This window comes from Pieris napi, chromosome 10, assembly GCF_905475465.1.
Source record: "Pieris napi chromosome 10, ilPieNapi1.2, whole genome shotgun sequence".
Lineage (NCBI taxonomy): Eukaryota > Metazoa > Arthropoda > Insecta > Lepidoptera > Pieridae > Pieris > Pieris napi.
In genome coordinates, this window is record NC_062243.1 from 11,083,070 (window position 1) to 11,371,427 (window position 288,358).

The 288,358-nt window shown below is 33.2% G+C and overlaps 12 protein-coding genes across 26 annotated transcripts in view; 4 read left to right on the top strand and 8 right to left on the bottom strand.

Moving 5' to 3' along the window:
• Positions 1 to 2,830: 2,830 nt before the first annotated feature.
• On the bottom strand, positions 2,831 to 14,050 carry LOC125053154 (intraflagellar transport protein 81 homolog). Its single transcript, XM_047654383.1, has 11 exons — positions 13,808 to 14,050; positions 12,962 to 13,167; positions 11,577 to 11,764; positions 8,958 to 9,079; positions 8,118 to 8,249; positions 7,380 to 7,511; positions 6,497 to 6,697; positions 4,506 to 4,625; positions 4,268 to 4,435; positions 3,486 to 3,872; positions 2,831 to 3,135 (listed from the first exon to the last, which is right to left on the bottom strand). The coding sequence occupies exons 1-11, from the start codon at positions 13,952 to 13,954 to the stop codon at positions 2,968 to 2,970; spliced, it is 1,971 nt and encodes a 656-aa protein (XP_047510339.1). The 5' UTR covers positions 13,955 to 14,050; the 3' UTR covers positions 2,831 to 2,967.
• An 854-nt stretch (positions 14,051 to 14,904) lies between these two features.
• On the bottom strand, positions 14,905 to 61,134 carry LOC125053028 (trafficking kinesin-binding protein milt). Of its 6 annotated transcripts, none has more exons than XM_047654200.1 (14): positions 61,046 to 61,134; positions 52,935 to 53,036; positions 47,533 to 47,637; positions 36,661 to 36,737; positions 35,448 to 35,612; positions 33,564 to 33,759; positions 27,729 to 27,859; positions 24,898 to 24,987; positions 23,238 to 23,443; positions 22,248 to 22,421; positions 21,158 to 21,297; positions 20,439 to 20,591; positions 17,712 to 17,862; positions 14,905 to 17,499 (listed from the first exon to the last, which is right to left on the bottom strand). In XM_047654200.1, exons 4-14 carry the CDS (start codon positions 36,709 to 36,711, stop codon positions 16,776 to 16,778), a joined length of 2,181 nt encoding a protein of 726 aa, XP_047510156.1. In that variant the 5' UTR covers positions 36,712 to 36,737; positions 47,533 to 47,637; positions 52,935 to 53,036; positions 61,046 to 61,134; the 3' UTR covers positions 14,905 to 16,775. The 6 variants fall into 6 exon arrangements, with proteins under 6 accessions (XP_047510156.1, XP_047510151.1, XP_047510153.1 ...); XM_047654195.1 differs by lacking the exon at positions 61,046 to 61,134 and adding an exon at positions 58,816 to 59,003; XM_047654197.1 differs by lacking the exons at positions 47,533 to 47,637; positions 52,935 to 53,036; positions 61,046 to 61,134 and adding exons at positions 41,248 to 41,495; positions 42,113 to 42,227.
• Positions 61,135 to 63,956: 2,822 nt separating this feature from the next.
• On the top strand, positions 63,957 to 74,210 carry LOC125053029 (DNA primase small subunit). The gene is made up of 8 exons (XM_047654202.1): positions 63,957 to 64,212; positions 64,294 to 64,550; positions 64,769 to 64,938; positions 65,277 to 65,475; positions 71,014 to 71,224; positions 71,437 to 71,580; positions 72,680 to 72,875; positions 74,162 to 74,210. Exons 1-8 carry the CDS (start codon positions 64,210 to 64,212, stop codon positions 74,179 to 74,181), a joined length of 1,200 nt encoding a protein of 399 aa, XP_047510158.1. The 5' UTR covers positions 63,957 to 64,209; the 3' UTR covers positions 74,182 to 74,210.
• Positions 74,207 to 81,813, bottom strand: LOC125053031 (peflin). 2 transcript variants are annotated; one of them, XM_047654204.1, is made up of 5 exons: positions 81,738 to 81,813; positions 81,305 to 81,338; positions 75,972 to 76,176; positions 75,642 to 75,785; positions 74,207 to 74,624 (listed from the first exon to the last, which is right to left on the bottom strand). In XM_047654204.1, exons 2-5 carry the CDS (start codon positions 81,311 to 81,313, stop codon positions 74,401 to 74,403), a joined length of 582 nt encoding a protein of 193 aa, XP_047510160.1. In that variant the 5' UTR covers positions 81,314 to 81,338; positions 81,738 to 81,813; the 3' UTR covers positions 74,207 to 74,400. The 2 variants fall into 2 exon arrangements, with proteins under 2 accessions (XP_047510160.1, XP_047510161.1); XM_047654205.1 differs by lacking the exons at positions 81,305 to 81,338; positions 81,738 to 81,813 and adding an exon at positions 80,217 to 80,239.
• On the bottom strand, positions 76,295 to 80,692 carry LOC125053027 (leucine-rich repeats and immunoglobulin-like domains protein 3). Its single transcript, XM_047654194.1, has one exon. It carries the CDS (start codon positions 80,431 to 80,433, stop codon positions 77,755 to 77,757), a length of 2,679 nt encoding a protein of 892 aa, XP_047510150.1. The 5' UTR covers positions 80,434 to 80,692; the 3' UTR covers positions 76,295 to 77,754.
• Positions 81,814 to 83,513: 1,700 nt separating the features above from the next.
• On the top strand, positions 83,514 to 85,511 carry LOC125053030 (NECAP-like protein CG9132). Its single transcript, XM_047654203.1, has 5 exons — positions 83,514 to 83,809; positions 83,880 to 84,085; positions 84,376 to 84,557; positions 84,843 to 85,009; positions 85,195 to 85,511. Exons 1-5 carry the CDS (start codon positions 83,724 to 83,726, stop codon positions 85,250 to 85,252), a joined length of 699 nt encoding a protein of 232 aa, XP_047510159.1. The 5' UTR covers positions 83,514 to 83,723; the 3' UTR covers positions 85,253 to 85,511.
• Positions 85,512 to 102,221: 16,710 nt separating this feature from the next.
• Positions 102,222 to 178,903, bottom strand: LOC125053188 (potassium voltage-gated channel subfamily H member 8-like). 6 transcript variants are annotated; one of them, XM_047654429.1, is made up of 16 exons: positions 178,760 to 178,903; positions 150,867 to 150,975; positions 131,692 to 131,922; positions 123,895 to 124,032; positions 121,096 to 121,229; positions 120,768 to 121,002; positions 120,085 to 120,245; positions 117,713 to 117,929; positions 114,754 to 114,933; positions 110,995 to 111,194; positions 107,544 to 107,793; positions 106,440 to 106,555; positions 106,087 to 106,373; positions 105,392 to 105,584; positions 104,515 to 104,661; positions 102,222 to 104,013 (listed from the first exon to the last, which is right to left on the bottom strand). In XM_047654429.1, the coding sequence occupies exons 2-16, from the start codon at positions 150,940 to 150,942 to the stop codon at positions 103,564 to 103,566; spliced, it is 3,015 nt and encodes a 1,004-aa protein (XP_047510385.1). In that variant the 5' UTR covers positions 150,943 to 150,975; positions 178,760 to 178,903; the 3' UTR covers positions 102,222 to 103,563. The 6 variants fall into 6 exon arrangements, with proteins under 6 accessions (XP_047510385.1, XP_047510384.1, XP_047510383.1 ...); XM_047654428.1 differs by having other exon boundaries at positions 121,087 to 121,229; XM_047654427.1 differs by having other exon boundaries at positions 121,096 to 121,280.
• Positions 178,904 to 182,674: 3,771 nt separating this feature from the next.
• LOC125052955 (protein kintoun) lies at positions 182,675 to 188,239 on the bottom strand. The gene is made up of 3 exons (XM_047654063.1): positions 186,109 to 188,239; positions 185,908 to 186,025; positions 182,675 to 185,006 (listed from the first exon to the last, which is right to left on the bottom strand). The coding sequence occupies exons 1-3, from the start codon at positions 188,097 to 188,099 to the stop codon at positions 184,662 to 184,664; spliced, it is 2,454 nt and encodes an 817-aa protein (XP_047510019.1). The 5' UTR covers positions 188,100 to 188,239; the 3' UTR covers positions 182,675 to 184,661.
• Positions 188,240 to 189,038: 799 nt separating this feature from the next.
• Positions 189,039 to 191,978, top strand: LOC125052956 (rRNA methyltransferase 3, mitochondrial). Its single transcript, XM_047654065.1, has 5 exons — positions 189,039 to 189,519; positions 189,619 to 189,866; positions 190,339 to 190,494; positions 190,805 to 191,093; positions 191,771 to 191,978. Exons 1-5 carry the CDS (start codon positions 189,074 to 189,076, stop codon positions 191,937 to 191,939), a joined length of 1,308 nt encoding a protein of 435 aa, XP_047510021.1. The 5' UTR covers positions 189,039 to 189,073; the 3' UTR covers positions 191,940 to 191,978.
• Positions 191,979 to 195,829: 3,851 nt separating this feature from the next.
• On the top strand, positions 195,830 to 281,884 carry LOC125053309 (transmembrane protein 132E). 2 transcript variants are annotated; one of them, XM_047654629.1, is made up of 21 exons: positions 195,830 to 196,189; positions 247,074 to 247,905; positions 249,304 to 249,450; positions 254,766 to 255,030; positions 259,113 to 259,256; positions 259,713 to 259,887; positions 262,545 to 262,693; positions 270,515 to 270,716; positions 272,015 to 272,187; positions 272,587 to 272,755; positions 274,373 to 274,645; positions 275,123 to 275,254; positions 275,485 to 275,525; positions 276,311 to 276,497; positions 276,766 to 277,033; positions 277,839 to 277,935; positions 278,487 to 278,608; positions 279,020 to 279,294; positions 279,523 to 279,612; positions 280,150 to 280,307; positions 280,483 to 281,884. In XM_047654629.1, exons 1-21 carry the CDS (start codon positions 196,111 to 196,113, stop codon positions 280,495 to 280,497), a joined length of 3,993 nt encoding a protein of 1,330 aa, XP_047510585.1. In that variant the 5' UTR covers positions 195,830 to 196,110; the 3' UTR covers positions 280,498 to 281,884. The 2 variants fall into 2 exon arrangements, with proteins under 2 accessions (XP_047510585.1, XP_047510586.1); XM_047654630.1 differs by having other exon boundaries at positions 280,165 to 280,307.
• A 1,528-nt stretch (positions 281,885 to 283,412) lies between these two features.
• On the bottom strand, positions 283,413 to 286,503 carry LOC125052923 (39S ribosomal protein L16, mitochondrial). The gene is made up of 5 exons (XM_047654005.1): positions 286,378 to 286,503; positions 286,232 to 286,309; positions 285,981 to 286,138; positions 284,140 to 284,382; positions 283,413 to 283,664 (listed from the first exon to the last, which is right to left on the bottom strand). The coding sequence occupies exons 1-5, from the start codon at positions 286,406 to 286,408 to the stop codon at positions 283,449 to 283,451; spliced, it is 726 nt and encodes a 241-aa protein (XP_047509961.1). The 5' UTR covers positions 286,409 to 286,503; the 3' UTR covers positions 283,413 to 283,448.
• A 1,770-nt stretch (positions 286,504 to 288,273) lies between these two features.
• LOC125052924 (glycolipid transfer protein) overlaps positions 288,274 to 288,358 on the bottom strand; it is a 1,593-nt gene continuing 1,508 nt past the window's right edge. For 2 of the 3 annotated variants that reach the window (XM_047654007.1, XM_047654006.1), the window contains exon 6: positions 288,274 to 288,358. This exon is cut by the window's right edge and continues 161 nt beyond it. In XM_047654007.1, the coding sequence (XP_047509963.1) occupies positions 288,352 to 288,358 (7 nt within the window). In that variant the 3' untranslated portion in view covers positions 288,274 to 288,351. The other variant, XM_047654008.1, reaches the window with a different exon arrangement.

The window sequence follows — 288,358 nt, forward strand, 5'->3', positions numbered from 1 at the left end:
ATTTTGGATTATCGTCGTCAAGTTTCATAAGTTCCTAGTGGGCGTTTTAAATACAATATTTTTTCTATGAGACGTATTTTTTTTTATTCAAAAGAAAACAGAAATTCGTGCGACGGTGGAAAACAAATCGATCACAATTGCTCCGTCCACCGACAAGTCGACATGTATTACAATAATAATAATAATAGCCTTTATTCAGATACATTTATATTTAAGCAAATTTCCATTTTAATCCTCCTCTAGTGTATCTGTGTGCCCTTTTTTGGCAAAGGCCTCCTCCAAATTCCGCAATTCCTCTCTGCACTGTGCTACTCTCTGCCATTACAATAATACTTATAAACAAATAAACTAATTAATGGCCAAAAATTTAAAAATCAAACATGATAATCGGTTAGTACCAAACTGTTTAGTACCAACTGCGATCGTAGACTGTGTCTTTAAGTGATCAAGTTTGTACAAGTAGGTATAAAATAAAAGAAGGAACAAATATTTAAACAAGTTACCATAGACAACACCATACAACAAACTATAAGTTGTTAAAATGATACGTTGAACTTATGACATATGACTCCCATATGACAAAATCTTTACGTTATTGACACATGGGGAGTCATATTTCAATCGCCGTTACTATTTGTACCCTCAGAGAAAATTACCCTCTTGAAAAGGACAAACATGACACTGTATGGAAATAATTAATGAATCCATAGATTAACAGACTTTTTAATTGTCCGCTGAGTGAACTGACAAAAGGTTTGCTTTATGTCAGTGCCTTTAGAAATAGTCGTATTGTAAATATTTTAATATTTTGTATAAAGTTGTCTTTTGTAAAAATTAGTCTATTGTATAAAGTCGTGTTTTTTTATGTGATATAAATGTAAATAGTTGCCGCATTGAAGAAATCTGTAATGGTAGCTATTTAGTTAAAAATAAATAAATTTAATCTAATTGGTCTAAAAGACGACTCATTGGTCTAGTGGTTAGTACCCCTGACTGCGAATCCATGGGTCCCGGGTTCGACCCCCGGCTGAGACGAACATCGATGTGATGAGCATTTGGTGTTGTGCTTAGGTCTTAGGTGTTTAAATATGTATTTATATATCTATCTATCTATAATATGTATGTATATACGTTGCCTACCGTACTGTACCCATAACACAAGCTTCACCAGCTTAGCATGGGTATAGGTGAATTGGTGTGAATTGTCTTTAAAAAAAAATCAAAGGTAAAAAATTGAGTTTTTCGCGATTTTCAGCAAAACGGTAAGTTTTATTATAAAAGTACTTAAAGTTTTAGTAAGTTTTATTAAAAATGTAGATCATAAAATTATCTATAAAAATGTATCAATACTTTCTTCCTGCAAGACACCGCTTTTGAGATATACCGATTCAAAAAGTTATAAAACTTATTATTATATGTTGTTGAGATTTTATGCACCTTCGAATGTCTAAATTGACCGGACTATAAATTACATATATCATGTAAAAAGTGACGAACTTTTCTTTTCACTTAAATCAATAGAAATGTCTATCTTTTATCTTTCAAAATCGTCAATAGCGTTTTCAGTTGTTTTTGTCGAACAAAATATTTGTGTCTACAGAAAATCGCTTGCATTAAATAAATCTGCACATTTACATGTGACTAAGCGTATACTCAGTGTCATATGAAGAGCATGAATACATAATACACACAGTTGCTCCAATTTCACGCAGAATTATACGTATACGTCGACAATAACCAGAAACGAGGCATGAAAGTCATCTGCAATGCAAATTTATTAACTTGCAGCCGCCACGTACCAAACGTGAAACGGGTGCCTCAACACTCAATTAAAGCGAAACTATAATAATATTATTTATTTAATATATATGATATAACCCAAAAGAGAAGATAAAGATAAGTGGACAAAGAAAGTGACGGAATGGCTTCCTCGCTATGACAAAAGAAAACGAGGAAGACAAATAAAAAGATGGGAAGATGATGTGCGAAGAGTAGCTGGCCCTATGTGGCTACGTAAAGCTAGAATCAGAGAAGAGTGAAAGCCCTTAGAGGAGGCCTATGTCTAAGGACAAGCTGTAGAACAGAAACCAACCAACCGGCTTGCCGATTAATTATTAGTATTTATATTTTTATTTTTAGTGTTAATTTTTTGTATTTCACATTTGTATGTACTAATAGGTATAAGTAATTACAGCAATAAAGGCTTTTATTATTATTATTATTATTATATAACCCAATAATTCACTGGCTTTCCAGGTATGACAGAATAATATTTTTTTTATATAAAAGAGTGGAAAAAAAGTGTTACGTTTTTTATCAATTTCTCTAAAGCCAGTTATTTTTAATTCTGAACTGTCTGTTGGTGACCGCATTGAACAAAAAGATTGCAGTGCCAACGTTGTCTTCAGCGGCGGCTTAATATTCTTGATGAATATCTTTGTAGAATTATGCAAGTTTAAAACTTCTTTAAAATTTCTAATAAATAACACTTAATAATTATCATACATAATTAAATCTTTAGAATGAAACCTCTGAAGATAAAAAATCTACTTAGTCGAAACATATACGTTGATTACTATATAAAAGTTATAAGGAATATTGGTGTAAAAATGTCAAATGGACTAGATTTTTTTAGTTTCACTTCAAAGATAAAATGTTCTATTATGAAATTGTATAGTATCGAATAATTAGTATTTTAGTTAAAACTCTTAACTAACGTAAAATTTATTTTTAATTTTACAACCTTTTTCGCGCGTAAAACAATACTAGCCAGTATAAAAAAAACAATCTTGAGAAATAAACTTTAATCAAACGGCACAAAGACAAGACAAAAGCAAAGCAATATTCCAATTTCTACATTCAGTTTGCAATGTGCAGATTTAAGAAAATGACGGTCTTCTTGGTGACAATTCTAAACTATAACTAATTATTAAGTCAAACATTAAAATCTTCATCTTTAAAGCGATATTATGAGAGAGTTAGCATTTGTGAGTGTTGGGTAATATGCATTCTGCCTTGACGTGGCGCTGGTTCACTTCGAGTTTTTAATTTACAGCGGAGAAGATCCAATGTGTTTTGCCACAAACGGGTCTGTTCTTCAACTGCACCTTGACGCGAGCTTATTGCTCGTTGCTCCTGAATATAATTTACGATTTTTAGTGAACTATGTAAGATAAATCAAAGTTGTTCAAAGAACCACGTTGGTAGTTGTTATGTTACAGTGAAGAAAAAACAATTGAAAATCAGCTGAACATAAACTAAATTAAAGAAATTTTAAAAATTATTGCTATGTCTCTTAGCTCGTATTCTTTCAACAAGTACATTCCAATTGTTGAGAAATATTAATGACTAATAAATAAGTGTTAATTAATTTGTAATTAATAATAATTATATCTACTTTAATACTACTAGTAAATACAGGGCTCGAATTACGTTGTAGCTTTAGCTTCTAAAGCTCGATAATTATTATATCCAAAAAATCTCACATCTTCCAAATTTCGGACAATATCCTCCAAGTCAGTAATTTTCCTCTTCATAGATTCCATCTTGGACGGCTGGCGCGGTGATTGCATTGAGTTTTTCATTTCAAACATCACAACTTCCTGCAAACTTTCCGCCTTCATAATCTTTTGCCGCAAATTTTTCCATTCGTCCTCTTTACTCTGTAACTCGTCCGTCAGTGCCTTCACTTGATTCTTCAGGGGTTCCATTTGCGACGATATATTTATCGATGTCGCCTCATACACCCTCTTCTTCTGTTCGTATTGTTGTTGTACGGTTTGGAAATCGTGTTTTATTGGTTTAATTTTGTCGGCTAAAGGTTGCAGCTCTTGACGTACTTCAGAAAGTTTTTGGGCTGTCTGCGCTACGAGCTAGAAGAAAAATTATAAGGTTTGTTCAAAATACGTGATTATTCACGCAATGTAAATGTAGGTATTTTACATTGCGTGTACATAAATGTACTATGAATACGTAATAAGTGTATTTAAAGTGCAAAAATTCTCTCAGGGGTCAAGTTCTCATTTTATACAATTCTCAAAGTTCTGGAAAACAATTTCAATAATATTTCGCGTAGTAATGAGATTAAGAGAGAGCAGAGTTGGCCTAGTGGCTTCAGCGTGCAACTCTTAGTCTAATTAACTAAACATAACTGATGTATTTTTATTTTTTGTAAGGCAAATATACTAATTTTAATATATAACAAATAACTTTACTAATTTCTTCATGCTAGTTAATGTTGAAATATTATTACTACTATTTATATCACCTGAGACAAATCATGAAATGACTTTTTCGTTAATTCAGATTTCGCATCTTTCTCTATGTCTTCCTCGTCGTCTATTTTCATTTTTTTATAATTCAGCAGAGCCATTTCAACAGTTGGATCCGTCGTGCAAATTATTTGCAAAGTCCTAGTCAAAATACCCGCTTCAACCTTAAAAAAGGACTCAAGTAAACAACTTAATAAAATAAAGTCCGTCGAGAAAAGTCTTATATCTTAATACCTTAAATGTTGACAGATTGGCTCTTTGTCGTTTATACACAGTACTTTTGGTTCGTAGTGAATTTACATATTTTTTCAATTCTTCTCCCCTCAGCACCATATCTCCAAGGAGCTGTTTTACCTATAGAAAAGAAAAGTTCTTTATCTGAGCGTTTTTAATTAAAATTCGTTGTCTGATTGTGGATTAAACGAAAGCAATTCATAGAGCCACTTAAACAACATCCGAATGGCGTTCTTAAAACGTTATCCCCCGGGCTTTCGCAAAATGAGCGATTACACGAAATGAGAAAAATATCTGATCGATTTCTCGGCATACGCATCGTTTGTCATCAATAATTGATTGATGTTTGCCCAATCCTTAATGAAAGAATATCATAAGAAAACAATGTGTTAATAAATATAATACAAAATCTTGTCACTTTATCTAATGCAGTTAGTAAATCTTTATATGGATTCGAATGACTAACTATAACAGTTAAAAATAAAATTAAAACATCGAAATTTACATCGATAAAATCGTATTGAAACACAAATATAAAATATTGGAACGGAGAAAAATCTCACCCCATCCGAGCCAAATGGGACACAGGCCCACTTAAAATTGGAGGGTTGGCACTGACGACACTTATCGAAGGTTATAACAGATCCCCGTTGCCTTTATTACTCTACAGATTCGCATTCATAAAATGTTATACATATATAAATCGCATTTTATTATGAAAAAAGTATTGAACACCTTCTTCTAAATGATATAGCAATAAGCAAGCAATTTTATTACTTATGTAAATATTGTTTTATATAATTTTCTGTGATAAACTTAACTACGGTAATTGGACAGTTTGATTAATATTTATACATGAAGATCTAGTGGGACCTGTGTCAGTTACACTAAATTTACGGAGTTTTCCAAACCAAACCAAGAAGAATGTAAGATTTAAATATTGGGTTACTAATAATTTATTTATTTAAGATTACATGCATTTGTAGTTGTAGTAGTAACAACTTAGTTTCTATGTAAGGATTGGTTAGTAAACACAACAAAAACTCCTATAGTGGAAAGCATACCAACGTTTTAAATTAAGCGTATTCTGTGTGATCAACACATTTATCATACCATTAGTCTACTACGTACTATGCCCAAGATATATAAAGTATACCAGCCTTTTCCGAAAGACGTTATTAAAACTGCAAGTTCGGGACTCGGCAAACATACCTGACGCATTTCAGAACCTCGGCAAGCCCAATAGCAACCTGAACGTCTTGTTATACTGAACATGGAGCGTTTCAACGCCTTCTGGATAAAACAGGCCCATAGGCTCCACGTACTTTGACTTTTGGTTAGAGACGTGCAAATTTCCGGGCCAGCATCATCCCTTACCACTAACACCCTTCATCAAACTAAGAGCTAAAGTATCACGATAAGTTCAAGCTATCTAATCGTTTAATAAAATGCCTGGATTTATTTTTCAAATCGCTAATCTACAGAAATATCTACATTTTATAGCGTGTCAAAATCGAAATCATTTATTCATATAGGTAACACAATGTACATTAAATACATATTAAATGCTTTCAATTTTACATTTACTGCCACTTCTCAAGTCAAAGGCGTAGAACGGAAGAGAAGAAGTCAATACACTCTCCGCCACTCCTTTTAATCGCTTTTGTTTTACACAATGTTTGTAAGGAGCTGCAACCGTTACACCAAGTTCCACAAGACATCTAAAGTAATTAATAATAATAGTCGAATTAATAAAAATATAGATTAGCTATGACGCAAACAATCATACGAGCGTAGGAAATATTAAATTACTTTTTTTTTATATCTCTCGTTATATTTTTTACTTTATTTTTTCTTTGATTATTCTTATTTTGTGTGTTTATGTGTGTGTGTGTTTTTGATAGTAATAAATGTTATGTCTACGTCTACATCTATGTGTAAATAAATTCTAGTTCCTTGTTGGTTTTCGTGGCAGCCGGGTAATAACTTACTTGTGACTGTACGTCTGCAAGTGTAGCTTCATGTTCCTTCAATGTAGCGGTCAATTCGTGTACATGAGACGCGCTTGCCTCCTTGTTCCGTTTTATCACTGACGCTTGCTGTCGAAATGGTGCTAGCTTGTCTTCCTGCGACCCCGATGTAGCAAGCTTTTGCTGCACTAACTGTTCTATTTCGGCGTTTACATTAGCAATCTGTAGATAATTATAAATACAACGAACTATTACGCTTCTATTAGATAATGTTGTTACTATCGATTTCCGCGTACTTCCTGAAGTTACAGGAAATAATATCTTCAGTTTATTCAATATATATTTCATAAAGCTGACTATGTATGATGAAAAATTATTACCCAGTCTTCCCTTTTCGCTTTTTCTTAACTAATTTAAAAAGAAACATGTTTAATTAGACTGATTAAGTTTTAGAGAATAAAAATAGACTGCTACAATCTTTTTAGGTGTGTTCTGTTCCATGATAATTTGTTTTATTTTCTAATAGGCCCGTCATCACAATTATTAAGTCTTCCCTTATCTCATTTTCTAATCTAATCAAAAAGATACAGGTTTAATTAGACTGATTAAGTTTTTGAGAATAAAAATAAACCAGTGGCGCTACAACTTTTTTAGGTATGTTCTGTTCCATGATAATTTGTTTTATTTTCTAATAGGCCCGTCATCAGACTTCTATGCCTGAGTTGATATCGAACATACGACCTCAGGTATGGGAGTCGCACGCTGTAGCCACTAGGCCAACGAGGAAAAGGTCAAAATAAGAGGAATAATAACTATCATTTACCCTACATACATTAGAATCTAGTAGACATAAACTTCCAAATAAAACAGAACATTAAGATTTTGGTAAATTCGTAAATCTTACCTTTTCTTGAATTCCGTTCAAATCGTTACGAGTCGGATGTTGTTCCATGGCAACTGTTTGCATAATGTTCAGCTCTTTTTGTAAATTGTTACATTCTTGAGGTAATTTTTCTTTAACCAAGTAATTATTTAGCTAAAATATAAGAGGAATTGACATATTGTTAATAACTAAAACTAATAATAATTAAAACTACTACTATAATTACGATATTTGTATGTAATAACTTCTTGATATATTAAGTAATAAACAACGAAACACGATAAGTCTAAAGTAGGAGTGAAACGGGCGTCTCTATCTGATAAGCGAATTTTTCCAGACATCTCGAGAATCCCTCAGAATAGCACAGAGAAGTACAAAAAAGTAAAGTAAAATAATCCTAAACAAAAATATATTATAATCTCACCACAAAATAACAGGGATAAAGGGATTTTCTGTAACAGTTATTTAAAAAAATCCTTAAGGACGAAACAAATCTTATAAACATTTAAAACTGTAGAATTAAATGAACAGCTTAATTTAATCACCCGCTTAATAATCACAATTATTAGTTTTTGCATACTTGTTACTATGATTATAAACATTTATTTATATGTAATAAATCATACGCACATTTACTATTAAACCGTTTCTACTTATCTCTGTAGTTTCATCACACAAACACACACAAAAGACGGCAGAGACTTTATTAGTTCGACAATTTAAAACTTAACTTATCAACAACTACAACTTCTAAATTACCTGTATTTCTTCTTGAAGATGTTTAATCACATCCGTAGCTGTTTTAGGAATCGCGCTTTGCCCATGCATAACGTTCAAATATCGTGTGAGTTGATCACTCGCAGTTTTAAGTTGTGTTTGTTGGGTTTCATACTGTCCATACATTTAAGAGTTAATGTAAAATCAAACTAAAACTATTTTAACGTCCCATTAAAATCAATAAACCAATGGGGTGACGATTTAAAGCGACATAATCGAAGCTGAAGTAACCACAAACGGAACGAGCCGTCGTCCCGTCTTTTTACAAACTTATTCACTTAATTCTAAATCTATAGAAAATTTAGAAGTGCCAGTTAAAGTAAATTACATCTAGCAAATTGTATCCGGTTAAAGTAATTGCTGCCCCACGGGAGTTACTTTTTAGTATCCATAGATCCCAGTAGGCAGATAAATGTGGTTTCTTCAAACAAACATTCTTGTTTCTTCGCTAATTCAAAGCCTTCCTAACAACAGTAAGTTATTAAAACCGAAATACTGAATATTTAAAAATTTAAATTATTTCCCCAATGAATATGCCGTTCCTTATTTCTGAGTAATGCTCTAAGACAGGAAATATCACACCGATTCACGTATATATCCTTCTAAATTCCTCATTAAATTTCATGGTTTACACACTATAGGCATATAACTCAGTCCCCAGAAACAATAATTGCAAGATCTTATCAAGTTACGAATCCTTTGAGGCTATTTGAAATAAAGTTCTAGTATGAAAATCGCAATTTAAATAAAGTTATTAAAACAACTTCATAGCTTTGTACTTGAAACTTTTACGGCGTGAGAGCTTTTAAAAGGCGTGCGTACTTGTGCCTTCAATTCCTTGGCTCGTTCTTGTTGCACTCGTAAAAGTTTACTCTCATGTAGGAGGTCGTCTTTATTTTTCACATCAGCAAGGTGAACTTGAACATTCTCCAGTTTCTTTATCACTGAAAGAATGACGCGTATTTATTGTAGAGTATAGATATTGTCATATCATTCACACATTACTAATCTAATATATAAAATTCTCGTGTCGCGGTGTTTGTGGTTAAATTCCTCCGAAACGGCTCGACCGATTCTCATGAAATTTTGGGTGCATATTGGGTATGTCTGAGTAACGGAAAACATCTGTTTTTCATCCCCCTAAATGTTAAGGGTGTCCATCCCTAAATATTTATTTCTGTTTTTATTTTTTTATGATACAGCATTAAAAAATACATACAACCCCTAACTTTCACCCCTCTACGATCTACCCCCCTTTTATTATAAATGATATACATGGCAAAACGACGTTTGCCCGGTCAGATAGTTTTTTTATAAAAATCTTTTGATATTTTTTTAATTTGTATTTTAAGAGCTATTTATTAATACCATAACATGGAGAATAAAACTAATGTGGTATAGCACAAACTATTAAATAGAATTCATTTGAGTTATCTCATATGCTATTTAAAGTGCCATGAATGGTAAATGGGTCATCGTGAAAGTCAGTAACTAACTTAAATATATAACATATAATACTGTGTATGCTTGTTAAATAAAAAGTCATAGTATGTTTGAGACTGACTCTTAAAAATCTCTTCTGGCATGGGCGTCTAAATGAGAGACACAAATTTTCATTTACAATAAATTCAAATGTTAAAAAATACTTGATTAACTCTCTATGCAGCCACTACATTAAAGTAATAGGGATTTATAGTCAATACCTGAGAGAACAATCGAATCATGAGGTAAAGGTAAATTATATTTGCCGTAACCTTCAGACAAGCAAATAGAGTCCTCAGATTGAGACCTGACTAATGAGAGACTCCAGAGAAATCAAATCACGTATTCCGTAAACACAGGAGTTGAATCAGATTTATTTGGCTTGACATTATGATGCAATAACGTGGAAATGTAAAGAGATTTGAGGCGGTAAAAGAGCGCAGAGACTAAAGCTGACAGATAAATCTATGATTTCTTGTCAGAATTTCTTGGAGATGATAACATCGTCACATCTTGTATTACGAGTACTAATATAGATGACGTGACAACAATTGTCTAGGAGCTTGAACTTTATTCTTTTAAGTTCTTATTATGTATCGCCTAGAAAGATATTAGAGCCACTCATGGCCATGTGTAATATCTTTTCAGAATCCCTATTAAATGCGCCAAAACTTGTAATACAGGGTTACTTTTAGGTAGAGTATTTTTTTCACAGTGGGGTCCGAAGTAAACACAAAGTTATGATTTGAGAAATTTTTATACCGTTAAATTTTATATTGTCTTCAATACACTCAATAAAGAACTATAAATAGCATCTCTAACGCAAGGACTCATCATTAACAATCTAATGGATATTATGAAAAAGATACAGGATGTAGATTTTTTCGTATTTTAATAAGAATTAGTATAAAAACGCAAAATAAATTATATCTCTGCAGAAGTTGAGTTTAAGGATCTCCCGTGGAACAATTTTTTGGAGCTGATGACCTCATCTATCCCCTAGTTGCGTTTGATCCAGGATTTTTTGGCCACCCTGTATAATGACTAAGTAATAAAAAGCTTTTAGATATTTATTTACACATTTTTCTTTATAAGCAAAAGGTGACGTCTTCATTTCCACGCGACTTTCACGTCGTTGTAATAAGGGCAAAGGTTAATTGCGCTAATAGATAAAAAGCTTTTGTGGTACACCAGAATTCAAACATCATCGCGATTCAAAAATTACCAGGCGTACACTGCTTTATCAATTTAAGACATCTAACAAAGTACAGAAGACCAACCATACCCACAAAAAATATCACTCTAGTACAAGGTGGTTCTCGTGGTGGTTCGTGATCCATATACTATATATATATAACTATATTTAAGTTATAATTTTAATTAATTTTTTTGATAACTGTTAAAAATTTTCATCGCAGTTATTAAGAACATCTAGTCACTCAACAAAAATCCCACGTCATCTCAATCTTTTAATCCGCCCAAAAATATTTATTTACCTATTATTCTTATTTTTAATTTAATTTTATTTACTATATTATTTTACACAAGTCTTCATTACTTACACTGCTAACTTTTATTAATATTATTATTTCTACAAAAGAGGCGCAAACTAGCTGCTGTGGTTTCTGGCAGAAAGACCAGCCCTGTGGAACAGTCAGCTCCTCAGCATAATACTGAGCCAGGGCCAACAACCACAGCACACAATGTTAAAGGCATACAATTAAAACGTACCTACCGTGTTCTTTAATAGACAACAAAAACTTTTTTATATTTTAAGATTAATGTTATTTTGTGTGTTCCTGTGTGTGTATTTGTAGTAATATGTTAATGTCTTGTGTTATATGTTTGTATTTCAAGATATTAAATTATTATAATGTCTCAATAAAAAGCATTTAATGACAGTAATACTAATTGATTATTAATACAAGATATATTATTATATTGCGATGAATAAATTACCTATATCTCGCTCTACTGCCATTTCTTTAATATCGTTAATAATTTCTGTAGCTTTCTCCTTTTGTAGGAGCCGAGTCCTTTTGTGCACGTCCTTAAATTCGTCAATAAGATTATTATACACATCTAAAAGATCCTGAATGGTGTTGTTCCGAGCGACATCCGGGGGTATTTCCGGTATTTTTAAATACCTGTAAATAAGTATACGAAACGTCGAATTATGTAAATAAAGAAATTGTGTCTCCAAATTATTATTTATTAAGACTTAGCTAAATTATTCAGTATCACACAAAGTTTGGGATTTCTGTGTAAATTGTAGAATATGTTCTATCATTATTCTTCTAAAACAATTCAGTAGTCTATGGTTTAACTGCTTTTATGATTGGGTGTGGTAAGTTTATTTTCGTTAACAATTTTCTAGTGGTTTCTTCCTAAAACATATCATTTAAGTTTCATAAGCGAACAATTCCATTTTTTATTTTACAAATTATGATACATAGTTCGCATAAGAGTTTTAAAAAGGCACCTTAGCCTAAGGGCGTGGCAAAAAAAAAGGTTGGTAAACACTGCTCTACATAATAGACAACTAGATAACTAGAAATCTGGCTCAAATATACTGAGTCTCCCCCATCACGGAGACCCAAGACCTCACAACAATATAACAAAATTAACCTTCTCAGAAATTTCACATGAAAAGTAATTCAAAGCTAATTGAGACAATGCGGCAATTCTCCCGCATTAATAAAATATTAACAAAGGAAAAACTCCAAGGAATAACAGTAACAAAGTTTCCACACGTTTCATGTGTTATTACAACTCTGTAATTGGTATAAATGACGGGCGAAAATAAGCCAAGAATAATTACGTAAGAGAATACGCTGATGCCAACGCGCCTCATGAGTTTTCATGTATGAGCGTCGATCTTTGTTATGGAAATAAGAGAACAACAAGCAGCCATTTATAATTATATTCTGAAACTGCGACATGTTTTTTAAGATTATAATTAATGCGTAAGATAGAAACAACACCACAGCTTGCATGAATTATTCAATTCAATTCTCTGTAGAATAATATTTATAATAGTTTAGGAATAGAGGCAGACAATTTAGAAGGTGATAACTAGATTTAGGAAACAGCAGGTGGTACAATGCAGACAGAAATAGCGGGATTTGGAGGAGCCCTTTGTTAGAAAAAAGCACACAGATGCTTAAAAATTAGTGAGATTATAGAAATATAAATGTATTTAAATAAAAGGATTTTATTATTATTATTTAGTAATATTAATTATCATTCAAGCGGTGGTGGGTCATGAGACGTTTGTCAGGTACATGGCACAGGCTTTTGTAATTGAAATACATAGCAATATGTTTTTATAAAAGGTTTGTTACCTTGCGAGATACGCCGTGTTTTTAACTTGCTCTTGATTTGACAGTAGCCAATAAAGAACATGATGTACAGTCCTGGCGTCACCGGCAAGAAGTTGAGTTCTAAAGGTGGCAGGATCTACTCCCGATGGAGGTCGTAATTTTACGTTTCCTAACATTTCGAGCAAACGTATAGACACATTTTCAGTTTCATCTTCGCATATATCCAACTAAAGTATAAAAGAACATCAGACTTAAAAAAAATTATAATACAGGGGCAAGAGGCTTATGTAATGTAAAGTAAGACCGCCACCCATGGGCACTCTTAATGCCAGGGGGCTCGCTAGTGCATGCCGGCCTTTTAAGAATTGGTACGCTCTTTTCTTAAACGACCCTTAGTCTTTTTTCTTACAACAGATGGCAAACGGGCAGCAGGCTCATCTGATGTTAAGTGATAACCAGCCTATGGACACTCAATGCCGGAGGGCTCGAGAGTGCGTTACCGGCCTTTTAGGAACACGTACGCTCTTTCTAGAAGTACCGTAAGTGTATCTTATATTATGTGTACACTATACATATATCCCATTAAATACAGTTTAGGTATACGGGAACATATTATAACTGTAAAACTAATAAGAAAACTCAAACATTGTTATCTCTTTTAATCACAGCGTAAATTCAATTTGACAGAAAGAGACCAATTACTCGGTTTAGTGTGACTGATTATGATCACTGTTTTGTATTAGTGATTATTATTGATTGCTAAATTTCTTTTACGTAATTCGAAAAATGATTCGATTATAATAAACAATAACACGCTAACAATAGTTATTACTGTACAAGTCAAGATTATTATTTTAATTAAAATACCTTTTCACCAGCTTTGAAAAATACCAGTAAATCTACCAGGAGCTGTAGCAATTGCTTCTCATCAAGAGCGTCGAATTTTATTAAATCGTAATTCCGTCCCAGGGTTTGATTAATTTCTTTAACAATAAACTTCATTTGATCCGTCATTTTTAGTTCTTAATTAACGACGACACAATAAATTAACAACTCTTTAGGATCTCACATTCATTTATAAAAGAACTTGTATTTGTATTCGTTGCCTTGGCAACCAACTTTGCCCACATAATATGGTAGAAAACACTACACACTATAGTCTGTGCGGAAAGGGCACCCTGTGTGGCAGTTATGGGAACAAATATTTGACATATTTATGTCTTATAGGACTTGTGTTTGTTTAGTTGCAACACTAAAACTATACTTTTTATTTAAAAAGAAGGATGCGTGTTCTTATGTATACGCGCGTAAGAAGTTATACTTCTTTGGCATTATTAAAAATAGTTTTTGATTGCATGGAAATAATTAATTACAATGAAATAATCAAAGACTGGAAATGGAGTCATTATAGTCAATAAAGTTCAGTTTACATTTGAAAAACTAAATAAATAAATATTTATTATTATTCTCTTACATTAAGTGTAACATAAATTCTATTATTATTCGAATGTTGTTTTTAAATTATGTCCAATGCCGTAGCATCTTCCGTGGGCAACTTCATTCTGTTAATTTTGTGTCACGCGCATCGTAAATTTTCACTCTTCAATTTTTCATAACGCGCCTAAATAAGTATAACTTCAAAAATTTTTTGAACATGCACCATTATTAGTACATAGTTACCCCCAACACAGGGACTAGTGTGGGTATAAGAGAAGTATAGGTGAATTTTGATTATTTATGTATTATAATTAGCTACCCGTAATTTTATTTATTCAAGATTTTTTTTTTATATTGAGATGATCAGTGTTGTCAACGTAACAAAAAAGTTAATTTAGCACTGCGGTCGCTCTCCACGGTTAGTTTTTCAGCCTACAAAAAATTGATTACCCCGAAATCGCTAGTCAATTTATATATTAAAAAAAACAATTTATGAAAACGCTATCTAACAAAAAGTAAAACAAAACTTATGTTGGAATAATTTATATTTCTATTATAATACAATCATAGATATTATTGTAATCGTCAAATCTCAACAAGTTACACTTACTGTACACTTTGTGCCTTACACTTTAGATCGAAATACAACTGCCAATGAACAATTCGTCTCACAGCCTTACACAAATTCCACTAAATGCTCTGAATAAAGATGAAAAAACGAAATACTAACCTATTAAGTCTTCTACGAGGATAAAAAAATTATTCTAAACGTCTGATTAACGACGCATTATCACTGGCTACTCCTACTTAGCACCAATGAGGAGAAGATTACTTTTCAATCTCACGACACTAATAAGGACTGAGCATGAACCGACAACTGTCATTTGTCTCATTCCCGACTCATTATGTAAGAAAGAGACAAATATATTCATGGTGGCAAATAGCTCAATCCTTACTCTATGAAAACGGGAAATTATGAATATTGGCGTCTCTATCATTAGCTTAGATATTGAGCAAGACGGCAAAAAAAGTAAAATTTAGATTTAAAGATGTCAGTGATAATGATATAAGTACTTCAAGTCCTCATTATTAAATAAATAATAAAGCTAATTAAATACTAGAGACGATTGTGTTAACATGTCATTTCGTGATGCGTTTCGATTAATTCACTTCTACTTAATCTATGGCATGCACCATACTTACAATTAGACCCTGAGTTGACAAACAAACACGCCAAACAAAACTATTTTTGGAAACAATGTCAAAAAAATCGCGGCAATTGAGCTGCCACTGAATTCAATAATGAAATATTTTATTTTTATATAACGGAGAGATTTATGAATTAAAAAACTTTATTTCGTAAAATGTCAACTGTCAAAAGTTTTTTGACAAACGACATTATCGGTTCATAGATAATAACATAATTTGTACTCTGCTACACAAATTATTTACATTGCCAGTAATACTTTAGTGTATAGCTATTTGAAACCTAAAAAATACTAAAAATAAAACAACCTTCAAAATTAAATTAACTGATTTCCTATACTGTCAACACATATCCAATGACTGTTGAATAAGTACAGATTAGATTATAATTAAAAATATAAATATTTATGATTAATAATATGATATTATTAACAAAAATTATTATATTTAAGCATTAAAAGGAAATGTGTGGACAGTTTTGCTTTTTAATCAATTTGCCAATAATTTATCACAAATTTTCCCTCAAATCACGTTTGATGTAAATTATCGATAGGAATGTTGCAAGAGAAAATTTGGAAATTGACTGAAAAAATGACTGAAAGATGTCATAAATGCAAAAAACCAAAAGTCAAAAATACAATAAAATCACATAGTAAATCAAAAAGATAAAAAAAAACAATTACAATCGACATTCATAGATCTAATAATTAGGTACCTGATATAAAACGACTAAGCTAAACCTACACCTAAATCACAAGAGTAACAAAATAATAAGCGGAGTTGGGACTCATACAATCAACAATAATCATTAAATAGGTTAGTTGACGTTTAATCAAGCAAATATAGATTCGAAATTCGAAAATATATGACCACAGACTATATCCAATTCCGTGTTGTTTTTTTTTTTATGATTAAATTTTCAGCCTGTTTTAAAAGAGTCAGCTAGCCTATTTGGATTTTAGCCTAATCTCCGCTAAAGGCTGATAATTGTGTGCGGCACTACGGCTCTATTCGATCATCACTTATGAAGCGGCCGAGCGTTACATTTTCTGATACCAGATGGCAGCACCATAAAAGTAACTGTAATCTGTATCTTACTGCGCAGTTATCTTTTTATTATAAATGTAACGTAAATACTTTTTGTGAAACTGCCATCTTGAATATTATAAAGCTCCGTAATAACGTGACACTCTCATAGTAGGCCACCCTTCCTACCGAAGAGGAAGGTGCTCAGCGTGCCTAAAGGGGAAGAACTAAGTGGAGTGCTGTTTGTTGTACTGGGGCCGACTCCGACCGTGCCTAGGTCCCCTCGCGGTCTAGGCGCCCGTTGGCCTCTCGCCCGTCTGCCTATTGTCCCCGTGTCTAGAGCTCCCTGCCCCGGTTGTGCCGGAACACCAAAAGGGGCGTCCACACGCTCGACAGGCGGAGCGGCGGGTGATCTAAGCGTGCGCTTCAAACACGTGAGCTGCTCCATCGGACTCCTATGAACCAGGCCTGTGTAAAGCGAGCCCGCCGTTTGAAGAGCGAGGGGGGCGGGAGAACCATCCGAGGAGGGAGACGTAAGATATCTGCGGCGGAGGATGGAAGTCCCGCTCGCGATCAACGCGTGTAACGATGGGGGGACATCGTTGGGCCGCGGAGTTGGAGGCGGCGAGTCGTCTGGCGATCCCAGGAGGGGGCTGTTCGCGGGCGTCGCGGTTGGTGAGAAGTGGGGCCGCGAGGGGGGAGCGGAGGGGGTGCAGAAGGAGTCCCGCCGCGATAGCACGGGCGAGACGGCCGCGGATGTTCGACGCGATGTAAGCCGCGAACTCCAGGCACTCCCCAAAACGCTACTCGCGAGACTACTCATTCCACTGCTGCATACACTACTCACACTGCTGCCCGCGAGACTGCCGTCGTTCGGGTGTAATACGGTGCTGGAATAAATATCATTATTATGGATAAAGTTGGAAAATAAACCATTTATTAATTTAACATTTAGAAACAAATGGCCTAAAGACTGGCTACTAAGAAAATTTGTAATTAAAAAAAATCTGGAAATTCGTTTTTAAATCTTGTGGAATAATGGAATATGTACACCCTTAACCTACAATTACAATGTTCAAGAATAATATTTAAACAATCTTACCTATTCGTAAACGTGTAAATGTGACTGGAGTGAGGGAGCCGCAACATATCGTCATCTTCCTCTACATCTGAGAGTCGGTACATCCGCAAACCGAGAGCTTGAGCTGATCTCGATCCTCGTACGCCTACACCTTCCTGATCTTCTAGTAAGCCTAAAATAATTTTAATGTTAGAATATAAATATCATATACTAAATTTTATTAATTTATAAACAAAATAATTAATCACGTGATCGTAAATATTAATTTAACAATTCAGATATGCCATAAATTTTGCCGCTACAAAAGTACGAAATATTTCTTGCATAATAATTTAATTCGATTGCATTTGTGGCCTAATAGTGAATCAATGGTTCGCCTTCCGAAATATTGTTTCGAGTACGAGGGCTGCACTAAAAGTATCGGGAATGGAATAATACCACTCTTCCTGTCATATTTAAATCTTTTTAATTGAAAACTCCTGGGTTTTAAAAATCGAATACCATTTATAAAAAGATTCTCGATCTTGTTACAAAGTTTTGTCAAACTTGTTTAGTCGTTGAGAAAATGGAATTGACTCGAGAAAATTCAAGAGCGATGATTTATTATGGTAGGGGAGCCCAAGAGGGGATTTCGGGATTTACTAAAGCGCGGCAGATTAATATATAGGGGGATATCTTGTACCCGGTTAAGTACCTCCACAAAATATGAGGCCCATATATAAGGCCGCGCGTGAAGGAGACAGGATCAGATTAGTAAAAAAAAATTGACCATGAGAAATTCCCGAGCGCGTCAGATTAAGGTAGGGTGAGTTAATTACATCCTAAAAAGTGTATATTCCACTAATCTGACAATTTGAGAGTGACGGAAAAAAAGGGGAGGGCAACAAAGTTGTAAAAAAAAAACGTTATCTCGACATTCTCGAGCGTAGCTAATTTTTTTTTTATTTTGAAGGAAATAATTCCAGAATAATGAAAAATATATAATCTGACGATTTCCGCAAGCCGAAATAACAAAAATTCGTCGATAAAGTTAAATGCGTGCAGCTGCGTGATGCCTACATTTCCTTAAACCGATCGGAATCTACTAAACGGCGTTCTAAATATTTCCCTCAAAATTACATTTCCTGTGAATTTGAACCGATTCGGACCGATAGAATTTGAGAAATTTTGAAAAATCTTAAAAAAATAAGAAATATTTTTTTTTAAAGTGGTTTCTTTATCGATCAACTTCAAAAACTAATCCGCCTTTGAGCTTGAAAAAACCACGTCGATCGCCACCAAGCTGGTCAAAAGCGGTTGATTAGTTCGAGAGATATCGTGAACGAAAGAAACCCGAAAAAGTGTTTTTTCGGGATTACTCCGAAATTTGTGGTTCGATCAATTAAAATTGCAAAATTACTTATGATGATGATAAAACTGCGTCAAAGCCGCCAACCGCGTGAAAATTGCTTGATCCATTCAAAAGTTATTGCGGTTTGAAAATTCCAAAAATAGTGTTCTATGAAACTTCTATCAGACTTTCGAGCTGGGAGAGCTCAAATGCATAGAAATGTTATTTCTTTGAACTCAGCGAGCTCAAAATATCAATTTTAAGCGCCCAGGAATGGAATTAGCGGGAAGTTGCAGGGATGGCCCTTTAGGTGAACCGTTTTTCTAAATTTTTTTTGTCAGATCAGGCGAATCCCTTTAGATAATCGTCAGATTATGAGACAGTACGTTTAGAACATAAAGATGAACCACATATATCTTAATCTGACGCGCTTGAGTATTTCAAAATTGCGATTTTTTTTTACAAATTATGAACATGGCCGTGGGTTTGCGTCCCATCGAAATCGTCAGATTAGTGAATGAGAGCTTTTTTTTGGTGCACTTAACACTCCCTTAGAAAATCTGACGCGCTCGATAATTTTTATTTTTTTTTCATTTTCAACCCTTAAATACAACCACCCGCATCATGCAAACGATCAGATTAACATACGTACATTATTAAAAATACGTAGGGCATTGATGCTATCAATATCTGACGCGCTCGAGGATGTCCATGCAACAGTTTTTTTTACATATTTAACAATCTATAGCCGCTTCCCCCACCGATGAAACGGTATATATCATATAACATTTTTTTCTTCTTATTATCTAAGCTTTGCATCCCAATAGGTCTCTACGACGCTCGAGTAAATCCCCATTTAGCATCGTGGGCTCCCCTACCATTATGACTTTCGAAGTGGTTTATCACAAAAACAGTGTGTTGACCGGATGATTTCTGCATTTTTATTTAATGTAATAGGAGGCAAACGGGCAGGCGGCTCACCTTATTTTAAGTGATACCGCCCATGGACACTCACAATACCAGAAGGCTCGCAAGTGCGTTGCCGGCCTTTCAAGAATTGGTACGCTCTTTTCTTGAAGGACCCTAAGTCGAATTGGTGATGAAGCCCCATCCAAAACCACAATTTATCGCTGGTTTGCTGAATTTCAACGTGGACGTGTCAAGCTCAGTGATGAGCCCCGTCAAGGTCGTAAAAAACTGCAGTCACCCAAGAAAACGTTGATGCTGTGCGTAAGCTGATTGAGGAAGATCGACATGTGACATACCGCGAAATTCAGGCAGCTTTAGACATAGGCATGAGTCAAATACAAATAATCTTGCATAAACAATTAGGTGTAAAAAAGTTGTTTTTATTAGAATTTTACACAAATTACGAACAGCCCCTTAGATTTCCGGTACATAAAACGTAAATATCCTACCGGACATGTTAGGCTTAGCCAGCTGTGCCCAGGTGTGTAGAGTGAGGGAGCCCTCCATCGGTTTGACGATCTGCAGTTTGTGAGGAGTTCGGAACCTCGCCCCTCCTCCCACTCCCGCCCCCCACACTGCGCTCTCTTCGCTCCACTCGCGATCTGTAAATTTTATTATCTTAACAATAACTCTGATAAAAACACTAAAATACTGAGACATACACATAGGACACCATAACTAACGTAATCCTCAAACTATCCTAATAAGGTAACCACCAGCCACTCCTGTAAATCCAAGTCACCAAAAAGCAGTTATTTTTGGATGAAAAAGCGGGCAACATTATATAATTATTCCCGATATACAGTTTTGAATGTAATCTACTGATAACACATCAAGCATAGGACCAAAATCGGCCATGCACGTCATATATGTCTTTACAGCAAGGTAAGGTACTTAAAGGACGTCAGAAATTAATAATACATACAAACGTACATTGTTTTATATCGTGTCATTAATAGTACAAGCTCAAGCTCAAACTCAAAATATCTTTATTCATATAGTTAAACAAGTACACTTATGAACGTCAAAAAAAAGTTAAAGTAATTGTAAATTTACATTTACTACCAGTTCGCAAGTCAAGGGCGTAGAGCGGGCAAGAAGAACTGGCAAGAAACAATCTTATTTAAAATGAAATAATTAGGAAACAATTATATTATGTCAATATTACCTGTACGTTTATTCCTAAGTACGTGTGAGGCAGCCAGTGAAGCACGCCGCGAATCGATCTCTTGTGGCGTTAGCCGTCTTAAGGCCGCAGCCAATTCTGCAGCCCCTGGCGCTCCGGGAACTCCAACGCCCGAGCCACCGCTAACACATAATATTCAATTAATCAAGTACCGTATGTTTCACGACGATTATCGTACACGCACGTGCCCATTCACGTACGTTCGTAAACTTTATATATGTTTTGTTCTGGTTATGAGTAATTAAGTACAATGGACTTTCCACGAACCGCCATTAGCAAAAAAAACATAGATTACTTGCTTAGGTAAATATTAATTATCGTAATTATTTTATATTAGCAATTAAAGATTTGTTGTTTTTCATTTTGGTAAACATTATAAATGGTATAGAATTAAGATATTTTATATTTAACAGTGTGGTGGAAACACAAACTGGACACAGTTCATCAGAATTAAACAGTTAAAAGGACGATCAAATTTTCCCCAACAAAGCCGTAATGCAATAATGGCTGGACTGAGTTTTGATAAGTTTAGGATTGGAGAATAGTTCAGATTATTACCAATTTGATGTTTTTTGGTTTGGTTTTTTAAGTTTGAAAATTTGTATTTAAGATTTGTGTACATGACAACGTATATCGGGTCCGCTAGTTGTAAATTAATGAAAAAAGGTGTAGAAAATTTCAGCTTTGGTATACAAATGTGTGGGGCTACAACCTTTTTAGGGCCATGATCATTTGTCAATCTAATAGGCAAGTAGGTGATCATAACAGACTGACACACGCCTTCGACTTTTTTGGTCAAGTCGGTTCCCTCACAATGTTTTCCTTCACCGTTCGAGCGAATGTTAAATGCGTACATAGACAGAAAATCTATTGGTGCCCGACCAGGGATCGAACCTACGACCTCAGTTGTGAGAGCCGCATGCTGAAGCCACTAGGCCAACACTGCTCTATCTTATATTAATTAAAGAATTATCGGTGTTGGTATTGTGTAGTTCTATCGTATTAGTAGTAACTGTTAATAACTTTGTGGAAATAAATTTAAAAAAAAATTGTATACATGAATATGACTTACGGGTATAAATCTTCGGATTCAACATCAGATATATCTTCAAAGAAGCTATCAGTTGATATAGTTTTGGCCTTTGGTTTCGGTTTGGGCACACCCTCGCTTTCAGATCCGGATAAGGAAGCACCAGACCAGCGTGACGCGCATTGGACTGTCTCGAACACTTTTTGCATGCTTGAACTGTAAAATTCATTTTATTGTATATATTTTAAACGCGAATTTATTGCATTGCTTACATAGCTGGACTGAATATTTGTGCTTGTACATTAAAACAAACAAAATAATATTTAAAATATAAAGTTTTTTGAAGTTATACTTCTTTAGGCGCGTTATGAAAAATTGATGAGAGTGAAATTTTACGATGCGCGCGCACCGTAACACAAAATTAACAGAATGAAGTTGCCCACGGAAGATGCTACGGCATTGGACATAATTTAAAAACAACATTCGAATAATAATAGAATTTATGTTACACTTAATGTAAAAGAATAATAATAAATATTTATTTATTTAATTTTTCAAATGTAAACTGAACTTTATTGACTATTATAATGGCTCCTTTTCCATTTAAATATTTCTTTGATTATTTAATTTTAATTGATTATTTGCATGCAATTAAAAAATATTTTTAATAATACCAAAGAAGTATAACTTCTTACGCACGTACATAAGTACACGCACCCTTTTTTTTAAGTCAATGACTCTTAATTTACATCTAGTGCCTTTTACTAGCTTACTTAAGTTATTATTAATTATTAAATATGATTAAAAAGACCTTTCAATTGAGTAAAAACCTTATTCGGATAAATGTTTTTACATTTTTAGCTTTAAAGCTCAACCCTGGTATCTAGGAATAAGATTCAAAGTCACGACACAATCTAAGTAAGATTCCGGAATGCCAAAACCCAGTACGTTATTGACATACGGAGGTCATACTTAGGGCTGAGTCTCAACTCATTATCTTACCATACATGGCTTTATCTTTTATAATCTTACTTTGCAAGCGGATCCCCAATCCCCGAGTCCAAGCTGAACTCCGAGTAGACCGAGGAATGCATCTCTCGATGCAGACTCGCTGGGAGTAGACCCGCAGCCGCTGCTACACTCGGCATGAGACCACGGACCGGTTCGCCTCGTTTGCGAACTTGCCGTAATGCCTCTTGCGCTTCCGCCAAATGTGCTGCCACTTCCGAATATCGTTCCTGTAAATATAGACCCATTGTTTTCTTACGCCTTTATATAAAAACTACTTGTTATTGTAACCAACTATAGAAACATATTAGGTAGGGATTTTTAGAATCATGGGCACTACAGAACATTCAGAACTATAATTACTAAATGCAGTCAAAATCTATTATAACGATATCGAAGGGACTACTCATATTTAGTCGTAACAGCCGATGACATTGTTATTACGTACCTAATACAATAGAATTCAGCCGGGATTTTGGTCAATATAACCGGTATGTTGTTCTAAACGATGTCGATGTAAACGGTTTTGACTTTATATAGAACGACAGGACGAACATCTGATTTAGAAACCTTTCGAAATTTCAGCCTTAAGAAACAATATCACAATATACAAGACTGGAGTGCGATGCGTATTTTAAGTATTCTTATACAAAATTTGTTAAAGTAAAATTAAGTTACTACCTCTTTCGTATATAGTACGAACTTAGTGACGGTTTTTATTTATTTTTTGACGTTGTTACTCTTACGAAAACTCATAAAGAAACCTCTTGTACGAAATACGGTTTGTGTTGTTAGAAATGATTCTTTTTCCTTCTGACTTCCAACCTACAACCCTCCTACGTCTCAGTGAAAACAGCCCACTTCAAGTGACCAAACTTCAGAGTCAAACCACATAGCAATGATGCAAACCAGTTTTATGTATTAATTTGTCTGACCATATTATACAATACGTATTCTTTTAATATACTTAACTTTTACTATTTATATACTTTTACTAATAATCAGATCAAAAAATATTTAAATATACTTTGGCAAATGAATGTATGAGTTTCATATTAAAATTAAATTAAATATTTTCCTATGTTTAGTTTTAATCGATTTAATAAAAATTTAATTGATAAGTTAAATAATACTTTATATCTCTACTATTTAGATTGGATTACTGAGAAGGTTAATCTCATCAACATGGGATTAGGTTACACAATAACATATTTTATTTAAAATTATAAATTGAATTATTCGATCAAAGAGAAGCACGCAAAGAGATATATTACAAATCATTATATGTGTAAACTTTAAAATAAAAATATATCGGATATTCTAATTCAAAATTTCTATGTAACTCATGATTTAATACTAGCTTCTAATAAATATATTTCTAAATGGATAGTTTAACGCGTGTCTACGTCGATTATCTAACACTATTGCAACTTTGACTAAATTTCAAATAATATTTTAATTTTATCAGTGCTCCTTTGTTTATTATATTAATATTTATACTGTACATTAATACTTAAAATTCTTGTTTCATTATTTTTTACTTTAGACAGACAATAATTAAAATCTAGCCGTTTAGAAGTTTAATTACGCACACACAGAAGATGTAGGTATAAATATAAAAATAATATTTAATTCAACATTAAGGTAATATCTTTAAATAATACCTTTACATCATAGGGCTCACCTTGACATCGGCCAACTCAGCCGCGAGTGCATTTTGATTTTCTCTTGTTATTTCCAATACTCGCAGCGTGTGATCATGTTCGGCTGTTAACTGGAAACAAATTAACACTACTTTATTCCATTCTATAAAAACACATACGACACAAGAATTACCAGTAAATAATAAAAATCGTATTTAGATTTAAATAACAGCCCGAGCTGAGCTGTAAAGGCCCTTAAGGCCAACAGCGAAATGGCTTCAGCTCCTTACAAACGTTGTGTAAAAAAATGGCGATTAAAAAGAGTGGCGGAGAGTTTATTGCCAGTTCTTCTATACCGTTCTACGCCCTTGATTTGAGAACTGGCAGTAAATGTAAAATTAGAAGCATTAATATGTATTTCTTTACTGACGAGTCATAAGTGTACATTATGTTGATTAAATGATTTTTTCCTTTTACTTTACAATTTTTTCTTAAATGTAAATTAAGGCTGCGAAGTCTGCACGGCTACAGGCAGAGAATCAAATGGCAATGACAGTGAATGAGGAATTGAAAAAGTTATAGGATATCATAAGTTTCATTGATATTAGTCGTCTACTTCCTAAACCAGTACGATCGAGTGCTTTCATTAGCTCTATATATATAATATAACAATACCACTTTACATCGCATATCACACAAAACAAGGGAAAAAACAAAAGAAAAAGGATGTTTTGTCTTTGTTACTACTTGTGCCGATGAGTCTACTGAGACAAATTTAATGACGTGGAATAAGGTATGTACATTGTACATCTTATATTTCATAATAAACATATTTTATTTTTGTTAATGGGCGGTTTAACTGCTTAAATCAGTTTATTCATCAACCTCTGGGAATAAGGTTAGGTAACAATTCCACGTATAATCGTAAACAAGTATAGCAACGGAAGTAATGAGACCCAAAAAACTCCTCCCACGCCAACACATTGTGCCAACACCAACTTCAACTGACATTTAATCTAGTCATTTGGGTTACTAAATCCTAAAATTACAATAGAAATATATTATCTACATCTATTATACACAATCTATCATACCTGTACAGTTACAGAATATAAGTATGTATAGAAAAATTAGATTAATTACATTATGGAATCAAAAATACGATACTTTTTTTTAATGAGAATTCAACTATATTATATAATAGTACATAAATATAAGGCAGAAAACATACTTATTTTGGAAATTTTCACTTCTTAAATTAAACACTAAAAATTCATATAGCGACTCGATCCCGACATTTTTTTAAATATTTTTTTTTACAAGAAGAAAAGGGGCAGATGGCTCGAAGGGGAAGTAAAACCGCCGCGAATGGACACTCACACTGCCAGGAAATCGTTTTCGGCTTTTTATGGTTGATACGCTTTTCTTTATAAGTTGAATTGGTTGGATATAGTTCAGTGGGGAGGTTCCACATAGTGGTGGTACGCGGCAACAAGTATCAGTTGTGGAACGACGGACTTCAGGTGGAATTTCGTATTTTGCCTGAGAAGATGCAGAGAGACACGCAACGCAAGTGATCAAATAAGAAAGGAACGAAGATGTTGCTCTGATGTTGTTTTGGGATCGCATGGTACAAAAACTCAACATTAAACTCGAGATCAAAATTAACAAACCACGTAAGGATCGAATATGTTCATTAGTTGGAGACCCATGCTTTAACTATTTCAGATTTTAAACGTAATTTAAATACTAATTTATTGGGTAAAGCTTTTAACGCACAAACAAACCCATTTAAGTTTCATATTTCGTTATTAAATTATGTTGACTAATGGTTACCGGAAATTCAGTTATTTAATGAAATCTATTAACATCGCAACTTCCGACAAATTTACATTATAGTTTCATATTACACATATATATGTGTTATGGCTATATAAAAAAAAATATTTTTCTAACCAGAAAATTTGTCACAATCTATAAGTTGTATCGGTACGTTTAAAATAAAACACGGGTGTTAGGTTCAATTAAAAGAAAAATAATTTCATTTAGAAATATTACAAAAAAATCTTGTTAAGGAAAGGTTTTGTCTGTAGGAAAAATCATTGAAAAATGTAATTACAATAGAAAGGAATATTTATGCGCTTTCTAGATCTAGGACAAATATAACGACAGAAATTAATTGTCTCGAACACTCCATTAACCACCTACTACGATATGATCATGGACTTTGATTACAAAAGGTATTATAAAACATTATTACCTATTAATAAGTACTCAAAATATAGCACTACTTTTGACTAGGAAATTTTTTAGATGCATAGAATGTTTTAATCAAAAAAACTTTAATTAACTGGAGTTTCTTGTGTAAAATATGGGCGGACTTTACAGTCAGAAAAGTAATCAGTCATATGCAACATTGTCTATCTGTTAAACCTGATTGGGGCCTGAAGCAAACAAAATTCTGTATTGCTGATAATAAATAAATCATAAAAGGGTAAGTGTTGCCTGGAAGAGATCGCCTGTTAGCCTGCCCGTTGCATCCCTTATAATTTTTATGTATATACGTTATTTGTTATTCTATAAGTGTAAAGAAATAAATAATATATATTAAAAAATCATTCATGACAGTAATACAGTTGTGTAAATAATGTTGCTTTGCAAATACCTTCTGCGTTCTCAAAACAATTGTTTTACCAGAAACCGATACTTGAAACGACTGATTTCCGCCATGTTCAGGGGTGTTAGTCAAGATGCCTTAACAGTAGTATATGTAGAGTAGTGTATGTAGAATATCGAAAACTAAATTTGTATGAAATTTTGTCGACACGAACTGTAATTTTCGAACTTATTTACAATTAGTTCCGTATCTTACCTGTTGTAAATTTCGATCAGATACAGCAAGCCTTGCATTGGTCGAGTCTAGCTGTTGCTGAAGTTCGCAGGATCTTTGTCTTTCTTCAGATAACTCGGACCCAAGTTCATTCGTCTCCGAATTAGCACTCGCTGAAAAAATTGTAATTATCATAAATCTTAAATGTTGACATTAGTGTGGGATACATAAACTTAGTTCTCCCACAAAACCTAACAAAATTTACAAAGTTGTTTATGTAAAAGCCTAATAAAACAATATGTAATACAATTGTCGATTAAAAGTATTTGTTTATACAATGATAGCATGAATAAATTATTACTTTAAAACTTATATACAATCTTCATACGTGAAAATCTTGCGTATATTGGCTCTGAATATCTGAAAATTTAAAGAATTATCTTTTCAAACTCTAATTATACGTATACAAAATATTTATAGGTACTTAAAAAAGGCAGTGCAGCCAGCGACCTTACAAGTAATAAATTTAATTCAAAAGGCCTCGCGAATGTATGGAAATTTGTGCAAAAAGCGCGAAATTACCAAGTTGAATTTAAATTATATAATTTCTTTAATTATAAAATAACCTAACATTAAATGTAAATTATTGAGCCCCTTCTTTAAGCAAAATGTTACCCAATCCAGTTTGACATGTAAAACAACCCAGCCACACCTATTTAAAAAACCTGAGCCATCGAAAGGTCGGGTCTGACCTGACCTGACTTATCCAGAAACAATTGCATCTGCCATCAAACCTATTCCTATTCTCTATGAGAAAAGAATTACTCGTCAAATTGACTCTTTCGGTTATAAGCGAGTTAAAATTGTGTAATAGCTAACAAACTAACATTAAAAAACCCGTTTACTCGTTTGTTATAAACAGTTAAATCTCACATTGTTTTATTACATTTCATCTTAAAATAGATTTAACTTTCTAAGACTATTTCACAACGTGCCATATCACGTTTTCATAAGAGCACTACTAGATCGAGGGCTCAGTATAACATAATTTTATTATTCTTGATGAACATATGTCTATAATCTATGACTGCATAAAATAAGGCGTAGTTTATGTATCTTACTTATTAGGCCCAACATTAATAGATAAGGTTGCGATTACGCATATTGTTTTATAAGCTGTGTCATAAATTCCAAACAAGGGGACCAATTTAAATTATTTAAACGTATACATTACTGTGTGAACTAAAATTAAACAATAGTAAATAAAATAACGGACATAACAATAAATGGAAAGAAACCAAGAGAAGGGTTATCATGTTTAGAGATAATAACGTGGACATACAGTACATATTAACAATCACAATTAAGATAAAATCTTATATTCATTATTTTAATTATAATTATTATATGCCAGTATGAAGCGACTTTGAGACGGTAATAACATCTTATGTCCCTCTACGAAATCAATTACATTAGGTAAAACTCTACATAAATAAAAATTAATCGCAAAATATGTTGCTAAGCGCAAAACTCGCAAACGGCTGGACCAATTCCAGTTTTTTATTTATTTATTCCTTGAACTGAAGAGAGGTTCTGAGGTTCTGAGAGATGATTTAGAAAAATTTCACGGAAATACTTATAAACGAGATTTTATTACAGAAAAGCGAACAATTTTTATGGGGAAGCATAGCAAAATGTTCTATATGTTGATACTAAACAGATAGGCTAAGAAAAAATAATAATATAGGGGCGAAACGGAGTTCGCGAGGGCTATCTGCCCTTGCTTACATTATAAAAATATTATATTTACCATTTATGAAAGGATCGATGGATCAATATTATTTTCATTTTGTAAAGAACATTATTTTTACTTCACGCTTACATCACCATTTAAATAATACAGCGAGCAAACATTTATTTAAATACACAAATACATAGTGACGTCAAGCTGCTATTAGACATATCTTTATAATTTATGCCCTGAAGCAAATTTAGGTCAATTTAGTTTCATATTGAATTATAGTAGGCATTCCTTAGTGGACTAAAGGTGTTACTTTAGAAATAATTTATGATTTCTTAATCTAAATAATACGTATGAGAGATCATGCTCTTGGTAGGACGCACTGTTTGATAGCCTGGTCGGTGTCTCTTAGTACGAGACTTACGAGGGTTTTAGTGGGTTGGGCTGTTATTAGCGAGTGCCAGAGCGAGTGTTCCGTTTTCTCAGAGCTGGGGGCGCCCGTTGGACTGTAGTGGAAGTAGTAGCCGAGTCCCACATAAACTAATCTACCACGGAGTATGTATGTATTTATTTAATGATGGAAATGGATTTCATAATATATACAAAAACGTTATAACATTTACTTAACTTTGAAAGGAAATAAACTATAAAAAATATTAGATACATTTGACTAAGTAATATGTGTGGTGTGTTTGTGCAAAAGGGTGTGTACGTGAGGGTGTGCATGTGGGATGTGCTCATGATGCAATATATGTATGTATGTATTAAATTATTAACTATGTATCTCTCGTTGAAAATTCACATAAATACCGCGTTATGTGGTTCAACCAGCCTGCCCTTTCCTCTGAGCTCTCCAGAAACATCTGAACTCCACTCCACTACCGTAATCATATTATACATTTAACATTGTACTAAATCTTTAGCGCATCATGATACTTTTTACCACAAAAATAAATTATATATACTTTGTTGAATGCGTCACAATTAAAAAAAACTATCTTATGAAGAAATTTATTTGAGTATGTCCATAAAGATTATCGCGTAGATAATCGTATAATTTTTATACGTTTTATAAAGTAATTAAGTTTATTTTTGCAAATTTAAAGTTTTTGTTGAAGCTGTGTTGGCGAGTTGAGTATTATATGTATTTAGCAAATTAGTCCAATTATAAGTCGATGCTATTTTGTGTCATCTTTCCATCCGATATTGTCATGTATACCAAGATAAAAAAATATCACTATATATATATATATATATAATAATAGTTCTTATAAAAAAACATATGCACTATAGACATTTAAGATATATTATCAAGTAGTATATTAATAATTTGGAAGACAAATCCTAGTAATAACCCAACCTATATTCTACTTCGAGCTTAAAATCTTAATAACCCATATACATCGAGACAAAAATATATCGGACGGACACAACCTAAATAAAAGCATTCAACCTTTAATAGCACATTACACTTATTTTCATTCGTGCAAGAATACTTTATTCTATACTCCTGATTTATCTTCTTTCTGGACGTTTAATTCTTCTTGTAGTATCGAGTCCCGTTAGAACAAGTATGGTCTGACAGGGTGCGAATCTTAAAGACAACACGCTGCTAGGCCACCTTGCGCCACCGGGACCATCTTTCTTAATGTTCTCCGTAAATTGTAGAATTATTTCTCTTCTCTTCACTGGACGTGTTTATTACGGATTGACGATTTATATTTTCCAACGCGTTATTGTTGTTTGGTCCGTTAATAAATACCTATGCTGCGTCTTCAATAAGGATTTGAACACTTCCTTTGAAAGGGTTTTTGGGGTTGGAAAAACATGATGAACAGTGCAGTTGATGAGAAATATGTAAAATGATTTTAACCATGCGTAGAAGCTGGTCTTCCTATTGAAATATTAAAAAGAGTTATTTAATTTTTAAGAATAAGGTTAATAGAATACTTATAGAAACTAAACAAAAATTCAAAACAAACGAGCCTAATATATATTCGAATGAAAATCCGTTGTTAATTGGAATATTAATTAAACTTGAATACTTATAATACAATTAAGTAAATTAACATTTAGGTTTTTTTTTTAATATACGACCATAAGTCAGCTAGTTAATAAACCAATATGCTTAAATAAATGTTGATTTTACAGGTATAATAAGACATACTGAAAGATAAAACACAAAAAAATATTAATCGGAGGCATTAAGCTACAGATTTAAGTACCAAACTTCCAAACCGCGGTCATACTGTGTGGTTCGAGAATAGTTCTAACCGGTTAGAAATGTTTTTTTTTTAATTTCCCAACAAAATAAAATCTGTAGTTCAATCCTAACCTGTAACTTAATACCTAAGAACCTAAGACAAAAATCCAAAGATCCGGCGAAATATTGCAACTTCGCAATTATATATGGCTCTCACGCTGACCAAGGATTATTAAAAGCGAAACGTCTAAATGTAATAAATGCGCTTATATCCGTAGATATATATTTCTTGTGTGCGTGTGTATGTGACTGAACTCCTCCTAAACGACTGGACCAATTTTGATGAAATTTTTTGTGTGTCTTCAAGGGGATCTGGGAATGGTTTAGATTTACAAATCAGCCCGCCAGATGTTAAGGGTAGTCCACCCCTAAATTTTTATTTTTTAGACAAAATTTTTAATTTCTATTTTTTTATGATACAGCATTAAAAAATACATACAACCCCTAACTTTCACCCCTCTACGATCAACCCCTATTTTTTTATTATAAATGATATACATGGCGAAACGACGTTTGCCGGATCAGCTAGTATCCGTAGATAAAAGAAAAAATGATTAATGCGTTAACAATTAAAGTCAATACGTGACAGATAGTAATCAATAAGTGTTCTGGAATTCGCTGATAAAATATCATTTAATCGTAAATGACACAATAGTATAAGAACATGGGAACATTTGCGAAAGCTGTGTTAACATACCAATAATTATGTGCATTGTTATTTCTTCCGTGCAAATGATGCAAGTCTCATCCATAAACTACGTAATATCATAGTAACGGAAGAGAATTGTTTCGCATATTGATTTGATTTAACGATCAACTTCTTGTTAATATATCTCTATACCATTTTTCATACCCGTCACATGATTTAATATGAATTTTTAGGATTTAAAAAAAAAGATTTAACTGAATGCAAAAAGTTACCTCATCATAAGTTCAAAATACTTTAGATAACAAATAAAAATATACAATATAAAGATTTTTTTTTAATCTACATATACGATTATTATAATTTAAGTAACAATTAAGTCTAAATTGCCGATTCACTATAGATAAAGGATATAAAAAAAATAATCTTATATTACATTATTTAACACTTATTTTAGAAACATTGAACCCAATATTTATGCAATAGGAGGCAAACGGGCAGGAAGCTCAACTGATATTACTTTAAACCGCCGCCCATACACAGTCACATTACCAGAAGGCTCGCAAGTGCGTTGCCGGCCTTTCAAGAATTGGTAAGCGTTACGTAAAAATTGGGTTTATAATCATATATGATAAATTATATCTAAAATTATGTCACACAATTTCTTGGTAATAATTTACCAAGGTGTGGTTTTGGCGCAAGCCCAACCCATGGTAATGTGTATTCAGTGTTTTGATTACCGAGAAAGTATAAAACATTTTGTACACGATATTAACAAAGTCACTTTAATTATTAAATATTAAATGTTGTATATTATATCGTCATACATGTCACTCCCGTTACCCATAAACGCTACTCAAAAAGCTTATCAAAAAGTCGTCGAGAGGGGTTTGAACTAAAGTCAAATAACCTCGGACCCTTGTTTAAATCTATTAACATAATATATAATGTGCTATGTTAACCTACGATTACTTGATTTTTTTACAAGCAAATTTAATAAATTCGTGAGACACACATATAGAATGTAGATAATATGTATATTTAAGTTACAGAATGTGGCCAATTGAAAGAAACATTGTGTAAGTGCCCAGCGTACGATTTTACCGGTAAAAGCATTTGAGACTGGTTCAGGTGAGTTTAAATAAGAATAAAGAATATGTAATAATAAAGATTAACCAAGCCAATTTTAGGGCGTTCATCAATGAAGAGTGTCAATCCATGTCTTACCTAGCTGTGCTGCGATGTCCCGAAGCAGCTGCCGCTCGGCCAGCTCTGCTGAGTCCGCACCGGCTGCGAGCCGCGATGCCTCGTCTCGTAGGGCTCTGTTCTCTCGCTCCAGGGCGCCGGTACGTCGCCGAAGGAGGGCAGCCGTCGCCGCCTCCTTCTCTTCCGTTGGGGAATCCTCTGTATCATTTGTTAGTATCTAGGAGTAACAAGATACATCTTCATTAACCGTTTTGGTGTGTGTTTGCGAACCAACATTATTCTTATTCACAAAATTTATATACTTTTAGTTTTTATGAGCGAAACAAACACTACCTCTAACGTCCAACGTTAAAGGATGCCTTAGACGAAAAAACCGGCATGGCTCAGGCACAGAAGGATTTTTACCGAATTCTTCAAAAAGAGCACGATGTACGATAAATAAGATCCGATCCGATCCCATATAGAGATATGATAATTGCGTTTTTAAATTAGAGCTAAAACTACCTCTGAATTGTTTGTCGGTTTTTCATAAATTCACATCAGGTAATAACTATTACGACTCAATTACCAATTAAAACCAAGTAGGTTTTCACTTTACTTTTAAAGCAATTAATTGAAAATAATAAACAAGCAAACCACGTTTGATTACAGCAATCATGTCACTCTAACCTAGTTTTTCGTGAAGGACGGACGAGGTTTACTTGTATATGGAAATAACTGCGCAGTTTCATAACAAGACACTTAATCTAATCAATGTGTTTTATAAAAAGAAATGGTATCTTTGTGTTGTACTCGTACTCGTTGTTGAGTACAAACATAAATAAATAAAAATAGCCTTTATTCGAGTACACTATAACAACACTAAGTTCATATCATTTATGTTGTACACTAGTACTCGACCTCCGACGGAGTGATGTCCTCCAAATTCTTCCAACAAACATAACCAATTTAAATAACTTTTTAATTTTATTTTGCCTTTAGTGAGATTGTTCGCAAAGCAATTGGATATATATTTCTTTTTGTGTATGTAAATAAGATGTGAATAAATAAAGGCTTATTATTTTTTATTATAGAAAGATACACTGTATCTTTCTATACTACTACAATGCTTTATTTGAAAAGTGAGTGCTTTAAGAATACATGCTCAACATTTATATCAAGAGGTAATTCACAGAATTGTAAATAATCAATTTCGAAGAATAGATTTTATTATAGCACTATGAAGATAAGCTTTGATGCAGTAAAAAATAATTAATTATTTATATAAATGAGAGTGAGTTCCTCTTTATTCAACTTAGGGATGCATCCGATACCGATATATCGGCGATACTTTGGGATTGCCGATATATCGGAATATTTTAGTTGCTTTTCAAATTTCACGCTTTAAAAAAGTAATTTAAACGTGCATCTTGTTTGATCTAGTTCGTTTCAAACGAGGCACAGACTATCTAAGCCCGGGGTCTCTCTCATCCGCTTTATCTCCGCGTATTCCATTTCGGTAGACACATCTTTTTAATGTTAATTTTAATATTAACAGTTATTTATTTCATTTTAATATAATAATTACTCGTAATTCTTAATTTTAATAACTAAACCTTTAATCTTATTCAAAGTGTATGACTGTTTATATTTATTAATAAAAATTAAAAACTTTAACGAAATTGATATATTTTACCTTAATTTAATTTTAATTCAATAAGCGTTGGTATCGGTATCGACGATATATCTATAAGAGTATCGGCACAGGTGTCGGTATTTTTATCTAAAATACCATTATATATGTAGTCCCTAATTTAGGCACTAATTTATTATATATTAACTTACTAAGCCCATTTGCCTTTTGAAATATAATTATTTAAATTGAATATTAAGGGGAATTAGATAACAGATAACCTCAAAGCCTACCTGAAGTAAATCACTTTTGACGTTGAGCTCGTGCTTAAGCTGTGTGATGAGGTCTCGAGCGCCACGTAACTCGCCCTCTAAGGCAGTGACACGAGATTCCAACCGCCCGTTGGCCGTCAGCAATTCCTTGCCGATACGAGCAGTTAGCTCCAAATCCTTTTCTTTCTAGAAACACAATACATTTTTAATATATACGGTTTTTTTAAGATATACTTCTTTCGGCGCGTTAGGGAAAAATGCGCGCGCACACCGTCACAAAAAACCGACACGCTGAAGATGACATTTGTTTTTTCTTGTTACGCTAAAGAAGTATAACTTATTACGCGTGTACATAACGTTTTTTATTTATTGTCACCGTGTCAGGTTTCAGACAACTAAAATTATTATATGAATTAACTGTACACATAATAATTAAGAAATTATTATTAATCAGAGTTAAGACTAAACACTGTCTTCCGTATTTTATAAACGTTAGTAGAAGGTTTTACACCTGCAAGCTAACCTCGAATATATCCTTATGTTTTTGCATTGCGAAAGATATTTTTAATACCTGTAATAAATGCTACAGGGAATAGATTTTTTATCTCTATAGAAGACGTGTAACATAATATTTTTTAAATACTCTATTCGTGGCAAAACAATTAATGCGACTTGAATGAATTTTTATCATCACAACTTCTGAATCAAGCAAATATTTGACATCACAGATAATAGAAAATATCCATAACAAAATAGATTTTGGCATAAAAAATAACAAACAAACACGATTAGAACAAACATCAAAGTACACACCCTCACATTTTCAAAGCGTTCAACGAAATCACTAATAATTGACGGCTTTTTAAAATTACGTTTAAAATTAAAAAAATCCATCAAATTTATTACTAATAGAGCGAGTCGCCTGCACTCCTGCGCCGACGAAACTATTTTGATTACTTTCGTAAAGGGTTCAATTGCACTTTAGAACTGTTTTATCTTAATTACGCTATTCTATTTACTCAGCTATTAAGTAAAGTCAGTTCCAAATGGTTCTCTTTCTACCACAAAAGCTTTTTGATTTCAAATATCGAACTTACAAATTTTCCATCGACTTGTATTACAATTATATATTCTGCTATTCGTCTTCATCTCTTTCCTAGACTATAAAATTAAGACATCAGGCAATACAAAAAAACGTGTCCAAAAATTTACGTTAATTAGAAAAAGTACTCACTTCTTCTAAGAGCCTTGTTACCGCTTCGATGTCATTGTAGGTTTTTGTCATTTGGCTCACCCTGTTGCTGCATAGAACTGTAAACACACGACTACTTATTAATCACTCCAAAACCTTTATCAAATTGTAGAAACAAAAGATAAGATACTAACAATATAAACAATAGCGACACAAATTAATAGTGTGATAGATAGCGAATAATGTCAACAGAATAGCATGCTTATATTTATAGATATATCCGCTAAATTCAACCAGTAATTTTCAGTAATGGTAGCATCGGAGCAAGGAATTTTTAAATTACGCATTGAGATGCGATTAGGGCGTATGTTACTGGAATTGTACGTTTGGATAATTGATAAACTATGATTTGTACGCGTAAGTGAAAACTAAACTATGTCAGTCCTAACCAGCTCAGTTGGTCACGCGTGGTTCAATAAATCTAAATTGAATTTAAATCCGTCAGGTGTTTATCTAAACGGCGCATATCACTTTGATAATGTATTACTAATATAATACGATTATTTTGTTAAGAATTTACATAGAAATAATTTTGCATACAATCGAAGTCTCGCATTGAGAGCATACCGATCCTTCAACGGAATGAAGATATCGTAATACACTATTCTTTCACAACACAATGAATTTAAACACACATTATTGTACGACTGATACATTTCACGAAACATACAATCTTATAACCGCTTCAACTTCAGATAAACTGACCAGCAAAAACTTCGTCGATGTCTACCGATTGCAAATTCATGGATTCGTTTATGTATGAACCATGGTCATATAACAGATAATACGAGGAATTAAACAAAGCTGACTCCAGCACGAGCGTGAACCGTCACACAAAGTTATTGACTGCGTACAACCTGCGTATTCTATTGTGTAACATGGGAAAACTGGAAACAAAACATGTTAAGCTATTCGTGAATGAGAGTTTCATGTAGTTTTTGTATAGATTTCTATTTATTTACAAACACTCTATGGTACAAGTCATAGACATCCCATTTTTATGAAGAACTGGACAGACGTTTTGGCAACAATCCTACCTGATGTAAAGTGAGATATCTGTCGTCGTCTGTCCAGGAAAATGTCTTAAATAAATAAAATAAATCAGTGGCACTACCTCTTTAGGTCTTGGCCTCAGCTTTATGAATCTGTTTCATGATCATTTTTAAATCTAATAGGCAAGTAGGTGATCAGCCTCCAGTGCCTGACACAAGCCGTCGACTTTTTGGGTCTAAGACGGTTCCCTCACGATGTTTTCCTTCACCGTTCGAACGAATGTTAAATGCGCACATAGGTATAAACTCCATTGGTGCACAGCCAAGAATCGAACCTACGACCTCAGGGATGAGAGTCGCACGCTGAAGCCACTTAGCCAACAATGCTCACAGAAAATGCCTTAACCGCCGCTTAAATGAGCCCATATTATACTGTCTAGGAAAGGTTTTTATAAGAAACGATGAACCAAATCGTGCAGTGCACCTGGGGATTGTACAAAAAAATCTCACTGTCAAATTTCCATAGTACTCTTATTGAAAATAAAACATACCACACATTCTTAAACTAATTTATAAGTGTTAATAAGATCGAAAGTCTCTATGCGGTAGATAAGAGTGTTTTAGCGGCTGCTCACTCTCTCTCTGAGTAGCATTATCTACTCCCAAATAACCATTGAACTACAGGGAATGCGCAAATAGCATTTCCTACACGGCCATAAGAAATGTGTAAAATAAGGTTGTACGGGTACAATAATATATCTCTAATATCTAAAAATAAGTCGTGACATACAATTTGTTATTTCAATTTAAAACATGTCTCCCGATACCATTCGACAAATTTTAGCTATGTGTTGAGCAGTACTATATAATGTTTAATCTATTTTATGTAACGATTAAATTGCAATAATGTAGAATCTATCGCGTGTCTTAATTTCGGAACCATCCAACAAATTCTAAATTTAACTTTATTTTATGTAAAGGCAAACGGGCAGGGCAATTATCTGATGTTACATGGTACCGCCTATAGACACTTACATTTCCAGAAGGCTCGCAAGTGTGTTGCCGGCCTTTTACGAATTGGTAGGCGCTTTTCTAGAAGGACCCTAAGTCAAATTGGTTCGGAAATACTTCAGTGGCTGGTTCCACATGTTAGTGGTGAGCGGCAAAAATTGTAACTTCTACATTTTACATTTAATGCAAAACTGTATATACAATATACAAATATTAAAACTAGTATTTACAAAGCAATTATATAGTGTTAGTAATACGTCGATGTAACCATCGAGGCCGCTTTCCAGAGCATAAAAACTAGTGGGAACTCACGACATAAATAATGAGCTCTTTGAATGATTATCAGATTTTTTTTCCACTATTACCTAACATTAGAATTACGGCGGATATCGACTGTTGTCTCTCACGAACTAAACTTTCTGTTTATGCTTTTTATAAGCTTATTCGTGTAATCGCTTGAAGCCTGGCAACGCAGACGCATCCATAATCAAAAACACTTGATATTTTCCTTTAAAAGAGAGCAAATGCTAATGAATATTATAATATCACAAGGGAATCATTGAAGCTTACAATAAAGTTAACTTGGTAAGGTATCACTAGCAATTCGATACCTACGCTAAACGGTTGAAAATCCTTCTAACATAAACATTTAATTTCGGTAAAGTCGAATTACGGCTCCACCTTAGAACAGCTCCAAATTCTTTTTTACGACTTGTATGTAGTACCCCAAGTAATATTAAGGAGGCGCATGGCTTTGGACCCAACAAAGAAAAATTAAAAAAAAATATGAAAAAAAGTTTGCATCTGTTTTGAGGTAGAGCCGTGATTCGTCAAATTTACCATAATCTCTCTTTGTATACATTTTAACAACTCTAAAGTGACAATGTCTCTTGAGATAAGAACAGTCACGATTTTAAGAATGTACACAAACTTATTGATAAAAGAACACAGTGCAAACTCTGTAAGCGTAATATGACATGAAGTCTGAAGCATGAAATATGTTAATAATGATTAGCCATAGAAAGGAACACGGAGTGAAGTGCGGGTTGTTATCAAAGCATTGAAGAGTCAAAGTATGCTAGATGACCAAGAGCGCGATGGGTTTCCAGACAGCTAATGCGGTCTAATGATTTCCATGATCGTACCTCGATCGAGGAGCAATGTCCGTATGACGCGAAAGTACAGGCGTCCAAACCTATCTCGGGCAAGATGGTATATGAAGTCCGGATATTCGCCGAGACACTCGCGAAGTTCCGCGTCTGGAAGATGGCTCAGCTCGTGGAAGAGCTCGAGATCGAAGCCGGGCGGCGGCGAGGCACGCGAGTCGCTCGCGCACCCCGCGCCCGAACCCGCACCGCCCTCCGCCGTGATCTGCCCGCCCGCCGGACATCAGCCCGCCCGCCCACACTACCACTCTCCTCACTTTACAGTTTTCCACAGCCAATTAAAAATCTGTCCGCCGGCAACCAAACTCTCCGTTCAACTGATTTAACATCACTTCACACACTAATATTTAAGTTGACGCCATAAAAAAGTAAATATTGAGAGACCTGTAGAATAAAAATGTATAAGACACGACCACTGACCGAGTCTAAATCAAATAAACTCGTAACAAGCTAAACACGAATTGACCGATGACGTTTATTGGGATATAGATATTATTTTTTACGATGCATAGGTATGGATGACCGAAGGAATATAATGAAATTTATCGTAGTAGCCACACAGTGAACAATAAAATAACAATGGAACTATTAAACAGTTACCTAACGCTTCAATACGTAATAAATATCTTTAAACCGGTGCACATTGATATTAATTCTTGAATAACCATGTAATTACTGTATTTTAAACGAAATTGTAGTCTATTTGCTGGCTTAATGATACAATAACAGCTGTCGTGTTAAATTGCTTAGGCAATTATTAACAATAAGCTGTGTTTAAATGATTTTTAAGTGGGTTTTTAAACTTGGAACAAGATGTTTTAGATGAGGGACGTTTTATTTTGACGTTTATGTCACTGTAATTTTTTATCCATTGGGTACAAAGTACCAAAGGCCACCGACGCACGTGAGTCAACGCGTTACGTCAACTGGCCTTGTCTCTCATGTCCTAGGTTCTCTAACAGATATCAATAAGCTAAGCACAATATACTTGATACTATGGTATAAATATTATATTTTTAATCACTATACTGCATTACGATTTATTTGAAGTTTCATGGACACGAAAATGCCAATATAAAGGCTAAATTACCGCCTCGCCTTTGACTAACCAAATAAATAATTAAGTAATAACGACAACGTCAATTAAAAAGTACAAAAACGCACAAGGCCACTAAGTATCATGACAGCATGACATTTTATCAGCGGTGATAAGTAATTCGAAATTTAAATATAAACTGGATGGTTAATAGTTAATGGTTGACATTGACAATTTGAAGCATGTAAAAAATTGTTAAAACCATTATGAAAGACTTCTAAGTTCTAACTACGGACCAGCGTTAATAATGAAATGTATATCGTGATTCAATAACCCGATTAATTCCTCAAGGCATACCACTCACTTTTCTACATCCATCTAATGCACTCGAGTCACTTTGCACTAATGTCTTACAATAATTTCTTTAACGGTTGCTGTATTTGAGGTCAATGTTAATAAACTTTCACGATCAAATGTATGAAAACAACGTAAAAATGTGAGACACTTGCGAACAACGAACGTCCACTTCCGTCCACACCACATTTATGACTACGAAATAGTTTGCATTTGGTTAAGTTAATGCTAAGTTATGTGCAAATTTGAACTGTAACACTAAGAAATAAGATTCATTATTCAATCTGTTATAATTATAAATAGCTGTAATCGTGCTTAGGCATAGTAAATAGTAGAAACGAATGGATTATGTAAATTTTATAATTATAGGATCTATTTATTTTTCAGTCAAATCTCTTTAGTATTCCAATTTCTCTCATTGTCTGACCATAGAGGCCGCATTATGAGCAATAATTCATAATATAATCTGCATTAACCACTCTTCGAGATTGCTTAATATACATTACATTCATAATTGTCTATGAAGGTTCATTATGATATTCGAAGCTTTCCCTACTACTATATATATGTATGTATGTGTAATACATATACGTACTAGTGTATATATTCCGATCTCAATCTGTTAAGAGAGAATGGTATAAGCCTTTTACTATACAGTTTCCAACTAGAACATTTGCGTATAAATATTATAACAAACAACTACGTAGTAAAGATATATTTTGTTTAAATAACTTCAATAGCATTGCTTTCATTTCTCGAAGTGTAGCATATATACATTGGCATAAATCAAAAAGCTTAAAAAAAATTGAAACTTTATGAACCGAAACACAAAACATTCACATCTACCTACATATAATCGTAATTTTAATTCTCACGGTCAATATAAAGAAATCGTGTGTGGACTACAGCTGTTGTGCGAAGCCAGAGTCGCGGTCGCTCCCAATCCAGACAAATCAATAGCGCGTCTAAATCCGTACTATACAATTTCTGTATACCAATTAGCAAAAGGTGTGGCTGAACACTAAAATATTACACTTTTCATAAAAACACAAGGGGATAAGGACGGCTACGGTGTGTAGGCAATGGTGCACTTTGACGCAGCTTTGTATGGGTGCATGAATATCGATTTGCGGAAGGGAGCACGCGTGGCGCGTGGCTACCGGCGCGACCGGCACTGGAGTTCGCGGTGCGCCACGCATGCGCGATGACCGCGCACGAGACACTAACGCACGTCCACAGCCACCTTATTCCTTATCTACAGAATCATAATTCCGTACTTGGAAATTATTACTAGGTTTAAACAATATAAAACAGTATGGATTTGATATAAGCTAATATTTTTTTACGTGGCCATATAATACAGATACATAGAGATAACAGGTCACGCCTGTCGCCTATTATTTTTGTCTGGGGTCCAAGGTTAAACGAAACAATGCCAAGATTTAACTTAAAGAAAGTTCTATTCGCGTTCAGTTTATATAAAAGCTTCCATACATTTTGATATATAAGACATGTCTGTCATATAGTCATTGATAAATAATGTAGATATAGACCAAACTTCCTTTCTTATCTATGCTATCTCACTACCGCAATTGCAGATCATATCAAAGACAATGCACAAAGGAGTTCCATATTTAAAAATTCCAATGAAATAGTTTTTCATAACCAACCTACTTTGTTTTAGTAAACTACTGCAGAGTACTGCGGTATTCTTTGGAAGCTTGAAAATTTATTTTATTATGGTGTAACAACGCTACTTGAAACCTAAGGTCAAGATTGCACAATGGGCAATAGGAGGACCTTTACAATAGTTTCATCAAGAGCGAATACATTATTTTCCATAAAATTTGTTTGTTTTATCCATCCGAATTAGGTTCCCACATCATTGAAGAGGTCAGAAAAAACTCTTGCTAATCACGAAATACAAGCTAGTCTCTAAATAATTTCACTGTATCAGACAACTTGTATATTTGTATTATTTATCTACTGATTAAACTTTCACTTCTTATCATATCGTGCTATTATAAATGCAAGGTCACGGTAGACAATGCACAATAGTATGTTGAAATAAAACAATATCATTATTTCCGATACAATTAAAACATTTTACATTCTATAAATGTTTATAGTTGAGGTAAGATCAAATGAATTTTCCTCTCTTTACACAATCACGAGAAACCACTCTCGAATGTCAAACTTATTACTGTTTTTTAATTATTTAAAACGGCCGCAACGCACTTGCGAGCCCTCTGGCAACGTGTCTATGGGCGGCATGGTTTATAAAAAAAGCATTTTGACAATCGGATGTCATAGCTCGCGTTTTATCGACCCTGAATCTTACCCATGAAGGTTGTACAACCACAGCATGGAAAAAAGGTTAGGTATAAATAATTGAAAACGGAATCTTTTTTTTTGTATTTATAATCAACTAGCGGTCTGTTACGCATGGCTGATTTTTTTTATATTTTACGTATGTGGAACGAATCCACAACTCAAGAACAGTGTACGATTACAATTATGAAAGATATAAAACAAACATCTTCTTCTTAAAGTGCCTCTCCACTACTGGAGGTTGGCGGTCAGCTCGTCAAACTCCTTCTTATTTTTCGCCAAGCGCATCAGCTGTTCTACGCTGGCCACTCCCGTCCATTCTCTAATATTGCGGAGCCACGACTTCCTCCTTCTGCCAGCGCGTCTTTTCCCCTCGACCTTGCCCATCATGATTACTTGAAGAAGTCGGTACCGTTCGTGTCGAAACACATGTCCCAAGTAACTTATCTTCTTCTTTTTAATGCTCAACGTGAGTTCTCGGGATCGTTTGACGCGCCGTAGAACTTCTTCGTTCGTGACTCTATGGACCCAGCTTATCCTCAGCAGTTGAGAAAGATAACGCCTTTATATATTATTCCGCACTTGTAGCTTTACAATTAATTTATAAGTACTTGATATCGACCGCCATGAACGTATTTATATACAATTCCGAGTCAATCAACCCATGTAAGGTAACAAAAGGCCTATTAAAAACTGATCCATCTCGAGGGCTTTGAAATAGAATTTTTCTATGTCTATAAAAGCGGGGAAATTATTTTCATACATTTTCTCTCGCGTAAAAGGATCTATTTTTATCTCCAAACACGTTTTTGGTTCAGTGCCAAGTCAGGTTAATATAGATTGACTTAGTGGTTTCTGTTTGACCTCACCATACATTTTAAAAAAAACATCATAAGCACGACCTTTCGCTACCGTGATTCAAGGTTCAAACTACGAAAATTATGAGTACTAAATAATCATTATTTCACGTACGCTCAAAAGTTTAGCACAAGTTATGGCTAGGCTTACCCTGGGGTTGTGCGTTCGAGCCCATGATGTGTACAAACGGATTATTCTAATACTAACTCATACGATCAAGAAAAATACCCTACAGTATTTAGACATACCGACTTAATCAAGTCCCCACGGCATCTTCCAGTAACTATGTTAGTAGTATGCATTAAAAATCAATACATTCGACGTACGACGACTTCTAGTCTGACTCCCGACTAGAAGTCTCGTTTCTGAATCCTAATACCTATAAACTGAACACCAACAGCGTGTGTTAGGTACTCAGGTACAGAATATCCTTTAAAGTAATAAGAAAAATCTGGATCCAAATCTTTTTCACCTTTTACCTCACAAAGAACCCGACGGAGTACGTTTAGAATACAACGTATATATTTACTAATAAAGAAGTATTAAGGAAAAATTTAATTAAAACACGTTATACATAATACGTACTATTGAAATAGAAAAGTTTGTTTTGAAAATATATCCGCGTGGTTTGCTCTAATAAATCTGAATTCCTGTAATGTGATAGTATAATTAATTATTACACCAAACATTATATAATGCTAGTTCATTGATCTATCGAGGCCAGTCGTAAATCAAAATTGTTAAACCGTTTTTTCTCTATGAAAAACGAAAGTTTGACCGTGCTTACCATTGTGACTTTAGAATCAAGGTAACAATAATCATATAAACTGGTTAATTACACTTTCGTCTCTTTCTATCAAATTGGGTTTACGCCGTGATGAAAAGAGAAATATGAGAACTTTAGTTTTCTTTGCAGAACAGGAACACCTACTCACTTATCATGATACCGACCATTAACAATCACACATCCAGAAGAGTCCCTCTGCTTTGAGAAAAGAGAAGTACTTTTAAGAATCGGTACTCTCTTTTCTTCAACCGTCGAATCGGACATATTAATTTACTAAGACATTTAAAACTTCGATAAGAACTAGCTTTATTATAAACCTGGTCTTACTTTTATTATTAATAAAGCACTCTTGAAACATTGTAATCAATAAATCCTTATATTTATTTAACGTCTAACTAAGCCTTTGCTATTCAGAACCAGGCAATAACCACATTGACTTCCTAGGGTATTATCTAAATAGATTCTAACGGCGATAGGAATCGATATAATATTGAGCTGGGGCAATAAATATCTTGTATTGACCGGAGTATTTCTGCGACTTCGCCGGTACGCCTTCATCTGCGTTTTAAACTATTATAATAAATATGTATTTGATATAAATAAAACGTGTATACTTGCTACTATTTAAACCTTCAAGCCCATCTTAAAACAGTATTTGTTTGACTCCGTTTATGTATCTGCTCGTAAAAGTATCTTTATAAAATGTCGCTTAAAAATCTTCTACAAAACGAAATATGGGAAACGACATATTTCACTCACCAAGACATATAAATTCTATTTCACATTGTGCTTTATAGTCAAAATGAATTATGTCTTCGACAAGACAGACCACCATTAGGTGTTTATTTCTGTCCACCATGACAGAAACGGTCACATGAAACGGATGTTACACAAGCGTTTTATAAAGTCTACCTTTTTTATTTATAAGTATGTGATGAATTAACGGGCGAATATCAACCCTAAAGACAAGTATTCGGGCCTCGATTTTGCATAAAAATATTTAAGCATAGACGTTAGTCCACAATCCCACTTGATGTTAAGTGAGTTGTGACCTATCGCCATGCCATGAGATGGCTGTTTAATCACCGCCTAAATTATAATAATAGCCTATAATTTAGATACTTTTACATTTAAACACGTTTCTATCTCAACGTTTTTTAGGTATCTGTGTGCCATTATTTGTCAAAGGCCTCCTCCAAATCCTGACATTCCTCTCTGCACTGTGCCACTCTCTTCCAGGTACCACCTATTGTTTCTTTAATGTGGTATGTCCACCTTCTGAGTAGTCTCCTTCTTTTTCGTTTGCTGTACTTTGGGCAGTAGCTAAACTACTAGTTTTTGCTCCACTTTTCTGTTCTCTTGCCATGTGCCCCGCCCATTTCCACTTTAGTTTATTTATTTTTATTGTAACATCTGTTACCTTAGTTGTTTTCGTAAAGATGTATTCTTTATTTTGTCTATTTTTTCATCCCTATCATATATCTTTCCATCGATCTTTGACACACCTGTAGCTTTGTATTCTGCGCTTTTGTGGGCGCCCAAGTTTGAGATCAGGTAGTATACATGGATTTAAGACTTTTCTTGAAATGACTATACTTATACATCTAATCACCGCTTAAATTAACCCATATTATACTGTCTAGGAAAGATGGAAGCGGCAAGGAGTTCCACTCCTTTGCATGACAAGAAACGGCGAACCAAATCGTGCATTGCGGCACCTGAGGATATCTACAACGAAGAGGCGAAACTCTAGCGTGCTTCTATATCGCTTCTTCTTGCTATAGTAATCATCAAGTATATATATTATGTCCGCCACAGTCGACATTTTTATATGTTCGCAGAATGATTTCGCAGTAGCGATATCCTGTACCCTATGTATTATATATTTTATTTTGAATTTCGACATTATCGTATTGGCTTAACACTTTAAGGATAATGTATGTATTCAAACTATCATTGTTATCATTGTGTATTAATCATTGAAATCGTAAATTTTAATATTTCATAAACCAAGAGTGACCAACTGAGTTACAGAAATTATAGATAAAGTAATAACACAGTTACAATAGTATTATAAATGATTATTTTAATCAATCGAGATAGCAGCAACAAAATTCTATCTAGTGATGCTATACTATACCAGCTATACATTACCAGAATATAATAATATTCTGTTCTCTCTGACAATATAGCAAAATATATTCAAGCTCCAGAGTGAACCAGAAACTAAAAAGCTTTTAAAACTATAAGAACCTTGCATATTTAACTTATAACAGTGCCATTAGACACTAAAAATTGAGATAAATATAAGATACATACGAAAGTAGTTGAGCGTTTCCCTGATCTGGTCAGGCGTGAGGGCGAGATCTTCTGGGCTGACAGGCAACGCCGGCGAAGGTATAAACCAGTCTTGATTTTCGTATCCTGAAAAGGTATGATATTAATACCAACATAGAAAGCCGGACCTTATTGTACGTAAGTGCGGCAAATACTTTCATAACATATAAAACGGAATTGATTGACAAGCTGTGTTAATTTTAACCCTTAAACCAACACCAATATTGTAGGTGTTAGGAATGCAAGAGCGACCTCGAGAACCTTTTTCATACAGACGTATTGGTAACTATCCGAGGTGATCCTAGTCTCTGAAAATAACTAAAAGTCTTCTATATGTACCTACGGCTTGCTTATCTGCTACTTTGAACGGTCCAGTGAATAGGCTATCTCGCTCTTACAACTTGATTACTAACATCGATGAAAATATTTATGTGTTTTAAAACAATCTGCTAAGTTACCGTAACTTTGTTTATCATAATCTTGATGAGGTTTAAGTTTTCATTTAGTTTTGATTATTATAGTTATTTTATTTTTTAACTCTTATGTTTTAGTTATTATTAGTTTGTTGTATGTTTAATTTTTTCTTTGATAGATTGCTTATGTTCTAATGTATTTGATGTGTAGGTTTATGTGTGTTAAATTTGTGATGTCATATTTTCTTGTATTTTTAGGCATAGACATTGTTTTAGAACGTATAAATAAATAATTAGATTTTGGTATGAGTCGAGTCCCAAATAACTTTACTTACGGGGGCAGAGTAAGCTCAAATGCATTTCTACCTCATAATCAATAAAAAAATATCAAAATAAAGCAATGTATACAAACTAAGATAAATCAATCCAGCACATTTGCTCCGTCCTAATTATGTATTTCTTCATATAAAACTCATAATTACAGCTTAGAAATTTCACTGGAAACCCATGTTAACGCAAACTTGTAACAGTTGATACAAACACTAATCTATACACACTTAATGATAGGTATTAGAAATCTATTTAAATGACGACACTTGAGATTGATTATAACTAAGATAAAACACATAAGCCATTACTTTCCATATGAAAGTTAAAAAAACAACAGTTAAGAGAAAGTACTAAAATAAAACCTTTATACGTTGTAAACACTTATAAACAAATATGACAAGACAACTACGTCAGGGGAGCGCTGAATAACACCTAGCATTCCGACCACTTCTATCCAGCCCATTCCTGTTTTGATATAACATTACGTAATCACTAAGAAATCTTGCTCGGGCTTAGTTATCAAAGTGTCTCTCTCATGGAAACACCTGTGTGGGTTCAGGTGGCTTTACGAAATGCACTCACTCATAAATGACGTAAAAATACACCCATACGAAATGTAGATCAATAGTATCACGCGCTACTGTAATTTAAAAATAGAAATAGAATATAATGACAGCCTTTTTGGCTTTTTAATGATGCTCCCGTCAATATTGTTTAGGGTACCTACCATAATGTTGCCAATAAAAATATTTGACGAACTAGTAATTAGGAAATAAACTACTTATGTGACTTTGTTTAATAATTGCATTTTTTTGTTGAAAAATAGCGCTATTATACGCAAATAAAAAATACGACCTTGTAGTCAAATTATTCACACAAAGATCGATAATGATCTACATAAAAACGAAAGGAATTCCGTCCCAACAATAAATGTCACCATGAGATATGTATTGTTCAATTACCGCATATCTCCTGCAATTCTTTGGTAACGGGTTGACAGATGGCCCGCATGAGACCGGTCGAGTAGCAACGGCCGATGACTCCCGCGATGAGACACCATTATTTATAGCGTCATAGCGCAGGCGCCGGAAACCGCGACACTCAGTGGCACGGAACACTATTCACAAACTTTAATACTATGCAATTCTGCATTCCGATCGATAATATTTTTTTAATACGTGTTCAAAATAATATAAACTTAATTACATATATAGAACGATGTCCTTTGAAATATATATGGGATTAGAATATAAAAAGAATGTAAAGCACAAAACAAAACGATTTTACCATAGCTATAAATAACCCTTGTCATAGATAGATTCATGGCTTTATCTAATGCGTTACTAATTTAAAAAACATGCATATATTTTATAAATTTACATGTATTTAAACTCTTTTTTTCCTAGCTTTTAAAAAGGTATACGCTATTAATTTGTCGTTTATTTCTAATAAATTTATGGTCTAAAGTAATACGTTGCTTATAAAGAAAAACATTTTAAAATTGCGACAGTTAAAGCCGTTTAATCCAATGTGACTTCATTTATGAAAAAAGGTTCGGCAACGGGCGTTACAAAAGAAGCTGTGGCTTTTGATAATTTTATTTTAAAAGAGACGTCCATCCCTTTTCTATGCACAAAATTTTAAAGTGATATATTTTTGATAAAACCCGCAGAGGAGGTTCTTTTAAGCTCGTGTAAATAAAGAAAATACTATACGTTGATAGGTATCATTTTGCCTTGACACCGAAAATGAAAGATTGATAAATCAGGAGTAAAAACATAATCAAAATACAAATGATTTTCGTCACAAAATAACAAAAATGACTTAATGAACTTTTCTCTGTAACCACTCAGATACTTTTTGCTTGTTACGTGATTACGAGCATTTGCTTCAAGGTCGTCTACAAGTTTTTGCATAATGATTCAGGAAAATCATTCTCTCGTAATGTCATCCTCAATTTGTTTTATATTTCGCTTGCAATGAAATAAAACATCTTTATGACTATCAGTCATTTATGTATATTAATGTTAGGTATTTCGACTATGTATTTGCGTGTTGTTCCCACTACAATCGAATTGGGTGCTCCTATTTCACCATGCCTACTGCTGATATAGGACAAATATTTGTTTTTTTTATGTTTGTTTATTATTATTTAAGTATTAATTACTTAAGATGTCATGTGGAACATGGTGTAATGGTTGCAGCTCCTTAGAAAAAATTTATAAAACAAAGTTGGCGATTAAAAAAAGGTAACGGAGAGTTTACTGTCAGTACTTCTCGTCCGTTCTACGCCCTTGATTTGAGAACTGGCAGTAAATGTAAAATAGTGCTAAATGAATTTTAAATGTGAAATCAAGAATTATTAAATAATGCCTTTAAGCTTCCGAGTGAAACTATAAAATAATCAGTAGCACCTTTTTAAGTCTGGGCCACAGATTTCTGGATCTGTTTCCTGATCTTTTGTCAATCTAATAGGCAAGTAGGTGATCAGTCTCCTGTGCCTGACACACGCCGTCGACTTTGTGTCTAAGGACAGTCAGTAGGTTTCCTCACGATGTTTTCCTTCACCGTTCGAGCGAATGTTAAATGCGCACATAGAAACAAAGTCCATTGGTGCACAGCCGGGGATCGAACCTACGATCTTAGGTATAAGAGTCGCACGCTAAAGCCGCTAGGCCAACGCTACTCACTTTTTTTTCTTTTTATAGAACAGGGGGCAAACGGGCAGGAGGCTCACCTGATGTTAAGTGATATCGCCGCCCATGGACACTCTCAATGCCAGAGGGCTCGCGAGTGCGTTGCCGGCCTTTTAAGAGTTGGTACGCTCCGCGACCCTAAGTCGAATTATTTAATAGCATAATTAACACTTAAAGAACGGTTGGGAGATATGGTAGGTGATTACAAGATCTTTGCACCTCAACTCGAAACCTTGAACCTTTGGACCCGAGTCACAACAATGTTCAGACAATTCTCTTTTATTTCTCGTTTAGAAAACTATTTATTTTACACAATATTAAATTAAGGCCTGTAACCTGCAAGCCAATTAAGTATAACGGCCCTTACGTTAAGGGTATTGCCACAAGTATTATATTTTTTAATGTACAATCAGCAGTTTTAGTACATAGTTTCATTTATAATATGTTATTATCATATACTGTTACATCTTTTGGTAGTAAATATATACAATCAATTATTACAAACACATTGAAAACATTATCTATTTTTAACAAGCTATTGAATGCAGCAAGTCATAAAAATTAATTGGGTAACTTATGGCTAGCCATTCAACTGGAATTGTGAATTATTATTATCCTTTAGAGTTTTTTCTTCGTCATTCATACTGGAATGTTAAAAGTCAGCTGACATTACAAGTTTTTTGACTGTCGTGTAAAAACACGATTAATGATATTAAAATTGAAAGACGTAAATACTTAGTAGGTAAGGGCGCGATATAACCCTATAGTCGTGTGTTTGAATCCCGGATGTGCACTCACAGATATTCTTCCAGCATGTTCAAGATACAAAAATCTACAGCGTATAAAGCTGATCAATGGAAGTGATACAATACTCTAAGGCCATCTAACTTACTGCCAGGAAACTTAACTAACACTTTTTATAGATTTCTTCCTCAAAACACAAATACCTCACGCTGGGCCTCATGTGATTCAAATACAAATTTTGCATTATCAAGCAATATAATGCAAGTAGTTATTATTTTGTCTTTATAATCTTCTATAAATAACAAAGTATTCAACTAATTGGTTACCTGGTTAACTATAAAACTACTGGTTAACTATAACACTATTAACATTGCATAAATAAAAATTTACAACCCCAGAAAGTATTGCTAGGAATTCTCACAGAATTTTCATGTCCAACTCATTTGCCGTATGTTTTAGCTGTTTCATCCTATGACAGATATAGTAACGGCCGTTTCAGTGTCATCAATGTACCCGCTTTTTTTATGTAACAAGGGGCAAACGGGCTTCAGGCTTACCTGATGTTAAGTGATACCACTCATAGACACTCAAATAGCCGAAGGGTTCGCAAATGCGTTACCGGCCTTTTAAGAATTGGTACTTATTATAATAACTAAATCACCCTAACTAAAATCCTCTTTCGTCACTTTTTATATTTTAAATAAGATGACTGACTTCAAACTGCGCAATTAGATTTATTTATTTTTACGATCGAATGGTTTAGAGCTAATCACTTATAATATTAAATAAATTCACGTATCCAATCAGAAACTAGAAATTATTATATTTACTTATCTCGCCCTGGGCCAAATTGTAATTACCAATCAAAATCACTGTTACTACACTGTTACAGTAATCTTCTGTCTCTGTCTGTCAAATTGTATTTACGTTATGTTTAAACGAGAGCGATCAATACTTAATAAGGAAGTTAGTACATTGTACTAAATTATAAAAAATGCTTTGCGAGCCACAAAATTTTGTATTTTAGTTTACCTTTAGTAATTCACGAAATAGGTTACTGTGTGTTTTGCATCATTCGTTACACATTATCTACCATCAGAGATAATATAATGGAGGAATCTGCACGGCTGTTAAACAAACGTTACATGGATGAAGTCCAGTTCCTGGTAACTGTTGACAAGCTCATATATACGGTACATACCTCCAAACTGGGTAAGGCTATCTGCTCTCAAGCGGTACTTTGGTATGTGTTCTTGAAGAAGGCTAACGATCTCAACTTCTGGCACCTCCCCGCTGGACAGGTCTGGGAACAAAAAATATATTCCATTATTTTTGTTTGTTGTTTGTTTGCAAACGTTTGTTTCGCTATATATATTTTTTCTGGGAAACATTATTTTAGTTCAATAAAAATAACTACCTATTATAAAAAGGGGTTGATCGTAGAGGCGTGATGCGTTTATTTTTGTATGATGATCATAAAAAAATAAAAACAATTTTTTTTTCTAAAATTGAAAAAAAAATCCTTAAGTGAGTAGCCCATTCTCAGACTTACTGAATATGCATAAAAATTTCATAAGAAACGGTGGAGCCGTTTCGGAGGAGTATGGGAACGAACATTGTGACACGGGAATTTTATATATATTACAAGATATCTCCGTGGTTCAATTGTTAATGAACTTGCGACGATTTTTGCTAAACTTTATTCTGTCCCATTCCCCATAACTTTATCCTTTATTTCTGTAGGTGTGATATTATCTATTAAAAAATCGATTCAGTACCTAAAATTTAGTACGTATCTACTTGTGGCCTTGCAAATGACTATACACGATTATTTTTATCAGTGAAACGTATCAAAGGTGAAGGACGAATGTAACTATGGTACTTTCTAGAAAAAGGGAAATTCGATAGATAATTTAGAAAGCTACGGGTTTGAATGTCGTGACTAGAGAAGTGAACTTGAGCGCAATGCAGTACCAACGTATATGGCACTTCGTTTGTAGTAGTTAGAGCAGACAAAATCGATACCTCGCGGCGTGGCTCGATGTACCCTTAATATGAATGAACCTATACTATGAATCACTGTCTCGTGTTAATTTGCGTAAACAATATTATAATTTGAATTTAGAATGTTTTTTTAATTAATTGTATCGCCTTCAATACGGTTTTTAGCCAAGGATTCATATGCAACCATTTTGTCACCCTATATAGAAACAATAGTGTTTTTGAGTGGCATTTGTAAATAAATAGTTGACCATGCAAACGTTGTTTTGCTATACAAAGATAGAATTAATATCGTTTTTAAAAAATGATGTGGTGGTAGATAGTTGAAAATTTCAAATCTTTTTTAATGTCAAATCAAGAAACTTTTTTTCTCAAATAATTTCGTATTTAAACTCCTCACATACAATTCAAAACAGCGAAACAAAAAGGGGTCTAGAAAAATATTAATAATATTTCTTAATTCGCTTACACAAGCGAGACGTGTTCGAACAGCTTGACTTTTTAAATATTTAAAAATATTAATAATTATTATTCGTATTGAAATTCAATTGAAAAATTGGGCCATTTGTAATGGCCTCTTTAAGAAGCTTACGAAAAATAAGAAGTTGCCGACTTCAGAACACAAACTAGGTCATTGCCTAGATCAGTGTTTCCTAACGTGGGTCCCACGCCCCACATGGGGAAATTTGATTGTTAAGGGGGCACTCGAAATTGGCCAGATATAACACAACGTGGAGACTTGAGACTTGTAACCAAATTGGAACCAACCATGTGCATCAAGCGCAAGGATCTCACTAAATTAAAATGATAAAATAATATAGAAAAATCTTTATTTAAATCATTTGTAATTTGAATTTTAGTTTTTCACTGTTTTGAAAATTTACTTACTGTGTTTCGTTCACAATTTCCTAATGAGTTCTTCCTATAACTTATCATTTAAGTTTCTTAAATTAACAATTAAATTTTTTAATAATAAAAATTGTGTATGTTGCATAACAAAATTAGAAAAGCTCAGGGGCAAAGCAAGGGACGAAAAAGGCGGGGACCACTGGTCTAGATATTATTAGCTAGTCTGTTTTTCACATAGATATATCTTGAATTGCACTTTACAAACACAAACCGTGTGAGTATAGATTGTTATCTAAACAAGTCAGTATGAAATCGTGTTCGCAATTTGTTAATTTGGTGTGAATTAATAAATAAAAAAGGATGCACCTTTACCATTAAATATCCATACATAGCAGCCTCTACTATGATTTTGAAGTCTTTGAAAAACATCCTTGTATATAAAGCTTGAAATGCTTTTCTAGTATGCATTCTTTTTTTTAATAGAACAGGGAGGAAACGGGCAGGAGGCTCACCCGATGTTAATCGAAGGACCCTAAATCGAATTGATCCGGAAATACTTCAGCGGGTAGCTGGTTCCACGTAGTGGTGGTGCGCGGACTGCCTTGAAAAACGCTCAGTTGTGGAACACGGACGTCGAGGTTATACGGGTGGAATTTCGTATTCTGCCTCGACGTCCGGTGGTGTAACTTAGCTGCAGGTATTAATCCGGTAGAAGATGCAGAGTGATCCCACATCTCTACACAAAGCCAAGGGATCAAGCCGCTTGGAATGGGATTGGTCGTCGACTATTGGAACCGCTCTTCGTTGAATACGTTCATGTGGAATGAGCATGCCTTGTCATACCTTGGCAAAGTAACGGTATTTAAGAAGGCTAAATAGATGATCGAAATCGAATGTCATCCCTCGTTTAATATACATTTAACAGTAGATATGGCTATTATAATAAATATTTAATTAGTTTCAACCCAGTCAAGTGTTCTCTTAAAGGTATGTAACTTGGCAAGGTATTGCGTAAGAGAAAGTTCGTGCATTTACTTACTACTAGCAAATATCTAAAGAACGAGCCACTAGGGGTAAAATTCAAAGTGGATAGTGCATACAATGACCCCAAAATCCAACACGTTTTTTGACATACCAGAATCATACGTTAAGTCTTAAGTCTGAACCCCATCCTTACAGCTGCTGGTAACCTCCAGCTGGTAACCTCAGACCTCTTAAAGACTTTAGACAATAGATACTTTATATACTTTTTCGCTATAAATGCGATTCTAAATAGGTTAAAAAATTATCTTTTTTTGATGTAATATTTAATAGCAATATCGTAAACATAAAAAGAAGAGCTTATGTTCTGCTATATTAAAGCAACATCAGAAGGACCCGTAAACTACAAGAATGTGTGTGCCTTTTATTCTTGAGGGTCGCACTCACGATACACCAGCTGTACTCCACAGGTTTTAATCAACCTTTAAAATAGTAATCCTAAACAAAATACCATAAACAAGAAAGTTATATATTAGAAATAGCAAAGCTAAGCAAATACATTATGAAAATGCACTAGTGAGAACCAATTAGCGATAATTGTCTAAGGCCGATGCACCTGCATTATGAGCCTGTCTGCATTTTTCTGTATAGACTTAGTAATACATGACATCATAATATGTAAATACAGTCGACTCTCGATAACTTGAAACTCAAGGGACATTTTAAATTACCAAGAGTTCAAAATGACATGCGTTTAAATAACCACGAGGGGGTTAATAAGTGTTTAATCAAAATTCGTGATTTACTATTTCTATATTATTATTTATATTTATATTCATTCTTATTATTATGTATTAACAATTAAATACAAAAATATTCACAAATTATTGTATCGAAAAGAAGTCCGTAATCATTTTTGAATGAGCGCCTTCAGTCTAACATTATCATGATGTCATCAACATTAACATGCATTTTTTAACGTTTGAAAGAAGACTGGAATGCAAACTTACCAATATTTCATTTATGTATACAATTGACATACAGTTATACAGACCTGCTGGGCATGATAAACGCTTCAAATTATAGAGAGTAGGGAATCTTGGACTTCAAATTATCGTATGTTGGCAAGCAAGATATTATTCCTTCAACTTCAAATTACATTGATTTCATTCAATTTATCTATAATTTTTAAAGGGACCGGAAAAAATCAAGTTATCGAGAGATTCAAATTAACGAGTATTATTTTTTGTAAGATAATAATGTAGGACCAACGGTTTAGATCGTCTTAAGACAGTATTGTTTAAGAAATGTCGCAGATTCTCAGTCGCAGTGTGGTGGCAAATGTATTTTATTTATTTCGTAATTCTACTGATAACATGAATTATATATAACAAAAAATACTACAGATGTAATACGTAATGCATACAAAAAGATTCAAACGTTTGCAAAAAAAACAATAAAAAAATATTAAATACATTTAACTATGGCTGTGTTGTGTGATAGTGTGTAAGTAAGGCTCTGTATGTGGGGTCTGCTCATGATGCACATTAGTTGTATGAATATTCTTAATACTCCTACTAGAATTGTATATTTATAAATCTCTGATCATTTAGGATTTACTCGGCGGTTAAATTCTCTGATGTGAAATATGCGAGCAAAAACCATAGACGCGAGAATAATAAGAACAACGTATTAACGACACGATAACCGCGGGAGAAAGTGCTTCTATGCATATTTGTTAATTATTGAGACAGCCTTTGCAGTTACAACCGACAGTAACACGAGTTGATGAATAAAATATACCGTTCATTTACTACTATCATTCTTAAGTCTTATTTGTACACATTATTTTTTACTAAATTTATTATAATAATAATTGATTAGAAGTATTGGCTCAAACCCTGCGGCCATGCGTTCGAACATCGACTGTACCAATGGACTTTCCTTGAGGTTTACGATTCGACTTAAAAACTTCATTTGTTTATGTGCGTACTACATACTAGAATTTTTGTGGAACAAATTGTTTGAAAGCCGTAATTAATCCGACGAGTTCGACTAACGCACACGCGCTTGGGCCGCCGGTACCAGCGCTATGACCATCATTTTTCTTTTTTTCATTTCGTAATAAGACCCCTGAAGAACCGCCATACTGGTACAAATGACCCACTATTTTGTGTCACTATCTCCCGGCCTATAAGTGTGTCGTTCGGTCAGGGAAAACTGTAAGGAAACCGGAATGTCTCAAAAACGGATTTATGTCAGGCACAAGGCTACCTACAAACTATAAACATTATGAATACACCCATTAAAGGTGGTAGAAGCGCCACTGTGTATTTAAACATTACAATATATTAATGATATTGCCAAAACGGAAATCCGAAGCGAAAGATTCCAATCTTACAAACAAATGATTACCATTAGTGTTGTATACAAAATGCACCACGCATTGTTTGATTATTGATATTTATTAAAACTGTATTACATTACAAATAAAAACAAGTAATATAAATTATTAGGGATGCAACGGGCTATCGCTAACAAGCAAGCTCTTCCAGGCAAACCTAGTAAGGAAAAAATAAAAGTAACGTGCAAGAAGTGCATAACCAAATTAACAAATATAAAATTACAAGTAACTAATTAAAATAACATGATAAACTAAAAATTTAAAGCTAATCTTACGCTTTATGAATTTCAATTGAAAATGCAATACAAAAGAATACGAAAATTCATAAATTACCAAAGTCACGATTAAGCAGGATGAGATATGATTAAGAAGTGTTTATTTATTTATTATTATTAATACGTCGTTGTAAAATACAATTGTCATAATTAAATGAAAAGGAGGGCAACAGGCGCCCTTATCGCTTTCAAGCAATATTTTTAGGCAACCAAGTTTTTATGTAGAAGACATTTAAATGAGGTTAAAGAGTTAGCCAATCGTATGGGGGAGCGTATTTATTTTGAGTCGATGAGAATATTATTTTCCAACAAATAAGATAACCAGGATTTTCAATACTTTTTTATCGGACAACGTTGCACTATTGTTAAGAAACGTATGATTAATATGCTTCGATAAAATTGTATTATTAAAGAAAATATGTATCGCACTTTTCGCATAATTAGCTTCCTTTTTTGTTCCAAACTACCTACAGATGTTTGCATTCTCCGTCCCAGATAATCTTGGTTTCTTTACATTACCCGCCTATCAGCTATTAAAACAACATTTAAAATATTCTCGTGTTCTTACTTACCATTACACCAATCGAAAAGTAACTCCCGACGTTTTTCATATATAACGTTGCGATTCCGCGAACGCGACCGCGCAGAATCTTCACTCATAATTTCAACACTAAACACTTTTCCCCCCTAACATTGAACACTTCAAACTTGTAACCGAATTTGTGTACGTACACTGAGACGCTGCAGGTTCTCCTATCCCTCAATCATGTGTGTAATCTGATAATGAGGCGAACGTCAGCAACGCCGATAATACACAAAATTCACGATATCAATATGCTAAACTACTTCGCCGTTACTAAGTCTTTTGGTAAGAAAAATTTACTCTAATCTAAAATAATATTCTTTGTAAACAATAAGTTCTTATATTTCGTTTGAAATAATAGTTAATATACGATTACAAATATTTACACGAAATTTCATGTAATGCACTTTGGAATAAAAATATTTTAATGAAAATATACACAATATCGAATATCCTACATTAAAGAAAAACAATTTAGAACTAGTACGAGGCCGCAGTCCACACGTTAGTACGGTCGTCGACTTTGCGAACTCATTCACAACGCTAATAAAAATAAGGATGTCGTCAATATTTGGCATCGCCTACATTGTTAGGTAATGTACAAAAGCGACTTTAAAACATTATTCAACAAATCTATGTAATATCCTATTTGCATCTAGATTAAAGTCATATCTCTACACCTGTTCTACTTCCGATTTAGAAGTATTAAGGCATTCGTGATTGAATACTTCCTGTAATGTACAAAACAGAATACTTAGATAAGATTTAGTAAGTGAACATTTAATTACATGGATAATAATCTATATTTTACATTTAGTATTTATATAAGCCATTCGCCACCATTACTTTGATCGCATAGCATGTCTAGAAATTTAATAAAAAGCTAATTTTAAAATCTATCAAAGCGTTTTCTTAGTGATATTTGATCTCTCCACCTAATTTAACTAAACTATTTTTGGGATTAATTTTAAACTAGCTTAGATTGAATTGAACATTGTTTTTATACACAGATAACAAAACACAGCTGTACTTTACAGCGGCTACAAGATGCAAACAAAATAATCATATGTTACATAACATTGTATTTGTGCATCATGTGAGTTGCATGTACTAGATTTCATAGAACAAATAGAATCTGTCTTGCATTCTTAGTATATTATATCAAAAAACACACACATAATATAAGTGTAAGACCCGAAAGACCGCCGTTAGCGGAATCGCGTCGCTGATACTGCCTGCCTACTGGGGATGCGTGCGCGCAGCCCGCCCGCCCAAAATATCTTTGGCATAATGCCAACGCCAATCCACTAACTCCTTACCCCATTCATAAACCCAACCCTCTTTGTACTTCGCATTAGAATAAATAATTCAACCTTTAAAATACTCGATTCTTCGATCACCAAATACCGAACCTAACGTTTTATGGTAATTTTTGATAAGAATTGGCAGAATGTAAGGTTTTTTGTTAAACTGTGCCCCGTTTTGAATAAATGTTTATAATCCAGACTGGTTTTCCCGTCCTAAGACCTAGTGAAATCTTTTTGTACGTGTGATAGCTGCATTTTAACGGTATTGTTTAGCATGTTATGGAGTTGATGCTCATGCCTAATTGAACGTGAACGTGTGACTCATGGTACGCGCGTTTGCGTCAGGTCGCCAATTGCGTGTGACAACCAGGATAATCAAATATAATTGAAAACAACTGCTATAATACGAAAGGGTCCTTTAAAAGGTAAAGAATATATGCATTATCATATATACTTTGGATCAGTTACTTCAATACGCTAATTCAACATTTCGCGGGTTTCAGAAATAGGGTCATTCACCTTAGATAACCACGATGGGGCCAAGTGAAATCATAAAGCACATTTTACAATTCTATAATAAACATGAATCATACCTGCTGTATGCCTCGTTGCGTGAAAATCGGTGAATTCATTCAAGGCAAACCGGACTCACGAATCGAGTAGCTTTGTTATATTGGTCTAATTTATTCAATAATAAAACAGACAAGTACAGCTTGCACTATATCCTGAATAGTAACTTTCACTCATCTCAGTAACTACTTGCTTTGAATTTACTTCACACAAAGTAATGAATGCAGTTCATGTAAATTTCAATAAATTTTACTTGAAGGATACGTAACCAAATTATATTAATGATTTGATACTGGAGTACTAAATAAAAGACTTGGATCTATAGATATAAAAAAAACTCACCAGTTATTGTAGCGACGTGTCGTGTTGAGCGCGGAGCTAGCGAGGGCGCGCGAGACGCATCCTGGAGGGCCGCCAGCTTGACGAAGTGCCCTGATACACAGATCAATATAATTAGGTCAAATGTTTAACGGGTGTAAACTCCCTAACCTTGACATAAGCTAAAGATATATCTAGATGGCATAACTTATGGAAACTAATTACAACATACAACAGAATGTAATTTGAATGATTTCGCTTCTTTTATGGAGTACAGGGTCAATAAAAAAATCATACTTCATAAATTTATGTAATTAAAAGTTTTGAAATAAGGAATACAACATGTCTATTTTAATCAGTATGCTGTAGTGAACTTAATAACTGTAGTTTCAAGGCATTTCTTTGTATTTCCAATCAATAAACTTAATCTTACTGAGTTGCGGTTACAGCAAAAGATTTGTGCCCTTGTTAATAATGCTTAAATCCCTTTCAACAAAGCAATAGTATGCATTGTGTAAGATATTACATAACATAAGAAATGCCAGAGTAATGTAGTAGTACTTTTATAATTCTATGCCAATATTAACTAAATACCAAATTAAAAGCAATAAATATTAATTGCACAGTGGAGTACAATAAAGTGAAATGGATTTTTATGAGATATCTATATTTCAATTTAATGCCGATGAGTATTAAATATTGATAACATGTTTTATTGATTAGTTACATAATTACAAATTGTGTTAATCAATTTTAATCAATAAAACATATTTTTTAAATAAATAATTCATTATAATAAATGATTCCAAAGATTTGATTTCAAGTTCTTCATAGTTAAGTTTAAGAACACATGTTTGCTCAGAATTCTAAATTTAAAAAAATGTATACTTACAATGTTACTTTTTGGAGGGCCAATGGATGTGCCATAAAATAATATTCTGTAACAGATATTATTTTTAAATTACATGAATGGATACCTTTTCACTATAAAGAGCAACAACATTAATATTAATACCAAGTATGACCTTTAGAAATCAATTTTCAAAATCGTGGATATAGTGGATCGTATATATGTAGTACAGATTTCAATGAAAAATGGTATACATATATTGTAGTATGTACAAATGGGCTACTGCTTAATTACAAATAAGGAAAACAAAAACTTACGTTCATTTTTATATCAACAATCTTCATTGAGGCTCTCAGTATAAAAATTCGAACCAAAGCATAGTAAAGATTAGGATTGATCAATTTTTTGTGCAAAATACACGTTAATAAAGTGTAAGCATCAATAATAGTTAATTATTATTATAATAATGAAATCCAGTAGGGAAACTCACTTCACAAAATTAAGCACAAATTAAGTATCACAGAATTTTCAATGATTTATCTCCGAAATCGTTTTTAGCAGAAGAAAGACAGTAGACACTAGACCTTTGTTGCCAATTGGTGAAGACACATATGACAGTTAACATAACTGTTGGATGTCAAACTCAAAATTGCAATGATTGTCTATGCGTGATAATTAGTCTTCGTATTTTTATTTATTTATTTTCTTTTATAAGAAAATTAAATACATAGGCTTAATTAAAATCCTTCGAAGTTAAATAGATGCAATTATATAAAATTATTCCTGTGAAATTTAAATGTAAATGCATGCATTTAAAATGATTATTTTTCTTTATCCTATTATTCCTTAAAATAAATAGGTACATTAAATCGCCCCGTAAAACTCTCAATAAACGAACAATAATTTAAATGACTTGAAAGATTATCAATCAATTAAAACACTGTAATACTAATTGCTTAAAGTAAATACATAATATCTTCAAGTAAGATTATGAAGTAAATGTAATGGGTAGAATTCTAAATTATTCTTAATACCCTAAACATTTTTTTAAAACCTAAAATAAAGATTGTAGCTATAACAAAAAATAGTAATATGTGGACACCAATGCTGATAATTAAAAAAATCGTGAAACCTGGAAAAAACAATTTATTCAAATAAAAATTCATGTTACAATGTATATGATATAATTTGACAATAGATGATAAACATATACACTCACCCTCTATTAATAAAATAAGAGCCACAAAAATGAATGATATTGAAAATATTAGCATTGAAGAAAATACAGTGACTGTTACAACACCAGTTATAATGGATAAACACATTGTTGTAAACAATGGTTTTTTTAACAAATATACTATGAATTTATGCAATTCCTCTTTAAATCTATTGCTGAGATTAATGAAGCAAAAATATGATTGCCAAATTTCTGAAAACACGAACAAAACAAATTAATTATTCAGTATAATGCAATTTAAGCGTAAATATGTGTATATAATAATATAATATTGTTTAAAAATGTTCAAGTTCTTTAATTCACCTAAACTTGTATGCTTGCAAAAAATAATAACAAAATCCAATTTCTAAAATAATAGTACAGCAGCATTAACATACCAAAAGAGACTTTAACTGCCACTAAGAAAGCATTGTTACAATTTATCTCCATATTTCTAATTTAATTGTATTCCAAAAAATTTTATCAGATTTCTTAAGTATATCAGATTACTTCTTGATACACAAAATGTTGTCTTTTTATTATTGACAGTTTATTTATTAAAATTTAAAACTACCCTCATAATTTGGTTGTCCTTGTTATTTGATTTGCGTTATATTTTTAAACTTGACTTTGATTTGGATTATTTTTTACGATAGCGAAGATTACCTTGACCGTATTCTTAGATAAATTAAAAAAAATATTATTAATTTATATAATATGATTCCTGATATTTGTCCATGTATTTTTAATACAAGTATTTATAATCTATACATAAACTTTTCGGCTATATTGTGGTTTGACAATTCACAAATAAATAGTGATAACTGATAAATACAATTGACATGAATGCAACACTGACATTGAAAAAAATCCCGCGTAAATCTTAAATTAAACACTTTACACTAAGTAAAAGTTTAAAGTAAACCTTAAGTTATAATTTAAAAGGCTTCAGTGTTACAAAATATTTTTAATTGAAATATATTTACATTTACTTTATATAAAATTACGAATTATTAAATTACTCGGCAGTAAACAAGTAATATAAAAACACAAACGTTTTCAAGTATTTTAAAGATATTTAGATAAACTTAATATATCCTTTAAATAACAGTTAAAACGATAATGGTAAGTACATAGCTTTTCTATGATGTATTTCAAAGGGTTAATGTTTAAAACCAATATACTGTATTCATTGATTTTTTTCAGGCCAAACAATACGATGAAAGCCTTTTATCTGATATGCTTCCTATATACTACTCAAGACTCTTCCCTCAGAGTTTGTTTTGTAGATGGTTGACATGCGGAAATTATCCTCAACCTCTTGGTAACCGAGAATTATCGTTCACGCTAGCTGACGACGTATACCTTCGTTACTTATCTATAAATAATCAAAAAGAATTACATACATTATTTCAAAAGAAATGTCCTTATAAACTGGACATTGGACCAGTCTATAACACTAAGTAAGTAACCTTTATTGCATAAAAAAGTAATATTTGAAAAATTTAATAAGCAACTTCTTAGTCTTTTATTCATATAAGACTTCAAAATAATTTACAATGGGATTTTTTTCAAATATTTTTCTTGTTTTGTAATAATTGGAAAGCTTGGAAAACAATATTATTGCAGAACAACTTTCTTTTCAAGACAATTGTTTAACATGTTCATATTATATTTTTAGACCATCTATTGGACGGCATGATGCTGTGGTGTTAGCTAGAGAACTAGTTTTTGATATTGATCTTACTGATTATGATGAAATTAGAACATGTTGCCAGGAGGCTAAGGTTTGTGACAAGTGTTGGAAATTTATGGTTCTAGCTTGTGAAGTAATTAACACTGCATTAAAAGGTAATAAAAATATAGTTTATTTGAATCACTGCAGTAATTAAAATAACAATTTAAGATTTCATTATTCTTATATCTTTATTTAATGTTTGGGTAGTATCTCAAGTTCAAATTATTTTTTAAAAGACTAAATAATCTATCATTTGTTGATGAAACTTTGAACAGAGTTTATGCAATATGTGTTTGATCTTTGTTACATTCGTAAGAAAAGCTGTGTTGATCCTAAACTATCATTCACTAATATCTTCACATTAAATTTGAAAGAAATATTGTAGCTATTTTATTTTGTATTAAAACTTATAATGAAAGCAGGTTTCTGATTCTGCAATTGTGTTTTGCAGAAGATTTTGGATTTCAAAATATACTGTGGGTATTCTCTGGAAGACGTGGTATCCATTGTTGGGTATCTGATCATGAGGCAAGGGTCCTTGATAGTCCCGGAAGAACTGCACTTGCCGATTACATGTGCCTTATATCAGGGGGAGAAAACCAGTATAAGAAAGTGCATTTAGGAAATGATAATCTTCATTCTAGTATAAGGTATTCTTATATTCATTGCAGTTAACATTTGAGTTTAGGATTTTAATAGGTACTGAATTTATTTTATGTATAAATTTCCTGAGAAGTCCCTATTCAGGAGCTCTAATAATTCATGCATTATTAAATTTGACATTTAAGTATTTTTCGATTCTTATAGGAAAGTATCTATTTTAATTGACGTAACGGTCAGGTTGATTTATGAGAGTGAAAAAGACACATTTTCGATTCAATGCTGTTAAAATAATGGTTTGAGTATGGAATTGGTAAGAGATCAGTATACTGTTCTCATGGGTGCATGTGGGTAGTCGCAACGTTTACATCGAGTCCTCATAAAATAATAAATTTAAAATAGTGAATCGCAAAAATATACCATAACAAGTAACAATTAAACAATATTAGTAAACTATCTGTCTCTGGAAAAGATAGCTGCTTTGTGGATAGCGGAAGAAATACAAAAAATCTACTTTTCAAAAGTGTGTTGGTGACTAGAAAATGTGAACAATAAAATATAGTGAATTTGGAATTCAGATTGGCAAATTTCCGACGTGGTTGTTTTGTATATCTGTGACCGAGTTGCTTAAAGAAATTATCGCATAAAGTCGAGGTAAATACGTGCTAATTACTATAAGGAGCATTAATTGCAGTGACATTTGTACTGTCACACTATTGAAGGAGCATTTTTTGCTGTGCAATTTCGGAATTCTTTATATTTCCTATATTAAATAAAATCATATAAAGCAATAATCTTTACATTTAATTGGAAGAAAGCGTACCATAAGAAAATAAGGTAAACATTAATGGTTAGTACATCCACTCGTCACAAGAGGGCAGTTTCACCAGGAATATAAAATATCGAACTAAGCATTCAAGTAAATTAAGTACTTTGAAACTTACCCAAAATGGAATCCCAATTAAAAATTCTCTTAGAAAAAATGGAGGAAATGAAACAATCTTTCAAAGAACAAAATGAAGAACTGGCTGAAAAATTCACGAAAAGCCTTTTAAACACTATAGACGAGAAACTTAGTCCTCTTATAGCCGAGAACCAGAAACTAAAAGAAGAAGTGAAAATCTTTCAAACGCGCGTGCAAAACTTGGAAAGAGAAGCAAGGAAGAACAATGTAATACTACATGGCATTGTAGAAACGGAAAATAACGCAGCTGAACTCTGGAAAAACGCAATAGATGTATTAAACGAAACAGCACGAAGAAGCGAAGGGGTGCGCCAGTGGAATCATTGGGAGATTAGCAATCTAAGAAGACTTGGCAAGAAAATTGGAAACAAAATAAGACCAATCCTGGTTACTCTTTCTTTAACATGGCGTAAATACGAACTCTTAAAAAATAATAAAAACTTCCCTCCAAACATATATGCAACGGAAGACTATCCTAAAGATGTCATCTTAAAAAGAAAGAGTCTAAAGCAAAAGAAGGAACAGGAAGAGAAAAATGGAAAAATCGCCTTTATAAGGTATGATAAGCTGATAGTAAAGGAGAAAGGATCGACATATTCTAAAAGGAAACGCTCACAATCCAAATCACCATCTGAAAATAAACAGGAACACAATAATGACATAACGGCTCCCAAGAAAGTAAACAAAACATATAATATATTTCGCTCCAGAGCAAATTCAACGTCAGGACTTGGAGAACATACCAACTAAAAACGACAATAAAACACAGCATACCGAAAAACCAAGAAAATACACAAATAACAATTACCACGCTAAGAAAATACTCCCCAACCCGGCTGGTCCCCGTGGGGAATTAGACCAAAACCCTCCAACATTGAACCAACAACATAATAAAGAAAACATTACACAAACTCTACCCAAGCAAAACGTCAACACGAAGATCCCAACATCCAGATACACAAGAATATACATTGCTACCCTAAACGTATTAACACTAAGATCAGATGAAAGCTTATCGGAATTGTCAATAGCATTACAAAACATTAACTGGGATATTCTCGGCATGAGTGAAGTGAGAAGAATGGGAGAAAACATTGTCGCACACCCAGACTTTATACTATATCATATAGGGGAAACCCCAGGAAAACATGGTGTAGGTTTTTTAGTTAAAAAATACCTAACAAAGCACATAGATGGATTTCATGGTGTATCAGAGCGCATAGCATTATTGAATTTAAAACTACCCGATTACAAGGACCCATGGACCATTATCCAGATCTATTCACCTACAGAACAAGCAGATATGGAAACAATTGGCCAGTTTTACCAAGATTTGAATAAAGTTTTGCAGACATATGCCCACAAAAATATCATCGTGATGGGTGACTTCAATGGTCAAATTGGCGAACGCCAACGGGACGAGGATGCAATTCTAGGGCCCTATACATACAGCTCAAAATCTAGAAGCAGGAATGGAAAAATGCTCATAGACTTTGCAATGGAAAATAACTTGACCATATTAAACACCGTCTTCAAGAAAAAGAAAAACAGAATGTGGACCTGGTTGTCACCCGATGGAAAATCAAAAAACCAAATTGACTTTATACTGACCAACAAAAATAAATTCTTTCCAAGCATAAATGTCATCAATAACCTAAATTTTAACACCAACCACCGCATGGTCAGAGCTGAGTTAAACTCATCCCAACCCAAGAACCCCAGACCAAAAATAAGTCGAGAAAATATAAAAATTAACAAACATCTGATAGGAGAAATAGCCAACTCACTAAACTCGAAACTTAAAGACTACAAATATGAAACAAAAGACGCCGACACACAGGAGAAATACAATTGGTTGGAAAATAAAATTGTAACTACTACTAAAGAACATAGCAAAAGGAAAGAGAACCTATACAACAGGATGACAGAAAAAACCGTCAACCTCCTTAACCAAAGAGCAGTGCTAATAAGTGCGAAAAATACTGGTAAAAATAGAAAAGAAATTGCAAGAATTAGTAAAGAAATAAAAGAAAACATTAGGAAAGACAGGAGACAACATCGTATGGAAACAATAGAGAGACATATTAGACAGACAGGAGGAATAAAGAAGGCGTACAAAGAATTAACTAACAAGAAAGAATGGATTGTTAAGATGGAAGATAGAAGAGGAGCGAAGAAAATTGGTAGACAAGAAATACTCAAAATCGCTACTGACTACTACACCGAACTATACAAAAATAACACAAATAAAAGAGAAATAGACTTACCAGAGTACGAAACGGTACCTTACATCATGCAGGAAGAAACTGAAAAAGCTATTGACACACAGAAAAATTATAAAACTCCAGGGCCAGATGGCATAACCAATGAAATACTAAAGCAAACGAAGGTAGCAGTGGCACCAATACTTACAGAAATTTTCAACTACGTGATAAACACAGAAATCATCCCAAAACAGTGGACTGAATCCATCATAATCCTTATATTCAAGAAAGGGAATCACTGCGATATTGGAAACTATAGACCCATCAGTCTAATGTCTAACATTTACAAGATTTTTGCAAAGATTATTTTGGAAAGAATAGGAAGGAAATTAGATGAGCAACAACCCATTGAACAGGCAGGATTCCGTAAAGATTTCTCGGTGCTAGACCACATCCACACTGTAAGACAAATTATAGAAAAATACAATGAGTACCAGCTTGTATACTACATAGCTTTTATTGATTACAGTAAGGCTTTCGATTCTTTGATACACTCAAAAATCTGGGAAGCCTTAAAGGAACTGGGTATAGAGCACAAATATATAAGAATTATAAAAAACATTTATAAACACAGTTCGGCTTGTATCCGCCTAGAAAAAGAAGGAAATAAATTTCAAATACAAAAAGGCGTGAGACAGGGTGACCCCCTTTCACCAACACTCTTTCTGGCCGTAATAGAAATGATCTTCAGGAATCTGGAATGGAGGGACATGGGTATAACTATTAATGGCCGCGCGCTAACGCACCTACGATTCGCTGATGATATCGTATTATTTGCAAAAACACCAGCTGATCTAAACAAGATGATAAATGATCTAGCATCGGAAAGTGCAAAGGCCGGATTGAAGCTAAACCCGGAAAAAACAAAAATCATGACCAATGGCAACAAATACCCTGTAATAGTGGAGCAGAACCAAATCTCCTACGTGGAAGAATATTTATACCTCGGTCAACTGATGTCTCCACACGATAACGGAAACAAAGAAGTCGAAAGAAGAGTTGCAAACAGCTGGAAAAAATATTGGAGCCTAAAAGAAGTGATGAAAGACAAGACCCTACACAATTCAACGAAAAGCAAATTATTTAACACATGCATCCTGCCAGTGCTGGCTTACGGGAGCGAAACATGGGCTTTAACAAAAAACGTAACAAATAAACTCACCGTATGTCAACATGCCATGGAAAGGAGCATGACTGGGATCAAAAGAAAAGACAAAGTAAGGAGTAGCAACATCAGAGGAAAGACTAAGGTACAGGACATAACTTTGAAAATAAGAAGACAAAAGTGGAAATGGGCAGGCCACATGATCAGGGGAAAGGACAAATGGAGTAAAATAATCACACAATGGTACCCAAGAGATGGAAAGAGAAAGAGAGGTAGACCACAAAAAAGGTGGGACGACGACATTATACAAGTCGCGGGAACAACATGGGGTAGAGTGGCCATAGAAAGGCCAGAATGGAGAAGGTTGGAGGAGGCCTTTGCCATCTGGCAAACGGACAAGCAAAAGTGGAAGAAAAGTACAATATACGAAAAATAAAGAACAATACTGGCATGTCCGAATAGAGGCTATAATAATAATAATAATAAATACTGTTCTCATGGCAACTAGAAACGATAAGTGATCAGCCATCATACACAACAATATTATTTTACTGGGATACAGTCAGCCATTTATAAATTCAAAAGCAATAAACTAACAATATGTATCTGGTCTAGGTAAAAGGTTGACTCAACTTAGTTGCATATAAATTCTTTTATAAATCAGGATTATTTGATGTAGATTGATAAGTTGATGAGCCTTATATATCATATATAAAAATAAGTCATATAATGTGACGTCTAAAAAAATATTTATTTTTGAAGTAATACTTCTTTAGGCGCGTTATGAAAAATTTATGAGAGTGAAATTTTACGATGCGCGCGCACCGTGACACAAAATTAACAGAATGAAGTTAGTGGCGCATGTTGGCACGCACGCCGCCTCTGTTCACTGTGTATTTATATTTATCCACATGCTTTGAGTTTCTACACTTAAAACACGTGTTTTCATTATACAAGTGCGTCTGAATTATAATCAATACTAATTAATATTAGAAAATAATAATAAATATAATATTAATAAACATTTATTTATTTAATTTTTAAAATGTAAACTGAACTTTATTGACTATAATGACTCCTTTTGCAGTCTTCGATTATTTACTGGTAATTAATTATTTGCATGCAATCAAAAACTATTTTTAATAATGCCAAAGAAGTTATTCTTACGCGCGTACATAAGTACACGCACCACTTTTTTTTAAAGTCAAGCAATAGCTATGAAGGTTGACAGGTCATATTTTCTTTTCAATTTCAGGAGAGCCATTGGTATAATTGACAAATATTTTAACTCTATATTAGAAGAGCAAGAGTTCCTTTCTACCACAGACAGACTAAATAGCTTTTTAAAAATAATACCAGATGAGGCATTACGGACACAAACACAGGAGACCTTAGAAAATATGCCATCATCATCATTAGAAAGATGGGAGACATTTGTTACTATTTATAACCAATACTGTAAACAAGTATGTAAAACTTTAGTTACTTTGGCTCGAGTTCTAGAAAAGACCCTTAATAATAATAAAAAAAAACATCTCAGCTCAGTACTAATGTCGTTTAAATGCTTGTAATTAAACATTGTATTTGAGAATTATTCAAAACTAAATAACATTACTTATTCAGTAGTATTCCATGTTATTATTCTCAACTCTAAAGATAATTAGAAATATTTTTTCAGAATTCAAATGCCATGAGGAAAATTAAATACTTGGTAGAAGAATTGAAGATTCAATACTGCTACCCGAGACTTGATGCGCATGTCACAAAAGGATTTAATCATTTACTTAAGTCACCCTTTAGTATTCATCCTAAAACAGGAAAGGTAAGGTTGTATTTTATTATCCTGTAGCCTTAACCAGCAAGTACTATATTAGGTAAATTATCCATTAATAAATAAATAATACTACATTTTTATATAGAAAACATGTAGTCAGTGGGCATATTTGGAACTAAACTCACACACAAACATCGTATCGTAATTGTGTAGTATAAATTAAATGTATGCAAAATCTATACGTTCAATTTGTCAAAAACTGAAATCGTATTGACATTAATATATCAAATATGTATACGATTATGTTTTACTCATACATATTAAGTGAAATTATCGAACCGACGGCCTTACTTGAAACTTGGTAACAAATTTTCTTAGTAATACAATACAACAACTAAATTAATCAAATCAAAATACGTTTATTCAATTTAGATGCTTCTTAGAGCATGCTAATGAATGTCAACAACGTTTACAAAATTCACGAAAGAGCAGGACTACACCATCCGTTCGCAAAACTACCAGGAGGCCTTGTTCTGAGAAGAACGGGCAAGAAACTCAGCAAGTTTTGCCCTCCCTTTACATTACAATTATTCAAAGGAAAATGTCATAAACCACAACGTCATTAAAGTTACATAAGTAAAAAAAATAAAAATCTGTTCTGTGATTTACCACATTCACCATTACACACATATTCATAACACTTCAAAGATAACAAATCAAATTATAAGAATATAATTAGAACTATTGCCAAGCGTTTTTATCTTCCAGGTAGTCATTGACTGTGTAGTAACCTTTACACATTAAGGTTTTTTTGATATGTGTTTTGAATCTGTTTAAAGGCAGTTCCAATATTTCACTAGGAATCATGTTATAGCAGCGTATAAATAAAGCGTATATAATAAAGTTTAAGTTTAAAAAACACTGTGTTACGGTAGGAAGGCCTGTAGGTGTACGTTACTTTTAAGTTCCAAATACCCCCGCGGAGCGCTGCTCAAGTTTTCCATACAAACATTTATTGTCACTATGGATTCGATATTCCGAAAAATTTCATGTTCTCTATGCTAAGGAGAACCTATAACAAAGTAGTCACATTTATGTCTGATTTAGTTGTTTAGCTCTTAATAATACTGATTATTAATAATTCCAGGTATCAATTGTGTTTAAGCCTGAAAATGCTAAAAATATGAAACTAAATGACATTCCAACCATCCATACATTACTCGATGACAGTTCAAAAGAAAATGCACAACATCAAGCCAATATGAGAACGGCTGTTAAGAATTTCCAAGAAGTTGTCTTTATGTTAGAAAAAACAGAAGCGATGAGAAGAAAAACCGAAGCAAGTAAGTTAACATATTCTTTTATAATTGTAATATTATTTGGCAACTAAGGGAGCGTTCAAGTATTACGTAACGAATTTTGGGAGGGGGGACTTCTTTTGTAAAACGTTACGATGCGGGACGGGGATTGAATTACGTGTTATTGTTAATATAATTTTCGACTTTCCACTTTTACTTTACGCCACATAATGGAGACTTTTAGGTATAAAGAATCACTAGGTGGTCACGATACGTTTTACTATACTTGGGTACAGAAAAACGTTACGGCGCGTTAGATGGGGGGGGGGGTCAATAATCTCCCAAAAATTGTGTTACGTAATTCTTGAACGCTCCCTAAGTTAATAAGCTAAAAACATAGTTTATAAGTAAGTAATCTATATAAAACATGGGTTTAATAAGCTTTATGGAGTAAATTAAGTTAAATAACTTATTATTACTTGTAAGTAATCATTAATTTAAAAAAATATATAAGTATTATAGCGACGCCATCTTTCGGCGGGTTCTTGAAGTTAAATATATTAATTTGAATTTTAAACCCAAAACTTAAAATAATTAAAAACAATTTGTATAGGTTCTATGACACTTATAAATAATCCAAGTTGATTTTTAAAATCTGATAAGATTTTAGAATAACCTATTTTTTGTATTTTTGTGTCCAAAAAATATAACTAAAATAAATAAATAAATAAATCCTTTATTTGCAATGATAGTGGTACAAAATAAAATAAAAACAACAACAAGAAAAGTCCGCACAATCAGCCATACAATAACAGGCATGCAAATGTCATAATAAGAAGTCATTTATGAGTAATTGTTAAACTTATATTCTAAATACTCGGTTACGCTGTAAAAGCACCTTGACTTTAAAAATCTAAATCTAAATCTATGTATATTAAATCTTTTAATAACCCAGCGGAGTATGTATCACATATTTATCTGCGTCTGTTTCTTAGATGATTTTTCTCTCCAACCGTGCATAGCCGGGGTTCGATTGACGACACACTTGCTTAACCATTTGGCTAACATTGTTGAGAAAAATATTATTACAGTTGTTTAGAAACAAGTTAGTGTATGAATAAGAGGATATAAGCCTTAAGATTCTTATTAACGATTTTTTTTATATAAGGCATAGTGTATACCTCTGGGTCCTATGTTCAAAACGGCGAAAAATATTTTATTTTTCTGAAAAAATGAATCAATGAAATACAGAAACTTATGCTGTTAAAAAATTGGTTAGAATTTAAATAACAGATATAAATACATATTCTTACAGTATGTTTTTGTTACAGGTATCTCGATTGACTTCTAACAAGGAATGAAATAAAAATATCAACTATTTATGATCTTTTATTTATTCATAGTCGTATAACATAATGCATTACCCGTCAAAATATAAAAACTTAATTATAAATGTGGTCAATGTGAAAGTTCTTTTTTTTGTAACAATAAAATTGGTGGTATAAGCATATAAAAAAATATTTTTAAGACTTCAATGAGATTACTTAAGCTTGTTTTTTTTTTAATTTATTTATACAGAGCAACTAAGAGCTATATTTAAGAACTCTTCAAATCCAAGAGTCACAGTGCCATTTTGCTGTGTGTCTCTTGCTCTGAAAGCTTCAGTAAAGCGTTGTAATTGCACACACAATACAATGAAATTATCAACTGATATTTTTCCCTCTCTCGGGTCATTTCTTTTTGTCAGAAATGATATAAATTCTGGGGAGAATCGAAATCCCATTTGTCCTAGTGCTGAAAAAAAAAACAAGGAATTATTCAAAAGGATTTATGCTGTCCATCATTAAGGTGAAAGTCATATAAGGGACGAACTGGTTACACAAGCTAGTGATTCTATTCTATATTCTGACGGCAAAAAATAATTTTTAGAGCTTTAAATGTGTACTTTAACCTATACGGAAATGAAATTATATGAATAAAAACGTGTTTTAATGAATAATTATTTTAATTATGTACTATCGTGATCGACAGACGTTGTCCTGTACACACGTCTAACACATCAAAAAACATCTAATAATGTAAATCATTCTCGACTCCATTTGAACACACAAAAAATTGCATCAAATCTGTTCAGCCGTTTAGGAGTTTAATTACGAACACATGCACAGAGGATTTATATATATCAGCTGTTTATTTGCTGTATAGATAAATAACTTAGAGATCGACTGCAGCTCCATCTGCCGGGTTGATTTGTCTAAACCATCCACGCAATACAAAAAAATTCATTCAAATCAGCCCAGCCGTTTAAAAGGTCAAACTGACATACACACGGACAGTAGAATTATATATATATATTAATTATTAAATAGTCAAGTTATCAATAATCTACTACCTTACAACTTTAAAAAACTTAAGATATTTTTTTATTCTTATTGGTATAGTTTTACTAATCAATCAATCAAGATAATGTTTTAATGAAACTACTTCCCAGGACTCAACTATATTATATAATTTGTGAGTTTAAACAATAATGTATAAATAAATGAGTACCATATCTACAAATACGCATGAAAAGTGTTCACACTTTGTCACACGTGAAATTGTGCATATACTGGAATATCCTCTATTTCAGTAAAAATACATAATAAAATAAATCGATATTGTATAATTATACACCTATCATACACTATCCATGACGGAAAATCCGTACAAAAATGTACCTATATAACCAGATTATTATAAATTCAAAATTAATTATTACTGAAAGTAATAACGAGTTTTGTTAGGGTATTCTTAATAATAAATACGAACCTTGAGACAATTCCGGTTGATCAATATGTCCCGATTGATCAGTATCGTACGTTTTGAAGACTGCTAACCACTGATTAATATAGGTGTAGAGTTTGTCAAACTCTTCTAAATTGATATGCCCAGATCGATCTTTATCAAACATGCCTAGAAAAATAATTGTTGTAATTTATTCGTTCCATCCATTTCCGACCGAGATTTATCATACGTATATACTACGGGTCTAATAGCTCTGTAATATTCAGACAAAAGTAGGTATGCATATTTTCTAAGCTATATTTTAATTTCTAAATTTAGTAACTAAAGTGAACTGGATGCTTAATTAGTGCTCACCTATCATTAAATTACATGCTGTATCAGAGAAATTCTGCCCTTGGCCATTCACTAAAGCAGCCTTTAATTCAATAGCTGTAATGAAACCGGATTGGTCTTTATCAACAGCCCGAAACCATTGTTGTACTTGAGGAGACACGGTGCCACCGGGTCCCATTGAGGGGTATGGGCCATGACCCATCTCCAATTGCTGTCCACCACCGGGCTATAAATCAACCATAAAATTACACATAATATCTATATAGATATTGACTATAATTATTATTGTTCATGTACAAAGTACTAATATTTTTTTCTTATTGGAGTTGGAAAGAAAAACATTATTACTTATAATAAGTTTATTATTCTATAAAGTGGGTAGGTAAGTATAAATAGCTACTTAATTATTCTTATATTAAATGTTATTTACATATTTTCCAGTAACCATACCATGAAGACTGGTGAAGTATTTTATTAAAATAGTAATAAATTCTATTGTATCATATTGTCTGGAGTAACAAAAAATATTCTCACTAAACTCAACAAAAATAAAGAAAGAGGCAGGTAGGCACTTTAAAGCACTGATTATTATTATTTTGTTGAAATTTTATGAATTCTATACTCTTGCAGACTGACAGCAACACTTTTGAATAGCTTCCTAAATAGGTTAAAATGTTTCTTATTTGATAAATAAGAATACAGCATGTGTGTTGTGTAAACAAATATGAATAGTATAGACACCTATACTTTATAAAGAGAAATAAATAAAATAAAGTACACTATACAATCAATAATAACACAAATAGTTTGGGTATTTTGCCAGAAAAAAATATGCTTATAAATACTATTGTGATATTAAAACAATCCACTGTTATGGTAAAAATAGCTGCCTTTATATAAAATCTACATGCTAATTATAATTCTTAAAACAGTCTTCTGTTATTTTGTTTTATATCACTAGTTATAGTATTGAATTACAATTTGTAATACTTACATGTAAATATATACTGTACTACAATTTCAGATTTTCAATATTCAATTGTTACTAAAATTACTGAATTTTAAAAATGTAATAAGTCGACACTCACAAGGTAGTTTAAATATTTTTTTGGAAAGTAGTGTTGGAAATAATATAAGTTTTATGCTGATTATTACCAATTTTTCTTAATGAAATATACGTTTTTGTCTTACAATTATTATATCTAGAGTTTAATGACACAATTAGATTACTAATGAAGTCTATTAAGTATTGTTATAGATTAATATTTTTAAGTCTTTTAATGCAGTTAGGATATTAAATGTTAGCAGCAATACCAATTCTATCTAATTTTAGGAATCTCATAGCAGTAACACAATTAGTATATTATCATTACAAAGCTACTACAAAATCACATGACTACCCAACAAATGACAAACTAATATTTTACTACTTTTACTTACATACTATGTTAAACCATTACTCACATAAACCTTAGAAAAAATAAGAAAATAACAAAGCTCATACAAACACAAATGACATTCAGTCTTTACATCAAACCAATACTGGCAAGTTTTTTACATTTTGTACTAATATTATAAACCACTAATGGACAAAGCTTTTCACTAACATTAAATACTGAGGCACTGAATAAGTTTCACCATTGTAAATATTATATTAGCATAACATTAGTCCCTAATAAATAACAATATAGGATTCAGATAAAATAACAACTTGGTTTAAATTAAATAAAATGGACATCCAGTTAGTGAAAATGCAATGCTTTCAACAATATTCATTATGAATTTAATACAGACACTTTTAGGCTTAAACATTACTATTGTGACTAGAAAAACTATAAGTAGCTGGTGTAACACATGTATTCACACAAACTTGTATAGACGGTTTGAAAGAAGATGGCAGAAGCTTATGGGCTTCAGGCACTGGGGAATAGCTGTGACATACAGCAGTCTCAAAATGAACTGGCTCACTTCTGTCTGTGGGCACTCCATCAAAACTTGTTTGTTTTGCAGAGTCACCTGTTCCACTATCCTTGCACGATGAGTGTTCAGATGTGTTATCAGGAAACATATGAGGGGAATCACTATCACTATGCACTACTTGTGTCATTTTCACACTTTCGGTGGGGTAACTGCGCATGGCCCGAGCCATACGTCTACGAGTATGGTAAATAATTACCACCCAAATTATAGATGTACCAACTGCACAGCACACTACAGTAATTATAATTATACCTGTCATATTTTCCTCTTTCACCATTATTGCTACTGGTGGTAATACTTTTAACTCTATAATTTCCTTTTTAGTGCCTAAATTATTTGTTATCTCACATTCATAGTGACCTGCATCACCTGATTGTGCTCCAATAATAATAAGTAGTTGATTATTGCCTGCCAGAAAATGTCTTTCGGAAGGTAGAATTGGAGATCCGTCTTTAAGCCATTTTAAAACTGGCGGTGGCGAGCCTTGTACCATACACTCCAGAACCACTGGTTCCCCACTTGTAACTTCTTTGTTTCCCATAACTCTTATGAATGAAGGTTCTTGCAAAACACTGAGTGTTGCATTAGCTATGATTGTACCAGCAGGGTTTTTCGCAGCACAGCTATAAATTCCCATGTCTGTTGGTTTTGCATTAACAATAAAGAATAGATGGTCTGTTGGCATTACATTCATTCTCCTTTCTCTTGCTGCAGGGAAATCATTTCCCCCATCTTTTTTCCAAGAGATCTCAGGAGGTGGGTCACCAGTAGCAGCACAGTTAAGTGTTACAGTCTCCCCAGTTCTAACAGTTACATTAGTGGGTGTTTTAAGAAATCTAGGGAATGTAACAATATTCATCTTAGCCTTTGTAGAATATGTTGTACCAAATTTGTTGCTCACTACACATTGATATTTTCCAGAATCAGTGTGTGACACATCAGGTATTACAAGAACAGATGTTGCTTGTTGCCCTTTGTTTGTTAATGTTACATTTTCATATACCACAGGATTACTTATATTGTCATTATTTTTTCTCCATAAGAATGTCATGTTACTAAAAGGATTTGATGTTGCTGAACACAGTAAATTTGCTGAACGGTTTTTAATGGCCAGATGAGATTTAGGATGATTAACTATTTTAGGTTTAGGTGAATCACCACAGTTTTCTTCTTTAAGTCTAGATAATAATGTTCCTCTCACTTCAGCTGGATAAGCACATGTAGCTGTGACAAATTTATGTTCTAGCTTATCCTTTATCCATTTTACCATCCATAATATTTTACAATCACATAGCAATGATGTTGTGTTTAGATGGAGCTTCCTTATATTAGTCAAAGAATCAAATGCATGTTGTTGTATAGAGGTAATATTATTGCCTCTTAAATCCAATTCATTTAAATTTGTTAAGCCTTCAAATGCTCTTGAGCTTATTGATTTAATATGATTTGCTGATAAACTAAAAGTTTCTAAATTTTGTAGCTTTGAAAATGCTCCAGACATATCCTCAACAGTCCATGATATTTTGTTATTATTTAAAAACAAAGATTTTAATTGTATTATATGACTAAATGCTTCTTGTGAAATAACTGATATATTGTTACTACTTAAATTCAATGTGTGAAGATTAATTAAATGCTGGAAACTTCTTCCTTCAATCTGAATCAAATAGTTATGGGATAAATCCAAAAACTGTAGATTACTACACAATTCCCAAGAACCAATATCAATGTGCAATATTAAATTATTTGCCAAGGATAGGGTTGTTAAAGATTCTAGTCCATACATCCAACCTTTTGATACACTCTTTATCTTATTGTGATCTAGTTGCAGCAAGTTCACAGACTTAAATCCCAAAAAAGCACCATCCATGATGTTTTCTACACTATTGAATCTTATTTTCAAAGTTGTTAAGTTTGATAATCCTTGAAATAGTAGACCATTTATAACATGCAATTTGTTATGATTTAGTTCAAGTGTTTTTAAATTGGATTGGTACATAAATAAATGATGAGGTAAAGAAGAAATTGCATTTTTATTCAATTTTAAAGTGTTGAGATTTGTCAAATTGTTCAAAGCTCCATCTTTGATAAGTCTAATGCGATTGCTATTTAAACTTAAGACTTTAATTGAACAATTTGTAGGAAATCGGCCGATATCGATTTCTGTAATACTATTTTTGTTTAGGCTAACTTCTTGCACTTGATTTTGTTCAAGGAAACTTGGAATATTTTGAATAGCATTTTTATCAAGTTTTAAAATTCTTAGGGAGATTAACTTATCGAAACCTTGCGTTACGCCTTCGTTCAATTTGTTATGGCTTAGGTCGAGTTGTTCCACCCACTTAGGAATTCTTGGCACCGTAACCAACTTTTTATCGGAACAGTCAACATACTGTACCAAGCAATCGCACTTTTGCGGGCATTCATAGTTTTCAGAAAATGCAGAGCATCGTAGTAATATTAATATTGACGTCACAACCCGCAATAAATGGGAGTCTCCCATTTTTACGCAGCGAAGCTCGATTCATTGAATGCAAACAATGTTTTGTTGCTGTTATTACATAATTTTGACGAAAACGTATTCACAAATTAAGTTTTCTTGATTGTTCACTCACAGACACCAAATTATTGCATTACATTTTGTCACCAATGCTTTAACAGACGCATAATAACAACACAACAAAATATTTACACCTAATAACTCGGCCGCCATTTTCTATAAGCAGGCGGCAGGGAATAGAGTGTAGACTACTGAATAGATTAAAGACACTAGACAGTAGTGACGACGAATACGGAATAAATATTCTGTATTGCCGTCTTCAAATTGCAGATAGAAGGCATAAAATATAAATTATTTGTATTCGTTTTTTGAATATATTTTTTTATTATTTAATAATTATTTATATGCTTAATATAGTTATTGTTCACATCACAAAAAACAGGAAATATTTCATCCGCAATTAATACATCTAATTTGTAAAATAATAAGAATGTGTTAGCCTAAGCCTTGCTAGATGCTCAACCCTAAGTTATAATATGCTCATTGCTCTCCCCTGCTGTGCAGCAATGAATTTGTCTTAAAAATTGATCAACACGACAAATGTCTTTCAATGACTTTCTGTAACTGTTGCTTACTGTTTCATTAAGTACCACTAGTTATATCCAAAATGATTTGTCACATTGATCGTATTTATTCAGATTTGAGACTCAGTGCCTTGAGTCACACCTCTGAATCTAATTATCAGACAAAAACAACAATATAATTAAATTTGATGTCATAGGTTTGAATCTGTTAGTACTTTGGCATAAGGCAAGAGTTTATTCCGTGTGGATGTGTGCTTAAAGCACATTAATAAAATAGCAAAATAACTTACATAAGCCATGGCAGCTGTTGTGGATCTTGTGTGCCTAAAATAAAATTTAATTTTACTTACTTTATATGTGGACCAGGTGAGAAAATAACAGTTTTCAGTTTACCAAAAACATTTTTAGTTTAACTAAAGTCTAGGCTGGACACCAAAGAAAATTCATACAGGGGCTAAAACTCCTCTTAGGTCATAACGCTAGATATGCGTAAGCTATGACTTTAGCTCAAATGTTATGTTGATATGAAACATATATTAAATTGATAAGTTTTTTATAGTAATAATAGGTTTACAAGGCTTATAATAATTTCATCTAAATGGTTTAAGTTAACAGTCTGAGAAAATATTAAAATCTTGCTTATCATACATATTATATGGTACATCCCCAAAAACCGTAATAAATACAAATTCAAATTTTGAATTGCGTTTTAAGTTTGATTACCTTTAATATTTTCTATGCAAGCAAAGTCTCAAATGTTTGTGTCTAAACTGTCGAGTCTGTTGATGTAATTGAATTTTCAATTTACCTGCAATAAGAACAGTATTTGTTTGATATATAATAAAATAATACTTAAAAACACTACATGTAGCAACACGGAAGTTATTAGAATTCACAACAGTTTTAGTACAAAAGAGATGTATGTTAAAACTAAAAAAAAACCTTACTTTAATAAATATTTAAAGTATAACATGTACATCATACATGTCATATTAAGTATATCAAAAAATAAACATACTTTCATAATTCATATGACATATATTTTGAGTTCAAAACACTTTTACAAAATTGAAATTAGGCAATTAAATTTTTTTATTAACTTGAAAGTTGGCATTTGATAACTACAAATGACATTTACAGCAGTCAGCGACAGCCGATTTATGGCTAGTTTCTATAATCTATGGATACATAATTCTCTCTTCTCTTAATAATTTATGTTTAAATCGCTACAAATAGCATTCGTCGCGTCGGATTTGCGTCTATAAGTAAATTAGTTAGACTTAATTTATCTATTAACCTTTGCCCAAGATAAAATGTAGCCGTAGTTTTTTTGTCTATTGCGTGCATTGATTAAAATCGTGTCCTTTTTTTCGATTTTCAGGGGGGACCCTAGACGTCGGAAGAATCCATCTTATAAGGGAAGCCATTTAAAAGTGAAAGAAACGAAAAACTAAAGTTCATAAACTGGCGTTAAAACAGCAAATAAGGGGATTTATGTTATTTTTATTTTCTAACGCCATTCTAAGACGTAAAAAAGAGATAAAATTATGTTTGTCATGTTTACGTAGATACTACTTTTTCAGGCTCTTTCGACATTTTTATCGATAAAAATAAAATGTCGAGCGTTAATAATTATTTATATAGGTATTATTTTTTAATATAAGAATTATTTATCACGTTTATACTTAATGTTTTAAATTTTCATAGTTGTAGTTTTAAATTAAAGATATAGAGTCGGTATGTGTAAAAATATTAAAGCCTTTTATTCGTATAATAGAGTATTTACAATATTTAGGGTATGTTCCGATATACACTGCGAGTACTGTATAGTGCTCCCACTGTTCAAAAATTTGTTCCGCTATGGACTGCAGTATACAGCCGCAGCGTCCTAGGAAATATATGACGTCACAAATCCCCGCTATACTTCTACTGCGAGCACTGGCGTTTTCGAGGTAAGGTACTCGCAGTGCTTTGATCACGTGATCAATCAAAACCACTTGAATGCCTAACGGCTGATATAACTTACAGTTTAATAACAAACATTTACAATTCTAACTTACTTTCTTTGTAGTATGAATTTAATTGACAGTTAATATTAATATAGATTTTTTAATGCGATAATACTCCAATAATAGTTTGTCTTGTTGAATTGAAAAACTTTGATGCACTCATTTGAAAACTGTGTCGAAAAACGAAGCTGACTAGTATACTGGACTGCGTTCCGTTTTAAATTGTAACCAGTATAGCTGGCTATAGAGAAACGGTTTCACAGTATACTAAATTGACGGTACTCTGTACAGTGGTCGCAGTGTATATCGGAACATACCCTAAGTCTTATACTAATGATAATATCTAGCACAACCTCCTCATCCACTTGCCAAGCTCTATATTTTCTTTAGTCTTTGGTTACAATAGTCAGCACTCAGCTGTGAAGATAACGTTACTGTAGCATCCATATATAATCTGTAATGCAAATTTTTCATTAAAAAATTTTTGTTACCGATTTGTCATTTGTATTTTGATGATTTGTGTATGAATAAGAGTTAAATTGAATGAATTCGAATGAATCATTAGAAAATATCAATTTATTTAATCTAAAAAAAATCTTTTTTAAAATCATATCTTTAGTCTTTTTGTCAAAACGTTCACTTGAAAATCAGTTTTGTCTTTAGAGTTTTAAAGAAAGTTAACTAAAATCACACTAATATAATGGACACGTACGAAAGTGTGTTGCTTGTTAAAAATGAAGTTTTTGTGTTTAAAATACCTCCAAAAACAACGAACCGAGGATACAGGTAAGGTATACTGTTTTTTTTATCATTTAACATCAACTCTATATATAATTGTGACAAATCTATATTACAGGGCAGCTGATTGGAATTTACAAGAACCACAATGGACGGGGCGTATGCGTTTAGTTGCGAAAGGAGACGAGTTAGTAATGAAGCTAGAAGATAAAGCATCTGGCGAATTATTTGCGAAATGTCCAATTGATAAATATCCTGGTGTCGCACTTGAGGCTGTCACGGACAGTTCACGATATTTTGTTGTCAGGATACAGGATGATAATGGTATGTTCCTTGTTAATTAACATGAAAAATAGCCTTTATTAATTATTTAATAAGCTTATCATTTTATTTTTACCTTTGAGTTAGTTGGTGTAGGTAGTTCAACAAAAAGATTTTGAATTTAATAACTCATATAAACATAACTTATAATTACTTACACACATCATTGTAAATAAATTTAATGTTCAGTTTCATAGCAACCCTTTTATGAAACCTGTAACATCTTAATTTTGGATGAAAAATTTGGTTCTCTTTACCAATACAGTTATGATAATTTAATAAAATCTTTATAGGAAGAAGTGCCTACATCGGTCTAGGTTTTGGTGATCGGTCAGATTCTTTTGACTTAAATGTGTCACTGCAAGATCACTTTAAATATATTAAAAAAGGTCAAGAGACTGATGAAGGATCTCAACAACAACTAGACTTGAGTTTCAAAGAAGGTGAAACTATCAAGATAAATATGAAGATAACGGTAATAGTATTTTAATTTATCTTTAAATGTAAACTTACATTGATTAAATTTATGTATCTATTATTCTAAGTTTGTTGCTGTTTCTATTGTGATGACACAATAAAACTATAGACCATTTCATTATTCTTATTTTTCTTGAGAAATGGGTAATTTAACTTCTGTCACTACTAGAATGTACATTTAGTTTTTTATTTACCTAGGAAGCATCATCGTGGACACCTGTTGAATAAATAACTAGAATATCAAGGTTAAAAATAATTTAATGATGAGGAAATCTGATTTCAGAAAAAGGATGGTAGTGAGGCTAGTAGGCCACGGCGCACAGGAGGTGGGTCTGTAGGTCTACTACCGCCTCCTCCAGGTGGCTCCAAACTCCCACCACCGCCCTCTCCCCAACATGTACCAACGCCAGCTACTGCTGGTACTGAATGGGGAGACTTTAACTCTGCTGGGTAAGTCATTGGAATATTACTCATCTGGTGTATATTTAATTACCATATACATTTAAATTTTATTATTTTCTTTTCTCATAATGTAGTTTTTACCTGACTTAAAAAAACAAACATGTAAATTTTTGTATCATAAACCTATAGCTTGATTGCGGTACTTTATAAGACTCATTCCATATTTGTTACAGAGCCACAAGCCAAAAGCCAACAACACCCGCTAATCAACAGAACTGGGTACAATTTTGAAAATGTCTATTTCTGAATTTATACGTTGATTTCTGTAAAGTATAGAGTTGCAATGCACAATACTTACGTAAATTACTTAATATATTTTAAGACAGTTAGCCAGTTAGTTTGCAAAATCAAGTTATTCTCTCAAGCAATAACGTAATTTAGTCTGAAACATAACCATTATTCATAGAAAAATATGTTTTGTCACATTCATTAGGAATTAAATGTTGAAAGAAAACACCTATATCCAATATGGTTTAAGCATTTTAGTTTTTTTTGACTATGTATTTAAAAAAAGTTTAATTGTTGGATAGTGCTAAAACATAAGCACAATTAATATTCATAAACTAAACTTTTGATAGATAGATGATAGATGAAGAATGTTTAAAAGAAAATCTTATTTGTAAAAACAAAGGTTTATCTAGCTTAGCTTTAGCTTTAATGATAAATCCTTTTGTAACTGTCAAAAGATGTGTTTGTGTTGAGACACTATCTATACACAAACCTGTATTAATTAAAAAGATACTTGATATTCTTTAGCCCGCTACTTTGCTGCAAATTTTAGAAACAAATAGAAATAAATAATAAACAAATGGTTTTTTTCTCAGGAATGTTACATTATTTTATATTAAGCCTATTATTATTTTTATATGATTACTCTAAACTCATCAATGCATACGAGATATGGAATCTAGAAAAGAGAACTCATTATTTGTGTAGGTTGGAGATTTTTATATATTGTCTGCACCATGACAGCTACCTGAATAATATTTTAAGTTTAATTAACTTTGAATACCGAATTTACTTAAAATATATTCTGACCTGAAATGTTTATAAAAATGTGTTTAAAATGTAATAGAAATGTCATAGGACTTGCCAAATTTGACAGTTATGTTTGTAAGATATAAACATTGTATGTAGAGTTAAATTTAAAATGAGATACTTATATAAACACGTTACGTTCACACTTCAAATAAAAGACTTTAAAATTTTATAACTAAGTAAAAAAATTCAGTTAAAATATCATATATTGTGCTTTCAACCAAATTAAAACAAGTCCGAAGGTTATTCGACCGGTATATTTTTTAAATTACAATAAACTTTATTATTATTGTTACATGAGACACATCGCACATTAGCTATGGTAAAAACAAAATTGCGCCATTTTCCTCGTTCTTGAAAGATGACAGTTGACTGATTGATGTTCTTTCAGGTGTTCACGTGATATTATTTTATTTTAAAGAAGCCGTGAGTTGGGTTGGGAGGTAATAAGTTTGCGTGTCACACGTGCGAAGTGTGAAAGTAATATATTTTATTTGTAGCTGTTAGGTATGTTAGGTTTAATTTTGTGTACATATGTACCTATAAACATTAATCTGTATATTATGTATTACTTGTAATTTAACCACAACGTATTCCCGGCTAATGTGTGACCAAATTTTTTTGTTCAAGTTAAATTACTAAAAGTTATACCTGAGATAAAAAGACGGGTACAATATAATCCTGTTTAGTATATTTAAATTATAATGTAAGTAGTTTCCGTAGAATTTTCAGTAGTTATTAATAGAATGTTGCTAATCATGAGATATCAGGTAGGACAAATAAACTATGTATAAACAATCTTTATTTTCATACATAAAGAATTTCATGTTCTACAAAATATTTGATGGTGTACAAAATAAATGATCAGTTATACATGCATTTTTATTTCTATCATCCCCTTGATTTTTTATTTATGCTTACGAAACGTTACTATTCAAGTTTTTCAAACATGTTCTTATATATACAGTTACTCTTTATTTCGTTATAACGAAAAACTATCTATAAGGTAAAAAAAAGATATAATTTGGTTGGATTAACACAAACCCATAAAATAATTCAGTCTTTATTACGCAACAGCCACTCTCTATTACGAAGATATATTTTAATATTTAGACATCAACAACATACTTAAAGTTAAGTGTAATTGTTTTTAAATACAGATTACAAAACTAACCTATTTAGGTGGTCCCTCTTTCGTCTCGCCTTTGTTATTGTTAATTGCATTACCAAGTGTGCCGAAGAAAAAGGCTCGGTCCCTTGAAATTCGTTATAGAGAGTTTACAGTGTTGCAGTTACCTCAAATAAGTTTAAGGAATTAAATATTATGACACTATTTGAATATATTCTTAAAGCCTTGTATGTACAAAAAATGTAACGATTTTAAAATCAAATGGTGACTCACCAGTATAACACTCGAAACAGAACAAATCTAAGCGTACGACCAACCAGGCTCTAGAAGATAAACCACTCCTTAAGTGGAAATTGTATTCGTTTTTACAAATACCCAAGCGAAATTAGATAATTATCACTGAATAAATTAAAAACTCGTAAAACGTTATAATAAATAAATTGTTTCTTTTTATTTAATTAACTGTTTCCTGCGCCTGAAATTGGTTGGGGTTGATATATACCCCTCCCCCACAATGATCTTTAAAACATTAAAATATTTTTAGTTATGTTTGTAGTGTGTACATAGTTAATAATTTTGTTTAGTTCGTTGCTTAATAGTATTCCAACAATAATAACTGGTTTTCTTAAAATACAATTAATTACGTTTTTACTGTATTTCGCACAGTACGTTGTCGATGTAAAGAATATTGAAGCGAACTACGATGGGCGACATAGGAATTCCATTAGCAGGATCAAACGCGTGGAGAGCGGAAAGTGCTTCGTGAATTTTAATAGTTATTTTATTCATATTTCTTACCTAAATAAGTACGGACACCAATTATATCTTTAGAAGAATGATCATTATTATAATTTTTGTTCATTATTTAAATTAAATTTTTGTGAACGTGAAAATAATCTCGACGCGATGTATCGAAGTCCTAACATCGAGCACAAAATGTTTTTTTATGAAATAAAGTACATCGTAAAATATGTCTGTCTCTCTTTTTCTTAAAAACGATGGAGAGGCTGGGGGACCTGGAGATACGCAGCCGGGTATCGCTATCCAAATTCCTACACCCTAATCAACATGCCTACAGTTCGGGCAAATCAACGGACTCATCACTCCACAGCGTCGTGTCTCGCATTGGCAACTCCCTGAAGTTAAAGCAGTCAACCCTTGGTGCATTCATTGACATCGAAGGTGCTTTTGACAAAACAAACTTCACGAGTATAACCAGAGCACTAAGGTCATGTGGAGTACCATCAACCCTTATAGAATGGGTAAACAACATGCTAAAACAACGAGCTATACAGTTCACGGTAAACTCCACAACACGAGGCATTGTCAGCAGAGGATGTCCGCAGGGAGGTGTTCTATCGCCGCTACTGTGGAACCTTGTGGTTAATGAACTAATCACAAAACTCAACGCTGACAATCTCTTCACTGTGGGATATGCTGATGACATAGCAATCTTGATATCTGGGAACTTTGAAAGCACCTTATGCGACCTCATGAGACGAGCTTTCAAAGTGATTGAGAGATGGTGCAATGAGCACGAGTTATCTGTCAACCCATCAAAAACAGAACTAATACTTTTTACCAACCGAAGAGTTCTTGGACCGTACAAACTTCCGAAACTCTTCAACACTGAACTCATTCTCAAGAATGAAATCAAGTACCTAGGTGTGATTTTGGACAGTAAACTGCTCTGGAACAAACATCTAGAACACAAACTAAACAAAGCAACGATCGCCTTTTATCAATGCAAAAAGATGCTAGGCGTGAAATGGGGCCTATCGCCTAAGATAACATTATGGATATACACTGCCATAATTAGGCCAATGCTTGCCTATGGAGCCCTTGTTTGGTGGCCCAGAACAGAACTTCAAACGGCAATTACCAAACTCGGACGCTTCCAGAGGCTTGCTTTGTCCGCTGCTAGCGGTTGCATGAAAACAACACCAACCGCAGCAATGGAGATGGCCCTGCAGATCTTACCCCTGGACCTACACATACAGCAGGAGGCAGCCCTGGCTGCTATCAGGCTTATGGTACTGGATCTTGGGGAAAAAATCACTACAGTACACACACAGCGATTCTCAACAGGGCAACAGAGTATCAACCTCTTATTGCTGCGCCCTGTGATAGAATCACTAACCAATTAATATTTAACAGGAAATATCATATACAACTGAGAGAAGAGGAACATGACCGGTCGACCGTGAATGAGCTACGTATATATACAGATGGATCCAAAACAGGGTCTGGCTCAGGCGCTGGCATATTCTCTCTTGATCTCAACATCAACATACACCTACCCTTGGGCACACAGAGCACGATCTTTCAATGTGAATGTGTCGCCTTAACCGAAGCAGCCAGAGCCGTGCAGCGGCTAGGGATTAATGACTTTTGCATTAAATTCGTATCCGACAGTGCATCCGTGCTGATGGCGCTCGGAAACAAAAAAACCAACAGCAAACTAATACTGGAGTGTCATGAAGCACTGGAGGCTATAACCCGAACCAATAGGGTTACCTTACAGTGGATAAAGGGACACAGTGGATCTCTCGGCAATGATGCTGCGGACGAGCTTGCGAGAAGAGGCTCCGGAATGATGCCTGCTGGCCCGTATCCGCTCCTTCCTCTGCCCTTCTCGCTGGTGCGAACCTGGATCCGCCAGAGATCCGCTGAACTCCAGCAACAACGATGGTCGCATGGTGCGGCCTGCAGACAGTCCAAAGTGGCTCTGCCAGCAGTAAACCCGCAACTGACAAAGCGACTACTTAACTTAAATAGAACCAACCTTAAAATAATGATAGGGACAATAACGGGTCATTGCCTCCTAAATAAACATCTTTTTATCCTAGGCGCGACAGACAGCCCCCTGTGCAGAGGCTGTTTCAGCGCAGAAGAAACAGTCACCCACGTAGTCCTGGAATGCGAGGCTGTGGCTAATCAACGTGAAAAAATCCTCGGAACGGTGAGGTCGCTCCGGGAAGCCTGTGAAGTGCCCAGGAGACTTCTGTGCTTCTGGAAGGAGCTAGGCTGGCTAAATTAGCCAGGACTCGTACGCACAACGGACCAACCACGAGTCTAATTGCGGAAAAAGGAGTCCTTCTACCCTAACCCCTAACCCTATGTCTAATGTCTATAGAAGTTAACGATAAAAATCATGCAAAAAATTCACTTTTTGTGCTTAAAAATGTTTCCAATTGTTAAGGACTTCGTGAAGCTACTACGTGCTCTTAGACAGCCGAATCGGTTTTACTGCGTTTTGCTAATTGACAAACAATACGTATTAAACGTAGACGCTTATTATTTGCAAAGGCTCTAGATGTTAATGTGTGGGTAATTGATTTATTTACACAAGTAAGACAGCTCACTATATAAGGAAATGCAGCTGTAAATTCAACTCCAATATGTAAAATTGCGGTAAAAGTGTATATAATTCAACTTCGGAATGAAAAGAAAATGGTTAAATAAATAGATTTTTAAAAGCAATTTTATTCAGGAATTTTGCACTGTGTAAATTGAATGTGACTCAGTGTAAAGTCGATGTGTGCACTTTGCACGTAGAAGTCATTTCCTCTCCGGTAATAAATGGTATTTTCAGGTCAGGTTCTCATTCATTCAGTCCTTACAATGTAGCTACCAAGACAAGAATAGACCGTTCATATTATCACAAAAATATTCCTATATGTGTTATATCCTAATAATTGCTCTTCGTCCTTTATTGTACGATATTAAGATATAAGAATTTCACTAATTATAATTAACTGTTCTATTCCTAGAAGGTGTGTGCCATATAAATCTTCACCTGTAATTGACATCGCTTAAAATCTTGTGAAACTTCACAAGATTTTTGCAATTCCTGGAAGAGTCGTGCAACTATAAATATAAATAAATAAACTATATGCTTGTTCAGGATTACCTTATGTAATGTATGGGGACAGTTTTTAAACGCATAATTTCATACAGAAGATTTTTACCCACACGTGACGCCGATGTAATGTATGCCAATACAAGTGGGCTGAAAAGTAGGTAGGTTAACATGGAAAAAATCTTTTTTTCTGATTATTCGATATGGCCTTCGAGAGTGATACAACGATTTTAGCGGTCATACAATTTTTCGATACCATTAGTCGATTTGTCTTTAGCCTCAAAAGCTTCAGTTTCGGGGATTACCTCTTCATCAGCGCACAATTTCTGTCCAGCGAGCATGCTCTTGAAGAGATAGGAAATGGATACGGTGGATACGGAAGCAATTCAAAGCCGTGAAATTTTGCCATCGTTTTATTTGATATGTGACACGGTTTTTTGTCTTGATGAAACGGCACTTTCTTATTAGCTAGTTATATTACCTTAGTAACAGTTTTAGTACTTTTAATTAGCGCTAAGCTGAATAGACTACAGTGGTAGAACTTAAGTCAAGACCCGAGGCACATTAAACAATATTAAATGAGATTTATCGTAAGCAAGATTTTAATCATAGCTCTCCGAGGACGGCCCCGTCATGGCATTAACATAATTCAATTCTGACTAAACAATGATGAAGATAACTGAGTTACTGTGACAAAACAGAAGGATATGCTCAAGATGCAGATTTATAGTAGAGAGGAATTGTTTATAGGTTAAAAGAGTATTTGATGTTTGTTAATAATCTTGAATCTACATATTGATTTAAGATTCCTCTAATTACAACGCTTCCTGTCATCCATGTTGGCCAGTGATGTTTTTCCTCGAATTTTTGAAATTATAAGTGATATAATCATTCGGAAAGCCATCGAAATGATTGATACATGACATTGATTTTGTCGATTGTCTCCAAAACCCTGCTTCTTGATATTCCATTAAACCACTCTGGGTCGAGATATAAGTACGACCATGTGTCAGAAATATATTGGATTTATACAGGGTAGCCAAAAAGTCGTGGATCAAACGCAACTAGGGGATGGATGAGGTCATCAGCTGCAAAAAATTGTTCTACGGGAGGTCCCTAAGCTTAACCCCTGCAGAGTTATAATTTATTTTGCGTTTTTATAAGAAAATTGACTTTTTTTACTAATTCTTATTAAAATTCTAAAAAAAAATTGCAGCTGAAAACCTCATCTATCCCCTAGTTGCGTTTGATCTACGACTTTTTGGCCACCTGTATATCAAGAGTCTAGTCTAGAGTCTAAATAACCATTACATTAGCTAAATGACATCCCACAAAGATGTGACAAAGAAATACCGAATGTTGTGCTAAAACAACACACGGTTGTGATGCACAAAGCTTTGTATTTAATTTGCATCGCTGTAATTCCTCTGTCGCTGGCCACTGGAGCACGATTCATGACGAGTTTAATTTCGTCTCTGTTTATGTCATATTTTATAGATCTTTTCATTACGTTTTTAAATTAAATATCCCGAAAGATATGTATTGCGTCGTTTTGTGTAGGAATAAATTTATTCTCGAAAACTACTTTTTGCTGTTTATTGAAGCAATATTTTTCAAGTGAAACGCAGTAGAGTTTGTGAAATATTATAAAATCTAAACAGGCCGATGGGATGGCAATGTATTAATTTGTTTATCTTTTCAACTGTTTCACGTCCATTATCGGTAAAGTAGGGTCGTTCCATTAGTATTCAATATCTCGATTGGATTGATTTCCAAATACAGAGTAACTTTGAGTTTGGAGTGAATAATTCAGCGATAACGTTTATCTTAGAACCATCTATGTTATGTCAGAATTTACAACATTGGTACTTAAAGTATAATTGAACATCTATATTAATTGCTTTGCTTGTCTGTATTTGACTTTGAAATACGGTCTAAGATCCCACAGCTCTATTCTGCAGCTATGTATTTTTTGATGAAGTCAATTTTAAATAAATGTTGAGGGAGTGAGCAATGGATAGCCGCAGTCACCTGTAATTAATTTTTGTATAAATGAATCTTCATAAATTGCAACATTTTTTTAGTAAAAAAAATTGGTTCGCTTTTTTCATTCAGCCCCAAAGTTAGGGTTGCCTGTTTATTTTATTTTTCTTTTTGTCCTTTTTTAATGCTCTCGTAAAGAAATGGTTTGCTTAAACCTATACGAACATAAAAAAACTTAAAAGAAATATTAAAAAAAAATCAGGACCATTTATTGTTTGGTAAGTTTTATTTACGCATTATTTGACATTCTTAGGTAGTAGAAAATAACATTTTCTTTAAATAGGTCGCGTGTTAGATTGAAAACAAAATGTATCTGTGCAATTCAAAACAGTCTAAATACGCTGCTTGTTAGCGGTTTCTCTCCGTTACAGCATAAACGAATATTCACAGGAGACAAATGAGCACTTTAGTTAAGACAGTGTAATTACAATGATTTAATATTTATAATTAAGGATATGTATTGCTATGACTCGTTTGCGTTGACAATAATTAAGCTGTATCTAGAAAAATAAGTTTTTGTGTTACAAATGTGTATATTACCTACTGCTTCAATATTATCAATACTTCTTGGTTGTAGCTCGTTAAAACAAAACAAAATAAGCGATAAAGAGAAGCGGAGAGTTTCTTGTTAGTTCAGGTCGTCCGCTCTACGCCCATAATTTGAGAGAAATGTAAATCTTGAATAATTAAATTATTTATTGACGTACATAAGTGAACATTAATTTGGACAGCTCAATCGTGATTTTTGTAGTTCTTGTATTGTTTTGTATTGCATCGCAATTCATGAATCCGTGAGATTAGCTTTTAACATTTTAGTTTTTTTTAATTACTTTAGATTAAGGTTGGTGATTCTAATTTTTTTTATAATGTTTGGTTATGCTTGCACTTTACCCATCATATTTCTTTTTTTAGTTTTTGTCCTTACTAGGGTTGCCTGGAAGCGATCGCTTTTTAGCGATAAGGCCGCCCGTAGCATCCTTTATAATTTTTACGTGTTATTTGTTTTTCTATAAATGTAACGAAATGTAAATAAATAAACATTACTTTACCTATATGAATATTTTCTTTAAACTAAAACCCACGTATTCATGGAAACGAATCAGTCATACTGTTTTAGCCAATGTAAATACTCTTATTGTGTATTCACAGTGAAAAGTGCTTTGTATGGGAATGACATTAGCTCACGTTTTGTCACGTGACCACATTCATCTAAATTGGGCGGTACCGAGTCGCGCCTGTCATAAATACTTACATTTCAATATAAACGTGATTTATTGTATCATTTATATAATAGACATTTAGAATGCTTTTCAGTAATTGGTTAACACAATATAATATTTAGTATATTATCGTTGATTATGGTTTATGGAATTTGTGCCATATTAATCTATCTATTATCTATGCGCGTTCTTCTATATTACGCTGGATGAAAAAAAATAACTGTGCACCTTTGTTTTTCAGTGTTTTAAAAGTATTATTAGATTTTTTAAATAAAGGGCTACTTTATATGTGACATAAATAACTCCTGGATTACTTTTCACACGGCTGGCTGGTTCCTTTATCATTGTCAATTATCCTTTCCATAAGTGCGTTATTTACATATATCCAAGGTAACTTGAATCGGGGTGTAGATTTAGTTGGCATTGTTAGTGTCGCATTATGTACGATTCATCGTCTAATTATTTAAATGTTCTACAGGTTAGAATTTTTTTCTATGAGGGAAAATAATTATAGGAAAGTACCAAATATTGCTCTGGTGTAAAAATTTAAAATTGTGGAAAAGTTTTACATTATTGTGATAATCAAATCAAAAAAAATACATATTAAATGCTCCTAATTTTACATTTACTGCCAGTTTTCAAATCAAGGACGTAGAACGGAAGAGCAGAACTGGCAATAAACTCTCTGCCACTCTTTTTATTTATATATATGTATTTGGTATATTTTTGATAAAGGAATGAATTTTGAATTCGTAGACATTTTTGAAGCCACTATGTGGAAGGAATAAATTATGCTTTACGAATGACAGTAGTTTTACTGGATAGCAACTTCTTTATTATGTTATTTTTTTACAAAAATAGATGTTCTACCCAAGCATCGAACTGGCTAACCAAAAATTCAATAATTAACATTATAAATTAGTATGCCGGATAGCAGTATTTCGCCATCTCATTATTTCATTGAGTATAAACATAATTTCAACCCTTAATTAACTTAATTACTTACACTTCAGCACAGCGCCAGAAACGTTGCGTTATATATAAATAACAATACTAAACAAATATTTCTCTTACGAATTTTGTTACGTATAAAAAAAAAATATTGGTTGTTTGTAAAGTAGGTTTACGATCGAGATGTTTACGTGATAACGTCTTATTGGTGATATAAGTTTTTGGGAAGTAAGGAATTAATGAAGATAACAATTTTTTCAAATTTTAAATTACATCTATCGTTCTATTCACACTTTTGATGATTAATTTCGGGTGTAAAATGACAAGTTTACTTATTCGACTATGATATACATTTTTCTTCATACATTCACGGAATGACTGGCAGCGCTCGAGATGAGACGGGAGATCGGTCCGTCTCTCTCTCGTTATACCTGCGATCGCGCTCGTGAGGTTTTGGTGTGACACAAGTTTCTGAACATGTCACCCGACTAAAACGATTTTAAAGACGTTATCACGTCAAAATGGCTTTTTAAATGTTAAAGGGATACTTCTAAATATTGTTAGCATAAAGTATAAATCGGGTTGTTTAAAATGCGCTCCAGTAATTTAGTAACGTGGCGAACGGTTCGACGTTGCATCAAGGGAAAATTGCATTTCACGCCTCGTAGCGGCTGCTGCGTAGCTGTCGCGCCCCTTGGGAGGGCAAACGAGTAAATAGTCGTTTGTAGCTGTCGATAATAATAATATTTATTTCGATTACACAAAAATCCATAGAACTGGTTAACAACTGAAGTACAACTTTTAAACTATTTAATCACTTAAGTATATCGCCCCATTCAGTAGCGCCTCCAACGAATAATAATAACACAAAAACTTACTAGAAATTAGTCAACTATGATAACGTTAGTTCGTAGAGACTATTTGAACATAAGGAAGTTTGGGTTTCTATTTTCAGTCCCAAATATGCAAAATGAAGTAAACAATTCGTTTTGACTTGCTGTTTGCTTCACATATAATGATAAACTTTATGTATATTAAACTATTGTTTGAGTTATTACCGAAATCAGTGCCAGGTTATTTAGAACCTTTACTTGGGGATACAGGTCCAAAACAGAGGCCGTTTCGAGACTCAGGATTTTTAATGTCTATACATTCTAGGAGAACCAGCTGCAACCTGCCCATGTAGAGCCTGACTATGTAGAGCCCTAGGCAGCCAACAGGAAAAATAAATGAACAATCCTTACAAATGAAATAAACTGTTCATTTGTAAAGATTGGAAATAAACGGGCAATTATTATTATTATTTGCTTCTGATGTATAGTAAAGCATGGTGCACATATTACAGCTGATAAACAATAAACTACAAGGAGGGACCTTATCAGAATGCCAAATCATAAAATGACTGCTTCACGACTGATTTGAGCGCGACCGCCGCTGCGAAAACCGCTGTGTGAGTTCGAAAAGTAAGTTACAGAATCGCAAGGCAGTAACTGTACAAACGTACATTACGTTTACTTTAAAAATAATTTAAATTTAAAGTGTATAACTAAAAACTAATTTGACAGTTTTTCGGGGTATCTCTGGGAGTGGGAGCATCAGTAGATCCTTAGTTTAATTTATTTCATTTCCTAATTTAGGATTTACAGATTAAACGCCACCACAAAGCTACGAAAAGGGTGAATTAATAGATTAAATGGACTTGATTATACTAAATAGTTTTGTGGTGTTTCGGGTTTGTGGTTTGTAGCTAATTAATCACATAAATTAGTTGAAGAGGCTGTGATTTTGAAAATATTGTACGGGTTGGTGCTTGCACACTTACACTTAGATATTAAACTTTTTATCAAAAATACAATTATATACGTTATATGGAAACCAGACAACAATTCCTTGTAATTAATATCACAACAATACACATAGTGTGCATAGTTAAAAAAATACTATGTAGCCATAAGCTACATGAAACTACCATAGATTAAGATACATCTATTACATAATATAACACACACGTTAGCTTGCATCAATCGCTAGGTTCGGAATGTATACGTATATTTTTAATCAGCTTATAACACATTTAATTAATTCTAAATGTCTTGTTGATATTTATTAAACATACACAACGGAGTTTTTATAGCAGCCGCTCTCTAGAATATAATGACTCTTCCGCATAGAAAGAGTCGTTATTTAGGCAAGTGATCCACCTACATTTTCTTCGTGTATTGCTATTGCATTTATTCTAATAGAACCTTACATCTTAGCCTCAGAAATCTGCCTAATCAGAGTCCAAACTTAAATAGGTCTTTCACTGCCCTATAAATAGTAGTTAAGTATTAATTAAATTTCGTAAATTGTACCGCTCTTTAGATATTATAATTACCTATTATTAGAAATTTCATAATTTTGATTATGCTGTGTTCAAATTTTTAACAAGCAAAGTTAAAAATCTGATTTCATATAAAACCTGTATACAATGAATTAAACGTAGTGTGATTTAATTAATAACACAAAAAAGAAATCATTTGTGTAGTACCTATGCTTACGTAAGACTAAATATACAATCGTTAAATTTATATTTATTTAAAAACATAAATTAAAATGCTTATGTAATAAATACAAAAAAAAGAACAATAAAAACAATAACCTTAAAATATAATAACTAAAAAAGCGCTATAAGGCTTATTAAGGGAATATCAAAAAGGTTAGTCGACATCACAGGAGACCGAAGAGCTGGCAGCTACCTCGGAAAAGAATTAATCTAGCTATTCAAAAGGGGGAACGCTGCCAGTATCTTCGAAACCTTGCCTAAAGGGACTCCTTTTAATAATATATTTTAGTTATTACATTTTTAATTGTGTTAACGGTGTAAATATCAAAATAAAATAATAATAATTATTTACATAGTTTTGGACAATTTTTCATGAAAGTTAATATTACTGAAAGACATGTTGCAAAGTAGAAAAACTAAGTATCGCAGCAAGTAAGACTACATAAGCTAGATTTATTCTCGTACATTGAAGTTAATATGAGACTTTCACGTGAATATTGAGGAATTTATTATGAGTTTGCTGTAAACAAAGGGTTTTATGAGAATAAAATTGTCATTCACGTAATACGGGCAATATTCAGAGTTGCGGTTTAGAGCTAATTATGAAGTACATCAAAGACGTATAGGAGTTTGATAGAAGGGAGTTATACGTCATGCTAAAATGTCGACTTTGAATTCACCCTTAGCAGGCTCTTATAACCATGGGTTAATCTGCATCAGTTTTTGATTCCTTTAAAAGTGCGTTGACATAGTGTTGTAGTGGTTTTTTATGTAACAGGGGGCAAACGGCCAGTAGGTTCATCTGATGTTAAGTGATACAGTCGGGCTTAACACATCAAGTTCAAGTCTTACCTCATCATTCAAAACACAATATCTACGGTATATGTTACAAACTCTTTTATCTAAAATGTATGACAGTATAGGTAAACATAATTTTTCTGTAAATACCAGCTAAATAGCGGATTAGGTACGAGATAGACAGTTCACAATGCTTTCTTTAGAATTGATAATTGTATTGCATGTACATTATGAGGATTTAAATGCCACAATCAAATCACTATTTATTATTAACTGAAGTTAAGTATAACTTAGCTAAAAAGAATATACTAGGAAATAAAATAAAGCATGACAATGTAGAAAATATGTCAACATTACTATAGCCGTATATTGTGTACAGCTTAAAACAAAGCAATAAAACTGCCATTGAAAGCTCAAAGCAAGAAAGAAACAATCTTGCAAGTCATGTAAAACACATTTAGCGTTGAAAAGCTATTGAATTTTTTTAATTATTAAAAAGTTATTATGGCTGGCTTATAATTTTTCAAACAAACTTTTACAAGTATCGAGCAACTTAAATTGTCTTTGATATGATAACAACGTAACTACGTTTAAACAGGGTATGCTTTGTTCATATTTCGGCAAAAAACGTAAGTCTTAGAGAAACTATGTATATCAGAAAAAGTGCACTAGCCCCCACACTAGGATTTCCTGTCGTGGGCAGCTAGTCCCTTCCATTTGACACATTCATGATTTTAAGAACTTGCAATTTGATAACGAAACTACTGTTGTACAAGAATAATACTATCGGTTTCAGCATAGGATAGGTTTAGAAGTTGTGATAGTGAACATTTTGTGTTTAAAAATCTATATCTATACCTAATAATGAAAAGCTGTAAAAAACATTACTTAAACTAAATAAAACAACGTTTATAAACATCAAATTGTCTTTATTGAACTTTTTATTACTAATACTTTGTACTACGAGAGAAAAACAAATTGTATATACAAAAAATATAAGTTAAAAGATATGCAGTTACCGCTTATACATATATATTTAAAACATATTTATAAAGGGTATTTCAACAAGAAGTTTGTTTTTCAATTGTGGCAACACCGAGAACGTGATAGTTTTGACATTTAGTTTTTGGCGGTATTCGTAGCAGGTGCTTTGGCAATTATTACAATGAATTCAATTTCGCTCGAAAATCGCATTAAAATAATTCAAATCCACTATAAAAATGGTGGTTCTGTTAAAGTTACATTTCGTAAAATTCGTGATATTTTCGGCCAGCATAATCGTCCTTCTGAGACCGCTGTTAAGAATTTGGTCGCGAAATTTGAGTCGACAGGCTCGGTACAAAATGTGCCAACACCAACACGTGTTCGACCGGGTCGTTCAACAGAAAACATCGCCGCCGTGAGCCACAGTGTTGAAGAAGATCAAAATTTGTCAATTTCACGACGTTCTCAACAATTGGGGTTATCCAAAAGCACAACATGGCGAATTTTGCGAAAGGATTTGGCTTTGAAGCCTTACAAAATTCAACTGGTGCAGGAATTAAAGCTGATCGACCATTCAAATCGCCGCTGATTCGCTCAGTTCATTCAGGAACAACCTGCTGGTTTTTCTGAAAAAATCATTTTTTCAGACGAAGCCCATTTTCATTTGTCAGGGTACGTCAACAAGCAAAATTGTCGCATTTGGGCTTCTGAAAATCCTAAAGCAATTATTGAGAAGGCTTTGCATACTCAACGTGTTACTTTGTGGTGCACTATGTGGTCTGGAGGCGTGATTGGGCCGTTTTTTTTCGAAGATGAGGCTGGAAATGCGGTAACAGTCAATGGATCACGGTATCGCGAGATGTTAACCACTAAATTTTGGCCTATTATTGATGACATGGATATCACTGAAATGTGGTTTCAACAGGACGGTGCCACATGTCACACAGCCAATGAAACGATCAATTTATTGCAAACCAAATTTTCCGAGCGCATAATTTCGCGAAATTCAGCTGTTAAGTGGCCAGCCAGATCGTGTGATTTAACACCACTGGATTATTTTTTGTGGGGCTATGTTAAAGACAGAGTCTATACGGAGCCAATCGAATCGATTGCAGCCTTAAAACTCAAAATCCGTGATGTCATTAACGAAATAGACCCTCCATTTTGCCAAAAAGTGATTAAAAATTTTGATGAAAGAATCAACATCTGTCAGCGTGGTCGTGGTGGACATTTGCCAGATATCATTTTTCATTCATAATTGCCAAACTTTTCTCTTTGTAATACAATAAAAATTTTATACATTTTTTTCTAAATTCTTTGTTTTATTTTGTTTTAGAAAACAAAGTTCTTGTTGAAAAACCCTTTAAAAGTAAATCAGGTCAATTAAACTCTTTTAAATATCCACCTTTGTGCTGTAAGGAGTATCCGATTATTTGATCGGGATTGAGATCAAGTCTGACTTCCGAAACATACGATAGTCTACCGCTGTCTCGACTTGAAATCTTAAACCAAGACGACTGATTTAATTTTATAAATACGTAGTATTTTTAAGAAGTTACTGGAGTAATAAACAAGAATTTAGGCACTATATATCTTTAATAATTTCTCAACATATCACATTCATTGACTCTATAATGGGGCGTTCCCACGGAGGGTTAATCACGACAGTCAACTACGCTAGTCAACTGTCGTTCGTGACACTCACGAAAGTGTGAATTGATGAAACGTTCACATGGTTGGGGGATTTCGTGCCGTTCACGCTTCGTGTTTCGACTTAGTTTATTTATATTTATTATTTATTTTTGAATTTTGATATAACTTCTTTTGGTCCAAATCCAGGAATATTTAATTCATGACTTATTCTCTTAGCTGCGGCGGCACGTAAATCTCTATCACGGTATTCCTCCAAACTTGGATCATATAACACCTTTTCCATAGAATATAACTCCAAAAACGCGTAGTTTCACTGTCGTTAAACTTAATTCCACGTTGTTGTGACGACATCTTGGCTTCACGAACGGTATATCACGACTGAAAATCAAACACGTTTGATCTATCCACGCTTGTGTCGTGCGCCGTTCCTCACGAAAGCAAGTTTAACGCCTATGCGTTCACACAGAAGTGTATTTCACGAAAGCGTGGTTGACTGTCGTGATTAACGCCTCGTGGGAACGCCCCATAATAGAGGTTCTATACACATAGATATAAACCATTTATACTAGTAAGCGTTTCATTCTTAAAGTTTATCAAGTTTACAATTTAATTTAAGAAGGAGAAAATATGTAGACAGAACTAAATCTGAATCAAAAAAGGTTAACATGGCGTATATTTTTGTGATATGTGCCTGAAATTAATATTTATATGTAATAATATTTTGAAGCTCGTGTGGTATTCGGGGGATTATTTTTCCGACCCAAATGTCGGCCAATAGAATTGCACCATGAGACGAAATGTACAGTTAACAAATAAGAATTTCATAATGAATAAAACAACTACTTAATACTTTTCTTGAAGCAACGACCAGAGAAAATTTTCACAAAAAATTATCAGTATAATACCATGTAGGTTGTACCACGTGACGTCGAATGGTGCAATTCTATTGGCCGATATTTGGGTCGGAAAAATAATCAAATTAATAAGTCGGATATATATGTTAATTGCTTATTTCATTACATTAATATGGATTTATGCAGAATTTCCAATTTGACAAATCACAACCGATGAAACTGCACTAAAGTTTGAGTTGTAGAATAGTTATGATTTGTTTAGTTTAAAATAGTTTAGGTTCTATGGTTTTTATATTGTTTATGGAACGTTTATTGACCTCTGTTCTACAGATACAACATAAATTATAGTCAGCAGTTTATACAGTTCTTGCATAATACTATATTATTAAGGAAGACGTTATTCCGTAATTGGCACATAAGAAATATTGATGAGTTAAATCATTTTTTAAGGTCTTTGGTGCTAATTCCGATGTACAAAAAAATACTGTCATGGTAACCATAGACTAACTTAATTTCTTTTCAACTTTTATTTTTATCTATTTATTAAATCTTTATGTATTATACGTTGGGAAAAAACTTTTATTACGAATTTAATTATCAAATTTTAAGTTGAATAAAAATTATATGACTGACGTTTTGCAAGTATTACAGCCTGAATTGTCACGCATGTGATACACAGACGCTGAAGTGATGATTATAAACAGGTTGTATTGTCTCAAAAATATTACGTCTGTTATTGATTTATTATCAACAAATGTTTGGTCTACACTTCATGAACATCAGAACTAGCAACACGTAACAGAGATAAATTGCACTAACTTACTGCGCCAGTCCTACAGCTCGCATTTCGAGGAACTCATTACTCAAAAATCCGTTTCTATAAAAATATTTAGAATACTTTTAGAAAAATCATGAACAGATGTCACTTGTCAAGAATGATCGGTCGATTAATGAAAATACGCACGGCGCAGCAAGCGATTTTGACTTAAGCAGGCTACACGGCCGTAAAATCAGTGGTGATATCGGGACAATGGTAATGATGAAATCGGCAGTAGCATACTCTTCACACGCCCTATTAGGGTAAGATTTTCCTACACACTTCCCCGATATTGCTCCTGATTTTAGGGCCGTGGGTAGACGCTTTTAGGGCAATAATATAATTTTGCAGAGTTCCCCGTCTCTACCAAGATATGACAAGAATGTCGAAGATAATAACGTGCATTTTTAGATAATATTACCAAGACACTCGTTTATATAAACAGTATTCAAGGATTATTGAATTAACACATCTAAAGAACTTTTATATACATAAATTTAATCTTAATGACTAGACAAATAAACAGCTTTTGTTAATAGTACACCTGATATGTACAGTAAAATATGTATGGATAATATTAAAACATCGTTCGATCAAAACTAACACCGAGAATTGAATTATTTACTAATGAGCATACTGGAATATCACTTAACAGTTATTATTTTTGAGACTGTATGTACTTTGATTTGCCGCTTTTGTCGGGAGCAATCGTTCAGTCACTTCACAAATATCACTAGCGGAATACCTATTCCGTCTTATTCCTTTAGAGTCTTTATCGGAACACTTTTTTGTCTCTGGCACATTGCATTTGACACTTCCGGTGGGACTTGCGCAGGATTCGACAGTACTGGACGGAGACTGGCTACCGTTTTCTGACTCTGCAATCTGTTCCAATCCACTTGGTCGTCTACCCTGAGTATCGTAGTATGGAACGGGTGGCGTCATGACCGGTGTCAGGTTGGCCATAGGATCCAAGCCGAGGAGTAACATAACCGTCGCCGGATGTTCAATGATATATTGTGTAACACAGTTTAAGAAAGGATCCGTTTGCGTACATCGGTTTATTTTTGGCCATTCCGGGGTGCTTGCCCTTTCTTGCTGTAAATTCAATTCAAAAAGCGATATAAGTGTGCTATTTTTAATCATAAATAATTTATAAATTATATATTAATCGTCGCTAGCATTGGAGATCGACTTCAATTAAATTTGAGGATACAAGCGCCCAAAAATACCTATTTTTACTCCAAGTGTGTGGAGTGGAATTCAATTTATTTAATAAATGAATAATATTGTTCTACATATATGTTTAGTTTTTATATATATATATAAACTATGGTACGTGAATGGAGAATTTTATGGGAGTGTAAGGACCACAAGTGGAGGTCTGGTCTACGCTTCAGATAACTGAAACTTTTTAAAAATAAATTATAGGCATACGGACAGAAAAGCTCATCTAATGTTAAGTGATACCGCCCATGGACACTCTCAATGCCAGAGGGCTCGCGAGTGCGTTTCCGGCCTTTTAAGGGACGTTCTTTTCTTGAAGGAAAACTAATCAATTTTGTTGATATACATACGTAATAAATCTAAATAATCTACCTGATCCCAACAAAATACGTCAGGCGGATGACTGCAACTGCGAGCGAGCTGGTTTGGAGGCGCATTCCACTGTAAATTGGGATTGGAATGAGCTGCATGCCACACGGGACCAGTCATTTCCTGTAGAGCCTGAATTGCGTTTCGTACCTGCACATTTAGGTGCCGTGAGAACAGGAATCTTACTGGTTTAAATGTTAATAACACTGGATTTTTCCATTATATATTATATTACAATAAACATGAAAAGGTCAAAAATAAATTACTATATTGTGATAACATACAATTTTACTATTTTAAATGTAAAAACTACCTAAGTTTCGGTTCTCAAAAAATTACTCATTTAGTGAAAAAACTAAATTTAAGGTTTAGTTAGTTGTACATTGTGTAATCAAATTATTAGAAAATATTATATAAAAAAAAATATATAAACTATGTCGTGTAAAATTGATTCCCTAAATCAACAAAAAAATAATATGTAAATTTTTTTTTACATACTTATTATACTATGTATATATATTGAATTAACAATATTATAGTTTTAAAATACTAATCGTGTACCCGTTCAAAAGTTTTTTATAAAAAAACTAGCTGCCTCCGTGAGCGTTTCGGCTTAATATGATTACTTAGGTACATACCAACATTATGGAACATTTATGGCTATGCTACCACATAGTGTTCGTTTTTCGAAATAGTTTTTGTTTTTTCTATCCATAACAACCTTCCTTAAAGTTCAAAGAATAAATAAAAAAATGCTAGTCTTCGAGTTTTGAGCTTAGCAACATTTTACGATTGTTTTATAAAAAACGTATTGATTATTTATTGTTCAATACATCTGTACCAACTGCCATGTGTGTTAGTTTATTAGGTCAGTGTTTACCTCCATGCTCAGAGCGGCGACGTCATGATGTAAACTGGACACCTGTGTATCGAGTCTTTCTACAGACGAACGTATTTCTAAATTTAAACCTTCCAAAGAATCGGCTCTCGACATCTTTGGCGTTGCTACGGAACGTTGTCGCTCAATTCTCTCACGTAATTCCCTATGTGATAATCGAGCTTGCCCGTCCGATCTAAAAAAGGTTTATTTTAATACTATAAGCTAATATTTTTTAATACATTTATATAAAATATACCTAAGTACACTTAAAAAAAACGGTTTATTGTTTATCATTTCGTGACTCAAATTAAAATCACTGGCGCTAAAACCTCTCATTTAGATCTGATCATAGGATTTGTGTATCTTTTTCGTGATCATTTGTTTACTCTGATAGGCAAGGAAGTGATCAGTCTTCTGTGCCTGACACATGCCCTCGACTTTGTTGGGTCTAAGCCATGCCCGGTTTCCTCTTGATGTTTTCCTTCACTAGTCCATAGGTTCACAGCGTGGGATCGAACCTACCTTAGGGATGAGAAAAGCACGCCGAAGCCACTAGACTAACTCTCTCATTAATACGTTATATATATAACTAAAACAATTTCAATCCAGCGCACTAATAGACAGAATGTCATAATAATTTACGATATTTCCTTTGAAAATTAACAGAATAAATTCTAATAAAAACATCCTATTACCTGAAACGCGCGTGCCGTGGACTACTAGTGCTAGAAACCAAAGGCTTTTTAGGAGACAGGGTCTGATCCTCAGCAGCGTTCTCATCGTCTTCAGATATCGAAGGTAGCGTTAGAGATGGATGACCGTTCCCATCAGAGTCCGGTTCGGCTTCGTAACCTTCCCGCAGGTTATATGTCAGATCATGTTGTATATCATGTATAAACTCTTGCTGATATTCCGGATACAGCCGTAACACTTCAGCTAGGCCAATCATGTTAATGCACTTAAGATCGCAGTAGGTGAGCGCCTGTAATATTAAACTTAGTACATTATCGTTCGCTTAATTATTCAAAGTTCCAAGTGGATATTATACCTTTACGTCGCTGCTTGATTTGACAACTACGTCGGCGTTATTCGACTGTGTTGTCCCGGTACCGTTGTAGGCTTGTAGGTGTGTGTTCATGTCACAACCCACCAAATCTCCCTTTCCTAAAGGATTTATGAGCTTAGTTCACACACGTGTTGATAGATATGTACTTAAATTGCGTTAAATTATCAATACTTGGCTGATACGTTTACAGCTGACAGCTAGCTAACATATAAAAAAACTCAAAACTCAAACTCAACTTAAATAACTTTATTCACTCGTAGGTAACCAAGTACACGTCATATGAACGTCAATAGAAAATATGTTAAATTGATTCTAAATTACATTTACTACCAGAATAATATGTTTATATTTGCTATAAGATTTATATCACAAACATTGGTGCTGTAATTATGAATATTTTAGCATTTCTAAGTTATATTGATAATCTTTTGACGCGAACAGATGATAAGCTTTGGATGCCTTCCAATCTGAAATAAATTATTTTTTCGCCAGGAATAAATCCGGGTTTCACGCCATGTGTCTACTAAAATCAGATAAGACGGAAAAAAATCATCTGTTTATTTATTTAAGCAAGTTTTTCTTTATAGTTGAAGCTTTTGTTCTTGCATTAAAATATAAACGTTTGGGAAGGAATTCAACGACCAACAGCTACAAAATACGTAAACAGTTGCTCGATAGTCGAAAAATATGGCACAGAGCGCCCCACGCTTTTTTACAATAATACCAGTATTTTTTGTTCATTACCCTTTTCAGCCTAAATTAGGAATTATTTTTCACTTTTTAGTTTGATGTGCTTTAAAAGCGTGTTTTTTAGTTTTTTCAAACTATTAGTTATTTTTTTTTTTCGGATTATTTCATTGTCATCGATCTTTGACAGGTGCGCAAAGTTTGAATTAAATCTGTCCGTTAAAAGTGGGTCAAAATCGAGTCCGAAGGAGTCGGTTACATACATACATACATACATACAGGTGAAGCTAATATAAAGCGTGTAAAAATATGTATAATATTCATAATACAATTTTATTTAAACAGCACTAATTAAAAATCTGGTAAATTGGAGTAATATTTGTGCTAGTGTAGACTTACCCAATATTGCAACAACCATATCGTTCTGCATCACCTCCATTGAGCCGTTACAAATATAGTGAATGTATGACAACGCGTCGCCTTTGTGAACGAGATATTCGCCTGGTGCACAGAAATTGTTCCTTATATGTAGAGATAGGAGTTTGAGGCAGCCTTGCGACGCTGACTCGAATATAGGAAGAGACAGGATTTCTCTATGTAAATGTAGTGATACATCGCCTCTTAGTTCTTCAGGGAATTCTTTCAGGGTCTACAAAATATGAATACATATTCGTTTTAAAAATGGAACTGGTGCTTTCCTAAACAAAGGAGTCCCTATTCAAGTATTTATATGGAATAAAGTGGTCTTTAGTCTGTGCCCTGAGACCCTCAAGAAAAAAGGCATTCAAGTCCCCATTTTCCTTTTTTTTCCTTTTAGTCTATGTATTATTCGTGTCCTGTGGTATAGTTATTCGATCTAGAAATACTGAATCACTTTTTGGTTATGGTTGAAGTGTGAATTTTAGATATTTTTTTAGAGAATGGTGATGCCTATAGAATCATTTATTACTTAAATTTATTGAGTAATACCTTTAGCTACTATTCCTGTTTTTTATATAGAACAGGGGGCAAACGGGCAGGAGGCTCACCTGATCATAAGTGGTACCGTACATGGACACTGCATGCCGGAGGGCTCGCGAATGCGTTGCCGGCCTAAGTGTTGGTACGCTCTTTTATTGAAGGATGCTAATTCGAATTAATTCGGAAAGACTTTAGTGGGCAACTGGTTGCGCGGCAGAAATTAGTAATAATTGCTTAATTATTTATTAACTAAGTTGTTTTAACTTAGTCGCACCTATGACTATTGGTATGCCTCTCGTTTGGGTATTCCACTGTTAGTTCTATTTTAATAGATGATATTTGCTAAGATGCTGTTTGTTTGGCTCCACTGTTGGTTCGCAAGTAAGTTTTGTTATTTGTTTCAGCAAATAAGTCTGGTCTATTATGTGTGTTAGTGATGTCTGTATGTACAGGTATTACCCATAAAATTTTAGCTTTTTTATTTTCATTCGCTTATGGTTGGGTAAGACTTTCCTTCTATAGATTATTAACTTCTAATTTATATTTCCTTGCTAAGCACCAATAAAAGTAAAAAACTAAATTATTGTGGCTCTTGAATTTACTATTACATTTATATATTAACGCGTATTTTATATCACTATCACGGTTCGTTTACTGATCAACTTCATCTAATCTACAAAACATACATATATATATCACTCTAATTTTCTTCTCAACTGACTGTGAAAAGTATGTGTGAGGGTACACACAACAAACACACACATTTAACAAATATAACATTTAGGAAGTTATAATAATCATCTCTTAAGTCGCTTCAAAAGCCTTCAAATTATAAATTAAAATTTGTTTAGGCGTAATACCCTTTTATAAAAATTTGATGACGCAGATAAAATTTGCTTTGTGTTTCCACCTCATTTAATTCAATTAACTCGCGAAAGAATTTTACGATATATCAAAGTAATGTAAAAATCAATTCAAAAAACAGTCCTACTTCTCACAGTCATTTACTAATGGATACTTAAGCAAATTAATAAATCTAAAAGTTCACGCTCGAATGAAAAGGTTTTCCAAAAGCTAAAGCTTTCACAAATCAATCTAATTAAATTCGTCCGTTATTCAAATAACATAATATTTTTACAAATAATTATTATATGTACTTTTTTATAGAACACATAGTAAACGGGCAGGACGCTCTCCTGATGTTAAGTGATACCGCCGCTCTGATAATGAATGGCTGACAAATGCGTTGCCGGCCTTTTAAATATTGGTACGTTCTTTTATTGAAGTTGGCTCGAAAAGACTTCAGTGGGCAGAAACCGCCTTACAAAACGCTCTGTTGTTATTACCGAATAGTTGTTTTAACTTGGTCGCGTTAATCTCAGAAGCTATTATTTCTAATTGAATAATTAATTAGTCATTATATTATCTAAATCCCGCATTTAACCACAGGGCTCAGATAGTAAGAGAACATTTCATCCACCCCTCTAGTACTGCGTTTTTTATCATTAATGTGACTAGAATAGAATTTTAATTTTTACGAATTCAACAAAAGGCAACAATAGAGATATAATAAGTCCAAATCCCTATTCAACAATTCGTTAAGTTTGAAAAGGCCCCAAATTTACTGGACTGGTTTGAGAAATTTCACGATTCCTTACATTATTCCTAATGAACATAGGCTATAGAATAATATAAAAAAAGTAAGGGATCTGTATGAAACCTTCGTTAATGATGTGAAAAAAATACCAATAAACATCCTTATATCGCGTACTTGGAAACTATGGACGCAATAAATTGAGCGCAAAGTGATATCCTGCACTTTTGTAGAAGACGTCAATATCTAGAACAAGTCTGCTTAGCTGCGCTTAGTTCATTATCTTTGAAAGTTAATATATCTGTCACCGTAAACTAATTATATTTTTTTCTCGCGTTATTGAATTTGTTTAGTCTGGAACATAGATAATAATCTACCAAAGACAAACCTCCACTCAGATATAAGGGCGAACTATTATTAATGTATGTACGATTCGAAAAATATCGTTATGTATTTAAAAAAATTGTATATATTTGCGTGGAGTTTTGTTTTTATCTCCAACAACCTGTATTAAAATCATATGGTTATGTTTATTACAACTGAAGTTATTCGATATTAATACAACAAACCATCAAGCAAATCAGATGTTATCCTTTATTCATAAAAAAATATAATCGCACTCAACTAGTAGTTTCCGTCTTTTGTCGCTTTCTTTCAAATGGAGTTTATGTTATGTTGACGAGAGAGGAATGAGTACGTTAAAACAGTGCATCAGACAAATTTGTAGGCTAGAAAAATACTAGCTACTACTCGAGGTGGAACACAGACAGTAATTGAAAACAGGTGTTTTCTTCGTAAAATAATTTGTAATTTTTAAAATACCTAAAGCTACCCTTTACCTACTGACCCGATTGAAAAGTATGCTCGAGCGTTAAACAAAAGCTGGAGCAATCTTAAGACACAAGCCCACAAGTGTTTATACATACGTAGTTCGTAATAACGGGCCTTCCTCTTTTGTGGAAAGAACAGATGGTACAAATTATTTTATAATCTATGATGAAGCTTAATTCGACAAAGGCCAAATACGAATAGACAAAACAATGGTTACTTGAGAAATATGTTTAAATTACATTTAAGTAAGGCAACTCAATAAATATAAGTATAAAAAAATAATAAGCTCACAACTTGAAATGAAAATATATTATAAATCATTTTAGAATCTGAAGTTCCGTCGATTATCTTTGACACTAGCTTCTACAATAGAGTAAATGCTTTGTTTAATCTATAAACAGATATGTCTCAGGTTATAAAGAATTGAATGATTTATTTTAGCTATCGTTATAACATTCCAATTACCTCATGTATATCAATTCCATGGTTGAGCGACCACATCGTCTGAAAATAGTCTTGCATGCGCTGCTTGAGTTCCTTGGGGACTTGGTTGATTGTTAGGAAGTCCTTCAGATCTCGCCACTTGCTTTGATACATAGATCGACGTGAGTACATCCTTTGTATGATGGCCGTGACATTACCGAATACCACCGCGTGCATCAGAGCTGGATAGAAACGTAAACTGATTAAGTGACTGCTATTTACAATTTGGTTTTGACGTGATAACGTCTTTAAAATCGTTTTAGTCGGGTGACATGTTCAGAAACTTGTGTCACACCAAAACCTCACGAGCGCGATCGCAGGTATAACGAGAGAGAGACGGACCGATCTCCCGTCTCATCTCGAGCGCTGCCAGTCATTCCGTGAATGTATGAAGAAAAATGTATATCATAGTCGAATAAGTAAACTTGTCATTTTACACCCGAAAATTATCATCAAAAGTGTGAATAAAACGATAGATGTAATTTAAAATTTGAAAAAATTGTTATCTTCATTAATTCCTTACTTCCCAAAAACTTATATCACCAATAAGACGTTATCACGTAAACATCTTGATCGTAAACCTACTTTACAAACAACCAATATTTTTTTAATAGTTTTTTAACGAAAATATTAGTTTTAATTAAATAAAAGTTTTATTTTGTCATCTGCAATATTCGGACGAAAGACTATTTACCACGTTTTAATTAGACTTGTTTAAATTCACATCAATATCTTTACAGTTATCATGTAATAAGCTGAAAAATCTCAAGTGATTCGTAGGAGTGAGGGATATCTGGTTTTCAGCTGAAGCAAGCAAGGCGCGCGGTGATTTTGGGCTCTGTTTTTCGTCACTCGCATCAAATATAGACGTTATTTATAATTAATATTATTGTTGAGTTTTTTAAATTTAATTAATTAATAATTTTAATTTTTTTCTTATGTTAACTGCTAACTATATAATATATTAGGTATGTATCGCATTGGAACGATAGAATTACATAATAATATCAACATGTTTAATTCTACAATAAAAAAAACTAAATAATAATTATCTAATATATATGTACATCCTGTTATTTTGCGCGTGGGTTTTCTACTATATGATACATAATAGTCACGAAAATATTATAAATGAAAGTAGCTCTCTAGAAAACACTTCAAATTTATTCAAAACAAAACATCATATAATATTTATTCATATAGGTAACTTACGAACGTCTCGAAAATCTAGATACACATTTACTTCCTGTGTCTATATTTAATCTGTTAAATTAATTAGTAATCTGTTAATAAATTTTGTTAATAAATTTTATACTCTAAGCTAACCGCGACTTAATCAACCTCCTTTATGCTAAATAGCTTTATTTTAATTAATCGTATTAGTAAGGTATCATACTGTTTTCTCTGTCACTCCCGTCTATTCTCTATAGTTCTATAGTTTTAACGTTAGCAATAAAGAATTCCGATTCACCGGGTTATCCCATGTTATGGTATCGAATTTACAAAACTCCATAAAATTTCATCAATATTATATGTATGTACTATATTGAGGTTGAGGTTCTACGGATACTTCTTGCATGCAATTAATCATGTCAAAAACTGTCATCTACACCACTGTTTCCCAACCTTTTTTGTACCATACCTTATTTATAGGTTTTACGAAGTAATCACTAGGAAATTGTTAACGAAACACAGTATTTTCTAAACATATAAAAAACTAAAAACGGGTCAACGGCTAACGTCGGGTCTATTTTCGAATTGCCCCCTTAACAATCAAATTGCCCCCAGGCTTGAGCACAGCATAACCAATTTCATAATTTCGATTTAACAGTCAATTTAAATTTAATACGCACTATGAAAGATTAATAATTGCATTCCCTACGCGATCATAGCGAAATTAATACATAATGAACCAATTATTTTGTGAGCTCCTGTAATCGGTAAGCATTCGATACGAAGAATCATTAAACGGAAGTCCAAAGGAAACATAAATGAGGTCAAAAAGAAATGGCTTTATCGTCGGGTTGAGAATTGTATTTCAATGTTACAAATGTTGATCTCGTGAATTGAATTAAATTAATACCTGGAGAGTTCGAACGTCAGCAGTGAGCGGGAAATCACTTTTCAGACAATGGAATTTTAAAGTTCTCTTTATGAGTCTGTGATACTAGTTCAAGGATTTAGTATTTACAATCTAAATAAGATCATTCACGTTCATTTTACAAATTTCTAGTAAAAAGTAGTGTTAGCCTAGTGGCTTCAGCGACTCTCGTTATTGAGGTCGTAGCTTCGAGCCCCGGCTGTGCTTTAATGGACTTTCTGTCTATGAGGGCATCTAACACTCGCTCGTACGGTGAAGGAAAACATGCATGTCTCAAATCCAAAAATCCACCACATGTGTCAGACAGAAGGCTAAATCAGCTATTTGTCTATGAAATAAAAATGACGAGGGAAACTGGTGGAATCTGATAGGATCCCATATCGGTGGTAGCGCCAAAGGATTTATGATAAATTATTATTACAATTACGTACGTAGGTAAGTTCGATTGTTTATTACATGCGGCATCGGTATTTTTATTTGTCCCCCATACCAATCTATTAGGAGTTTGTTTAGCCAAGATATTTATAAGAAAAATCAATTTTTTCGCAAGAAACCAGAAAGGCTGTATCAACATGTTTTACGCGGACGATTAATCATTTGTCAATCATACGGTACAATACGAATGTTATTTACCTATAAATCTGTACTATATTAAAATAACGTTTAAGATTTGTATATATTTTGCACTTCCCTAAGGGTTTCTTTCTAAATTCTCTGTAAGCACGGATTTCATTGATCCTGTTTAGGATTGGTGAAAATGATCACGTGACAAATTGTGAGCTAATGTCATTCCGATACAGATTCGTTTGGCGATAGTGAGTCACTCCTGTCGAAAAGTGATTTGTTCTGAAGCTCCTGTTCTTGTAGTAAATGCTTAGCTAAGCAAATATATATATGTAAATGACTCAAGAGAGTAGTATCTGTAGCGCTGAAGTGTCGACACATGAAGTCGTAGTGTACTTCGTTAGTGCAATAAACGAAATGAGTGTGAATTTCTCCAATTAAGCGGTATAATTTTATTTCAATGACACCCAGGCCCAGTTTTTATATTTATTTGCTATGAATAAGAAAATTCTTGATATCTTTGAAATAAAAGGTACTTGTGTCTTGCTCTTCCATAATAAACTAAACTATATAAACTGCACTAAGTAGTACACTAATAATGATAACAATTTTAAATTTCTTCAACATTATATATTATATACTTTTCTTTTATGATAAGTGTAAATATATGAACTTAAAACAAACAAAAAAGTCCGTGCGTACAAAGTACACATGTCCACATTTTCTAAAATAGCCAACTGGGTCTTAGCAAATAAGGTCTTGGTTCTGAGCTCTTCTAAAAATACAAAACCAAAAAAAAAAAAACTGGTAATTTAGTTACTTAATACAATAAAAATGATATTGATATGTATTAAAAACACCATCGGTGTTCAAGTATGAATAATTGCACCACAATATTATACTAGCACATCTTTATTAAAGAAAAAAAAATCTACAAAAACGCTGCACATCTTCGTGACGTTCCGTAAAAATTTTACCCTCATGCGCCTAAAGAAGTTTCACTTTAAAAGGCATATAATATTTAAAACGAATATTACTTAATATTTTCATTTAGTATTCAATGTAAAGAAACTTACCTCCAACAAGCATAACCAATATGCTGAAGATTTTCTCCGGCAGAGTGTTTGCAGACACGTTCCCAAAGCCCACACTGGTTAGTGACGAACATGTGAAGTACAATGCTGTTACATAGCTCTCGCTGTGCGATATGTTTCCTATTGGGATTTTCAACCTCTCAGCTAAATTATTGATCCATCCTAAAATATAGATTAGACATCTGTATCTGAATATATTTTTTTCTTTTCACCCATGGCAGCCTGCGCCATAATTTTTTTTGAAAATTAGGGTTTTCGAAACCAGAATTTTCGATTGAAAATTAGGGTGCTTTTTTGATATTATCTAAATATGAGGCGAAAAAATAAATATTTTTAATCAAATAAATTACAGTATATTTGGGACATAATAAGGTAAGTTTTCACCCAATTTCGTAAAAAAAAAAAAGATAAATAAAAAACCAAAAACTTGGTTTTTTGAATTTTTCACCTAAGTTTTGAGGTTATGTGAAAAAATTGCAAATACAAAAGTTGTAGATCTTTTTATGACCTACAACTTTGCGATTTAACTTTCTTCGATAAGACTTTTAGTTTTGCCGGAAATCGAGATAAACCGTTTTTTACCCTTAAAACTCCCCCCTACCCCTTCCCGACCTCAGATCGCCCGTAAATTATTTTTCCTTAAATTTTTATAATATTATCCTCCCTTTCCAATAGGTTTCATCCTACTATTATTTATTTCACTTTTTATTTATTTTAAAGGCTATCTGCACTGGTCTATTTCGTAGAATTTTTCCTTTAATTATATATTAAGTACATTTATGTTGTATCTAAATAGACTATGAACCAAAGACAATAGATGTCAGTTGTCTATACTATTTCAAACGTGTATACACTAGAATAAGATTACAGATTATACTTGTATGTAAAACCATTCAGTGGTAGATTTATGTTTGTAAAAATTATTAAGTTTGCAACTGTTTAAACCCATTTCTTAATATAAATATGTCTTATTGCGATGTTTTAACTAAAGTACTCAATTGTCTTTTTTTATCACAACGTAGACAAAATTTGACAGAAAGAGACAAAATAGTACTTTGGTTAAAAGGGTTGCACCCTTGCACTAAGTTTTTATGAATAAAATTAATTTTACCTCATTCGTAATGTATTTTGGTATTAAAAAAATAATTAAGTATATAGTTTTAATAGAGCTTGACAATTTTTATCATCTAATTTAAATTCTTTAACAAAGGGAATTTACGCAAATTTAAAAATATAGGTTTATTTGTTTAATATTTTATATCGCAGAAAGGCAGTCTAAGAAAAATGAGCATTTATAGCAAATAACATTTATTCAGTAAATAACTTTATGGCAATAATAATTAATATTTAACTGTTTAGCGATTCAAGCCATACTAAAAAGGAGACCTCTAGCGTATTTACAGTAGCACATAATCCTAATGGATTTCATTTAAAACCTGAACAAAAATCACATATTATCGTTTACGTAGTTGAAATCAAATCACAATGTCTGATTGACATTTACGCCTACGTGTGCTTTAAAAGGTACACATTATAATATAACGCATCCACCCACAAACATTTCAAGTACTTCTAAAAGGGGACTTATAGCGTCGTTTAAGATTTAATTGCGAAATTTCTATTTCAGGCATTGTAAATAGTATTTAAGCGTGACTTTACGCTGCGAAGTATTTTGAAAGCATTAATTACGTTAACAGATTCATTTGTCCTATGAAATTGTTAATACTTCCTATTGTATTAAACATATTATACCGTTTTATTAGAATGTACAGTGTCAACTCTTTATAACGAATTTCAAGGGACCGAGCGTTTTTATTCGTTATAGAGAGGATTTGTTATAGGGAGGGAAGAATACATGTATGGGTATTGGGTTACCAAATAAATATAACTTATTTTTACGTTATAGAAAGTGTTTCAGACTAACGAATGATGTTATAAAGAATTTGCACTGTATTTCCATAAATTTAAGGTGGATTTTATATTGGCTTCCGGATTAACACCAGTCGTAGATTATCGATGAGTGATTGATAGACCTTTTACAGTCTATTTTGTAGCAAATACGGTATATTTTGAATATAGAAACTGTGTTTGATTAATACATCAATTAATCTTTCCACTGAGCGTTTCTTAAAGCAGTTTTACCACTATGTGGAACCAGCGGCCCACTGAAGTATTTCCGAACTAATTCGACTTAGGGTCCTTCAAGAAAAGAGCAACGCACGAGCCTTCTGGCAATGTGTCCATGGGCGGCGGTATCACAACATCAGGTGAGCCTCCTGCCCGTTGCTATTACATTAAAAAGAAAATTTTGATGCATTATGTAATAGAACTCATAAATATTGAATTTTAGTCTGGAAATATATACTGAACTGTCTTTATCGCATTTAAATGTTTTAAGCTATATAATCTCGAATTAAAAACATTTTACATTTTTGATTCTGAACAGTGGTTTTGGTTATTCATTTCAGCAATGTTTCCCAACCTTTTTTGGGCCATGCTCCACCACAGCCTTTCTAAAATTCTTATGACCCGCCTATGTAACAAACGTAATTTTTAATATTAAAAAATTGAATTATTCACTTAACAAGAAGGTTTGAGGAAATTACTAATTGTTAATGAAACACAGTAAGTAAATTATCAAAACTTAGAAAGAAAAACTGAAATTCAAATTACAAATAATTTTAATAAATTTTCAAATAGCGCCCCCTTTGTAATCAAATTGCCCCACGTTGGGAATCACTGGTCTAAACCTTATGTTAGATTATATATTAACTCCCTCGTACATAATGGGGATCGTAATAAATCTGTATTGCCATCAAGAGACACAACCTATCTCATATGACAGCCCATTACATATAAGTAGCAAAATAATACTTCGAAATTTCCATTAATTCAAAGCGCGATATTTACAAATTTAGCTAAAATATAATCAGCTACTTACCCAAATCCCAACTTTCATTTTTATGATGCTCAATCTCTTTCTCGGCTATAATAAACCATATACAAGCAAGCCAATGCGCCAATAACGTGAACGAAAGCATAAGTAGTGTAAGAATCAAAGCTGAATATTGTGAATACCGGTCCATTTTCTGTAAAAGTCGTGCCAGTCGCAATAGACGGGTTAATTTGACGAGGTGAACGTTACCATGCGTCGATTCCTGTGAAAAATGACACTATAAGCGAGAATTTCATTTAAATTGCAATAAGAGTCACTAAAGTTATAATTTTACTGAGTCTACATCAAATTAAATCAAATCAAAATCATTTATTCATTCAGTTACCATAATGTACACTTATGAACGTCATACGTACATATTAAATGCTTCTAATTTTACATTCACTGCCAGTTCTCAAATTAAGGGCGTAGAGCGGAAGAGAAGAACTGGCTATAAACTCTCCGCCACTCTGTTTTACTGCCAAGTTTCATATCACCGTTTAAAAAATATGTTAACTGTTATTTTATAATAAAAAATCAGTGGTGCCTTTTTAGGTCTGGGCCTCAGATTACTGTAACTTTTTCATGATCATTTGTCAATAGGTGATCACTCTCCTGTGTCTGACACACGCCGTCCCCTTTTTGAGTCTAAAGGCAAGCCGGTTTTCTCACGATGTTTTCCATAAGCGAATGTTAAATGCGCTCATAGAAAGAAAGTCCATTGGCCGGCGCGATCGTCACCTACCACCTCAGGGATAAGAGTCGCACGCTGAAGCCTCTAGGCCAACACTGCTCTGTTATTTTATAATAAAAGCAGTACTAACCTATTCAGCATGCGACTCTCATTCGAAGGTCGTAGATTCAAGTCCCGGCCGGACTTTCAGTCTAAATGCGCATATCACACTTGCTATATGGCCTTGACTCAAAAAGTCAACAGCGTCAAGCACAGAAGGCTGATCACCTACTTGGCTATTAGAAGAAACAAATTATCACACAGATACAGAAATCTGAGACCTAGACCACATAATAGCTGTATTTTGAGTTTTGTAAAGATAATCACAATTTTATGATTAAGATTATAGAAATTGATTTCGTATTCCTCTAAATCGGCTATTGGACCTTTTTCCTACTTTAACGCAAAGTAGAAACTAATTTGCCTTCAACAGTTCGTCAATGTTTCTAATTACTGCTTATTAAGTCATTATATAGAGTTGCTTTAAGAGGTATTCGAGACATGTTCACGTGTATACAGATGTGTGAAGTATTTCAAACGTGTGTTGTGAATCGTTTGAACTCTATAATCAAAACTACGTGTGATTATTAAATAAAAATAGGAAAATTGTAAGCAAATGAGTCATTAACCCAGCTTTATAGTTTAGTGAATACTTTAAAGCATGTATTATATCTATATACATAAAAATGAATCGCAATATATGTTGCTTAGCTCAAAACTCGAAGACGGCTTGGATTGGCCAAGTATTTTTTTTATTCCTTGAACATTGAGAAAGGTTTTTATAGAGAGAAAAGTTGAAAAACAAATTGTATTATTTAGTACTTAGGTTTTTAGTCCGGAAAAACGAACAGTCTCTATGAGGAACCATAACAAAATGTTGCATATATTGGTGCGTAGCTACTAAAAACGTAGGCGAAGTAAAAACGTCATATTAAGGCGAAACGAAGTTCCCGGGGGCAGCTAGTTGAATATAGTTCTTATACGACTATCCGATCAGGTGAATAAATCCTTTCAATTATCCAGTACATTACAACCGTTGATAGTTTCATAGTAGCTACCTTATAGATTACGTGAACAAGACAAAATTTAAATGGACCAGAAATAATATCGCTTACCAATATGCTGTCAATCAATTTGCTGTTTTAAACCCTATAAAAGCATATTGTTTGTATCCAGGTTTAAGGTTTCTAATTTATTAATGGCCAATTTATACTAACAAATATAGTTAGATGTTTTATTTAGAAACAAAGTTGCTCTGTATTTGTTCTGTTAATTGCAAATTTATTTCTATACTAGCTGGCCTGGCGAACATCGTACCGCCTAACAGTCGATTCTTTACTGTAATATGTCAATAAATAAAAATTTACCTTCCCGGAACCCCTCCACTAACACTTGAATTTTATGATACACTTGATTTTTACGAATATTTTGTATGGGACATATAGAAAAATGTTGTTTTTAGACTTTTTCACTCATTTTTTTTTTTAATTTTTCTCTCCGTAAGAACCATCCTCTTACTTCAAGGAATATTAGAAAAAAAGAATCAGACAAATCCGTCAAGCCGTTTTCATGTTATGTCGTGACAACGGAAAACGGGTTTCATTTTTATATATATAGATTATATTGGAACCGTAATTATGCTTACCTTACTGTATACATCTGATGCGTAAAGTAGGTCAAAAGGGAGCGCGGCCAGGAGATCAACCACGAACCAAGATCGTATATAATTAAGAGCTATTGCCTTTGAGTCTGACACCACTTCTCCTTTCTTGCTTACAAACGTCGTGCGAAAGTTGAGGACAATATCTGGAGGCAATTAGTAAATTACTTAAAATTAAACGTACTCTTTGATTAATTAGCGTTTAAGATATGAAAAATTAAAAGGAGTATTAAGAATATCCATAGCATCACCTTCATCATGAGCATACCCTACATACACCTTCACGTACATACCCTCACTTTCACACCATCACACGAATTAGGTATTACGTATTCAATCATTTATATAAATTTCTTTTATTCTATCTTTGGATATATGTTTAGTATAATTCTTCTTTGTTGTATATAATTTATGTTAGCTGTAGGAAACCGAAATTAATAAAAGGAAGGAAGGAATGGCAAGTTTTAAAATTCACTCTTAGGGTGAAGCTTTTTGTTGGAGATTTCATATAAGAGTCAATGAACATGAACTTATGTATTATTATTAATACTTAATAGTTTCTATATTCTTAAGGCATTGAAAACATAGTGATAAAAGTGAGTACAGAATTTAAAAAAAAGGTTATATATATAATTTTATAGTAATACTAGCCTGTGTTGAATACTTGCCTATAATAAAAAGTGCTTCCACAATAACATCGCTTGTGACGCTTATTCTTGGATGCCCCTCGTCAACGAAACTGGCATTATACGGGACAACAACCGCAACATAAAACGTTGCTATTAGGATTAACCAATCCCAGAAGGTTTTAAAAACGCCATAATGCGAGATAATAAATTTAGACTTTTTTATAGCAGACGTTTTGTATTCTGGAAGCGGTGGATCGGACGAGTGTAGCAGATTCTAAAAATTCATAATTCGTTTACATATAATATATATAAGATAGTGATATTCCATAGCTAGGGGTTAGTAAGAAGCTCGGGATACCTTACTGACATTGTTGAGTTTTAATTTTGTCTTCATTTTATCCGGTTTGTAATGTCCTGAAAGCTGGTAAAGAACGGCCCTGGAGCGCCGCCTCCCCATGTTAGCGGGTGATGGCGCTTCGGGGTCAAGATTGCCATTGGAGTCTGGAAGGAGGCAACTAGATTCAGCTCGAAACCGGGCTCCCAAGAGTGCCGCTGCGGGTACAAATGGGGACAACGCTAGAGTTACCACGCCAGCCGACGGCCGCACCGCGGCTCCTGTACGCATAAACCACCCTGTTACTATTTAGCTAACACCTACCAGCCTTTCACACGAAGTAACCATAAAATTACACGATTGTTCCATATTTGAATGAGCCATCGTGTGGAAGGCTCCTAAAAGCTTTAAGTGCTACAGACGTAAAAATGTTACAAGTACAGGATTTTCTTTGTGCCGTAAGCTATGAAAAGTTTTTGATGACTGAAGTCACTCGACGACTCCACAATCACATAAAGGATAAGTGTAATGAATATTCACGAATGTGGAACGAGACATAGATTATTCGAGAACGTAACCGTTCGTGAGTTTGGGTTGTAACGTTTTAAATGAGAATAATTTATTTTCTGTGTTCCGAAAGAAAATCCCATATTATGTTTATTGCTTTAAAGCTGCCTTTAATATTAATGGATGTGATAGCAAATATATTATGTAATACGTTAGGCGTTTATACAAGTAACATGATGTTTTTGTGAAGTGACTGAGAAAGCTTTTACAGTTGAATAGTCGGGATGAAATAATATTTTTTAATAAGGTGTTTTATATGAAAGGGGTTTATCGATATAATGGCATATAGAGAAGGATATAGATATTTGCAAGAACTTTGTATGTACTAAAACTTTGTTTTAATTTATTCGTGAACCTTTTCGAAACTAAAAGACCCAATTTTAGCTGCAGAACGGAATTCATTGGGAGGCTTCTAATCAAGTGTCAAAATTTAAACGACCCTTTTTAACCATATTCAGTGACAAGATGGCGGACATTTATAAACAGCTGATATTCGAAATTTAAAAATGTTTACTTTATACCATATAGTAACTAAAACAAACGTAATCTTGTGCAAGGATATCCAGTTTTTCAGTAACTACGTATATTGTGCGAATAGACTATGTTTAATTGAAATTTTGTTTAATGGCTTCATATAAAATGTATGTGTCTAAGTGTTAGGGTAGAACGTGGTTATAAAAAAGTTTGAATGCAATTATTACACATGAGATTTGTTATCACATCGCATCTACGAAAAAACAATTTTACAAATTAAAGAGTACACAGCTATAACCTAAGTACATATAATAGGCATGCGCTTATACTATTTAAAAGCAGGAATTATTATTTAATCTGTGAATAAAACAGACACAAAACCGGTTACTCAGTAATTTAATAGCGACTGCAATTGCGAAGTTTTTGTATGCGATTTAGATATTTTGCTGAGGGTCGGATTTAGGGGAATGCCCACAATAAAGACATCGGAAATGTTTTAAATTCCGACTAGTAAACATAGTAAACAACTTCTCTTTTGATACATTTTTATATGTTCGTTAAATACTAAAAGAATCTACTTGGTTTCACAATTAATTTTTGATTGAAAAACTCGACTGAAAAAAATCGTTCATTTTATTTGAAAATTAATTTGGGGCCATTCCTTTGTTGCCATGAGGCCTCCAGACCGAAATCCGGCCCTGTGTTTGCCTTTGAAATCGTTATTGCTAGAGGGAATTTCAGAGTAGCGGCGCTATCTAGCTATCTATCTATCGTTATCTATAAACCAGGTTTTTGCATTCAACTATATTAAATTGATAAGCTGCAACCCATTATAAACTTCTATGCTGATAATAGCGATAAATATTTTATTATTGATTACAGGGTGGTAGCGTACAATTTTCTTATATATAAATTATTTAAAAGTACTGTAAAAAAACTATACCTCTATGTTACCAAACCATTCATTATACATTAAAATTCATATTAGCTAAAATTAGTAACACAGTTTCTTTCAGTCAAAATGTTGTGGCAAACATTATGTATATATTTCTCATTTATATAATACTATATTTTCATTCATAGCTGACGATAATAAAACAGAAAAACTTTTTTTAAACTACAAGTAATCTAACCATACAAACTACACACGAAGATATTTTCGAAACCTATTTAGAAATTACCTTAAAACATTTAAATGAGTTACCGTGCATTGTGGATCCGACGAGTCTAAATGCCACTAAAACGTGCTCAAACACGCAAAATAACACTGTATCAAATGAATTATGTAATACAAATAATTTTATGTAAATTCCCTACATAGACTCTTAGGTATACTTTACAACTAATCTGATTAATTCAAATTAGATTCATGCTTCTAAGGGTCTCAATTCTTTGGGATTTCAATTAGTCCATTCAAGCTATGAACAATATTAGGAGCGTTATCGAAACTGTCAATTGCAATTGACGCGATTTAGAATTTAATGTGGAAATTAATAAACCTTTGGATAGTTTTCTATCCTACCTGGGAACTACCGGTGGTACATTCTTGGTATTGAATTCTTCACAACTCTTTGGTGTTTAAATTCTTCATATTAAAATTATGAAGCGCAGTAGTAATGTAGCGAAGGTTTAGATTAATATTAAATATTTCTAATACTATTTTAATGTTTTTACAATTGCGTCTTCGATAAAATATTCACAATCGCAAATGACCGTTTCGAATTGATAATACAATCACGGTTCAGTGAATGGAAAAAATGCAAGTCGAGATATTCAGTTTCTCAATCTTACCGCTGTCAAAGTCTTCATTAGTGTTCATGGCGGCCATCTTTGTGTTTGTAATATCCTTGAAAGAGGCGAGAAACAGCACCACCTCTCGTTTTTCATTTTTAATTGGAACGATGTCAAGCAGGCACCAGAATGGCGTTCCTAGAATAAAGAACTAATTAATATCTTAAAGGTAATATTTGTGTTCTTATTATAATATCTTCACTTCGAATGAGTAATAATCTATGGAGAGTTAAATCATTGTATGTGATTATCAACATTCTAGCAATAACTGAATTGTCAAACTCCGATCTAAGACAAACTAATTGATTACGTAAGCATATACTGAGCTTAATTACTTTCATTTAAACAGTGAATTCAGAGATCAGATGTTAAGCATGACTTCCGTATGTCAAAAACGTATTGATTTCGATTGGCTATGTAATGTATTCTTTATTTTGCACTTATTTAGTTAACACACCATTCTACCCTCTGAAGAAAAACATTGTGGGGAATTTGGACCGAACTTTTTTTTTAAATATTCTATAGCTTTTGTTCATCAAGGAGAACATTGGGCTCTAATGGTAAAATCATTTTTCAAATCAGTCTTGTAGCAGTATAATGCAACCAAACAAACTATCAAATCTTTCCTCTTTGTAATATTACTGTAGATAAACAAATAATTCGTGTAGTGTTTTAACTAAAGTACACTGTCTCTTTTCATCACAACGAAAACACAATTTAACAGAAAGAATCGAAAAAGTACTTTGATAAAGTGTGCACTGATTTAGTTCTTATGAATAAGGTAAAGGATTACTCCAAGTATAAGGTTAGTCCAAGTACACAAATCAATAAAAATTTCTTATTATGTTTTGTTATGCCATATAGTTTTTTTTTAATACATAGGACCCCTACATAATAGCCTATCAGGCAACTATGTTCAGGCAGATCTGTGGCCGAGAAGATAGGCAGCAGAGGAGTGTCAAATCTCCCTAAAAAGGGAATTTATCTGGTGGGTTTGGCCTCTCCCGCCGGGCCCTCTCTGCGTTTTGGTGATAGCGTCTACAGCGTAGACATTTCACAGAACTGCCGTTAAAAAAATCACCAAAGACAACCTCAAGAATTACATGAATGAAATCTTTTCGTGTTTGTATAAAAAATTGTGACGGGGAACATCTGTGCGCTTGTTTAATTTTGATGAAAGGAATCGTAAAGTTGTTATTGGATTTTGTTTACGATAGCGGCTGGGAATACGCTCAGCAAGAAACACTTGAAGACAATTAAACTTTACATATAAATATTTAGAAACTGAAACATTTCTATTGTATTGAAGCGTATATCTCACCTCTGGAACACATTAAAAACGTAATTACATTAAGGTTATAACTATAACTGTCTTGTGGGGTATAAATTAAACTACGACGAATATAATCTCTAGTTTATATTAGTGGCGTTACAACTTTTTCAGGTCTGGGCCTCAGATTTCTGCCTTGCGATTCTGTAACTCACTTTTCGAACTCACACAGCGGTTATCACAGCGGCGGTCGCGCTCAAATCAGTCGTGAAGCAGTCATTTTATGATTTGGCATTCTGATGAAGGAGGGAGCTTGTAGTTTATTGTTTGCTGCGAAAACCGCTGTGTGAGTTCGAAAAGTGAGTTACAGAATCGCACGGCTGTACCTATTTCATGATAATTTGTCTAATAGGTGATCAGCCTTCTGTGCCTGACATGCCGTCGACATTTTGGGTCTAAGGCAAGCTTCACGATGTTTTCCTTCACCGTTCGAGCGAATGTTAAATAGAAAGAAAGAAAGTCCTTTGGTGCACAGCCGGGGATCGAACCTACGACCTCAGGGATGAGAGTCACACGCTGAAGCCACTAGGCCAACACTGCTCATGATATACATATTTAGCTCTTTTATATTGATTATCTTTTACATAATTAGTTCCTTTATAATGTGCTATTTTTTTTAAATCTTATAGCCTCTGTAAGCCAATAAATACCTATACCACGACTCCAACGTTAACCTATAAATACATTACGAAAAAGTAGCCCGAAGCACTTGTACATAAGTGGTTTATAAAAGCTGGCGTCCATTTGTGAGAAAGGAAAATTTTCTAGCATTAGCAGCCTTATTTTTCCCTTACCGTATTATGGATTTGTTTATTTGAATTTCCTATAAACCACTACAGTAATTGTGTTTCGTAATTCAATTTCATAAAATCAATCCGTGAATGTGCCTTATGGTATAATATTAAACAAATTGCGAATGAATGCTTTCATTTGTGACTGATTAAACGTAAAGACTGCTCATGTCTATGGTTGGGCGTCGGATGGAGATATGCAGTTGACCAATTACAATCACCAGGAAGGCGCTTTTGTTTCGCCTTTTGTTTTAAACCAACCACGTGACACAGCTCTTTGGTTTACAGTATTTAATTAAAATATAACATCTTCAGCATTATAAGTAAATCCCTATGTACATAATGCTGTTTATTTTGTCGTTATGTAACGCCGTTTTCTCTTAGGGGCATTCGGTAGACCCATATCTATGTCTGTTTCACTGATCATTTGTCTTAAGTACGTGATAAGCATACCTTTCAAATCAAATACAACATTTTGTATCTCCTGGGATTCAAACCCTTCTCAACACATTGAATAAGTTAGTGCGTGACCAACACTAACTATAGCATGAGTTTAACAAATTATAAAACGCGTATATATAAAAATTTGTTTTATTTGTTATGAAAATTTAGTTTAAGATTTATTGGCTGTTATCAACTTGAATTGGCGTGTGTCTTGCGCTTGTCTTTTGTGGGGCTTTTGTGATGTGATGTCGGTCCACTCCCTTACGTTTCGCAACCACGACTTCTTCCTTCTACCAGCCGGTCTCTTGCTTTGAATTTGCCCACCATTATAAGCTGCAACAAGCCGTATCGATGATGACGCAGTGCCCGAGACAAGCGACTTTCCGTTTATTAACAGTCTGCATAAACTTTCGTGTCGTCAGAGTTTTTCATTCGTTACTCTTTGGGTCAAGCTGATGCGAAGCTTGCGACGGTAATAGTTTATATAGTTGAAATCTTTTCGAAATTAAGGAGTGTTTTCTTAGGGTACAATTTTTACTTGGTGTTAAGTAAAAACACACATAGGATATATTTCATATTGTGATTTTATAAGGCATGTACTAGTGAAGTGATTTTGAATAGTTTTTATACAATCTGTAAATAGTTACTCAAATGAGCAGTGCTGGCCTAGGCTTCAGCGTGCGACTCTCATCCCTGAGGTCGTAAGTTTGATCCCCGGCTGTACACCAATGGCTGTCTTTCTATGTTCGCATTTAACAGTCGCTCAAACGGTGAAGGAAAACCTCGTGAGGAAACCTGCTTTAGACACAAAAACGTCTACGGCGTGTGTCAGGCATAGGAGGCTGATCCCTCAACTATAAGATTGACAAATTATCGTTGAACAGAAATCTGAGGCCCAGACCTAAAAAGATAGTAACGCCATTGATTTATTTAAATATTTAGTCACTAAGGCGATGTTGTAACAATTTCAACTATAATTTTGTTCACCAACACGGTGTCCTGGCCACCGATCTTTGATGATGACTGGATCCTATATATCAGCCTTAAAAGCTGAATTCTGGAACATTTTTTAAATAGAATGAGAACAACGCAAGCACCAAGCGTGAACCGAATTAAAACGTTTATTTTAATTGATATCTTTTCTAGAACACTGAAAACAGCATTTTTAACTTTACACTTTTAATTAAAAGCATTGACCAGAGCTTTCTAGACGAAAACATTTCTTGTTAAGTTAAATGAATCATCTAATTAAGTAAAACTGGTGTAAAAACTTGACTGGGAGTAATTAAAGCCATTTCAACTTCAACTGTGGCGATGACAACTAGGAATTATCCGTTTTTCAAAGAAAATTAAATTCTTAATTTAACATTCTCTAATGAATACTTGTCTAAATGTTCATTATTGTATTTAAATTTCTGAATGTTTATGTATTTTTTAAAGATAACTATATGGTAAGGACCAAGGAGAAAAAGGAGAAGAGAGCGCTCTTAAAAAAGGTGGATAGAAGATTTAAAAGCATTAGCAGGAAGCTAATGGAGAAAGAAAGCCATGAATGTAAAAGCTGCAGGAGGCCTACCTATGAAGGGGTTTCGATTTATGGTACTGAAAGATATCGAGTGACAAGAATATCCAGTGTTGCATCAATCCTATGGGCGTTAGTCACAGTTTATTTGATCCTGATGACAAAACTGATCAAAGACATGCTTACTTACAAGACTCTTAACTTTCGGCAGCGCCCCCAAAGTTGCTCGTTAGAGAATTTTTCAGGCCAATAAATGCCCAGAATACGGCGAAGACAGCGGTTGATGAAGACTTGGAGTCGGTGCGAGATTTCTTTGGTGACCTTGACCTTTCACATCCATAGAGCAGCACATTAAGTGAGCGATTATTAGTTAATAGAACAATTTTCAGCCTAATCGGATCCTTATCTTTTGAGTTATCAACGGGTAAACAAGTAAATCGGGAAGAGACTAGCCACTATGGATAAAAATTGAACATTTCGCCATTATAAAGTTCCAAACAAGGAAAGACACCTCAAACCATCTTACAAAAGATGTTAGCTATTTATGGGGACACGGCTCCTGGTAAAATCGTAGATATAAAAATCCATTACACAGCCATGATTCAAATGCTTGTTCAGTTCAGCCTTGCGATTCTGTAACTCACTTTTCAAACTCTCACAGCGGTTGAGCGCGACCGTCCCTGCGAAAACCGCTGTGTGAGTTACAGAATCGCAAGGCACTTCAAATTCAGGGTTGAATCGCTCGCTTAAGCCCAGAATGGCTTCAAACAACACTGCCACACATATTTTTTTACATACAGAAGTCTTACGCCCTTCAACACTTTAGACACATTAAGAAGTAACATTTATATCCTAACTTTGATTGATTGAATTGTTTAGTGGTAACACGGCATATATAAGTGTAACAATACTACAATAACATATATTTGTGAACCCTTCTGCATTTAGTAGGATAAAATCATTATCCCTAATGTACTTAAGTACTAATCTATATTTCTATAAATGTGCGACACTTTTGTTTTAAGCTACGGCACATGTGTATATTTGTCATGTATAAAAAATAAATCAGTGGCGCTACAACGTTTTTAGGTCTGGGCCTTACATTTCTGTATCTGTTTCATGATAATTTATCAATCTAATAGGCAAGTAAGTGATCAGCCTCCTGTGTCTGACACACACTGTCGATTTTTGTGTCGAAGGTAAGCCAAGCCGGTTTTGTCATAATGTTTTCCTTCACCGTTCGAGCGAATGTTAAATTCTCACATAAAAAGAAAGTCCATTGAAATAATAAAAATAAATACTTATATAAACAAAGAATATAAAAATGCTGCTTCGGATGTCGTTAAATGTTTAGGGAGTAGAGTTTTACGGTAAAACTTAAAGTAATTTGAAATGAGAGAGGCGTCGTCGTGCCACAAGAGTATATTATAGTAATCACTTGGGTGTGGTTCTACGAACTTAGTTTCGTTTATTAACTTTTTCATATCCTGCTGAATAAACTGTGATTCTCTTAGCCATACTCAGGGTGATATTCAGAAACAATTAGTGCTAAAAAATGCTTGTCTGTAAAGTCGGCTTACAGACGGTAGTAACAACAAGTAGTAGTTCTGACAACGACATAAGATGGAGTGAATCCTAGAATGCATTATCTTACCGAGTGGAAGAGATATAGATGCGGTGCAAGCGTACAATAAACGTAACGGGACAATGAGCGTAACGGGACATTGAGCGTAACGGGACAGTTAACGTAACGTGACATTGAGTTGGTTTTTCGTGCGTGCAGCTGGTGATCATCGATTGAACGTTGTCACGTCAAAAATGGATACGTTTTGTGTTGGATTTTGAGTTTTGACATATTCACACTGAGTCTCGTTTCGGAATCTTTATCGCCTATTAAAAATAAACGCTTACTTAATCCGTTACAGACATCTAAATAATTTCGTAGATTAAATCGGAATCTAGAATGGTTTTAATTTTAAAATCGAGCATTCGTTTTCCTTCCGCCTTCAGATAAGATAATTTATCATTAGATTTCTTTCTTATTTATACCAGACTTAATTTATCGTCTGGTTTTGCATAAAATTTATTATCTTAAAGATGACAAAATACTTTATTTGCCCACACGTAACTCTAATGAGTTTTGACATTAACTTAATCCATATAATTTGATTCTTAAATTAACAAAATATACCATTAAGATCTCAAATATTGCAAGTAATGATTATTTGAAAGCGAAGGATCAGCGAACATCCCTGGGCCGCAATTCTATTGGAAATGAAATGGCGTTCCGATTTGTAGGTAGGTATTTAGGTGAGGCTGCGAAGTGTTATCGAGAGATAGAGCTAATCCACTCACTGTGTCGAGCACGGGTACAACGGACGTTGAGAATGTAAAACGTAGAATACGTTTTCGTAACGTATCTTGGGCCCGGCAATCAAACAAAATGCCTCGTCGTTTCGTCTTTTGTTCCAAATTCTCAGTACTTATTTAACAACTAATATTTTATATTTCAATTGTAATATGAAATCGAATAGAAATTGAATAGATGGCTCATCATGCAGATTACCCGACTGAGTTTTAAAAGGACAGCTCCACTAATTAAAAATATTGGACTCAAAAATTATAGAACACACAGTTACCATTTACCATTTAGGCCTATTATAAATATCACCAGACGTAGCAAATTTATTTAACACTCAACGTTTAATAAAAAATACTTTTCGTTATATTTCTTAAAACAATTTATATTGGTGATGATTTTGATTTTTCTGATTCTAATTAATTATTTTAATCCGCAATATATAAGGCATTTCATTATTTCTTTCAATCTTTTTCGATGATAATTAAATCCTACTTCTTTAAATGGCAGCACAGGTTTTTATTTATTGCATATGAACACGTTGATAGAGTTTCACGCGTCATAAATTGTACGATAACGGGTTAAAAACGATAAACGTTTCAATTAAATCCATACTAGACATTCAATACGGAATTGGTTCCGACACAAATTACAATTATCTATATGACCTAGTTGATGTATGTCGATTACCTATATAGGTAGATCACTATCGGTATATCAATCGATTATTATCATTGCTTTAAATCAAATTTATATCATTGATAGTAGAATCAATGAGTAAATAACTCTGTGTGTTATTGTGTATACCACCAGACCTAGCTATAAAGATCCAGTTTTAGGAAAGGGTAAATACTCCCCTGCAGTTTAGATAGCCGGCCACAGATCTGCTATTAGGGGTTCTATATAAAAAATGTTCGGCCACAGATCTGCTTGATTTCTATTAGGGGTTCTATGTAAAACATTTTCGGCCACAGATCTGCCTGGTCGCTATTAGGGGTTCTATATAAAAAATGTTCGAATTGTTTTAAGAGCGGTTTCAAAAATATTCCTAACTAGCTACTGGTGCTAAAGAGATTGTTTACTTTTAATAAATTGCTTATCGACGCAAAACTGTCCATTAATTAAAATAATAATGGTTCTAAATGTTAAATTACTGCCAGTTCTTAAATCAAGGCCGCAGAATCCCACCCCATCCGTGGCAAATATTTTTTTTTAATGTAATAGGAGGCAAACGGGCTCACCTGATGTTAAGTAACACCGCCGCCCATGGACACTCACATTGCCAGAAGGCACGCAAGTGTGTTGCCGGCCTTATTTTTAAAATACATTTATTAATTCACCAATTACTTACCAATTTTCTTGTAGAATATAAGTTCGAGTTTGAGTTCATGTTTGGAGTCGAGGGCAGCGTCAATATCCCGGCGGTGGTCTTCGTGCGTATCAGGGCCATGGAGGAATTTGCATGCGCAGCCCTTCTGCATAATATGGGCACGCGCCCAACCCGTCAGCTCGCAGAAACCATCTGAGCAGTACACGATGGGATATGACGGGACTTGTGCATTGCCAAGGACGAAATTACTATCTGTAAACAAAGAAAATATTTTCAATTGTTTTTGGTCTCCAAGGTATAATTATGTTTTGTGTCTAAGCAATAATATATATCGCCCCCAGCGACGTATTTTCTATTCTCAGATCTCAAGAGAATACTCGCTGGACAGAAATTTTGCACTAATGATCAGGAAATCGTCGAAACTGAAGCCTATTTCGAGGCTAAAGACAAATCGATGGTATCTAAAAATTGGATGACCGCTATTATCGTTGTATCGCTCAAAGGCGAGTATTGAATTTTTCTTTGATAAAAAAAAGATTTATCTATGTTAGCCTACCAAATATCAGTCTCAAATTTAATATCTAATTAACCCTTTCAATAACGCTAATATTTTTACGATACATGCGCTTCAAAAAGTAACTTATTTGTTGCATCGAAATTGTTAATGATGGCTCATAAAATAATAAATATAGTGTTTAGAAATAATAAATAATAATAAATTGAGAACTATATATAATATGAGCTTTATAAATGGGTGAAATAACTGTCCTATATCTCGAAAGATTGATAATAAGTCTTACAAATATTTTGTTGACTATGAAATCGGGGTACAGTCGACGCTGTATGTCAAAAAACGTTTTCGATTTTGACATACAAAAGTAATAGTTCGCGCTAGATCTCGTTTCTGAATCTTTACAACTCCGATATGTCATAGTGTTGTGGAAAAGAAAGCATCTTTGTCAAACGCTTTGTAGCTGGCACTCCCGCGTAGTTTAAAGATAACCGCCATGCCGAATGTTTCATAGATAATTAAAAAAAAATTAAGTTTCACTTTTTATCGTAATTGTGCAAATAAATTTACGTAAAATATTAACGCGCAAACGGATTCATATACTCAAATTAATTTATTCAGGCTAAATTTAACTTTGTGTTCCCAATAAACAATGTAGCCGTTATAGTTCCCGCGTGACTAATTTTAAACTTTTTAGCCTAATTGTACCAATACAACATTTGTCTCTGATTTTGAAATTCATATTGGAATTGTGGTGTATAAGTTAGCTCTATGTATCTGCAATCTATGTTTTGTTATCTGTATTTGTAAATTGTCAATTGTCTAATATTATAAACCATATGCTGGCTGAGTAGTAAACCCGTTATTGAATTATTTAATATTATTAATTATTTTCAATTATTACTATGTATGAATATTATTATATATCATAAGTAAAACGTATGATAGATTTGTGTTGTAATACATGACTGTTTTGCAAACTGTCACTGAAATATCGATGATAACCGGTAGTAACTTATATAACCCTTAACGTTCATATAAACGGAAAATATTTTAGCTAAATTAAAATACAAAATAAATTTTAAAATACGTCCGTACCTCAGCTTGTCGGTTTGTTATTCAATGCTTTTAACTTGGAGGCTGAAGAATGCAGCGATAAGTACAAAAATAACATTGTATCCAGGTCTAACATAGTTTTCTAACGTTTTCTCGTTATCGTACAAGTAAAATATTAACTGCGATAGAAAAAAATAGGCCATAAAATTAAAAAGTTTATTTTTACTTACACTTATTTTAAATAGCGTTTATTTTATAACCATTTTGATAACAAAGCATAAATAAAATTAATAGAATGCAAAAATTACATTTCAACGAACATCCTTCATCTGTCATGTGTCATATGTCAACCACCATCTGTAAAATTTTGTAAAGCGCGGCATGTTGCACCTGTTACTCACTAAGAGATAGAAATGTCGTTGAATTACAAAGGATTTAGCACGAACAATAGGAAAAATCGTAATACACTAATAACGATACAGTTTGTAATGAAAAGTTAAAATGCACGTCGTGGACGTATATGGAACTAAACGGAAACACCGACATTGTACGAATAGTATATATGTCATAGTCAAAGGTCTCAGTCTCATCCTGGAATGACTGGTTTATGCTAGGTTTGACTAAAGCCTTTGAGCAAACCCTGTGATAAATACCAATTTTGGCCTCTAACTTGGGAGCGCCAATGCTACGAGGTTTGGCTTTATTACTGATCGGCTAGATCAGTAATAAAGCCAAGATAGATAGATAGAGAAAGTGTAAAATGGAGAGTGTTCTAAAGAGTTGTTTGGTTTGATGCTGCTGCTTCGTTTCTACAATTGTCCCTGGAAATACGTTTTACGACCTCCAATTGTTTAAAGAAAGAGTATACTCCTCAAAAGCCGGAAACCTAAGCTCGTATGCCCCCTTTTACTACATATATATGTATATATATATGCACATAATATGTCCATATAAAACTTGTATCAGTAATAAGCTCTCAAGTTGAGTGCTTAACACTGTCTCCGAAACGATCGATATTCTTATATGTTCTCCGAGGGAATTCGCTAAAACCACCGTAAATATGCTAAGTTACGGCAATTATATAGCTGTTAGGGTAGTTATATATATAAGGAAATAAATCATGTTGAGGTCTAATACTTAAAAACCCGTATGTTAAAGCTTCTGATCTTCAAGGACGCTTCTACACTATGTAATAAGTAACCCTCAACCCGTCTTTGTCATCACGACCCACTGAACATTCCTTCGGCCGGATTACGAACTTACAGACCCCACAAACCCACAGGCCTATTTTCTATTCACATATTATTTACACATTGGAAGTAAAAAATAATAAGAATCGGTTTATCTTTCGCAAAGAAAAACATAAAGTTTTTTCTGTATTTTATTCCACAATTTTGTAGTTAAACTCAAATTGACTTTATTCATATAGGTAACCAAGTAGACTTATGAATGCCAACAGAAAATATGTTAAATTGATTATAAATTAACATTTACTACCTGTTCGAGAGCGTAGAGCGGGCAAGAAGAACTGGCAACAAACTCTCCGCCACTCTTTTTAATCGCCAAGTTTTGAGACATACAAATTGTTTGAACTGGAGCAAATTAAATTAGTTTGGGCTTAAATTTACCCACAACGTTAATGAAATAATTAAGTTAAAGTTATAACCAAGGATTTATTTTTACTATATTGATTAAATTAGAAAGGACTCACGAAATAACTAGATTAAACTAGCTCATCCGTCACTATGATCAATTTTGTTTAGGGATTGGGGTTGACAGGCACTGTCAAATAGTTTGATGAATTAATATTATTAATTTATTACTATATCATTCTATAAATTTATAAACCCAAAATTAATAATTACTTTTCTTATTTACAGACAGACAGACATAGCTTTTATTACTAACGAAACACACACACAGAAACATACAAAATAATTAATCAAAAAAGATAAATAACAAGAAATTTGGGAAAAATAAAAAAGGAATAAGGTTTTAAGTGTGTAATGTGTGTGTGTGTATTGTGGTAGTAACTGGCCCTGGCTCAGCATAATGCTATGGAGCAGACGTGTTCCACAACGCTGGTCTTTCTGCCGGAAACCATAACAGTTAGTTTGCGCATCAGACGCAAAAAATAAAAATAACGTAATAATAGTAATAGTAGAAAAATAATAATAGCAAGTGTAAATAAAGAAGTCTTGAAAGATTTGTGTGTAAAGGTATATAGTAAATAAAAAAATAAGAATTATTTAGATTAGCAAATAAAAAGTTTGGTAAAATCTAGCAAAATATGTTTTAGGTTAGATAAAAATCTTCCATAGAAATTAATTTTCAGGTACTAATATTAAAGATACATTAATAAATGATTATTTTATGATTATACTAAAAATAATTCCTTGACTTAAACAATTATTGAATTGACTAGTTATCATAATAATTATTAAATTAGAAATGTACATCGATTTATGAATTTGATTCATGCTTTTTAGCATGCCATACCCAGACCATAGCCTAAAGATCCCACTTATATAATCGAAGACCTAAAGTGTAATTAAACCTCAAAATGAAATAATAATTTGTGTATGACAGCAAATGTCGTAGAATTTTAATATCAAATGAATTGCGCGCTAGCCGTAGATTATAATTACGCATGAATTTATTGTCTACGACACTTAAAGGCACGGCGTTCCAATTTCAAAATTATTATACCTACACTCATAGGAAAACATTATATTTTTAATTTTGGAACAACCACAAGATTTTATAGTATATACGTGAACATGTTTTTAATACGGATATGCTGAAAGCTCCCTACAAACTATGTTAAAATCATAAAGAGCTTACAACAGCAGATTAACACGTAGCGGGGTACTAGAGCTGAAGGTAGTAAACGTAAACCCTATTAAGGCGAACGTGTCATAGTATCAGTAAAGTTCAAAACTGCTTACCTTCCTCAAGGCATGTATCTCGTTAAAATTATATGATCCATAGCCGAAATAGTGACGATACAGAAAAAGTTAAAAAGTCTTAAAGCTAAAGACAGCTTACAAAGCTTAATTTAATGATATATTTATTTATGAGTTCTAAAACAACGTGTATGCATAAAATTATACAATAAAATATAACATCACAAATTTCACACACATACACATCAGTTATAGAACACAAGCAAGCTAGCAAGGGAAAAAATTAAACAAGCAACCACAAAATAAAAAAAATAAGCAATAAAAACTAAAACTAAAAAATTAAATAATAATAATAACTAAAACTAAATGAAAACTTAAACCTCATTAAGAGCAAGATAAACAAAGTTACGGTAGTTGGAAGACTGTAAAACACATCAATATTTTCATCGATGTTATTAATCAAGTTGAAAGAGGGAGATAGCCATTAACAGTATTTGCCAGGTAATAGAACAATTAAACAGTTGTACGACATTGAATATGTATTATTTATTAAGCCTCATTTATTCCTTGAAACATTAATCCATCATAGAACATAAAATTTTATACAGAAATAATTATATACATTTCTTATAGAGAATAGGACTCCAACTGGCACCAACTTCTAAAAAAAAAGTTGTCATCCCACAGTGCAAGAGGGTGACCTCTCTTTATTTTCCCTGGTGGCCCTTTCCACCTTCTTACCCTGTTTGTCCATCGGCCATTGTTCATCCGAGCGGAGTGGTCCGCCCATTTCCACTTAAGTTTGCAATGGGACAACAATTTTTGTTTTCTTTCTTATTTCTGTACTTCGTTTTTCAAACAGAAATTTTCAATACATTTCGGAAGTTTTTTTGCATTAATTTTTTTTTAAAAGCCACGCAGATAGGTATTAGACAATACCAACTACATAAATCATATAGCAAACGTAACGAATAAATTTATAAACCAATTATTCAAATAAATTCTGGTGCAAGTCCCACAACCCCCAATTATTACCCCCAATTAGGGCACGCAATTCTATTCCAGAAACACAATGTGTTTTATTCTTGAAATGACCATTACATCACGTAATTTCCTTTACTTTAAGTGTTAAAAAAAAAAACATTGTTACATTATTTAAAAACGACCAACGACCGGAGTTTGAACGCAAGACCGCAGAGTCGAGGATCAGACGATTAGTGAGTAAATACTGCTCCAAGGTTGAATATTGATATTGAATTTTTTCTGTGTAAATTTCCAGCGAACGTACGTAAGCTGTAGGAATAAGTTTTGATTGCTTTACCTCACCGGAAACCCTCATCTACCTTATGTAGACTATTTAAAACTTCGTCTATTGTTACTGCGGTAAGCATAACTATTTTAAAACAAATTAAAGCGTTTAATGAAACTCAACTGTTTGCTGGGATAAGGGTGAATTAAATAAATATCTAAAGCTTGAAGGTTCATATAATTAATACCTTGCTACTTGTATGAAGGACAAAATAGGTATTACTTTGTATGTCAATGGATTTTACATTTGGCAGTCATACCTAGCGCGCTTAGCACTCAATATGAACTGTCTTTTGTGGAAATCCAATAAGTTATTACGGGACTTCCCTTAGACAACTCTCTCAGGGAAACTGTATTTTCACTTACCACATCATGTCAGTGTAAGATATTAATTTCATTATAAACAATAGTTTAATAGAATCTCCTTTTAAAGTAATGATTTTGCTTAGGGTTTAAGGTTTAATGTGTGTGTACAATTACACATTGTATTTTATATAAATAATTCTGTTAAAGGACTGGCTTATGAAGATACCTGACGCTGATTTGTAGAAGCTACTGAGACGAAACATGTAGTTGATTCATATGCATTACACTTACTATTTCACTCATTCAATCAGGCAATTATGCGTCGCGTATGCTGTTAAAAATTAGGAGAAGAATTTATTATAAACATACATACGTGTATGTATATTGTACCACAAAGAACGGTTCGGTTGCCATCGATACACAATTTTATACTAAAATAATAGGTCCTGAGTACATACCTACTTTCGATATATCGTTAACAACAAGAAAGGCACTCAATTGGCAGCCGTAACGAGAAATTATATTAGTTTTGGAACAATAAGAGAGGTTCAACTGCTAACTTGCCTTACTCACAAAACACTTACTACAAAATTATTAAACTGAGGACGTAGCCACTAACAAATATAATTGGTAAAGGTAAAAAACGCGTCCAACACAATCCGAGTAAAACAAAGCTGTAAAATCAAAAAATGTGACGGTCGGCCGAGTTAAAATATTTCAGATCACCCTCATTAAAATTTATGAAACTATAATTATTTATTTCGAGCATATGTATATATTTATATTTTCAATTACAATTTTGTTTTTTTTTATAAAGATATAACAACTTTGTTATGGAAGAGCTGGGAACACAGGTGCTGTTTACTTAAAAGGGTTCCCAAATCCTGCCCATTATAATGCATATCTACTGATAATGAATAATCATTTAACAACACACAACTCAAAAAGAAATGCAAAATATATTAAAGTTAAATATGGAGAAATTTGCAAGTAGATTACTACTATGAAGACACTGTAAAAATCAATGTCAACTTTAATAATCCCGGTTCCTTTCACAGATAAATCCTTTGAAAAGTGGCTGCGCGATGCTTGAATACAGTTTCTCCCAAAGGTATTGAAACCACATTTATCTTCCTTACAGGTCAAATCACTTATTGTCGCTATTATCATGTAAGCATTTTTGAAGTGAAACTTCTTTGGGCACGTGAGGGTAAATTTTTTACGGATGAAACGCAATAATAATAATATTAGCGTCACGAAGATGTGCAGCGTTTTTGTCGAAGAGAGCGATTGAGAACGATTGAGAGAGTGTGAGAAAAGGCGAACGTAGCATGAAGCAAATAGCCATGGAGCGAGAGTAGGGAGCAAGTAAGAGAGAAAGACCAAGAGAGAGAGTGAGATAGAGCAAACGTCGCACGACGCACAGTGCCATGGAGCGAGAGGTGGAAGAAAGCTATAGTGAGAAAGATCGAGACAGATTACGGGAGATCGTGAAAAAATACACGCTATTGGTTGATGTATTCGTTTAGTAGAACTTCAAAATTCATTCGCATAACATCTTGTGCAGTAAACACAGATTTTTTATTTAGTTTCCGGTATTTTAAGAATTGGTACGCTCTTTTCTTGGAGAATCCTATTCGTTCGGAAATACTTCACTAATATTTTTTTCGATAGAATAGGGGTACTGAGATCATACCGCTGCTTGCAAGTGCGTTGCCCGTCTTCTAAGAATCGGAATCGGAAATACGTTGGGAGGGCAAAAAGTGCCTTGGCGGTAAAGTATGCTTCTAGAAATTATTCTCTGGTTGTAATATATATATGTACATTCATGTTTCCTAAAAATTACGGGAATAAATTAAATTGATTGTAATTATCATCTCCTGGAGCATCAAAACTTTCTACAGAAACCAAATTTTAGGCCAATTCTTAGTATAAATACGAAGACGATGTTTACTTCGATCATGTAAATGAATATGAAAAATATTATGAGTTTCGTTTTTGTTGGGAGAGCTAGAACTATTACAAATACAATAACAATATGTCCGTGTAGTGGACAGCCACTTATATTTTTATTGCATCAACTGATGCATAAAATTGTTTTAAAAATACATTTTACTGGGACAAGTTGAACAGAAAATTGAATTTCATGATTAAATACAAATATCTTATCTCAATCTGTGTCATTCGTTGTTAAAATATAGATTTACTTTTAAAAAACCCGCGAAAACGCTTGATAATGTCATCCTAGTATCGGCTAAGCTGTGGTTTTCAGACAAGTGAAATGGCGACCTTGTTCAAATAAACACGGTGCAGTATTAGTAGTACATCGTTGACTTTATTGAAGTCACTATACAAAATAAATCATAAAAATTTTGACAATTTTCGTAGCCGAATAACATGTTTCTTGTTTAAGTACACTTATATTATAAAAAAGAAATATTTGATTGTTTGTTCGTTTCTTTGCATGGAAGAGGCTCTTAAACTACGGGACTGCTTTAAAAAATTGTTTGACCATTTCAACCCTACGTTATCCCTGATAAACATAGGATATAGACTATTTTCAAAAAAGTTTTGGTTCTGTGTGTAACCCAAGGTATGAAAAAGACTAATAAAGGTTCCTTAATCGTGTACGATGGGGAAACTATTCATAATAAAGGAAAGTGATGTACCACAGTTTTATAGAAGACATCAATATGTACAGAAAAGTCTGTGATACCATGTCTAACAACTATTTTTGAAGTGAAACTTCTTTATCGGGGTTGGAAAAAAATTTTGTGTAACATTTTTTCGTTACGCGTCACATTTTTCGGTTACGCGCCATGTTGCTTTTTGAAGTCAAACTTCTTTATCGGCGTTGGAATGAAAGTTCTTTATCGACGTATGTGAGAAATTTTGTAGCAAATCGTCCCGTTTTTCGGTTACGCGCCATCTTTTTCTTGTCCCTACCACGGTTGATCCGAAGAGATTCGAAGCCATAACAAAAATATATAATAACGATAAAAATGATAGTAATAATTCTATTACAATTAATGAAATTCTGTTATAATCTTAGTAGTAATAAGGTAAAATGAAATAATTGTATTTGTATTCATGTCTATGATAATAAAAGCCTTTTGTTAAACTTTATTTAACCAATTTCGTTAAGTTGCATATAGTAGATAATTTTTCGAAAAATAAGGTCATAAAGAAGTTTCACTTCTTACGTGTGTACACCTAGTACACATTTTTTTTGCATTAAAAAGTCTATTTACCGAGAAAAGCTTTAGGCTATAGAACATCGTGCTACGACCGAATTAATGCGGGTGGTACCGCAAACCACATCTAGTTGCCTTGTAATTTCGATCGACCCTTGATGTCATTTTGTTTATTAAAGGATAAACAATACAATTGGGGCTTGAGCGAGCGACTCTTGAACGTGTGCGTTCATATCACGACTACACCAATGCACTATTCTTTCTAAATGGTGCAGAGCCAATGGTTACTTAAAATATAAACACATTACGAAAATAAAAGATTTAAGAATTTTACATAATAAATTAACAGAGAGACATTATTAAACTTAATTATGTAAGTGTCTAACACTTTCATAATAAATAAATATTATTTGTTGATACGACAAAAAAAAATTCCGCCATCTACGCATCTAGCATTAACCAACTTGAGATTTATAGAATATGCACTATAGATTTAGGCACACCTGATGTTAAGTGATACCGCGCCTTTACACTGCCAGAAGGCTCGAAAGTGCGTTGCAGGCCTTTTAAGAATAGGTACGCTCTTTTCTTCATATACCCTAACTCGAACGTCGAGGTGATACGGATATTGGCGTCGCCTTTTTCCAAATATTGTAAAAACCAATTTCGTCAATTATTATTTCATTATTGGTTTCATAACAGATCCATACAAATTTTTGAAGTTTTTATATAGCAATAGCCTATTCTGAATACTTCGCTATGACCTCGAATTAGGAAAATGTTTACGTACGCTACACGAATTTCCATTTAAAATCTTGCGCCGTGAATTAATTTGAATATTAAGTTATTGAACTCAAGCGACTTTAGAGCTTTTGTTGTATACATTCAGTGAAATATTTTCCGGAAATAGACGTGGCGTTAATTGATTAGGGACAATTTAATTTATTATAAGAATTAATTCGTGAATAATACGAAGTATTCGATAGATTCGCTATCTCAATGACGATTTTAAATTTGGAATGATTTGTTATTAAATAAATATAAATAAATTTTATGTTATGATAAAATAGAACGTCGATGGTCGTGATGATATTAATTTATCCCTAATGGACGATGGTCGTGAATTGACATTGGCAATTGACAGACTCTATTACTCTTCACAGATTAGGTGTATGATACAAAAAAAAATGTGAGTCTACAAAAAGAATTCTAATTTTGAATTCAGCTTTAGATGTAATCTGTTAGTAACGCATTGGCTGATTAATAATTAAGAAAATCACTGAAGCAGAAATTTAACCACTAAGATTTCTTATCAATTAATTTAATGCTATTATTTAAACATAAGAAATTTCTACATGACGCACACGAATTCACGTACAACTTTTAAACTATGTTATGGATGTTTATCGTCCAGTGATTTAATTGGACCTTTAATTTATAAATACATGTTATTAATGACTCCATACTGAAGTCGCATTATACTGCACGGGCGAGTGACATGTTATAAATACGTGGCCGAGTAAAAGAAAATGCAACGCTGCTTTTCCAGGCCCGTTTTAAAAATTTTCGCAACGATTCTTTTCATCACACACGAGGTTTTTCTCTGAAATTTTTTCATTTCGAACTTGCTTTTAGCTTTCATATCAACGCGACACCTGATAATTGCGAAAGCTTAATGTGTCTTTACGGAAAATGTTTTAAAAATGTCTACTTTATGTTAGAAAATATAAAAATGCTTTCACATCTTTCATTATGTCAGGTGTACTTCAAACGTGGGGATAACGAAACGTTCGCGGCTTTTTTTCATCTTTTTTGTCTTTGGAAATGTTTTATTGTTCTTTTTTATTCCTTATTTAAAATTCATGTTATGGCAACACATATCCGTTCCCAGTAACTATAATTTAAATACGCCTTAAATATTTTGTATGCTTCATTAGTGCAAAATCGAAAAACATGGCCTACATGCATCTGTGCAATACGAACCTGAAGGTTAATTTTTGTCGTCCGTACCATCATTTCCCTAATTTCTTTTTATAAATTTTCTCTTTTTATATGTAATTCTAGTAATTCCTAATATTTACTGACTAGAATTACATATATTATATTTTATTTACATCATATAAAAAGCGAGTCTAATTGTCTACATAGCAGTATAAATGGAAATTTGACTAAAATCATTAAAATGAATGTTCAATTTAGAACATCGTTGTATTGGGACGATTAATAAAAGCGTTGTTGTGTTAATTGTATTATTTTCTTTTACTTATCTTAATATTCACTTATTCCCTCGGATGGGCATAAATGTAGTAAATTTTTTTATACTGTATTTACATTATGATCTGTGGAATATTACAATGAGCAAATGTCCTGCGATATAATCTTCTAAAACTTGTGTCACTTTCTAATTGTACTAAAGTACCTACTCTTTCGTTTCTTTCTCATGAAAACAGATATTAATATGTTAGTTAAATGGTCCAGTTACACCGATTCATTTTTATGATTAAGGTGGTTTTTCACACACGCTCTCACATGAACAATATTTCATTTATAAGTAAAATATTATATGAGCGTTTCTCTGTGCTCATTAAACCTTATTCTAAATAGAATGTTACGATAATAAGCATACACTAGAAACTCGTATGTCGTATACAGTGTTTTGTATTTTATAATGAAATGTATTAAATTTTCTATGTTTTCTATGTTGTCTATGTTTTGGAGAGGTATGAACTTTAAAAGTCATCTCATTAACGGTGAAACAATAAATATGTGGAGTTAATCATAATATGTGAGCAGCTTCATCTAGCCATGAAACAGACGTAGAAACATTACCCCATGCCGCATCGGAGATCATGGGACTTCACTATCTAATAGTTAATTACTTAAAGGCTCCGTTCAAACGTAAATTTAGTAAAACAAAAAACTTGGCGATTAAAAAGTGGATGAAGCGAGAGAAGTATGTCATGTGGAATATGGTGTAATGGTTGCAGCTCCTTACAAATATTTTGTAAAACCAAAAAAAATGGCGATTAAAAAGAGTGGAGAAGAGTTTATTGCCATTTCTTCTCGTCCGTTCTACGCCCTTGATTTGAGAACTGGCAGTAAATGTAAATTAGAAACATTTAATATGTAATTCTTTATTGACGTTCAAAAGTGTACATTGTGTTACCTGTATGAATAAAAAATTAATCAATAATTGATTTGAAGTTTGAATAGATTAGATTGCACAGGTAAACTTTGACGCAAGATTTGACATTTTCAGAGAATGCATAATCTGTAGATCTTCATCTACACATTACAATTTACCGTCAATTATTTTATAATCTTAGTTTTTGTTATTATTAGATGGATTTATTTGTTACCCTATCTGACTATGCGTGAAGTTTAAACAGTAGTGTTGCGTGAAAATTAAATTTTCAATTCTTTCCGTAAAACATCACCAAAGAAAAGGTAAACAAAATCGATCGATATCAACATAAATTGTGTATACAAAAGCGATTGTGGAGAAGAGGGAATGTCTTCGTAGATCAAGACTAGACTTGTTACAAATTAATAAAGTATAGATGCAGACGCTAGACGTCTAGATCTTGTCTATGCTTCATTACCCTTTTCAGACACCATTCGAAAGTTCCCGGCAGGTGTCCAAGTACTTAGTAACGAAGTTTTAAGAGGATTTATATCTATGTTTTTATCGACATTAAATATACTAATTACATTCCACTATCTCGGTTAATAATTAATGTGTCTGGATAATCTAGTTCTATAGAACTATTACGAGCCCCGATGTAAAATAGTTCGTCAAAGTGGAGATTTTTTCTAACTTCATTATTTGACAATTTTCTTAACCTACGTAGTCATATTTAATATTTTGTTTAATTATTTTTTACAAAAATAATTAAAAAATAATAAAAACAAAATTAAAAAGGTTGGTCTTTGTGGCAGTGTACCTTTAAAGCTGGGATTGCGATACTTATTCGATGAGCGACGACAGTACAAGGACTGGGGTCAGCGGTACCAGGCGCCAACTTAAATCTTTAATTAGCGCCTGTGCACTTGAACCCCACGGCTCAGGAGTCTCTACTCCAAAGAGAACAAAATCGAAGTTGGAGGGAAGACTCTTATATTTGAGACGATTATTATTTTCCGCTTTGCAGCCGCATCAGCTTTTTTGCTTGTCTTGCCGAGGAAGGTCAGACGATGCTAACGTGTCCACACAAATAGCATTACCAAATCCCGTCCCATCTTCCAAGGAATCAACGACATCCCATCCGACCGCTTGCCATCGTCTCTAGCGATCGAGGTCTATTAACGGCCAAAATTAATAATGTATCCTCAATCTATGATTATAACCAATCTTGGACTGATTCATATCTAAAGACCGATCTCCAATCTGCATGCCAATAAACATTTCTGCTATCCGATTGTTTATTTGACAAAAGATTGACAGCAATCTTTAGCGTGATCCTTGCCTCTCGACCGCGTTTCGTTCAATGCAATAGGTATGTTGTGTTCAAGCATACCAAAAGTTTGGTGTTTTTGGAACGAAATAAAATAAGTAAGACTTAGGGTCTGTTTCACAATGTATGGATAAAGTAGCAAATAGCTATGCAACGTTTTGTTTGTTTTTTTGTTACGAACAAATAAAGTTACAAAATTCAATAGAAAAACATAGAACCTTAACCTTTTTGTTGGTCATTTAATATTACTTGTAACGAAACGGGCTGTCAGTTTCATATGGTATTTTTGTTTGTTAGGTTATTGAGTATTTTAGTACATATTATTACAAATATAAATTTTTTCTGAGTAGTTTGTGTATGTTGTTTTTGTGATTCGAGGTTGGTTCTTTAACTTAAAAAAATGTCTACGCAAAAACGTGAAAGAAGCGTCAATTTCAGCTGGGAAGAAGTTGACCTTCTAACTTCGCTTGTTGCTGACCATAACAATATATTAGAAAATAAAAAGAGTGACTCAGTCACCTGGCAGGAGAAAGAGCAGTGCTGGAAGACGCTGGAGGCGCTGTTTAATAGCACAAGTGGGGTAAACTTTCGCAGTGCTAAAGCTTAAAGAGGGCTACAAGAAAAAAGTCTGCCTTGATATATGCTGAAACATATCGTACAGGAGGTGGCCCTCGAGGAAAAAGTCAAAGACATGATATTGTTGTCTGTCGAAGGAAATGAAAGTCAATTGAAAGGAAGAGCTTCTAAATAAGAGAAAGCAATGGGCATTTGAAGAGAAAGAAAGTGAGCATAAAAGAGAATTATGGGCCATAGAAAAAAATATATTGTTAAATAAATTAGAAAAATAATAGATTTTGTGCCTGGAGCGAGGATGTATTGTATTAAAAATTTGTATTTTTATTTAAATAAAAGCATTGAATTTTTATTTAATTTATCTCAAAAATGTTGTAATTTATAAAATATTATAGTAATAAAGCAAAATAATCACTTATAAGATTACTTCGCACACTTGCATTTCCAACGTTGTCAATTACGCTTTGATCAATATCATCAGCTTGTTCATCTACTTGTTGCAGTAGTTCAAAATGTTCATCTCGCATATCAATAGCAATATTGTGCAACACTGCACATGCCACTATCACGGCTTGTACACGAGATACTTGAAGCAAAACCTTTTTTGACAAACCGATTTTGGGGAACCGATTTTTTCCAAACACCATATTATGTCCTTTCCACCACATTTCTGCTTCGTATTTGAGATTCGTTATAAAGATGTTCTGCTGGAGTCTTGAGGTTTTGAAGTGGAGTTAGTAGGTAGTATCTATAGTAACAAATATTTTTGGTTGTAGCTAATATTTAAATTTTTTTTACAAAAGTTGATGAAAAGATGAAACCTGCAAAAGAAGTCATATATGATAGACATCACTTTGTGTAAAAGTGTCTCCAAAGCTTCTTTTGTTAACCTAAATCTTAATGTGAATTCGGCGTCAGTCAGGCTCTGGATATAATAAATTCCTGTCTTCTTATGTCTTCGCACAGAAGTACGTTGTCTTCTTCCAGGTTCAGAATTACTATCCCAATCGGATAATTGCATTTAAACTTCCAAATCACTATCACTAGAACTGGAATATGACGAAGATGAATAAATTTTCCCAATGAATATTAAGTTAGGTCGCAATCCCAAACCCAAATCATACGAGTTTCACCGATAGCAATCCGAGATTGATTTGGCCAATGGAAGCAACTGTCAAAATGGACAGATAGGTTGTGGGCATGAGGAAACATTCATTTTCATACAGAGGGCAATCTTCAATCTCTTATCCGCCCTCTGAACGATTGGTTGAATAATTAGATTGGTATCTCAGTCCATGTATTGAATATTGGCATGCTTTTCTTTAGAAATGGATTGAATTGTCAGTCTATGACAGCTAAAATTGGATTGAGATTGCATATTGGTTTTGGCCGTAAGTATGTTATTATGTCATAATAACACATAGTAATGAGGTTAGTTAAATAAAATAAAAATGTCAAAACTGTTTTTCGTCCAAATATGAATGTCTTAAATAAACTCAGACACCTGTTAAAACACACAATTTCGAGACTTATAACTTCGTGGCCAATAATGCACGAAATATAATAATTTGTCAATGTTTACGCAGCAAATTGAATCAGTATTGGGTTTATTCCTGCTTTCAGCGAAGTTTGTAAATTACATTTTGTTTTTATTTCATTATTTTTATCAATAAGTACTGAACGGTTTTTGTGAACTTGAAAAATGGGAAAGGGCACAAAGACAAGATGCTAAACCACTTTCGTGTGTCTGATGATGGACTGTATTTGGAAGTTGGTTTTATTTTCCAAAATGAACGAAAAAATGTGGTTTCTATGTCTATATAACTATGAAAAATAAACATTATAGATTAACTAAAAAAATAAAGTATTAAACATTATTCTCTTGACTTGAATAATTACGTAATTTAGCAATGGTTAAAATGAAACTGATAAAAAATTTAATTGGAAAGTATGATATTTGGTTTCATTAAATTTTTTTAGGAATCCCTCCCCCGCATGCGACAAATATTCACAAATTTTCTAGGTGCCTCATAGGTACTACACGAATTATCTGCGTAATTCGCCAATGAAGTAGCTAACTACAATACAATTTATGAATTTATGAGACATTTTCCCCCTTATTAAAGAGGGTGTGAGGAAATATTTTAGCGGGAAGCGGGAAGACTGAATTTATTTAGCAGTAGTAACAAATTTTTTATATTATAATATTAAATTTAACTTTTCTTTTTTTTATATAATAATGTACTGAATTGACTTAGGTATGTTTTCCGTTTCGTATATTTTGTTTAACAATCTAATCTGATGTAGAATTTTCATTTATAATGTGTATATGTGTACTTATAGGTAAATAAATAAATGATTGGTAATTAATCTGATGTTTAACTATGAAAGTTGTCGATAGCAAACACAGATTTTTCCCCTCGAAGTTCATACTAAAACTGTTGATTATACGCCCACCAAAAACAAACAATTCGCTCTTAGAAGACAACGCAAACGCTAGACCCAATTTTACTAGAAATAACTTTATTGCACATATGGAGAACATTCGCGGATCCTGGCTAATATTACTGAACGGTCAATGCGCCGATTTCGAATGTATCAAAATAACGCTCAGTTAATTGAAACTGGCGCCAATGGTTCTCATAATGTGTAATTCGATTACTTCAATTAAATGTTGCGTATACAATTTAAAGTACACTTTGTTTTATTGATCGTTAGTATCGCTTCAATCTAAATTTGCTAATGTATAGTACTTTTATATAATTAGAATATACGAAGTATTAAAACTAGCTGTTAAAACATTTATGAATGGATTAAAATTATAATTGTTTATTTATTTATAAAAGCTTGCCAACGCTGTGCTTTGTTTCATGTTCCTCACATAAACACTAACTATGGAAAACACTCAGTTTTATATCGCGCAGCAATAATTTTTATTGTTTCTTCCCTTTTGTAAATACTTGACCCTTTTTGTAAATATTATGTATTCCATTTTTGGCTATATTTTTAGAGTAATTCTATGTTTTTATATATTTTTTTGCTAGCATTTGTAGGATTGCGAAATAAATAAATAAACGCTTGGCACACTACACTATACAGAATTGCACAATAAAAATAAAATATAAGATTTAATGTGACAAAACACAAGACAAATATAACAAACATGAAGAGATAAAGAAAATTAAATTATAAAAACCAAAAGAAAAATTTATTTCAAAGTGTGAGGGGAGCAACTATGGATATCCAGTTAATATAATACAGAACTTTTATACAATCAATAATTTTTACAATCTATGACAGTGGACTGTATAGTCAAAGACAATTTACTTTTGTCTTTGGTATTCTTTGGGATCTTAACTTGGGTTTGTAAGTCACGTATTGATTTAGTTTAGGTGCGATAAAATCTCGATAGATATACAAAAAAACACACGGGGAATTGTTGCACTTCGACACTTCGTTTAAATCAAACCAAATCAAAATCATTTATTTATATGGGTAGCACAATGTAAACTTATGAACGTCAAAAAAGAAAAATACATTTAATGCTTCTTATTTCACATTTACTGCCGGTTCTCAAATCAAGGGCGTAGAACGAAAGAGAAGAACTGGGAAGAAACTCTTCAATCAATCAAACTTATATTAAATGATAACTGCAAGTTTAGTTCACTTCTGAATTGTTCTTAGTACCTACCCAAACCCAGGAACGTATGACCTTTTGTCTTTTATTATTTCAAGGAGTGGTGTAAAAGTGGAAGTCAGAGGCTTAAATATAACTCGAGGTTTACAATGAAAATGAATTATGATTTATAAAGGGATACTAAGCACATTTTCTACCCTTTCTAAGCCATTATTCATGTAGGTGCCCTGAATAAATATTTTCAAGGGTCTGACACTTGAGTATTCAATGAAGGATCCTATATTTTTCTTACACTTTCTAAAGCTCTGGTTATCAGTAATTAACGGATTTCTTTTGTATACATTTTGAATCGTACTCACGAGTTCGAGTTCAACGATTTCAACCAATTATTTTCAAGCACTGCCTCGGAATCGTAGCATATCGCAACATTGTGAATAAAATAAGCATAACTAGAAAATATAATAGGATTTTATGCTGGTTTATTTTAGATAACATCATTTGAAAAATTGCTATAGATTTGGCATCTGATAGTATTCGTTCGTGTTGTTTTGAGAAGGCACTTCCGACCTAAGTTATTCTAGGCCTAGACCAGGTCCTTGGGTAGAATGCCTGGCGAACCCCGAGAGCCCATTTTAAGGGCTGAGGTATTTTAGTGGGTGGGGTCTCACTACCCCTCTGAATAGCAGAGGGATTTGAGTGTAGACGAATCCTCACAGTCCCCGCGTCTTCGCCTCATTAAAAAAAAATCGGTTGTCTGTAAAGTCGGTTTACTGACGATAGTTGAACGTGACAACGTCACGAATCGCTCACTCAAGTAGGAGAGAGACAGATGTCGAACGCCGAAGAGCGCGGATTCCGATTGTGCCTCTCTGTCGCTTCGCGCTCTCGCTTGCACTTCAAGCCTTAAATGGAACGCCTCAGAGCGAGGTAACGCCTCAGAGCGCGGTAACGCCTCAGAGAGAGGTAACGCCGCATGAGTCATGTTTTTTCGTGCGTGCAGCCGGCTCTATCGATTTATAAGACGTTGTCACGTCAAAAAAGGCCTAGACCAGGTGGCAGCTTTTTGTCGGATGCTACTGCACAATAAAGGCACAAAACTAGATACGTTTTTTATTGCAAATATTAATACGGAATCAGATTTAATAAGTTGAAAAGACAAGAAAGTCGTACAAAATTGTGTTATAAAAACTATATACGTGTAATGTCCTAGTAACTTTGACTAAATGACTGAAATAGGTAACTGTTACTTACGCGTTCCATCGAAACGTGTGGCGATGGTATCGAGGAAGGTGTTCTGGGGCGCGAGAAGCCCCTTTCGCACCGGCATCACCCCTTACCGGCGCGAGCGCTGCCCCTCCACCTGGAACAATTGGCAGCAGTTAACCATATAATTAGGGGCTGTGTGAGTGCATTTTTTATTTTATAATATAATCTGTATTATTATTACGTCTCGCTTCTGTTCTAAAACTTTACTTTTAAATTTATAAATATTGATACTTGTGTAATAAATTCAAAGTTTCATCATCGGACATCGAGGCAGAATATGAAATTCCGTCTATTTTACCTCGACGTCCGTCGTTCCACAACTAAGCGTTTTTCAATGTAGTTTCTGTCGCGTACCACAACTATGTGGAACCAGCTTCCCACTGAAATTATTAGTAACCAATTCGACTCAGAGTCCTCCAAGAAAAGAGTGTATAATTTTTAAAAGGCAGGCAACGCACTCGCGAGCCCTCTGTCTTTGGGTGTCCACGGGCGGCGGTATCACTTAACATCAGGTGAGCATCCTGCCCGTTTGTGGCTAGTTCTATTAAAAAAAATAGTTTATATATATACAAAGGCCTAAACCTATAAGACTCGATTGGTCGACAGACGAAGGAGCTATGTTTATACACAATAAAATGCAAGTCGATACAAAGCCCTCATTTTATTTACATTTGATAAAAATCTATGAAATAGGTGCAGAAATCTGTTTGGCCATTTATTCAAAAACATTAAATACAATATTACGAGATTAAAGAATCTTTTTCTATAACCTCAACTTGAAGTAACCTTTTTATCAACACTCTAATTAAAAAACCATTTCAATTCACCAATATGGACTAAAGATTCATTTATAAAACGAAGGTTAGAATTAGAAAAAATAACATAAAGGACCGGATGCTTACAAAATTATAGGCAAAGTTCCCTTCCGTTACTTTGTAAGTCTATTCTTTGTGGTTTTATAGTCTATAATAAATATATTATTTTAGTATGAATATATCCGTGTTTCAGTAAACAAAAGGGCTTCTGTCGAAAGGGTTATTTGAAACTGTTGGGAAGTTTGGAATTGATGTATGTTGTCTAAAACAAAGTTAACCGTATTGTGGAAACTATAATAATAATAAAACTTTGTTAACATCACAATAACACAAAACAGGAGAAAAATAAGATACATGAAGACAAAGGATGTAAATGGATCTTACGGCTTGAAGCAGTTTCTTCCAGACAAATCCAACAAAAAATACAACACCGAACTTAAAAACTACTCAATATTAAATATACAATATAGGTAAAAATATCAAAGGTCATTCATTTGTTTCTTTGTAAATTTCTCTGTCTGCGAATAAGAATTTTTAGTATCGGCCATCTTTAATTTGTAAGATTACTGTTTGTGGTTTTTGAACGCACATACTCCGGCGCACATTTTTTCACAAAGTTGTTAGGTTGTCATTATCGAAAGTCAAGGCAGTATACAAAATACCATCCGTATCACCTCGACGTCCGTCGTTCCACAACTGAGCGTTTCTTAAGGCAGTTTTTGCCGCGCACCACCGCTATGTGGAACCAGCTGCCCACTGAATTTCCGAACCAATTCGACTTAGAGTCCTTCAAGAAAAGAGCGTACCAATTCTTGAAACGCCGGCAACGCACTTGCGAGCCTTCTGGAAATGTAAGTGTCCATCGGCGGGGATATCACTTAACACCAGCCCTGCGATTCTGTAACTCACTTTTCGAACTCGCACAGCGGTTTTCGCATCGGCGGTCGCGCTCAAATCAGTGAAGCAGTCATTTTACGATTTGGCATTCTGATAAACAATAAACTACAAGCTTCCTCCTTATCAGAATGAGCCTCCTGCAATCACTGCCTATCAATAAAATAGATTCACAATTTACCATGCTCAGTAACCAATTATACCATATAAATTTCTTGTGCATTTGTTATTTATTGTTAATAAATCATATATAAAGAAGGATTTGGCTAAGATTAATGCTGTAAGCCTCAAAATTCTGCTTACGTCCAAACAAATGATGATATCGTTTATTTCTCCTTGACTTTTCGCAACAGCCGGCTTGTCTCAATTCAAGAACACATAATCTTCTCGACTTTACTGGATACACGTTTGATCTGATTTATTGAGTTTGGCTACAATGCGCGGATTTCAAAAACCCTAGGTTTATCAGACGTACTCAGAATCTTTCCATGTGTTGACAATTGTTTCCCGTTCTTGTCTAGATTATACCTAAGTTTAGGAGTAATAGTTTCACTATAAAAACAATAGATTATAATAATAGTACTAATAAAGCCCGTTTATTTCCTATCGTTAAAATTTTTGAAATACAGTTGAGATTTGTTATATACAATTTTTTAGTTGTTATTCTAATTTTTTAACTACCCTCAGTACCATTGATCGGAGGCCCTTCAAAGACGGTAAAAGCCTCCTTCAGCTTTTTTCAAATATCCATGGCTAGCTATCTCCTTTCGCTTCCTGCTAACGCTTCTATATCTTCTATCCACCTTTTTCGGGCGCCCTCTTCCCCTTCTTCCCCTCAGTTCTTTCCAATAATCTATTATATGTGTTATTTAGTCAATTATAGGATAATTGTATTTAAAAAACATATGCTGAATTTTTGAGGTTTGAGTATGTCGTAAATGCTACTGTAAAAAAGACAAAAGCATAAAATCTTCCTACACTAGTCTGATTACAGCAGCTCAATTACCTACGCTGTTTTATCAAAAGCACTGATGTGTGATTCATCATCGCTTATGTAGAATTTCATGGAAAAGAGATTAGGTTATACACATTTCCAACTAGCAATTATACACTATTAAAAAGTAAAGTAAAAAAAAAATTTTTAATCACATAGGTACACTTATACCTTGACACTATTCTTAATCTACATCGTAATAATAATTATATTAATTACAAATTTAAAAAAAAACATGTTTGTGTATTTTTGTACACATGTTAGAAGTTATACTTCTTTGGCGTAACAAGATAAAAATGTTTTTAATTTTTTTTATCTATCACCTTATTCTACGTTTGTAGAAAAAACGACACTAACAAAGAAAAAAGGTATTTAATACATTGAAAGTTTTATTATAGCGCATTATTTAGTTAAATAAAGTTTATTTAAATATCACAAAAAATATATTTCTACATAATTAAACAAATGGACATTTTTTATTTTAAAATGTTGACTATGCTTGCAGGGTGTCGGTTTTTTGTGACGGTGTGCGCGCGCATCGTAAAAATTCACTCTCATCATTTTTCACTAATGCGCCAAATGGCGTTGCCTCGCTGTATTGCGATACTTTTTCGTTGAGCGAGGAAAGGACCAGCAGTAGGTATAGTACCGGTGACCCCACCGGTACTATACCTACCAGGCGCCAACTTAAATCTTTAATTAGCGTTTATGCACTAAGTACAAACAGTACTTAAGTTATAACGGTGCAGGAGTATTTATTTTATGAATGAGAGGGTAATAGTGACGAGCTGGTAAGGTGAAGATTCCAAGCTTTCTGAAAGCTCTGTAAGATTTGTGGTTTCATACATTATTAAGCTCACGGTTGCTAAATTTATTTATACATTAACCTCTAATGAGATATAAATCTAATCCTATAAACATAAATTAAATATGAACGCATTATATGAAATTTCAAAAATGGAAATATTACACTTTAAGCTACAAATTTTCAATTAATGCTGTCGGTTTAGCATCGGGATTTTCATTAGCAGTCGCTATAAATCTCCTTGTATAATTAAGCTATATTTAAGGTGACCCATAAACTGAGCGCTAGATGCCTGCAGCCTTTCTACCTTCTCGTAAACTTTTTATGTTTCATAAATGCGCGGGTAATAAATATGAATTAATGGCTTTCCGAGGTTTCTCCCCTTTTGTTAGGCGTGTTATGTGTTTGCAATGAGATGTGCCTGCCGGTTGGGTGCACAACTATAAAAATGCATTTCAATCCGAGGGAAATAGCACATGCTTTTGTTGTTTAAGAGAAATATCTCCGATATGAGTATTGGAATGCGGTGCTCATTTCAGTGTCACGGATTAATCATGTTGTATCAACCAATGTTATATGACTGCTGGAAGGCTTTGGAATGTCAGCGTATACAGCATTCACAAGTTGTGATGACAGTTGGGGTGACAGACAGAATGGAATGGCATTGTTAAATAAAAATTGAGCGTTTCCAACGCGCTCTTCTTAATAAGAAAAAAAATTACAATAGGACAAACCTTTTAACGATGAGACAACTATACTTTATAATAATAGGCAGGCTTTTTGGAAACAAACAATGCCCAGGACACATACAACGTAAACCGACTAATAACCTACCAAAAAAATTTACTAACAATTAAAACTTTATACATTCACTAACAGTCTTAAACAACATCTTCACAATCTGTGTGATACTATGCTGAAACGAAAAATATTCTTATTGTGAAACAACTGTTTACTATAAAATAATACTTAAACTTTTTAAATTTATTTTATTTTTCTTTTTATTAATTTTTAATTATTTTTATTATTACTCAGGTATAGAAAATTTTAAATACTGTATATTTGATTGTTATGATTACTAATAAACATTATAGTCTAAGATCCGACCGCGTGATTTATACGTTCATATGTTTGATTAATAAAATATAATTTTTATCGATATTTATAACTAAACCAATGCAGATCCGCAAAGGTGGCCATCCAAATTTGGCCGCAATTAATTTTAATTAAAATGTAATTAATTATTTATTTTTGAACAATTACGTTCACTTGTAATTGTTAAAAAATATATTTCATTAGAAAGAAATATACTTGAGATACCGAGAAAGTTCAAGGTGCCATCCCTCACTTGGCCGCAACCTAATGTCAGCCAGGTGTAAACAGGTATAATTTCGTTAAATATATACGTTCATAATGTATTATCATGTTATACATACCAAATTGAAGATTAATTCTTTCCCTACATGATGAGATATAGGTGCCTATGCAAAAATGCCCGCAAATAGTGACTGCCAACGATTAAAGATAAATAAAAGCGAGAGAAACTTAAGATAAACACCCCATGTCGAATAAAGATAGAGCATCCCAGCTGCTTGTCGTTTTTATGCTACTGCGCATGCGTCCATAGGCAAGGTGGAAAAATTTATTTAAAAGATAAATTTTATATTTAAAATGACGTTTCACAGTTAAAAAATATTGTTTTAGTTGAATATAATTAAAAAAATATTGAAAACACTAGTTTGGTAGATTAATTATTATGACATATTATTTTTACTGCTCAAGGACGCATGCGCAGTAGCATAAAAACGACAAGCAGCTGGGATGCTCTATCTTTATTCGACATGGGGTGTTTATCTTAAGTTTCTCTCGCTTTTATTTATCTTTAATCGTTGGCAGTCACTATTTGCGGGCATTTTTGCATAGGCACCTATATCTCATCATGTAGGGAAAGAATTAATCTTCAATTTGGTATGTATAACATGATAATACATTATGAACGTATATATTTAACGAAATTATACCTGTTTACACCTGGCTGACATTAGGTTGCGGCCAAGTGAGGGATGGCACCTTGAACTTTCTCGGTATCTCAGGTATATTTCTTTCTAATGAAATATATTTTTTAACAATTACAAGTGAACGTAATTGTTCAAAAATAAATAATTAATTACATTTTAATTAAAATTAATTGCGGCCAAATTTGGATGGCCACCTTTGCGGATCTGCATTGGTTTAGTTATAAATATCGATAAAAATTATATTTTATTAATCAAACATATGAACGTATAAATCACGCGGTCGGATCTCGTACTATTATAAAATTGTAAGTGTTATTTAGAAATTATTATGACAAGTACTGATAACATGTCAAATGGAAGAGACTAGCTGCCCACGACGCACTCTCTTCTTTTTAATTAAACATCCTTTTTTATTATGTATTTAAAAGTTTTTCATTATTTCTTTCAGACGATAAGTTAAGTATTTACGGTAAGACTTTGAAAGCAAAATGTATAGTAGTACTCAGCTGCGATTCAAACTCACTATAACTAGGCTAATACTAACGTAAATAAAGCCTGTATATTCTGAGAAGACAATCACTTTAATCACACTTTACTTAAGTAAATATCATAAACGTATAAGACGTCAGGTATGTAAAATTCTTAACATATAATTTAAACTAATATTTTCAATGAAGATAAGGGATGATAATTATTAAAAATAATGTATAAATGTAGTACGCTTGTATGCTCAATAATGATAATGTAATAAAAAGCCTTCAATGTTAGCTGACATTCTAAATGTGGGTTTTATATTAAAACGCCAGTACCTAAGCCCAACGTTTAAAAGTTTAAAACGCGAAAGAGTACTGTTCGCAATAAGCATTGTCCTCTCTCGCCTCTACTTCCTCCCGAATACATGAAGTTAGATGTACTTTAGATACAAAGGGACGCCAGAGTAGTTTTCGCACATTGTGCCCCTACCCATACTCATCGCCTGCAGGTGCTGTAATCGCGATTCATGAGAATGAAATCGTCGATATCCACCGTGACATGGATCTTCCTACTGTCGTCCAATGGACGAAGGTACGAAAAGCATCAACTATCCCGACAACAGCCCGTAAAGTGCCCGGATACTTGTTAACGGATCCGGATGATCCCATCACGTTAGTTAATAATAAATTAAAATCCGCCCGCTTCGCAAATCCAATTTAGATTATAGTAAAACACCGCCTTCACCAGGGAGAGCGAGGTTACTTATTACGTTCTTCGCTCACTCCAGTGAGCTTCCAGCCCACCCTTCAGAAGATTGACAGAACGGCTGAGGCCCTGAATTGTCTAGGCTCTTTAGGTCAACAGCGTGATTCTATAAAAAAATTTATGTTGAAGTATTGCATTATAAATTATTGGAAATTTACTCTAGACAAAGAAGTGAATTGTGCAATTACTTCAAATACACACGAAAACGCACTTAAATAAATAAATAACAATATTTATTGAATTAAATAATAAAAATTACACTAGCTGAATTGGATTTAGATTCTATAGAGGCCTTACTACGTATCTTGGCATGACTCTGAGGTGCTAAAAACTAACACAGATGCAGCACACGCTTATAACAACTCTTAGCTATCTTAGCATTCACACACTAAGCCTACTTTTTCTCAAAAAACTGTTTTAAACATGGACCATGTACCACTGACTAATTGTTATCTACTTACCCACAGCACAGCACCCTAGCGTGGGGACTAGCGATATATTATGAATGTTGTCACAACCTATTTGTCATGAATAAAGGTTTCATTATTATTGTATTGCCTGTCCTTATCTTACGAAAACTCCATGTTAGTTAATTAAAGTTTAATCTATAAACTACATGGCACAAATGATCCGATTAGGCTAATTTTTGGGTGTTCGTGATGTCAAATGCCATTTGTGGGACAAATTCCCCGTTATTGAGATCTGAGTTATAATCGGTTCATTCGGATTTGACCCATTCACGAGAACGACGCAAACCCAGCTATTTGTCCTTAATTATTCTGAATTTACATTTAGTTCTTCCATCAAGGGCGTAGAACGGCCGAGAATAAGATATCATTATATTCAGCAAACATTCATTATATTCTTTCGACAAAGGCCTCCTCTAAAGGGCTTGCTAAGCTTTTTACATCCAGCTTCTTGTCTACCTGCCTCTCTTTCGTTTTGTGAGTACTACTTCGTTACTGCTGAACACAGGGGAGAACTGAATCTGCTCTATTTCTGCTTCTTCTCTCTCATACGTCGCGTTTATATCAACTTTAGTATGTTCTGTATGCGTCTATACATTTAATTCTGTCTTACTTTTTGCCGTGGTACTTTTTTCGATATAAATGACTTGCTTGTGTACCTAACCATGCTACCGTACTAAATGTAATAACTGAATATTATCTGAAACACTTTATTGATCTTTGAGAGGTACACAAATGCAATAAACGTCCAACTTATTTAATAAGGTTGCAATATAAAAAGTAATACACAAATATTTTTCTCCGTTAACCTCGGGAGAGCTTTATTTCAGAGAAAATAATAAACGGAAGAATCTCACATCAAATTCCATTTTGCATACCAGATATTGGACGTGTTTTTATACAAACTATTTATTAGTATTCCGGTTGTCTTGGCTATTCAATATAAAGGATAACGGTCTAAGCAAGCCTGATATAAGATTACTTACTAGTATCGATTTGTAAATGTTAAGCCACTTTATTTTTTTCTCTTTCTTTAAAGATGTTCTGTTCTGCTTCTGCCTCGCTTTGAAGTATCAATCAGTTGCCATTTTCAATTTGGATTTGGGAGTCACAGGTCTGACTGGTTGTATACCTTTGAAGTAACTACTTTCTTCTATACTTGACGTTGATATCATAAATTACTTTATGAAGAATTTGAGTTATATAAAAAGAGACCTATAATAACATAACTTCTTTCCCACTCCGAAAAGACTAAGTTTTAATGATCGTCCATATGACAAGAGGGCTTTACCTATATACTTATATATAAACACACACAGACACACGTAAACCCCAAGCTCGCTTTGGGCGGTTTTCATCGGCTTGATTAATTGATTATATGTAGTTTCATTTAGTTTATTTTCCTTTTTACTTTCTTTTGATTATCACATATGAGAATGGAACTGTTTAATATCTAAAGTGTATTATTAGTTACGTGTTCATGAGCATCTCCGAAATTCGAATTACTGATTATAAATAAGTAGGTCATAGGAGCAGATGGTAATGTTTATTTATAACGTAATATTATTGAAATTTATTTCTGTAATGAGTCATAAATTACGTTCTCAGGACTCGGTGTAAACCATTCAACGAAATGACAAATTTTGTGACATCTCGTAAACTTGGTGCAAATTTAAGATTTGAATTTACGAAAATGTCATTGTAAAATTTCACGAGATTAGATTTTATAATGTAATAACAGATCGTAAACTAAATACTTGGTTTTACATTTTTACAATGTATAATTAAATGAATCAGTGGCGCTACAAACTCTTTGGGTCTTGGCCTCAGATTTCTGAATCTGTTTCATGATCATTTTTAAAGTAAGGCAAGTAGGTGATCATCCTCCAGTGATACACACGCCGTCGACTTTTTGGGTCTAAGACATGTCGGTTTTCTCACGAAGTTTTCGTTCACCGTTCGAGCAAATGTTAAAGTGTGTTTGATGAAAGAAAGTCCATTGGTGCACAGCCGGGGATCGAACCTATTATAAAATATTCACAATAGAAATAACGAAAATAATATTTGCACTGCATTCGCACGTTAAATAAAATGTACAAACATAGCAAACGTCTCCTATCTTGTGGTTGTATATTTCTGTTTATTAATATTTAAATTTCTGCTTTTTTTTAATATCACACTGATAATAATATAGCTTTTGCAAATATAATGTTTTTAAGTCTATCAAATCTTATCGCTTTTTTATGAAGATTTTATGGCCCGGTATATTTTTTTAAATATAGCACATAGCGTTTGCTTAAAGTAGAGATTAATGTAGGCTACAAGCAATTACTTGAGATCTTAAAATATCCGTTTTACGAAATAAATTATTTGGAGGATTAAGTAGACTTCAAAGGTATTAAGAATACAAATTATATATGAGTCAAATTTACGTTTAGTCTCATACACCCGGCAACACAAGTTCAATAGAGGCTTCCATGTTTGATTTTGTCTTTTATTTTTGTTTATATGATAGAAAAAACGATCGGCAAACGAGCCTACGGAATAGCTATAACAGGCAGCTGCCGCACACACAAACACATGTAAGTTGGGGTGTTGCCGGCCTTTATGTATAGTATGCTTTGAGGGTAATTTTTTTACGGAACGTCACGAAGATGTGCAGCGTTTTTGTCGAAGAAAAGGGTGAGAGCTATTGAGAGAGAGTGAGAAGGGAGAATTAACTTATAGAAATTCTATTTTTAAAATAAAAATTTCGTAAACAGAATTTATGAAATATTAGTACAGTAGAACCTCGATAAGATAAAGTCCAAGGGAAACACAAAATATTTTATGTTATAGAGGTTTTAAGTTATCAAGGTTCTATGTTAGGTAAAGGTTAATATAGAGGTATGTACATGTTTCTATGTACCCTTCCTCCCATTTTTACTTGAATGTATCAGAAGGATGGAAAATTAAATATGTAATCATATTTATTCACATTACTTACATTACATAAAAATAAAACAACAACTAAAGGTTTAGTCTACTTGAAAAAATCTGTGATTTTCTTTTGTTTTAAAAAATTCACTGTTTCTAAATCGATTTGATTTTCAATGACAAATAGAGAGGAGAATACATTAACACATTAACTTATGATGCAAGTTAGTCGTTGTCACAAAGCTAACCGCCGCAAAGCTTTGAAGAATTTAGATAAAGCAAACAATAGGTAATGTATTGTTTACGTTAACAATACATTAGTAAACACGTGCAAGCAATAAATACCGAAACCATTTGTTTTGACACTCTTTCAAAATGACTCATTCACAAACAATTTTATGTTATAGAGGTTGTGGAAACATTTCTTTTAGTTACTGAGGGCCTATACAGAGATTATTTATTTAAGTTATAGAGGTTGCGTATTTTAAGTTATAGAGGTTTTGGGCTCTGATGGGAAGGGAACATAGTATTTTTTGAAGTTACAGAGGTTTTTATGTTACCGAGGTTTACGTTATCGAGGTTCTACTGTATTTTATATTTTATGCAAAATCATTTATTGAAATCTCAAATGACGAATTGTTAAATAAAATTCCACGTGTTTTTATTATCAAAGAAATACTAATATATAATTATTTATATTAATTTTCGACTCTTAATATTTTAATGACAATTAAATTCCTAACATATCTACCTTTTCTCTCTCTCAGTCTCGGAGATCTTAAGTTTTAGATTTGTATGAATATGAACATGAGTTAAAAATTAGTTTACCAAAGAAGTTTCACTTTTGACATGTGTACTTTTTTATTATTTAATCAGACGTTACATGCTCATCATAGGCACTAGATCCAGACCCTTTATCATGGTATAATATTAATGATATTTACCAATGATGATTAATGACACAATCACGTTTCTTACTTTAAAAAATTGTAATCGTGTCATTATCCGTTTGTACTTTTTACAATAAATAAACATTTTCAGTAACACCATACCCTTTCTATACCGGCCATATACGTGTATCACATCACTAGAAGCGTTATGACAAAGCTCAGCTCTTAACTATAAAAATAATCTATATTCTACTCGCCACTTATCAGTTGATAAAATATACTATTATCTATTTATATGACGCAATGCACCAAGGCTATATATACGCAGACTTTTCTTAATTCTTCTCTATAGAAAGCCAAACCTGAATTAGACTGTTACGTTACTTAACACGAAAGTGATAAGGACAAAATTTTGAGAGCTGTTTTTTAATGTTTTTGGACAGTCTTTTTTATTTATTTGTTGGCAACCCTTAATGTGATGTGTTAATTTTTGGATTATTGTCGTGTAGTCCGAACACAATTTTTCTGTATATGTGTGCAACTAGCTCTTACGGTGATCATCGTTAATCTGTTATGGGCATGTTTCAGAGTCGAGACGTTTTTATTTAAATATAACAGGGGGCAAACTAGCATATGGCCCTCCTGATGTTAGGTGATACCGCTGCCCATAGACCATCAATGCTGGACGGCTTGCGAGTGCGTTGCCGGCCTTTTAAGAATACGGTACGGTCTTTTCTTCTTAGAGTTCCTAAGTCGAATTGATTCAGAAATACTTCAGTGTGCTTGACGCGACTTTAAAAAAGTCAACGGCATTTGTTAGGCACTGGAACTCTCTTACCTACTACTATTAAATAAAAAGTATTAAGAAATGAAAAATTTGTGGTCACTAAGTGTGGTTGTCTGTTTTTTTATTTGAGCACTTTCGTAAACTTATGTTATCCCATAAAGACATATTATAGAAAGCGTCAACGAAGACATTACGTGAATGTCGAGGCCGCCCAACATCTCAACTATTCGATATTTTAACTATTATAGTTTAAGTATAAACATAAAAGATTATATATAATGTAAACAATGACAGTACACAATGTTTAAGAACAAGCAAGTTTTCTTAAGTTTAGTATAAGGAAGATTTATTCATTTCTTCACAAAGTAAGCCAATGCGATAATTAAAAAAAAAGTTAAATTTATAAAAATATAAAAATTATAAGATACACAATATCGCTGCTGTGAACTCACTCTGCGAACATGAAAATATGTAGATAGTGTCGGAGGATAATGTATATATACTGTTTAATTAATTTAAAAATATAAAATCGCTTCTCTCTGACCCAGTAAGTATACGCGCGTACCTACACTTGCACAAACTTCAAATGAAAAGTATTGAAGTGATTCAGTATAGAAAGTTTTCATTTATTTAGTTTCAGCATTCAGTTGAATAGCTCGTACTTCGCAGGGTGAATTAAAGTTACGTTGAGTAATAAGGAACTCGTTGAGTTATCATTCGAAATACGTAACAACATTTTGCTATGCTACCCCATAGAGAATGTTCAGTTTTCCGGAATAAAAACTACAACTGTGCAACTTTTCCAATTTTCTCACCATAAAAACCTTTAAAAAATAATTGAATTGGTCCAGAAATCTTCAAGTTTTAAGCTTAACAATATCTTTATTCCGATTTATAAGATATCTTTACGTGTTGGTATAATATACTTCTGTTATTTTCAATTAAAGTACGTTTAAGTCATGTTCGAATCGAAGGCTTAGATCTCAAGTCGGCATAAGATCTCACACACAAGGACAGCATTCTGAGTTAAATCCGTACGAAACAAGGCATTGGGAAGATCAAAGATTTTAGTTATTCATAGCATAATTTGATTATGAAATCTTGCGATGGGGTTGGGAACGAAAATATTTTATTGCCACAATTTCATTGAACCAACGAGAAAAATACACTATTTTTGTAATAGCTTGCTAGTTTACGATTGAAAAAATTGTGCAAATAAACCCAAAATAAATATCGAAGTATCTCGCCTTACGTATATGTCAAGAGAAAATAAATAATCGACAATCTGTCAATCAATCTGAGCGACTGACAGAGATCGAAATTAATTTGGAACTTGAGTAAGTACCGTCTTGTAATGTAAAAATTCTTCGTGCATTGTATTCATTTGAAAATATCTCTTTTGTTTTATGCTGGCTTTGGACTTTTCGAAAGTCGCTAACCTACTTTCGATATTAACTTAACCAATTGTTATTAAAGTAAAAATTCGTAATTCTTAACGAGCTTTGAATGAATATTGTATATATTAATAATCCTTATAATAGCAATTTTTGATTAAGAAATATGTATGTTCGATACCCGATGAAACAATAATGTATTCGGGTTGATCGCCTGCTTGCCGTTAAAGCTAGCCGGTATCATTAAGGAGTTACAGGAGTTCAAACACAGCAATAGGTAGATGTTCTAACCTCTGGATTTCAGAGTTCTCCAGATTACCACACCTTATCATAAGATTTCTGATGTAATGTGATACCGCCACCTATGGACACTACTAGAAGGCTCAAGCGCGCTGGCGGTTTTCATGAAGTCCCTAAGAAGACCCTAAGTCGAATTGGTTCGGAAATACAGCTGCTGGCAGCTGGTTCCACAAAGTGGTGGTGCGCGGCAGAAATTGCCTTAAGAAATGCTCAGTTGTGGATCGACGGACGTCAAGGTGATACGGATGGTTTTTCGTATTCTACCTTAACGTCCGATGATGAAACTCAGCTGCAGGTATTAGTCCGAACAACTCTTCTGACCACTCTCCATGGTAAATGCGGTTGAAGATACATCGTGATCCCACATCTCTACGCAACGCTAAGGGATCAAGTCGCTCGGAGTGGTCGTCGACGATCGCTCTTCGTTGAATACGGTCAAACAGTAGAAGCTGGTACTGGTGACCGTCTACCCAGAGATGAGAACAGTACTCCATGTGGGGCCGAATTTGCGCTTTATAGAGTTGCAAGCGGTGGCCCGGGGTGAAGTACCGTCTCGCCTTGCTGAGCACGCCAAGCTTCTTAGACACTAACTTAACCTTTCCTACGAAATGACGGGGGACAGGAGAGTGTCATCGAAGAGAGGAGTAGCGACAAAGGGTGTTTTTTCAAAAAGGTATTACATAAAATGTTCTTCTTTCCTGAAATACATATTTATAGGAAAGTAAAATAGATTTAGTATAAACCGCCTTTTGACTTCAAATCGTTATTACGTTCTAATTTCCTGTAATATTAACAGTGCAATTGTATTAAAGTTACGCCAAAAACAACAAAATGTATTTAAAATTCATGTATGTATACAGGCGTGAGAAAGATTTATATCTCACGCCCGCACGATATATAGAGTCGAAACTTCGTGAAAAATTTAATCATTAGTATTTGTTACACAGCATTCAGTTGTTTGCATTCTTTTATCTTTTATTGTTGTGTTTTATAACTAACAAACAGAAAAGTGAATGTATCCGCAGAAAAACAAAAATAATTTATGCTGAGCCCCACAACTTAAATGAAGATGATTATTTAAAAATCTTCCTTTTGATCATTTATCTGCTGCCTCGTAATTAAGCTGCTTATATACATATAATTATTGTGACTCATCAACCATTAGCTTTTACATTTTTGTTTATATTATTATAATTTGTTTAGATTTTACATTATTGTAGCTATAGTTAGTGGTACATAGTGATTATTTATTTATGCTCTTCTTGCACTTTACCCTCTGTACCACAAAGAACGGTTCGGTGGCCATCGATACTCAATCTTATATTAGAATAATAAGTCCTGAGTATATACCTCGTTATAATGTCTCCTTACAGGAAGAAAGGAGTATATATAGTCTATTAGTTTGGGAATAAAGAGAGGTTAGACTGATGCTGATTGATACCTGACCTCACAATAGTTCTCAAAAAACGCACTAAACACTCTAAAATTCGAAATAGGGGTTTGACAAATATAATTAACTAACTTTATATATAAAAATGCAAAACGTAACCAGAGTAAATCTCAACAATGACTAATGAAAAAATGTGAGGATCGGCCGAGTAAAAGTATTTGGCATCACCCTCATCACATATTATAAAATTAAAATTATGTATTTCGAACACCTCTGTAGGTGTTTCTCTTTTATTGTTCCATACTAGGGTTGCCTAATAACTTATGTAACCTGCTTTTTTATATGTACGTTTTTATATAAGGTAATGAAATGTAAATAAATAAATAAGATGGGCAGGACGTAGCCCGTTATACAGATGACAGATGGACAAAAACAGTAACTGAATGCACTGGCCCAAAAGGAAAATGAAACAAGGGCACACCAATAGAGCGATGGGCTGACGAGATCGAAAGGGTAGCTGGAAAAAGTTGGATGACGACGGTAAAAATAAAAAAGGTTGGAAAAAGTTAGAGGAGACCTTCTCCCGGACATCTCAGCATAATCTTAGAGTAATAAAAATCTATACATATTTTTGTATAATATATGTCAATAGTATGTGGATGCATAAAGTCTTATTATTATTATTTATAACTAAATAGTGCGAATCAGTTAATGTTTCTGTGTAAAAATTGTAGCCAAAAGATTATATAACACCAAAACGTAGTTTTTAAATAACTATAGATAAAAAAATGTATAAAGACTAAAAATAAACACTATTTTTACTACTATGCAGCTGATGTCATGGAGCATTGCGGGAATCAATAAAAACAATTCGTTGGGATTTCAATCATGCATTTCATTTACGTTAACTAACATTGACAGGGCTAAACATATTATGGTTTATGATTGGTTTCGCTTTGCACACATATTTCAAATATTTCGACTTTCTATCTTTTACATATGGCAATAAAATAATAGTGAGTAGAAAAGAATACCCGATGTAATCTTGGAGAAAACTTTTTAGAGTTTCAACGGCACAGTAGACAGGTTATGTAAAATAGAACCTATAAATTAATGTTTGTCCCACATATACAACTCATTCCAGAAGCTTTATAGTGAAAAATATACCAATACGTTATCTCTACTCCGCATTCAATTTCTCCAGTTGAAATATGTTTTAAGAGGGATATTTTTTTAATTAAACATGGCCGCCGTAACAGAATTTGTCTCTCTTCCCAAACATAAAATATTGAATGCTGTTGTGTGTGAAAGATTAAAATAAGAATAAAATATACTTCAGTGACCTTCATAAATGTATATGATTCTAAGTTCAAATTTGATTGTCTCTTCACATAGTCACCCTCACGAATACGCCAGTATATTTTAATGATAAATCAATCAGCTCATGTCGATTTACAAAAACACATAGCTACTAATAGAATCTGTTTAAAAACTAACGAGCAACATCTGTTTAAAGCCACAGAGACGAGATCATGGTTTACCTACATTCTACTTTATTACGATCGGAAATTATGCGGCTCTGTGTTTACGTGAACGACAAGTTTTTCCTACGTCGAATACAAATCGATGTTTTTGTGAACAAGAGTGCCCAGCTGTGTACTTATGTACCTATTTTTTTTCGTGCATTTGATACTTCAGTCGAAGACGGTACTGTAAAGGATAACATCGCAAAGAATCTGGCATAACTTATTCCTTCGTATATTGACGCCATACTTTAGCTAAAAAAACTCAGTGGGTCTACAAACTTTTGTAGGTCTGGGCCTCAGATTTCTGTATTTGTTTCATGATCATTTGTCAATCTAAGGCAAGTAAGTGATCCGCCTCCTGTGCCTCACACGCGCCGTCGACTTTTTGGGTCTAAGGCAAGCTGGTTTCTTCACGATGTTTTTCTTCACCGTTCGCGCGAATGTTAAATGCGCACATACAAAGATTGGTGGACAGCCGGGGATCGAACCTACGACCTCAGGGATGAGAGTCGCACGCTGAAGCCAATACTGCTCAAAACTTATATTTAGCTTAATAGTGAATACATTCACAGGTTTACCGCAGGGTGCGCTTTTAACCCACTAAGTTTCAATAATGTTCAAAATGGATAATGTAAATAATATAATATAAATGAATGTTTGATGTTTTTTATTCTAAACTAATCCAGCAAACAAACTAAACACGCGTAACAAGTTGGTACACAGCGGTGAATAAACCTATAAACATACAGTATGTTGACAGACAAATGATAAGATGATTAAACAGTGTCATTTTGGTCTGGCACAGCTCCAATTATTTTCACACTTTTATTTACTCTTAAATCATGTAAAGGGTTAACGGCGCGTGACACAGAATATTTAAAATAACCTGCCATAACAATGCTATATTTACGACAGGTGGCTGTTGATGAGTAAATAATTATATTAATAAAAAACATTGCACGTCGTCTGCGTAAAATAATGAGTTAAATTTTTAAACAACTTTTAGAAAGACGTATCAGTTTGAATTGTTTAATATTTGGGTTAGCAGGTTTCCTAAATTTCGTAATCTATTTTATTTATTTCTAAGTTCAATATTTTTTCCCTATCCAACATTGGTAACGGCTGTTGCTGACGTGCTATTAGATACAATTTGTCAGATCGCCTCTGTTATTTTTTGTCCTATTTACGCCTATAATATGATCTATATCAAAGAAAAAATTATAATTAAAGAGCTATGTCTGATAACACTTAGCGTATCAAGTGTTCACAAATTTCACGCAAACTAAAGCATATGGACGTTCCTGTTTAATCGAGTATAATTAAATTTAACCAGTTAGAGCCTAATGGTTTCAACGTGCGTCACATCGCTGGGGCGTAGGTTCGATCCCCGGCTTTGCACCAATGGTCTTTCTATCTATGTACGCATTTAACATCGCTCGTACGGTGAAGAAAAACATCTTGAGAAAACCGGCATGCCTCAGAGTTTAGACCAAAAAAGTCGACGGTGGTATCAGGTACAAAAGGTTGATCACCTACTTGCCTATTAAAAATCATCACGGAAGATACAGAAATCTGTGGCCCAAACCTAAAAGGTTGTAGCGCTATTGGTATAAATATAATTCAATTTGGGAACCATTTGAACTTTCATCTTTTGGTACTTTTCGTGTTATGGGTATCGACGCCTTTCTGAAGGGGACAATAACAAAGGTGTTTTCTGATTTACTGTTGAATGATTGCTCACATCGTTGCAATAATATACTTTATAAATCTTGTTTTATTTTTATTTAAGTCTCTATATCAATCGTAAACCTAAACATTTATTTTCGAAATTCGTTGTCCAAAATCCAGTTTGTACTTATATACCGATATGATTTCAGTGGTTGCGAAAAAGTAAAAATGTTTTGATATATAGCATCACCTTGGTACTTACCAAGAGGAGAAGGAGAAGAGGGCGCTCTAAAAAGGTGCATAGAAGATATAGAAGCGTTAGCAGGAAGCGAATGGAGATAGAAAGCCTTGGATAGAGATATTTGGAAAAGGCTAGAGGAGGCCTTTAGCTGAGCAGGAGTTCCGATCAATGGTACAGAAGGAAGAACTAGTACTAAACAAAAGAACCATTGGAAATAAACGAGCTTTAACTTTATTTTTAATATAGCATACCTTAGTAAAAACTATGAACAACTTTCAAAGCTATTTGCTTCTCTCGATATATACAGTTGAAGACGTGATATAGACAAACTTTTCTCAAAGAATGTGATAGCTAAAGCCCTTTAGTTTTAAAAAGCTTAACAAAGCTCCTATATGGAGCTTAAATGTTTGTTTCATAAATGAATTACGGTCAATACGACGCTTGCCAGTAATCCAATAATGGAACAAATAAGTGAAAGTCAAGGTAATAAAACCTATTTCATGTCCAATTATCTCTAGAAAAGGTCCTTTTCTTAATTATTGATGTTCATATAAGTAATAAGGAAATAGAAAATGATATTCCAGAATTTATTTTTCATATTACAAGAGTCCCAACAGTCGATCAAGAGGAAGTGAGTGGGCCATACGCTCCAGAGGGATCCAACTCACATTGCCGACCAAGTCCTAAACTGGAATTTTCAAGGCAAAACGAAACGGTGCCGCTCAAAACAGACTTAGCAACGAAGCACGATTGCAGAGGCGAAGGAAGCTGGAATGATGTGGAGTGATATTAAGAAAGCTCCCCAGGACCTGAAGAACATTTGCGAGGAATTGTATAATTCCTTAGGTTTTTTAAATCGGTCAAAAATTTTGTTCACTGCCCTTTGCATCCATAATTCCGTCGTTAACTAATCTTCTACGTTTCGACACTGTTCTATACAATCCATTATTGTAATTACTATACCGTACTAGTTAAATTACAATAAATTACAGGACAACTTGATTGTGTATGGTCGAAGATTAAAAGTCTTATGGATTTTATGATAAAATATATTTCATGAAGAAAATTTTAAAAAACGAATTCTAAAAAGATAAGTTCTGTATAATCGAAGTTTAAAAATCGTATGAAATTAATCAGCAACCTATATCATTACTAAGAGCATTTATCTTTATATTTACGGAGTCTGAACATAATTTTATGACAAAATATATTTCATGAAGAAAATTTTAAAAAAGGAATTCTAAAAAGATAAATACTGTATATTCGAAGTTTAAAAATCGTATAAAATTAATCAGCAACCTATATCATTACTAAGAGGATTTATCTTTATATTTACGGAGTCTGAACATAATTTTATGACAAAATATATTTCATGAAGAAAATATTAAAATTCAAATTCTAAAATGTTTCTGTTGACATTTATAATTTTTGAATTAAATTGGAAACTGTTGATATTTTCGTGGATATTGTATCAATTATTCAGGAGTGTACGTGGGTGGGCAAATTGCCAAAATCTGGAAAATACAACTGGTCGCCTTGACTCATTCTTCATTAATTGGTTTACTTCTTGGGAATAAAATATGCGAAATGTCGATAAATGTGACGAGAATAGAAAAATCGGTTCGGTTTTACAGTTTTGTTATTGAAACATTTTATTCGTTTTTAGTGTGGAAAATTATTAAATGTGGAAAATTTTATCCTAGGCCAGGATATGCTAGACACCTTGGCAATATGAATAATGCAGTCTCGTCGTAGAAATGTACGAAAGGCATTTCCCAACATTGGAAAAATATTGTTAGTTCTTAGGTATCAGAAACCGGTAGGAAAACGTACAGATCGAATTGAGGTTTACCTCTTAAGATAAAATTATATTTCCAGTGTAATATTTATAAATTAACAAAATTTACTATATACAAGTATATATTTTATTTAATACATACAAAAATTAAACAAACAGTCAAAACAAACAAAAAAATAAAGACCAGTGGCGCTATAACCTTTTTAGGTCTGGCCCTCAGATTTCTGTATCTGTTTTATAATCATTTTTCAATCTAATCGGCTAATAGGTGATCTGCCATCTGTGCCTGACACACACCATCGACTTTTTAGGTCTAAGGCAAGCCGGTTTCCTCACGATGTTTTGCGTTGAAGCGAAAAAGTTAGAAGCGCTGAAGCCACTAGGCCAACAAACTTGAATTCGCGCAGTGGATAAACTTAATAATAAAAACATATCATTAAAATTAATGGGGAAAGCCAGCAGAAGTGACCAGCAAAAACGTCCAACTGTCACCCATTAGTTGTAGACATATTCGAATTTTCGTACGTTGTCAAGTTCCGACGGAGTGGAATTTCTTACGTTCCACTCAAAATAGCAAATCTCTATATCTTCAAATAGATCTTATTTGCTAAGATAAGAATGAATGTGTTTTAAAAACTTACCTCGTCCAACTTTCTTGATTTATATTGAGCGTGCTATTGTCGACTAAGGCTTATCAAAAGTATTTCAATAAAACGAAAATAGCTTTAAATTCCTCCGCTCGCGTTCCCGCTGACTTCACAATAAAGCAATTTGTTTGTACTTCCCTGAGCTTAATCATTTAATGTAATATCGCCGTATCTTGTTTATGACGTTACTTAAAAGCAAAATCCCGCGTCGCCGCAGACAAATGAATTACCCAAGTCAAATAATTGCTCACTAGTTATAGCTAGACCGAACGTGGGTAATTTATCTTCGAATTGATCAGTTTCTTAATATAATTCATATTATTTTGTCTGTGGTGTATGTGATCTGTTAAATTTAAGTACATAGTCTGTGTTAAAAATGGCGGCTAAAATATTAGTCAACTGTCAAGTCAAGATTGTAAGGACGTGCAATATAAAAGATTTATTTTCATTGTGGAATATGTGATATAAAAGCCAGTTAAGTAATTTAATATATAACGTTAGTTAAAAATAAGAACTGTGCAAATTTATTTTATTTAATAAAAAATCCATACCTAACCTGAGACAATTATTATTTTTATCCCATGGGTTAAACACCGATTTCTTTAACCACTAAGCCACAGGCGGCATAAATATGCAACATTTAATTTCTTTAAATTGACTTTCAGCAATACAAAAGTGGTTAAGCACCCACTGAGAATGATCAGCGTTCTAATTTGCGGTTAGCAAACAGAACTAAATTGTACAAAGGGATTCGATAAATCTTGGCCCACGACTGTTTTGAATAGAGACTCAAAACATTTGTGAAATTCAGTTTGAGTTTACAATTGTTATTCTCTAAGATGTTTTATACAAACCTTTAGAATCGCCGGGTTGATTTGTTTACATTGATTAAATAGGAAATTTTAGGAACAAATCTTCTGTATTGGATACTGTAAAAAATTCTTTAGACCAATTGCTATGACGGCCAAACTTTATTGTCTCTGAACATTTATGATAATTGACGTGGGAATACAATACAGTACCTTAGCTGATGTACAGTACCTCAGCTGATGTTAAGGATTGCCATTTGCCGCCCTTTTAAGATTTGAAAGAAGATCATCCGGATCTGGCCTTTTCTATCAGGAAGGGGTAATAGTTGACGCTTTTACGCACCAACGGGTTACGATTATATTTAGCCTTGTCGAAGTGGCATGTGGACGCTAACTTCATCCATTAGGCTATGGTAGGGTACCTTTTATGAAACTTATCTTGAAGCACCCTAAGTCGAATTGGTTGGCAAATACTTCAGTGAATAGGTGGTTCCACATAGTGGTGGTGCGCGGTAAAAAGTGCGACGGACGTCGCAGTGATACGACAGGTGATACGTCCATAGACAAAAGAACTCTCTATTTCATAACGATCATACCGTTAGAATTAAGTTAAAATTGGTTTTTATTAAGTAATTATTTACAAGATTAAATGTAGAATGATAAGAAATAAATACACAACTCAGGTGCAGAACTTTTTCATTTCGATATGTATTTTTTAATGTCTTAGACATTTGAAGTAGAGTTTATATTCGTACATTTGTCGATGATCGCTACAATTTATAAAGTTCAACGGAAGGCGAGGCGGAAATTGGTGTTATATTGTAAATTATAATTGAATGTAGTCCGAAGGAAATCGTTGATAAATACAGTGAAGATTGACTGACTTTGAAACAGTTGCTAAAAATATCAAATATTTAGTCTATCAGCGTCTTCTATACCTAGATGTATAGAACATTTAGAATTTCATAACCAATAACTGCGTTTGTGGTATGAGTTCCGCCTGTAAAAAACGTGTAGGAATGACCTAATACAATTTTTGAAGTCATATAATTACGTCACGATGATTATGTTACTAACAAATAAATTTAATAAGTAATATGCCCTCTAATTCTATTTATTAGCTGTTGATAAAAATACGTAGCTTATATCCTAAAAAGCATTCTACATGCACGCAACACAAAATCCCTGTGGGATTTTAATTAATAAATCAGACAATAGTTTCAAAACCAAATGTTTTGAAATAAGTTAAACAGGGAACGAACTCGTTAATTATCGAGTTTCATAAAGTTCAAAGTGTTTATGTCTATTAAATATTGCGCATCATTTATCCTTAGAAGTGTGATAGAAATATTTTCTACATTCCTTTGTTTCGTCCGAGACCGTTCAACCGGTAAGCGAAGAATTATAAAATTGTTTTCAAAACATTTCATTTCTCATACGTCTGATAATAAAAGTACGAATGTGGCCAGAGTATAATTGTTTCTTAATAAATGTTACCTTTGAGGAACAGTTTACTAAAACATCAATTTATTGTTATGAAATTTCTAACATTAAATAAAAAGAGACGGACATAGTTTTGCTGTTTCATTTGTGAGGTTTGCAAAATTCAAAGTTTTGTTTTTTATTATGTAAATAACATTTTTCTGTTTTATTTATCTTTAGTTTCGTGAATTCTAATAACAGTAATAACCAAGGAATTACTTACATATAATTTTAATATATATAAATTACGTGTCACGTTGTTTGTCCGCTATGGACTCCTAAACTACTTAACCGAATTCAATAAAATTTGCACACCGTGTGCAGTTTGATCTTACTTAAAAGATGGGCTTACTTAATTTATACCAGCAATATTATTTAATAATTATTTGACAGTCACAGTTCTAACAGATGGCGCTGTGTTGAAAGTACCAACGTTTCACATAAGCTACAATTTGATGGCATAACCACCAAAAAAAGCATGGTGCTCCTCATGACTGGTGTTATCCTACCGATTCCCTTAAATAGTTTACTACTATGTAATACATATAACAAAATCCTTAGTCACAGCAACGCTTGGCCGAGTCTGCTAGTATTCTATAAAATCTCCCAGTCTATGGATTTTGAGATAGTCAAACTATCCAGATATAAACTCATAAAACGCATAAAAATTATGCAAGCCGAATTGGATTTCGATTCTACTGAGACCTTACTACATATTTCGGCATGATTCTTCACAAAAGTAACACAGACACAGCGCAAGCTTATAACAACTCTCAGACACACTCTCAAATATACGCACAACGGACCTATTGAGAGTCTAAGTACGGAAACTGAATCCACAAACTACACTCTCAAGTATAGTGTCTTATACGCACACACACCCAGTCACATCCTCATAGATTCACGATTCACTTCTAAAAAATACATTCATCATGTACCACGGAATATTTTTGAATCTATTTACCCACAACACAGGGGCTGAATATTGTGGTTACTAGCGTTAGATCAATTTAGTCATAACCTGTCACGAATAAAGTTTTGTTTATTTATTTATAAAAAAGAACTGCTTTATTTTCAACCCAACAAATGCGTCCACTAAATCACAAAATCCGGGAAAATAGAAGAGGCGAATCCTACTTTAAATATACTATTTTTAAAAGATATAATAATATCAATGCACACGGAATATACATAATCATAACATCTTTTATATAAACAAACTAGTATAACACTTTTAACATTCCAATTTTCGTTATAAATCAAGATCCAATACTTTAAAACCAGCTCGCAGCTGAGACGAATTATTTAACGAATCAATTCCTAAGACATGTCCACAGATAAAAGAGAGTGGAGGAATATGTGTATGTCGTTACATTGTTACTTTCAGCTTCACAAAATTTTTAATAAATCTTAAAGCTTTCAAAGCACACGAAAGAGAAAAATTAATTTCAAATACTCATCGTAAATAATCTAGATAAAATAAACGTATATGACCGTAAAGTCTATTGTAGCCTCAACAATTTTCCGCTTTTCCAGACGTTGTGGAATAGCTTGATTTACTATTCTAAGGCCTCCGTAAATATTTCTACACGACGTGTAGTGTAATGTAAATAAATATTAACCAGTTTGTAATTGTGGCGAAAGTATTTATATATTTGTATTGGGATTCTCTTAGTATTACAATAGTATCTATACAAATATACGGCTATTTGCTCCAGTTCAAACGATTTGTATGACTCAAAACTTAGCGATTAAAAAGAGTGGCGGAAAGTTTCTTGCCAGTTCTTCTTGCCCGCTCTACGCCCTTGACTTGCGAACTGGTAGTAAATGTAAATTAACAATTAAATTAACTTATTTTTTGACGTTCATAAGTGAACTTGTACTCAAAATATCTTTATTCATATAGGTAACTATATGAATAAAGATATTTTGAGTTTGAGTTATAAGTATGTAGGTACCTATTAATATAGTTTTTACGTAAATACATTACCTAGTAATACTATAAATAATTAATTAGTAGATATAGATGGCTGTACAACATATTTGTGTGTAGTAGTAGTCGTTGAAATATATTATATAAAAGTGTTTCACTTTCAAAAATCCAAAACTCTCTCACACTCTCAAATACAGAGTATTACAAGACATTATACATCAAGAAACCTGGCTGTAATGTTAAATAAATTATATAATTTCATAATCCTTCAATTACATAATAAGGGACCATCCGGGAATAGAAGAATTGGCAGGCCCAAAAGTAAGTAGGCTTATGCAGGAAATACTAATAGGGTCCATATCCACAGGCGACTAACATTTAGCTATACGTAAATACTAACAACATTTGAAATGGAAATAAAGGATATGGAAATAATAAAAAAGGCATAATTATTTTAGATTAGACTAAACGCATAGATTAGGGTTTAAATAAGAGATCCCCACTTATCTGACGGAGGGGTATCGAAACCATCAATCTTCTAAAATGTATATTTACCACTGAATGAAATCATTCTATGCAGATATGTTAATTATGGTAAGTCCTATAAGCCCATTTAAGACACATTAAACAACTGTTATCTCAATGTATGACACGTTATCCCGTCAACCAGCAATTGTGGCCTTGAAGGCTCAAAAAGTCTTACATTTAGCTTATAGCAAACAAGTGTATGTACTTTACAACCATGTGTATAATATCTATTTTTATATATAAATGTTATGTTAGTTTGTGTACGCTTCAAAAACTCAAAAAGTTCTGCACCGATAGAGCTGAAATTTTAGCATGATATATAATCCGCATCAAGGATTGTTTATATCTTTTTAATGTTTTTAATTTTTTGTTTTGTTTACCATTTCTCAACCATTCAATCACAATGTGCCACAGCAAAGCGTGGCAGGGAACGGCTAGTATACAATATATATGTAATATTTACAATTAGTGAAGAAGTTAATAAAAATAAATATACATGTTGAGTTGTTTTGGAGTGTTAGAAGCCTCGGTAGGATCAGAGAGCGACCCCGGAGTAGATAGGCCTTGTAGAGTATTTCCTACTTCCTTCCGAGGTGCTTCTAGTGGATAGCTCCAGTCTCTCAATAGCCGAGATTCTGGTGTGGGTGGAGGCCCATATCCCCTACTTTCGAGGGCAGGATATAAAAAAGACGTGTATTTGACCTGTTTTTCTGATATAGAAACGTATGACGTACAGAGTGCACTTCTTTTTATACAAAAAAATATCATTAATGCTTTGAAATATCCGTTGCCTCACAATTCATCGATAATTTCTCTGACTATCAACTAAGTATTTTCTTCATACGTAATAGTGTAGGCGGACAAATTATTTTTATGTTTATATTATTCGTAACCGAATTTACTCTTGAAGATTGAAACTATTGAACCATGTCAATAGCATGGTCAAATATGCACGCGTATATTGTATGCACTCCCTGAGACCGCCCGAGGCCGGCCGCGGGGACAGGATCGATGTAGCGCAGCCTCTATCGGACATCAGTTCACCCCCGATCCCCTAATCACTTCACTTTATTGTCCAAACAACTATCGCTAACGGTTTCCAATCCTGTTTTAAATTAATGTTTTTTACGATTAGATACAGGTGTTTAAAAAGATTTCACGCTACGGAATCATATGTTATCTGTATTGATCGGAGATAGCATCGATAATTCCCGCTTTCGATAAATTTACTTCAGTATAATCATTTGGGATTTGTTCAATTGTACGAACGTTTCGAGAATTTAAACATTGTTGATCGCAATTAATGATAATGGATCTGAGTTTAATATCCAATGCTTTATAGCCGTTTTAATTAAGAAATGTGTAAAAAATCTTATCAGTTCTGTTGCAAAATATCTTTTTATAGTGAACATTTTCACTATCTAAAGATATTTTCCTGATTTAACTGTTCACTACATCAAAATATCTGATAGGATAAGCCGTTGGGTAAGATTCAGAGTCGAGATTTCAAACTAAACATGACTCCGACTTACTGGAATGTACTCAGACTACAAACTGTTGGATTCCCTTATAGTATATCTTAATAAAAAGGTTCCCTGGTGAATAAACAAGTGATTTAAGGAAGCATAAGGCATTTTTATTAGCTTCTGATTGGATTCTTGGTGAACATTTTTACAATTATTCAAATATTAACTGAACAGAACAGTTAACTCTTAATGAAAGTTTCTAAGTATGTTTGTTAACGTTACATTCTAATTATTTGGCAATTAAATTAGTTTACAACACAAAATAACTAAATGCGTGATAGTTTATTGCCGTTTCTGCCGTACAAATATTCTCATGAAAATAGTTCTGTATATACCTAGTAAAATTATGCATATTGTAGTATAATAAAGTCATTGAGGATCCGTATCATGCCTTAATATTGCAGTTTAGTGTGCAGGGAAGATTTTTAATTAGTTAACGAATTATCAAAAAATCTGCGCTGTATAAAAACATATGTAATTAACGTAACATTGATGTTAATAAGGTAAAAAACCAATTTATTTCGTAATGAATCAGAAATAATACACAGGTAGCAAGATAAAAAATAGTAGCCACGTGAAATCACTCCAGAATTCTAAATATATTTCATTTCCAAATGAGCAACTTACTAAAACGACAGAGCTTTATCCGCTAATTGAAAAGAAAAATTTACGATCCAAGCAACTTAAGACATATTTTGTAAAGACCTATTCAAATTTAAAGATTTCAATAGCTTAATACAAAAAGACCATTTTCATTCAATAATATCCTTTGTTGAGATAATGCTTGTCATTATCCTATTAAAAGACATACCTTAAATGAATCCAAAAAGTTTCCAAAATTAGTTTAAAATTCACGTGTACATTAAATCACTTTCACGATCATTTTGATTGTAAATCACAAAGCTCACACGTGGTGCGTTCGTGCGTAGCAGTACGGACGTGCAGCTACGCGCGGTGCGGGGCAAACACTGCTTGCCGCTACACTCGTAGGGGCGGCGGTAGGGCGGGCGGGCGCAACAGATACGCGACGCTACAGGTTCCCCGGGCCACCTTTGTCCCCCTCAACCCATACTTCCTAAATGCGAATTTACATCCTCATTATCGTTTCTAGAGGCACTAGGCCTCTCAATTTTAGACGCTCTAACACCTATAATACTCGTCTTAAATTATTATCTATTCTCACTTGTAAAAGAATACATATAGAAGGTATTTTAATTACCATAAACTTAATATAAAGAAAAACTTTACATGTCATTTGCGTGTGTTCTTCTTACATCTTTATTCTTATGTGTAAAGTTGGCAAAGTTATAATAAGTCAATTCAATATGAATAAGATGAATGATTAATTAAAGTAAGTTATAATAATTATAAAAAATCATATGTCTATATCTATAATCTATCTATCTTAGTAATTACGTTGTAAGGAAATCTAATTTAAATAAAAGTAGTAATATTTTTTTTCTTTAAAATGTTAATCGAAAGTGACAGAAAGGAAAAACAAGAATGTAATAATAAGTATCCATTGACGCTACAGGTTTTGGGTGAGGTTTGAGAGGTTGCAGCGTGGGAAGCCGAGACCTGGCACGAGAACGCATGACGCGTTTGAGACCCGACTGTGTACCAATGTATATTCTTTCGTGAGCACAATTAACAAAGTTATTCCAAGTTTTCTGAAGAAGGTACACATTGTTAGTGAACGTCTAAGTCCGTATCAGGCACAATCGTATAGTCTATAAAGAAAATTATTATTAAAGAAAAACAGATAGATTAAAAAAAATACAGTAAATTATTGTATATTTAATACAACTCTAACTTTTTGAACACAGCTAACAAATTGAATTTATAAAGCTTTGAAAACGTTTCACAAAAATGGGCACAAATTGAAACAAAACAAATCATATAAGTCAGTAGAACAAAGTGCATCTGTTGTTCAATAAAACGACCATAAAATTGTAGGAGCAGGTGATTTTTGTGCGCCGTAAAATACGATCAACTATAACTTCCGTTTATGTTTTCTGACAGGTATTATCCGAGCTCGCTTTGCTCGCGTGACAGCAATAAAGCGTAGTACGAAATATTAACGCATGCAGATAGCTCGTGACTTAAAGACGTAATATTGCTATATCAATCAGAAACAATAAAATTAGTGGAATAGATCCAAGAGTAAGTAATTCTGTATATAAAATTACGTTTGTCTTGATAGAAAATAAATTACTGAAATGTGGGTCATCGCACGGTTTACTATTAGATTTATACTAGTTGTGCGGTTTGTTGTAATGTTCTTTGTAAGGAGTAAAGGGCCATATTTCCTAAAAGAGGGCGAGAATTTCCCAAAAGAAATACCTATTAATTTATAAGGAGGATTAAGAGTTTGATGCCACATACTATATGAATTAGGGACATAAATCGAATTCCCTATGAATGATAGGATGTCGGGATATAAATCCATATTTTAAAATAAACTATATCCCATTGTAAAGGCCATCATCCTTAATTGCAATACGCGTGAAAGGATAAAATGCCTTAAAATACTCTGTCGAACGCTTGCCGCTCTCGGCAATGTCCTTATAACAAGGGTATTGGTGCGCTGGGCTACACGCAGCCCGCCAAATGGGGGACGGGAAGAAGTGAAACTCGTTAAAAATAATAGATGTAACTTTAAGAACAATACTTGTACCATAGAAAATGAATAAAGAATTCTCTGAAATTTTACTAGGGCTAAATTTAATGACGCAAATCTTACGTCGACCCCGCTACGTTTTTTATTACTCCGATTCTTACAAGTTGGTCAAATGAAGCTTCGCAGCTCACGCAGCGGCGATGCAAGCCGACACATTGTCAGATTCACCTATTCTTAAAACAGAAGCGGCCGAGGCATATAGTAAGATGCAAAAGATAAAAGATTTATAGACTTGACTTTTAAGACAACTACATGGGAAGAACAAAAAGGTGAAGAAAGCCAAGCCATGGATAGAGAAACTTGGAGGCAGTTCTTGTCCCATTGAAAATGTATGGAAGATTTTCTTGGAAATGTTAACTTTTCCCGGACCATGGCATTTTTTTCTCAACGCAAATGGGTAAAAATAATTTGTTCTACATCTTTTCTTTGTCGATTCCTGACAGTTTCATGCCCCACCGATACATAAAAGTTGCTCAAATTGGGCGTATCATGGAAAAGGGCAATTTATACGTTTACAGAGAAACCAATTTCCCGTACGCCGTTGTGCTCGACCGGATAGAAGACCCCTTGCAAAATTTCAGCCACAAGGGTCCACACATGGCGATGGCAGTTGTTCACTTGTTACTTGCAATAAATCTCTAAATTGGTAAATTCTATAATGAAATGTACCTACCGACAATTTATCTTTCGAAGGCTTCTTTACTTTTCCTCAACCTAATTATACCCATTTCCTTGGTTTCATTCAACTTATTAAATGATATTGGATTTTCTTTTCAATGCCATATAAAATATCCAATAAATATAAATTATGTTATTAGTCTGGTATACAATGTGAACGGAAACAATTAATTCTTGATATTAAATATAATATTTACCTATATAAAATGTAACGTGTACCATTGTCAGATTTGGATGTCTGGGGGCCTACTATATAAATATTGAAAAGAAAGGTTGTTGTCAAGGATTAACCACAGTTACGAAGTCCAAAACTCAACAATTCAACATTTCTGTTGAAAGTCTCCCGCTGTCCATGTATGCTGCTAAGTTAAATGCATTCAATTCACGTTGAAAACATGTTGTATTACAATAACTGTAGTATATATGTTAACGTAAAATTGTAAACACCGTTAGATTGTAATCTATCTCGCGAGATTATAAACTGTCGAAAGATTGTGAACCCCAGCTTACTGCTTACAATTTAACGTATTATTATTCGGTAGATTGTACTACACTAACTTAGTTATCATTCAAACTTCTTTGGTCAGTTACAGATTAATTTTACTTTCCAACAATTTCATATAACTACCGAATAATAATACGTTAAATTATAAGCAGTTCGTTGAGGTTCACAATCTTTCGACAGTTTATAATCTCGCGAGATAGATTACAATCTAACGGTGTTTACAATTTTACGGTGACAGATATATTTTTTTAATCTACTTGTTTTCACAATAAATTATTTATTGAAAAACTCGACAGAAAAAGTTATTAATTTTATTTAAAAAATAATTTGGGGCCCCTGGCCACCATTCCTTTGTGGAGGCCGGCTGTACCCGAAGCCTCTAGACCTCTAAATCCGACCCTGTGTCTACCTGATGCGAACTTAGTATTTAGTGGTAGACAAGTGGTTTTAAAACACAAAGTATAATATACACCTTAAACTATCATTAGTTTTTTTAATATAACAGCGGGCAAACGGGCAGGACGATCACCCGATGTTAAGTGATACCGCCGCCCATGGACACTCACAATGCCAGAAGGCTCGCACGTGCGTTGCCGGCCTTTTAAGAATTGGTACGCTCTTTTCTTGGAAGGACCCCCCAGTCGAATAGTATAGTAGTGGTGGCAAAAATGCCTTATGAAACGCATAAAAAAACATTCGACGGTTTGGTCTCATACTCAGAACATGTTGCACATTTGAGCTCAGTTACAAGACAAAGATTCAATTTTTTTTTTAGATTCTATGGAACATGTCCTCTATTATTTACTGCCACTATTCTATCTTATGATATCTTAAAGTCAAAGGAAATAAATTAAACATCAATACAAGTTTAATAAATCTATTTAAAATCATAAACATCACAATTAAAGTTACAAACACGTAACTAACGCCGCCAATACACTACCACGAGTGCGTTGGATAGCAAAATTACAAATTATATAAATGATAATGTAGTGGCGGGCTTAATACATTCGACTAAAGTTAATTAAATGCAAGTATTATGACAACAGTTTTATCGAATAGATAGATAGATGAAACCCATTACAAAATCTGCTTATCTTAAGGCTATGTTGCAAATTTACACCTAGTTTGTACTATAATCATTCCTGTCGTTTGATATATTGTCTACAATGAGCATGATTCACGAATAAAAAGATTACAATACAGCTTCAAAATAAGTTTGACACTTGTCAAATTATGACAACTTAACGTAATTTTATTATTTATGGTTTTCAAAATTCATATATTTAAAAAAGGAACTCAATGCATTATTATTAATCCATGTCGTAGTCCATTAGAAGATCATAAGCTCTGCTGCTAGGAACAGCTTTGAAAGCAGAAATTGTCTTATGCCATATCTAGGCTAACAGGACGTTTGAGAACGCTTCTAAAGCTAGTAATTTTTTTTATTTCACCCGCGTGACCTTGCCGCTTTAGTGACAAATACAATCATCGCGGCGCAACGGTCGCGCATCTTTAGGGCATTTTGTACAGTATGTGTAATACAATTACATAGATAAAATATTATTATGCGGTTAGCGTAATGCGTGCCTGTAATTGTCAAAGCTGAACAGGGCATTAACTAATCTATTGCACAATTTTACGATATTTACGGCATTTAATACAAATAAAATTAAATATTTAGTTTCAATTGAATAATTACGTATAACATATTCTTACAATAAAATAAATGTGCAAGACTGTTAGTTTAGTTTTTAGTAATGGTATTTATTTTATTATGGAAATGTATAATATTATGTCGAGCGCTGGCGCAAAGAAATAGTGTTCTCGTCTGAAACAAACAAATGGCCAAAGATCGCGTGACATGAGACGGACGATACAGTATTTCATGGAACAAAAATGAAGAAAGCGCCATTCGCTTTTTAATTAAATAACTCGTAAACTTTACAATATTTAACTATCGCTTTAGCTTGACCAAAGTAATATGATGTAATAATGTAATAAGCTTTTGGCTTCAAAATACTAGCCACGATTGAATAAAAACGAAATTAGACAAAAATAGAGATGACTTTGTGATTTTTTTTAACCATTCAAATTATAGTGAAGTGTTGTTCACACTTTTTTACTGTTTTGAATTCAAACATCACACACTTAGATAAAATCAAATCTTTGATGAGTGATTTACGTTAATGCCCGCTCTTAATATGGTGATTTTTTTTCATTACCACACGCAATATCTTTTGAGTACATTTTATAGGGCCATAAGTGTTAAAAAGATAATAATATTTTTGTATTAAAGTATCAATAATACAAACAATTTCTTAAACGGAAGTTTATCTACGCAATTATCTGATAAACATAATAATATTATACAACTATAATCGTATATTTGGGTCAAACTCTTGCAGATAACATTTTTAATGATTGATAACATTTACGAATGTTTATTTTAAAACAGTTCATTTCACAAGTAAAATTAAGAAAAAACAAATTCCTTTTATCATTGGGTTCCGATTAACAGCTAAATGACATCTATGGTAAAATTCACTGAGCTTGATAATTGACATATGACTTGCACACCGTGCCATTTTTAAAAAGAAGTTTCTAATATTCGTAAAAAATTTAAAATATTCACTGGGTTTTTTAAAAGCATTTGATTCTTAACCATTGTCATAAACTTCTACAATAACAAGAAAACACTAGGTTTAAAGGAACATAATAATCAGGGAAATATAAAACATTAGCAGCGCACAGTATGAAAAAAGAAAACCCGCTGCGTCATTTCTAATGTGCGCTTACAAACTGGACTAAATAAAACTCAATACAGCTCTTCTAAAAATTAAAATGACATTACATGTCTAAATCAAATATGAGATCATTCTTAAACTTCACCTCCAAGTACTGACCCTTGTTCAATTTGTCAGGATCATATAATTCTGTATTATGCTTGACATCATCGAGGCGCTTACCCTTTTTAGACATCTTCTTAACATTATTTTCTCGTTGGGACGTTATATTAATTTTTTTGTAAAATTCCTCGGAAGTAGATTCGTTTCCGTTACAATTTTCATCTGTTTCGGTGGCAGAATTGTACATGTCAATGTCAGACATGTTCTTGTTACCTTCGGCGTCCGAAGTGTCTGCTAGTCCGCTGTCGCGACGCTCTTTCATGGCTGACTTCAGACGGGGCTTAGACTGGAAAATAATAAAAAATATCTTTAGTCAAAAATTTATGTATGAACGTTACTGCAGACGTGTTAAAATACATTATTAACACATAACCTACATAATTATCATAATATCCTGTGTAAGCGATACCACATTCAATATGTTCAGTCATACTCATTTATCTTAACAATATTATACATTAAAATTATGATGTGAATAGCACAAGAGGTGCGATTCCTAAAAGGCCGGCAACACACTCACGAGCCTTCTGGCAGTGTGTGTTCAAAGGCAGTATCCTAAGTACCGATTTGTTTGATAATAAAGGACTGACAGTTTTACGTGTTTATAAAATACACGAGCCGTCAATGTTCTCAGAGCTACTATAGAATTGTTTTTCTGAAATAAATTTTAACTCGAGACGTGATGATATAACAACGAACATGCTTACAAAACCAATGCGGCAATTAATATATTTTAAATGTCTTAATTATCATATCTAATATCATATATGTATACAATATACATAATATCATAAAAACTAATGCTTGATAGAATATTATCAAGCATTCGTTTTTATGATGATTCACAATATTTACTATACAGTGTTATAAGTGGTTTAAATTTCGCGCTTATTTCATCATATTGGCCAACATCCATAAACTAGCAATTAGTATTCATAATATTGACCATGGCAATGAGATTGTAAACATGTTTCGCATATCCGTTACATAATTAGGCATAACATGATAATGGAAAATTGAGACAATATTTACTTGTTGTTTGCTATGGAAAAATTTACAGGTGTTATTGATCTAATTAACAATTTATCTAGGAAAAATTTCTTTTAATCTTTAAAATGTTGCTTTTTATCTAATGTATCCTGATAAAATTAACAAAATATAAACAAGTTGATATTGTTATGTTTTACCTGATGGTTTGAAGAATCATCTTCAGCTTCACTCTCACTTTTTCTTCTTTCTTGGTTACGCTTTTTACTTTTTTTCCGTTGATTTTTCTTTTTTTGGCCTTCTATAGAGGAATTATATCTAAAATAATGTATTTTTTATTAATAACTAATAATTATAGCTATGAAACAATAATGTATTAGATTTTTTTTAATAAAAAATACCTGTAAAATTGTCTTGAAATAACATTATTAAACCTAACAGTCTTTTTTAAGCTTGACTCTTCTGGGACACAGTCAGAACTTATGTAATCCATGGATGATGCAACATCTCCATAACTTGATTCAGAATAACTTCTCATCATTGTAATAGGTTTCCTTAAAATAGGTTTTGCCCCATTTTCACAGGGTTTTTCAGTTTCAATCCAGGTTATATCAGTTTCTTTCATAGTTTCATCATCTTCATATTCTTTTTGATTAGAACTTGATAAAAGTATATTGGTTTCAATGCCAAAGTTTGTAACTTCAACTACAGGTGCAACACTATCTTCAGGAATCTTGGGCAAGATTTCGCATACTTCAGTTTTAGTTGCCTTAATTTTAGAGACATCTAAATACTCCTTTGTCATAGATTCTTTGCTCAAACCAATTTCAAATTCAGTAGGCACATTGCCTGCAACTTCTAATTGTAAGATAACATTATTGTCCCATGCCTCGCCAATAGCATCATTGAATTTAATGTCATTGCAAAATGACAGAATGGCAGCATAATGAACTGGAACAAATCCAGAACCCATGGAGGTAAACTTGATTTCGATAATATTATCAATATTTTTAACTTCCACTGATGCCGGATCAGTGTTTTTAACATGAAATGTAAAAGCCACTATATCATCTAACACATTGTAAGTGTATGTAGGAAGAATATAGCCAATGTTTGGCAGAAGAAAGTCATTTTCATGGTGATGGTTATCTGGTTCAGATGTCATAATGATTGAAGAAGCATTTAACTCCACTATTAAATCTTTACTCTCCTCTTTACCCTCCTCCTCGCTATGGGACCCTGACAACTCTTCACTTTCGACACCACTATCTATTTTATCACTGTTCTTAGAAGTCCTTCTAACCACTGGTAATGTAACTATTAATAGATGTTTAGTTTGATCAAATTGTGCTTTACCACTGTCTTCATTAACAGTATAAGGAAGTTTAATATCAAGTTTATATTTTGATGGTTTCTCTGAAATCAGGTTTAAGTCTCTTTCTTTTACATCTAAAATGCAGTCTTTTGTAGATGAGAGCAAGGGTAAGTTAATTTCCACAATAATATAACTGGGAATTGCTGTGTACTGTTTACTATCTTTGCTGTAAGTGTATTCTTGGAAATCAACATTTTTCTGTTGTTTAATTGTATATTTTGGTACTGTATATCCATTGCCACTGGTATGGGTGAAATCAATATTGGTAGATTTTACAGACTTCATCTTTTCACTGGGTGTATTAGATTCATTTTTATTATTATCATGCGAATAATTATGTTGGGGATATAGTTTTTCTAAGCCTTCAGGATCTGCTTCACTATTCTCTGTCTCTTCAGTAGGTTTATAATCGGGGTCTTCTTTCCTGATTACTGCAGGTACAGACATACCCTTGTAATAGGACTTCGGAAAACGTATATTATTAATATCTAAGTGGATTTCATATGATTTCTGAAGACCCTCAAATGCAGTTTTATTTACAAGATCCCGGAAACGCTTGTTAACCTCGGCCATGCGTAATGTATCGGGATGGAAAACAACGTCATAAATAACACATCTTTCCTTTTTGTTATTATAATCTTCCCTTGGCGGAATAAGAGAATATGGGAGTTGCCAGCTCATACCTTTTTGTCCATTAATATCTTGAACTTTGCACGAAGGTTTATCGATATTTTCGTTGCTACAGATATTAATAAAAGCTTTCCGATCACCTGCTACGCTTGTTTTAATCACATAACCTCCTTTTGGATTGATAAAAGTAACGTCATAACCTCGTTCCTTTTCTAGCTGGGTCATTTCTTTTTGATAAACCGCTTGATTCGCCGGGTCACGTATCTCTTCACAATATTCGGCAAACAAATCTCGAAACTTCTTATGTTTCATGGCGTCTTGTAAGATATCAAGATCGGCTCTCGTAAGCTTAGATTCTTCATCACGAGGTTTTACGCCTGTTGCCATTTTGTTTAGTGTTTGTTTCAGTTTATAAATAAAACATCAACACGCAAATATAATAAATAAATAGTCCACGATTCAGCTGACTTCGAAGTTCAATGTATTGTTTTTGATTTTTCATATACAGTGTTGCCGTTTGTAAAATATCAGCTGTTTATTGTCTTTGTTTAGACACACTGTGTAAAAAAATTCACTAGATTTTATAAAATGTATGATTTAAACCCTCTAAAATATAGCAACAAATTTACTAGAAATATAACTTACTGAAAAATTATTTAAACGAACTGAACATTTTCTGCACATGTGTTGTTTTCTATTAAACAAAAATAAAGTAATCTGTGGGTTCAGACTTCAGCATTAAAATATGATTTCAAGTTTATGTTACTCGTACTCCTACTTCATCATACTTCCATGAACCATCCCTATTCAAACTATGTTGAATAGGGATAGTTTTTTTAGGTTGATCCGATTTTCAAAAGCTCGATCTAAAAACATTGCATCAAATTAAAAATATACTGTATAGTATTTGAAATATGTTTAAAATAATAAAGTGTTGTGTGGTTAATTTAATGTTAAAAACTTTTTAGGTTATTTTGTAAAGTATTTGGTACTGTAAAGTATTTGAAACCTGCTACTCTTCAATATCAGACTATGATGTAGGATGAAAGATTCCACTTTTCAATTAAAGTTTCCTTAATTATTTTCGTTTACACTAAAGTTTATATTTATAATAACTAAAATTAAAAAATCAGTATTTAGATAAGTTATATCGTATACAGATAGTTGGTGAGTGAAATTGATCTACCACTCGGATCGTTTCGAGTATTGTGTCGAATGTCGATCGTCACATCCCTAAATAGTAAATACATACTATAAATTTTGTTTAAGTTTATCATGTAACTGAAATCTGAATACGGATAATAAATTCACTTACTAGTGATTTACTAAATAATTATAAATCTATCAGTTTTGGTATCATTATGTCTGCAAATATTTTCGGTCTGTTTAGAACTTTAAAAGTTTCCAATGTTAGTATAAGTTCTGCTAGGTTATATTGCAGATGGATGCATAGAAAGCCTGCTAAAGTCCTTCTACCATTTGAAAATAAAGAAAATGTCACGCTAAAAAAGGAAAAAATTATAGAACTTGGGTCTACAAAGTTGCAAACGAAAACTGTAAATACCAACCTGAACAATACACACCAAAAACAACAAAAACATTTGGCAAAACAAGAAAATTCAGATAATTTGACACAGCAAGAAAACAGTAGTACTCCTCAGTTACCTATAAAAGTATCAGAAGATATTAGAAAGAAAAAAGAGAATAAACTCAAACAGAGAAATTTTTATCTTAACCAAAAAAAAGTATTTGATGATAATGGAGAAATAATGTATGAGAAGTTAAAAGAAAATGATAGCAGAATAAGGTAAAGTTCTATAGTAATATAACTATGCCAGTTCTGATTCTACTGTCATGAGTTTTTAAAATCTTACCAATTACATACTTATTACATTAATTGTTTCAGTTCTCTATTAGTTAAGTTAAAATCTAAAAAAGAAAGAGTTCGCACAAATCAAATGCTTGTTGAGGGATGGCGCTTAATTGTAGATGGACTAGAAGCTAATTGCAAATTGAAGTATGTTATATTTAGTCAAACAAAGGACTTAAGTGCTTTACATCCATTTTTACCAAATACAGGAGTAGAGATATATAAAATATCATACAAAGAGATAGAGAAATGGTCAGATGTTGAGACACCACCAGGGATATTCGGTAAAATTTTATTACTCTTTACATTATTTTACATAAAATAATGTAAAACAAATTTAATAATAATTGTTTTGTCAAGTTTTCACTGGTACTTATTTGTAAATAAGCTTTTACACTAAATATAGAAGAGTTGCCTGGGCTTTTTTTGATTAGTAGTAAATTAAATTAATGTAATTGATTTAAAACAAAGGTTTTTAATAATTAATGTATAGCTAATTATGTAATGACTTAAGATAGAAGGTCCCTTAAGTAACTGAATAAATGAACCAACTTGTTGTTTTTTCAAGATATGTTTTAATGGCATCTTTTATATTTCATTAGAGATCCGTTTCAGCACACGTCACAATACCTTAATATATAATGACATTGTTTAATAGAATTATATGTTTGCATGAGTCCTCAATCTCTCAATCAAATATTATATTTTATAACTATTTAAAATGTAAAATTTATTACCCTTTCTCCCTTTTTTTAGGGGTATTTGAAATGCCAAGTATTGAAAATGTAAAGCCCAAATCAAGACCATTGCCAATGACATTTATTTGTGATAATATAAGAGTTCCTGGTAACCTTGGTGCTATCCTGAGGGCAGCAGTGGGAGCAGGCTGTGAAAGTGTACTTTTGACAAAAGGTAACAAGTATATTAAATTAAAATCTATTTTCATCTGATATTTTTAATCTTTTTAAATTAAAGGTGGTAAGGTCATACGTTGCCTTAATCAATAGAAATATTCATTAATTATTTAAACAATTTAAATCATTTGTGATACTGTCATCAGATTTTGCTTTTTATGTATACTAGGTTCTGAACTTTCAGATCTGATTTAAAATATTTAAAGGTTTTAATTGACACATGCTTTTGTGGGGAGTCTTTGATGATCTTAAAAAAATTAATTAACAAAAGAGACGACCTCCAACTTATTATTAAATTATTTTTCCAGGATGTGTTGATCTGTGGGATCCAAAAGTTATAAGAAGTGCTGCTGGTGCACATTTTCGACAACCAATTCACACTTCAGTAGTTTGGGAGGATGTTCCGAACATTCTCAATCCCAATACTTCAATATTTGTAGCTGACAGTAATGTTGCTGACAGCGATTCAGACACAGATAATAGTTTGATGTCACAAATACCATTGTTGCCATATTATGGGGTGGAATTCTCAAATTTAAATCATATCACACTTGTGATTGGCGGTGAGACTGAAGGGATTAGTGAAGATAGCTACAGGTAATTGGAGTGGAAACTAAATTAAAACATTAAATTTGCATTGTTTCTTAACTTGGATTTCAGTGATATTGATTTCTGCATTATTAGAAGCAGAAAATCTGTTTCAATGATAATCCTTTCAGTTTATTGAATCACACTTAGGACTGTGGAAGGAAGGACATGTTATTGAGGGCAGCCTGTCTTAAACAACAATTTAAAAAGCGTTATTGAGTTAAATTACTTTTATTTACATCATCAATTTATCAAAAAATTCATAATTAACAAAATATTTATTTTTATACGATAGTCACGTGACACAACAGTCTCAGATAAGTCAAATAATTTGTGTTCTGTCTAATCCTGATACTATCTTGGAGTAAAATTTTGGCGGAGACTGGTTTTGATCGAAATATAATATTTGTGTAATTTAAGAATTATTATTCATACATACAAATCTTGAAGTTTGTTTACGTCTTTAAAGAGTCGTTGGGACTGGTGCGACGCCATCTTGTCTAGAAAAGCGTTTTGGCGGGTTCTCGAAATTATGAATGATTATTTTTTTTAGGCATACTAATCGATTAAAACAATAATTTGTTTAGATTTTATCATAATATCATATAATAATAGCCCATACTCAGGGTTACGCATTTAATCACTTAGCCTATATTTTTGCATATAATGTCAATATATTATTACAGATTTGCATTAGAAAAAGACGGTCTAAGATTAAATATTCCATTACAAAAAGGAGTAGATAGTCTTAACACAGGAATGGCAACCGCGGTAATAGCATTTGAAATCAGAAAGCAATTTTTACAAGCATGGACGAAGACCAAACTTGAAAAGGAGAACTCTTTAAAAAACTGAGTTGTTTTTATTATGTAGTTGCATAAATATTAAATTATATGTGTCTGTTTTATTTATCCCTTTGTGACTGAACTCTCTGGAAAATTAGACGGCGTATGTCAGGCACAAAAGCCTGATCACATCCTAGCCTATTAGAAAAAAAACCAAATGATTACGAAACAGATACAGAAATCTGAGTCCCAGACCTAAAATGTAGCGCTACTGGTTTTTCGTGACTGATATGGCGTGACCTGAAAGAGAAGACTTTTTATCGACTCCAAAAAGCCTAATTATTTTTCTTGGTCTGATCACATTTATTTGAAGTAACTGCTCACTCGTAGTAATTATTTCAATTATTTACACAAAATGTTAGGCCTAAAGCATAGGATATGAATATTTTAAACTTCTAAAGTGACTTTAATAGCGCTCCCGATTTATTAATTTAGTTTTCGTACCTCTTATTTCTAAGTTAAACCGACATTGACAGATATTGTAGTAAGCTCATTTCAATCACTATGTGGAACCAGCTGCCCACTGAAGTATTTTCGAACCAATTCGACTTAAGGTCCTTCAAGAATAGGGGCGTTCCAATTCTTAAAAGGCCGGTAACGCACTTGCGAGCCTTTTGGCAATGGCGGCGGGCGGGTTTTTAAGGGTTGCGGAACCACTTAACGTCAGGTAACACACCCGTTTGCAACCTGTTATATTAATAAATGTGTTTCGTTACGTTCGGAAATATCAAGGCCCGCCAATTGACTGAAGTCATTAAAATTGCTCTTAAAGATATGTGGTAAGCTTTCTGATTATCAGCAGAGACCATTACAATTAAATTTGACTAGTATAACCTAGCTGCCTGTTGGTAAATAAAATCAATCTATTGATTTGTCTTTTTCGAAGTTCTTACTTATATTACTCATTGTCAAAATACTGAATTTATTCGATAATAATCTTTCAAATCTTTATAAGATAATGAAAATGTAACAAAAACAGATATGCTTATCAGTATCTCCGCACCGAAACGAAATTTATATGCGGTAGAAAAATAGGAAAATTAGGAGAAGGTACGCCCATCTTCTACCCACTATCAAAATGTAGTGTACCTATACCGCACCAGAAATTCTGATGGATCTAATGCGATCCCATGTCCTTAATCCGTCTTTGTTGGGACTATTACTTTTCTTTTACCGAGAATCTAGACTTTTCGCATCAAATACACATCAAATTACAGAAGTGAACACGTTTCTATATAATAAACGATTCAATCTAGAATATAATTTTTTTTGTAACTGGTGTTATTTACTAAACACAGCTCTGAAGTTTGTAATAAAATAACATAATCTTGTTAGTAAAATCATTTTGAAATTCAGTAGTAATAAATATTTTCTATGTAATATAATGATCGCGTAAACTACAATAACCTTAAACGTAGTATATAGTTACGAACATTAGTTAAATAAATGACATTAATTAAAAGAAACCATAGAACATTGGTCATTGTTACTTTTGAAATAACCGCGCCTGTAAGGCTGCCTTTTCACCTATATTACTTCTAAGTATTATATTTATGTCTTGATGTATGTATTTTATGTGAAGAGTCTTTGCGAAGACAATGTTACAAGTTTCACATATACTTTTGTGTCACAAGAAGACTGATTCTTGAGAAATTGAAGTAAAAACAAAGTTTACTATTGGTCATGACTTTAAAAAAAAATTGTTTTCTAAGACCTCATACACATACTAGGCCGGATCTAGCGAATGCACGGGGGACATTGCTCATAGCAAGTAATGAAACTGAACTTATAATGAAAAACTAATTGAATAATAAATAACAAGAAGAAATTAATAATCTAGTTCTATTGACACCTTTTTATGAAAAAACCTCAACGCTGGATATACACTATAATGCTCTTAACAATTATTCATTCTCGTTCTGATGAAAATATATTTTTCGTATATAATTTCGATTCGACCGGAACTTGACTGTTACAGATAGTATGAATCCTCACATTGTTTTTCGTTTTATAATATTTAACCAGACCGAGAACGGAATTATTGTCTTATCCAGATTAAAGGAAAAAAAAAACATATAATATATTTATTTAAAATTGTTTAGTATGCTACACGCCTATCTAGAATAAGTAACGGAAAATTAAGTAAATTTAAGTTAAATTGAATAAATGAACGACATCACCTATATTCCTTTAAATTCCTTAAATTTTACTGGATACAAAGCCCGAGTTAAGTGCCGTGAGGCTGTATCACAGATACACTAAACTAATTATTGAAACACCTACTTTAAATACTTGAACACTTTTACATAATTATTAAAGTCCTATTACAAGTCAAGTGAAATATATAAGATTTGAATTTATTTACACCCGTTCTTTAGATTTGTTCATTAAAGTAAATGACTTGGTCCATATATTATATCAATTTCCGTTAACGATCTGAAACTTAAGTCTTTTACTGACTTATGCTACCGGGAATTACAATGTTATCTAATATTATATATAAAATTCTCGTGTCGCGGTGTTTGTGGATAAACTCCTCCGAAACGGCTCGACCGATTCTCATGAAATTTTGTGTGCATATTGGGTAGGTCTGATAATCGGACAACAGCTATTTTTCATCCCCCTAAATGTTAAGGGTACCCCTAAATATATATTTTTTAATTTTTAGTTATTTTTTTCTGTTTTTATTTTTTTATGATACAGCATTAAAAAATACATACAACCCCTTTCACCCCTCTACGATCAACCCCATTTTTTTTATTATAAACGATATACATGGAAAAACGACGTTTGCTCGAACAGTGTCAGCTAGCAATTATATAACATTTAATTTGTCGGTATAAATCAATAAATTATTTCTATTTTCAAAATATAGTTCGTTATTTAATGATATTAACAATCATAATTTACTAAGCATTTAATGTTATATTGTTACGCATATCATCAATTTTGTCCGTAAATTTCAGACCATTCTGGATTGTAGCCATTGCTCTAATTTGTATTTGGCAAGCGAACTATGAAAATATGGGTAAATGAGATATACTGTTTTGGTTGACCTTATAAACTCTTAAACGTGTCAGACAGTTTGACCCAACGATAGCGTTATTACTATAATAATACAGAATCAAATCATCTTAGGAATAGTCAGTTATAAAATAATTTAAATGTAATAATTTTACAAGAAATCTAATATAAAAATTCTCGTGTCACAATGTTCGTTCCTATACTCCTCCGAAACGGCTCGACCGATTCTTATAAATTTTATGCATATTTAGTAAGTCTGAGAATCGGATATATTTCAAACCCCTAAGTGATAAGGGGTGGCCACCCCATATGTTTTTTTATTTTTTAGATGTTTTTATTTTTTTATGATACAGCATACATACAACCCCTAATTTTCACCTCTCTACGATCAACCCCTATTTTTTATTATTGTAGATAGTTATTTTTATTGAACTAAAAAATGTTTCCTAGAAATAAAATATACATGGGAAAAATAAACGTTTGCCGGGTCAGCTATAAAATTTTGATAATAATTATTGGCTTTAATTTGTTATACTAGCATATAATACACTATAACCAATTACATATTATATTTATCTCCCATTTTACGTAAAATAAAACGCAAGTAAGGCCACGTATTTATTGGTAAAAATATAAAGAAAAACACCACAATTATTGTATTCACAATGCAGTGTTGAATAAACTAAGGCTGACGGCAGCTGTTCTATATCACGTAGAGATTCCGTAAACGTGGCCTATCTCCGTAGGGGGAATTGAGGGATTTTTCAAAGGAGAATTCGTAGTGCCTAGTTAAGGATGTTCGATGTGGGAAGGAGGCGTCGGTCAATATCGTGGTGCGGTGCGGGCGCGGTGCGCATGCCTCGGCCCCCGCACTCGGCTCACTCCGCTAACTCGCGAGTCAGCCGCCGTGCGCTGCGATCGCGCTCCGAGCTCGTCTAGTCATTGGGGCCATGTGAATGTTACTATCATTACATCTGTCAAATTCAACGATGAATTCGTTTGAAATTTAAACCGAAGTATCTCTTCTCGTAAGAAGTGACCAGTTTTTCCCGTGGTCGTTGACACTGCAGCGTGCGGGTCCTGCAGTGCGCGAGTGTTTGGTTGATTGGCGAACGTGAAGACGTCAGCTGAGTCGCGTAAACATTGGTATTTGTTAAATGAGATTATGGCTCCAGTGTAAAACCCTCAATCGTTTGGCTGGAATCATGTGGGGCCTAATAATCCTGCTTTTAACCGGTAAGTTCAGTTTTCTTAAGTTGCCGCTTAATTTGTTGCACTTACATGCCGCTTTTGTCGTAAAGCTTAGTTAATCGAATACATCGATATTATCTGATAATATTACAGCAAATATCAGACTCTCTGTTGTCCAGTACCTGTGAATTATATTACCTAGTAGACACTGATAAAGAAATTGTACGTTTCCCGAGATTCAAGTTCTGAACAAGTTCTCTGGCTAGACAGAAAGAAAGACCTACAATTAAATTTAATTCCCATGACGGCGGGTGACTCACCACAAATTGGTTACGATTCGTTTTGTTTTTTCTGCCGCTACATTGTTTAATTGGTTAAAGCTTTTATTAAAAGCGTATTTCCAAGGAACTTACAACAATTGGTAGAAAATTGTCACTTATACTTCACTGTTTAGCCTGTATAGCTTTACGCGATAAGGTATTCTCTAATTATGAAAACGTTTTAATTTTGTCTAAAAACGATTTTTAATTTTGTATGTCGTGTATGTATAATTGTAAGACGACAGGTGTTCAGCGCAAGCGCAGGTACCTGGTCCAAAAGGTTTGCGGATTGGACTCTGATTGGTAGAAAGCTCTGACAATATTATTCAAGATAGACACAATTGCTAGTTTGTGCAAGTCCAATGGTATTATCGTATGTAATTTGATTTCTAAAAGATATATCTAAGAAGACGAATGACCGACGGGAGCTATCAATACAAATCCTAACAAATTAATGTTAGTTATTTCTTTTTTCTTTCAAAAGCAAGTTTGTCTCTTGAGAATAACCTTTTTACTTTGGAAGTATTGACACACTTATCCGAGAACCAAACTTTACATGTAGAGGAAAAGCTCAGAAAAGTTGTTTCTTCAATTTTGCTACTCCTTTAGGAGCTCTTATGTATACAGCGTAGTTATGTGATTTAATTCTAATCGCTATTACTCTGCGCGATAAATATATTTATCTCCATTTCACTATCATACTTAAGCTACAGTAACGTAACACTGCTGTTTGCAGTAAAAATATATTTCTATAATCTATTAATTAAAGTAATTTAAGATGTTACTATAACATATAAATACAAGATAAAAAAGCGAATTCTTTTGCATTATTTAAACAACTCAATGTTTGAAAGAAGTTTTATAATATGTAGTACTCACGTTAACCAAAGATAATATAATATCATTTTATTAACGTTATTAGTACACTTTAAAACTATGCAATTTCGTTTAAGATACGTGAAACGTCTCAAGCTGCAACTAGTTTTTTTTTCAAGTTCAGATTAAAAGGCGGATGCTGAGCGCACCTGGCCTTTTAAAGTTTTTTTACGTAAACTGGATCGGCTTGAGAATATCCAGAGAGCGTTTTAAATCACATACAAGTTTAAAATATACGTCAGATATGCAATAACAAATGTATTTGTGGATCTATGGTTCATAACGGGTCTTTTATACAAATTGCAGATTCTATTCGGGAAGTATAAAAGTTTTATCGAAAAGATAGATCTAAATAAGATCATCTGTAAAACAAATTTGATGTAATAATACAATGGGATTTTACGAGCCAATGATCAAAAATTTGCTCATAAGTTTTCTTAGTTTTTGTTGCGGCGATTATCTAAATCGTCGAAGGTACAACCCAAGAGCTAAATCAAGCTTTCGCTTAGTATGTATATAGCAATGGCGCTAGAACCGTTTTGGTCTGGGCCTCAGATTTTTGTATCTGCTCCGCGATCATTTCTATAGGCATGTAGGTGATCAACCTTCTGTGCCAGACACGCGCAGTTGACCTTTTGGTTCTAAGACTTGCCGGTTTCCTCACGATGTTTTACTTCACCATACGAGCGAGTGTTCATTCACACAGACAGAAAGTCCATTGGTGCACTAATAGGGATCCCCACCCAGGGTCGGGATGATGGTCGCAAGTTGAAACCACAAGGCCAACACTGCTCTGTGCACTAAATTATTAACAATAAATCTTTTGTACGAGAGTTATAAATAACAATATATTTTACAATATTTAAAACAATTCTGGGACCGTACAGGGATAAATCCCTTGTAAATCGCGTCAGCTCGTTAAATTCTCATCAAGTAGTACCTGCGCGTTCAAAACATGCTGTTCGCTAATGCATAGAGAATCTACAGACTATTAAAGCTGAACGTTGCCAAATTGCAATCTCAAAAAGACAATTTGCTTAGCTGTGTTAATGAACTCAAGTGACATACTTGACATACTTGGCATTGACGTTTGGGTGCGATTTTCTCTTCGTAACAATAATGTAATGTCTATTTCGGGATGGTGACAGTTACGGAATGAATGTAAGGCCGATAAGTGGCAGAGGCGCCAGCTTTCATCTGGTTTTGTATGTTTACAATATACGCATGCATACGCACACTTACTGCCGCGTGAACTCTTGAGGAATGCAACGTCCGCGAATAATGCATTACTTTCTGAAGTAATGTGGCGTCACTTTTATAAGTGTTGGGAGTATATATACATGTTTTGTTCCTCCTATTGGAAAAAGTTACAGTGAAGTTAAAATTCTTCAAAGGTAATAAATATATTATTGAAAATAGTTTAGTCAGAATGTTGAAATTGTTAAGCTCACGAAATGTTGTTTAATTTTTAAGTTTATAAAATAACATTATAATTATGGGGTGAACGGCCGTGTTTCCTTGAGACTGTAAAGCAAAAGTTAATTGCATTGTGATAATACTTATTTTCTTTTTTAAACGCGATAGGACTTAAATTCTTAAGCACAAACTTACCATAAGTATCAATAAATATCAAATTGAAGGAGATTTTAATTCCTGATCGGCGTTTATAAGTTCTGGTGTTGCCTTTCATAATTGACTGTAATCAGGGCTGTTGAGAATTATATTTACGATTACCCTTTTCGATCTCATTCAACAGAAGTGACGTCGGCGTCGGTACTTATCTTTGTAAAAGATAACCTATTTACTGCCTCTCTTGTGAGCATCGACAAATAGCGCTAAACGTGCTTTTATTATGCTGATAATAAGCAACTACAATTAAAACAGAAATAGTTCGACAATAAACATGATCAAAGGAACCAATTATAGCGCGTCAAAATAGTTATTAAATAGCGTAAATTAAGCATAAATTTCTAAATAAAATTTACGACCAAAAAACAAAAAGAATATGTTTTTTGACTGGACCAACTCTTTGATGATAGCAAGTTATACTTCTTGACATAACAAGATAAAAATCTTTTCAATTTTTTTATCTTTCGCCTTATTATACGTTTGTAGAAATCACGACACTAACAATAGAACAAATTTACTCTCATCATTTTTCCCTAACGCGCCGAAAGAAGTATAACTTCAAAAAAACTAAAATGTTGACTATAGCTAACTTCAGGGTGTCGGTTGTGTGACGGTGTGCGCGCGCATCGTAAAAATTTACCATATCATAATTTTTCCCTAACGCGCCAAAAATTTCCTTGTGTGCCAGTCTTCCTTTCAAAAATTTAACTGACGTACTGCGGCCTTGATTTAACATCGAAGGGTTGTGTTGCCAATGTCGGCACGTGCATAAAGGAAAACGATAATGATAGAGTGGCTAAAGGGGACTTATAATCAACTGAATAACTAATTCAAGTAACTTCAATATGGGCAGCGGCCCTTTTGCGCCACCCTCTTTAGGTACTAGTGTTTAGATTAGGGTATGTTTGGTCTGTAATATTTCTATGCGATATATATGTTAACGTAAAATTGTAAAAACCGTTACATTGTAATCTATCGGTTATCGGTATTCGGTAGATTGTACTACACTAACTTAGTTATCATTCAAACTTCTTTGGTCAATTACAGATTAATTTTACTTCCCAACAATTTCATATAACTACCGAATAATAATACGTTAAATTGCAAGCAGTATGTTGAGTTGACAATCTTTCGACAGTTTACAATCTCGCGAGATAGATTACAATCTAACGGTTTTTACAATTTTACGGTGACATATACATATACCATTAAAGAAGAAGAGTGGGTGGGCCAAAAAGATGGTGGGGTGGTGGTTTGGTAGGAATAGACTGACAGATTGTTGGATAGAGAGACACCTGGGTTGGAGGAGGTTTTTAGCCAAATAAAAAAGTCTATAGGGTAAACCGACAGTCATTGGACAATTAAGCGAATAAAATAGTTTGAAGATTTTTTTTCCTTCGACTATTTCAGTATCTCATAAACTGTAGAGATATTTGGAAACTAGATAAAATGAGCTATCATAACAATTAATTAAAAACCTTTCTTCTTGTGAACAGTTGAAAAATATTATTATATTTAAAAAAATGAACAAAAAACACAGTTATTGGACAAACATTATAATTATTGGACGGTCGGAAACAATTATTGGACAGTCAATTAATATAGTGAAATTATAGCTAAACACGTAATAAAACACTATAAGAACATTATGTACCTATTATGATTATTATGTTTGGTAACTGTTTAATTTAGATCAGGATTGATTATTATTATTATATCTATCATTAATACAATTGAACTTATTAAAAAAATCTGCCTTTAATTTAAGAAGAGTTTGATAAAACAACTTGAAAGTAAATAAAGAAAATGCCGGACCTGTGTTGGTTGATAAAAACAATAAAACCTTTGCGGTTTAAAAATAGTAATTTGTTGCGTCTGTGGCATGTTGCGCGTTGTCAAGTTGTTACTTATTAAATTAATTAATAATCTGTCATGTCCAGAGCAGGCGTTCTGAGTGACGTCCGTGACTGGGTCAGCTTTGAACAATAATTATAATGTGCAGAAAGCTATACCTCATCAAAAGTATACAGCTTACATGCTTTAAAATATATTTTTTGTCATAATTGGGTCAAAAAGCTTCAAAGAAGGTTAAGTAGGATGAGAGGGTGGTGAGTATATCCCGCGTATATTCTAGACATATAACCTCCGAACACTTAATTATAATGTCACGTAGAATCACAACTACGTTTAAAATGTTTCTTGTTGAGACAATCTAGTAAGTAGTAACAAATTCATTAATATAATCAATCTAATAGAGACATATAGGTATGGATTTTAATACTAAATAATGTTTGTTTCATAATAAATTTGGTATGTATGTAGGATTATATTTATGCAAAAAGGTGAATTTAATTTTGTATAACGCAATACGAAGTTATATTTATTTCATTAAGAACAGACAATTAGTTTTTAATTTTAATAAGTGTAAAATATAATTAACACGAAAATTTACACAAATTCTAAACCTATTGAAATCGGTTAAAAGACAAACTATTGTACATATATTTCATTATATTTTAAATACATTTTGATCCAATAAAGTTTTTATAATAATATTTCGGAGCTTACAAGGCACAAAGAACTTTAAGCTCCACAATTTGTAGCTTTCAAAATGCTTTAACAAAATTATTACGAAGTCTAATGGCGAGGGTCATAGAATGTAATAAAATTTGATTACATTTGATCATAAATCTTTTTTTTCTCATTATCTCATGGTGACGCAGGCGCGGGAGACGTCGCCCATATCCCCATGTTTTGACATACATACCCGTCCTATTTATGACACAGCCCGATTGTAGCGATCTGACATGAGATTTATGAAGTCACCATGTGTGCTTAGGAGATTGCTTTTATCCAATACGAATTGTTTTGATCGTTAGCAATAGTATTTTAGACGTTGTATAATATGAGTGTTCAAATATTTTTTGCAAAATATTATTGGACCACGTGAATTAAGTTATGAAGAAAATTAACTATTTATTTTCAATTGTTTTTTTTTGTTCTTTAAATGTAAGCAATCGGTAATTATTATTAATTATAAACGTATATTTTCTTTTAAATGTGGATTTCCTGTGTAAAAGACAATATTAAAGTAACTTTATCAAATTCTTCGTAAAGGCCTAGCCTAAACTAAATGTTTATGTAAATTTTAAATATTGTATTATAAACTTTACGTACGTTGTACTTAATATTAAATGATTTATCGATTCGATTAAAAAGTATCCATAAGTGTAATTAGTTTAATATTACAGTGGTTATTAAAAGTTCAATCAAAAATCGCAATTAAGGCTTTTGAAATATATTGGAAACAATTTTGAAACATTGACTGACAGGGTTTTTTAATTATTGAAATCATTTAGGTAATACTTTTTCGTGTTCTGTGGCGTATTATCTGTTTAAGACATTTATTAATCTAGAAAATTAAATAATCAATTAAAATAATAATAGGTGACCTTCATAGCTTAGTAATACAACATTCTGGATCGATTCCCGTTGAATTCTTACAGATTCGAATGGAATTTGCAAAGATCTATGAAACAGAAAATACATGTGCGTTAACATTTGATAACAAACATATGATATAAATACATTTAATTATTATACATGTATAATTAATTTTCGATTATTAAATGACCTACATAACGTGTATAAATTAGCCACGATGCTGGGTAAAGTTAAACGATGATTAAGCTTTTTTGCGACGCTGTCGTTCTCGGATCCATTTATTAGGGGTAACATTTCGCAGACTCATCCTAAAGAATCCTCGTGGCTATCTCTTACCGGGTCATGAGGTATATTATATTTGGTTGGTAAGTTTGCAAATTTGAGTATTATGTATAATCGGTTAGAGGCCTATTAATGCTTCTCACGGCTGGAAATGTTGAAAATAAATGTAATCCAAGGAAAACAAACGAATAAAAAAGCACAAAAACATATTTCCTCTTTATATTATTACTATTTTATATTATATATAGAGAGAGAGAGTATAATGTTTAGTTTCGAAAAAGCAGTTCTCAATTTGCTGTATTCTTTTTATGTATGTTTTACTCGGAGATGTCGGATATGAATAATTCTCTTTTTTTCGAAAGGGTGATCATGAGGATTATCAATAAGATCAGGTCGTGATCATCGGATTTGACGATTTCTAAGGAATTTTTAAATTTTGAATCGATTGTGTACTTACTTTCGATAGTTTGGTAACGCAGAGCTGATGGTGATAACGAAGACTACAAAGATATTATAATTTTTATATGAAAGCCAAACAGTCCGTCATAAAAGGTAACACCCATTTTAGTACGTTCCACCTTTGAGGGAGGAACAATATCTCTTTTTAATTAACTAGAGGTATCTGTGGAAGAGACCTCCAATTGTTTAAAGAAAGAGGATACTCCTCCTTAAAAGGCCGGCAATGCATCCACTAAAATGGGTGACAATAGACCGCCCTTTTTGGGCATATAAATAAATCTTATAAAGGAAGTTATATCTTATACTAATAGCCATTGAAAACTCTATTCATAGTTTACTTATTGCCTGTTTTGACCTATATTTTTACCACAATCCAATTTAAAAACACAGTTTGGCCATTGACTTTTCATAAGCTTACCAAGAAATCGTTGAATACAATCACCATACTATTAACTTCATGACCCGCATTATCTCGATAATCTCAAAGCCCGCTTACATCCTGCTTTCAAGTGAAATGAATGATTTTCTAACCATATTATTTTTCTTTGGCCAGTATTGATTATGTTGGTTCCGGCGGTTCGAAACCTTCGCCGGACGTGTTCGAACACGGAAAGCATTTTAAGCGGTTTAGACTTCCAATGATATCTATTGTTCTATTTATTTTTGTTACCTAACATGGGATTACGATTTATAATTTAATAAAGCAATGTCTTTTAGGCTTAAAAATACCGCATAAGAATACTATTTATTGTAATTAAACTGATTCTCATGTCTTGCATTCAATAATCTAAGGATTTATAATAGAGGTCTCACACTGGCTGGGTACGTAGATTAGATCCTTAATTACAATTGTACGTTGGTCTACTGTCTTCAGAAATACGAATTCAAGTTGGAGCAATCTGCCATAGGTTAAAGCCGTCTTGTTGTAGATTAATTATAATTACAACTGTCTTTAACAGCGCACCACAGATTGTAATGATTTTAACTATAAATTTGTGGAAGTATAAGGCAAGGAATCCTTTTTAGACCACGTATACGTCCATGGTTATAAGTAAATGAATGAAAGTTAGAAGTGAAACTGAAAAACAATCTATTCATCATGACTTTCTATCATGTGTGGAAAAACTTACGACTCTGTATTACTACTTACGGCACCTTCAAGAAAGGAGCGTACAAATTCTTAAAAGGTCGGCAACGCAACGAGCCTTCTGACAATGTGAGTGTCTATGGGTTTATAAAAATGTTGAGGTTTATTTTCTAAGCTTTTACTTACACTACAAAGACTTCACAATAATTCAAAATAATAAGGGCATCAGTGCGAATCTTATACGGTTTTAATTTGATACGTATAAAATGTTACTTGTATTGTATACGAAGCCACATAATCTGGGTAACTCGGTGGCAACTTGATACAAATCATGCTTCAAGCTTGCCTCACTATAATTTGTATATGTTATCATTGTTTAAAGTAAGTATTTATTGTTCATTTTGTTCCTTAGTGCCGCTTTATGGATCTGAGTGTTTAAAATGACGTCTAATATTAAAGAAAATTCTTGGCAGTAAATGGCTCATATTTTCTCATGACCAAAGAAATTTTATATAACCTTGAAATGGATTTAAGTATTAACTGTTTCATAGACAGAACTCTTTATTTAAATCAATTTGCAAATGTTTGTTGTATAGCCATACAATTTAAAAGTTCTCTATACCCGGACGTGAAATGACATGCATACTAATTAAGAAATTAAATGCTAATTAAGACACGCAAAAAAGCGGTTTTAAGGGCCTATCGGGTATCTTTTTTTAAATAGTATAATACTTAAATAGTATAACAATTTTTAATATCTATTTTCGAAGTGTAATATTTTATTGTTGTAAAATTTATGTTCACCGTAATTGTCATGTATCTTAGAATTTTATCTAATACTGAAAATATATTACATATGTGTGTGTTAATAAATAGATCAGCTATTTCTCACATAATAGATAACGTATCAGGGATTCAATAAGAATTTACGAGATGTATTTTATCAATACTTTATATCAAGCTTGTGTGTAAGGAATCGAAGTCGGCGTTTTTACCCTCACCGTCGTCACGATATACGGGTGGCGCCTTAGAGGGGATTATCCAGACATCCCCTCATACAGTAAAATTCATTCCTAAACTTTTGTAACGAATTTATCGTCCAAATGACCTCGTCATTGATTATTTTCAAATGTGTTAGTGTCAAACGTTGGCTATTTTTGCTTAACATTTTGATTTCGTGTCAAACGTTGGCTATTTTTGCTTAACATTTTGATTTCATGTCAAACGTTGGCTATTTTTGCTTAACATTTTGATGTCTTTAGCTACTTTTTAAACCAAAGTTGCAAATACAAAATATGAAATTACACTCTCATAAGGTCTGTTATCAGAATGGGCACAGGAAACTAATTAACTAAAACACTTTTTTTTAAACGTTGTAAAAACATTTTTTTAAACATTCTGGTATAGTTAAAATCTGATATAACCACGAAGGTTAAGAAAAATATTACGAAAAAGAGACCCAAAACAGCGACTTTGTCTATAAAGCAATCTGAATGTAACAAAAATATATTATTAGAAAATAAGTATATTATTATTTCCTAACCAAACTTTAAACCCATATTAGATAGGGTTTATTTAAAGTGTTTTGTCTACTATTTGTTGCAATTAAGTCTGATACCTCTTAACATTAAAATGGCTCTCGGGCATCTGCGCACTCTGCGGGGAATATGTACTTGAAGGGAGCTCTTTCAACCCTCTGTGTTTATTTAGTTACCAAATCCCGATATTGCAAATTCGTATGTTTATATTTGTATAGTGATATTTTTCTTGAACAGAACTAAGTTAATTTGGATTATACATAGTTCTAAACTACCTTTGGTTGATTGAAAGAAATTTTCGTGTCAAAACAATTTTAAGCTTTTCAAATATTAATATTAACTTCAATTACTATTAAGTACGATTTGTACACATAGTGGTACCTACGAATCGACTGACTTAAAGTATTGAGTCGATAATGAACATATAAAACTACATATACAGCAAATACCTACCTTGTCAGTATTATATATATGTCTACCTAATCAATCGTGGTTACCTAATACAAACAATACTCTCCGTTCGTATTCGATCATACAACGTAGTTTAAAATAGATAATTAACAGTTAACAGATCATAAATATATCGCACATAATTGCGGTTTTAAATAATTTGTAATTTCATCCCATTAAACTATATAATAATTACAATAATTATACTTTTGAATGTGCTTATCGCAATTGTCATTGTTCGGCGTTTCAGCTATTTAAATGTATGATAAACCACATAAATTTACGTAAATATCCATGATTAACCTCCGGAAATTATATTGTCATTTTGGTGTGAAGTTTTATTTGTTATTTTTTCATTAATTACTTAGTAATACTACATCTGTGTTGTATTTTTTTATTGTTTATGGTTGGGTTGTCTCGAAGAATCTGATTTTAGCAGTCAGTTCGCCCATTTGCAGCCTTCATTTATTTCATTTTTATCCTGTTTTGGGTTATTGTAATGTAAATACAGTGTTCCATTATTACATTGAAGGTTATTTTTGTGTCTGTATGTTTTTGATTGTAATTGGCACATGGACTATTTTATAGTCATTGAAGTAAAACTTTTTACATTGTTATACTTAAGTAATTCTACGGCTAGTTCTATCTTATTGTGCTAACGCTGTGATGAGCTGACGAGAACAGAAGAAGAAAGAAAACTAATAAAAATATTGTAAAAAGAGTGTATTACAGTATATTGTGGATGTGGATTACGAAACACATGTTTTTCATTTATATTTACATATTTTTGAAATTTGTTTAACTCTGTAGATAATAACCGTCTGGCGACAGTCATGGCATTTTATTAGTCCTACGTCGGATAAGCGGAGCTTTAAAGCATTTTAATTAATGAAACGGTCAACATTTTTTGTTGACAGTGTCTGGCTTCCGGATGGCGCGCTATTCTAAATATGTAGTTATATACTGTTTTGTTTTCTTAAAATATCGCCTTTTTAAACTACCGTTCCGTCTGTACTTGCAAAATATGTACCTAATATTGGATTTTAAGTTGGCACCTGGTAGATAGTACCGGTGACGCCAGAGCTGGTGCTTTACTCGCTCAACGAATAAGTATCGCGATACAGTGAGGAAATGCTGCCAGCGTTAAAGGTACTCTGCCACAGGGACCAAACTTTTAAAATTTTCTTTTTATTATTACCTACTATGTAGGTCAAGAAAATTAAATAATTGTGTTATTTATGTATAAAGTTTTATCGAGTTTACTGTCGAAGTGATTGACATTAGTTCCAAGAAATTTTAATTTGATATCGTTAAGTTTGATATGCTAGCGAAGCCGCAGTCAAAAGCTAGTTTTAAAAGGACTATTAACTCTACAAAGATAAATTAATGGGTATTCAACTTGAGATTAGTATCCTTTGTTACAGTTCTTGAAACTGATAAGATAACATCAGTTTTGCTTTTGTTTCATGAGATAAGGAATAAAGAAATGTAAAACCTTGCACCAAACACGCCCTTTTAATATAAAGTGACACGCGAATGAATGGCCCCTTTCAAAAGGGTTGTAATTACTTTAGTAATTTAACATTGCTTCTTAATTTGCTAAATTATCTTGCTGTTATTAATAGACAAGGTTTTTCACAAAAAAAATATACCAACAGTGTTGGCCTAGAGACATCAGCGTGCGACTCATCCCTGAGATCATAGGTTCGATCCTTGGCTGTGCACCAACGGACTTTCTATGTGTCTTTATATGTCTTTCTATTTAACATTCGGTCGAACGGTGAAGGAAAATATTGTGATCAAACTGGCTTGCTTTAGACCCAAAAAGTCGACTAAAGAAGGTTGATCACCTACTTGTCTATTAGATTGACAAATGATCATAAAACTTATACAGATAGTATAGAATACAGAATAAACGAATACAGAAATCTGAGACCCAAACCTAAAAAGGTTGTAGCGCCACTGATTTTCTACCAAACTTTACCTAAACTAAAGTTCACGAACTTTATGTAAACTATTGATTAACTACTTTACAATGGGCCAGCAAAAGCTACAGTGAACGGTTAATCCTGCGACAACTTGTAAGTCGTGAATTTGACACTTAAAGTTACTAATTACTTAAACAGACAACACTACACTTTCTATATACGATATATTTTGCGGGCTTGAACTGGTGAAGATTTGCCGGGCAACGGTTTATATGTTCTACACTATATCACATAAACCCCTTTAAAAAAAACTGTATATTTAACAAACAAATTTTATATGTAAGTACATTGCCAAAGTAAAAACAGTAAATCAACTAAAAATATGCAGTTACAAGAATATTTAATGTATACTTAAACAGTTATTATAAATTATATAGCCTCATTAATTCCTGTAAATTACACTACAAAAGATACATTAATACAAAACAATTTTGTTAAGACTCTCCTATAACAAAGGCGTTCTCCAACCGGTTTTCTGCCAACCTTCCCCACCTACTTTTTAAGCTCATCGGCCCATTTCCTTGGTGGGTAATAAACTTAATAAAATAATTATATACAAATACATGAAGAACAGTAAAGAAGTAGATGATGTAACATTTAGGTTCACACATAAAAAGACGGTAAAAATATAACAAATAATATCAGAAATAGCCAAAAAATATACTGATACAAAAAATCTAAATATAAATAAAACAATGAAATAACATATAATATAAAATAGTATTGCTTTTATGTAATATGTTTGAAATATATGTTCAAAGCGCAAAAGATACCTATTTCTTCAAATTCACTAGCGGAAATGGGAAAAGGTATACATAAGTTCGCGATACAACTGAAGCTAGTCGGCGAAGATTAATGGACTCAAAATTGCATCTAGTAATGCAATAAAGCCTGCACAAGCGTTTTGCAGGTTGAAATTGTTACTGCTTGTATGCCTCAACTGGGACTTGTGTTACATGTGAAAGTTGAGGAAAATATTAAATAGTTTCGTGTTTGACCATATTATGACTACTTTTTGATATAAAGATATTAACTATGTTAGTTAGTTATTTATTTTGTGAACTTCCTGAATATGCGAACTAGGCTTTACATAGCAAAAACCCTTAACTATTAATTCATTGAAGAATCGTAGTGTTGGGGCGGCTAGTGCACTTTATTTTACTTAAATAACCTTTTTATTATGAATAATATTTTTTGAAGTTATACTTCTTTAGGCGCGTTATGAAAAATTGATGAGAATGAAATTTTACGATGCGCGCGCACCGTGACACAAAATTAACAGAATGAAGTTGCCCACGGAAGATGCTACGGCATTGGACATAATTTAAAAACAACATTCGAATAATAATAGAATTTATGTTAGGTTAGGTTAGGTTAGTAAAACGTTAGTAAACGTTAGTAAACGTTTCAATACAATGCTGTGAGAGGGTCTTAAGGAATGCACTGCGCGTGCTTATGCATTAAGCTGCTTTAATCTAACCGATAACGACTAGTATGATCTTTTGTTCGGGACATTGTAAAGAAACTATTATAACGCGTTTTACTATTACCGAAGTAAGAACTGTCCGTTAGTTTAAGAATACAAAATCAAAACGTAATAGCGTAGTATTTATTCAATAAAATAAAAAAAATAATAAGTGTGTAACTCTATAACTTTAAAAAGCTTGGATAAATGCGATATATCACGATTTTTTTAACATCCGTGATATTAATGTCAAAAAAATTTTAAATGAAAAGAGAAGAGAGGATTTTTTTGTCTGCGGCGATAATATCGCTTTTGATTATAAACGGTTTCGAATATATTTGGTTTTTTTTTAATATTAATTTCAATAAGCATTTGAAAAAGCTTGATAATTTATTCACTTCAAAATGTTTTGTTAGTATTTCTTTCGTAATAAATATTGTATATCTTAAAGGTAGTATAGTACTACGGAATAGTAGATTACTGAATGAGCGGACCCTTTTGTGTTCCTCCGATTATAGACCTTAATTAAGGACCGCAGTAATAAAGATAACGATTTCGACAAGTTAACCAGATACCTTTGACTCATGGTATCGTTGACTTCATTATGTTGATAAAGAAAATTCTCCATTACTAGGCTTTCATGGATCAATAGAAATTCCATTTTCATAATAACACAATTCAAGGTTGTGAACTATGTGTGTAAATAATAACATTTCTTAGATTACATTATTATTTATCTATTATGTGTCAACTAGTTTGATTTAATTTGTCATTTAAATTTTAATTCGAAGATTTTTTTGTTAGAACATTAACATGGATTATAGAAGAAATAGGGTAAAAGTAATTGTTTTCAAGTAAAATTAGAAATTCTAAATGGTGTTTCTTAAAATACATATTTCAGCAACACTTTTAAGTTTCATTCATCATATGCATATAGAAAGAACTACTTATTAGACTTTGGCGAGGAGCTTTTAGCATTCAAATATTGATTCTTTCCTTTCGTAAATGTTTGAACCTTTTAGTATGTATATTGTATTCCATCTCTGCCTATAATTGTTGTTTTGTTATTTTGTAGGATTACGAAATAAAACCCTTTTGCTTTTGCGTGAATACATGGCGCGGGTATAAGCAAACCTTCGCGTCACAAGAAACCCTTACTGGGATTGCGAATGACAGTCGATAATGAATCAAAGGGCTGATCTTGCAAAGACAGTTAATAGTACAAGCGATTCCCAACTCGTAAATTTTCATACTGGATGTGTTCCGCTGGTTTGTTACGTAGAAAATTAAAACACTGAAGGAAATTATAGGAAATCGGCATTTTAGATCGACTATTGTCAGACACATATTACATATAGACAAAAATGAGCACGTTAGTATAAGAAGTTGTCCAAAATCACGAGTTTTTTAGTTCTAATCTACCTTTACATCTAGAACTGAGAAACAAAGTACTAGTTACATGTCTCAAGTATTTTAATGAAAGACTTTGAGATGTAAAGAAGTGGTAAGCACGATATGGTGCCGCACCGTCTAGCCATTCACATTTTAGTGACGCCGAGATGTTTCTCGTATAGGGGCAATGAAAAAGTTACGATTGTGGTCTGGAACGCGTATTTTTGTATACAATTTACCCTATCCTCTACATACGTTTGTTCGGGTGTGTTTATTGTGTTGGTACTGTGTATATAGTATGTTTTAAATGGTGCATGTGTATTTGTAACAAGAGGTGCAAGTAGTTCCTACAGTTTTCAGAAATTTTTATAAGTATGTTACAGATTTTGAGTTTTTGAAAAAAAAAAATCTATAATTTCTTGACAACTATTGAAGATGTCAAAAAACATCATATTTTTTTTTGTTAGCATTAAATTTTGTTTTGTTTACCGTTTAGTTAAGCACGTAACACGTGCTTCGTTCGTTCTTCGTTGATTGCGCATTCGTTCGATGCAACTTATCTAGACTTATTAATATTCTAAACCCAAATATATTTTCCTTGGAGCAATTGTAAGGCGTGGGTATTGCATTATCTTAATAGTAAATTTAAAATCTTATACATGATGTCTCGAAAATTCGTAATAAAAGATATTTTCTGTAAGTTACAATTAAGTTAATGGCGATGTAAATGCTTATCACAATGTTGTAATAAAATCTATATCGTACACAAAATTCGTATTGTATATTGCTTTATTGAAGTATTAGAAAAGCTTGATATTAAGGTCTATTGTAATGGTCAATAAATTTCGGGGCTGAGGTCATTAAAAGTAGGTGTTTTATCGCCATTCAATAAAACGCTATGGAATCTAGAGGCAATTTCAAATTTTATGTCAGCAAATGACGCAAGAATTCCTTCAAATTGTTTTTCTTTCTGAGTTGTGTTGGCTTAGTGGCTTCAGTGTACGACTCTCATCCCTGAGGTCGTAGGTTCGATTCCCGGCTGTGCACCACTGGACTTTCTTTTTATGTGCGCACTGCGCATGCAACATTCGCTCGAACGGTGAAGGAAAAAATCGTGAGGAAACCGGTTTGCCTTAGACCTGAAAAGTCGACGGCGTGTGTTAGGCACAGGAGGCTGATCTTACAATTGCCTATTAGATTGACAAATGCTCATAAAACAGATACAGAAATCTGAGTCCCAGGCCTAAAAAAGTTTGTAGCGCCACTGATTTATTTTTGTTTTTATTTGTAAAGATAAATAAAGTTATTCCCTTTTGATATGCCATTCAAGAAAACTGAATTATATTATTTTTTAAATATTATTTTTGGTCGTATGTTGGATGCACAGTAGAGCACACGTACGGAGTACGGAGGAACCGTCGCATTGGTAATATTGGTTATTGTATAACTAAGTTAATAAACTATGAATTTTCTATTTATCAATATTTAATTATTACTATGTAGGTTAAAAATATTGTAAATACTCTATATTTGTGTGTTTGATATAAACTAAACCGATTAAAAAAACACTCTCGGCTACAGTCGTTATACAAATAGACAGGCAACTAGTAATACCACAAGTAGCATCCATTTACGAGTGTAAAAGTTAAAATTTTAACGTAAGACAATGTTTACAATCTAAAATAGATTTTTTTATTAGAACACATAGCAGTTCAATTAACATATAAGAATAGTTTGCCGTTAACATTAAATTAAATCGGTTAGATCTACGGAGGAAATTAAAGCAATTAACTTTGTGAGAAGACATGCTATTTCCTTTGAAAAAAGACGATACACAACTGAATTCATCTACACATTACTAAGAGTAAAGATTTTGTAAGATTTTTTAAGCATATTCAGTAAGTCTGAGAATCAGCTACTATCTATCTTTCAAACCTAGGGGTTTGCTATACAGTATATTATTTCTAGGATTTTTTTTAGTTTAATAAAAATAACTATCTGCTATAATAAAAAATAGGGGTTGATCGTAGAGAGGTGAAAATTAAGGGTTGTATGTACATTTTTGTATTATAAAAAAATAAAAACAAAAAATTTCGTCGGACCCACCCTTAACATTTAGGGGGATGAAAAATGTATGATGTCAGATTCGCAGGCCTAACCGATATGCACACAAAATTTCATGAATATCGGTCGAGCCATTTCGGAGGATAATTACAAACACCGTGATACGAGAATTTTATATATTAGATATAGCTTAAACAAATGAAATTGTTGTATGTGTGGAGATAAGGAATAGGAAATTAATGGCTTATTCAATCACCCAAGGATATCCTTTGATTAAATCCTGTAACATAGCAAACGTGATTGGGTAAGTCGTTCAGTGCCCAATCAAGCGGAACTAATATCGGCTTGGGAGCTTTCTCTATCCACCTAATAATACTTAATTAAAGCTTTATGTATGGGATTTTTAAACCAGTTGCGGGCCTCTTGAACGTGTTTCTGGGTTCCATGCCTGGGGATTAATATTCGGTTCTGTTTAGTAGTTTATCGGAGTTTGGAGGCTGAGATTTCTTTGCAATTAAGATATAGAGTTATCGATACTAAGACGTTAAATAAATGTGAACTTCCATTCAAAGGCAAATCTAAGATGCATCAAAAATATATTGATATACATAAAAATATCTGAACCTGAAATGAATGTTTTTATGAATAAAATTAAACGAGAATTAATATGCTCCAAACTATTCAATCGTCCGTCAAATTGTTGTTTCTAATAGAGAGCAGTTTAGTAAAACTTTCAACAAAAACAAACTAACCAGTAGCCTCAGATTTATGTATGTGTTTAACGATCATTCAGCAATCTAATAGGCAAGTAGGTGATCAGCGTATGCTTGACACACGCAGTCGACTTTTTGCGTCTAAGCCAAGCCGGTTTCCTCACGATGTTTTCGTTCACCGGTCGAGCGAATGTTAAACGCGCACTGCATAGAAACTCAATTGGTGCACAGAGGGATCGAACCTACGACCTCGAGGAGTCGCATGCTGAAGCCATTAGGACAATACTGCTAAAAAAAGCAACAGTTAAGTAAATTAGTTTTGTATGAATAAGTGAAGCGCTTAAAGTCAGATTTATAATACGTTTCATACTTTTAAACTTTCTTCAAAGGATATATTAAGGACTATTAGCAGGAAGGCAATCTCCTAACGTAATAAGCCTTCATTGAGTGTAATCATAGAGGCGTCCAGCGTCCTAATAGTGGGGCGGAGAACATTTACGTAAAGGATCTTTGCAAAAAACAAAAAATATGGGAAAGATTTACGTAGAACAAAAGGATCTTTCAATAAAACAATATATGTTTTATGGATATTTACACTGAAATATTGCAAATACTCTTAGACAATGCATTATTTTCCATTACTTGGTATGAAATTACATCGCGCGCACTTCTATATTTTATTTGTTAAGGGATGTATATTAAAAATATTCGTATACAATTACGAATTGTGGGCTACAATTAAAAAAATAACAAGCATTTATTACGCACAAAAGTTTATCGCTAGATATACAACGGCGGTGTTTAGCACTTAATTCTAAGTGCACTGCTTTTTAGTACCCTTTGCCATTAATAGAGATATACAAAGCCGGAGTTCAATCGCACGATATCGGGTTAAGAGTCGCTACCCACCACTACTCTTATTCAATTAAGTATTAGACCGTCGTGGTCAGCAAGGAAACATCTGAAGCGGAAAGTCGGTTCCACCAGTTTCTTTCCAGCGCCTCTCAAACAGTGTTTTAAGGACGATGGGTCTTTCACTTGACTGGTTGGTCAACGGCCAAGTGAATTTAGGGGACCCTTTCTTTATACTAAAATTTCCTAATCTATGGATTCTGAGATAGTCGGGCTAGCCGTATTGGATTTCGATTCTACAGAGGCCTTACTACGTATCTTGGCATGTCTTACAGGTTACAAAAACGAACTCTCAGCTACACTCTCAAATACATACACACCCATTCACACACTCACATATTCACTCATGCTCATTGTCTTATAAGACATAGTTGTAACACTAAAATTACTTTTTTTTAACTTTTTTAAACACGTATCTTGTACCACGGAATAATTGTTATCTAGTTACTCACAACACAGGGATTTCCTATAAAGTTTTTATTATTATTATATTTTGCCTTCTATGTTACCATCAGTTTATCAGTTCTCTCTCTGCGCATTTTACTCTCAGCTTACACCAATAAGCAAATGTATGTTAGCATAGTGTGTGCCATATAATAAATAATATTTTCAAAACTGAGTTATTTTCAGAGTTGCAAATATGTTGAACAGAAAATTACAACATATTTCTCAGAAATACATTACGCAATAGACTAATGTGATTGAACATAAATGGTCAATACAATTTGCATCAGTATTGTGACGAGCACAAAGTAATTTGGTGCATTCATCGCTTTAGGTGCATTGGCCGCTTCGACATTTTAATTAAATTGATTCCCGCGGCTCTGTGACCCGTATCGACGGAACACAGAATCATTTAACTCTATGTTATGATAGATATGTTACAGTAATAACAATCTACCACAAGAGAATTGAATAAAAAACGCTTTCGTTTGGCACACCACAAGCTTTAGTAAAATTGCCATATAAATAATAATATTAACGTGGTATTTCGTGTTTATTGTGCATTTTATTACGTTTAGAGGAATGGAAATTTGAAAATCGAATCTCATTAAACTGATAAAAAAGCAAATAAACAATGTAAGCAGTATATAACACCAGATGGTATAGTTTGCGGAAGTAAGTTTGTGATGAGAAGTTTGTATCGTGTCGGAAAATGCAATTCCATAGTTTCTCTATGTTGCGGAACGAAGAAATTGTGTTACGAAAATTATATTATCCGCCTTCTTCGGGTTCTTTGCACAAAGTAAAATATTGTCGTTGGATAAAGGAATTCTTTTAATGAACAAGTTTAATACTGGTGGCAGTATTGCTTATACGGAAAATATCTTTTGTGATAAATTCCTCCATTAGGGACATAAAGCACAAACTGTTAACGTCTTTTTTTTTAATCATGTAAATAAAAACTGACCAACGTAACTTTTTTGTCTATGCCGGTCTCCTTCGACATACTAGCAAATGTATACACACAATGAAAAGGAAGCGAAGATAATCAATAGGTGCACAGCAGATTATTACGCATACGTAAACATTCTCGCTCTATTATTACAACACACATATACACTTTACACACATAGGAACACTGTACTTACTCCGCTGTCGCTGCGACCTAAAAAGTGTCTCTGCCACCTGCCACACCGTAATGAGACTCTTCCAGCGCTCCCTGTCCTGTGCTACCTCCAATTACTGGCTTTCAACTGCAGCAGGTCATTCTCCACTCCACTAAATATTATAGCCGCCCTTTAAATGTTTCCTTGCACCACTGGGGTTACAGATTCGATCCCCGGCTATGTACAGTACAGGAGTATCTGTCTGTGTGCGCAATTACCACTCGCTCGTGCGGATAAGAAAATGATAGTGATGAAACCGGTATGGTATACCTTAAAAATAGACGTGTAGATGCACAGAAGGCTGATTTCCTAATTGTCTATTAAAAAAAAACAAATATCACGAAATAGATACAGAATTCTTAGGCCCAGAACAAAAAGGCTGTAGCGCCAAGGAACTATTATAAAATATCTACTGTTGTTTAATGCCATAGACCGGGAAGCAACAAGCTAAGGTCAACGGTCGGTTACGTATGGGAACCAAGATAAATATTTGAATTTCAACACTTAATACTTCCATATGGAAATTGATTATGAAGTGTTCGGGCAAGTGTTTATGTAAGGGATTCTGGGTCGAGTTAGTGCGCTCGCGCATGTGTCGAGATTTATATGAAATGTGAAATATTGCACCAGCTGCATACCTTTACAGGAAGCGAGTTAAAATAATTGTACATTTAACCTATACACGTTTTCAAGTTTCACATTTCAATATAGAAATTTTATTTAATATAGGCATAGGCAAACAATGATTTTAATTTGAGTGCACACAGGTCTGTTTGACCCTTAATAATTGTTTTTTGATAAACTAAATAAAAGCTTCAACGTACCTATACGTTTTACTAAAAATTTTAATTACCCAAAAAGTACTAATAAAAAACAAATGAAATATAGAACTTTAAACTTGGAAACAACATTCAATTTTACGCGCGAATTATCACTGTCAATTGTCAAACTGTCAGATGATTTTGACAGAGGGAAGATAGTTCTAGTTTAAACTTATCTCTGAATCTTAGCCCGATTCTTGACTCGACTCTTAATTAGAGCTGGTTTGGAAATAATTGTAACTATTTCACATTACTGTGGGTGGCAAAAAGTGCATTCTTGTACCTGCTATAGACAACCTAACCTACGCGCACTTGAATTGAATTAGCAAGTCTTTAACTTCGTAACGTATTGCGATATTGTAACAATTTGTGTTAACGACGATTGCACTGAACGGTGTAAAGTTAATTAGCCAAAAGGGAGCATGACGCACGAGCCGGAAGGAAAGCAAACAGTTCCCTACTTTAGTAGATTAAAACTGTAAGGTTTACTTTCACTAAGACTGAATAAAAGCCAAGTACTTACATACGTCAAACAACATTTTATTTGCAAATAAAAACTTAATTCATTCGCCCCTCAGTCTTCGATAGTTCAGCGCTGATGCGAAGCTAAGCGGTAAAAACTATCAGGATTAATATTATAAAGAAAGGTTTATATACTTCTTTCACTATGCGAATGCTACTTTATTCCTAAGAACCAGCCAACTTCGCTTTTTTAGATTTAGATTTTATAAGGATTTGTTCTCTTACTATCTTGAATTGTATACCTACTTGAGAAATGCGAAAGTTGCCCAATAAAATAATAACTCATCTATCTAGTACATGCTTACCCATTATAATTATAACTAAGTAGTTTTAACACTTTTTTACTTATACTTTTAATTTAATCGTTAACATAATTTGTCATGAAGAAACGAACGAGTGTTTTACTTGAAACAGCGCATTAAGTTTTATGAATAAAATGGATACATAATACCTTTTCAAAGCTTTAAAGCTTTTTAAATCGATTTGACCTTACAAAGGCCCCACAATTGCAAAAGCTCATGGATTTAGCCCCGTCCATTCCTATTGTTATGAAAATATCGAGCTTTTCGCCCATTTGTGTTCTAAGGCCGTTGAAATCAGGCCATTTGGCCTATCGGCATTGCCCTGTACATATTTTAATGATAATTTTCCGCTCATAAATATTAATGTTTCGAATAAAACCAACAATTCTATGTAAAATGGATATTTGGAACAATTTCGCTTTCAGATAAACAGTAAATGCCTACATTTCAAATATATATCCTAACCAGTGGCGCTACAACCGTTTTAGTTCTGGGCCTCAGATTTCTGTATCTGTTTCATGATAATTAGTCAATCTAATAGGCAAGATGTAGTAGTGTGAGTGATGTAGGTCATCAGCCTCCTGTGTCTGACACATGCCGCGAATGATAATTTCAATTGAATGTTTGCCGGGAATCGAACCTACAATCTCAGGGATGAGAGTCGCACGCTGAAGCCACTAGGCCAACACTGCTATATATATATATCCGAATTACTATGTACAATAACTTTTGACTTTAAACGCTTTTACCGCTGAGCAACCCTGATTGCATTTTGGCGCAGATGATACATTATAGATATTTTTATTACTAGATAAACATAAAACGTATAGAATTATTTTCTATAGATAAATCATTATTTTCTCAGATAAAGAGATAGTTCTTTCGGTTAAAAATAAACAGTTAAAGATACTTAAAGTGTGGGTGACAAAGTGCTGAGTCGGTCTGCCCACAGTGAGATACCAGATCGCTTATTCATGGTTATTTATCAAAACGGAAACGATCTTATTTCGACTCAATTGTTTTAATGTGATTCTAATTTTAATAAGATTAATACTTCCTGATGATACTGACGTTGCCAGAATTACTAAGATAATTAATTAAATATTAAATGTAGTGACTATAAATTTCTGCTTGTGGTAATTTGTCGTTTTTAGGTCGAAGTCAAAAAAAAGTCAAAAATTATTTATTCATATACGAGTAGGTAACACAATGTACACTTATGAACGTCAAAAAAGAAATAAACACTAAATGCTTCTAATTTTACATTAACTGCCAGTTCTCAAATCAAGGGCATAGAACGGAAGAGAAGAACTGGCAATAAACTCTCCGCTTTAATCGCCAAGTTTTTTGTTTTACACGTTTGTAAGGAGCTGCAACCATTACACCAAGTTCCACATGACATCTTAGTTCGCGCTGTGTCTCGACTCCTCCTTTTTAATCACTGCGGTTTTCTCTTGATGTTTTCCATCACGAACTTACAAGTGTTAATTGCGCGTATAAATGAAATGTTAATCCTAACCTACAAGAGTTGTTTACAATCACACATTTAACCTTTGTTTTAATCGTTCACTCGATTTTCGTGAGCCAAAAATTTGGTCAGTAATAAAAGTAGTCCCTCAAAAGGGCGTATGAAATCATCTTTTGTATGCAAAACATCTTCCATTCTTAAGTCATACTTGGCACTTCCGATTGCGTAATTAATTTGATTCAAGGTTAGAGTATCTGAAGAATGCACTTATGCACATTGCATATGTAAACTAATCTTATCGGTCTTGTCGCCTGAATACTAAAATTATGCAAATATAATGCTTTGTTGCATATAAATTGGTGAGTCACAATCAACTTTAAAAATACTTGTCTTATATTAACGGTGTGTTGTAATGTAGGAAGCTCGCAGTAGACATAATATGACGATATAGATTAACTCCCAGAAGTTGAGCGACATCTTCTTTTGGTGCCACTTCATTATTGGAGGTTTGCCGTCTGTCTCAAGACGCAGTCGCAATACCCGTCCGTTTCCCATCGTTACGCAGCCATGTATCCTTCTACACGCCATTTACCCATCATAATTAATTGAAGATGTTGATAGTATTTATTATTAGTATTGATTATTTTGAAAGACAGATATTTTTACTTTTGTTTTATCTCTCTCTTTTGGTTGGTTATAAGTTTCCTTATTAATATTAAATTTAGATTCATTGTTATCTGTTTTGTTTTGTTTTATAAGTTTCGCACTTGCACTTCTACACTTTATTTTATTTGGTTTAAGATCGCTTAATCCCGGCGCTCGTTGAGCTAAGTAATTGGTTAGTAATGGTTATTAATTTTTAAATCAGCAATAAATTGTTAAAAAACATTACCGAATTATCGGTCTTTTCAGGCCCACTAAATACTTATATATTTAATTATTTTCACTGCATCTATAAAAATAAGCACCAATTAAAACAGGACAAGTTTATACAAATTCTCGCAATTGCAGTCAATCGATTTGGTATTCATGATTCCAGCATTCCCATTTGTGCGATGTACTTGCTGCAAGCTAGTTATGATAATAGCAAGTACGGGCGTGCATGTCAATGGCTTTTCAAATAGATGCGTATGGTCCCGAATGAAACATGGATTTTACAAATGATACTTTATATAACATTTGTACTATTTTGACAGTTAAATAAATGGACGCATAATTTAAATTAGGAAGAGTGATTGATTTAAAAGGTAAATAATATGTACATATATCCGCCAAATCCGATATGAAAAAGACTTTTACGTATCTGCCACAATTTACGAGTACGAGGGTATGTGGGATTCAACTCACCGGTAAACCCTCTTCTCAGAGAGCCTGCCTGAGGCATGAATATTTCTATCCCTGCAGACAATTAGGTTTTCAACTTCTTCTTATATTTACATTTTCAACTGCTTTTATCAAGATTCTCAAAGGACATATGAAACAAAAACAAATTAAAGTACCTACATAACCGACGAGTATGCATGGTGAATGTCTTGAAAGTGGATGAAGCGAGAGGTAGAGGTATGTCATGTGGAACATGGTGTAACGGTTGCAGCTCTTTACAAATATTTTGTAAAACAAAAAAATTGGCGATTAAAAAGAGTGGCGGAGAGTTTATTGCCCGTTCTTCTCATTTGTTGTACGCCCTTGATTTGAGAAATGGCAGTAAATCTAACATTAGAAGCATTTAATATGTATTTCTGTATTGACGTTCATAAGTGTAAAGACCGTAGCAAGTGTAGATCTGTGGTCTCTGCCTTCCGGAAAAGGGCCTGATAATATAAATAAATAAGAATTTCTTTAGTTGTTGCAGGAGTATTACTTGAAATATCTTTTACGTGCTTACAACGTAACTATTAATGTTATGCAAACGCTCCAGTCAATTTATAATACATGTTCATCAGAATTATATCAATATGAATGAGTATTGTGCTGTAATAGGACATTGTCAACGGAATGAGAAGCGAGTTTATTTGAGCGGTCACGTAGCCGCGTTGTAATTCTTGTTTCCTACCCTCGCTACGGAATGTAATATAAAAGTTATCGCAAGATCGGCATGCGATGCGTGGCCCCTCACGCGAACTTATGACCTTAACAAAAAGTTTACTGCTATTTGTTACGCTGCTATTATTTTCGTATTTATATTTGTATCCTTAATTACCTTATTTATTATGGGCAACTAGCGGCCGTATCGCTTTCGGGCGATATTTTTCAGGCGACCACTGTGAGATTTTTTAAAAATTAGATAAGGTAAGCGCAAGAAGTGCAAAAATACGTGACAGTTATTTAGACAAAACTAATGGAACAAAACAAAGCAATTAAAACATATGTAAACAGTGATCAGGACAATAATAAAAAAAAACTTTACAAAGAACAAACGTGTTCTTTGGAAATGTTTCACCATACGTATCTGAGAATGTCGTATAAAACGACTGTATGTGTATGTATGAACGCGATGAACTCAAAAACGGGTTTACTGTGTTCACCAATAAATACTGCGAACTTCCTGACGAAGAATGAGGTGTATTGTTCAAGGTATATGTAAATTAATAAATTGTTAAAGAGGTAGCACAAAAGCTGGCACACGAAAGCCCACAGGCGAAACTTCGGACGGTAATTATAAATATTGTAAAAATTGCTAAGAAATATAAAGTCTCATGTTCATAAAAAGTAATAATCAAGCCTTAACTTACAAGTTCGTTGGAAAGTCGCTTGTCAATTTTTGTAGACATTTCTAATTAAACTTTTCAGCTGCGAACTTCCTTATTTAACTTTGGCGTTATAACTTCTCGCTATTTGCGTATATTCCATGCCAAGCTTAATGAATATTTAGCTGGGTATTTTGCGCAAAATAGTTTTATACGTGGAATTTGTATTGCACAGCACAGATTAATAACTTATCTTTATAGACTATATAATACGATTTAGATTTAACTTGTTCTGTAATTTTTAATCTGTGTTATGTAATCATATTATCTATGAATGGATATTGTCTCTACATATTTAGCCTGGTCATATAAAATTTATTACTATTTAATCGTATTTATTTATCTTTAGCGTGCGAGTTGCGACTCTCATCCCTGAGGAGAGCAGTGTTGGCCTGGTGGCTTCAGAGTGCGACTCTCATCCCTGAGGTCGTAGGTTCGATCCCCGGCTGAGCACCCATGGCCTTACACACTTAATATGTTTATATTATATTCCTTTTTTTTCTTTCCATAATTATTTGATTATTATTATTATTTTGTGTGTTTCTGTGTACGTGTGTTTCGTTAGTAATCAAAGTTATGTTATTTTAAAAATAATTAAGAAACTTCTACAACTCTTATCAATATTCCATAAATAAATTAAGTTAAAAATTCGCAGTTCAATTTAATTAAGAACATGCTAAAACTGTAGGCGCCTTTGTTAATATAACGATGTTACCTTTGCTTAAATTTAACGGTGAAAATGTCTGAGAGCTTAATTAACGCGAAAGAGGGACATGAAATGTAACTGTAGTACACACGTCGAGTACATTCATCTTTGAGACCCTCACGCGCCATGAAAGAATAATGAAACGAAGTATAAGGACACATCATTAAGAGGCTTAGGTGGTGAGAAATATATGTAGTAAGTTTCCTTGTTTTTTATATAGAACTGAGGGCAAACGGGCAGGAGGTTCACCTGATATTAAGTTATACTCCGCACATGGACTCGCAATTGCGTTGACGGCTTTTAAGAATTGATACGCTCTCGATAACATGTATTTAATCTTGCGGGGCATTAAATTTGTAAGTGACAAATGCAACCTACCAATACCAGTCAGCGATAGAGGTTTTAATTAAGAAAAATATAGGTCGATTTCAAAAATATTTTCGACAGAATTATAATTGCATTCCCAACTGTAAAGTTCTAAAAATAATTTTTTCGATATCTGGCAAGCAGGGCTTTAATTATTTATTCATGAAGCCCCGAGTGCATCTGTTGAACGAGTGAAAACTCGACGGAGACTATCACTTCTATTTTTACCCTGTAGATGTCAATTATCAGACTTAGCTGACATAAATTCCTGAAAGCATTTAATAAAAGATTTCTATAGTTATTTATTTAAAACGCAATTAGCATAAACTTAATAGAAGATAAGTTTTACTATTATCTCAGTTTGATGAAAGAAGATTTCGCCTCGCCTCTGAAAGCCTTTGAATAAAATTGTCCTGCGCCGGAACTCTCTAACTGCGAAGACATCAATTTTGAGTTTTCCAAAGGCGAAATCAGTTCCACGGATAAAGGAACTATCGATTTATACAAACTGGATCGATATCGCTATTGTTAGCGCTGTCTGAGGCCATGTCTATGTGCGAATTAACACTTACTCGTAAAGGAAATCCTGCACTAGATTTGGCATGATCCAAATATCGACGACACAGACAATTAAAAAAAAGCACTAAATATGATTTATTTTATTTATCAACACTTTTTTTTTCATTTTATTTGATACATATACAATCAGATAACAAAAATTAAGAAGGCAACGTGCTGCAAATAGCTTATTTGGTTCTAAATAACATAACAATATATTTACATTAACAAAAAAATCTATTTGTTTAATTCCAACGAATTAATAAGGAGATGCTTGCTATACGATGTGTTTATTTTATTTCATAAATACTAAATCAACTGCACTCTTTAAACATAAGTACTATTTTGTCTCTTTCTGTGACATTGAGTTTATGCTGTTATGAAAAGGGAAAAAATTATTTTCTAAAAATACATACACTATCCTTATAGTAGGCACTAAACCAATATAATAATGTCGGAAAAAAATATATAATACTAGCTGGCCTGGCGAACATCGTACCGCCTAACAGTCGATTCTTTATTTTATTTTAATACTCATTCTGCTATTCGGGACACTGGTCTAGCTAGTAAGATAAAAAAAAAGCTGATAATACAACAAATACATAATGTCAAAAAAATAAAAATTTACCTTCCCGGAACCCCTCCACTAACACTTGAACTTTATGATATGGTATTAAAGTTCAAATTGCCTTTAAATGTTATTACGAATATTTTGTATGGGAACATAGAAAATTGTGTTTAGTCTTTTTCACTCAGTTTTTTTTATTATTTCTCTCCGTAAGAACCATCCTCGTACTTCAAGGAATATTATAAAAAAAGAATCAGACAAATCGGTCAAGTCGTTTTCATGTTATGTCGTGACAACGGAAAACGGGTTTCATTTTTATATATATAGATTAAATGCAGAAGATATAATAAATATAGCTACTGTGAACTCACTCTGCGAACATATACACTATCGACATCATTCAGTCAGTAAATATATATCTCTTACGGTGGTTTCAGCCAGTCAAAAACCAATGAAAACCCCTCTTGGGGTTACATGTGTACCTTGCAGGTGCAGAATAAACAAAGCCCTATTGTTTTAGCTGTAGCACTAAATAGAAAGCTTCCAATCTTCACCCTCTGAATTTTCATTCAGTCTTGTCTCTTACTTCGCGTATTCTGAATTATAAAGCGAAGGAAAACACGAGTGCTTACGTCGGAGCTTTCGTTGCTTCAAGCTTTGAATAATATAGTTTTCTTTGTAATGCGATTAGACTTTGATAATTTCTATGTGTCGTCTTTCGCTAACAAGCATTCTCTTTGGCATACTTAAGCGTTATTATAATGCGAATATTGAGATATATGTCAGTGAATATAATCTGTGGCTTTGCCTTGAAAAAAGTACTTCGTTTGGAATTACGAATATCGATCTCTCAATACAAAGGCTTAGAAAGTCGGGCTGACCCTATATTACTGAACTATATTGGTTTCTTTTTAATCCGGATCCACCAAATTCCTTTTTGCCATTGCGAAAGAATAGGCTACATTATCGAATACAGTTTAATATGAAGTAATATTTAAGATATAGTAAAATTGGTTTGAAGGTATTATTACTAAACTTAAACAGTTTTGATTTGAAAAAATAAATTATTGATTATCGTAATAAAACATTAATCATTTAGCGAATAACAAATATTAAAAAGTCTTTGAGTATTATTTGTTCAAGTGGTTTATCGAATTGGAATACACTCTTAAAATTAATTAGAATACAACCTAATCTTAACTCGATTAAAACCATACTTCAGTTAGATGAAGAGGTTTTTAGAATACTTTATATACTAAAGGAACAATTCCAATTAAAGTTTTCTTAGTAAATTACGGGAAAACGACAGCGGAATTTCTTTAGAGCGGGCGGAAATTTTATGAAGACTTCGCCGCTCTTTTTAAAATTCCATCGTTGGGCGTATTTAAAAATGGAATTCATTTTACACCTAGTCATTTAAACGTTGGCGTAAGATTTAAAAATTTAAACTAGGAATGCTGTTAACTGTGTATAGATCAGCTTGGTTAAGCAATATTTTGGATTTACATCATACTGAAATTATCAACAGGGCAGATGCAGCGCAGATTTTAATAAAAAAATTGTTAAAAGTATATATGTACGTGCCACGTCTCACTTTCCTCAGACAAGCAAAAAGCTGGGCCGGCCGCAGATTAGGCGGAAAATAATAAACGGCTCAAATACAAGAGTCTTTCCTCCAACTTCGATTTTGTTCCTTTTGGAGTAGAGACTCTTGGGCCGTGGGGTTCAAATGCACAGGCGCTAATTAATGATTTATGTTGGCGCCTGGTAGATATTACCAGTGACCCCAGAGCTGGTCCTTTCCTCGCTAAAGATTTTTTAGTATAAGAGAATGTTTAAAACAATAACAGTGAGATTTGACTAATCAAATGAAAAAGTATTTTTCATATTAATGATCCAACACTTCTATGCCTTGTCACATCTTTGTATTCGACTTCAAACCACAAAAATAATCGTATGAATTGATCTACTTTATTAATTATTTAAATAAAATAAAATAAGGCAAAATAAAACACTCCATCACATCATTAGGATTTAACTGAAACCCAGATCTTACTGAGACTTGAGTCTAGACAATATACTTTGCTGTCCAAGCCAGACTATTTGACTATGTAGGTTAGTAAACTTGGCAAGTAATGTACAAGTAAATAAACTTCGACGTCTCGCGTTTCAGTGACTACAAAGAGCAGTGAGGATGCAATCTCTAAGGATGTGATGCAATTGCTATTTGGTAGAATATTTATTATAAAAAGATTCTTATAATCAAATGAAAGTGGCGAAATATCGAAATAAAAGTATAGTAAAAATATTAACAGGTGTTGAAACTTGCCTTTAATGACTTGTTAGCAATTAGCATTGCACTCTAAAACGATCGAAGATATTGGAATTGCTTTTCAAATCAGTTTTATTATTACAGATATATTATAAGATATATAGTTTGCAATTTTATTTGTCTTTCAAAATAAAAAAAAACGCAGTAGTATTATAACGTTCATTAGTAATCATAATAATCAAATATACATTATTTACAATTTTCTTAACTTACATAGTAATAATAAAAATAATTTAAAGTTTATAAAAAAAAAAAACAATTTAAAAAGTTTGGTCCCTGTGGCAGCGTACCTTTAACGCTGGCAGCATTTCCTCACTGTATTGCGACACTCATTCGTTGAGCGAGGAAAGGACCAGCTCTGGGGTCACCGGTACTAACTTAAATCTTTAATTAAGCAGCTTGGCTTCAGATATCTGTCACTGTGTCTGGAGAGTTTTTCTTAATAGGCATGTAGGTGATCAGCCTTTTGTGCCTGACACACGGGATTCGGGTTTAAGGCAGGCCGGTTGCTTCATTATTTTTTCACCAAAGTGTAAAATGCGAACAGAAAGAAAAGACCATTGGCGCAGCCGTGCTTCGAATGTACGGCTTCAAGAGTCAGTAAGCCAACATACATATAATATATATATTTTTTGGACCTTCATAAGTGTACATTGTGTTACCTAGATTAATAAATGATTTTTGTCTTTGACTTTGACAACAATGCTTAATATATTTTATTGACGTGATAACGTCTTTAAAATCGTTTTAGTCGGGTGACATGTTCAAACTGTGAAACCCAAAACCTCACGAGCGCGATCGCAGGTATAACGAGAGAGAGACGGACCGATCTCCCGTCTCATCTCGAGCGCTGCCAGTCATTCCGTGAATGTATGAAGAAAAATGTATATCATAGTCGAATAAGTAAACTTGTCATTTTACACCCGAAATTTATCATCAAAAGTGTGAATAAAACGATAGATGTAATTTAAAATTTGAAAAAATTGTTATCTTCATTAATTCCTTACTTCCCAAAAACTTATATCACCAATAAGACGTTATCACGTAAACATCTCGATCGTAAACCTACTTTACAAACAACCAATATTTTTTAAAATAGGAACTAAAAAATTAATAAGTGTTATATTAATGTTTATTTAAAGAAACTATTATAACAGACTACGAGTATAATTATAAAAGTACAGAAAAGAGGTAGCATTTTTAAAGCTTTTAATTTTTCATTTTCCAAGCAAATATTCTCGTGAAAGACGAAATTATAGAAGAATAAGTCTCGCGTTATGCCGCAATATCAACGAATAGAGCCTTCCCCGCCCACGCTGAGCAAACTTCCGTAAACAGACCGAAATTACTTCGCAGTTTTTTCAGATGTTTCGCATAAAATCTCAAATGAAATACTTTATGGCAAAATAAGTTTGCGACGATTACTTTGTACGCGGATATAGCTTAATAATTCTGCAATAAAAGGTATTACAATGAGAAAAAAATTGTATTTTTGTAATTATTTATTCATTATAAACTCCATAATATTATTATTTTAAAGTTTCTTTTTAACTCTTTACAACACGCGTGAATGAATGAGTGTCTAGAAGAAACTGCTTTTAGCAGTAAGGCAGCCCATTTACATCCTTTATTTTCGTTTATTTATTATGCTTCACCTGTTTTGTGTTATTGTGATGTTATTATTATCAACGTGAAACGAAATGAAACATAAAATCAATAAATTCAGTTTCGTGACAGCTACTATTGTATCAAGCAAGCAGCGATAGAATCTATGTTTGACTGCACGTTTTAGTAGTTAAAATTACTTATATTTTATGCTATGTAATTGTGACTTATATTTATTGTATATTTTTTTAATTTTGATAATCGGTAAGATCATTACTTTTTGTAGCTTTTCATGACGCTAAAGAACCCGTTATTTGAAAAATCAATGTAACTATTTTATAATTTATAACTAGCTGATTCGGTAAACTTCGTTTTGCCAGATAAAGTAGTAATATCTGCATTCTTTTCGGTAGAAGGGTGAAAGAAAAGGGTTGTATGTATTTAATAATGCCAAATAATAAAAAATGTGCAAACAATATAAAATATTTTTTGGGGATAGGTAACTTATATTACTTAGGGGTATGAAAAATGCGACCTTTTCTCAAACCGGTAGGTAGTACGAGTATATTTTAAAAAGAGAATTTTGGTTACAAACAACACGACACGGGATATATGAAGTTATTTTATATACTTAAAGCAAGGAATTTAATATAAAACAATAGATCCTATTTATAATAATAGTTCAAACCCTTCGAAATGGTATATTCAATAAGCAACCCTCTGCCTTCGCTCTCCATTACCGGCTTCCATTAGGTTGCGTTCCTATTTCCAGCAAATCCAAGAATAGTCTACGGAGAACCTCCATTTGCATAAATAACGTCCCGTTTTCCAATAAAACTGAAACAGGTTTGCGGACGGAAAACCACGCTTAACAATGTTCGTTACGAATGTCAGAGTTCGGAACTATGGGATCGGAAAACAAGCAAAAACCTCCCTCACACGGCGGCCATTTGTCGAGTCACGCAACGGATTGACCGATTTAGAATTAACCTAGTTTCGGATCGTCATGTAACTTTTTGAAAAGGGTGCGATCGTTGACATCGACATACACACAAGAAATTTAGTTTTTATCCACCCAAAAAACAAAAACAAAAAATCTCTAGGTACTTATTAACAATTATTCTTATTTTTAACTGTTAATTTTATTTTATTTACTATAAACACTTAGTTGTAGACCATTTTTGATATGTCTTATTTTATTTTTTCTTTGATTATTGTTATTTTGTATGTTTATGGGTGGTTTTTTCGTATGTAATAAATGTTATGTCTGTGTCTAAGAATAAAAAAACAAATAAATCAATGGCGCTACAACCTGTTTAGGTCTGGGCCTCAGATTTCTGTATCTCTTTCATGATCTATCAAGGCAAAAAGGTTATTAGCCTTTGAAACAAATATATTTGCAAAATTACGGTAGCTCAAAATGTCATGGTGTTGAGGTAAAAGACGGGCTCAATATTCACATTTTATAGAAGGCTATTTGACATTGTTGATTAGGTGTTCAACCTTTGTAACGTTTTTTTTTTTCGATATTAAATCCAACCAGATTTAAACAATCTTTTCAAGCAGCTTATAAAGAGTAGATTCGATCTCTGACTGTGCCCCAATGGACTTACTTTCTATGTGCGCTTAACATTAGCTCGAACTGATTATATGATAATTAATTTTGGAGATTATAACTATACAAACTTAAAATATATGCAAGTCAATCTTTGTTAAATACGGTATAAGGTACACTTCAACAACGATTAAAACTGTTTAATCGATACAAAGCAAATTTAATTTCACAGCCTTTTGTTATTAAAACTTGCAGAAATATTTCTCGTTCGTGAAACTGCGCATAGCGTGGATACTTTTTATCTCGCTTCCATCCTGCCGTCATTTACAAAGCCCTCGACAGCGAAAATGGAGTTTTTTATAGCTTGCCTCCTTCACACATACAGGTCGTTTGCCGGTCATAATGTTTCGAGCCATGTGTATCGAGCCGCAAAAATCAGTTTTTGTAAGATAGGGAGCAGTTCGCTCGTTGGCACCCTAGCTCCACACTTCATAAAGATTACCGTTACTTAAGTAGTGATTAAGTTCAATAAAATTACTATAAAAAGTTCTTTTTTGCTTTTAGTCGTTTTTGTTACCCATCTGCAATCAGCCTCTGGTTTTTATCAGATTTTATGATATGATTTTGAAGCAATTAGGGAATACAAATTCAATAATTTGTGTTCCTTCCGTAACGCGCAAACTATCAAACTGCGGCAAGTCTCGCCCTTCTCAGCCGAAACACGCAGTCCGCCGTTTCCAAGAGGTTTGAAGCTAGGGGGTTGACGTGTTGCTATTTTTAGTCGTTTTAAAGTTATATAACTAGTTAATCTAGTTTCTATGAAAAATAACGGCTGTCTAGAAATCGACTCGTATTTTGGGACAGAGACTTTGTGTACGACTGTAAATCTTTTTAATGACACAGAAATTTGTAATTTGGTAAATAAGTTAAAAAAATGTTTGGGAATAGTTTTTTAAATTACTTTATTCATATAGGCAACCAAGTACACTTATCAACGTCAACAGAAAAGATGTTAAATTGATTCTAAATTTACATTTACTACCAGTTCGCAAGTCAAGGGCGTAAAGCGGGCATGAAGAACTGGCATGAAACTCTCAGCCACTCTTTCACGCGTAAGAAAAATATACTATTAATAAATCTGCCTATAATGAGACCTTACTTTTAGAAATCCAGAAGAAATGCTCTGTTGTGATCAGAAAGATGACAGACAATTAATTGTTAAAAAAAATAATAATAATAAAATAAAAATCAAAATAATTAATAATTAATAATCAAATAATTGATTGGTCTTAAGCGGGCCATAGATGGACCGTATGTTGCAGTCAAGACCGACTGCAACATGCGGATTGCTCAGGAACTGCTCGAGCGGTCCGTGTATTGCGAATATGAATTTCGTATGGAAACTGCAGATCGTCGTGCGGCGACCGCATATTGCAGTCGGTCTTGACTGCAACATGTCCGTCTATAGCTGGCCATACATGCCCAGAACTCTTTGTCCTTTTTTTGTGGTCTGCGAATTTCACCTATGTTTTAAGATACAGAAAATACTACTAAAATATATAATTTAGATGTCTACTTTAGTTTTCCAAACGATAATATTAATTGATCATTATAAATCACGGTGTTGCGGTAAGTTTCCACTGTTTATGGCCTATTAAAAATCGAGTGCCGTGAGAATCTTGAGCAACGATGTGCATAATGATAAAAAGCTCTCAAATGCGGCGTGCGCGTGGGAGATAAAAGTAATTTAGTGCTCAAAGCAAGAAAATGTTATCGGGTGCTCCTTGCGAATGTTTGCCCGCTCACCTTACAAAGCAACTTAATATATCAAACTGTCGTCTAGGGACTTAGTCTGAACAGGCATGTGACATTATTACATGAACTTATGTCGTGAACGTTTAACTTCCGTAGTTTGTGTCCATTCCACTTATTCTTAGAATTTTCAAATTTTCTTTAAGTTCCTTTAAGGGAATGGTTACACTTTGAAATGTAGACCGCTGGTCGTAGAAACAATGGAGTAGTTAATACATATATTAAAAACATACTAAACCAAGAGAAGTGTAAATGTACCTGGGAAGTCACAGGCTCGTGAAAACCAGTCCTTTTTATATGTAACAGGATCAAACGGACAGGAAGCTTACCTGGTGTTAAGTGATATCGACGCCCATAGGCACTCACATTGCCGGGGGGCTCGCAAGTGTGTGGCCTTTTAATAATTGGTACGGTCTATTCTTGAATAACCCTAAGTGTCATTGGTTCTTACTATATTGTGACACATATTAAAAATCAGTATAGCAAATAGCAATTCAAAATTCATTTAGGTAACACAATGTACACCTATGAACGTCAATAAAGAAATACATATTAAATGCTTCTAATTTGACATTTACTGCCAGTTTTCAAATCAAGGGACGGACGGACTAGAAGAACTGGCAATAAACTCTCCGCCACTCTTTTAAATCGCCAAGTTTTTTGTTTTACACAACGTTAGTAAGGAGCTGCAACCATTACACCATGTTCCATCTGCATTCTTAAGTAGTTTAAAATAATAAAAACAAAGATTTGTCCTCTATCTGCAGTAGGCATGGTGAAATAGTAGTACGCACTTACAATAATGCACACATATAGCTGCATTATTGCACTCAGGCCAAGTGAGCACAGGTTTTATTATTTTTATGGGCTATTGTCTTGCAAGAAATTGCGCGTTATTTTTGCCGTTTTCAATATTACTGTTTTTTTGGGTGATGTGAATTTGAAAGAGTTACAATTGTTACCTATAAAATACCCCATTGGTGAGTTTAGGGTTTAATCTAAAGTATTAAAGAGGTAATTGGATTTAAAGACCCCTGCCGTGTTCTGGGGACGAGTTAACCTCAGTAATATTTTATGAGTGACGGAGTATATTTCCAGGTAACGGTGATATATTACTTACAATGAAACAGGAAACGAAATTATTCATGGTAATTTTCTTGAGCAACTTAATAAATTGTGTTAAGAAGGATTTTTATTAATTATTTTAAGCCTGCAACAGGGAGTTATGTACTTGTTTAATTAATTCTTTTAAACCTAAAAAGCTGATCGATCTGGTCTTCCTGCTATGTCAATAAACGTCGTCTGTTTTGTGGGTCTAATCTTCATATTTAGAGTTGAGACATAACGCCGAAGAACGCTGTAAATGAAACATAATGCATTTGACATATGGATCTCGTACTTAGCGACTCTGAATGAATGTGAAATGAGCTGTTTTCCTTTACTTAAGAGAACAGGCGAGTTTCAAACGCACAATCTCATGGTTGTGCAGTCATAGACACTATAATTAAACTTCTTACACTTTAATTACTTTTTATTTATTTATAAAAAATACAGAAATTTATATGACAATATGATCACATTTTCTTCGTCCACTGAAGCACACATTAATTACAATAATAAACTTAAATACAAAATGAACTTCATCATCGGACGTCAAGGCAAAACGCGAAATTACATCCTATCCATCTCGACGCCTCCACAACATAGCGCTTTTAAGGCTCTTTCCACCACCTTTGTGGAACCAGCTGCCAATAGATTTATTTCCAAACCGATACTACTTAGGGGCTTTCGAGAAAAGAGCGTACCATTCCCTGAAAGATCGGCAACACACCTGCGACGCCCCTAAAAAAAGTACTTTAATTAAATAGTAATTTCTTTAAAGTAAATATTTTAAATACAGTTTTGCATACAAACAAGGCCATTGTAAATTTTTAGTGCATTATTTATTTAATGAAACGTATGAAAATTGTTATTTGCAATACTGATATTTAAAAAACTATTTTAAAAGGAACAAGAAATTAACCGTTTTACAGAAACGCGAACGTGCGATTTACATAAATTCTCTGAATTCAAAGCACCGCGAAAATCCACAAGACCCACTTTTAACTGAAGAGTTTTATTTATTTAAGCCTGCAAAAGAACTTGCTTAAAAGGGAATGTAAGTTTCAGAGACGTTTAGATTTGTTTTGCAAATTACATTAAGAAAACGGCGATTATTTCAAAATCCCATGCGGAATAAAAATACATTTTCTTTTAAACCGACCAAAAGCCGAAGGATTTTTGTGGGTATTACTTTTAAAAGACAAATTCAAAATTGTTTATTTTATACCATATAGCAACTAAAATTATATACAATGTTTGCAAGGGCATGCAGCTTTTCCGTAACTTGTATGGAGAAATTTGAATAAATGCGTAAAAAAGCAGCATACTCATCTAAAGGTCTGCGACGCAGCCACTAACATCTGTCTCCATGGGCAGCTTTTATGGCCACTCCGAAAGTTGTTTGCCTATAAAATATGTTTAAGAATAGTTCTACGTCCATGGTCCTATCTGGGTGATCCACACAGGTTTCATAGGAAAAAAAATAGCCTTATACCTTCATATGCCGTACATAAATTTAATTTTTTGTTTAATAAATTTTGTTGAAAAAATAATAACCAATATATAACACCAATAAATGTTATTAATAGTCGGTTCTATATTTTAAAGGTTTTTTTATCTACTTTAACTACGTTTTAATAGATTGTGTCGCGCTAAGAGATAGCAGTAGCTTTTCTTAATAAAGTATCTTTATTATTTTTTCAAAATATGTATTAATAAATTAAGTTTAAGCTGTATAAAGTTCATAAGGTTCATATTATGTATAAACATTGACATTTTTATAAACTCCATGACATGAACCACCGCCATGACTCCGACAAAATCACGATTACATTTTTGACTTGACTATGAAATTGACTATCAAATAGTCGTTCATTTGTAGATCTATTATTATTGGTAAATCGGTATTAAAGACTTTGACGTTGTCTATTTATGAGCTTTGTGACAGATAACAATGGCAGCTGACAGTAGCGCCATTGCTCTGACATTTATAATGTTTAAAATAAAAGTTTTTAAAATTTATGAAAAATATTATTATATATTTCTCAAGCTAATACTTAATACACAGTGAAATAGTAGAAACCTACTTGTGCTGCGGTTCCAACTAAACCTTTAGAATTGCATTGGAAGGCTTTGCTTTTAGAATAATTGCTGAAACCTACCTGCTATATGGCGGATATCTCTCAACGTGATGAGATATTTGCTGTTCGTATGAAATGTAATGTTAGCTTAGTTATGTAAAGTATAAATTAAGATTAAATATTAATTAATGAAGTAAATGATCAGGATTGTACAATATACAACAGCTGTACTCAGAGTCGTTAATTAATATTTAACCATTTAAATAATTTGACAGCAAAAAATCTGCTTCAGTCATAATCTAATTTCTTTAACTAATTTTGCAACTGAGTTACATCAATCTAAACGCATGTACTAGGAACTTATCATTGTTTATCATTTAATAGATGACTCTGTGTACGGTTCCTGGGTCATCGGAGTGATTTAAATAATAGAGGATTTTATTTTTCCTCTATATTAACTACTCGCGGACAACAATAGAATATAAGCGAAATAATGCGTAAATAGCGATGTAACGAATGAATTCAATGTAACAGAGAGTGCCTTCGTCTGGCTATACTCTTGGGGCGTAACTCCGATGATTTAGGAAATCGCCACGCTTATTAAACTAAGAAAGCCTGAGTAACCAAATTGTACAGCTTTGGCTTGTACGTTATGTATGACGGTAATTGTGTGACCACTAAAAAGTTAAAAAAATTGGTTTTTAATTTTTACCGCGTGGTCACACAAACTTTTCATAAGAAAATATATTTTTGTATAAAACCAATACGCTTGTACTGTTAAGTAAATAAACACCTTATAAATTCAGTATGGAATCTTTCAAGTATTATGCTTAGGTAACTTTCTCAAATTATCTCAAAATGGTAGCGTTAATTTATTACAGAGAATGAGCGGTAAACAGAAAACCGGTATCGTCACTAAAAACATCTGTAAACCTTACGTTACAAGCGTTCCTTTTACGGTTATAAAAAGAATAACCTTTTGACCGACACGAGCTTATTTAAGCTCTCGCACTTTACTTTAAATGAAATTATATAAATTCATATACATACCTATTCTTTATCCTAATTGCATATTTCGCTTCAAAAAAAAAATACATATATACTACATATAATAATATCATTGTTCCGTCACCAATAACAATTGCAAAGACATATATTAAGTTTTCAAATTGTATATTTGATTTTCTTAATCTAATTTATTGTTATTTATTTTTATGCAGACTTGTCAGTAATGCATATGCATTTTCTGTGTTTTTTGTATTGTGTGGTCTATGTGTTTAGTTAGTTTGCCTTTTAAAAAATAAATGTATGATTTAATTGTTATGTTATGAACTTTCTTTGCAACTCGACATGTAGTCGCCGGGAATCGAACCTATGTGAGCTATGTGTGTAAATAAGCCACGGAAACCTTAATTAACAAATATACTAGTTTGAACAGTGTATAGATTATCAAAAAATATTTAAAAGTACACACATTGTAAAATATATGTTTTGAAATTCCTATAAGAATTACGAGTATTACTTAGGCTGTAATCTTAAAAAGCCTTTTCTACAAGTGCAGTACGTTCAAGATCCTTAAGATTTTCAATAAAGTCCCCTTTGATAGTACACAACTATATCATTCAAGTAATTTGATTAAGCATTAGTGACGTACCCGGAAACGGAACTACTCAGTTCCAGAGATATTCCCGAGCACCCGTTTATTTCAACGACTGCAACGCTTTGTTGTTCAAGAAGTGTTTGAATCGTCTAATTGGAATCTTGGAACTTTTTAAGTTGCACTTCATTTTTAACGAAGGAACTCAACAGATCTACGAATCTAGTTCCAGTTAATAAAACGATTAACTTATGAAATAGCTATTAAATCTTCGTTTTCGTACTCTGCAGATACGAATAAAAATGCCCCAAAATGGTGACTCTGCAGTAGAAAATTCGACGAATTCCTTTCAAATCATCTACTAATCTAGTAATTTATGAGTTGTTCATAATCCTTCAAGTCGCTTCTATAATTTGACCTATTGGTAGAAAATTAATTTACTTTCATATATGTCGCAGTTAACAAGCATAATTAGTCGATAGATTAACAGCCTAGTCTCTTTACTAAACAGCGCCGTTTAACTAGCGGCGTGAATGATATTTAGCCATTTGATCAAATAGCTAGGCAAATGACTTGAATCGATGACGTTGCATTACTTGCCTATCCTGTTCCTTTCAATTTAGTTCCACTTTCTGCCACCTACTCTAAACTGTCAATAAAGCGTCAGCAAACAACAAATTTGATGATGTTTTTCAACGTTTTATGAAAAATAAAAAACAAAGAGTAAGTGTAAGAACACTAATAAGTTACATTATAAATATATTAAATAAGGAATTTCTTATGTCAGCTAAGCTTTTTAATTTCTGTCAAAAGATCGTACGAATGGCCTAAGCATTAGCCAGCGAGTTAATTAAATGTTGTAACAAATGCTACGACTGAATATAATTCGGGCCGCTAGTTAAACGGCGCTGTTTAGAAAATAGGCTATTGATTGAACGGCTATATAAGCTTGTTAACTGCGACATATATATCATATCTTATTAGAACGTTACTCTAAGTCTTATTCTATAGCTTTAATATAAAATGTATATACATTTTGTCTTTAATTGGGCAACCACATCCATTAAACGTGGTCACGTGTTCCACAGGGAATGCTGAAAGCTATCGGCGCCTGGCTCCGCACCAATTAATAGCACTTAACAGTTCCAAAGTCATTATTTAGTACACAAATTCGATACGATAAATCGACGGTTTTGGCAACTTGTAACAATATATCTCTTTATATGGGTTAGAATTACTATGACTTGTGGTTTAAGAGCGTACCAATACTTGAATGGCACAGACGCACTTGCGAGCCTCTGGCTATGTGAGTGTCCATGGGCGGCGGCATCTCTTAACATCAGATGAGCCTCTTGCCCGTTTGCCTCCTATTACATCTTCCAGTCTTACTATTTCTTAAGACTTCTTCCCCTTAGAATCATCGCATCTCATTTAAGTCCAAACCCCTAAAAGCTTGCGCCGCTACCTAGGTACTATATGAGGATAAAAGTCAAGTTCTATATGTATTTGATCAAGAATAAGTGCGAGTAATAAGGCCGGCAACGCACTCGCAAGTCCTCTGGCATTGAGCCTCAAGCCTCGTGCATTTTTGCCCTGTTGTATAATTTTTTTTTAAAAAGCCAAGAAGAAACTGTCTAACATAAAAATTATGAAAGATATAGGGCAAAGTTGGTCTCAGAATGTATGGTGATAGGTGCAAAGCTATATGTGTGTGAACTAGCAACTAGATGCGCAATTTGCATAACCGGACGTGTCACGAATAAAATGTAAATCAGCTAAAAGAGAAGCCGGCGCTAAACTGCGCTCAATATTGCATGAAGTTAATCCCCCTGCTGTTAATGTTGCGACTTAACTATCCCAAGTCTGTTTAATCCTGTAATTTTTTGAACCGCTTTAATAAATACAGTTAAAAAATATTACTTTAACTAGGAACCCATTCGAAAGCTTACACAGTAGGTACTATATTTAAAAGTCGTTGCCAAATCTATTTCTAATAATTAAAAGTATATTTTATAAATATGGTAATAAAATAGATCTGTGTTATCTAATGGAAATAAATTATTACGATTTATATATTATTAGAGCAAGTGTGTGGGGTACACACGCCCCCATGTACATACCCTCACTTTCACACCATCACACAAGACAGCCGAATTAGGTATTAACTTGAATATATTGAATGATTTTTATTCATTTTTTTCTTTCGTAAATGTTTGCACCTTTTTGTATATTATACGAAAGATATATGTCTTTGGCTATATCTTTAGTATAGTTGTTTTTTTTTTAATATACAATGAATGATAGCTGTAGGATTACGAAATAAATAAATAATTATTAATAGTGAAAATGTGGTTACTATTTTGAATTATTTCTTCGTAATGCGGGTACTATTAGTAAACCTTAAAAATAACAAAAACAAGTATTTAAAGCGTACCTTTTAATGTTGTGACAGTTAATTATAATCATTGTATAATGAATGAGCCTCGGGGGATCCTTCACAGCAACGTGCAACTTTGCGACACATCTTTACCGACCCACCCCGAAGTTTATGAATTATGTATTTTAACTTTTCCACGTTAAATAAATTGCTATGTGACAAAATACCATTAAATCCTATGAATTGAATCATTCTTGGAAATATATTGAATAATGTATTAGATGTAGGTGTATTTTTACATTAAAATTGTAAAAGTATGCTCGCAAAGTATTTATTTACTGAAGGAGGTCTTAGAAGTTGTTTTGACAAATTATTGAAAAATGCTAAATGTGTACTTATACAGATTAGACTCTTTGTCTATGTCTATGTAACCCAGCATAAAGTTCATAATATGTGATATCGGTAAATAAAAAAGCTAAATTATTCGTTTAAACACAAATACTACAGTTTTCGTTACCATGGAAAAAGTATTCTAATTATCAAAGAAGAAATGTTTATTGTTTATTAACATAGCCTATGTTGTCCTAGTGGCATCAGCGTGCGACTCTCATCCCTGAAGTCGTAGGTTCGATCCCCGGCTGTGCACTGGACTTTTTTTCTATGTGCGCATTTAACATTTGCTCGAGAGATTGACAAATTATCATGAAACAGATACAGAAATCTGAGGCCCAAACCTTTTTAGGTTTCACCAATGTTTTTCTTTTTAATTATTTAATGTTATTTGATGTAAAGTTAAGTATTCTTAAATATTTCAACCGCATAATATCTAGGCTAAAATTGTATATTTCCTAATCATTCGTTTTAGTTTAACATTACAACTTTCATTTATAACTTATTCAGTATTTTACGTTGAAAAAACACAAAATAAAGAATTTAATTTATGCTTGAAGATGTTTTCCGTAACAAACCTAATGTTAGTGGATTTAGTTAAGCCATACAAATCCTTATCCTCCAACAAATGAGGGAGAAAGACTACGATCAGGGGTGTCAAGTCTATTTGCATTTGTCGTGACAAATTTATTATAACATTAGTACAACATGGACTATTTTCGTGTTTTGTAATTGTTTTATGTATAAAATAACTTTACCGTTTCCGAACTAAATTATAAAATATTAAATATCCTAAAATGTGCGAAGTTACTTAAGAGATATCTGAACAACAGAAAATATGTTTTCGACATTGTCAGAGAAAAAGAAACTTGGCTTACAACCTTCAATAGCGAATATGATTTCGTCTAATTTCAAGTTCATATCAGTTTTCTATATATCAAATTTTAATTATTATAACTATGTAGGTTAAAAATATTGTATATACTCTATATTTGAGTGTTTAGTCATTGTTTTTTTTTTGTACAAAATGCCGATGTCCTGTTCTGGTAAAGGAAATTCCCCAGGGCTCAGGGTTCTTCACAACGTTAATACGTTATGTTTTGATAATATGTGTAAATCAATTTACCTAAAAAAAACAGCTACCGTGACGCTATAACATTTTAGGTCTGGGCCTCAGATTTCTGTATATATTTCTGTTTGTTTTTTTCTAATAGGCAGGTAGGGGATTAGCCTTCTGTGCCTGACACAAACCGTCGACTGCGGTCTAAAGCATGCCGGTTTTCTCAAGATGTTTTCCTTTACCGTACGAGTATTTATTTATTTTTTTTTTTTTTTTTTGTATTTTTGTTATGTGTATGTTTGTGAATAAGGCAATAAAGCATAAATAAATAAATAAATATTTAATGCACACATAGAAAGTCCATTGGTGAGCACACGGGGTTCGATGAGAGTCGCACGCTAAAGCCTCTAGACCATCTATGCTCTTTTTGAAGGCATATTAAAGAAAGCTGATCAGTGTATTTTTTAATATTCAAATAGGATTGATTAAAAAAGCCGATTACCTAACATTTGGGTGATTTAAAATTTAGAATTCTTAACAATTTTGTATCTTGAAGCTCTCACATTTATGATTTTATGTAAACACCAAGCCCTTAGCGATAAAAACTTTCACAACGTTCAAACATAACAGTGGTGCGTCATATACACAGGTGTATTGTAAATTGTCAAACAGATAACTGTTACCGTTACCCTATGGGCCTTTATTACGGTATTATATTAGGTATTTTAATAATAAGGGGTGTGTCAGGCACAGGAAAAAAAATGATTCATATATATAAAATAGGCCAAGACCTAAAGGTTGTAGTCACTGTTTTTTTTAAATATATTTTGAATCCACCCATACAAGCTTGCCCATGCAATATGCAGCTTAGGTGTGACGTAATTCTAACTCAACTAAGACGGATTGCACGTGTGAATAAGACTGCAGGGGATTTGCCTAGGAAACTGTTGGGACGATTAGTTAGTCACTGTATAATCGTCTAAAATGGCTTCTATTTGTAATTGACTCTAATCTACTTTACGCCCTTTATTTTGTAAACTACATACATAGTCCTAGCCCGACAGTTTTGCCTTTAAACGTGACAAAATATTGTTACCATGGTTACCGACTTTTAACATGGACCATCATAACATACTCTGTATGAACTAATCTTACAGAGTATGTTACGTCACGTTTAATAACAAGACCGCGTCGGTATAGAGCGTGTTACGCTTGGGTTCTAAATTCAAAATATCAGTTATTTTACGATTATATTTAGTCTGTGTAAAGGCGCGAAACCGTTTTCTATAAAAATACAATGCAATTATTATTGAATTTTACAGACCCGTACTCGGGGTCGTCTATTAAGTGATAAGGATTACTTATGTCATAAAAAAAATTATGTAGCTTCACTATACGTCCCATTGAAAGCTAAAAAATCTCATTGTTCTACACTTCCTCAAAACACTTGTTGACTAATAAAGCATTCAAAGTAATAGACTACACTAGATTTTGTGCTTTTTTGATTATGTAATACAAACTACCATTAATTCTATTGTCTTTAGAATTAGGTTAAATGTCAAGCCGTTCGAGCAATATGTAGGAAATTGTACATTTTAAAGGACTTCAATTCAATTTAATAGAAAATGTACGGCACAAGTGAAGTGAAATTTAATGAAATTTCATATAAGTGCTGTTACGTTGACACGAGTCTTGATATGAGGCTTTCCATATGTGTGTATATAATAAAATATGGTTTATGAACTCATCAGTCACGGTTAGAAATATTGTGTTGAATAAAAATGTTTTGAGATAAAACGGTATTAATGTTTAACCAAATCAATTTTTACCTTTTTGAATTTGGAACTATTGTATAGATTATACCTAAAAGAAACCACGATCTTTTCTTTTTTCTTAACACAGTTTATAATTATATTTTTTTAAATTCATAGCAATATCTAAATATTCAGATGATAGTGGTTTCAACCAACTGGTTCTATAGTCGGCGTCCTGAAAAAGCCCTTAGGAACCCTCAATTTCGATTTCCTTTCCCATAAATTCTTATCCATGACTATATACCCAGTATGGATATATTTACGAAGGTTTGACATTAATTCCTCTTTACGACTCTAACAGGCATTTTACCACGTATAGGTACGTAATACCTGTAGTAGTTGAAAATATAAAAAAACTCTTCCTAATATAGCAAAATAGAATTTTCTTGTTGTAGTCTAGTCGACAAGTTGAAAATGGAACAAAATAGAGATACTACTCCTAAAATTATGTGCGATAGCTCATTGGATCCGGAATGACGTCTAGAAAAATGTGCTAAAAGCGTGTATTAGCACATGAAAAATTGCAAAAGTTATAGACCATTAAAGATGAAAAAATAATGGAATTTAGTTTTTTGCCAATATTTGATAAACTATTAATATTTAAGAAATTTCAAATAAAGATTCTGAAAGAGGAGGAAATTTCCAACAAAAACTCCTAACTCCCGGAACTCTATCTCCATTATTTATAATGTTAATTTAACGCTAAAAATAGGTCTGCGGGTGACATTTTTAGGATTCGCGCGTGGCGTCAAAAGCGACTACGGCACATTAATTAATTTATTTAAGGTATTGAATATTTTTTTTTAAATTTGAAAAAATTATGGTGTGTTCTGAACACTATAATTAATTTATTCCCGTTGAAAATTTTACTTAAAGTTAATTTTTCAACAAGGTTAATAATTGTTAACTAACGAAATTTTCTCGAACGACCGTCTTAATTGTAAGTGAAAAAAAATGTTTAAATAATGGTCGTAAAAATATTTTGCTTCGTAGAGCCTTTCTTACATACATACTTAACAAGATCGTGCCATAAAAGTTAAAAAAATATTTATACTTTGTTTATAACAATTTTTTTACTTAAACAAAAACTTAAAAATCCATGTAATGATGTTAAAAAAAAATTGTTTTTTCTCAATCATCATATAATCGTTTTTTTATTAATACAAGATATTTATTGATTTGCAAAAAAAAAAATTCCCGCCATTTGTTGATAATTTTTTTTTAAACAAATTGATTAAATCAATATTTTTTTAAAAAAATTTAACACAACTTTATTACATTAAAATTTTTATGATTTTTAAAAAAAAAAATTTTCCTTAATAACAATTTTTAATTGTTTATAATCTTTTTTTTTAATTTTCTATTGTTTAAATAATTAGTTAAGAAATTTTTTTGTAAATTTTTTGATTATCATGAATATTACTTTTATTTAAAATTAAAAAATTTTTTTTCTATACTTTGTTATATATGGTTGTTTTTGTTAATTTTAGGAGTTTTAGAAAAAAAATAAACAAAAGTTGAATATTTGTTTATAACAAATTGGTAAGTTAATAAACAATAGAATTGTTGATAAAAAAAAATTTTTTTTCTGTTACTTTATAGAAGACTGTCAATTATGATTTTTAGGAAAAAAAAATTTCTTAACTAATTATTTAAACAATAGAAAATTAAAAAAAACGATTATAAACAATTAATAAAAAAACTATTATATGATGATTGAGAAAAAAAAAATTTTTTTTAACATCATTACATGGATTTTTAAGTTTTTGTTTAAGTAAAAAAATTGTTATAAACGAAGTATAAATATTTTTTTAACTTTTATGGCACGATCTTGTTAAGTATGTATGTAAGAAAGGCTCTACGAAGCAAAATATTTTTACGACCATTATTTAAACATTTTTTTTCACTTACAATTAAGACGGTCGTTCGAGAAAATTTCGTTAGTTAACAATTATTTAACTTGTTGAAAAATTAACTTTAAGTAAAATTTTCAACGGGAATAAATTAATTATAGTGTTCAGAACACACCATAATTTTTTCAAATTTAAAAAAAAATATTCAATACCTTAAATAAATTAATTAATGTGCCGTAGTCGCTTTTGACGCCACGCGCGAATCCTAAAAATGTCACCCGCAGACCTATTTTCAGCGTTAAATTAACATTATAAATAATGGAGATAGAGTTCTGGGAGCCAAGAGTTTTTTATTAGAAATTTCCTCTTCTTTCAGAATCTTTATTTGAAATTTCTTAAATATTAATAGTTTATTAAATATTGGCAAAAAACTAAATGCCATTATTTTTTCATCTTTAATGGTCTATAACTTTTGCAATTTTTTATGTGCTAATACACGCTTTTAGCACATTTTTCTAGACGTCATTCCGGATCCAATGAGCTATCGCACATAATTTTAGGAGTAGTATCTCTATTTTGTTCCATTTTCAACTTGTCGACTAGACTATTGTGACTACTACATAAAGAGGCTGTGGAATATATATAAAAAGTATTATGAGCGAAGAACAGAGCCAAGAAGAGATCATTAACATTTAAAAAAATCATATAGGCTTTTAGACAACTTATATAATCAGAAATTAACACTAATTACTGAATTTGTGTTTGGCATACGCAATTAAATGCACTAAAATACTTTCTTAAATGTCGAGGTTAATGTATAATATGTAAAATTAATGCTTTTAACTTTATAGTTACTTAAATTACATTCTAGTAATCTAAAAAATGCAAATGTAGATTTCGGTATTTAAATTGGAAAAAGAAAGGAAACAATTTACCTCGCAACCCGCCTTCGGCAGTCGCAAGGGTGAACATTTTTTATTACAGTACGTTTTCTTTTGACATTTTCGATTTAGTTTCATTCGCAACAAATGCAGAGAAGGTTTATGCTTTACTATTTCGTTTTTATAAGCATTTCGGATTCCTGTGGTGTCTAAGAAAAATAAACATACTTGTAGTTTAATACATACATTTGATATTTACAAATATCTTCTGGTTGTTCTATGCAGTAAATAATCACAATTATTATTATAAAGCCTTTATTGCTTTTATATACTTTTATTGACACGCAGTGTCATATGTAAGGAAAACATAATATATTTTCCTATACAATATCTTGTCTATATTGTAATTTATATAAACTCTTTTGTAATGTTGTCTTTGCCGTCTGATCGACGATGTTTAATTTATGTCACTTGACATAATATATAGAAACGCAGTTGCGCCTTATTTATTCCCAGTATAAGCGATTGATACTATTATATATATATATATATATAAACATTGTTTTAGATACATAACCTAACTTAATCTAATTCATCAGATATGCCAGTTTTGATGATCAGCATGTCCTGTTATACATAGGCCTCTTCCAGCTGTTTCCATTCTTTTCTAATGTTAGCTCTTCTTGTCCAAGTTGTGTCTCCCATTTAACAAATAACAATTTAACTACGCTAAATTTAAATAATTGCTATAACGTAAAGATGTTAAGTTGTATTAGGTTACAGAGGACAAAAGGGTACGATATCTATGGTATATGCTTTCGTCTATTCGAAATGCGACCACTACTCAATAATCGTCTTTATCAGACCGACCTTTAAAGGGCAATGGTACGTTTCACTTAACCTTCAGTAAGTATAAAAGTTTAGCCTCAGAATTATCGATTCGGTTGCTATTTTTTACACAAGTCGTTCAATAGACTTCTTAATTTTGTATGTAATCTGTTGTACGTTAATAAAATTTTAGCGATGACATTTAAATTTTGACAGAACAAGCTGTCAACTCTCATAAGTCAGCTGTGTGTCAATTCTTTTGTAACAAAATTCTCGTGACTAACAAACTTGGCTTGTCAATGTAATGATAAACTGTTCGCAAAATCTATTAAATTGAGTAGGTACCTATACTTTGCGGTTTCCATTACGAACAAATATTGGTTCATTTGTTACGGCTTGTTGTTCGCTCGACACTACAGCGACATCATTTCAGAAATTAATTGACGCTATTATGCCGCCATGTTTTCATTTCTCCGGGTAATATAACAAATTTCAAATTCGGAGTAAATTAACGTCAGATGTAACTTTCAAGGTGATACAAAAATGAATAATTCCACGAGGTTTTCTGAGTTTTTTCTTTGAAATATATAGTATTAAATCCCTGAGTTCGAAAGCGGGTATTTTCTTTGTTCTAAGTGCGTCACGTGCTGAAGCATTTTATTATACGTGTTCTATCCTTGCGCTCTGAGAGCTCTACGCCGCGTGTTCTCAAGAGTCGTTTCCTTGCAAATGAAGCCCTCCTACAGCTATCAAGTCAACCACTACTATCATTTTAACATTTTTACAATAAGTGCTTCTTTAATGACACTTTTCCAGCCCTATTTGAGGAGAAACCCGTAAATATTTAATCCGTCCATTCATGTTACCTAGTGAGGATGTTATTCAATGTATTATGTAGGAATGTTTCTGTATAGACAAATGAAAATCATTAAGCAGACTACTATAATGAATTCTATACGAGGTCACGGAAATGTGACACAAATTCTCGTAATAAGTGAGACGAGTCACGATTGTGATGCCTGATGATGCGTTCGTCAACGAAAATGTATTCATCTATTCAGACTTAACATGAAAATTTTCTTTCTTTGTCTTATATATAGAAGGATTGCCTCGTCTTGCTTTAACCTAAAGCCAAACAAAAGAAATAATTAAACAAAACATGTTTTAATATATTTAAATGTTTGTAAACATTGATACAAAAATAACTATACGAATACAGTTCGGTTGGCGGCATGCCAACATTTTAAACGTTCTTTTATCTTTTGTCAACCGAAAAAATAAAAACAATAACGTGGTATTTGTTAGTGATGACAGGCACTTTATTACATTTTATTAACTAATGACTTTTGTTTACAGGTTCCGTGCTAGCGGTGGAAGTTCACTTTGAAAACAAAGACAGCGGCTTTTTTCTAAAACACACGGCAAGATGGAGTGGCGCTGGTCCACCACCAGAGCCTATGGGCACAGCCCTACCCGGTGCTCTTCTTTCCCTCGACCGTTTTACTGTCCTACAAGGTTCAGCTCCAGCATCAGTTAGAGCAACCTATGGGCCGTTCTCGACGAAGCAGACTGTCCCAGCGCGGTATGCGGTCCCGGACCCATTAGAACCACCTCGAAGGAATGCGACGTTACTGGAATTGCAAGACGCAACAGCACACAGACTTGACGTATCCGCCCATCTTGTATTCAGGGAGTTGCCTCGCGACGCTCCCGTGTTACGAGTACTCTTTCACACCGGAGGGGAAGGGGGCGCACGAAGAGCTGCTACAAGATTACGGAGAGTGTGTATAACGCTACACGCTAGTCTGGGCTCGAAGACTCTAACAGCAACATGCGGTCCTGAAGGAGAGGAAGGAGCTTGCCTCGCGGAGTTAACTGTGCCAGCAGCATGGTGGCCGGCAGATGGCAAAGGGAAGAGGCCGCCTCGTACATTGAAATTGGCGTATAGTGCAGCAGAAGCGAATAGTGGAGATGGTGGCGAGGGAGTCTGTGGAAAGGTTTCCGTGCAGCCAGCGTGGCCATTAGGCATTGTGACGTTAGCAGGTGCTAGGGCTGGGTATAGAGAGGCGAGGGCTGGAGACACAGCTCTACTACTACCTCGTGCACCGTTGTACCCTCATTTCCGTCTGCACATTCCTTTTGTTGTTCGCCGTGATGCCGGACACACCATCGGTCATGTTGTAATAAGGTAAGAATCAAATATCAATGTATTTTATAACGTAACTATAGTGTGTGTAACGAAGAGTGATTGATTCAGACGTGTTATTCGCTCCGAATCTCTGTACCATGTTACTGAAAAGCATTACTTTTCATATACAGAAAATGAAGTATAAATCAGTATCAATCATCGTTCCCAAGTTAATACGGTGTAAAGAGCCCTCAGTAAGCTCTCAAGTCTTGACATTGAAGCGCAAATTGCTGTCACCATGAAAACCTCTCGGCGATGTCATCAACGACCGCCTACTCACTAGTCAAGTGTGAACTAACAGTACTAAGTACTTACCTAGATAGTTCCGGTTTATAACATTCCTTAAATTAATAATGTATTAAATTTCCGGCAACAGAATTCTTAATTTGTGTCAGTTAACTTGTGAGCAGTGTTGGCCTAGTGGCTTCAGCGTGCGACTCTCAACCCTGAGATCGTAGAATCGATCCTCGGCTGTGCACCAATGGACTTGCTGTCTATGTGCGCATTTAACATTCGCTCGAACGGTGAAGGAAAACATTGTGAGGAAACCAGCTTGCACAGCACAGCAGCAGCCTTAGACCCAAAAAGTCGACGGTTGTGTCAGGCACAGAAAGCTGATTGACAAATGATTATGAAACAGATACAGAAATCTGAGGCCCAGACCTAAAAAGGTTGTAGCGCCAACTTGTATATTTACTTATAAACTATATTGTAAATAAATCCTTCACGCAAAATTGTTTTGACGTAACTTCGATATTTTTGAAGGGTTAATACAGATACTGTAGAAAATTGATATTCCGTGTCAAGATAGGTAAAAATGGCGAGCTTCAACTAGATTTATCGTTGCTACAAAGTTGATGCTGCACTAATGGAGAGCTTTAAGCACCGCTTGACTTTTCGTTGGAAATCAGGTCAACTTGTCAGTTCCCACACGTTAGAGTTTCGACCATTATGAAACTAAATTCAATTCTGGAAACACAAGCTTTGGTTATAGACACTCATATATCTACGCTATTATGTCTATATGTATAGACGTATGTCGGCAAAAGGACTTAATATTAAACTATTATTTTTTATATGATAAGGCAAGTCTACCGACTAGACTACCGCCCATAAACGGCAGACATCGCAGCCCATGGACACCAAGTTTTTTAACTATATATGTATATACAGGTTGGCCAAAAAGTCCCTGTATGTTCCCTACCGAAAAGTGACCCTGTATTACAAGTTTTGGTGCATTTAATAGGGATTTTGAAAAGGTATTACGCATGGCCATCAGTGGCTCGGTCCACGGAACCCGAAGCATTCTCCTCCAGCACCACATTTTCAGAGCGTCTGCCACATCTCGCAAGGTCCACGTTTCTGCATTAATAATCTAGCTATGTTTTATGTTTGAAGGATGAAAGTGAAGTCCGGATTGAGGCTGGTAAGCGTGAACGCTGCGAACTCTCATTGGGCGGTCACTGCTGAAGTCAAGCCTAGGTCTGCAACTGTCACGGCGACACGTCTCGAACAACCACTACGGGATGATGATGGACTTGAATTGTAAGTGATTTCTTGTATTTGTTATATATATAGGTTTTTTATGTAACGGATCAGACGGGAAGAAAACACATCTGATGTTAAGTCATACCGCCACCCATGGACACTCACAAATACAGAGGGCTCGTAACAGCGTTGCCGGCCTTTAAATATTATAATTGATAATGGGTCAAATCATGACTTTAAGTTAAATTTGCGTATATAAGCTAGTAAAAATATAATTTATTAATATAGCTTCAATGTACACTTTATACGGTTGTACAAATAATAATGGTTCTAAATTAACATTTATTGCCACTTCACAAATTGGAAGCGTAGAACGGACGAGAACTGGCAATAAAGTCTCCATCACTCTTTTAATTAGTTAATTTTTTACAAATTGTTTGTAAGGAGCTGCTGCCATTATGCTCCTAATCACATATAAAATCAATTATAAATTATAAAAAGCCTTTATTGCTGTTTATCTTACATGCTAAATATAAACTAAATGTTCCTAAAGTAATATAGTATTTATTATACATATTATCTATCGGCAAACGGTTATTATTTACATCTTGTCTTCTCCAAATTTTTCCAATCTTGATGTTCTCTAGCTCTTCAAATCAGCATTGAATATGCTTCATTTTTTATATCGTCCTCTCATCTTCTTATGTGCCTTTCGTTTCCCACATCCTTACAATGCTGTTCCAAATTTGCTTCTTTTCTCTCACAAAACCCAATATTATACTTCAAATAATCGATATCTTAAGTAATGTCAAGCTTGGACTGTTAATTCAAGAAGTTTTAATGTAAATGTTAGTCTATGGATAGAAATAAATAAGCATATAAATGTGTTAAATTCTATTCCTCTCTTCATTATCGTATAAGTAATATAAGAACTTGTAAAAGTTACAATTTATACATTTGCTGGAAACTCAATCATATATTTTAATTAATGTTGAAATAACATGTCTTCTTAATATGCCTGAGGCAAGACAACCAAATGTAATTCTCCCTTATAAGTTTTGTCTTCATAAAGTTTATATAAAGTTGGGAAAATCTCGAGTAATTTCCCAAAGGCTCCATTAGAGGTACCTTTTTGTTCACTTTAATTCTACTTGAATTGGAATTGCGGCTTTAACTTCAAATATATGTATTACTTTTAACTTTCACAATTTACTGGATGTCTGTCTCGACCTCGTAAGCCTATTTATTATTTTACATTTATATTCTGAAAAAATATATAAACGATAGAAAAATGGAAACACAGATGTAGCAACTCCGATACAGCTGAAATTACTTAGTTATTCCTTCCACATGTTGATGCAGTCTATTCAATAGTTAAAGATGTAACCAACGGGACTGAGCACACACATGTCACAGGTCATGGTGGATTCTCATCGTTCTTCACAGATTTAGAGTTAATCAAAATGCTGCCTGTCCTTATATACAGCTGAAGAGACGGTATTATCAATCAATCAATCAAAATACGTTTATTCAGTTTAGATGCGTCTTAGAGCATGCTTATGAATGTCAAAAACGTTTACAAAATTCACGAAAGAGCAAAACTACGCCATCCGTTCGCAAAACTACCAGGAGGCCTTGTTGAAGAAACTTGAAGTTGTTAACAGAAATAAATAGTCTTTAACTAGACTAGTTACAAATGCTGTTTTGTTAATGATAATATATATACGCACATATGTTACTTAATCTTCAACGACAATATAGTCGGGGGGAAAAATATTTATTATTTAAAAAGTCCGGCGACATTAACACGACCTTCAGAAATGAAGAGCGCGAAATAAATTAATATAGGCCTATTGGGATAATTTAGCTTATATAATATAATTTTTGTAATTGGTCCTGTTAAAGATGAAAATTATTCTCGAAAATAATTGTTGCTAACCGATTATTGAGTTTCTATGTTTTTTCTTATGGAACAGGGGGCAAACGGGCAGGAGGCTCACCTGTTGTTAAGTGTCAGCATGGTCATGTTCACCTATTATTAAATATTTTGCAAGAAATATTCACGCATACTTATAGAAGATATCTTGAAACATACACGTTACCTTGGGAACCTGACTTTCGGGATTATATTTATCTTTGGTTAACGTTTTTAAAATTCCTCACACTATAAACATTTCGAGTGCCGAGCAGTCGTGGTTAATTCCGTAAATATTTTCGTAATATCTAATATATAAAATTCTCGTGTCGCGGTGTTTGTAGTTAAACTCCTCCGAAACGGCTCGACCGATTCTCATGAAATTTTGTGTGCATATTGGGTATGTCTGAGAATCGGACAACATCTATTTTTCATCCCCCTAAATGTTAAGGGTAGCCCACCCCTATTTCTTTTTTTAATTTTTAGATTAATTTTTTTATGATACAGCATTAAAAAATACAAACAACTCCTAATTTTCACCCCTCTAGATCAACCCCTATTTTTTATTATAAATGATATACATGGCAAAACGACGTTTGTCCGGTCAGCTAGTATAATATATATCCGTAGAAGATTTAGTTAATATCACACCTCAAGTATACAAATCTAGAATTCACTGGCCTTATAATTATGTTCTATTAATATTCATAACTGTACTCGATAACTAGATTTAAGCCAGGTGCTCTAATATACATTTAATATAAGAAAACTTGTTTTGCAAAAAATATTGTCGTTATTAAAAGTTAACGGTTACTTAGGTCAGTAGTAAAAATCTAAATCTATTCGTATATTACTCATATTTATTTATGTACACTTCATTGCAAGAAGTACAGTACAAATAAAATAATTAAAAATTATCTCTAAACACTTAAATGTTATTGGTTCTTCTCTTGACTGTTATTGTACAATGACTAACGGATGTGTCAATTATCTGAACCAATAGTTAATTAAAGGAACTGGTAATTAATGTGTCATGAGAAAGGATGTCTACTGTTAAGTAATCTAAACCCTACCATGGCTTAGTGGTTAAGCAATTGTTTAATATAGATTACGGGAGTTCATAATCCTGAATAATAGATTAAAATTTTATTTTTATTTTGTACACAGTTCTTTTTCAGAAAATTAACAAATCGTATTAAAAGATAAATAGGTTTTATTAATATCGAAGGTTTTATCTACATTATTTACAATCTTACATTACGTAATAATAATTAATAAATAACTTATATAAATTAAAAATGTTTCGTCCCTGTGGCAGTCTCATGAATACATGGAACATCCTTCTGAGAGGCTTAACCTTTCAAGAATTCCTTAATTATTCATAGAATTGATAAATAAGGTGTCCAACCTCGCCATTGATTGAATTGTGCACTATCCGTTAACTCACACTACTTCATTTCCTATGTGTGTGTGTTCATATGGAAAATCTATCTTATACTAGCAGACCCGGTTAAGCGATGCTGTGGCTAAGGTTTTTGTTATATTACATAGTAGTAAACTATTCAAGGGAAACGGTTGGAGAACACCAGTCATGGGGACCACCATGCTTTTTTGGTGGCTATGCCATTAAATTGTAGCTTATGGGAATCGTTGGTACTTTCAACACAGCGCCATCTGTAAGAATTGTGACTGTCAAATAATAAACAAATAATTTGCAATAAAATAATATTGCGGGTATAAATTAAGATGTACGCTATCCTATCTTTTAAGTTAGATCAAACTGCAAACAATGTGCAAATTTGATTGAAATCGGTTAAGTAGTTTAGGAGTCCATTGCGGACAAACAACGTGTCGCGTAATTTATATATATTAAGATAGATATGTTTTATCACTTTACTACATATTATTACATAATAATGTACACGTTATTTAATCTAATTAGGATTAGAAGGTCAAGGCCATTAAACATGAATGGCGCCAAACGCGCAAAGCGAGTTCATCAACATAATGAACGAGAACATTGCCATTCAGAATAGACTATAGAAATTGCGTGTCTCCTAATGAGAACTTCTAGGTATTTCAAAGACATTGACTTTTAACCTGTTTCGTAATAAATTTCGCATTTTTGATTGGGATACACTCTGTATGTAGTAGGTACGTTATTATACGATCGTTATAATGCGATATGGGATTAGATATATTAGGATAATTACGACCTCATCTAGAATAATCCTTAATGCTCACATTTCTGGCTCCCAAATACCAGCTTCTTCCTTTTGACCAAATTCAGCGAATGGCTTGTGGAATTGTCAATCGACTTGATTCTCTCTCGCTAAAAAGTGTACTATGGAGTACTGAAGAGTTGTTTGGGGTGACCCCTCCTGTCTCGTTTCATCACAGAACGAGCCGTATTAACTCGAAATTTCATCTGCATCACCTTGATGGCTTTTGTGAACTAGTGAACTGTGGAATTGACTCCCGATGAGGGTCTTCTCTGTTAGATACGACTTACAATAAAAAAATCATTCTTCTCCTACAAAGGCCGGCAACGCACCCACGCACGCACTAAAATGGGTGTCCATGGCCTGCGATTACTGCCCTTATTGGGCGTCCTGATCGCCCTATGCTATAAAAAAATTATAATAATCATAATAGCGAAACCATTCGGAGTGAAGTTAGCAAAATGGCAATAAACAATTGAAGTAAGCGCTTTCAAAGAGGTTGACATAACCTTGACACATTAAACACTCATTAAAACAGTTCATTAAAAACTACTTTTTCGGCTGAAGTGAGCATAAACATTTCGGGCAAGTATTTGAAAAAGTGCAGTGTTGGTCTAGTGGCTTCAGCGTGCGACTCTCACCCCACAGGGCGTAGGTTCAATCCCCTGCTGTGCACGAATAGTCTCTCTATGTGCGCATTTTAACGTTCGCTCGAGCGGTGAAGGAAAACATCGAAAGAAAACCGGCTTGCCCTAGACCCAAAAAGTCAACGGCGTGTCTCAGGCACTTGGATAATCATCTACTTGCCTATTAGATTGACAACAAATGAAACAGATAGAGAAATCTAAGGCCCAGACCTAAAAAGGACACAGATTTATTTATATTTTATTTCAAAAAGTATATACAAATCGTTGGTCTTTAATTACAATACCGCAAGAAAACGTTAATATTTTTCTAGAATAAAAGAGTTCTGAACTTTTTAAAAGTTTTTTAATAAAAGATTTGTATGGTTATTTTCATTATCGTATACTTTATTTCTTTTATTATATTGGACTTGAAGGTATAAATAATTGTGTGGTGGTAATATAATATATAGTTTTTCCGTCCACCAGCTCGTCGAACTACTACTACTAATCCATGGTCTGGGAGTTTATAAATGCGAGATAACTACTTCAATAATGGGAATAATTTGATGTCCCTAAACTAACCTCTTTAATAAAAATAACTGTTTATAGGGAAGGAGAAGAAAGTGGCGCTGGTGGTCCCGGTTGGGAAGAGGTCCTTACGTGGTTGGTGGAAGTCGGGGCAGAGGGCGAAGGAGACAGCGACGGCTCTGAAGGAGAGTCTGGTAGAGGCACTGCGAGACTTAGCTGGTCAGCTAAGGTGTCTTCAACAGCAAGCAGTGCATCCACGACTGAAGAAACACCACACGAACATAGAGTTAACACTCGACTCGATATTGAGAAGGATGACATTCAGGCTGTGCTGCCCATATCTAAGGTAGGTCCGAGTTGATACATAGCGATAAAGAAAGAAAGAAAAGATGATGTTCAGTTAAAAGAGAAAGTGCGCTACCCGCACAGGATTCCCTGTGTCGTAGTCTTTTCCATTTGACATTTTTTTTATGTTACTGGCAGACGGGCAGGTGGCACACCTGATGTTAAGTGATACCGCCGCCTATGAACACTCGCACTGCCAGAAGGCTCGCAAGTGCGCTGCTGGCCTTTAAAATTATTAATGATTTTAGGTGCATGACGTAATGATTTCTACATAACACTTACAATTTTATAATTAAACTACTGTTGCACAAGAAGAATACTTTCTGTTTCAGCATAGGACAGGTTGAGAAGATGTTGCTTAAGATTGTTAGTGAATGTATAATGTTTTGAAAGTGGTTGAAGAAGAAAGGGTAGGAGAAAAAGCATTACACAAAGAAAGTGCTTTTTTTAGTAGGTTATATATTTACGTTATATATGGTGTGGTGTGGTCAATCTTTGTTTTAATATATATAATTTGATATTGGCATTTGGGATTTCGCGCTAATCATCTGTGAATCTCCCTTAAGCCCCGTAGAATGTTAAACGCAAATCTTCGAGACTGTAACTGACATTCTTGATCTTGTACATCAGACACTTTTATATACTAAAAGGCTAGGTGTAAAATTTAGTCAGTACCATAATAATTATTTATAACACTTACTAGTAATTTTAAAACGTTGTTATTTTTATTGTTACTACGTACTGTTGTAACTACGTACGCCTTTTGTAGTTTTTAAAAAATCTTATAAAAATCTATTTGTAGAATTTACGAAATGTTGTGGTTTATTTAGTAACGAAGAAATCATTCCTACTTTAATACATTACTATGTATTTAATGTATATACACATAACATTATATAAAAATAACACCAATTATGTGGTATAGACTCTATTAGCGTAGCCACTGATTTTATTTTTATTTAAAGTAGATTGAGTTTCCATGCGAAAACATACATTCCCCCGGGACGAATACAGAAACTATTTAAATAAACCGTGACCATTTGAGCAGACTAAACGCTTTTATTAAAACCATTGACGCTGAACAATCAATAGCCTTCAATCAATTAAATTGATTCACATTTGTTGGAGTTTTATGGCATCACAAAATAAAAGAGACATTCAATATAATTCAGCGCTCTATCTACATGTTAAATTAGTATATAAATATATAATAATAATTAATAAGTGCGTGTGTATAAAGTACACATGTCAGAAGTCATGTCATATTTATACAAATCTAAAACTTGAGATTTACGAGACTTGGAGGGAGGGAAACAGGATAATATGTTAGGAATTTAATGAATTTGTGTCGAAAATTAATACAAATTATAAATTTAATTTTAGGTTAGTTTTATTTTCATAGGTTCAATGAGCAAGATAAATTCCAGGGATGCGTGTACTAGGTTAATATTTAAAACCCCAATTCGAACAAATCCTGTAACAATTAACAATGATAATCGTATAGCAAGTGTCACTCTATTTCATTTAACTTTACGATATTAGGGCTGGAACGAGCCAGGCGCACGAAATTCACAATTTATTAAGACCTTGATAGTAACGATAAACTAAGAAGCCTTAATTGGTTCAAAGATTAGAGCCTTTTTGGTTACGATAGCTTAATTGTTCGGATTATAGATTGATTTGTTATGGGTGTGATAACGGTAAGTTGATTTAAATATCTGAAGTAACTTTTGGTCGCAATTGGTCACGCAACCTTTTTATCAGAGGTTCACATATCAATCGTAGTTGAGATGTTGGTTATAAGTTATTCTACATTCTAATTATCATTAGCAGAAATGTAATTAATACAATAAAAGAACAATAAAAACAATAACTAATATTAAAATATAGTAACTAAAACATATTATTAAAAGGAGTCCCTTTAGGCAAGGTTCCGAAGATACTGGCAGTTTTCCTTTCTGAATAGCTAAATATAGCAGAAATTATATAGAGAAAAAATACTGTACCTATACCTAGAACGGGAATCCAAGAATATATACTGCACATAAAATGTGATTTATTTTTTACACAAACGTGTTGAAAGTGAATTAAAATATACAATTGTTCAATTAGAATAACGGGCTGACTGGAGATCTTACAATCGATTGAGCACTCCTTTTTCGAAAAGAACGCTATCTGCGTTCTTGAACATGTCTGTTAACCGCTTATTCGTAAAATCTAAATCAGTCTTATTGTACGATTTCAACTTAGTCGTCTCTTTTCATCATAGCGTAAACACAATTTGGCAAAAAGAGATAAAAGGGTACTTTTTTATTTAAACTTAATTACATTAAAAGACAAACAAATAACAAAAATTAATAGTGATACAACGGGCGGCCTTATCGCTAACTTCTTCTAGGCAATCCCAGTTTGTATAGGACTATAAAAAGCAATATTATGTGCAAGAAATGCATAACCAAATCCACAAAAATAAAATTACAAGTACCTAACATTGAAATTATATAATTAACAAACTTAATAATAAACCAAAAATCTAAAAGCTAATCTCACGGTTCATTTACAATGCAATACAAAAGAATGATTAACTTTATAGCCTGTATTTCTTTCACTTTTAAAATTATTATTGAATTTATATTCATATTTATTATTTTTTAATGTTAAAATACATTTATGAACCAAAATCAATCAATTTAAAAGCGCCGTTGAATACAGTAATTTCGTGATAAATTTGTGTGGTTACTGTCAAACAACTTATCAATAGCCATTATGTAATATAAAATTTAATCCCATTTATTTGTAAGTCATTTGTGGAGTGGTACAATTTAAGGTGCTAACACAAACTTTAGGTTGGGCTGGGTCAGACATTTATGTATGTTAACTGATTCCTCATTTGTGCATTTTTAAATTCTAACAGAATCTTCGGGTTTAACGAAAGCTTTAGCTTAACACTAGTGATGGTCTAGTGGCTACAGCGTGCGACTCTCGTCCTTGGGATCATAGGTTCGATCTCCGCCTGTGCACCAATGGACTTTCTGTCTAAGTGCGCATTTAGCATTCGCTCGAACGGTGTAGGAAAACATCGTGAGGAAACAGATTTAATATAAACTTTTATCTGTGCTTATTTAACTTATTTCGAAATTCGTAGTATTTGACTTCAAAAAAGCAGTCAGTCTTCTCCAAAGAACTTATCTAATCGGTAGTAACTTTAATTAAACAACAGTACTTTGTTTTATATTAACTTGGAAGTTTATTAATCATTTCTCAGTAGTTCTATTAAGCCTCAGGGTGATAGCCGTTTCATTGATGAACAAAACTCATTTCCTTATAAACAGATAATTTAAATAGTCGTATGAATTGACCTGAGACCTCTCTTAATTAATATGATATCATTTCAATGGAAGTGCCGTTATCTCTCTTGTTAATTATGTGTCTTTAATGATGTAAGATGTGAATTTAACCTGTTTGTTATCAAATACATTAATTTTTCTCTCGTACTGTATTTTTTTTATTCGCCGCAATGGCAGGCTGAGGTTTTTTGACTAAAGGGCAGGCTGAGGTCTTTTGACTAAAGGGCAGGCTGAGGTTTTTCGACTAAAGGGCAGGCGGAAGTTTTTCGACTATACCGCCCTTTATTGTTATGTTACAGGCTCGCGTGTATTAGTTAAAAAATCCTTTTTCTACACCGAGATGTGTTACGCTTACGCTAGAGAAATAACAATAGTTTCAATATTTAAGTAAAAATGTATTATAACTGTCTTTGGCTTATATATTGTTGTAATAACGAATATGTTTGTTTTACATGATTTGTTACGTGTATACCGGTACCTAGGAAAATAACAAAATTAAAATTAATTAGAACACCAATTATTTCAGTTATTCAAAGACAAGATAAAAAAAGTCACACGTGAAGATGCAATGCGAACATTTAAAAGTTCAGAAACCACCAACTTTTACAATTTGTATATATTAAGTAATCGTCCGGTGTATATAGGTAATTAGAAAAATATGAGAATAACTTTTAGTAATCCTAAAACATATTGAAACAATTATACACAGTTACCTTAAAAAATGTTATATTTTCAGAACTGGGAGGTACTTAACACTGCGGTATTGACCGGACGACAAGTGTCCCAAGCCATGAAGGTTCTAATTGTATCGCAGGCCGGTCAAGTTGCTGACGTCACACTGCAAAGCTCTTGCCATTCGGAGGACGAGAGTGTCCTTAAGGTACGTCAATTTGTGTAGGCGTCCTTCAATTGATTGGAAGCTATCAGTTAATATTCTATTAATTTGCTTTGTGAGTCGAATATCTTAGGGAAATATAAGTATCACCCGATTGCATCCAATTATGAATGCTTTTCTTGACATCACTTTTGACCCTTTGTCAGTGTAATGTAAGTCGAAATTCCTTTCGCCTTAATATAGGTTTTTACTATCTGTTCGGTTTTCTGGAATAAACATCTAAGTAACTAAATAAAACTATAAAATATTTTTTTCTAACTTTTCATTATTTTCCATAAAAACGTTCCTATTGTTCAAGGAATACATTTAAAAAAAGACTCGACTTGATCCAGTCGTCAAATTTTAGTTAAAATAATGACGTTGAAGTTGTAACTGTATATAGTTTCATTATAGGTAAATATATAATATATATTTAAACTTACTAAATACTTTTTCGAACAGGTTTCATCATCGTGCAGTTCCGTATACGTTGATGGTTCAGAAATTCGTGGATCGTCGAACGCGTCTGTAATTGTCAAATATGGAACCTACACAGGCCTCGCTAGGTTCACTGTTTGGATGCCGGAATATCCTCTGGAAATTGACGTTGATGACAACCGACTATCACAAGTTAAAGGTAATAAAATTACAATATTCCTGGATCATTTTGTATCTTGATAAAGACTCAAATATATACAAATTTCTTTGTGTAAAGAACAAGTAGGAAAATTGTCCTAAAATTAGTTAAACTTCGCTTCTTAACGTTACTCATAATTAGACATCGGATTATATGCACTATCAAAATGCCAAAATATGCATGCAAATATGCACTAAAAAAGGGCGAAATATGCATAAAATATGCACAATAAAAATGCAATTAGAATAAAAAATACAAATAAAACTAATAATTTATTACATAGAATTAATTAATAAACTTATTTATTATAATTCTTGTGACAGTAAACAATAATATATTTTTCCAAGTTTTCTTGAGCAAACTTGTGACGTTTGTCACTTAATATTAATTTAAAGGCTGAAAATGACCTTTCTACGTCAACTGACGTTACCGGACAGAACTTAAAATTTGGCGCCATTTCTGCAGAGACCTCTTCAGGCAGGCTGTTTCCGGTGCCGTTGATAAACGCGTCAATTTTCTTTATCCCTTCAAAACCGGGATTTTTATACAAAACTGCATTTAATTTGCCACGAACTTTTTGCGATAGTGAACTCGGAAGGGCGTTACTCTGTTCAATAATTTTTTCTATTGTTTCCAAGGACTGGCATAGAGGAAAGTTTTTTGTTTCTAATTTCTCAATCGCATCGGGTATATTACTGAAATGTGTTGAGATAATAGCAATATTTGCCAAACACGTATACCTAACTATTGAAATAAGCACTATCAATGAAAAAGTACCAAAATATGCAATAATGCTGTAAAAATAGAATTATATGCATTTGCATATGCAAACATGCAAATGCATATAATCCGATGTCTACTCATAATTAATATATACGTTTTAGGAGTGAGATTAATGTAAGACGTTGAGGAGTTACGCTTGAATCCAATCACAGACACACGACACGTTTCGACTTTCCGTTTGTCCAATCAAGATAAAGCGAAATGCGCCATATTTTAGTCTATATATAGTATAGTCTTTTTAATTTAAACCCTTTTTATGAGTAATTATTGCATTTTATATAAAGTACTTAATTTGTGTGAGGTTTTAAACGATTAAAATTATATACATCGAAAAACGGCATGTAGTATTCAGGTCAAGCATTAGCTTATTAAGTATTAAAATTATTTTCGGCATATTTCAGTTATGTTTCAATTTGTGAAAGAAGCACAAACATATTTATTTAAATGTGAATAAAGTAGCGTAGTTATAATAGATATACATATATAGATAAATAGTGATAAAGAGAAAACGGAAAATTCTTCTATCAATTATAACCCAGTTGAAGGAAAATTTCATATAAAACGAATATGTGTCTTCTTATATCGAACCCATTATACGGCTTGTTTACTCAATATAAACAAATATTGGAGCGAAAAAACGTATAACCGAAAACACAAAGGCTCAGTCGAATGAAAATTCAATTACCAGCAGCGAACATGTTTCATGTATAATTCAATGTGTTATTTTCACTGTATTTTAAAATCAAAGTAACGTTATAGGTTAAATAGAATCCATATTTTATCTTATGCTAATGAACAACGTCAAACTTTATTAAGAAATTAAATAGGACAAGGCCATTCTTGGAGGGCTTTCTTAAGTTAAAAGCCGTGGAATATACTAAAATCGAGAGTAGATTTGAATTTTAAAATATAATAAATTCTTCTTAATTTAAGTCAAATATTAGATAATTACAATATCAATTGCAGCGGAAACTATATATAACAGTCACGGGACTGTGTCTATTTTGACGTTAAAAAGAGTTGGTACTCTCGTTAAATGGAGTGATAAAGAAAGTTTATTTCAGACTTGTGTTAGTAATTACATAAAAAGAATTCGTTTGAACGCTATTGCGTTGTCTGTTATTTTGTACTGTACCAGTAGTTAGGTTGTATTTTTTACTTATTTAATTCATATCTTGCGATATTGAGGCATCTTCGTGATAAAGCACATGCAAGCATGCGCAATTTGTAGAAAAAGTAACAGATTTCTTGGAAAATTCGGTACGTATGACGAGTACCGACAGTCGAATTTATTTCTCGCTAGGACGATAAAGCGACGAAACATCGTACACAGCTCCGCAGTTTTAACTAATTTCGCAACTTAAATAGTAATTTTTATTATTTTATTATTGTCGTTATTGAGGGTATCATTGTATGAAGGACAACCTAAACCGACCAAAGCCGAGTGAGAGTTCTGAAATCTGAGGCCCAGACCTAAAAAGGTTGTAGCGCCACGGAGATATGAATATTATTCGATACATTAGATTTCTAGTTGTCAAACTTTGAATAGCTGACATTCTAAAAAACACAAACTGTACCTAGGTCGTTCATTAAGAGTTAACTGTTACTTTAGCTGTTAAGTAATGTTCACCATTTGATTGGAAGCCAAAATCTGTTTTCGGCTAGTAGCTAAGTTCATTAGCATCTATTACTAAGTTTAATAAATGACCAGTAAAGTCGTACCTTATTTTTTGAAAAATTCTCTCCAACTCACACAGCTTTCAAAAAGTTTCCTTGTTAAAACATGTTGTTCGTTGGAGGTCTAAAAATCGGCATATTTTTTGATATGTCAACGCAACCTACATTCCATATTGACCTAGATGCATTGTTTGCAGGTTGGAAAGTTTTAGATGAAACGAACGCTAAGGACAGATTAAAACGGTCTTTGTCGTCGAGGGGGTGGGGTGCCTCCAGACCCGATGGCCCAAATGGACTCACTGATCAAAGATCTTGCAGACTCCGTTATCAACAGAGCAATGTCGAGGTACGTAACTTTCATTGTATAGTTTTTATACTTTGATATATTTTTGTGTTTTAATTTTGATACTTGACGCTTAACTGATACTCAATGTGAATTAATATATGTTTCTGAATATAGCAAATTCTCTTAGTCTTAGTATTCGATTCTTAGTCCATCATTAGCCACTTTGATCAACGTTTAAATAATAGATTGTAAAAAAATGTTTGAAGGCCATATCTATCGTCATAAAACATATCTATTGTCTGATTTCCCATGGGTGTCTTTTGTAATATTCATATCGAAATCGGTAAATCGTTAATTACTAAAGTGATGGATTTTTTAAATCAGTATTATGCTTATGAGTTGTGAAATCAAAGATATAGAGAAGTACTCCTCAAGCCTGGAACAAAATATTTTGTGTTCCCCGCCATGTAGTAGATATACTAACGTTCACGCACCCTATTTAAGGTTATGTTTTTGTTATTGTTTATTTCAATTACGTTTTATATTTTTTGCAATATATTGGCCGATAGACTTGTGATATAGTTTAATCTAAAACAAGTGTAATGTGATTCGCTTCGAGTTTCCTTTTTAATCTAAACTAAAAAATATAATCAACACAATGACTGTGGCAACACTGACACATCACATGCATGATAATGCATACAATTTTAATTTAGACATTTAAATTTTTACTTGTTAATGTAATTATTATTAGTAACATGTTGATGACCTTAAGTCAAATTTGTTTTTTATTATTCCGACTAAATGACTTGTATCCATGGCCATGTAAAAAAACAGATTAACTATTTGAATTACGAATGAAAGTTCATATATTGAGTGTGACGTAAGTGGTATGCGATTCGATTCAGGTCACTCTGAAACAATAAAAGCAGCTTGACCTAGCCTTGTGTCGATAAATTGAAGTCAGCAGTTCTAAATTTGTGTCTAAGATTGGAACAGAACTCAATTAGTGACGAGACAAAGAATTAAATTAAGAGTTTAACTTTGATAAAAATATCAGTTCCTAAAAAGTATGAATACAACACAACCGAACACATTTCACATACTTCTAAGCAAATTTCTATACTCTCGTAATTATTTATTGTTTTTTTATATGTTAAAATTCTTTTAATTATCCTAGGTGTAGCAATAATTGTCGCATTTTTTTTTATAGAACAGGAAGCTAACGGGCTTACTTGACGTTAAGCAATACCGCCCCGTCCATTGACACTCTTAATACCAGAGGGCTCGCAAGTGCGTTGCCGGCCTTTCAAATTGTTTGCCTTATTTCCCTACTTGAAATATACTTGATGTTGGATTGTTATAATTTTCATATATAATAATCCCGTTAATGTTATGCTAGTAGTTATAATTTCTCTCTCTCCGCTGGCTCTGCGCCCTAGAAGGGGCCTCCGAAACGAGAAACTTCCAGCGCTCCCTGTCCTGTGTCCCGCCAATTGCTGGGTTTAACCTGCAGCAGGTCCTGCACTCCGTCGATCCAGCCGTATCTAGGCCGACTCTATGCTTTAAAATGTGTAATACTCACGTATTTTTTTTTAAATGACTTTTTTCACATGATTGGTTGATATTTCGCAAATATAAGCGGCTTTAAAACTTTAAATGTTAAATAATATTGCTTGCAGTCAGATATTTTTATTTTGACGTAATAAATCATTCCTAATCTGTGTCAGCACATTTTGCATACTGGAAGGTAGCCAATTTACGCTTTAGACAAAATAAGTCCGGCATGATTTTGTCTTCTTACTTCCTGAATACTTATTTGTTTATGTTATTTTACTGAATAAAAAGGTTATGTTTAATTATCTAAAATAAACGCACTTTAAGCTTCAATTATTTAAAGATTTTTTGGTCACTGTATGACAAAGTCGTCGTTGGCCGTTGTTAAAAAAAAATATCTTAAAATAATAAGCCCTCAGTACATGCCTCGTTTTAATATTAACAAATAATTAAGACGTTAGACTGATAATATAGTAACTAATACTATGCCTTGAAATAATTAAAATAGGCACAAACTCGCAATAAATTACAAAATTGAGGAGGTATCTAATAAAAATAATATAATCGAATTCAACGCGTCTAGCATAACCTAAGCGAAACATAAAAGCAAGTAAATTAAATGTGATTGGCGGAGTTAAATTATAAAAAATTATAAAATAATAAATATGTATTTCGAACACTCACGTTTATTCATAACTAAACCATAATTAATAAATAAATGTTATTTGGATATAAACGCAAATCTACAAATTCAAATTCAAAAATCATTTATTCACGTAGGTAACACAATGTACACTTGTGATTCGTCATTAAAGATATAAATATTAATGCTTCTAATTTTACATTTACTGCCAGTTCTCAAATCAAGGGCGTAGAACGGAAGAGAAGAACTGGCAATAAACTCTCCGCCACTCTTTTTAATCGCCATGTTTTTTTTTTTTTTTTTTTACACAACGGTTGTAAGGAGCTGCAACCATTACACCATGTTCCACATGACATTTTAAGTAATTAATAATAAGAACATAAATAAAAACAAAGACTTGTCCCCTATCAGCAGGAGGCATGGTGAAATAGGAGCACGCACTTACATTCTCGTGGGAACAACACTCAAACACATAGTCGAAATAATTAACATCACCGCATACACGAATTCAAGTACGACCAGTCACCACAAGCAGCACCCGTTCACGAGTATGACGCATGGCCAGCCATCGGCCCCCTCGCCATATTTTAGGGAGAGAGACAACCCGACGCATGGACGCCGCCACAAGCAATGACATTTAAGCGAGCGAAAAAAAGCGAAAGCGACTCGTCTTTAATTATTATTTGAGAATGACTACTTTTTACATTTGTAGTTACAAATTTAACACATTTTGTCTTCTTTTCGTTTAACTTAAGATTATTTGTATTAAACCAGTGAACTACACTGGAGATGGCACTGTTTACGTTATCAAGTTATGGATTTTGTCGTTTCACTTTAAATAAAAGCGAAGTGTCATCAGCAAACAGTACTATCTCGTGAAGCTCCTTTACAAGAAATGGCAGGTCATTTATATAGACAAGGAATAAGAAGGGACCAAGTATGGAGCCCTGCGGTACTCCCATAGTAACAGAGGATCCCTGTGATATAGCTCCATTTACATTTACCTTTTGAATTCTATCGCTCAGGTATGATTCCACAAGATTTAGCGCCCTTTCGCCAATGCCATAGTGTTGAAGTTTCTTGATTAGGATTTCGTGATGGACACAGTCAAAAGCCTTTGATAAGTCGCAAAAAACTCCAATGGCATCATGAGAATTTTCCCAAGCATTTAAAATCTCGGAAATTAATTGAATGCCAGCATCTGCTGTAGAGCGACCTCTTGTAAAACCAAACTGCTGGCTATGCATAATTTTATTATTATTAAAATGTGTCAATAATTGTTCAAGAATGATTTTTTCAAAGATTTTACTCAAAGCCGGCAGCACAGATATGGGTCTAAAATTTGTGGGGTCCGAAGTGCTGCCCGTTTTGAATAACGGTGTGATTTTACTTATCTTCATCTGGTCTGGAAAGACTCCACAATCTATACATTCATTAAATATTATAGCCAACTCTGAACTGATAGTATTGATTACTGATTGTAAAATGAAAACAGATACACCCCAAAGATCTTTAGTTTTTTTTATTTTTAGCTGTTTAAATGTTTTTATAATGTCATTGCAGCTAATGCGGCTAAATACAAACTTATGATTGCATACAGGAACATTCTTTTTCAATAATAAAAGGGCGGCTGATGGTGAAGAATTTAAAACGCTGGTTGTATTTAAAGGAATGTTAGTAAAAAACTCTTCAAATGCAGAGGCTACTTCGAGGTCGGAACTAATTACTTTGCCGTTTATGTTCACTTTGAATTCAGTATCCTTTCTGGAGGTTCTTCCAGTCTCCTCGTTTATAATTTTCCAAGTAGCCTTTATCTTATCAGAGCTGTTGTTTATTCTAAGACTTAAGTGTTTCGCCTTAGCGATTCTACACTCTTGCCTAAAACTTTTTGAGAATATCCTAACATAAGTTTTAAATTCTTCACTGTCATTATACTGTTTTTCATCATACAACTCATACAATTTTTGCCTTTTTTTGTGTAGCTCCGGAGTTGCCCAGTCACAAAAGGTAGGTTTCTCCGAGACCAAAAAAGTCTTTGGAGTGAACACATTTTTGAATTCACCAATAAATGAATCAAAGAATGTGCTATATAAATTATTAGGGCATTGGTTACTACGCAAAAATGGCATTTTAAATATCAAATTTTTCCTAAATCTATCTAACCGATCCTCTGTTATAGGAATTGTGCATATTTTCTTTTTTGATCTTTACATTTTAGTATTTCAAATTCAAACAATTGACCAGAGTGGTCAGATGTAAGTTTGTTGATAATACAGGCGTTGAGAGGAATTATATTACTATAGATATTGTCAATACATGTTGCCGTGGTGGCTGTTACCCTAGTTGGTACAATAAAAGTATTAATTAAATTATATGATTTAAACAGATTTAGCAAACGTTTACTTGAACTACAGTTGTCAAGCAAATTTACATTAAAGTCTCCACTAACAATCAATTTTTTCTTGGATTTTTGCAATTTGTACAGAACCTGCTCCAATATTTTTTCTAAACTATCATATTGAGCTGAAGGAGGGCTATACAAACTAACAATGATAAATTGCTCCAGCTCCACACAAGATACTTCTATAAGGCGTTCCACAGAGAGGCTCACTATGTCCTTCCTTTCTTTAAATTTTATTTTTTTACTAAGCAATATTAATGAGCCACCGTGTATTGCATTTCCTCTGCAGAACGAACTACCAATCTGATGATTACAAAAATTGAACATAAGTTCACATGTCTTTAACCAGTGTTCTGTAATACACAGTATGTCAACCTTTTCACTGCTCAAAAACATCTCAATTTCTAGTAATTTACTTTTCATGCCTTGTATATTTTGGTGAACCAGATTGATAGTATTGTTCTTAAATCTACTTAGCTTACTTTTTAATTCTAGGCCAGAGAGACTCTCTGTTGTCTTAGTGTCTAATTTAAATTAGATATACAATTTCTTGGAATATCTTCCAAGGTCTTACTAACTAAAACCTGCTCAATAGAAGCAGGTTGTCTAGCCAAATTCTTGGCTGTTATATACAATAAATATGATAGCGAATCAGCTATCTGTCTTTTAAAATATGTAGGTAGATTATATCTATCCTTTGTCAAAAAATAATTATTACAACTAATGTACCTATTGGTATCAATTAGTGTAAAGTTTTTATTGTACAATGTTAATGTGTGCATTGTCTGATTTAAAATATGTCTCGCATTATTTTCATGCTGACTAAAGTGTTTACTATAAGGGAATGTAAACATAATTAGATTTTTAGTATTAAGTAGGCACAATTTTTCATAGCAGCTAATAAGCTCCTTTTTGTTTAGATTCCCTCTATTGCCTATAAATATAATGAGATTATCCGCTTTACTGGAAGTCTCTCTTACAATGTTCTTTATAATATATTTAAAAGTAGCATTTGGGTAACAGCTGTTTATAATATTTTGTTCCTTATTTAAAAATTGGCTCATTTGATGGCCTATTTGGTCACAGTACATTAAATTTAGCTTTGAAATGTTATTAACCCTACATACTGGTGTTGGCACCTGTACAGACTTGCTTGAGTTTTCAAGCTCAAAGCATTGTGCTGCATGTGTGGATATCTTGATAAGATCTTCCATAGCAGTCGAGTATTTCGAAACCATCATTTGTGACTCCTGGAATTTTGATACCATGGAATCTGCTATATTTTGAAGATCCAAGATCTCCTTTTGCAGTTGTTGGGTGTCAAAGTCATATTTAATCCTACTATTTTCAAGTTCAATTAAGTGCATGTCAATATTAGTTTTAAGTTTTATGTTTTCCTTCATTATTTTTTTACTATCCAATACAATGTTGTACTTTTTCAGTAATTTTTGAGTTTTAGTTACAAATTTATTGATTTTAATGTATTTTTTTATTCTTTTTATACATTAATATTTTTATATGCTGTAGAGGGATTAGATTTAGAAAGTGAACTATTGTAAACTAAGTCTTTAAAAAGGTCTTGTGTTATAGTCTCTGACTTTTGGTGTGAGTCTTCTTCAAGCTTTATAATATGTTGATTAGCCTCATACAATTCCCTTTCAAGATTAGCTATGCGTTTCAAGGCACTTTCATATTCTAAGCCATAGCCATCAAGCTTGTCCAATTGACTTTTCAGCAAGTCACACTCATCCTGAAGTGTGTTATTTTGCTGAAATATCAATGATAGTTCGGCTTTAAGCTTTTTATTGGCCTCTAGCACTTCCAACAGCTCTCTTTCATTGTCCTCTCTCTCTAATGTTAACTGAGCACACAACTCCCTGGAAGCATTTAATTCCCTTAGCGCTAGCTTAAGTTTAGACTCTTCTTGTAAGGCAAGGCCTCTGCGAGTCATCATAATGCTACAAAGGTGTTGTTTTGGCTTCCAATAAGAATCGTAAATACTCAAGTTAAGTATGTAGTGATTTTAGACTAATGGCACAGGTATACTAGTATTATTATATATATATATACGTAAAGTAGTACTTACAAAACACTAATTGTCCCAAGTTTAATAGTGAAATATTTCGTAAAAGAAAATTTTGAATTTTTTTAACCTAACTGACACTTAACTTTTTATCACAATATTAGCGTTTTAGACGCTAATTTTGTTATCAAAACCTATTTAAACACAGCACTAATTAAATATTTAATAACAAAATGGAAAAACTTTAAGGAAATATATAACAAAGTTATTAAAAATTATAAATTTTATAGGACTCAAATTAAACAGCTGTTTCCCTTACAGTGTTGCCACTTTTTTTTACTCTTTTTCACAAATTACATATATTCAAATTCAAATTTAAAAAAATATTCATTAAGGTAACACAATGTTCACTTATAAACGTCAATGAAGAAATACATATTAAATGCTTCTAATTTTACATTACTGCCAGTTTTCAAATCAAGGGCGTAGAACGGACGAGAAGAACTGGCAATAAACTCTCCGCCACATAACTCGCCGTTTCGAGTAAAATTTAAAGGTTTCATTCGTGTACAGCTAGTCCCTTGTAATTCGCATTTATCTGGTGAATAAGTATTAAAAGGAGTACTGTCGTACTGAAGACATTATTGAATAGCTTTGGGGTTAAGGCTTAGTATAAGGAGACCCTTTTTCCTGATGGAAGCCTTTTTTACCTGCGAATTCAAATTAAACCTAACAAAATCAATCATGCAATGTTAATCAACTTATTCAATGTTAAAATAATTTAAGGTCTAAAAATACAATGTTATTATTAATCCTATGAAGAGGAAAAAGCATTTTAGTTTCGTCATAGACTCGAAAATTAAGGGACCATAATTAAGAAATTCTATTAGAATGGTACCTGAATACCAATTGGTTTTATATGGTAGGTATTCAACGAAGAGCGGTTCGAATCGTCGACGACCAATCCCTTTCCGAGGCTAGATCCCTTGGCGCTGCGTAGTCATGTGGGGTCATTCTGCATCTTCTATCGAATTTACCACGGAGAGTGTTCATAGGATTTGTTCAGATACTCTCAGCTGTTTTAACAGCAACGCACTCGCGAGCCCTCTGGCATTGAGACTGTCCATGGGCGGCGGTATTAATTACGTAGGTGTGCCTCCGGTTAACACATACACATATACACACAATATTAAAAAAAAACCCAGCCTTGCGACATCCGTTAGAATATAACGTGAAAATTTAAATATACTTTTTTAGGTGTACGCGAGGTTTCTCGCCAAGGACCACGATTCAGGTCGAGTATCGTACTTCGTGTCTCGGCGTACTTGGCTCAAAGTGACAGAGCTTGTGCTATCACTTATGCGCGTGTCTGATCCACGGATTGCCTCGCTAAGGAATCGTGTGCTGCAAGGACGAAGCACTGGCCGGACAGAAGTGCAAGTGCTGTCACCTATAACAGGTATGTGGTTTCTACACTTATATATTTGGCTTTTAATGTCCGATGTACGTAGTACGATGGCGAAAGTAGTCGGGGTATGTGGGACCCACAGAGACCTACTATTCAGAGACTGGGTGGGACACAAATCCACCTCGAGTACATGCCGCGTCAGAGGCTTTAGGATCGCTATCTTAGGGCTTAAAAATGTTTCTCTTTTGACAGATTTGTTTAGAAAAACGTTGTTCACCTAAAGCGCAATACATAATTAATGACAGAACGACAATGGACACGAAAGTAGCAGGGGTATGTGAGACCCACATATATCTGCTATTCAAACACTGGGTGGACAATACCCACAAATCTACATCGCACGTGAAGCCGCATTAAGGATTATAGGGTCGCTATCTTAGTACTTAGAAATGATTCTGTTTTGTCCGATAATGTTTTAAAAAGAATCGATAAATTTTTGCCGCACACCGAGCGCAATACATAATTAATGTTAGAACAATGGACACATTAGTATATACAATACATTAATATATAATTTCACCACATTCATGCACTCTACATAAAACGTGTCGCTATTAAAATTGAGGTGTTTGCAGTATAATATTTCAATAATAATAACAATACAGTTACACAAAAGACTGACTATGTTTCCTTTGTTTTAAAGAGTTTTTAAATAGTATCTGTGTGTATTAACCTGAAAAAACCTACGTAAAATGTCCTAGAAAACCTAGTACGTTAATAATTGTAGTATTCCGGACGCAGTAAACAGTCATTGTTGTAGAAAAGCTCAGTACATAATTACAACAATTATTCCTGAGGAATACTTAACGAGAAATGTGGGCTGTTTAAAATAAGTAGGAAAGTTAGGGATAACAAAGCAACTTATGCATAAATGTTAAATACATTCGTAAATAGTTTAAATTTAAAAGCATATTTATTGTCTATCGGTTAAAAATTATTTTTAATCTGTCATAGATTAACAACGATTATCGTAGTATTGGCGGGCTAAATTCTCTATTTTAATATTCATTTTCCCAAATATTTTTGGTCTCAAATATGGAAGTGGTGTGTATATATATTACAATTAAAAATATATGGCAAATCAAATAAACCACAATAATTAACGGTTGGAACGGATTTGGTTTTGTTAATTTATAATCTGTATGACATATTATTACAATGGCAGCTGACAGTAACGCCTTTGCTCCGACACATAAATACATTATTATTTTAATATAATGGTTATAAAAAACCGTCATTCGTCTGACTTTTAATAATAATGCAGGTCTAAGCTTTCACAATTTTTACAGGACGTGTTATTGGACTTCGCGAAGTACGGGTGGTGAACGACAAGGTATCGATTACTCGACTCTTGGTTCGTGTCATATCAGGACTGCAGTTGAACATATCGCCTGACACGGCTATAGAAAACGGATATGTATCAGAGACTACGGTTACGCGGCGTTTAACGGCTCAATATCAGGTTAGTTTTACTATACTTTCACATTTCTAGTTTACTATCAAATTCGATTTCTGTTAAATTATAAATGTAAATGTTGCCAGTAGAAAGAAAACTAACCTAATTAAATTATTTTTAAATTAAATAAGGAGGGTAAGGAGGCTATTTGACATAGTATAAAAATAAAGTGTTATAGTTTTAGTAATCTGTGAATAGTAAAAATAACTGAAAAAAAATTAATTAAAAAATTGAAATGCGAATGTGAAAAGTGTCATTAAGGTTACATTAAGATTAAATCTCATATATGTTATTATAATTAATGATAATAAGTTACATCTCAAATATTTTCCTTGTAAACCAATGATTTTTTATTTATAGTTAGATTTACGTTCTACTTTTAAATATTTCAATTGATAATTCCAGGAAGGTCTTCTTGACATAGACATAGAGTTCTCTGACGGCACTCACACGGCTCTGCGAGATGTGGCAACAACAGACTACCACTTACTAGTTGAGAGTTTAGACATTGAAGTGGTTGCGTTTGCGCCGATGCTGGCGTCAGTACATCCAAGGGTCATTGCTGTCGGTGAAGGTATTATTGCTTTAACACCTTTGTATATATCAAAATTCTTGTGGTAAGAAGGACGTGCCTTTCGAACCTATAAAACCAGTGGCGCTACAACCTTTTTAGGTCTAGGCCTCAAATTTCTGAATCTGTCATTTGTCAATCTAATAGGCAAATATGTGATAGGCCTCCTGTGCTTGGTACACGCCGTCGACTTTTTGGGTCGTAGGCAAGCCGGTTTTCTCACGATGTTTCCTTCACCATTCGAGCGAATCTTAAAGGCGCACATACAAAATCCAATGGTCCACAGCCAGGGATCGAACCTACGACCTAAAGGATGAGAGTCGGATGCTGAAGTCTTTACGAAAACACTGCTCTTTCGAACCTATAGGTTATCAAAAAGTTCATAGTTATCCTATATACCATAAATTACAGATATCAAGACCACACAAGTAAAGCAATAATTTTAAATCTGGTAACTTCGTTTCTGCATTTCACAATTTTTCTTTACCGAATTCTTTTTTTAAATTTGGAACAATTGGATGAAAACCATCTAACGATATTTGTACTTAGACACGCAAGCGTTTAATAAAAATAAATATACCTGGAAATATAATCTATATAATCGTGCTGATAACGCGAAGGTCGCAGGTTCGATCCCCTCATGGGCCACCATTGATTAGGAACTGACTAGGCCGGTAAATAAAACTCTTTAGACTTCTTGTAAAAATTGTATTATTCCGTATATGACCTTTCGCAAGTCAAGTACAATAAGAAGTGATGGCGCACGTCGCCCTACCTTACAATAATATTTTTTGCAAAAAGTTGCGCCTGGTATAAAATTTGAGCAATGTCGCAGCAAGGTCTGTGTTAACCATTTATTGCTTTTAAAAAATACCCACGATTTCCGAAGTCTGTAATTCCATTTCCAAAAACTTTTCTTTATATAAAACTAGCGACCCGCCCCGGCTTCGCACGGATGCAATGCTGATACTAAATACAAAGTGCTATAGAGTATAGGGAGAACCGCGGCCTCCGACGCGCTGCGTCCCGCAATTATTAAATTTGTAATATCATCGAAAATATTCATTTAAATCATATGTTGTAAAGGGCCATATAAATCTATATTAAATCAACAATTTATTTAAGGTATTTAATTGGATAAGGATTTATGCTGTATTGGTTAAAATCGCTTCGAAAATTAGCCATTATTTGTCGTAAAAAGTAAATGACAAAAAAAAGTTATTGTGAGTTATCCATAAGAGATAGACATATACCATCACGGACTTTTCTGTAGACCTTTTCAATGTGTACAATATTTAGTACATTATTTTGATAAAACTCGTAGGGTTCAGCCTGCGTTTGCAATGTAAGCGGAAAAAAATGTAATAATTTACGACATCACATTAGAAAGCTCAAAAATAACAGTACTTCTCCACTATTTAATGGATGTTATTATACATATAAACCTTCCTCTTGAATCATTCTATCTATTAAAAAAAACTGCATCAAAATCCGTTGCGTAGTTTCAAAGATTTAAGCATACAAAGGGACATAGGGACAGAGAAAGCGACTTTGTTTTATACTATGTAGTGATTTATTTATTCATTGACATACAATAACTAATTTAACAATTATTTCCAGGAAGCGGAGAACTCCTACGCGTGACTCTATTAACACCTGATCAGTGTCGCTCTGGGCCTATTCGTCGCGTGGCATTACCAGGCAAGGGTGATACGAAGACCCCGGCTAACATCAAGAACATCCCGGGAGCTTTAGCCACGGCCGCGGCCAGCGTCGACGTGGACTTCAGCGGAACTGACTCCCCTCAAAGACCTGACACGCCCCAGAATGATGATATCATGGCTAGAGGAGGAGTTAGGACTGGCATGAATGATCTCACTGATCTACTTAAAGGTTAGTTTTTCTTAAAGTTAGACCAAAAAGCGTGTCGTACAGTGGCCTATTAAACATGTTTATACAGAAGCCTATATACTGACGTTGCTGGCCTATGAGTTATCTCATAGGCCAGCAACGTACCCACAGAAATGGGTGTCCATGGGTGTCGACGACTGTCCATAACTGCTTTTATGCTAAAATGGGGGTCTCACCCCATGACAGTACCAACCAAATATACATGACATGATGGCAACCCATCCGTCTTTCTTTTTAATGAAACACATAATATACAGAAAGACAATCAAAACTATGTAGCCTTATCAAGAATTTATAACCTATCAACATTATTTATTATTATGTATTATATAAATATTGTTGACAAGTCATTGTCTAATATAGATATGGGATCGTTATACTTAATTCAAAAATACAGGTCAAACTTTAATTTTTGAAATATAGGTATACCCATTTTTAAACTCGGTTAAATTGTTGCAGATATATCGCGTATAAAGGACGAGAACAACCATAACCCAACGGTTCAGGCTCAGCAGTACGGGTCCATCCATCGGCCTAACAACGGCCATCCGCGACACGTCGCACAGAAAAATGAATCTCAAGTTCAAATAGGTAATACATTGCCATGTTAAAAAAATTGATGTTTAAAATTAGTTCATAATGATATAAACTAAATATAGATTTAATTATCACATTTTATTATAAAAAAAGTTTGTGCTCATATTCTAGACAGATAAAAATTTATATATTGCCAAATTGTTGTGTTAACTACCATTTTTTAAATTAAAAAGTAATAAAAAAATAAAAATGCTACAGGAGGTGCTTTATGTTTTTAATTTCAGGAATGTCGATACTACTCGGAGCGTTTTGTTTTGCAATAATGGTAAGTTCTAACATTTTTACGACTTTTTTGAATACATATATGTATATTATTTTTTTTTTTAAATAGATGGAGTATTATATAAAAGTTGATTCACTTTATGCTGTAATGGTTATGTGCTAGGTCCAACATTTGACGTTAACTTATATGTCCCGCACGTTGATATTGCGACTGGCGGCCATCTTAGTGACGTAATCGAACTGTCAGTGTCAGTACCGAGCGCAAGGTCAGCCAGCGCTTACGCGTATTGAGTATATCTACCACGTATTTTTTATTGCTTTTTATTTTCGTTATCCTGTTTTAGTTTTGTTATCATACTAATCCTATTAAAATGAGCAAGAAAGTAATTAACAGCCGTGCTCGTGTAACATTCAGGCAAATAAATGAATATTATAATTATTAACTTTTTTGTTGTCTGTACTTTCTGCGGAGGATGACGTCACGTAGCTGGATTGAGACTAAACGTTTTTTTTTAATTTGTGTTATTACTAGAGTGTTTAAGAGAATCGATTTAATTTTTATGCGTAATTTCATTTATTGAGCAAAGTTAATACTTTTATTCATTTGACGTATCAAGATAATGTCTATTATGTTAACTGTCAAACTGACATAACATTGTTGTCAACATAACAAAAAATGTTATTTATCACTGCAGCGACCTCAAATCCCACGATCTCTTTCCGCACAGACTAGCAAGCATATCGTAAATTCAAAGGGTGATTAAAAAAAGTGACGGAGTTTTCTCCAATTCTTTTCGAAATCTTCATTAAAATTAAATGCAATTTCAGGTATTCGTAGTATCCTGTGTGGTGTACGCGTATAAGTTGAGGAAGGTGAATTCGGGTGGATGTAGCCCAGGTGCCACTGAGAACGGAAGGCTGCAGGTGACGAGCCTGGTTGGCACCACTTTGGGGCTGGTCAAGGAGAAGCCTGTCAGGGAATCTACTACCAACGCTCATGACTGGGTGTGGTTAGGTAAATATTTTTTATAACTATATACTTGACAGATGTGATAAACAAAAATGATTGTTGATAAACATATTAACACACTGACGTATCTACGAGCTTGAAATCCTATTTTTTTTTTTAATATTATTTTGACACTCAAACATAAAAATCATACTGCATATCTTTTTAAAATTAGTTAAGACTTTTTAAAACCAAACCAAACATAATAATAACAATAAAAATATATTTATTTAATTAATTATAATTATTATTAACTATCATCAACACATTCCAGGCCGGGCGACGATGGAAAAGAACGGAAATCGTCATCCAGTAAACCGGAATTCGACCCAACCCGACAATACCCAAGAGATGCGCATCACCAGCAACCCTCTGAACTACAACTACGTGGACCCAGAAGACGCAATCCGGGAGAACGTGATGGTGACCAGCTTCGACAACCCCAACTCCATCGAACTGCCTTCACAGACCGAAAAGCGGGTCATCGACACCACCACGTACTGCAAGAAGCCCAAGCCTCAGAACTCCGACGGTCATTGGCAGTAAGATTGTCATTGCCATCATTGCATGCGTCATAAACACACATTGTACATTTTTAGACCATAGATTAAAATGCCTAAATACACGCACAGAGTACCAATCGATTAAAGAACACAAAAGTCCAATAATTTTTAGAGACAGGTAAGCTAAAAAGGACGCACTTTTTATTCATACGTAGACTGAAGTACGGTGTATACCATTAATATGATCGGTGGTAACAAACGGTACTAACTCTTGTGTAGTCTATACCACTTAATACATAATAAAAGATATAAATATTTTAAGGAGTAATTCGATTTTAAATGTAATTGATTTGATTACGAGTTAAAATGCCGGATAAAATCAATAAATTAAAAAAAAAAAACAAACCAACCTCTACCTCATTTATATAAACTAAATCAGTCTGATATTCAGAAACGAGACGTAGGGTGCCTCATATGTCAAAATCAAATACATTTTTGACGTACGAGAGTTAGACGTAGTCTTGACTCTGAAACTCTAATATTCTTTTAACTGAAGTACTTCAATAGTAAAGTAGAAACATGAGAATTTTAGTTAATACTGTGTGGACTCATGTTATAAACTTATAACTATTACTATATACTTTTTACAATTACATTTTAGTTTGTGGTTGCTTGTTTAATTTTTTCCCTTGCTAGCTTGCTTATGTTCTAATATAATTGATGCATACACGTTGTTTTAGTACTTTTAAATAAAATATACTTTAGATCATGCTTTAGTTGAAACAGTATAATAAAATTGAAATAAGGGTTGTCAGTCTGGAGCATAACGGATGGAATGTTTCAGGGATGCGACCGACGACTACCGCCCCCCTGTTCCGCCTCACAGACATACATCGACTCCTCAGCCCCAGGTCCCTCTGCCGCCACGACATACCAATAAAGTAAGTTTTAGATTTCTTTTTTTACCTAATGAATGTATTAAGCGTTTGAACTATTTTGTAACAACTATTTTTCAGTATATTTTAAGCAAAAAGTTTATGGTAAATTTTGAAATGAATTTATTTAAATAAAAAAAGTGTAAGTTTTAATACATATACTTACTATATCATTTTTCGGCAGGCGTGACCCACTAACGCCAAACAAATTCGTATCAAAATGGTCACGTGACAAAGCGTGAGCATTCTTATCGAAAAATGATTTTTTCTCAAGCCCCAGGTCCGCTACTTTGTAAATTTGTATTGATTTTAAATATTGATTAATAATGTAAAAAATAGCTCTGACTCAAAAATGATGACGTCATCTATCGCAACATCCAAGGTCGGCTTTCAATATCTGTAGAAGTCGCAAACAAAATTAAATGGAAGTCTTGGAAGATAGCTGCAAGCTGTAAACAGCCAAAAATATACTTTTTACGATATTTTTTCTTAATATTACAACTTTTATCTAAAAATAAGATCTTAAGATGTGTCTTATAGTAAAACATTTTTTTTAGATTTTGCCCGACACCGTCATGCCACCATCAAGGCGAAGTCACTCCAGGAATCACCACAAGAAACACGAACGCGAGCATGAGTCTGCCAAACGATCTCCGGAAAATAATCGCCAGCCAGACCGGTACGTTGTTGGGACATTGGCCATGGGACAGATATAATAAACATTTACTTACAATGAAGCTATACAATATTTTTGATACTAGGATATATAATTTGTTCCAAAAATAACTACACAATTTTTTTTCTGAAATAGTCCAAAATAATTAAAACTTACCTGTTTTTTTGCTATAAAGTAGTTTTGTATGAACATTTTGTTTTTTATGAACAACCGTTAAAAATTAAGTCCAAGTTGAAATAGTTAAATCTAGTTTAGTATGTATTTGCCAAACCATTTAGTCTTATTGCAGTGTCAAAACATTCCGTCTCTCCATTTTTGATAGAAAGAGACGTAACATAAGTGTATCACAGTAAACATACTGTCTTACATATTACGAATATTCTTTTCCAAAAAAACATTCCTATATTGTTCCAGAATTATTGATTTAAACAGAACCGATTCGCCATACATGACCCGAGACCTGAAACGCGACTCCTACCCATTACGACTCCGCAACGACTTCGATGACCCAATGGAAAAGCTCAACAAAGACGACTGCGCCAGATTGTTCGAGTTCGACACCGATGCTCCCCTCATCATGGAGAATAAGGATTATCGAGAGATCGTCGGCCTCAACAGAGGAACGGACGACTCGAGACGCACCTTTACGAAGCCCGAGAGCCCGGACTATATGCATGATTCTGGCATCGGTAAGGACATTGGGGCAAATATTCTGTTAAACACGCTTAGTAAGATGCCAAAATTCGATTTTAATGACATTTGATGATTTCTTTTGAGAGCAGAGATTTAAAAAAAAAATTCTTTCCTTTCGTTATCGAACCTTTTTGTATAGATTATGTAGTCCATCTTTAGCTATATGTTTAGTATAATTGATTTATGTTACTTAGGATTATTAAATAAATAAAATAAATTTACAGGCCTACCTGATATGCAAGTACGGCATAAGAATAAATCAAAGGATGGAAATGGCAAAGGCGATTTCGTGGAGCTGTCGAATCAAAACAAAGGTATTTCAAACTAAATTATATACATATGATTAAAAAAACTAGCTACAACCTATGGGTTATTCTACGTTTTATAGATAATTCTTTATAGACGTTATAATATTAACCAGAAAATGTTTTATTTAATTATGTAATTAAGTTTTGAATCCAAATAATATTTACCAAAAAATTCATACAAGTTCAACCACAATTGAAAATAAAAGGTAAACTGATAGGTAATAAGATACTTATTTTACACTTTGTTGCATTACGAACCACGTAATTTTCACGAAATTGAAAAAGAAAAAAATATAGACCTCTATAGATGTTTTTGTTTTACATCTGTTGTAATGAGATTCAGTTTTATAATTTTCGAGTGACAGTTATAAGTTGACGAGAATGGCTGCTTCCGTCGCAATACTTTTTAACAGGCGAGTAGGAATCCAGAAGTTCTGGGATTAGAGAAACTCTGGCAAAAAATATTTTTGCTAACGGCTGAAAAAAATATTTGTTTGCATTTGTTACTAAAACCTCGTCAGTAATCGGACATATACCTAACAGTGAACACTTCGCCAGAGGTGAAGCGCGCAACGATCGTGGGCAACCCGATGTTCTCCCGCGGCGCAGGAGGGGCAGGAGAGCCCCCCGTGGAGTCCCTCGGCATCGACGACTTGCACATGGACTACGATCAAATCATGCATTATTTCCATAACCTTAAGGTATAAACTCACCGTCCCACGCTTCTAGTTTAGTCTCGCTTCGACACGGCGTACTTATGAATAGAGCCTTTTGAAACGTTTACTAGTTTTATACGTATCGTGTAATAGCGTCATTTCATCCGTAGCTAGCCTTCTAGAGTAGTTCACATTTCAAAGATGACTTTGAATTTTTCAGGAATCGAACGCCTGAGTAGAGCAGATCATTGCAAAGATCCGGCAGGTATTGTCTACGTTTAATTATCAGCATATCACCCAAGCTCCAATCGACGTATTCAATGCACCCACCGGTCAGGTGGAGGATACCAATATTGACTCGCAAAAAATGTCGAATGTCGCACCCAATGTGCTCTGTGACTCGATCGCTCAGAATAACCACTTTATGAAGCGACATCTCGAGTTCCTCTTGGGAAACTTGAGCGAGGCGTACGAATGAATTGTCGGTCAATATTATCCTCTACGCAAATGGATCCTTGCAGTGATCGAAAGATATTTTATACTAACGTTTAACGTATTTACTCTAGTCATCAAAGTTGCACTCGTGCATAATACTCAATATAATCGCGTTAACTGTCTATTTAAACTTTGGTCTACGGAATACCAAATTAAAATTGCATTTTGTCTATGTACATATTTTCCATTGAAGATGTGAAAACGCTACCTCACTTATAACTTATAGCTTAGCCTACAATGCAAACAATGTTAATACACAATATTTAAGTTTACATAATTTATTCCTTCAAAGACATTAGGTTTTAAGACTGCGATGCCAGTTTAGATTAGCTTAGTTGTTTAAGAGAAACTAGTCAAATAACCACGGGCTATCTATTGCTCAAATCGTTTAATTCTTCACTATAGCTTTATTCCTTTCGACCGGATTTCTATTTGGCCTAATTTAATAAACCGTAATGTTAACGCATAAATGTTAACTTTGTGATAAATATGGCTGTCAGCGCCATCTTTAAATGCCATATCATATGAAATCTAGTTGCTTGTATTATATTGTACCTAATATATATTAATTTATATGTAAATGCATAATGTAAGTTAGGTTTATAGGCTTTGTAAATATTGTTATGATGTTATATAATTTATAGGTATGTGTGCGGATAAAGGAATATAGTATGTGGTAGTCGCTTATACTACGGTCGGCGTCGGTACTCTGTAACTTCCATTGGCTATACGTTTTGAATGCAATTTCTCAATATCCGACGTAACCGTAGAATCGCGGGGTACATACATTGAATTCGTGTTTGGAAATTGCAGAGTAACCGTGCTGAAACTGCACTTATAACCGTTTCATGTCTGTTAAACACATAGTTGATGTATCGGTGTATCGATGTGACTAGTGAGGTCTATTTAATTTTCAGTGCAGTTTTATACAGCTTACTGTATTAAGAATTTTGGCTTTCGTCGTTAGTTTAGGGAGACAGTGACAGAAGAGTTTGTTACTAAGCAATTGTTTTTTGTTGGATTTTGACGTAAATAAAGATGTTTAATAGTTTAATGCTACAGACTGAGGCTTATCACGAAATCCCTTGAGGAAATGTCAAATATAATAAACGATTATTAAATATAAATGTGTGTTTTATTTACGTGTAAACTTCATACAAATTTTCCTAATATTCAGTCATTGCCTTCAGATCTGGTTCACTAAAACAGTTCCGTTTACATTTATATGAACCGAAAAAATGTGTACTATTCCTATATAAAAATTCTTAATAAAGATTAGTTTCTATCAAAAGCCCTAAGCCGAGAAAAAATGGCAGAAATAAACTTTACGATTGCTAATTAATGCAGATTTTAATTGTATCGACAAACACAACTAATTGTGTAATTATTATTTGGTGTCAACTTAAATATTCGTACATGGTTGCTACATTTCTACTGAATAAATACACTTTTGTATTGATTACTTGAGCAGCGCTTGATGTTATTGAGACTAATCATAACTGGCTTAATCACAAAATTTATTTAAATAGTATTTGGGTATGTCATTGTTTAAATATCATCAATTTCACTTGATATATTCAAATAGATTAATCTTTCGCCATCTTTAATACGCGGCAATCACAGGGAATTTTAATAGTTTATTTAACACGTTGCAAAAACTCTCACTTTCGCACCATCACACAACATAGTCCAATCATGTATTACTTATTTAAATGTATTTAATAATAATTATTAATGATTTTTTTCCTTTTGTATGTTTGAACCTTTCGACGTGATAACGTCTTATAAATCGATGTACGCCCGCTGCACGCACGAAAAAACATGACTCATTGTCACGTTCCGTCTGAGCCGAGCGTGCAAGCGAGAGCGCAGAACAAGCTATAGAGAGGCACAAACGGCCTAAAAGTTTAGCTTGTGACGCATTTATCTCTCTTCCACTCCATCGGCCGATGCGTTCGAGTAAAAACGAGACAGCGGCAGCGCACAACCTATACTTGAACTGTAAAAAGTGAAGTAGAATAATTGCAATTGGTAAATAATTCTTGCATTTTAAAAATTTATCTAAATCTATCTTAATCGATATAATCTCATATATTTTTAATTGACTCCTGCTTTGTATTATACAAAATAATGATAATAATTCAATTCAATTCATAAAAGCATGCAAGTTCTCATTAATGTTTTCTTATGACGTTATCACGTAAAATTATCGTCCGTAAATCGACTTTACAGACAACCAAAATTTTAATTTTATTGTATTCCATCTTTGGCTATATCATTAGTATATTGTTTTTTGTTATATATAATTTATGTCAGTTAGGATTACGAAATAAATAAATAAATAAAATTGTAGTAGTAATTTTAGTTTAGATAGTAATTTTATTGAAGTCTATAACAGAATTATGCACTGAATAAGAATTAAAGCGATTGTAACCCCAAGGCATAATCTAGAGTATCTCCACATTTCTAACTACTAATGCAGTGATAAATTAGTGGCAACAATTTATACTGCGATAATATTTCTTAAGAATTTCACAATTTTAGAAGTAAGAAAAAAAGGACTGGAAATAAATAAGAAAGTAATACATACTGTCTATTTAATTTATTTATTTAATCTTTCTATTCTTAAGTTGTATGGTTAAAATAAAAACTTAATAACATAAAACTACATTATTATACAAAATTGGCTATTTACACATATTTCCCATACCAACGGTGATCATATTTGGATATGTGAGTATTGCACCCTTGCATATTATTCTGTATTAAATATTTCATTGTATACTTATTTAAATTATTTTCTTCCTTCCACTTTTCTTCAACTGCTTGCTTTTCCATTATTTCTTGTGAGACCGGTTCAGCTTTAAATGGTAATCTCTCTGCTATTATTCTCAACATAGTATGAACCTGCAATAAATATTTATTAATAAATGTATAACTATAATTTAAATAATACATTATTTAGTATTGGTTGTTTTGGAGTTTACATATATACACAGACTTTACTATATAGTTTTAATTGATCAGATATTGTATTATAATAATTTTGGAGGCCTGCCCTCTCATGGTATAATATAAAAACAAACAAACAATTATGACAATGTCAAAGAATGTACATAATATGTTATGACTATGAAGTAGGTTACTGCAACAAACTAACCCATTCATCTTTATGTAATTTTATAATATAACATGCAAGATTTTTTATATTTTAACTTATTATTAGTACCTATTATTAAATTTAACACAGGTATTAATAATTCATACAGGAGTATTCATTTTAGAATAAATGATACAACTAAACATCCTCACATTTTCTTCCATTTGGTTAAGTCATTTTATACAGAAAATATATGAAAAATTTTACTAATTTGTTTAATACCTCAGCATATTCACATTTCCCTCCGATCTCAAAGATAATACGATCACTTTTTATAGGTGTGCAGTAATGATCAATAGCTCCTTTTCCACCTCCCATTCTTTGACCTTGGCCTTTCTTTGTAACTGGTTGCCAGGGTGGGTCTACACGCCATATAGCAAACATTCTCTTTTGATCCAGCCGTCGTGCCACTTGAAGACGTATCATTTCAAAGTGTTCATGTCTTAATCTACCACCGCCCCTCGCCTGTGAAAAATATTATTGTGGTGATATAAATAAGATTCTTTCCTTCAGACAAGCTGGACTGCTAGTAGGCTAACGTGATGTGATGATGGCAAATGTTTCAGAGGTAAAAGATCTCTGAGGATATTTTAATATGAATCTTGGTTTGGCACCAAATACATAAACAAGATATGCAAATTGTCTTACAGAAAGCTGTGGTACATATTGCAAATAGCTTGTGGCATATGAAGCTAAATATGGTCTCTTTTTATTGTCTTGTGAGTAAGTACACCATAAATTCACCCATTCTACAAGAATGTATGGAGTGTATCCTTTTCCTCACAAGAGTAATACATGTAAATAATAGGTTTACTATTGAGGTAGACCTATTTGTTTGTACTCTGGATATACGAGGAAACAAAATTAATGAATATTAAACAAACGTACACATACTACACTTGTATTCTAGTACGCAAAATATTAAATAGGGAAATTAATTCTAATATAAAATTTTTAACCAAACAACAAACACGAAATATTAACTTAAGACGTGCTAGTTACTTGGTGACCCGCCCTCCTAGAACTAACTATGGCAAAAGAAGTTTGGAGTATGAGGGTGGTACAATTTATAATAAGTTACCATCAGTTATAAAAGCAGAACAAAATTATGCCCGATTTAAAAAGCTTCTAAAAACTTACACATTAATTAAATACAAATAAGTGATTAAAATATAATATGTATATATATATATTGACAGGAATGCGATAACACTTGAAATGTTTAATGTCTAAAGAACTTTAAACTAACACTCCTCACGGTGTTAAAGAATTGTATTTGATATTGACCAAAATCTGCCTAAAAGTGATTTTAGTCTGTAAAAATGTTTTATAAACCTTGTACATGCCCTAAATATATAAATATAGGAATAAACTAAAAATAAAGTAGTGTTATGAAAAAAATTAAAATAATCAATGTAAACTTGTTATATCAGACTATGCCATCAATGCCACATCTAGTAAAAACTCAAATTCGTACATCCGTGTTTTGCTTGGTTGACTGATCAAGTTTATTATGTCTACCCACATTTTTGGTGCTGTTCTGTTTTGTTATTTTATATATGTACCTACATCTGTGCGCTCTAATTTCTAATTTTTAATCTTAGTTTTAAATATGTGTTTCTCAGTAAGTGAATTTTGTATGCAATTCTTATGAGAAATAAAGTTATTCTTAAACCAAAAAAAAAAATTCAAAAGAGTTACTTGTTTTATTATTACTTATAAGATGTAGGTATATAATTTTTTTATCATTACTTTTAATTGTAATTTTTTTTAGGTGTTAATACATACAAGTATAAATGCATAGTTCTATCCCATAAGCTATAAGATTATTGTAAAGATTTATTTATGCTTTATTACCTTATTATAGAAAAAAATAAAGATATGAATATATAAAGAGTAATTATTTAGGTATTAAATAAAATCTAAGGAGACTACCAGCAGTGCACTTCGCACTTTAACGATTCCGCAACTTTAACAATAATATTACAATACCGAGAAAGATATGGATAGTAAATATTAAATTACTCAAATTTTATAAATAAAAAAATTGTAAATTTACATACCACAACCCCATATTGCTTTAATTGTAAAGTATTATGTATTGTTTCTGGTCCTCTCATGTAACGAAGCCTCTTTTGCATTTTTGGGGGTTTAATATTTGATGGATACATAGGAACTTTGTCAAACAATTTTAATCTTGTTCGTTCAGGTATTTCAATATCTGTAGCAAAGATACATATTTTTAGTTTTACACCATAAGTAACAGAACCTACAATATCCTACAACCCTTTTACGGACTCCTTTTAGAGCTTACCATCATAGTTCTTCGGAGGTGCAAAATATTTTATACCGAATCTTGAAATCACCTGGAATTTTTCAGGTCGTAATATATCTGCAAAAAGTCGGAATTTTAATTATGTGGAAATATTTATTTACTGTCTAAAGTATAGAAGACGATACCTAATACAATTCCAAAAGTCCTTGTTAACATTTTTAAAGTTTAGCTTTTAACTTTAAAAAGGAAGAGCACTATGTTATAATTTGAGAAAAAATCTTCTCATTGAACTTGCAAATGTAAATAATAAAATATAAATGAAAAATTATTTTATAGGTTAAATTTATATTTCTTGTTGGATTACACAGACTATGAGATAAGATTAAAAAGGTAAGCAGTATATCATAGACTACATTCGGTATATCTACTTCCACTACTACCTTTCTCGTCTGTGGATACTGGGATAACAATAAAATATTTCTTGTTCTAAAGGCAATTTCCATAGAATTCAAACTAGCTCTTCGAAGTTCGATCAAACCTAATAAGTAATTTGTGCTTCTAATTGGGTTTGACAATTCAAAAAACAGCAGAAATAAACGAACTTGATAAATAAATTAAGGAAAAATTCTACGAAAGACTAGGCGGTATGGTCGAAAGACTATATCGCCTGCGCAGTGCGCCAACGGCGAAAAGAAAAAAAAAATCAAAACACAGCAAGAGACTATTTTTATTTTACAAAAAAAGGTTCTGACTTCTGTTTGTTAACTGTTATGTATTTGAAATTTTCTACTAGAGTTGTGCTGTGTATTTACGCTAGTAAATAATGTTAAGCGTAATATTTATGCAAGTTATTTAGCTACTCTATTATGAATTACACATAGTAGTCACTAATCAGTGGTAACAAGCAAGTTTCAACTTTAATTATAAATTAATATGGATTATAAATCGAAGCTAAACTTTCAAAAATGCATATACTTTAATACTTGGACGTACATTGTTTGGTTATGTACAGCGGGTTTTTTCTTTTGTATTAAGGTAGGCGACAACATACGATTGAAGCCGGTACACCTGCACAATATAAATTTGATATTAACTTACAAATTATTTCAGTTACAGAAAAATCACTATGACCAGCTTGTGAAGTATTTATCTATAACATTATTTTTTATGTTCACAATTATAGAATACATGAGACTCTATCTTGGACAGACTGGCAATTTATTAAGTCAGGTGAGAAATTATTGCTTTCATTTTTATTATTTTATGAATTCTAACAATTAATAATTGCAGTCATCATACATACATTTATAACAATAATTGTTTTTAAAATTTCAGGTTCCAGAGATGGCTGGTTTCTTAATGTTGAGTGTGTTTATGCAAATGCCACTTATCACCTATTTTTTATTTAACCCATACTTAATGAACACTCCAATTGAAGTCACACTCCATGCGGTTATGTGGGCAATTATTTTTTTAGAAATTTTGTTAGGCTATCAGGCATTGAAACAAGCATCCACTGTTGCCAAAGATTTATATTTTGGTTTGAGAACCAGAAATGGATAAGTAGAATATGACATCAATCAGATTTGATGTTGGTTTACCTTTTCAAAACTAGGCTGGAAGCCTAAAGTAATTCACAAGCTCTCTAAAAAAGCAATGTGAAAGAAAATGTGTGTTTAATACATATTATAAAGCATATGCATACACAGGCTAAAAAAATAAGTTTCAATTTTGTTCTTTAGTTTGATAATTAGAATCACTTAAATGGAAGTCTAAAATTATATCTATCATTAATGATTTTAAAATACAAATGAGAATATAATGCAGATTTATGTTAATGATAGCAAGCAAAAATATGTCCGTATGAATTAAAACAAATATATATTGTTAATTTACAACCAATGTCAAATATCTACATTTACATAACCAACCTTTGAAATATTAAAAGGAGTATAAATTCCAAACCAATTATCTTATATTAAGCAAAAAAGGGGAAAAACCCTCTGGTAAAATGTAGTTGTGTTGTGTTGGAATCTAAGTCAACATCCTTCAATAATAACAGGAGCTAATAGAAAGTCACGTTATAAATATATCACTTTTAATTCTACACAATATTCTAATATTTGGTAATATTTTTTTCCCGTAAGAATATATTAAGATTATGCT

Bases quoted from the DNA above. Each gene is read 5' to 3' on its own strand.
- LOC125053031 (XM_047654204.1), bottom strand. The intron at 75,786-75,971 runs GTGAGCACTAAT...TTATTTTTCTAG, and splicing joins AGCATGTAATTTAATGATAG to GCATGTTTGATAAAGATCGA. The intron at 74,625-75,641 runs GTTCGTATTTAT...TTTTTTTTTCAG, and splicing joins TCAACCGGAATTGTCTCAAG to CACTAGGACAAATGGGATTT.
- LOC125052956 (XM_047654065.1), top strand. From the start codon at position 189,074: ATGTCTGCAAATATTTTCGGTCTGTTTAGAACTTTAAAAGTTTCCAAT. The intron at 189,520-189,618 runs GTAAAGTTCTAT...TAATTGTTTCAG, and splicing joins GAAAATGATAGCAGAATAAG to TTCTCTATTAGTTAAGTTAA. The intron at 190,495-190,804 runs GTAACAAGTATA...TTATTTTTCCAG, and splicing joins AAGTGTACTTTTGACAAAAG to GATGTGTTGATCTGTGGGAT.
- LOC125053154 (XM_047654383.1), bottom strand. From the start codon at position 13,954: ATGACGGATCAAATGAAGTTTATTGTTAAAGAAATTAATCAAACCCTG. The intron at 9,080-11,576 runs GTAATTTATTCA...TCATTCTTTCAG, and splicing joins GGCAGTAGAGCGAGATATAG to TGATAAAGAAACTGGAGAAT. The intron at 6,698-7,379 runs GTAAGATTTACG...AATTATCTACAG, and splicing joins TGAACGGAATTCAAGAAAAG to ATTGCTAATGTAAACGCCGA.
- LOC125052955 (XM_047654063.1), bottom strand. From the start codon at position 188,099: ATGGCAACAGGCGTAAAACCTCGTGATGAAGAATCTAAGCTTACGAGA. The intron at 186,026-186,108 runs GTATTTTTTATT...ACATTATTTTAG, and splicing joins ATTTCAAGACAATTTTACAG to ATATAATTCCTCTATAGAAG. The intron at 185,007-185,907 runs GTAAAACATAAC...ATTATTTTCCAG, and splicing joins ATGATTCTTCAAACCATCAG to TCTAAGCCCCGTCTGAAGTC.
- LOC125053027 (XM_047654194.1), bottom strand. From the start codon at position 80,433: ATGGGAGACTCCCATTTATTGCGGGTTGTGACGTCAATATTAATATTA.
- LOC125052923 (XM_047654005.1), bottom strand. From the start codon at position 286,408: ATGTTAACAAGGACTTTTGGAATTGTATTAG. The intron at 286,310-286,377 runs GTATCGTCTTCT...GACTTTTTGCAG, and splicing joins GACTTTTGGAATTGTATTAG to ATATATTACGACCTGAAAAA. The intron at 286,139-286,231 runs GTAAGCTCTAAA...TCTTTGCTACAG, and splicing joins ACCTCCGAAGAACTATGATG to ATATTGAAATACCTGAACGA.
- LOC125053029 (XM_047654202.1), top strand. The intron at 64,551-64,768 runs GTAAGTAACCTT...TTATATTTTTAG, and splicing joins GGACCAGTCTATAACACTAA to ACCATCTATTGGACGGCATG. The intron at 64,939-65,276 runs GTAATAAAAATA...TGTGTTTTGCAG, and splicing joins AATTAACACTGCATTAAAAG to AAGATTTTGGATTTCAAAAT.
- LOC125053028 (XM_047654195.1), bottom strand. From the start codon at position 58,903: ATGAGTGAAGATTCTGCGCGGTCGCGTTCGCGGAATCGCAACGTTATA. The intron at 47,638-52,934 runs GTATGTACCGTA...ATACCTTTTCAG, and splicing joins TAGCCTTACCCAGTTTGGAG to GATACGAAAATCAAGACTGG. The intron at 17,500-17,711 runs GTAAGATTGTTT...TATTTATTCCAG, and splicing joins ATTTACACGTTTACGAATAG to CACCGTATTACACCCGAACG.
- LOC125053188 (XM_047654424.1), bottom strand. From the start codon at position 150,942: ATGCCGGTGCGAAAGGGGCTTCTCGCGCCCCAGAACACCTTCCTCGAT. The intron at 107,794-110,994 runs GTAATTGGAATG...CATATTTTGTAG, and splicing joins ATGGAATTGATATACATGAG to ACCCTGAAAGAATTCCCTGA. The intron at 105,585-106,086 runs GTAATAGGATGT...AACCTTTTTTAG, and splicing joins CCACGGCACGCGCGTTTCAG to ATCGGACGGGCAAGCTCGAT.
- LOC125053030 (XM_047654203.1), top strand. From the start codon at position 83,724: ATGGACACGTACGAAAGTGTGTTGCTTGTTAAAAATGAAGTTTTTGTG. The intron at 83,810-83,879 runs GTAAGGTATACT...TCTATATTACAG, and splicing joins ACAACGAACCGAGGATACAG to GGCAGCTGATTGGAATTTAC. The intron at 84,086-84,375 runs GTATGTTCCTTG...AAATCTTTATAG, and splicing joins CAGGATACAGGATGATAATG to GAAGAAGTGCCTACATCGGT.
- LOC125053309 (XM_047654629.1), top strand. From the start codon at position 196,111: ATGAGATTATGGCTCCAGTGTAAAACCCTCAATCGTTTGGCTGGAATC. The intron at 255,031-259,112 runs GTAGGTCCGAGT...TTATATTTTCAG, and splicing joins CTGTGCTGCCCATATCTAAG to AACTGGGAGGTACTTAACAC. The intron at 275,255-275,484 runs GTAATACATTGC...TTTTAATTTCAG, and splicing joins TGAATCTCAAGTTCAAATAG to GAATGTCGATACTACTCGGA.